The 288,358-nt window shown below is 38.1% G+C and overlaps 10 protein-coding genes across 25 annotated transcripts in view; 4 read left to right on the plus strand and 6 right to left on the minus strand.

The window, feature by feature from the left end:
* The first annotated feature begins 8,679 nt into the window (after window positions 1-8,679).
* stxbp5l (syntaxin binding protein 5L) lies at window positions 8,680-118,203 on the plus strand. 11 transcript variants are annotated; one of them, XM_077580839.1, is made up of 32 exons: window positions 8,680-8,978; window positions 9,125-9,361; window positions 27,212-27,309; window positions 56,301-56,382; window positions 59,458-59,558; window positions 65,158-65,292; window positions 70,827-70,890; window positions 72,620-72,703; window positions 74,155-74,278; window positions 77,414-77,489; window positions 77,645-77,799; window positions 77,938-78,010; window positions 78,221-78,368; window positions 78,645-78,712; window positions 79,694-79,734; window positions 81,053-81,267; window positions 81,570-81,751; window positions 82,688-82,813; window positions 86,622-86,773; window positions 89,428-89,496; window positions 90,822-90,887; window positions 95,680-95,784; window positions 100,274-100,327; window positions 100,406-100,534; window positions 103,238-103,417; window positions 109,158-109,259; window positions 110,943-111,182; window positions 112,352-112,715; window positions 113,237-113,402; window positions 115,122-115,233; window positions 115,330-115,550; window positions 115,627-118,203. In XM_077580839.1, the coding sequence occupies exons 2-32, from the start codon at window positions 9,191-9,193 to the stop codon at window positions 115,666-115,668; spliced, it is 3,945 nt and encodes a 1,314-aa protein (XP_077436965.1). In that variant the 5' UTR covers window positions 8,680-8,978; window positions 9,125-9,190; the 3' UTR covers window positions 115,669-118,203. The 11 variants fall into 11 exon arrangements, with proteins under 11 accessions (XP_077436965.1, XP_077436967.1, XP_077436968.1 ...); XM_077580841.1 differs by lacking the exon at window positions 109,158-109,259 and having other exon boundaries at window positions 8,680-9,361; XM_077580842.1 differs by lacking the exon at window positions 100,406-100,534 and having other exon boundaries at window positions 8,680-9,361.
* Window positions 118,204-119,129: 926 nt separating this feature from the next.
* On the plus strand, window positions 119,130-125,722 carry poglut2 (protein O-glucosyltransferase 2). Its single transcript, XM_077580851.1, has 10 exons — window positions 119,130-119,584; window positions 121,203-121,408; window positions 121,597-121,802; window positions 122,532-122,609; window positions 122,781-122,953; window positions 123,899-124,136; window positions 124,291-124,500; window positions 124,579-124,668; window positions 125,281-125,385; window positions 125,515-125,722. The coding sequence occupies exons 1-10, from the start codon at window positions 119,394-119,396 to the stop codon at window positions 125,530-125,532; spliced, it is 1,515 nt and encodes a 504-aa protein (XP_077436977.1). The 5' UTR covers window positions 119,130-119,393; the 3' UTR covers window positions 125,533-125,722.
* Window positions 125,723-125,961: 239 nt separating this feature from the next.
* Window positions 125,962-129,572, plus strand: tex30 (testis expressed 30). Of its 3 annotated transcripts, XM_077580855.1 has the most exons (6): window positions 125,962-126,057; window positions 126,886-127,125; window positions 127,202-127,253; window positions 127,333-127,547; window positions 127,637-127,753; window positions 129,427-129,572. In XM_077580855.1, the coding sequence occupies exons 1-6, from the start codon at window positions 126,040-126,042 to the stop codon at window positions 129,451-129,453; spliced, it is 669 nt and encodes a 222-aa protein (XP_077436981.1). In that variant the 5' UTR covers window positions 125,962-126,039; the 3' UTR covers window positions 129,454-129,572. The 3 variants fall into 3 exon arrangements, with proteins under 3 accessions (XP_077436981.1, XP_077436980.1, XP_077436982.1); XM_077580854.1 differs by lacking the exon at window positions 129,427-129,572 and having other exon boundaries at window positions 127,637-129,420; XM_077580856.1 differs by lacking the exons at window positions 125,962-126,057; window positions 129,427-129,572 and adding an exon at window positions 126,080-126,271 and having other exon boundaries at window positions 127,637-129,420.
* Window positions 129,573-129,625: 53 nt separating this feature from the next.
* Window positions 129,626-155,154, plus strand: nxph2a (neurexophilin 2a). The gene is made up of 3 exons (XM_077580852.1): window positions 129,626-129,774; window positions 129,852-130,010; window positions 151,945-155,154. The coding sequence occupies exons 2-3, from the start codon at window positions 129,966-129,968 to the stop codon at window positions 152,686-152,688; spliced, it is 789 nt and encodes a 262-aa protein (XP_077436978.1). The 5' UTR covers window positions 129,626-129,774; window positions 129,852-129,965; the 3' UTR covers window positions 152,689-155,154.
* Window positions 155,155-157,186: 2,032 nt separating this feature from the next.
* Window positions 157,187-168,737, minus strand: spopla (speckle type BTB/POZ protein like a). Of its 2 annotated transcripts, XM_077580590.1 has the most exons (12): window positions 168,558-168,737; window positions 167,530-167,615; window positions 166,580-166,693; window positions 166,312-166,433; window positions 165,991-166,142; window positions 165,776-165,903; window positions 164,527-164,704; window positions 163,435-163,490; window positions 163,225-163,347; window positions 161,898-162,040; window positions 161,713-161,766; window positions 157,187-159,061 (listed from the first exon to the last, which is right to left on the minus strand). In XM_077580590.1, exons 3-12 carry the CDS (start codon window positions 166,655-166,657, stop codon window positions 158,917-158,919), a joined length of 1,179 nt encoding a protein of 392 aa, XP_077436716.1. In that variant the 5' UTR covers window positions 166,658-166,693; window positions 167,530-167,615; window positions 168,558-168,737; the 3' UTR covers window positions 157,187-158,916. The 2 variants fall into 2 exon arrangements, with proteins under 2 accessions (XP_077436716.1, XP_077436717.1); XM_077580591.1 differs by lacking the exons at window positions 167,530-167,615; window positions 168,558-168,737 and adding an exon at window positions 167,323-167,438.
* A 39,203-nt stretch (window positions 168,738-207,940) lies between these two features.
* On the minus strand, window positions 207,941-213,504 carry LOC144060833 (histamine N-methyltransferase A-like). Its single transcript, XM_077580704.1, has 6 exons — window positions 213,365-213,504; window positions 210,204-210,256; window positions 209,814-209,921; window positions 209,567-209,688; window positions 209,296-209,389; window positions 207,941-208,293 (listed from the first exon to the last, which is right to left on the minus strand). The coding sequence occupies exons 1-6, from the start codon at window positions 213,502-213,504 to the stop codon at window positions 207,941-207,943; spliced, it is 870 nt and encodes a 289-aa protein (XP_077436830.1).
* Window positions 213,505-214,302: 798 nt separating this feature from the next.
* LOC144060577 (histamine N-methyltransferase-like) lies at window positions 214,303-218,606 on the minus strand. Its single transcript, XM_077580254.1, has 8 exons — window positions 218,549-218,606; window positions 218,288-218,349; window positions 218,071-218,210; window positions 217,183-217,235; window positions 216,824-216,931; window positions 216,499-216,620; window positions 216,222-216,315; window positions 214,303-214,766 (listed from the first exon to the last, which is right to left on the minus strand). Exons 3-8 carry the CDS (start codon window positions 218,205-218,207, stop codon window positions 214,414-214,416), a joined length of 867 nt encoding a protein of 288 aa, XP_077436380.1. The 5' UTR covers window positions 218,208-218,210; window positions 218,288-218,349; window positions 218,549-218,606; the 3' UTR covers window positions 214,303-214,413.
* A 1,772-nt stretch (window positions 218,607-220,378) lies between these two features.
* Window positions 220,379-224,098, minus strand: LOC144061028 (histamine N-methyltransferase-like). The gene is made up of 6 exons (XM_077581046.1): window positions 223,734-224,098; window positions 223,370-223,422; window positions 222,832-222,939; window positions 222,508-222,629; window positions 222,178-222,271; window positions 220,379-220,985 (listed from the first exon to the last, which is right to left on the minus strand). The coding sequence occupies exons 1-6, from the start codon at window positions 224,096-224,098 to the stop codon at window positions 220,633-220,635; spliced, it is 1,095 nt and encodes a 364-aa protein (XP_077437172.1). The 3' UTR covers window positions 220,379-220,632.
* Window positions 224,099-224,152: 54 nt separating this feature from the next.
* On the minus strand, window positions 224,153-230,693 carry LOC144061029 (histamine N-methyltransferase-like). The gene is made up of 7 exons (XM_077581048.1): window positions 230,079-230,693; window positions 228,893-229,039; window positions 228,644-228,696; window positions 227,976-228,083; window positions 227,081-227,211; window positions 226,852-226,945; window positions 224,153-225,094 (listed from the first exon to the last, which is right to left on the minus strand). Exons 1-7 carry the CDS (start codon window positions 230,141-230,143, stop codon window positions 224,733-224,735), a joined length of 960 nt encoding a protein of 319 aa, XP_077437174.1. The 5' UTR covers window positions 230,144-230,693; the 3' UTR covers window positions 224,153-224,732.
* Window positions 230,694-234,468: 3,775 nt separating this feature from the next.
* Window positions 234,469-288,358, minus strand: part of thsd7ba (thrombospondin, type I, domain containing 7Ba) — a 168,398-nt gene continuing 114,508 nt past the window's right edge. The window contains exons 13-30 of one of the 3 annotated variants that reach the window (XR_013296004.1): window positions 288,073-288,176; window positions 283,438-283,629; window positions 278,596-278,862; window positions 278,146-278,324; window positions 257,866-257,999; window positions 257,202-257,355; window positions 252,750-252,894; window positions 251,275-251,390; window positions 249,100-249,217; window positions 247,741-247,886; window positions 246,542-246,710; window positions 243,488-243,661; window positions 241,221-241,316; window positions 239,101-239,183; window positions 237,313-237,502; window positions 236,501-236,588; window positions 236,063-236,213; window positions 234,469-235,561 (exon numbers count right to left, since the gene is read on the minus strand). Coding sequence is in view for 2 of the 3 variants with exons in the window: in XM_077580599.1 (XP_077436725.1) it covers window positions 236,132-236,213; window positions 236,501-236,588; window positions 237,313-237,502; window positions 239,101-239,183; window positions 241,221-241,316; window positions 243,488-243,661; window positions 246,542-246,710; window positions 247,741-247,886; window positions 249,100-249,217; window positions 251,275-251,390; window positions 252,750-252,894; window positions 257,202-257,355; window positions 257,866-257,999; window positions 278,146-278,324; window positions 278,596-278,862; window positions 283,438-283,629; window positions 288,073-288,176 (2,437 nt within the window). In the remaining variant the exon portion in view is untranslated. Of the gene's footprint in view, window positions 236,214-236,500; window positions 236,589-237,312; window positions 238,938-239,100; window positions 239,184-241,220; window positions 241,317-243,487; window positions 243,662-246,541; window positions 246,711-247,740; window positions 247,887-249,099; window positions 249,218-251,274; window positions 251,391-252,749; window positions 252,895-257,201; window positions 257,356-257,865; window positions 258,000-278,145; window positions 278,325-278,595; window positions 278,863-283,437; window positions 283,630-288,072; window positions 288,177-288,358 lie in introns of those variants that run through there. The other 2 variants (XM_077580599.1, XM_077580600.1) reach the window with 2 other exon arrangements.

Raw genomic sequence — 288,358 nt, forward strand, 5'->3', positions numbered from 1 at the left:
TGGGAGAAGTCCCATGAGTTTGTGTGCTGACGTCACCCACTCATCATGCCAACACTTGTTTCTATGCCACCCAGCAAAAGTCTCCTGGCGTAATTAAACTTTCAGGACCCCCCCTCCCGGGAAAAGGGACGATTCATTAACGTGTGAGTCATTCCTTTCCATTCTGTGCTCACTTCAATCCTGAAGCTTTTCCTGTAGTCATTAATTGTGTTGTTGGGCATGAATCAATACTGTCGTCACTCCACTCCGTGACACAATTATTACCCCTCAAATACAAACATTTAGTCATCGAGCTACATTCAGCTAAAGGTTAGATGTTTTATTTATTTTATTTTTTTCCAGCCATGACTGAAAGTCTTAATAGCAATAACACGGAAAGGTGTCTGAGCGTAAAAGTGATGTAATGAAAATGGTGCAAGTACTTTGGCAAACCTTTTTTCATTCTCTACAAACCAGGCCACACCCATTAATTCCAATATCATTTTTTTCATAAATGAAATGCTATTAACTTTTCTTGGCTCAGCAGTACAGTATCTAGATTCAGATTCGAGCCATTGCCGAATGAGAGCCTGTCACGTGTTCTTTCTTAAGAGTTATGACCGTTCGGCCTTCATTGTAATATATTATGTCCTACAATAACCGTAGATTTAAAACAGAAGGAGAATTCAGTTACCATCCAAATTGAACTTCAGTTTGTGAAGCGACTTTCCCTGAAGTGGATATGAAAGGAGCACTTGGAGATGCCAAAAAATCATTTTATTATTTCTTCCATTTGATTTTCGTCCTTGAAACTATTTGGTGTCATCATTTTTGAACAGCGACTGTCAGCCTTTCACGTACGCTCTCACCAGTGATTCAACACCCAGAAACCAATTTCCTTGTTCCATGCAATCTAAGAGACAAATAGGCCTCAGACATTTGACTTGACAGCCTAATATTCAACGCGTCCAAGAGACTCCAAGCGCAATTATGTATGACGCCAAATGCTTCACCTTCAATCGATTTCCCCCCTAAAAACAAAACTGAAATGTTTTATCAACCATCATTGTTTCTTGTATATGCTGATTAGCTTGGCCGTTGGAATCTGCCACCACCTGAAAAGTCAAAGTTGTATTTAAATTCAATCATTTCATTTGAGGGAGAATATACTGTGAGTTGGCTGTCATCAAATACAATTTGCAGTCGTTTGAATACCTTTTGATGTCGCTAGCAGTTGTCTTTTTCTCTGCAGCCATATGGTGTTCAAAATGTCCCCCCCACACCTAATTAACTGATGATTACAGCTGTGGAAAAAGTGTTGGTGTATCATCTTTTCATTTTGACACCTACACTTTTTATTTCGCTAAACAAGCAACTTCCCGATTTGAATGAGTAACAGTGTCTTTGCTAGCTTAACACTGAAAGCTACATTATCTTAAGGTGAAAAATAAACACGCCTTCTAAATTTGACACACCACAGAAGAATGTTAACAACCCTGACAAATTTGAATGATGAAAAAAAATAAAAATAAATCACCAACAATATATGCTATTTTCCATGCTATGACGAGAGGTGCTAGCAACCAGCTAGCTTGTAGCATCAGGGCTTCTCTTGGTAAATGCTACGCGGAGTTTCACATACAGCGCTTTTATCGACACCCCTGGGCAGCTCAAATACTGTTATAAATATAAATAATGTTACTGTATATAGTGGGTGAGGAGCAACTCATGTCAAACGGACAAGTTTATCACCGGCAGTGCTGTTTAGCCATGCCCAAGTAATGGAGGGAAATTAGCTTAACGCTATGCTTCGCAATTCACTCCACGTGTGGTCGTCAGTCTTTTCATCTTTTTCAACCATGATCTTAAAACCAAAATATATAGGCTAATAATATCGAATGTATTTAGAAACACATTTCTGAATTGACTTTATAGTTATAGTTTGTTTAGTGTAAAACACTCATGGTGACAGTTTTATGCTTAGGGCGGAACAGGAAATATCTCAGTCAACGCTTCTGAACGACACGGGTCAAATTGTGAGTTTGTGGTTTTCAGTTTTTTCCTCTAATACACCAAATTATTGGGCAATCACTGTTTGGGTGCTATTGTGATGGTTATCGTGATAATAATGCAGCTTGTACTGTTGGCAATTAAGGACCTGGCCCTGCTTGAGAAATAACAACATAATAAGGTGTCCTATTAGCCATTAAGCAATTCTTAGGAGAAATGCACTCACTTATCTCTTGCTCTAAAAAGGTGGTGTGCTTTGATGAAAAACTAATCAGCGCTTTCTTCCTATTAGTCACATCCCATTTGCATTTTGTATTGATTCAAAGAGAACCTCCTAACAAGACGTCCATGCTTTGAAATGAGAAAGATTGAGAAGAAAAAAATAAGAACGATTTCTTGTTTTCATGCGGTCGGCCATGAATCCTCCCCAAAAATCAAGCAAGTATATTTGCCAGCTCATTGATATGGAAATGAAGACGCCCTGAAGCGTCACAGCCTCACTTTCTCCACCTTGACTCAATTACTAGCGGTCCCGTTGACAGGGAGGAATTCTTAATTGGAAATTGATTAAAAATAACTTCTGTGACTCCACTTTGTTTCTCTTTGTATCAAATCACGCAGCAGATATAAACTAACCCAAAAGCGATTGATGGGTTGTCTCATTGGATTCATGCCTATCCAGATTAGCCCACCTTCTTTAATTAATGCAAATTATTTTCCGAGCTCATCGACTACTGTATGGTTCCGACCCGGTTAATTTGCGATAAACACAACCTAAAAACATGGAAATGCATGCAGGTTACGATATCAATCATTTAAAAACTCAGCTTGCGGTCCAAACGTAAACCAAAGGTCAGCCCTGCCCTGCATCAAAAATTGAATAGAGCAAAGTAGGATCTGCAGCCACTCCCAAACTCAACAACAGGGTTTTCGTGTAGGAAAACATTCACGAGAGAAGAATATGACTATTCATGTTTTCTGACATCAAACTATAAGAAAAGACGGATGTCAAATAAATGTCTATAACTACGGAAGCGTATTGCATTCAATTGAAAAAAAAAATCCTGTTTTTCTGACTAGTTTTTGGGGGAGCGTTGTTTTTTTGAGTTTTTTTTTTTTCAGTTTTATTGAATATTTTTTTCCCAGTTTTTTGGGTAATTGGGTAAAAAAAAAATCCCTCTGTTTTTCAGATTTTTTTCCCCCCAGTTTTTCTGAATAATTTTTCCGTTTTATAAAATAATTATTTTTCTGTTTTTCTAAACTGTTTTATTGAAAACAATTTCCGTTTTTTTGGTATTTATTTTTCTGTTAAAAAAAATCCTGTTTTTCTGATCCCCCCCCCGCCACACCAGCTTTTCTGATCCCGCCCCATCTTTTCTGAGTAATTTTCCCGTTTTATAAAATAATTATTTTTCAGTTTTTCTGAATTTTTTTCCTTCTGTTTTTCTGAGTATTTTTTTTAAAAGGGGGTTTTCCCTCAGAGATTAAAGATCAAACCACAATACAGTATACACATTCATTCCTTTATTGAGAGCCAGTAAGTAATTTTTTTTTCAGTTTTTTTTTTAAATAATTTTTTTCAGCCTGTTTTTTGGAATTGTATTTATTTTTTGACAGAATTCTTTTTTTCAGAAAAACAGAAAATTTAAATAAAATACAAAAAAAAGCCAACAAAGCTCCCTAAAAGAATTGTCAGAAAAACAGGATTTTTTTTTCTTCAAGTCAATGCAATACGCTTCCGTACATAACAGATTGTATTTGAACGAATTATTTTTTTTTATAGTTTGGCATGTTTGAGTTGTACCTTGCTCTCCAACAATCATCTGAATTGCTAATCGTCGATGAATATTTCATGATAATTCCGTGACGCTGTTTGTAGTCATTTGCTTTAAAGTCCCTCCAAAGTGAAAATTTATATAAGGATAAATGGATGCTGCTTCAGCTAGCGCGTTTCTCACATGTTTGAGTCGCAAAAATATATCCAGGTAAAGCCTCCAGTGGCTCAATTATATCCCGCGGGGGTCAACTTGGTGCTTTTCCACGCTGCAAAAATGAACCCAATGCACTGAGAGAGCAAAACCGCTGCACACATGCTCGCTGCTGTTCTGACGTCACGCTTCTGACTTATTTATTGACTTACTTATTTCCTCTATTTCATACTTTGTTGCAAGATTTGGAATTCAACAAACATTTGAGAACAACCTATATTTCTAAAATTAGCATAATTTTGATGCTCCCGTTTAGGGACAGCTGCCACGGAAGCCTACTCGCAATAAAAAGCTTTTATTTTTCAAGGCTAAAAAACATGCAAAACAAAGGCACTAGTTTTCATGAGAAAAAGGTAAAAATGTCAGACGTTGCGCAGTGGATATATCTGACTGAATAATATACTGGGGGGGGGGGCAAAAAATCGATTCTCATTTAATACGATTCAGAATCGATTTTAAATGTCCCAAAATCAATTTTATTTAAATTATTTTATACTGTCTTCCCTTTGTTTGTGTGTGCCTTTTATTGGGAGCGCTGTTCGTGTTGTACCCGATTTGGCCACTTGGGGGCGGTGTGGTTCCACGCGGTCTGATTCACTGTTAAGTTGTAGCCACGTTAGAGAGTAGAAGGAAAAAGTCACGATCAAGTTATTCCAATGAAAGTTGTTTTTTTTGCCGTTCTTCTGAGTGATAAAAGTGTCGCGAGTAGCGCGCTAATTAGCATCAGCGGGTCGGACTGGAGTAGAACATTACGATTCCTTGAACATCTATAAATTGAAGCAAAAATCATTCTTAATCGAAAATCGATCCTGAATCGAATCGCGCACCCACAAATCGGAATCGAATGGAATCGTGAGACATTCAAAGATTCCCACCCCTAGAATATACCTTTATTGAACTTCTAAGTGCAATGTTTTCAAAAGAGAAAATGACCTAGATTGTTAATTACCGTCTACCTGCCAAAACAAAGCTCCCTTTGGAGCAATCATTTTTTAATATATTTTCCTCACTTACACAATCGTATAAACATTTTTTGTAGAATGTATCATTTGATGTTGCCTTTGAGCGCTGTGCTTTGCGATGGCTTTTTGCATCAACGCGATCTCGTCAATGTTGACTTTTTATCATCAAATCGGAATCAGAACGCAGAGTAGGACACACGCCGGGCATGTGCGCCGTGTTCAGAATAAAGAGCATCAAACGTGGCTGGAGGGCAGAGGCTGCTGATGTAAAAGCTTGCGTAACGTCGCTCGTCCTAAGCATGAAAATGAAGTCATTATGATACCTGATTTCTTTTCAATACAGTCATTTTCTTCTTCTTTTGCACTTAGAAATGGGATTTTTGACATTTTGTACCCAGTGGTATCTCATTAATGTGATTAATGTATTAATTTGCACACTGTGCTTTACATATTTATACATCGCATTCACTCTGACCTTTCAGCTTGGTCTTGCGTCATGCGGGGATGCTGGCAAAACGCACTCGGTCACATTTTCATACCAGTGGTTTTGTCGTTAGCTTTTATGCAACTTGTAATGCAAGTTTTGAGAAAGAAAAAAAAATGGGCTTAAAAAGTATGCTTTTCTCATCTGAGTGTTCCCAGTGGTTGAAAAGCGATCGTGTCGCTTACACTTAAAAGAAAAGAGGCTGTGCCCATTTGACTCTTTGACTGCCAAGCGTTTTCAGAAAATGGATGCTGTGGGTGCCAGCTGATTTAAGCATTTTGACTTATCTTTCAAGGTCCACAGAAAATTTTGTGTTTGGACTATGGAAACACACATACTACCAAGGCTTTCCTCCACCCGTTTCCAAAAAAACCCCAAAAAAACATAGTTAACGACTTTTAACGTCTTTGGCAGCCCTCCTTAGGATTTTACTAAACGTTATTAAACGTTTTTGGCAGTCAACGAGTTGATGTATGTTGGCGGTTTCGTTAATGGATAAGCATGTGCAGAAATCGCTCCTGTGTTTGTGTGTGTGTGTTTTTTCATGCCTTTAATGACTGTCTGTTAAAATATTTAACAATGGTCTCCAACCAGCTTGACCACGCTGATTGTCTCAGCCACCGCAATTATAAGACTAATCGACCCACAGGGGAAATTTACTGAAGGGTTTACTCACATTCATCAGCTGAAGCTGTCATTATTGTTTTGGGTTTTTTTTGGACTCAATCACATTAAATTGAACATTATGATAATATAACGTCGCAAATGTGTTTGAAGCCTCTTTAACTCTATGACTGCCAGACGTTTTCAGAAAAGGGATGCCGTGGGTGCCAGCCGATTTAAGCATTTTGACTGATCTTTCAAGGTCCACAGAAAATTATGTGTTTGGACTATGGAAACACACATACTACCAAATGAAAGATTGGACTCTCATCTTTCATCAGAAAAAAAAGTTTGTTTCTACCTTATTCCGTTTTTCAGTAATCAACAATAGAAAATGGTTAGTTTCACCTCTGTTTTGGGGAGGAAAAAAACGTCTTTTAACGTCTTTGGCACTCCCCCATAGGATTTTACTAAACGTTATTTAACGTTTTTGGCAGTCAAAGAGTTAGATAAAATTCAGAGAATCTCTTTATATGAGGAGTCTTTTAGTTTGCATGTCCGTGTAGCCGAAAGACTCTTACAGCAATGTGACGTGTTAATTAGTTGTGCAGCGCCGACATTTCCTAACGTAGGCCGGGCCTTGCCGCTACACTATAAAAGATTAAGATCCGGTTAAAAACGCTTAAAAAGGGCTGTGGGCGACCAGCAGCTCTCAAGTACAGCCACTGAACTCAATATACAACATAGCTCTCTTTAAAATTATTTTAGACATTTTAATATGTAAATTTAGTTAGATGAATGCAGAGAGAGAGGCTGTTCATCTGAAATGAAAAAAAAAAAAAAAGAGAGCAATGATGATGACATGTCAAATCGGTAAAATTACCGAATGAACAATACTGAGCTCTCCAGAAAAAAAAAAATAAATAAAATAAATGAAATGTATGCTATAATTAACGATGTGTAGTGAGAACTCAACATTACCAGATCTCGAATTACCGGTACTGTCGCAGTACGGTATATTTTATACATACTTTTGCGTATATGCCACAAGAATGGTACCAAAGTCCCGTCTAATAGAAAAGCATAGCTTTGGCGCCATCTTGTGGAATTTTGATGTCGAAGAACTATGTTGACATGTGGGTAAGGAGCTCCTATTTGACAAGGAGCTTTGACTAGAGAGGCCATAATTGAAAAGTAGTGCTTTGGCGTAAACAAGTAATTGTAAGCCTTATTTCCCGGCAATTTGGGGATCATGCAAAAAAAAAGTCAAGTACATTTTTTAGGGGTGTGCCCAAAAAAATCGATTCTCATTTAGTATAATTCAGAAACGATTTTTAAGTGTTCCAAAATCCATTTTATTTCAATAATTTTATACTGTCTTGCCCTTGCTTGTGTGAGCCTTTATTGGGAGCACTGTTCATGTTGTACACAATTTGGCCACTTAGGGGCAGTGTGGTTCCACGTGTTCTGATACACTATTAAGTTGTAGCCACATAGAAACAAAAAGTCATGATCAATTTATTCCAATACAAGTTTTTTTTGCAGTGTAGAAAGAGCATATGTCTATCGTTACTATTAAGATGCTTCTCTGTATACGTTCCTGAAGCGTTTTGTATGAATAGTCGTTCTTTTGAGTGATAAAAGTGCCACGAGTAGCGCGCTTATTAGCATTAGCGAGTCAGACTGGAGTCGATCATGACAATTCTTTGCATATCTATAAATTGAAGCAGAAATAATTGTCAATCAAGTCATTTTGAATGTAAAATCGTTCTGAATCGAATATCGAATTGCAGACCCAAAAATCGGAATCGAATTGTAAGACAGTCAAAGACTCCCAGCCCTAACATTTTTATATAAAATATTATGTCAGGGGAAATGTCCTAATATGGGTAGGTAGCGTACTGGAAATCCACCCAAATATGGACAAAGGGGCGGGGCTGGAAGTGAGTTCATCACTCTGGCATGGAGCCCCAAACGGGTGTGGCTGGAAGTGTAGTTAATTTTTTTTTCCATTTTTGTTAACAAGAGTATGAAAACCTAGATTTTTTTTTTGTACATTTAGAACAGATATAAAATTTGTGATTCATCGTGAGTTAACTAGTGAAGTCATGCAATTAATTACGATTGCAAATTTTAATCACATGATGCCCCTAATTTTTAATAACCTTTTTTTAAATAAAAAAAATAATGTTTTAAATTTTTAATAATGTTTTTTTTTTAAGAAAAAATTATTAAAAATTACAATTTTTAAACGTAATTAATCGCATGACTTCACTAGTTAACTCACGATTAACCACACATTTTATATCTGTTCTAATAATAAAAAAAAAAATCTAGGTTTTTATACTTTTGTTAACAAAAGTGGGGGGAAATGTAAAACTAGAAATAGTTCAAATGAATTTTTGACGTCTACCGCCGTCAATGGCAGTGAATGAGTTACTAGTAATTCTATTCGATTCTATAACTGAATATAGCAACAACCGAGTTTTTTTCTACTGCCATTTCTATTAACAATCGATTAGAGCAAGAAGCCGGAGAGAGAGTGCAGGACAGAGGCAGAGAGAGAAAACGAAGGGGGCGGAGCTTGCCAGGCTTTCAGCACCGTGGACAGCGCCAGTCTCTGCGTGTCTGTGCTCAAAGCGACAAGCGATCACATCCCGCATTTATCTGCGTGTTCTGTGCAGCGTGTGGACCCCCCGCCCCCCCTCCCGCACTGATAAAAGTGTATGTGTGCGTTTTTTTTTAAAAAAACAGCACCCTGCCTGCATCAAGTTGTTTTTTGGGGGGCATTGGAGCATGGCTGCGCACCTCCCGTGACTGTTGCTGATGCGTGGGATGTTACACCGTGCCGCGTGGATCCTACTTTAGGATCTGAAGAAGCGGTGTGAACTTTGGACTTAAAAAGGTCAGGCGCATCTGCAGCAGCAGCGACGACGACGACAACGCGAGGCGGTGAGTGGTCCAGACTCATTCATTCGGAGGACGGCAGCCAGGATGAGGCGCCTGTGTGACTTTTTAAATTGCACTTAAAAGACGAGAGGAGGAGGAGAGCGGGCTTGCGCAGCCTGACATCATTCTTTCTCGCCGTGCATCTGCAGAGAGCCTCATTTCACACTCTTTCGCCCGACGTGAGCGCAAAAAAAAACAAACAAAAGACATCCGAGATGAAGAAGTTTCGGAAGGTGTTGGACGGGTTGACCACCTCCTCTCCGGGCGGCGGGACTATGGGATCGCCCTCGTGCGGAAGCGCCGCCGGGACCCCCACCGCGGCGCCCACCCCCAAAGAGATCGAGGTGCAGGAGACGCTGGTGTCGGAAAACTTTCAGCTGTGTAAGGTGGGTTTGCATGACTCAGATTCGCTCCTCCACCCTCTTTATTTACATTCCGTGTTGATCATTTGGTGCTTGGGTGAAAGTGAAAGTTCCCCCGCAACACCGCGAACGAGCATTTTTGGCCTCATTTTGCTTCTTTTTTTTTTTTGATTAGTTTGGACGCCCCCCTTAAACAAATCCATTCGTCATCCTTGCACAGCTGGCGAATCTAAGCAGTTTAGGGGAAGCTCCCACCAACCAACCAGTATGTGCGCGCTCATGTGATCCAAACACGCAAAAGAGGATGAATAGCAGCCTTCGTGTTGCATCAGCAAGCACACATAAATGGTGTGTGGAGGCGATGACATAACCGGTGTCCCTCCCTTTGCATACAAAGTGCACACAAGAGGGACCCTGCGGTACTATCCTCGTAGTTGATGTGCTTTTCACTTGAGGGGGGAGGGAGGGGGGGGGGGGGGGTTATACAGTAGGTGTATTTATAGCACGATGCATTTCGGGGGCTGCGGTGATTATTCCTCGCGCTCAAAAGAAAAAGGGTGAATTTTGGCGAGCGGTGTGAATAATTCATTAAGAAGCCAAGAGAATGTGGGTTGTTTTGCAGTGCTGTATTTTTTAGAGTGGGGAGGGGAGGGGTGGGAGTTTGTCTTGTTATTTCTACAAAGGGATTGGAGGAGGAGGAGGCGGCGGTTGATTCACAAGAAAAAAAAAAAGGATGCTGCAGAGCACCCTCAACAAAGCTGGCTCGGAAGGCAGACGGGGAGGAGAAAGTGCTGGAAAACCGGCGGCGGGATTTGGCGAGTCCCCGATGCCGGAAGCTGCGCCTTCTCGCTGAGTGCTTTAATGCACTGTTGATATTAAATACACGGAATTGATTGAGGCTCTCGTGTAAAAAGCACAAGTGCATCGGGTTCCATCAAATGAGGGGGCGCTGGGGGATGCAATCACGGCTTTGCCTTCATTTGCCACCACAGACAGAGTTCAAAGGGCAGCTTGGAAGTCTGGCTCATGTGTTCTATTGTCCAAACTTTGCCCTCAGTCTTGTATCTATTTCATTCATCCCCTTGTTGAAGAAATTATCTTTTTCTTCCGCATGTTCATCGTTTTCTTTCGGGTAGTGAGAATGTTGGTTATCCGAAGGCAGGCTGGATGGAGATCGATGAACAGTCACTTCAAAGCTTTTATTTCTACAGAATATTCCGGGCACAAGTGAGTTCCAGACAATGGCTGCAGCCTCTCACTAGTGCGAAGTTACAGCGGACATACAACATTCTTGTACTATCTTGAAGGGCGGTACCACAAACCCCCCTCCAGCCCACCCGGAGTTCACCAGACATGAGATAAAACTTTTACAGACGTCATTCAATACACATTGACTTCGACCACAGACAAATGGTCTATTGTTGTGGAAATAGAGGAGGCTCCCCAGACAAACCGACACCCGGCATAAGATAAGATTTACAAAGAAATCAAACTAACACATTGACTTCAACCACAGACAAATGGTCAATTGAGGAAATAAGTAAATTAAAACAGTTATGACTAAATCTGGGCAGAAGACCCTTTTCACCCTATATGACAACCTTGGCCTCCACAAATATGCCTGATTAAAATAAAAAATGAAGAAAGAAAAAAATAATTTTGATATCAGGTGCCTATATTTTATTTGCTGGTTGTTAGAGTGCATACAGATGTAGAAAAATTACCAGTTTCTCTGATTTTGGTACTTATAGGTACACACGTGTGAGTTGTATAAGCACTATTGTTTAATTCCACACTCTAAAAACAGTTGGATCAAAAATGGAGCGACCCTCTACTTGGGTCGATTTGGCCCAACTTTGAGTCAAGAAATGGGTCTTTCAGCGTGAAAAAACTCATAAATATTGGTCAGATCGTTTGCTTGGGCCAAAAAAAATGGGGTCATTTTGTATAGAACAACCCAGAAAAGTTGGGTCATTTTATGGGTCAATTTGATCCAACTTTCTGGGTTGTTTTATACAAAATGACCCCATTTTTTGACCCAAGCAAACAATCTAACCAATATTTCTGAGTTGTTCTATGCTGAAAGACTCATTTCTTAACTCATGGGTCAAATCGAACCATAAAATGAATCGGTCCATTTTTGATCCATAATTGGGTTCTTTTTTACCCAACTGTTTTTAGAGTGTATATCAAAAAAAGTCTTGAATTCCAAATACAGACATTGTCTTTTTTTTAAAAAAATTTTTTTATTTATTTTCAGAAAATAAATCCAAAAAAGGTAAATATTATTTTTGGTCTTTTAATGTTTTCAAATGCTTAAAAAAATATTTAAAAAATCTTTAAAAGACCATAGTCAAAGGTATGGGTGGGTGGGAAACAAATCAACGTTTTAAAAGCATTTGCGCTCAGGGCTGACTTCACTTCTGTTAGCAGCTTATTCCATTTGTGTGCAGCATAACACCTAAATGCAGCTTCACCGTGTTTACTTTTGAGTTCCGGGCCCAAGTCTGCAGAGTCTCGGAGCCCTACTGGATTCAGGACCCAAACAATCAGTCATTTATAGATTAGCTGCAGAATTTTAAAATCAATTCTACAGCTGAGCCAGTGTAAATCCTTTCGGACTGGAGTGAAATGTTCTGGTCAGAATCCGAAAACAATGATGTCCATTTTGTTTGGGTTTAGCTTTGTGTTTGTTTGTGTGTGGGAGTTTTCTGGCTAACTTCTCCTGACTTGCATCCTCACCGTTGCAGTGTGGGAAGATGCCATAACTCCCTTTTGTTTGGATCCCGTCTCACGTGTTTTAATTTCAAAGCAGGCTGCAGTGGAAATTGTGATCGCAGAAGTGCCGGTAAAACCTTTTTATTGAACTCTCCCTCAGACTGAATGAAATCACGGGAAGGAATTTGAGGTAGCAGGTGGCTGAGCGGCTCATTGAATCTTCCCTCTCGTTTTTAGTGAGGAGCGAGCGAGAGGGAAGATGAGCTAGGAATCACTCGCAAGCTTTTCTTCTTGGTTATTTGACAGGAGTGGAGCTATTTTTTTTTTTAAAAAGACATGGCACGGACTTAGCTCTAACTAATATGGAATTCAGGAGTAATCAAGATACGAGCTGTTATTTGGTAATTTTTTTAATTTGAGATATGAGCGCTGTATGATTCACTTCACAACAAGCAGCAATTTGACAGATAGTGAACAATCCTTCAATCGGTTTCCTGCTATCTCAGTTAAGTTTACTGTCAAACTAAACATAAAACAGAATAAAAAAAATGGAACAACAACCACGTTGGCTTTGCTCTAATAAAGTATGTTTAGCTTAATGCTAACAAACAGTGCGAAACGCCGTAGACAGGCTAACAAATAGCAATCCTTAAGCAATGGATATTTGAAAGTAAATGTTGGAGCAACACAGATTATGTAACAATACTCACAGGCATAGACTTTACTGTATTTGTTGTACCCCGAGCAAAAAAAAAAGACTAGCATATATATATATATATTAGGGGTGTGAATTGCCTAGTACCTGGCGATTTAATTCGTATCACGATTCATAGGTCACGATTTGATTCAATACCGATTAATCCCGATACGAATCTATAAATTGATTATTGCGATTTTTTTTTTTCAAACTCAAATTTAGAAAATACTTAATCAGTAAATTTGTACATGTACACTGTAAGATTTGTATGAAAATATATTTATCTGAAAAAATTCTGGCTTATAACTGAGCCACTGCACTAAAATAAAATATTAAGGCTTAATGTTCCATTAATATAACATTCTTCCATGCTTAATGTGCGAATCCTAACCCTAAAGTAAGACGTTTTGTTGAACATTCCCATAAAAAAAAGATCTTTAAAAATCGATTCGGCCACAAATCGATTTGAGAATTGCGCGCTGTAATATCGCGATATATTGCCGAATCGATTTTTTTCTAATACCCCTAATATGTATATATATATATATATATATATATATATATATATATATATTGCCACAAATCGATTTGAGAATTGCGTGCTGTAATATCGCGATATATTGCCGAATCGATTTTTTTCTAACACCCCTAATATATATATATATTGCCACAAATCGATTTGAGAATTGCGCGCTGTAATATCGCGATATATTGCCAAATCGATTTTTTTCTAACACCCCTAATATATATATATATATTGCCACAAATCGATTTGAGAATTGCGCGCTGTAATATCGCGATATATTGCCGAATCGATTTTTTTCTAACACCCCTAATATATATATATATATATATATATATATATATATATATATATATATATATATATATATATATATATATATATATATATATATATATTACCCAAAAGCGTTATCAAATTGACCCCCCAATATCTATCCCATAATAGGCTTTAATGTGTTACATTGAAAAATTAACATTACTGCTGCACTCTCCAGGTTACTTTGAGGTGAAACGCTGTAAAAAAAATAAAAATAAAATAAAAAATAGAGCGCAAACGAAAATGCTCTTAAAATAAAAGCCACCACATGGTCCACACAAGACCAAAAGCTTTTCTTTGCTTACTCTACTCTTGGAAGTGTTGACACAGGCAAGTATGATGAGAGCATGTGGCTGCAATGTCAGCACACAGCGAGTGCAAACAGGACCAAAAGGGAACAATGTGTGCTCCAAATATATGCCAGAGCTGAGAGAACGAAAAAAAAAATAAAATACTGAAGTCAGACTGTTTAAAACAATGTCTAGAAACATTTTTATGTTGGAATACGGTACATTTTCCTAAATTATGGCTACTTTGTGGATTTAAAAAAATATATTTTTTGCAGCAAGATAAGTGTTTTCAGAGCAGCATATCCATTTTGGCCACCATCTTTGTTGTGTGTTTTACAAGAATCTGTCAATTGTTGGAGCATTTCCAGGGTCATGCAACAAAGCTGCCAAGCACAAATGAGCTTGAAAGTCCCTGTAAAGTGCAAATAAATCTTCTAAGCTTCACCAACCGGAGACAAAGCAGAACCTTGACAAAGTGGAATGACAAAAAAAAAAAAAAAAAATCAAGCATATACAATGAGGCTTTAAAATAATGAAAAATGAAGCTCTTGTCTGTCAAAATAAGGTTGCATGGAATCTCTACATCCAATCGGAACATTGTCCTATTTTCCATGCTATGGTGTTGGTTTTGGCACACGTGTTAAGGACCTGAAGGATAGTTAAAAAAAAATAATAAGTTGTGCGCCCCAATAAAAGAGGCCACTTGACACTCACACGTGTCTGAGTGCTAACTACTTAATATTGTAGGATCTAGAGCTTGTTAAAATGTCCACCCCTGGGACATCTTCAGGCTATTTCCATTTATAATATCCTTCAAATAATTATTAATATCAAAATGAGATTTGCGATGACCCTTTACACCAGCAAAATCGCACAGGATGAAAAAAAAAATCCTTTCAATGTCAATTAGGATCATCAGAAAGGACACATTTGAAAGGAAAATGTAATTACTTTTTTTTTTTTTAAACGTTTGAGGATTTATTTGATTCAGCTTAGCTAACATCATCTTTGCAAGCATGAACCAAAGTTTTTGTGTAACCTAAACAACAACCTAAACACTTTTTGGATGAGTTCCAATTTATTTTAGATGGCAGATGGTCTCATTCCAAAAACTGTTTCCTTCATGATATGCACATTTCAACACAAAGGAAAGTTTTGTTTTCTTGTTGTACCCTAAAGTGTCAGAAATGGTTCCCTCAGTCCTCAATATTTGCTATGTTGGATTCAAGGTGTATGCCAGGTTATTCGTAACATTCCACTTGCTGGTCTGTGTGTTGATCTTAACTCATTCACTGCCATTGACGGCTATAGACGTCAAAAATTGAACAATTTTTATTAGTTTCACGTTTTTTCCACTTGAGTATGAAAACCTAGAATTTTTTTAATTCTACGTTTAGAACAAATATAACATTTGTGATTAATCGTGAGTTAACTAGTGAAGTCATGTGATTAATTACAATTAAAAAAAATTGCCTGATGCCTCTAATTTTTAATAACCTTTTCTTAAAAAACAAGCAATCTTTTTAATTTTCAATAATGTTTTTTTTTAAAGAAAAAATTATTAAAAATTAGGGGCAATTTTTAAACGTAATTAATCGCATGACTTCACTAATTAACTCACGATTAACCACAAATTTGTGATTAATCGTGAGTTAACTAGTGAAGTCATGCGATTAATTACAATTAAAAAAAATTGCCCGATGCTCCTAATTTTTAATAACCTTTTCTTAAAAAACAAACAAACAATCTTTTTAATTTTTAATAATGGTTTTTTTTTAAGAAAACATTATTAAAAATTAGGGGCAATTTTTAAACGTAATTAATCGCATGACTTCACTAATTAACTCACGATTAACCACAAATTTGTGATTAATCGTGAGTTAACTAGTGAAGTCATGCGATTAATTACAATTAAAAAAAAAATTCCTGATGCCCCTAATTTTTAATAACCTTTTCTTAAAAAACAAACAAACAATCTTTTTAATTTTCAATAATGTTTTTTTTTTAAGAAAAAATTATTAAAAATTAGGGGCAATTTTTAAACGTAATTAATCGCATGACTTTACTAGTTAACTCACGATTAACCACAAGTTTGTGATTTATCGTGAGTTAACTAGTGAAGTCATGTGATCAATTACAATTAAAAAATATTTAAAAAATAATTGCCTGATGCCCCTAATTAAAAAGAAAAGATTATTAAAAATTAGAGGCATCAGACGATTACATTTTTAATTATAATTAATCGCATGACTTCACGAGTTAAATCACGATTAATCACAAATTTTAAATCTGTTCTAAATGTACAATAAAAAAAATTGAGCTTTTCATACTCTTGTTAGTAAAAGTGGGAAAAAATGTGAAACTCATAGAAATAGTATTAATATTGAATTGTTGACGTCAATGGCAGTGAATGAGTTAATGTTAACACTAGCTCAAGAAATAAAAGTCTTGTTTCTCCTTTTTATCGGAATGCATTTTATGATCTGCTTCAGTTACATCTACTAAGTAGTTCTGCTCAATATGATTAATAATAGCAGGATGTCGGTTCAACTATCTGTATTGTATTCACATCACTGACCCGTTTATTGATGATTACGTTGACGAACGTAAAGTTACCCGGCCTTCAATCGTTAGTCATTAACAAAATGGCCGCCGCCCGTCATTGGCGAGAACGATAGGCACAACAACAGCCGTGTCGACAATAGTAATTGTACTATGTTGACAGCAACGACAACAAACACTCAACACAAGCTGCTCTTCAGATCGGTTTAGCAAGCAGATCAGGTGAAGGAAAAAAAAATCACTCCAAACCACAGGACGATGTTAGAGAGACATCCGATATTTCCGATCTGCTGACTTTGACTGGATTGGAAAAATACAGAGATTTATCTCCATTATTTGTGTGTAGCTGCTCCTCATCAACGCACAATGATTACAACTTTAGAGTTGATCGATCTAAAAACAATTATAAACCAGATGATCTCGACGTGGCCTAATAGAGAGAAATGCAGGCCATTCGAAATGCTTGACAAGTTGAGGCTGCTCTGGTGATCGTTTCATCCTTTGTCTGACATCACCTCGCAGCACTCTCAATGAGTGTGATGACTCAGTATGATGGACTTCCAACTAGTCTCATATTACCGTGTGTCAGAGGCCTCGAGGGGTTTCTCGAGTAAGGAGGAGGTGATATCAGGTTAAAATGGAAAGCTAAGGGAAAAAAAAAAACTGACAGATAATCGATGTTTGACATTCAGTTGGAGCGTGGGACTCTGCGGCAAAGGCAAAAGCAGCTTGGCCACCATAATCAGGTGGGGGTCGTCGGCTTTTGCCGCAAAAGGAGTCTTGAGTGATGCCAGCATGTGCCGGCTCAGCAACAGACTCTCATTCTCTTAAGTAAACTTCCGCAATCACTCTCTCAAAAATGGATCTCCTGGCACAGGAGGGGAGAATTCTCCTGGCAGGATAAAGGAAATATACGCTGGTCCATATTGCTCAAAACAAACACTCGAAATATAGGTTAAAAAAAAATGCTTGTGATAAAATGGTCATTTATCAACATACACGTCTTTATTCTTTGAAAATTGTAAAAAATGCCATCAAAATGTGCATTGATGCTTTATATTTCTAGCTAGAGACTATTCAGATAAAATGTGTCAATTTAGTTTATTTATTTTGTACAGGTTTACTTAGCTTGGAATGGCCAATGTGGAGTAAAAAATGTTGTGCTTTCGAACATGTTCACAAATACATTAAAATGTTCTTGTTGGCTAAATTCTAAACACATAGCCTTTTTCCCATATACATTTTTTCCCATAAACATACATACATTTCCAATAAATCATAAAAAGTATGAATTAAAAAAATACTCATTTGCTCCCAAAATAAATACTGTCATGGTCCCAAAAACGTATTTATGCGTTTTTTTTTTTTTAAATGTTAGTGCTAGAGCATACATCAAGCTTTGATGCAGCCTCTAACCTCAAGAAGTCGCTTAAAGCAATGGTAGTTATTACAAAAAAACGGCCAACAGGTGGCAGCAGAGTACAGGAGATCAATCAGGGCCATGTTGCAAAAAGCTCTTTCCCCCAATGTTTTCAACAGGTTTGTGAATAATGATGAAACTTAGCTATATTCTAATGCTAATTGCTGTAGAACGGAAACAGATACAAATATGATTTTTTTTCCTGATGAAAGAAGAGACTCGAATGTGTCTTTTGTTAGGTTCCATGTTTTTATAGCAATAGAACACAATATTCTGTGGGTCTTGCAAAACCAGTCAAAATCCAGTAAAAAAATAAATAAATAAAAAAACTGGAGCGAAGGCGGTTGCTTCAGTGAAAATGGCTGCGACTAAATAAGTAATTAACTAAAAAAAAAAATTTGCGCATTTTTTTTATTGCACATGCGCAAGTCAATATCCTGTGGCATATGAAAAATTGTTCAATCAAGTTTTTAGCATTTAGCAAATTAGCATTTAGATGTAAGCAAATACATTCGAACATACTTACCAGTCAAAAATATTTACTCCACATTAGCGCAACTGTTCTCACAATTGAGTAGTTTCCGGGTTCAAATATTGGTTTAGGCCCTCCTGTGTGGAGTCTTCTTCCCACATTCCAAAAAACATTGCATGTTAGATGAAACGAAGACGTTAAATTGTCAATAGGTGTTAATGTGAGTGTGAATGTTTGATTGTTTGTCAGTATGTGCCCGGCGCCGGTGCCTGGTGACCAGCGGAGAGTGCAACCTGCCCCAAAGTCATCTGGGGTAGGCTCCAGCTCACCCGTGACCCTAATGAGGACAAGCGCAATAGAAAATGTGGGTTGCAATACTATAAGTAGAATACCATCTGTCATCGCCATTGCAAGCACACATCACCTACTTTAGTGCTCCGTAATATTATCAAAGCGGCCAGGAAAGACAGAGACGATCGTCAAATCCGCACTAAAAAAAGTGACTTCATCAGGCCGAGCACTTTTATAGCCGGAAAGATTTTCAAGGCAGGACAAAGTTTACTGGCACTTTTTGACAGCTGCGATGTGTCAGGGATGGAAGAGCTTCTCTTTCTTCAGCGAATCTGAAAAATGATTACATTCAAATGTTCTTGTAGGCTAAATTCTAAAAAACATAGCATTTTTCCCATATACATTTTTTCCCATAAACATACATACATTTCCAATAAATCATAAAAAGTATGAAATAAAAAAATGCTAATTTGCTCCCAAAATAAATACTGCCATGGTCCCAAAAACGTATTTATGCGTTCAAAAAAATAAAATAAAAATATGTTAGGGCTAGAGCATACATCAAGCTTTGATGCAGCCTCTAACCTCAAGAAGTCGCTTAAAGCAATGGTAGTTATTACAAAAAAACGGCCAACAGGTGGCAGCAGAGTACAAGAGATCAATCAGGGCCATGTTGCAAAAAGCTCTTTTCCCCAATGTTTTGAACAGGGTTGTGAATTGACTTCATCAGGCTGAGCACTTTTATAGCCGGAAAGATTTTCAAGACAGGACAAAGTTTACTGGCACTTTTTGACAGCTGCGATGTGTCAGGGATGGAAGAGCTTCTCTTTCTTCAGGGAATCTAAAAAATGATTACTTTTCGACTTCATGGGCACTTGGAGTGAAACCAGCCAACTCTACTGAACCGTGACCGCTCTGCTGTTGTTACTTTTACTTTTACGTGTGAAACTTTGGGTGCGTTGATACACATGTAAACACTTTTAACATTTGTTTCGTCTATGAAACATTTTTGGGGTGTTTGTCATTCTGGAACTGTTACACATATTTCTGTTTTGCCTTGCCTTGACTGTGTAATGTGATATATTGACAATCCCGTTGCTTATCTGTGACATATGTCGATAAACTGTCGGAATGTTAACACGGCGTTAGTCATAAATATGGTTGAGGTGTTTATCTCTCGTTTGGGACCAATTAAAGGTGATTTAGTCAAAGTCAAGCTTGAATCGTGCCCTATTAGTGTTTGTAGGAGTTTTATTGACTCCCCAGCTAGATGAGTTTTGGATTCGAGGCGGTTGTAATTCTGCGGAAGCAAAGGACAGTGATGCTACATTATTACATTTCAGGTTCAAAGTACACTCGTGCTTGTGTTGAAAAGTGAAATAGTTTCTCGATTTTGTGTGGGCTTCCGAAATTCTCCGTCCACCTCATGTTGTGCAAATATAATCAGCTGAGCTTTTCAAACGGCCTCTCATTGCACTCCAGCGCGCACTCGTCAACAGATCACGCCTGGCAAGGGTGTCTCTTCTATGGCCATGCTTGATTAAGCGCCACGTTAATACGCAGTGATTTTACTGACGTGTGGCTTCTAGTGAGTCTAAATTCTTGTGTACCAGGTTGTATATCTCACCAAATATGATGAGCTCAGTTTATTGTGGATGCTTTGTTCACGCTACTTCAAAAACACTTTGGTGGCAGTACAGTACTGTATTAATATTTTTTATTTCAATATTGAGGCCAACACAATAATCAATTAGATTTGCCTTTTTAAAAAAAAATAAAAATAAATTTATTAAAATGCAATATTTTTTATGCTGCCGTCAAAGTATGGTTTGAAAGCAATTTTTAATGGTATTTTAAAAATCCTTCTTGATTAAAAATCGTGGACAGAAAGTTGCATCCAACTAGTACATGTCTTTTAACCTAACTTCCTCCTTTATGGAGGCAATTAACTCATTCACTCGCAGCCATTTTCACTGAAGCGATCCCCTTCTCTCCAGGCTGTTTTACTGGATTATGACAGATTTTTGCAAGGCCCACAGAATATTGTGTTCTATTGCTATGAAAACATGGAACCTACCAAAAGAAAGATTAGAGTCTCTTCTTTCATCAGTATATTTTTTATCTGTTTCCATTTTGCAGCAATTAGCATTAGAATCTAGCTATGTTTCATCATTATTCACAAATCTGTTTTAAACTGTGGGGAGAACAGCTCATTTGCAACATGGCCCTGGTTGATCTCTTATACTCTGCTGCCACCTGCTGGCCGTTTTTGTAATAGCTACCATTGCTTCAACCGTTGTCAGCAGTTCAGAGGCTGCATCAACGCCTTCTGTATGCTCTAGCATTAAAAAAACAACAACAAAAAACTCCATTAAAACGTATAAATACGTCTTTGGGAATAGGACATATTTATACGTTTTGGGGAGCAAATGAGTTAAAAATAATATCAGCATGAAACCGATACAGCATCCATGCATATTCATGGTGGTGATGTAAGCTGTGCGGCGAACATCTTTTTGCATACTTGATAAAACAACGAATGTATGGAGCTTTCTAGAAAGTGTGGAGAGAAGTGGAACATAGATGAAAATCTTTTTATTTCAATAGTGTTAGAGGAAGAACATTGCAAAAACACTAGTGGACGTTTGTCAAAGTCTTTTACAGCATTGTCTTTCACATGAGTTTTATTCATAAGTGCCAGTGTTTTTTTTTTCTCCAAATAAAGCAGTACTTGAATTAATTTGGCCAGTTCTAAGTATGCTTTTCAGAAGAACCAAACTATTGGTGTTAGGTCATTGTCGAAGAGTTACAGCAATTAAAATCCAGCCTTTTAAAACATGAGGTCTCTGATTTGTTTGGGAAATTAAACATTTAGTCAATGACTGTGGAGTGGTTGACTCGTGAAGCATGGGTTAAGTTCCCATTCAGTGTCTGTGTAAATGAGAGTGTGAATGGTTGACTGTCTCCATATTTCCTCTGTGAATGGCTGGCGACTAGTCTGCTCGCTCTGAGTCCCAAGTGGGATAGAAAATGGATGGATGGAGGGAAAATGATTAGCCTATATATTTTGTATGCATGCAAATTAGGATGTATTAATAGGCAGCCTATGTTGCAGTGTTGTGGTTAGTAAAATAGCCCCCCCTCTAATTTACTTTCTTCATCAGGGTAAGTTAAAACACTAAGCAGCAGACATAATCCAATCCCAGTATTTAGTCTCTGTTGCAAATCGGCTCCATGAAGCCGCAGTGGAAAGTCATAACAATCTCCTCCGCCTTCTCCATTCTTAAAATTGATGCTTTTATGGCTATTGAGCCCACGCTTTTATCTGAGGAAACATACGGCTAACCTTTTCACTTGACCTGAAAGGTTTGTCTGGTTAAATGCTGCCAGACAATGTGCACAATTGTATCTGTTGGGGTATTCATCATTTATGCAAAAGCAGTTAGAGAAAATTCCAATATACGCACACACACACACACACTCTGGGCTCCACAAGGGTGTGTGGATACCCTAAAAGATCATGTTACACTGACACTGCACACAGGTGGACTTCATTTCACTAAATATGTGACTTTTGAATGTAATTTGTTGCATCAGAGCTTTTTTTTTAGGAGCGTTATAACAAAATATTTACAGGATGCACATGCCAATTATTAGTTTCTTAGTTTGAAAAAAATATTTATGTGTTTTAACGTATTGTGCGCAGATCCATTAAATAAAATTAAAATCACAAAAAAAAAAAAAAAAAAATATATATATATATATATATATTGTGGACAATGTAATAGGAAAAAAAAACATTTTCATTTTTTTGCAAAATGTTTCATTTCATCAGTAACGGTAATAACTGTAAGCATACCCCTTATAAATTCTTACATAATTTACCCAACCCCTTAAGGTCTGCTCTGAACCTTTTCAACTATTATAACACCTTGAAAACATCCACATTTAAATTATGCATTTCTCTGTAGGACTTTTGGTCAGGCAATGGGGATGTTAAAGTAAATGATCTTTATAATGTATGGGCTAAGCCGGCATAATTAATGGTATGCAGTTGCTAAAAGATCTCAAGCCTGCAACTTGAAAATGGTGCACATTAGTCATTGCTAAAATGGACATAAATGTTATTATTTTTATTTTATATAAACCATCCAGTCAGAAATAAGAGCTGGTGCGCTAATTACGCTCAATGTTTGTAGCTATAGCCGCTCAGTGTACAATTGGCTGCCAGCAGGAGACATGGGCACTGATTTCTATTTATAGAAACAGAGGTCTAGACCATCTCTGCAGCTCAACGCTTGTTTGGAGAGCGATAGAGAGAGAGAGAACGGTGGGTGGCTGAGTCTGCGAGGTTTAAGATTTACGTGTCGGGCTATTAAATGCAACATCAACCGTGTGTGCGTAAATGTTGTGTGGACGTAGAGGTGAGAAAACAACACAACAGAGTGTGAGAAAAGGGCGGCAGCATCAGGATGCGGAGAAGCGTTGATTTAATGCAAGCCTGTGGCTGACTTAACTGGTCTTTTGCTGCACATCAACGGCTGAAGCATTTCCAAATGTTTCCATTGTGGGCGTGCCGGCAACGGGCATCAATGTACATATATGATGGGTAGCAACATGAGTTTGAAAAATATTGAATATTCATTCAACGGCAGTTGGCAAGTATTTTTCCGAAGCAAACGAACACGGCTGGGATGCATAAATAGAACGGAAGATGGGACGGTCTTCACAAATACTGAAACACTGAAAGTGACAGTGAAGAAAAACAGCCTTATAGCGTCGTCAGCCTTGCAATATGTATGAGCGGCTCTCGGAATCATTTGAGTAAATGCACTTCTCATCCACTTCTCAGCTCTCTTGTATGTATTTGTGGGGGTGGCTCGCTTGTATCCCAGCAACAGTGCATTGGAGTGGGGTCAGTGCACCTAACGGGGTCTGGTGGAAACACCCAGAGGATCAGTGTGTGTTAGTACGTGTCACAGATATGTACATGAATGGCTCTTTTTTTTTGAGAGAGAGAGCTCAGTATTATTCATTCGGCAGCCTTCCCGAGTCAACATGTCATCATCATCACTCTCTTTTTTTGTGTGTCTTGTTTTTGTTACATATTGGGGCCAATATATCGGGATTTCACAGAGTTGTGGGGCCCACCCGTCCTTGTGGGTCCATTTTGCCTTTAGACCTCTTTTTGAGGGTCAAGACTTGGTTTTAGAGTTTAGGTTTGAATTGGGTTATGATTGAGGTTAGGGTAAGGAATGGGGTTAGGCAATCATTTTCGATGGTTGGGGTTAGGTGAAGGGGCTAGGAAATGCATTATGTCAATCAGATGGCCCCACAAAGATAGTAAAACAAACTTGTGTGTGCGTGTGTGTGTGTGTGTGTGTGTGTGTGTGTGTGTGTGTGTGTGTGTGTGTGTGTGTGTGTGAGTGTCTGCGCTCTTTATTCCACTTGAAACCTGAAACCCCTTTAACCGGATACTTCAGAGTTCCACCAGAGTCGAGAAGTTGTCAGTAGACCGGAGGAAGGATCAAAGGAAGGAAAGATGAAGTAAAGTGAAATCCAACACCGACCAGGCATCACCCTCTACCCACAGAGTTACAAATCCAGAATCTTTCACCAACCCTGGATACATCTGCATTCCAATAGAATTAGGGAGACATCAAGAGACCAGAGGAAGGACTAAAGGAAGGAATGAAGGATAGATGAAGCAGAGTGAGATGCACAAACTCCATGGCTCTTCTCTCCTTTGTATATTTTGAATGTGGCTTGACAAGTGATTCTTGACATGCTCAAAGAATGATTAATCTCATTTAAATAATGGAATATTCTCAGAAATTGCACATGAAGATAAATGCCTTAACTGGGCTGAATATCAGAGATTTTTTAAAAATCCCAAGATGCTGTCAAAATGTGGCGTTAATCTTTATTCTGAGGTAAGGTCTTGCAACATTAGCACAGGTTTGATACGTTTTAAGGAGTCTATGACCACATAAATGGATATCCTGTCGGCTTTGTACGTGGGGATTACATCTGCGCAGAAGCTACGTACGTACACGCTACATTTGAGCGGACACCTGGAAATAGTTGAGTGTGTGTATGCAAATATTTGACTGGCTAATGTCGTCCTAGCAACAAACAATTTTGCAAACTTGGACGCTAGCCGGTCCTGAGAGAGCAACTAGTTTAGCGCTAGCGAGGACAAGGGTAGTAAAACAACGGGGATGGATTAAAACAGGACGACAAAACAACATCCAGGGTTCTGGCCAGGGTACGGTGCGGGATCCTCAAGGTTAAATTATGTTAATGTAAACTTAAAAAGAAAACTTTGACATGTTGCGTCAACGGGCAATTTACCGGTTAATGCGCTCTTGCTGATTCTATGGTTAGCACATCTGCCTCACATTTCTGAGGTTCAAGGTCCGAATCGTGACTCCTATGTGGAGTTTACATGTTCTACGTGCACCAGGATCCTCCCATATTCTAAAAAACATGTACCTTAATTGTTAATTGAAGATTCTATATTGCCCAGAGGTGTTAACATGAGTGTGAGTGTGCCTTGCGATTGGCTGGAAATCGTTCCAGGGAGCACCACTAATTAGGATCGGCGCTGTAGAAAAATCGATGCATATTCAAAGAGTTGTGTTTGCTTGGAATGGGAATGTACTGTTCCAAGCATACGCAAAAACAGAACACATTCACATTGGCGTAAACGCTCCTCATATTGCTCTCGGTGTTGTTTCTCATTTTCCTGTAGCTATTTGGATCACCGCTGAGCGAATTCATTGTGTTTGCCCAAAGACGCTCATATTATGCTTCCAAATTCATGCCTGTGCATGCTTAATTAAAGATTAAAGGCCCAGGAGATGAGGTAGAGCTGAGAGGTTACACAACTCCGCCAGCGAGACGCAAACAAACAACCTCCACTTTTTTGTTCAATAGATACAAATCTGTTTTTAGCATCAGTCACATTATAATTGTTCTACCTCACACTGCACTTTGCTCACTACTTCCACACCGGTAATGTCCAAGCCTCCACATCCGAGTGGAGTAGATTACGGTAAGTGAGGCAAAACTGGGAAATGACTAATGGTAGACAGATGCAGTGCATACAAGGAATTCCAGAGTCAGGTCTGTGGCATTTGTTTACATTGACTATTGTCAAGGATCAATTCCCCACCCCCCCATATCTTCTTTTGTTTCTGATCATATTTTGAACTCCATTTTTTTAGAGGATATTGCAGCTGACCTTGCAAACTTGTTTTTGTATTTGAAAATCAATCGGAATTCAGCTCATCAGAATTCTACTTTATTGTCTCTGTTGTCTTTAAATATGTGCATATACAATCAGTAAGTGTGCATGTGTGGAATTACAGCATTCCCTTGGGAATACTTGTTGTTTTAATAAGTTTTGTTGTGATACCCGTGTTTGACAACGTGAATATGATAGAAACGTCTTGGTACTTCCACTTTTCACGATCATCATACGAATGTAACGAAAAACTATTATGCCCAATTACAGTTTCTTTTTTTTTCTTTTTTTTCTTTACAATTTACAATTTTTTTTTTTTACAATTACAATTTTTTTTACATTACAATTTTTTTACAATTACAAATTACAATTTTTTTTTTTACAATTACAGTTTCTTTATGAGATCCCATCCTTCCATTTTCTGAAGCTTGCGCTCATGGGTTATTTAGAGCCTATCCCAGTTGACATTGAACAAGAATAATAACCCAAATTGGGTCAAAAAGGTGCTTATGCAACTTTTTGGGTTATTCATTTAACCTGGATCAAATGAATACCCCAAAATTATTTTATATTTGCTACCCCTTAACTCCTCCACTCACAAAAGGGTTGATTTGTGTGGGGTGGTTTTCCATTTAACCTAACTTTTTGGTTTAAATAAATAACCCAACAACTTGGGTTGATCCCTTTTCGACCCAACTGTTCTTTAGAGTCTGTCTTTGGAATTTGGGACGAAGCCCAAATATGTGGTGAAAAACCACATGAGTACGGCGAGAACAAATTCCCACTGGAAGGCCAGAGCCGAGATTCAAACCTTTCACATCGGAACAGCGAGGCAGAGGTGCTAAACACTAGGTCGGGGAAAACAATAATAATAACAACAATTTAGTCAATTTAGTTCTCTTGGGGGGGCTACCATGTTGGTGACCCGTGTTCTACGTTCTGCAAAACCAAGAGACTTCAAAGCCTTTCAGAAGACGTCAACTTCTGTATTTCACCTGAAAATCTGTTGCAATATCCTTTAAAAATAGGGACTTACTATAACTTAACGTAATCTTATGTCTCACACACATAAGCACTCTTGTAAGGTTTGTAATCTGTTTGTAAAAAAGGGAGCTGTCTGTGAAAACACTTTGTTGGCTATTATTGGCAGTGGCATACAGCCCACAGCCCACAGGCATTCATTCGTAGTTTTTCATTGAATTAAATGTCACAGGTTTGCAAATGTTTTTTGTTTGTTTTTTTTAAATAAAAGGCTCCGCTTCAACTGAAAAGTAGAATGTCACAATAGCAGGAAGAAAGAGTCATTGAAAATGGTCTCTTGTTTTGTGTTGCAGACGGTGCGCCATGGTTTCCCCTACCAGCCCACTGCTTTGGCCTTTGACCCCGTGCAGAAGATTCTGGCCATCGGCTCCAGATCAGGTGGTGTTCGAATGTATCCTTTCATGCGCTCGGCCTCACCTCGTCACGGAGACGCGCTCGCCGACTGTATGTATACAAACATTTGAACAAAACCTTATCTCTTTGTTTATTTATTTTTTAACCGTGAGATATCATATTTGAGCAAACCCAAGAAGGGCAATGGCTAACTCCATGGCTGAGAATTTGTGTTTTTGTTTTGCCACAAATGTATCCCTTATCATTACCTCGGCCAAGGGTACGAACAGGACTCGTTTCGCTTCACAAAACCTTGTGGAGACGTACGACACGGGCTGCGGAAGAACCCATTTGGTTTTATCCCGATAATAATCAATGATCCTTCAAGGGGAAATTCAATTTACAATGTTGTGTATTTTTGTCGCGCACCACACAGAGAAGAAGACACGCATGCAGGTTTGCAGGGTGAGATGTTAGATTGAGAGGTGCGACATGAGTGTGAGCTGAAATTTTGGTGCCTTGCTCAAGAGCATCTTGGCAGAAGTTATTACGTAGTTGCAATTTCAAGAAAAGTCGTGCCTTTAATGATCCTCTGCTGTTTTTTTTTTTGTGGTCATTGTTGAAGCATTCTCACTGAATATTGGCTAGATCTCAACATATGTTTTCTTGATGTAGCCCCAAAATGTAATCAGAGCATCTCTACCAAAACGAATGGCGATAATAGTCATTAAATGCATTTTTTTTTCTTGTTATTGAGGTAATTTTCCGACAAAGATCAGTTGAGCATTTGAAACTCATTGCCGTGAACAAATAGCAAAAACGCAGGCTGGTTCACAAGGTTATTGCCGTTTTCCCGCTTGGTAGGCACCTCGACAGAAGAATCTTTTAAGTGGCCTTTAAAGAAGATGTATTCAGCATTTTTTTTCCTCTCACTTCAAAACAGTTCCCAGGCCCTGATGTCTGAGATTTGCTTTGGTGCGATAACCTCAAGGATCAAAATTTGCAATCGTTTTTTCATCCTCGTTTTTAACCTTGAGGGTTTGGGGTTGGGTGTTAATGTGTCATGCAAATGAACCACTGCTCACCCCGCCTCCTTCTATTGCGGGGTGTATTAATGCGAATGTGGCTTCTGTTTACCAAGGCGAAGCTATTTTGAGCCCCGAGTTGGAATTTTACTTTGGAAGAAAAGTCACCCGAGCCCATAAGAGAGTAAAATCAATGATTGTGTTTTCACTTTATCAGATAGCTGCTGATTTAGTTGTCAATTAGTACGTCGATCAGCGCGCATGCATCGCCAAACGTAAATTGAATTTGCCAATCTAAATTAGAATTGTGCATTCTAGATGAACTCAGTGTTGTAAAGTAACGCAGCTTTCGAGTACAAAGCATTGTATGGGACATGCAATTTTCATCCATATACTTGAACATGCAACTATTATGCGTTAAGAATTCCCACTAGAACCATGTGAGATACTATAAATAGACGTGATTCTAGTGCAGTGATTCCCAACAGCTGTGCTAGAGCACAGGAATGTGCCTTGAGAGATCATCAGGTGTGCTGTGGGAAATTTCCAATTGCATGTTATTGGTCTGAAAATGATCATTCCGTTATGACAAATATTGCGACTTTATTTTTCTGTCTGTGATATTGACAGGCACAGCCATGTAATGATCTTCCACTAGATAGCAGAAGGGGAACAGAATAAGCACTTTGTATTGTATTTCAGTATATATATATATATATATATATATATATATATATATATATATATATATATATATATATATATATATATATATATATAACATGATCATAACTATTTCATATTTCATAAAAAATTTCTTGCGGGTCGTGCGATATAGAGTTCAACCAAATGAAAGTTGTTAAAACACACGTTTTAGTGTACCTTAGTGCCTTACCTCACTCTCGCTTGCGCAGTAAAAGGCGCAAAGTGCACGTGCTTCAAACTATTTGTTACTCCCATTTGAAATTAATTCTAAAACTGGCACATTAAACATAAGAGAATTGTGTATTGTATATTTGAACAAATGTTCAATCAAACCGTATGATTAATTCAAGCAAAAGTCCACACATTTTATGCTAACACATGCTAACGGAAATTAGCATTGGTGCTAACCTTCAAACAATCCTATTTAAAAAAACAATTGGTTAAATATCTGAGATATTCAGTATATATAACATGATCATAACTATTTCACTAAAAAAATCTTGCGGGTCGTGCGATATAGAGTTCAACCAAATTAAAGTTGTTAAAACACACGTTTTAGTGTACCTTAGTGCCTTGCCTCACTCTCTCGCTTGCGCAGTAAAAGGCGCAAAGTGCATATGCTTCAAACTATTTGTTACTCCCATGAAATTAATTCTAAATTCTGGCACATCAAACGAGAATTATGTATTGTATATTTTAACAAATGTTCAATCAAACCGTATGATTAATTCAAACAAAAGTCCACACATTTTATGCTAACACGTGCTAACGGAAATTAGCATTGGTGCTAACCTTCAAACAATCTTATTTAAAAAAAACAATTGGTTAAATATCTGAGATATTCAGTATATATAACATGATCATAACTATTTCATAAAAAAATTCTTGCGGGTCGTGCGATATAGAGTTCAACCAAATGAAAGTTGTTAAAACACACGTTTTAGTGTACCTTAATGCCTTACCTCACTTTCTCGCTTGCGCAGTAAAAGGCGCAAAGTGCACATGCTACAAACTATTTGTTACTCCCATTTGAAATTAGAAACAAGAGAATTATGTATTGTATATTTTAACAAATGTTCAATCAAACCGTATGATTAATTCAAACAAAAGTCCACACATTTGATGCTAACACGTGCTAACGGAAATTAGCATTGGTGCTAACCTTCAAACAATCCTATTTAAAAAAACAATTGGTTAAATATCTGAGATATTTAGTAGCATGTGCGCAAAGGATAAACCACAATATAACAATATACTATACATTTTTTTGTCATTTTGTGGTCTTAATCCAATATAAACTACATAAGGTACCATATCGACGCCTTCTTGAAATAATCGCCTAAGTAATTTTTTTTTAGATTTTTCAGGAAACACAAAAATTTTAACCATTTGCATCATGAGGAGATGATTTAGGCAAAAAATAATAATTTTTGCAAAAAAAAAAAAGACTTACATTTTTTAAGAGTGTGTTGATACATATGGCTCAATAAAGATTGCGAAACACTGCTCTAGTGCATCTTAATGCAGGGGCCTCCTCATCCCCCTCCTCTTCCTTTCCGCCCTGTCATTTCACATTGCACAGCTGTCATGTCGCAGGCTCACAACTGTCCCTCCAACATCCCACGCCCTGGGTCACCCGGTCACAAGGAAAAAAAGATGGCGTGTCAGTGGGACCCGGGTAGGAGATTACACTCACATAAATACACAGTGTTCCCAGCATCCCCGTGGGGAACCTGAGGCAGAGGCAGCAAACAATTATTGATGCTGCAGTTGTTGCGTTGCTGGTCCTGCTGGGTTCGATGATGAACAGACACCATGTCATGCCGCTAAGAGAAATTTGAGAAAAAAAAGGCGAAATATTCTTTCAAGATTTGTGAGAGAGTGAAATCTAGAGTGGGAGTATAAAAGGTGGATAAAGACGTTGCTGATGAAAAGCCATTAAAACGCGTCTTGATTACGTGATAAGCTCAGCCAAATGAGGCAACGTGATCTCCTTTGTACGTCTCACAATCGTGGCATCTCTTCCCTTGAAATTCCACCGCTTGGCTATGAAGCCAAACCGAGATTGCGGCTGGATGGAAGCCCTTGAGTGACTTAGCATTTGTATTGACATGCTGCACACATCTCGCCGCTGCTCTCATGAGGGCCCTCGCTGATTCTCTTTCTCCATAGCCGCACTTTCTGTTTTACTGTTTTTCGCCTTGCCCCCCATCGCCTTTAACTCCTCTTGATTTTCAGCTCGCGTTTATTACATTCACGCTTCCTCTCTCCTTCACAGCCTTACTTTCCCCCGTGTCCACCTGTCACCCGTCATCCCCATTTATTTCTGCAATGCAGCAAAAATGGTGGAATTTGACACCAATAGCAACCACATCTAAGTGGACATGAATAATACAAGTCCAATTACTTAGCAAAATTGTTGCTAAAAATAAGTCGCTGCTTTTAATTAAAGTCACTTATAGTAAAAGTGGAATATTTGCTCACTGGATTATTGGAAATGACTGATATCCTGGGCAGCAGGCCAGTAGCCTTACTGCAAAAAGGTACGAATGTTTCTCTAATATCGATTTGTATTTTCTCTTTTTGCCTGTGTCACTGTGCTGCCAGTAATAGCCACTTTGGCAGCGGCTGTGTCATGTGACTAATTACTGCATTTTGCAAAATTGCCATATTTCCAAGCCTGCACTCTTGGACAAATAAACGTCTCACCTCAAATAGCTGCCCCCAGCTCCGCAACCCCTCCGGTAAAAATAAATAAATAACACCAGGCAGCTGTAATTACACTTGTCCACAAAGTGGTACATTTGGCTTGGTATGCGCCACTTCTCTCCAGGCTACATCGGGCGTGTACGCTCGGCGCTGTTAGATGCATGAGTTCCGCATATAGAGCGATATTACAGCAGCAGGACAGAGTGTCTGTGGATTCAACAAAAGAAGAACAATGTGACAGTGTCTCTGAAGACATCAATGATAAACAAGAAACATCTTTAAAGGGTCAAGTCAAAGTCAAATCAACTTTTTTTTTTGACAATATGTTCTATGCATCATTATTAGTCTAAACACCGTATTGTGTTTAATATTGGGAATATGATTTAAGCAGCAAAAGTCAGCCGTATCGGGGCGGCCATTTTGCCACTTGCTGCCAATAGAAAAGGACATCACAGGGTTGTGCCCTGGTGCTGCTGTGTCCTGGGCGACCCTGGGGGGGCTATGCTTGCTTGCCATCCACTGAAACTCAAACCGAATTTCCATCTCCCACTGGTCGCTGAATCAGTGGAGGCTGGTGTTTGTGGATCTCACTCTGCTTCATCTATCCTTCCTTCCTTAAGTCTTTCCTCTGGTCTCTCGAGGTCTCCCTAATATGTTGGAATTGAGATGGTTCTGAGGTTGGTGAAAGATTCTGGTTTTGTAACTCTGTGGTTGGTGCTGGATTTCACTTTGCTTCATCTTTCCTTCCTTTGATCCTTCCTCTGGTTTCCTGACAACTTCACAACTCTGGCAGGACTCTGAAGTATCCGGTCAAGGTGAAGGGTCTGGGATTTATAACAGGTTTCATGACAGGATTGTCTTCAAAGAATCAAGAATGTACGACATAGTTTTGAAAAATACACAGTAAACATGGCGATGGGGAGGAGAAAATGTAGAAATGGTAGAAATGTTTATTTTATACACTCCAATGTTGTCTTTTGTCACAGTGGATTGCTTTTTTTTTTAATGCATTATCTCCATGCCTTCCATTTTATAATAGAAGATGCATGCTCCATTTGTATCCCACAAGTGGCACATTCAGTAAGCACCCCGTCGAGTAGTAGCCTTCTGGCTTCAATTTCACATCCACAACGTGTAAATGCTGCAATCCTACAAGTGTATGTTTTTTTTTTTTTCACTTGAGTCCAGTGATCTTTGCTATTTCTGTTATATCACATAGCCGTTTCACTACACCCTTAATATTTATAACCATGTTACTGTGTCAGCCTGTCTATACCATAATTACTGTACATTTACGTTTTTTTTTTTTTCTGGAAAAAAATAAAATTAAAATAAAATACATTTACGTACAATTTGATCACCCGTGCTGACTTCTAGTCTTGTTCAGGGTCACGAGTTAGCTTTGAGTGAAAATCTATTTTATTGTCTTCCAATAATGTGCTGTGATCAACTATAAAGTAACATTCCTTTTCATGAAATCTGACAGTGATTTGACAAAAGGTAGACTTACATCATCCATTTTTTCCCCCCTGTCCATCAGAGCACAGTCTGAGCTTGTTCTGCTTGATCATGAACACGGCGCTCTGCAACTTACTTCCTTATTTTGTAAAGTGACCCTTCGGTGCTACGCAAATGTACCCTATCATTATCATTATCACTACTGTTACTACAGTTGGCAAGTAGAGAGCTGTAAATGGTATCAGGAGATATTCAATCAGGAGCCAAATGGGCCTGTGGCAGGACTGATCATGCCTGGCTGTGACAGCGTGTGCCGATGCATAATGAGCTCAAGTTTGGACGCGGCATTTGTGGTTACAAAAATTATGCAAATACGAGCGCGGTGTGTGCAAACACATCTCGCACACTTTTGCATCTGATTATGGCTTTGGACGCGCTCCGTAGTAACTAAGCTACTGAGAGCAGCAACATAGTGATTATGTTTGCAGGCTGCTCATACAAGTCAGCCGATGAATGACACAGCGAGACCGTGCTGAATGCTTAATTGATCGCAGTCGTTTTGTTTGTTTAATTGTCACATGCATATATACGCTTGTGTGGCTAAAAATGGACTGTATCAGAGGCTTGTTTGACCCATTGTGTGCACACAATCAATTAGCATTAGCCAAATGCTAATTGCCGCCTGCTGGTAACTGAATGACCGTGCGGATGTGATTATGTTTTGAATGTGATAAGCAGATGGTGCTTATCAAGACTGGCTAATTTAGTCCATTTCTAGAATCTTATTTGGAAAGTGTTTTGAGTTGGCTTCATTAATTAGCATCTTGAATCTATAGATTTGCTCAGTGGAGATATGGCACTCTGAGCAAATTGCAGTCACCATGCAGTGTTAGTTAAATTCAACTGCTTGATTATTAGCGGCACAAAACGTAGCTTACAAACATACAGCACGTAAATTATAACACTGATTGAAGGATGTAAAAAAGGAACTCTATTGTTTCCTATTATTTTAAAAGCTCCAATGGAATAACGATACAATTGACAAAGCTACAATGTTAGATGACATCCGCATTGATTGATCTAACATGTACACTTACCAATCTATTGAGGGGAAATTGTTTAGTTACACGAAGCACAAGGGGATTACATTCATTTTAAATGTATTGTATTTGTTATTAGTGTGAATTTAGACTAGACTAGGAATAGGATATCGAATAGAAAAAGGATTGAATGGAACACAATGGAATAGAACGGCCGAACAAGCCAATATTATCTATCTATCTATCTATCTATCTATCTATCTATCTATCTATCTATCTATCTATCTATCTATCTATCTATCTATCTATCTATCTATCTATCTATCTATCTATCTATCTATCTATCTATCTATCTATCTATCTATCTATCTATCTATCTATCCCTTATCTAGCTAGCTTAGCTAGTTAGCTAGCTATGTACAATACAGCATCTAATCTGTCATCCATTTTAACAATGTACAAGCATTGTGGGCATTTCAGTGGTCTTCCTTTTAAAGAGCTCATGTATTTCCTCTGGGCTCCAATATTATGATATCTCTCTGGCTTGGAAAGACCGCTCATTTGCTTTTAACGCCATAATGATGCCATCAACTGTCGTTGGTTCCCATGATGCTCTGCAGTTTGTTGGCCTTTGCCATGATGACTGAGTCTTATCACGTTTGTGTTCTTTTCAGCATGAATAGCAGGCTAGAGGATAATAGGAAGAATTTCAGCTACATCCACTACTTCCATTTTCCTTATTCTCATACCCATCTGTTTTACTCTGACCTTGGTTCCCATGTTGAATGGGAGTCGTATCTATTATTCTGGAAAATAATGCCCACCTCTTTTTCTGCCTTTCCCTCTTATCAGCCTATGATTGTACAATGTAGTTCTACTGGATGTGTGTGGGGGAAAAGATACAAAGCTGTGATGATGGGGAGAAAGTTACTAGGTTGCAGTCTTTTGGGTCATCGTGCACTCGTGGTCAGCACGTCTGCTTCAGTCCTGAGGTTTGTGGTTCTAATCTCGACTTCAGTATTTTCTGTGGGTACTCTGACTTCCTTCCACATCTCCAAAAACATGCATGAAGAGTCAGAGAATTGGTGAGAGAGAAGGTGCGAATGAGAGAAGTCAATGTTTGTCTGCGAGATGTCAGAAAAGTTCTAGGACTACTCTCACTAAAGACATATTTCAAATCCAAACTATGAGTTCCTTGTTAATGTGGACCAGAATATTTACAAAAAGATCCTTCAGTGTCTAAGAGTCTACAGGACAAGTTGTGGCTTCCTGCTCACACTGTTCTGAGCATCCGACAGTTCCTGGCTGAGAGCAACATGGGATTGCTGCAGCAACCTCCCTACTCAATCGGCCGTATATGTGCCCTGTGGAACGATGCTGCCAAGTTTTATTGAGGTTCCCCATCTTGGGTGAATTAGATGACCCCTGGTAGGCAGTACAAATGTAAAGCAATTACTTTAAATTATTCTCATCCTTTTCATTTCTACATTCCTCTATATCCTCCTTACTGACATTATTTGCTCCTTGGGAGCGATGGCGAGGAGGTCGAGGAATGAAAGGTTAGATGGCTATTAATAGCACTGCTGAAAATAATCTGGAAATGCCACTGGTTTGTAATCAGGATTCATACTACTGAATATATAGCAACAAATCCCATGTGGCAAAACATACATTTTTTTTGAATAATTCATATTGATTTTGCCTTTCATCCTAATTTGATACGTTTAAGCAACAAAGCAATTTTTTTTATTATTTTTTTTAAAAAAGCATTCTGTTTAAACATGCTGATGTTTTGCCGTGAAATATCACACAAGCACTTATGGAGTCACATCCTGTGAAGCGCACAATAACCTTCAACCGTAAAGAGCCAGAACGTCTCGAAAAGGATTCTGTGCAACCTTTGATATCCTACAAGAGGCAGAAGGATGCTTTGTGTATAGAAAGGACAAAGTGCAAAGTGTAAGCCAACGACATGAAGGTGTTACAGAAGATGTACGGGTCTATTTTCGCGCTGTTGTGGGGAGCGAAGCTGTTTGCGAGGTGCGGCACGGCAGCACCATTGAATGCTCGGGATGTTAGCCTGCCTTCTTTGAAAATGACTTCACTCTCCAGATTACTGACTGGTGAAAAACGTGTACGGAGATTTGAACTCGCGCGGGAGCAAAAGGTTCGGTTTGTGTGGGATGGGGCTTTGATTATTTTGTTGGCGCATCAGAGCATTTCCTTACGTGCAATGCAAATAGACAGCAGGGCTATGAGAGGAATTGTGACGAGTTCAGATTCAAAGAATGACAACCATTTATTTATCTAGAGTGAAACTCGAAACTGCGGTGAGACTCTTACCATCATTAACCACATATAAATTCGGTGAATTCAATTAGGTGTGATGCCAATACAATTTTACATCTGTTAGTCTTTAATTGGACCTGATTACGAGTCCATTTGAACGGAATCACTCCTGAGATTCGCTCTCTAACATAATAACGAGAAAGATGATTGTATGCATATTTAGTATGTTTTGATTTATTGTGAGGACATCATTAACATAAATATAACATTGTTCAACAGTTTTGAACATTAAAATGGGAAGACTAAGACTTATTTTAGGTCCAATGCGATGTCCAAACTATAAATAGAACATGTATTATAAAAATAATAAATGATGACAATAACCTAACTGAAAAAAATAGTACACCCAAGTATCTAGTTAGTCTGGAGTAGACAGATTTGTATTGTCACATACACAGTTAGAGTTACATATACATAACACAAAAAAATAAATAACTTGCAGTCAAATGTGATTTGGAAGCACACTTCCTAAAAGTGTGAAACAAGTTCACAATTATCAACTCAACGCTGCATAGTGCATACAAAGAGCTGTGAAAAAAGTAAAAAGCAGATATTTAAAAACTAATACAATGTTAACAATGCATTAATGACATTTAAAAAAAAAAACAGTAAATGGCATGCGATTACATTAAAACAATCCCAAGTCATGTCAGGGGCAAAAAAAAACAATGAAAAAAAAAAACAGGGGTTCCAGAATTGAACCCTGTGGAACACCATACGACAGTAGGGCAGAGGATCTATACCACTCTAGAGCGCTACCGCTAATGCTCACCTGGTGCCGCAAACGAGCCAATAGAATACCATGGTCCACCGTATCGAAAGCTGCAGTCAGGCACCCAAAGTCAAATGTCGAACTTGCCACCAAAGCACATAAAGCATTTTGAGTTTACGATGAAGCCGTTTGTTCAGTTCATTCAAACAGAATGCAAGTAAAGCCAGTGTGTAAATGTATGCGAATGGAGCCACCGTGTTATCTTTTTGATGTATTTCTTTTTCTTCTCTGTCAAAGCCAGAGCGCTTCCACTGACTTTGAATAATGTCCAAATTAAAGTGATTTAGGTCGCAGGTGTTGAAGGTCAGATTGATACTTGTGTTTTACTGCTCCGCAAATTGCAATTATCTAGTCATTGTCCTCACTGCTAATCGCTGATTGATTTTGCAGGGCAACAAGCTGTTTCCTTTTCTATTTGTTTTGCTGCGGCAAGGAGACCACACTTGTAAGCATGGACTTGCGTTTTAGTTCCCAATTCCGAAACGAAGGATTATTCCAGTAATTTATAAGATGTACTTTGACATTGGCAATTGATCAGTCACTGTTGAGGAGTTCTAATCCATTCATTCATTCAGTAGATACAAAACCTTTCAGCATACCCTCCTATTTCTTTCTTTTTTCTTTTTTTTCTGGAGAGCTCAGTATTGTTCATTCGGTAATTTTACCGATTTGACATGTCATCATCACTGCTCTCTCTTTTTTTTTTTTTTTTTTTTTGTACGTGTATGTGCGTGCGAGTGTGTGTGTATTCATTAGTTCACCTAAAACCTATTAAAAAATCCCATACCGTTCACCTAAACCAAACACTTCCGGCCAGAGTCGTGAGGCCGCCAGGAGACCCGAGGAAGGACCAAAGAAAAGAAAGGAATACCCTCCTATTTCTGTCGCAAGCAAACTGAGTGCTTGTTAAGAGGTTGGTACATTGCCACAGATATGTCGATACATACAAATGTTACCATTGAACATAAAAAAATAAAAAGTGGCCCTTAGGGGCAAAACCATTTCTCAGCACAATTTGTAACGGCGTGTCGATGGTGAGCAGAAAGAAAATGCAGCGAATCTCAGCAAGGTGTCAGAAAATGCGTGCAGTGTCGCACGTCATATCGCATTAATTCATTCGGTCTATCTTCTAAACAACAGACCCTCGCCGAAGGGCCTTTCCGGTGCCAGCTGCCTCTCTTGTTAATTTGATTCCTCACCTCATCGCCCGGGCCGGGAGCAGTTCGCATACAACCGTCCGGGCGTTGTTGTTGTCCAGACATCTGCTGGCCACGACAAGAAGAGCTTTTTGAAATCCTTTCCCTGATTTTCATGCATTCATTTCTGTTCTTGTCGGTTTGCCACATGCGCTACAGATGATGGAAAATGATTCATATTAGTGCTCATTACTGCAGAAGAGGAGGCCTGATGAGAGGAGATAGACATGGGAAATGATGCAGGTAATGAATGCAAGCGTTTACGGAGTTATTAGAAGAGAAATCGGCAAGATTGTTCAAAACTGAATATGTAAATAAACGTCGTATCACGTTATTACATAGCTTAGCTAAAAAGCCAACCATTAATTTTCTATAAAACTAGAGAGAGGTGGAGTTCACTTTCACATTCACACCTATGATATATTCAGTGTGAAGATGTATTTTGGGGCTGTGGGAGGAAGCTGGAATACTTAAAGAGAACCCCCAAAAGCACAGGAAGAGCCGGTCGACTCCACATACAAAAGGTGTGAGCTGACAGATTCCAAATTGAATTGGATTAATAGTATAAGTGGAGATTTATGAAGAGTGGCAGTGTCTCACTTGTAACACTCACTTGATGCAGCTGCTAGAAGTGAGATAAAAAAAAAACGTTTTCTCAGAAAAGCAATAGCTCATCATTCTTGTGTGTTTTGGTAAAAGCGTTTCTGGTGAATAGCAATTTTAATGTGAAATGTTTTTGGGTTTGTGTGAGAGATTTTTTGGTGAGTGTGACTTTTTGAGTGTCAAAGTGTTAGTTTTTGTTGTTGAGTGTGAGTATTTTTTCATAGGTGTATATTTTTTGGGGCGCGGGGCAAGTTTTTTTTTTTTTTTTGGTGAGTTTGAGATTTCTGGCCCGAGTCTGCATTTCCATTTTTGTGTGTGAGGTTGAAAGGTTTGAGAGGCTTTTTGATGTATTTTTTATTTATTTTTTTGTGGGAGGGATTTTGTGTCAAGATTTTTTTTTTGTCTATGCGAGACTGACATGGTTTAGGTTGTGGTGAGTGGGAGATTTTTTTTTTGTGTGTGTGTGAAGGTTTATCATGTGTGTTCAGAGTATTTTTGGAGAATGAGCGTTGCTTTGGTGTTTTTTTAAATTTTTTATGTGAGTTTGTGGCGTAAATGAGAGTTATTTTATGTGTGACAGGTTTTTGGTGAGTATGAGATTAGATTTTTTTTATGAGTGTGAGATTTTGTTGTGTGTCAGTTTATGATGTGTGTTAGAGTATTGTTGGAGAACATGAGTTTGTGTTGGTGTGTGAGAGTTTGTGTTGTAGGCATGAGAGTTTTTTTATGTGTCATAGGCTTTTTGGTGATTATGAGAATTGTTGTGTGAGTTTTTGTGTGTGATTTTGTGATGTTTGAGAGTTTTTATGTTTGGTAGGTTTTTGGTGAGTATGAGATTTGATATTTTTGTGCGAGTATGAGGTTTTTTTTTTTTTTTAGCGTGTGAGAGTTTATCATGTAATGAGTATTTTGAAGAACATGATTTTTTTTGGGTGTATGAGAGTTTGTGGTAAGAATTTTGTTTTTATGGCTTTATTGTGTATGACTTCTTTTGGTGATTTTGAGAGGATATTTTTTGTTTTGCCTGTGAGATTTTTGGTAAGTAAGAGATTTTTTGGGTGCGTTTTCAGTATGAGTGAGCTGTTTATGTTAAGTGAGAGGTTTCTTTGTGGGTGTGAGATTTTTTATTTTTTTTGAGAGACATATTTGTGTTTGAAGGGCCACTGTTTTTGGCATACACCGGTATATGCCGATTCATAATACTGCGACTAGGAAAGCAAATTGTCAAATGTTGAACCCATTTACAGTTGTAGTCAGAAATTTACTCATCATGGGCATGAATGTAATTTTGGGCTTCTAGTTATTTTTATATATATATATATATATATATATATACTGTATATAAACTGTTCTTTTACCAGACTAGAATGATTAAACAACATACATTCTCATTGATTTTAAAAATCAATTGCCCGTCTTTGTCTTCTTGTGTTTGGGGTAAAACAGTAGGTTACTATTTTATCTGTTCCGTGGGAACCCTGAAAAATGGCCGGCGAAGTCAACTTTGAGCTGGAGAAGAAGCTACTACAGGACTGTGAACATGCAAGATGCGGAAATGAAAGCGCGGGGATATGAAGGAGACCAGGGGAGAGTGAACTCCAGGTGTTGATGCGTGCAGAGGGGAACTATGCTCAAAGTGTGTGCCAATTCGCTCTAAATGGAAATTAGTTGTTGTGTTGTTGAAAGAATGCATTGGACTTGATAAATGTGTGTGCCTGCTTCGTGGGGAACACAGAAAATTCTAAATATTTCCTTGCAAATGTTTTGTTTTAAAAAGTGGCATTTTTTTTTCATCGACTCTGGAAGTTTTGATGCCATGTGTTTGGTTACCTTAATTTCTAGTCATCAATTGTAGCTATTTCAGTGTCATTTATAGCAGAGCGTTGATTTGTACCGGCATGACATGCAACCGCGTACCATGTGATCTGAAGCTCCACAACTCATTTCGACATAGTTTGGCACAATATGTATGATAAAATTAGCTTTTTTTTGCACATTATTGTCTGCATGCATTTAAACACAGCACATTTCATAAGTATTTTTTTGACTTGAAAGTGTGGTTTCATGAGCCTCAGTAGCAGCTTGAACATCTGTAAGGAATCGAAAGCAAAGTCATGACCTCTCCCATCAGCACCAGCCATCTGCATCATAATGAGCTATTAGTAGCACTGAATTCACCGCTATTGCCGTCTCTCCTCACACTTACCGATGTGATGTCATTCAGCATGTTGTTATTTTCTCCTGTGAATGCAACGGCATATTTTTAAACTTCTTTCCCCCCACTGTTTCATTGTTCAGTTTTTGTTTCTACTTTCATCATAGAGTGCATAATTCATTTTTCTTCATACACTCTCATTCTCATGTAATGTAAAATAGTGGCACTCGCAGCTTGACGGAACGGGACGTTTATTTCTCATTTTCAGTGTGGAAAATAAGATACATGCAGCTTTTATTGTCAGTAAGTCCAACGGGACTGTCGGATGGTATATTTTTTTCTCTACAATTTAGGGTAATATATCACATTGTAATAAAAAAAAAGACTACTTTAATATCCATCCATCCATTTTCCGAACCGCTTATTCAGTCTTTTTTATTTTTATTTTGTATGTGGCTGTGTATGAGCGTGTGTGCGTGCGTGTGAGTGTGTATTCATTAGTTCACCTAAAACCTATTAAAAAATCCCATACCGTTCACCTAAACCGAACACTTCAGAGTCATGAGGCCGTCAGGAGACCCGAGGAAGGACCAAAGAAAAGAAAGGAAGGTGAAATCCAGCTTATTCAGAGTCTTATATAAAGGTGATATACTGTAAGCTTAGCTTTCACTTTTCTAGTCTACATTGTTTCTTATGAGCGGCTGACAAAATTCCAAAATTACCTCTCACAATCTTCTCATATGCTCTCAAACTCTACTAAAAGCCTCTCACACACTACAGATTTTTTTGTTACGTTTACATTCATTACACTACTGAGACACTCTCACACATACAGTACATACACACTAGTGAAATGCTCTCACACACTATTGAATTTTTGTTTGCTTACATACAATATATACTGAGGCACTCTCATATCCACTCCTGTTTTATTCACTCGACTGAGTCACACTCGCAGTAGATAGTTCCCCCCCCCACACTCACATTACTACTAAAACACTCAAAAAAGAAATCAAATGCTCCCACATCCACCACTGAGACACTCTCACACATACTCTGCTCTTATTCACACTACTGAAACTCTCACACACAATACAGAATATATTTTTACTCACGATCAATACTGAAATGCTCTCTCGCTCAGAATTGAAATGCTCTCACACACGCTCCTGAAACACTCATACACAGTACTGATGTTTTTGCTGTCATGTTACTAAAATGCTCTCATAGAATATTATTAGCACATTTATACACACACATTTCTATATGAATAGGAATCAATCAATCAATCATTGATTAGTCTAAAAACCCAATTGAAACATTTCATGCAAGTTGTTGGCATTCAGAAAATCATTTAACTGGATAAAAACAAGATTCTTTACAATTTTACTTTGAAAAACAGGCTGATTGGACACTGGTTTGTAATTTGTTTAAACCATTTTTCTTCAGAAATAGCCTGACAAAGACCATATTACAAGCACATGGAAAGACCCCTGCCTGAAGAGAACAATGTAAATCTTAAAATGTCCCAAAAAATGTTAGGATTGTCTCTAAAAACATTTCAGCTGTCTAAGTGTGAGAGGATTTCAGTAGTTTGAGTCATATATGTGAGAGGTAATCATGAATTATGTCCCTGACGGCCCCTCATAGTTTCTTTCCTTTCAGCTTCATTCCATCTGTAGTTATTATTTCCATGTTGTCTCTATGGTAAACGGTGGCCCTTTGAATCTCTGCAGGCAGCCTTTTTGAGGCTTTAATATGCAGACAATGTCACAAGCTTAGTGTTGCGTCTGTATGTTTACAGCCACGCACGCATGGAAAACATGTTGTGTTCGGGCTCAAGTGCACCCGTGTGCAGAGAGGCGGTTGAACACCCTTGAAGAGGATGCACGCCTTCTCGTGCAAGCAGGTGTTTGCGTAGGTGTACGTGCGTGAACGCAAGGATGAACACAGAGAGAGACGCCTGCGAGGAGATGAGAAGAGATTGAGGTTAGGATGAGAGATAGCTTCTTGGCAGTGGCGTCGAATTGGGCTGATTTATCGTCCCACAATGTGACTCACCGTTTGTGAAGCATGCATTTCACATTTTAAAGGACTTAATCAAAGGCGCAGAGGAAAAGACGGTGAGAGAATGGGGAGACGAGTGCATTGAGGATGCAGTCAGGGAAAAACAGATGAACTGTTTGAATTTTAGATGAAATGCAATTAGAGGGGCTACTGCAGTATGTTTTGCTGTAGCTTGCTAAAAACTCAGCCAAGTATTCAGTATACCAACTTTTGGACTTCTGATGTTGAGGTTCTTTACTAATGAGAGTATTAGGGTCACCCCAAAAAATGTATATATCAAGAACAAAGTAAATATTGCAAGAATAGAATTATAGGTTGGTATTTTCAGACAGCATGTAGAAATAGAAGTCATAGAGATACTGGGAAGCTGGGAAGATGAATCTTTTAAGTTGCCTTCCGGAGTATAAGTCGCAGCAGTAAAAAAAAAAAAAAATATATATATATATATATATATATACGTACATTTATATATATATATATATATATATATATATATATACGTACGTATATATACGTATATATACGTACGTATATACGTATATATGCGTACGTATATATACACGTATGTATACGTACGTATATACGTATATATACGTACGTATATACGTATATATACGTATGTATATATATGTATAGGTACATATATATATATATATATATATACGTACGTATATATACGTATATACGTACGTATATATACGTATATACGTACGTATATATACGTATATACGTATGTATACATACGTGTATATATACGTACGTATATATACGTATATACGTACGTATATATACGTATACATACGTGTATATATACGTACGTATATATACGTATATACGTACGTATATATACGTATATATACGTACTTATATACGTATATATACATACGTATATACGTATATATATATATATATATAGATATACGTATATATATATATATATATACGTACATATATATATACGTACACATATATATACGTACATATATAAACCCAGACAAAAAACCATAGAGTTCTTTCTTCTCCTTCTACTTTTTTGTTCTTCCTCTTTCTTCTTCTGTTTCTACTTTTGTTGTCTTCTTGTTCTCCTTTCGTTGTCATTTACTTTCTTCTTCTTCTTTCTTCTACTTTCTTTTGGCAAATCCTTTAGAAAGTCAGCATAATTAGAGAAAAGGGATTTTAGGTGCCAGTCCGAGCTCTAAATTAATGTATTATACAAGTCGTACCAGAGTATGTCACAGGACCAGCCAAACAATCAAAAACAGTGACTTTCAGTTCGAAAAATACGGATCTTAACAAGTTGATATGTGCATGTGTAGAGCCACAGACAAATGTTTTTCTCATAACATTTCGTCATTGTTGCTTAAATACCGGTTCATAGTTTGCATGTCTATTTTTTTTTATTTTTTTTTATAAAGCATCAGATCTAATAGAGCACCATTGGAATCTTTAGTGTGTCTCAGCCTTTGGATAAATCAATCAAGTAGCATCTGTTCAAGGTTTGCTTGTAATTGTTGGATGAGACACGAGTGGACATTCGGAGTGACGATCACCGTACGTGCAATATCAGAGAGCAGAGTGTAAGGACTGTAGAGAGAATATAATACAACCTTGTTACACATTGCTGTTTGTCCAACGTACGCGTGGGAGGACTGCAATGTTTGGGCACATGCCTGAAGAAATTGTTGTGTTGAGCCAAGTAATAACGTGTCACTATTGGAAATGTGTAAAGTAAATACATGGCAAAGACTGCATTGGTTCTAGTATGTTTAATGACTTGGTTCTAAATGAGATCCTAATTGATTAGAACATGTCCATACATAAACATTGCTAATCCAATTTGCAAAGTGATCTTGCCTCTCAGGGGATATTCTTTTTATAAAATCTGAGTAAAATATTGACTGCATGCAATACACCAAAGTAGATTTTTTTTCAATAACTGTCATTAATGAACACATGCAAAGCACTCTTTATATAGATGTTGTTTTTTATGATTCTGAGATCAAGGCTAAAGATCCCACTCGTGTCTTTCTCTCGCAATAGCAATTGGTCTGTTGATGTTTTTCACCCTCAATTTTCCCTTCACTTTACATTTTGATGTTTACCATAACCTTAACTTGCTGTTTTATCTCTCCCGCCTAATCCTCCCCATCCATTTATCTGTCTCTTTTCAGTTGCCTTCATTTGATTATGTTTATGATTGCCATCGCTATATCCCACCCTCACCATCATGTCCCCCACCCCCCTCCGTTTGTATTTATCCACACATTGTCTCTCTGTTGATGGCGAGGCATTGAGGCAGGCAAACAGGCAGGCAGGGCGATGGGTCATAATGATGGTGCCGGCTTCTATAAAAAGCCTGCAGGCAGCTGAATCAATATCTCCTGTTGTCAAACGGCACCTTATCTAGACAAAGTGACAGACCGAGGCTATTGGCTCTTGACTGCCGCACAGTTTTCGGAGCATTGCATTGGTGGGCTTCTCCAATCTGCTCATTGAGTGGCAATGCATGTACCCTGGAAGGCTTGGGCACGGCAAGCTCTTTTGTTAGCCTCACATATTCTGTGGAGCAGAAAAAAATCTTGCCGGACTTGTCACTGCAGTACTTGACAAACAGCTCAGCGTTGCCATTTAAAAGGCCGCAACAAACACACCCATGCGCAAAATATTTCTGAGAGCCTTGTGAATGCAATGTGGAGCTTTCTATATTTGCTTATATCGAGAACGTTACAGCACATGCGCATGCTAAGATGAAGTTGCTCTCGCAAGATATCCGACTCCGACGTCTCTTATAGTTCTGCAGTGCTTCCTTTCGAATATGTATGAAAAGCAAACATCTCTGTCTGCTTGAGGTTGCTTTGTTGAGAGGCTTTAAAGGTCAAGAGTCCACACGGAGGCTGGCGATCATGTTTGAACAGATTTGTTGAAACATCTTTCATAAATGAGAATACCAGTTCTGAGTCTAAATCATCATCAGTCATATACAAAATCAGTCTTCCTTTGAGTAATGTTAATCCTATGTGGGCTCAGAAGAGGCCTTTGAAACCTCAAACAATCAATACAGTGTAATCTGCATGATGTTAGGAGGGCGAGACTGTCACTTCAAATCCTAATGTGTTATTCACACCTATATCAGTGTTGCCTCAAAGATCATCCAATTCTGAAGCCAACTAAAATATACTGGAATATCCTTCAAGTCACACTAAATACACTATACTCATGCAAAGCTTTCAAAGATATGATTTTATTTCACAGATGTAGAGCTGTGCGAAGGAAATACTGTAGACTATGTGGTATTGCAATAGGAAAATGTTGACCGTATGAAAACATCATATTATTACCGGCATAGTAGGTTAGCTCAGTTGCTACACTAATGTAGCATCTGACACCATAACATAAAAAGGATTACGCACTAAAGAGGCAACATGCGAATTGATTTCAATAAAGGTAGTCTGCGACTCAGTTGGAGCATAATGTGTAACGGCAGCCTGTTTAGCAGCCCAGGCTTTAGCATGCTAGTTAGCATACTCGACTGTCAACGCGGTGATGGTGGTAGCATGGCTTTGAGCCTCGGGCATGACTCCGCCGGGTTACTACCATACCGTCACACAATACGGAATGAGTTTCTGAGTTTTTATTTCACAAGAGTGACTTTAGACAAAATGAAAAATGATGGAAAGTTAATGTAACTGCATTGATAAAAACAGCATGCTACATTACAGTACATTACAATTTACAGAAGAATAGTGCACATGATACTCCTGTCTGAAATCTGTGTAGCCCCCCAGTTAAGCCCCTCCAGCTTTTTATTTGCTATTCTAATTTTTATAAATTAAAAACTAAACTCTTTTATCAATTCCCATCCCTAATCTCGACCGGTCCATGTTGTAGACCGCCTGTCAACTAAAGTCAGATGGGTCCAGCTCACCTGTGACTCAAGTAAGGGCAAATGGTATAGAAAATAGATAGTTATTTTATTTGGAAATGAGTCGTTTCCACTGTCTTATAAGTGAGTGTGCAAAGGTCCATTTAGAAAAGCGACTTTTTTTTGGTGACAAATTTAGCTCCTCATTCAATAAAGAGAACGCCACCTCCTCTGTTGCTGGCTCTCCTGACTATCGACTGCTGCCTATTTCCATATAAAAACCAAACACACATTGACTGTTCTGTCCTTTTTCATGAGGCAGTGCACTTGAGTCATTGTTTTGCAAATTAGAACCCCCGAGTTGCTAATTACATTTCTACCAACTGGTAATTTGTTTTTGTTGGCTCTTTAGAGCGAGAACTCATTCACTTATACCACCATCTCATCTGTTTCATCCGGTGAATTATAGTTGGCATTTTGAAAGAGAATAACATAACCCAACGATCCAGCTGGTTTTGAAAATGTCATCACCAATAATTGTGTTTCTGTTAACACGACCACGGGAAACACACTGACCCTCAACTTTTACAATCAGCTCACATTGCCTGCCATCCATCGTTGTTCTAAATGTGCTGCTTTATATCGCTTGAAATGAGGCCACGGTTCCGTAAGTTTATCCTGACTCGTAATGTCTGTATCAAAACATTTCTATTGCAGACATGCGCCAACTTCTGAAGTAGCAATTTGATTCCCTCAGAACTTCCTATCTGCAGGTTAATTACTCACTGAACTGCTCGTTTGGATACAGCCAAGAGTGCGCAAGAGCCAGATCGCGTGTGATTGCTTATAGACAAAGGTGATAGCGACAGTAGCTCACATCACAAGCATCCTAAATGTATGTATGTATTTATATACATGCAAAATAGGAGTAATTTGAATACAACTGAAAATAAATGTTTTTTGTATTTACAGTCCCTTTGAATTGGGTCAAATGGGGCAGTATCTAAGGTTTTTAGCTGTTGGTTGGATTTTTCTGCCTTGGAGGAGGTCTCTTTTCTTCCTTGAAGGAGGGCTTTGCCAAACAAAGTGATATTGTACAATTGTTAAATCTTTTTGGGATGTAACTTTTGATTAGTCTGTTGGTTATAATCAGAGGTGGGCGTGTTAATGAATTTTAAGAATTCGTCAATAGTCGGGATACCCTTGCATCATTTTCAATCCACTAATATTTCAAACCGAACCGAATTAGAATCGTCAATCCATAATTCACCATTCCTCAGCAAAATGGGCATCTGTAAATATTCCCGTCATTCGTCAGCAAAATGGGCATTTTGGCATTGGCGGATTGACGATTAGATTGACGGACGAAAACCAAGTTCCGGCAATGGTTAGCCCGTCTATTTTCAAAGTTTATCATCATTCATCAAAAAAATGGGCCTCTGTCAATGCCCAGCGAGATCCTACGACTTCCTCCCTCATTCTAAAAGTCATGCTATAGGAAATAGATACAGAAACAAGCATGAATCCAGTTCAAGTGTTTCTTAATACTACTGCCGGATTTAGGGAGTGCACAAGCCATGACTTTTGCATGTGCGCCGGCAACACTCTTCCATTGATTTAATAATTCATGTTGACTCTGTTGTTGTGGATGGCACTTAATGGCTGAGCTTTGGAGAGAGTGAGAAAACAGAGGAAGGGAGAAGATCGGTTGCGGTCGGTTATTATGTTGTCTGGAATGATGACGCGTGTGTGTTTAGAAGCAATATTTATAACGAGAACACGCAATTTTGTCAACTAGCTTCGTCTAAATTTCAATCACAGCATTATCAACCATTCACACAAATACAAATGATCATGCACGCACACACACTCACTTCACATCCTCCGCTTTTTGTTCTACATCCACTCTGCTGTGTGATGATACTCTAATTTAAATTGCCCGACCTTCCTTTCACTGCTTTACCACTATTATTAAACAAGCACAAGGTAATTATTATACACCTCACACACACACACACACACACATGCTCATGCCTGATCTAGAAGATAAGAAAAAAAATGGGGTAGGGGGTGGAAGTAATTGCTTATCCTACAGGATGAGAATGAGATTTCTAACATGGATGGCTAGAGATACAAGGAGAAGTGGATCTCAGGTCAATTAGAGCTCTAATGGCGGGATCAATCCTCTATCAAACTGCCGCCGTGTGATTTTGCCAAATTGCATGCTTTGATCACTTTAAATGTCGGTCTTCTGAACTGCAAGAAAGCTTCAGGGAACTGACATCTTTTTTGGACAAGAATGTAAAAAAACGAAGGAGAAGGAATTTGTCTCCAGTAGTATGAGCAACACTGGTATTGCATTCATTTTTTTTTTCTGGAGAGCTCAGTATTGTTCATTCAGTAATTTTACCGATTTGACATGTCATCATCATTGCTCTCTCTTTTTTTTTTTTTGTATGTGGGTGAGTGTGCGTGCGTGCGTGTGTGTATTCATTAGTTCACCTAAAACCTATTAAAAAATCCCATACCGTTCACCTAAACCGAACACTTCCAGCCAGAGTCGTGAGGCCGCCAGGAGACCCGAGGAAGGACCAAAGAAAAGAAAGGAAAGTGAAATCCAGCACCGACCAGACACCACCCACCAGGCCACCAACCAGAGTCCTTCACCAACCCCAGAGACATCTAAATTCCAACAAATCAGGGAGACCTCAAGAGACCAAAGGAGAGACTGAGGAAAGGAAGGAAGGACAGACTGGTATTGCATTCCAATGAACATTGATAGGATTATTATATCTCTCAAGACATGACAAATACTACAAATACTGATTTACAGAAAGTATATTGAAAGCCAGGTTTTGTTTGATTTAACTTTTCTTGAGTACATTGGAATTGGGTGTATGTGCCTAACTTGCGTAAAATTGCATTTATAACTTAAGAGAGCACAACCGGGAAACTGCCCCGGGACAGGCCAGCAATAATTGTCAGTGCGCTGAAATGACCCAGATGCACGGAATGCAGAGTTGAAAGGGGTAATCACAGGTGATATGGCTTGACTCCTTCTTGTGATTGGCTCAGTCAGCCCTTACAGCATTTCAAGCTCCGAAATTGCATATCACACAAAGGAGGTAATTACAGTGGATCGGAATATTTATGTGCTGTATTGTTGTTGAAAACAAAATAGCGGTAATTTTGTTAAAGGTTCAACGACTTCAACAACCAATGAGAATTCATTTTTTATTTTTATTTTTATTTTTATTTTTATTTTTATTTTTATTTTTATTTTTATTTTTATTTTTATTTTTATTTTTATTTTTATTTTTATTATTTTATTTTTTCTTTTTCTTTTTTTTCTAGAGCTCAGTATTGTTCATTCGATTTGAAATCATCATTGCTCTCCTTTTTAAAAAAAAAAAAATTAAAAAAATTTTTTTCTTTCTTTTTTTTTTTAATTTTTAATTTTTAATTTTTTTGTTTTTATTTTTGTTTTTATTTTTATTTTTATTTTTTTTATTTTATTTTATTTTATTTTTTTTTCCTGGAGAGCTCAGTATTGTTCATTCGGTAATTTTACAGATTTGACATGTCATCATCATTGCTCTCCTTTTTTTTTTTTTTTGAACGTGGGTTATTATGTGTGCGTGCGTGTGTATTCATTAGTTCACCTAAAACCTATAAAAAAAAATCCCATACCGTTCACCAATGAGAATACCTGTCGATGCCATTCACATTTTGCACATTAGCATGACCTGAATGACCGAGACTATACAGAGGCGGTTTGTATTTTTTTAAGCAAAGTTAATAATAAAGTAGTTGATCCTTGGAATCGCATAGTGAAGTGAGTATCGCGGTGATGGCTGGCAATTGCCGGGCGACGGCACAGAGGCCTGTCGGAGGGAGACAATGACTCATTGACAGGCACTCGGAATAAAGCAGATGCACGGAATATAACCGAGTGGCCAGATGGCCCGGCAAAGAACATTGGCTGTATGTTGTTGTTGTTTAAATATTCGATTGGTACAAGAATCCCTGCTATCGTGTAATCAAGTGTGCTAATCGGGATATAAAGGCTTTGTTAGTGTTTATGATGTTGCAAATGCACAGAGAGAGCAAGTTCATTTGACTTGAAGCAGTAAAGCTGCAACCTGGTTCTATTGACATGAATGCTTACAAATATGTTATATTGTTCCTTCATACTGCATTTTTTTTTGTTCTCCTGCACCTGCACATTTGAAAATGTTTGAAAGTGAAAACAATTCTTGTTAACTGGAAAAATAAACAAACTCTGAATATCGACCAATGGTCTAACCTCCTCATAAATCACATTTTAATGGAAAAAATATCTGCCTCAAATAAAAACCAAATATCAAAATTTATAGAAACATGGTCTATGTATATAGAATTTTTTAACCTAATTCTGGTTACTTAATTCTGTCTGTTAGCGAGAGCCACCACATCGTGATAACTTACATTGATGTTTCTGCATTTGGCAATTTATTATTATATTATATTATTAGTATGGGATTTTTTTTAACAGGCTTTAGGTGAACTGATGAATACACACACGCTCGCACGCGCGCACGCACGCACACACACACACATACACATTGTCACCCACATACACAAAAAAAAAAAAATATATATATATATATATATATATATATATATATATGTATAAAAAATTCAAAAAATGTATAACAAATTTTTTTTTTTAAATTTTTTATACATTTTTTTTATTTTTATTATTATTATTATTTTAATTTAAAAAAAAGGAGAGCAATGATGATGTCAAATCGAATGAACAATACTGAGCTTTCCTGAAAGAAAAAAAAAAAAAGGAAAATGACTTGCTTGTGTAGTGGTTACTAATTGACTACAATTAAGGTTGATTTTCTTTCTGACAAGGAAATATGTAAGCATTTTAAGCAAGCAGGGTGTAGCAACATCAGCCACTTTTATAATAACTCAATTCAGGTCAAGGGGAGTTGCTGTTTTGCTTCTGGCTCACTCACTGGTGTTAATCTAATTCTCTACTGAAACTCATTATTAGATTTTTGCTCTTTATCCACCAGCTAAGTTACTCCTAATATCATGTGCTTGATTTTTGGTGGTGGGAGTAAACAACAGGACCTCATGAAACCAAAGTGGAAAAAATAAAATAAAATACGACTTAGTTTTTTTAGGACAAATTCTTGGCTATACTGCAAATCAGAAGAGATGCCTTTTAACAACAGTTACATGCCTGAAACACGGTGGAGAGAATTTTATTTTGGCGTCAATCGTTTTGCTCTCACAGGCGAGATGACGGCTATTCAACCGAAATAATCAACAGTTTATCTGTGGCATGTCTGCAGTCAGTCCCTATGTAGTTATCTGGCAACAGTACAGTGTTTATCTCTCTTGTATGAATGTAGGCGGTTCACCTTCACATCAGTTTTGTGTTCTCTCGTTTGCTTCCATGTGGCCCCGAGTGTGATGTGAATTTGAATGTGACGTGTGCTAAGAGTGGCGTGCTAGGGGGGGAGAGTGATGCACACTGACAACAGGCTGAAGATTTAAATCTGTTTCTGTCCACTCGCTTTTAGGCACTGAAATCACACACAAACACTGGCTTTTATACCCTGAAGTGACTGGAATCAGTGATGGTCATTACTGTTAGTCAACACACAACTTGAAGAGTGACTTTACACGTTGCCAGTGTTGATTCTTCCTCTTTTCATATTTATCTTCTCTCTTTGGTAAGCTGCCCCATCTTTGAAACTGGAACTGTGGGAGTCCTTGCAAAAAAAAAAAAAAAAAGTGTCTTTGCATGCCTTTCACGCCTGAGGGTTGAACTCCAACCCAGTCAGCAGGTTTTGTGGAAGGCACTCTGTTCACCATCCACCCCCCGGCAGTCTTTCCCTACAGCCCTGCTCTGGTCCAACCACCACCCCTCCCTTGGCGCCAAACATTGACCGCCAGAGCATGAAAGTCCTCGGAGATTCTAGACAGTTCTAAGCATTACAGTTCTTCATCTGTCCATTTCCTATTCCTGTTTCCTAGACTGGTTAGCAGTCAGTCGCAGGGCATATATAGAGATTCATACTCACATTAACACTGAAGGGAAATGAGCTCATGCAGGAAAAAAAAAGTGATCTTAGAATGAACGGAAGGGGAGATGTGAGGAAAGCACGGTAAAAGCCTGGGGGAAAAAAAACCTCACACATAGATAATGCAACAAATCGCTTGAATTTTACATATCGGAGACAGGGAGCCCCAGGAATGGTTGGGAACACTCCGCAGGTGACGTTCACCGGGGCGGAATTTGAACAACAACAACAAATGATGTGTATGTTATTGTGGATGTGTATGTGCATCACTGGTCTTCACAGTTGCGGCAGGCATATCGTCTCATTTTCGTGGAGACAGCCTTCATCCGCTGGCTGTAGAAGAAACGCAATAGGCTGAACAGAACTTTGTAACAACCATGTATGTTATTGTGGATGTGTATGTGCATCACTGGTCTTCACAGTTGCGGCAGGCATATCGTCTCATTTTCATGGAGACAGCCTTCATCCGTTGGCTGTAGAAGAAACGCAATAGGCTGAACAGAACTTTGTAACAACCATGTATGTTATTGTGGATGTGTATGTGCATCACTGGTCTTCACAGTTGTGGCAGGCATATCGTCTCATTTTCATGGAGACAGCCTTCATCCGTTGACTGTAGAAGAAACGTAATAGGCTGAACAGAACTTTGCAACAACCATGTATGTTATTGTGGATGTCTATGTGCATCACTGGTCTTCACAGTTGCGGCAGGCATATGGTCTCATTTTCGTGGAGACAGCCTTCATCCGTTGGCTGTAGAAAAAACGCAATAGGCTGAACAGAACTTTGTAACAACCATGTATGTTATTGTGGATGTCTATGTGCATCACTGGTCTTCACAGTTGCGGCAGGCATATCGTCTCATTTTCATGGAGACAGCCTTCATCCGTTGGCTGTAGAAGAAACGCAATAGGCTGAACAGAACTTTGCAACAACCATGTAGCTTTTGGGATTGCGGGAGGAATCTGAAGGACAGTGTATTGATAAAAATCCACACAAGCACAGGGAGAACATGCAAATTCAACAGAGGACGGCCTAAGATGAGACTCAAACTCGTGACCTCTCAACTTTGAGACAGACGTGCTAACATCTAAGGCAGTGGTCCTAAACGTTTTTTCCACCACGGACCGGTTCATACAAGTCCGCAATTTTACTTTTGCGGACGCAAATCCACTATGTATTTTTATGTACCTGTATTATCAGCACAAACACCGTAACAAGGGTAACAACAACGCTTTCATATGGTGAGGTCACTATGGTAATGCTTATGAATGATACGAGCAACACAAAAACTGGGGTATTTTGTAGATAAAGCTATAAGTCCATGCACCTTTTTCTTCTTGGGCATAAGCTCCTGTGTTGTCTCATCACTGGGCTTTTTCTCCGTTGCAAAGAAACTTTCCAGATATGTCTGTTTTTTACTCATTTTGCTAACTTGTCGATCAGCATCAGCGCTACGCGACTGAGATCATTAGCATCTTGACATGCGTCAAGAGTCCGTCGTAAACAGAGAGAGTGCGGTCACTTTTCAAAATGAAATATTTTTAAGCCTTGGCTGAGCAATTAACCCTCAAAATTGTGAGATAATAATACTTGTGTCCTTAATAGCCTCCTAGAGACAAACTCATTGATTGATGAATTTGGGCAAATGCAGGATGTGGGAATCTGAAGGTTTAGTCATTTAAATTGTTTGGCCTTGGTGAAGGTGGAGTGCCGTTAAATTAAATTACTTTTTTTTTTACCCTGTCAAAACATCCTGATGTATCTGCAAGTTTGCTTTTAATAATCATTTATCTCCCCCTCCTACACGAATGTGTTAAAAAATCTGATCCACAGCCTGCAACGCTCGCTCCCTGATTACTTACTGAAGCTATTCATTACAGCTTTACACATTTTGTTCTTAAAATAAGAGAACGGATATGTGATTGCAGTTCATAAATGTTACACAATCACCTTGCCCTGAGCTGTTTGCATGATGTTGTGGGTCGACTTGATGCCAAGTGAGGTGGAGAGTTTCACTTTGGAGGAAGAAGGGAAGGCAAACTAGCCCTCCCTCATTCTCTAAAGGTCATGCTTATAACTAGTCACTCTTGCATATGTATATCATTTTTAACACCTTTTTTTTTTCATGGACAACTAACCAATAACATAACTATCAATTTCAGACAGAGAAGCATTTATGTGGTTTGATCAGATTGAAGATTGACTGTTCTCTTCGCCCCATACAAAAGGATGTACACGGAGTAAAGAAATATACGTTAAAAATATAAAATATATAATAAAAAAATTAAATATATAATAATATATATATATAATATTAAAACAATAAATAAGTAACACAAAAATAGATTGCAACTCACTCTACATCAGCAATGCTATATACAGCTCAGCCAGTGCAATAATCATAATACATGTTTTTTGGGATCACAAATCTGATCAACCTTTGGCAGGATCAATTCCATGCAAATTTATACACAACCTGTTGACGCTGATCCGCAGTTTGATTTCTTTTCAATCCGCACTCCTTATCAACAAATCAGAAGCTCCCCCTTGCTTTCAGAGCATGAACACGTAAAACTAATTTGAATTAGCTTCGCAGACTGAACACTGTTTACTCGAATCGGAGAGAGGCAGCCGGCGGGGGCTGTACCGGTATTGTTCCTTCCTGACCTTCCTTTGCACGGATGCTTCACCGCTAACGTGAGTGCCCCGAGGTGGGAGAAGAGGAGTAATCATCATACATCAATGTGCATTTATAACCTTCTCCAATTGTCCTTTAGACGTGGAGTCAACAAACCACGTGAGATGTAGCTCGGTGCAGCTATCACTGCTATGGAAAATAAAGAAGAAAAAAAACAATGCAGGGGTTTGAAACTTGTTTTTGTTTACCTCAGAGGGTCATCAAAATAAAGTTGAATTTAATTTAGTATTTATACGAGATTGCAGCATTGTTACATGCGTAATATTTTGGCATACCTTTTGTGAAAGTTCCTATAATTCCTTGACTCTGTGATGTCATCAGACTGGGACGACCCGGGGTTGACTGCTTTTGTCACCATGAGAGCGGTGCAGCTGTTCTTCAACTTCAGTTCCTTATCAATGAGGTAAGACCAACCACTTGGTCAAAGTATTGGGACACCAATTATTATTATTATTATTATTACTGGATGGTTTTCAATAAGTTTTCATCAAAAGTAGCTGGTGTGGTCAAATTATTCCTATAAAGTGTACTAAATCACTTGGTCAGATAATGATTGGGTGTCCCGATACTTTTGTTCAATGTACATAATTTAAAAAAAAAAAATTTAAACGATGAAAAAAAAAAAGTCAGAATGTTTATTTTTGACATGAAATGGAGTAAAGCTATTCACAATTTGCTCCCTTGGGTCATGTATCTCAAGTTATGCAGTTATTCACTTGTGTATTATTCAGTTTTCTTTGTTTGGAAACAGACGTGTATAACAATATTGTAATTTGAATAAAACAAAACAAAAACTGGAGGGTACTGGAGTTGAGCATTACAAAAGCAAATGTATCCAAATGTGTTGCAGGGTTATTGTTGACCATGCGATTAATGCAGATGTTCTCTCCATGGTTGCCGCATGTCAATGCCCTCTCTTGCATTCAAGTGCGTGGGCTGTGGCTGCCTTGCTAATGGATGTTTGCTCAGAGTTTCCTCTTGACATTCAGTTTGATGTATTGACTTCATCTATTAGCGCAAAAGTGGCCACTTTGAAAAGGCGCTGCGGAATAACAGCATGAACCGCCACGCTACGTCACACCGACGTCGTCGCGGGGTTGTCAATCATCCAAAAATGAATTCACAACTGTGCATGGTCTCTCTCTCTCTCTCTCTTCCTCACTCTCTCTATTTCTATCTCTCTCTCTCATTCTCTCTATTTCTCTCTCTCTTTCTCTCTCTCTCTCTCACTCTATTTCTCTCTCTTGTTCATGAAACATTAAGCAGAATTGCAATTATGATCAGAGGTTGTGTTGTGCAGGATATTATTAGACTAATTATGTTGTTTGTTTGCCTGTTTTGAATGTATCATTTTACTGAATGAATAATACATTGAAAAGAGGAAGGTGGCTGGTACTGTCAAATAAATGGGTAGTATGATAAACTATACTTTATTTACTTTCTTGTTTACAACATTGTTAACATAAATCGCATAAATTGCTTTTCATAAAAGGCTTAATTAAAAATACTGTACTTGATTGTGGTATACTGAGGGCAAATAAATGGAATGAAATAAATAATAATTATTAATTTATAAAATAAATATTTTTTAATTTATTTATATACATAAAAAATAATTGTTAATTTATTAATGAATACAAAAAAATCACAGTATTGTCTGTTGTGCTTGCAGAACAACTTCATTTGTATGTTTGTGTTGCTTTGATTAAGTTGCTCTACCCAAGGTCATGATTATCAGAGCAGGAGACTCGAATGGCATACACTTACTTTATAGTTACGGAGAGCACTTACTTTGAACCCCTCGGGTTCGATCAAACCCAGGTACAGAATGGCTCCTTGGACAACAAAAGCACATTTTTATTTGGGGATAAGAGTAAATTGTATATCAACTGTTATTTTACTCTAGAAAGTCAAACAGACCCAAATAATAATTTAGTTGGAGAACAAGAGCACGATGATGTTAGCTGAAAGTAAGGAAAAGCACTCGGGAGCAAGAAGAGATAAATGGAGGCAATATCTCTGAGCTTCCAGCAGTTCCTTGCAGAGCTAATACTAAATCAAATGCAAAATACAAAAATCCTGAGTTCACTAGACAGTACAGCAAATTACTGTACATGTTTGTCTTGTTTGACCTTTTGTGGATATAGAGAGGACAGTACCCAGTTAGCTGACTTGCTGCTTAGGATGTTATTTGACGTAAATGTTTATTGTTGTGTTAGGTTTTCAATGTTTTTTGTGCTCTTTTTTTCACTCACTTGTCATTCCTTTGTGTTATTGTCCGTACACAAAAATCAAAATATTTTTTTTTTATTCTAACTCATTAAATCAACTAAATGAAAGACATAAGTGCTGTTTTATTTTAATTAACTGGATGCCGTTCCACTAAAATAAAAGTGTTAAAAAAGAAAAAGCAGTTTTCTTAAAAGGAGTTGGAAGATTATGCAAATGATTCATGTGAAGAATGCGGTGGCCTGTGGCCAGTGAGCAGATAATATAAAACTGAAATTAATAAGAGGAAAAAGCTGCTTTACACTTTTTAATATCAAGATTACATTTTTAATCTAATACTAATTCTTCCTTGGGCTCTGGCCTTCGAAGAGGTTCACCCTGGGAATTTCACTGTAAATACAATTTGCTACGATGTGAACAAGGGTCGAGCAGCTTACATTTTTCACAAGTTATTAGTATTATTTGCTTTAGTCCCGCCGTTGCTGTTTTTTTTTTTTTTTTTCTGGAGAGCTCAGTATTGTTCATTCGGTAATTTTACCGATTTGACATGTCATCATCATTGCTCTCCCTTTTTTTTGGCGTGCGTGCGTGCATTCATTAGTTCACCTAAAACCGATAAAAAAAAAAGAATTAAAAATCCCATACCGTTTCCCTAAACCGAACACTTCCAGCCAGAGTCGTGAGGCCGTCAGGAAACCCGAGAAAGGACCAAAGAAAAGAAAGGAAAGTGAAATCCAGCACCGACCAGACACCACCCACTCGGCCACCAACCAGAGTCCTTCACCAGCCGTTGTTGTTTTTAATAACATCTTTGGATTCGGTTGTCCTGCAACCCTGAACAAGTGTGATTTTTTTTTTTTAATGGATGGGATTGACAATTTATTAATTAAACAGTGAGTTTTTTAAGATACGAGCCGTCGATTGTCACTTCTTTTGTTTTGACTTGTGAGCAAAACATTTGAGATAAGAGCAACTCGTCTCAACAAGCGGCAGTTTGACAGATAGTGAACAAATTTCCAAAAAAAGAGGTTACAAATTGTTTTTGGAGGAGCCTGGAACGGATTCATGTTGATGATTTGAGATACGAACATGGTCACGGAACAAATTTAATCTCGCACCTCAAAGCACTACATTATTTGTTGATCATAACTGGTCAATTTTTTTTTTTTAACTTTCAAACCTTTTTCAATCTTGTCATTCTTCAATACTTGATTATTTGTTGATGTTTTTTTTTTTTAATTGCCTACAGGGGGCGTTAGTCACAGCCTGCGCAGATGACACGTTACACTTGTGGAATCTTCGTCAGAGGCGACCGGCTATCCTGCATTCACTCAAGTTCAACAGAGAAAGGTGAACACCTCTTCTTAGACGTACAAAAATCCAGGACGTAGATGTGATCGGCTCTAGCTAACCTACAACCCTAATGAGGACAAATGGATGGATGGATGGAACATAATCTTGTTGACACCATCTGTAAAATTGATCAAATTTCACATGAAAAAAAAAAGTTGACTTGAACCTTTTTCTCCCACAAAATAACTGTGATGCTGAGAGCGGACTCACATTTTTCTCTATCATCAAACTTTAAAGGCAATGGCTTTTATATGCTGCTTTTGAAAACAGGGCCACCACTCTGAAAAAATAAACCCCTAAGCAGAAAATTGATGGTTGAAACGCCTTGGTTGGTTCATAATAGAGCAGTCCTCTATGCCAAAAACACATTTCACAACATCATTTTTTTTTCATTTCTCATCAACCTTGTCTAAATACCTCATAGTTGAGATAAGATTTTTTTCTTCAATGTAGCGTACATGTGCTTCCAGAATAACCTTTCAAACTTAAAATCTATACTTTTTGCTGAACGGCAGCTCTACAAGGCTGTTAAATCAAAATGGTTATTTTCTAACAGAATGAAGGTATTATGTGAATTCAAATGTCTTTTTTTTCCAAGACTAAAGTCTAACTGTAGTTCAGCCACCCATTTACCCATTATCTTTTCCACTCATCCCATGTTGAGCCACGCGAGGCCTGTCCTCGCCGACATCGGGCGAGAGGCGAGCTAACCTGTGAATGACTAGTGAGCTGTCCAGGGTGACCCCGCCTCCCTCCCGATGTCAGCGGAGATAGGCTGTGATTCCCCCGCAACCCCGTAGACCGCATCAGTGGCACAGATGATTAATGGCTGCTTCAACACTGCACCATGAGCAAGCACTTGGCAACCGTGACAGGGAAAATAGCTTTGTGGGTGAACATGCATCAAACCTTGACCAGAGTGCTACAGAGAAGCGCAGTGAGAAGTGAAGGTGTTACAATAAAATTAATCGAATGTATGAGAGGAGCGTCATAGAGGCAGTGGGGACTCCAACTGTTGTCACTGAGGATTTGGTCTTTGTTTGCTATGCTGCTTATCTTGTTCAGGATAGCAGATAGCTGGTCAATCACAAGCAGACTTACACGGCTACTGAGTGTCAACTGATGTGAATTAACCATTATACCAGGCGGAATGACAATTTGGTGACAGAAAGTCTTTCTTAACCCTGGAGAACCCACGGGGTCAAATTTGGCCCCTATAAATTCTGCTACTCAAATCTTTTTTTTTTTCTTTTTTTTTACAAATTTAACTTCAAAAGTCCAGAGTGCCACTTCTGACCCCTGCATGGGGCCATCTAGTGGATGAATATTGCACTTACATGAGCCAGAGTGGTGGTGACAAGATGGCTGGCAACATGCTGTTTTAGTGAGCTGGAAATCAATCCAAACAAAATCATCTTCTCAGCAAACCATCAGATGGTAAAATTGTGTTTTTTTGTTAATCTATTTCATATCATGTTGCAGAATGCCTAGGAGTATGTTTTATATATATATTTTGATAAATTAGCAACTCTGAGCTAGTTCAAAAAAAGGGTTAAAATTGAAAAAACATATATTTTGGTGTTCAGTGAACTTATAGCAGTCATTTAATGTATAATTCATAATTTTCCAAAGAAGAAAAGGGTTCTTGGGTTCTCCAGGGTTAAAGGTTCTGCCTGCTTGGACCACATCTAAATATCAGCGCAGGTAGTCTAATGCGATTTTGCTCCATTTGATTGGGGCACAGGCAGACAGATTGTGAGCTCCGTGTGGATGTTAGGCACATTTCATTCATTCATTTGACAGCAAACAACATCACTAGTGGTTATCACCAGCACCAGTAATAAAAATAGAGTATGAATCATAAATTGAAATTGCAAAATATTGGTCTGGCATGCTTATTATTACTTTACAGATATTTCTAAATACTTCAAACATAAAGAGGAAAACTTTCCGGTTGTTGTGGTAATGTATGGAAAAAGTGGGGCGGAACTAAATGGTCTAGCCCAACCTTTTCTATAGCGCCTTATTAGAGTGGCAGGGGACTCCCTCAAGGGTAGCAGGAGCCAATCAGAGATGACTTTGGGAAAGAGGCGAGGTACTTTAAAAATGTATTCCAATACAATTACTGTTAGAAAAAGCATTCAAGAATGTAATCCAAGTACCATAATAAATAATTACTTTCAATTACTTTTTAGTTTCTTCAATGCAAAATATAATAATAGAATTACAATTAAAAATTGTATTGTTGTAACAAAAAAGAAAAAACCTAAATATAAATAAAATAAACCGCATAGCTCATTCAGTGACAAACTATTGACATTTTTTAAAATTATAATCCTGCAACATCCACATTTTTACAAATTACACCTAAAATATAGATAATCAGTTTTTTTTGTCTGTATTTGGAGCACAAAACAGTAAATTTTTTGTATCCTAATTATGCAGCACTATTCTATGTATTCTGTTACTCCCCAAGCATGCAGAGCACTTATAGACAAACAAGCTTCCCATTCACATTTTCACTTATCGACAATTTAGAGACTTCAGTGAACGTATTCATGTTTTTGGAATGTCGGAGGTAGCTGGAGTACCTGCAGAAATAATCTCATACAAGCAAAGGGTCAAGATTCAAGACACTTGTGCACCAGGCTTTTTTAAAATTTTATATATATATAGGAAAGTGCCGTTTTCATTGTTAAAATTCCTCTGACTCCGATTTCTTCTGTTCTAAAATCTTCGATACAGATCCAATCTGCGCTATGCATATTGCCCACACAAACACACAGAGGAGAAGGTTTGCAATTGTGTTTTGATCTCTTGAACAAGATTCTACCTGCTTTGTGCTGCGATGTGGTAGGAGGCCTCTGCAGCCCTCAGCAGTCGAGCAGTGAATCGTGCTCAAAGACAAAAAGAAAAAAAAAAAAAAGAGCATCGTGAGTCATCCTTCAAAGGTGGTGACTTACTATTTAACTCTGTGTCTCCAGGCTCAACCTACAGAAATGAACGCATTGAACACCCCCACTCAGAATCTCCCTCGGAATAATGCACGGAACGCTGGAGACAATTGTGTTGTGATAGCTGTCAGTCTCTTTCTTGTTGCTGTCACTCCTGAGTAATTTCACATCATAATATAATTGGACATTATTGAAACCTTGGACACGCTTCAACAATTGTTGTTTTCTTTCCCCAATGGTGACACATTCATGCATTCTCTTCACTTTATCGAGCAGTTTATTGTTTATCGGTGCCCAATTAGCTCTCGCAATATACAAAAGCTAATCTTTGTGGGGTCTACAAAAGTGAATAACAAAACAATGTGTTGCGCACAGTGCTTCAGTTGACTTTTCAATTGATCCCACAATGGTCAGATAATGGCAAAACCCACAGCTACGGTACCATTTTTTTCTTACATCTTAATCGTTTTTTATAATGAGAGCCCCCTACACATCAAGGCCCCCCCCCCTTTTTTTTTTTTTTGCCCATAGTGAGCAATTGCGATGACCAACACAGCAAGCCACCGATAATTGCAAGTCTCCTCCAAGCAAGAGGTTTGTGGCAAAAGCCGGAGAGACGGCTGCTGCCACAGGGCAACTGGACTGCTGAAAAAAATAAAAAATAAATAAATAAAGAAAGACTTGTGGTAGATGAAGAAATAGAAAAGTTAAGCCAACTGTGAGCTTACCTTGTAACCACACAAACTTTTCTACCTGCCATTTTCTTATGGTGGATGACAGTTTTTCCGAGCTTCCTGATTGGCTACCTTTTCTTTTTCTTGTTCTATATAATCTTTAAGAAACAATCAGGTCTTTACTGACTTTTTCTAATTCAAATGTGTTGGTATGTACGCACCCCACGTAATTTCTCTTTCAATAGCAATATTATAAATCGCACAGTTACCCAACTGGAATAATTTTTTAATTATCTAGCAAATGCAGCACGATTAATCAACATCATTTCTTTCTGTTTCATGACGTCACACTTGATTTTATACTTCAAGTAATACTGTATGTGATATTAATTAAATGAAAAGCATCTTTGATGAACTGTTTACTCTTATTAGGATGAGGCGTATGTATCCGTAAAAAAAAAGTGTGAACGGAGGCAATGATACCCGAATGATGGGCACTGCATGCTGAGGGGAAAAAAGATGCAGAGCATTCCTGCCAAGTATTAAATAAAAAATGTCAGGATGAGTTGGCTCATGAATTTTATGAATGAGTCATGGCATGGCTGCCATGGGTAAGGGCAATTATTAAACCTCATTTCATTAACGTTGATACGGTTGTGACGTGACGGGCATGTTGCAGTTCTCTGTGGAATTCTAACGTCAGTCAACAGAAGTTTGGCAAGTCACACTTAGTGGATATGTTTAATCTATTGCTGAGTGTTAATGTATGTGCCATCAGTGACTACAATTACTGCAGAAAGTTGCTGACAAATTACATCTCAATGCGACTAAAAACTAACAATGAGCTGAAATTGAGAAGAAAGAAATGAGTTGATTGTACAGTGATGACGATAATACATCACAGCCTATTATGGCAATCCCCAGATAGCATAACAGCACCCCCCTTCCTGCTCCCACACTGGAGCTTGTGAGCCGTAAAGAGGAAAATGCTTAGTGAGTGCTGTAAAAACATTGCCACATTATGTTTTTGATCTCCCAGAAAAAGTATAATAATTCAGACCAAGACAGAAACATGAAATAGTGTGCCATCACATATTCAACATTAGTCTTGTTCTTTGGATAATGTGAAAAGGGAAGTCACCCCCCCTTCCCCCAAAACAAATATGAATACGTTTTTATCACTATCAGAAGGCGGCCATTTAGCTACTTGCTGTCGAGTCAAAATGACATCACAGTGGCTCAGGTCTAAGCGAACAACCAATCACAGCTCAGCTTCAGAAAACAGGTGAGCTATGATTGGTTGTAATCAGAGCCCTGAGCAACAGTGATGTCATCATCAGTCCACAGCAAATGGCAAAATGGCCGCCCCCTGAGATGGATAAAAACGGCTATTTTGCTGCATAATTCATATTCCACAAATGTATTATTAATCACAATGTCATGATTAGACTAGTGAGGCCGCATATAACATATTATTGTCCAAAAATTTTTAAGGTTGACTTCCCCTTCAAAGCAGACATGATATCTATCTTCTTCACAATTTACAACATTTCCCACATGGCTTAACCTGTAACTTGTTACACTCTGGTTTAAATCTTCACATTTTTGGGGGGCTGGTTTTGCCTCATGCAAATGTCAAGTACTGCTCTTGTTACCATGACGACAGCGGCAGCATTAGAGCATTGCCATGAAGCAAGCCTAATCAGTGATTAGACTTGGTGATTTTCGTGTTTGGTGTCTAGTGACTTTTTTTTCCCATTTCAATAAGCGACTTTTTTTTGGCTGCTATTGAGGAAGAAGATGTTTCACCCATCTGTGTCCAGACTGCAAATGAATGAATGCTGCTTATGCAAAGCCACTAGTGTCTGATTCAAGTCAAAGTGTAAAAAAACACACCCACCAGTTTGTACGCATATTCTAACCTTTTTTCCCTCCCCCTCCCTCCTCATTTTCTTTCTTGTTCTCCAGGATCACATTTTGCCACCTTCCCTTTCAGAGTAAATGGCTTTATGTGGGGACGGAGCGCGGAAACACACACATCGTCAACATCGAGTCCTTCGTTTTGTCCGGATACGTCATTATGTGGAACAAAGCCATCGAGTTGTAAGTAATGAAACCTCTGAATCAGATGTGATGATGCCTCTGATGTAAGGGTGTGCTTCAAAAATCCATACGGGAACATATTATTGTGGGCCTCTTTACAATAAACATTTAGGAAATGGATGGATATCGATACAAAGACGTTCATTCATTAAAGTTTTTTGCCATCCAGCATATTAACTCATTTACTGCCATTGACGACTATAGACGTCAAGAATTCATGTGAACTATTTCTATTAGTTTAACGATTTTTCATTTCATTTCATTTTTTATGAAAACCTATATATTTTTTTATTGTACATTAATAACAGATACAAAATTATCATGCCATTTATTACGCCCCTTATTTTTATTTTTTTAAATTAGGCCCGTCAGGCGATTAATTTTTTTTCATTGTAATTAACTCATTCACTGCCATTGACGGCTATACACGTCAAAAATTCATTTGAACTATTTCTATAAGTAAAAAAAAAAAAAAACTAAAAAAAAAAATATTGTACATTTAGAGCAGATATAAAATGTGTGATTAATCATGAGTTAACTATTGAAGTCATGCGATTAATTACAATTAAAACATTTAAATTTTTAATTGTAATTAATTCCATGACTTCACTAGTTAAGTCACAATTAATCACAAATGTTATATCTGTTCTAAATGTACAATTAAAAAAAATCTAGGTTTTCATACTTTTGTTAAAAAAAGTAGAAACATTTTTTTAAATTAATAGAAATAGTTAAAATTAATTGTTGAGTTTTATAGCCGTCAATGGCAGTGAATGAGTTAATCACATGACTTCACTAATTAACTAATGGTTAATCACAAATTTTATATCTGTTCTAAATTTACAATTTTTTTTTCTCTAGGTTTTCATACTATTGTTAGCAAAAGTGGATTTTTTTTTTAAACCAATAGAAATAGTTAAATTTAATTTTTGACGTCTATAGCCGTCAATGGCAGTGAATAAGTTAAAAATAGCATTTGGATATACTCTGATTGTTGTCATAAAAATGTATGTAAAATAATGGAAAATATCAGGATGCACATCGCGGTTGAAGGCAATGTATCGGTATATCGGGATATCACGTCACGATACCGTATCGTGATATGCATTGTATCATCAAGTTGTTGGCAATACCAAGTCCTACACTGGTGGAGGGTGAATTTAAAGGCTACACATGGAACATAACGTAGAAGGAATAAATAATCGTGTGAGTTCAACCTGGCCTGTTGCTGATGTACTTGACCAGCCTAATCATCAGAGAGAGGAAAAATGCTTTGCTCAATTAGGTATTCATCATAGAGATATGCCGAAATTCAGTTGTAGGTCAGGGTCACTGTGGCCTCACACTGATTAAGACAGCATTTAACACAGATGTCTTGTAGAGTAAAATGATGAAGTCTTGACATTTTCGAACCCAAATGTCAGGAATGACTTAACCACCATTTGCATTTCATACACGCACGCACAGAAAAAAGTAGAACTTTGATGCTCGTTTTTAATACACATCAGACAAGCATGAGCCCTACAAAAACAGAAAACACACTTTGAAGATGATACTGTGAAGGGGTGTCGAAACTTTTCCACCGGGGGACACATATGGGAAAATAGATGAAAGAGCCGCATTGATAAAAAAAAAAAAAAAAAAGCTTTAACTTTTTACATACGGTTAAACCAATCAATCAATCATATATTGTTTATATGATGTAGCTATTTTGGAAAAAAAAATGCTACTTTTGGGGTGGCTTACGGTTTTGTATCCCACTTGAATTGATCTGCCCCTCCACTTAGCAGCAGCTGAATCCCATCTCCACATTCAGAACCCCAAAAAATTTAAATGTCATGTTTTGGTTCTGTCATGTTTTGGTTTTGGTTTTGGTTCTGTCATGTTCAGTTTCTGCTTTCCTTGTGTGTTTTCCTTGTCTTGTTGATTGTGACCCTGCCCTTCCTTGTGTTGTCCAATCAGTGCCCTCAGCCACTTGTGTCTGGTCCAGGTGTGTCTTGTTGCGTCATTAGTGTTGGTGTATTTAGTCTGCTGTCTCTCCTCTGTCTGTGTTGGTGCATTGTGGTATGTATGTTTGTCCTCATGTCATGCTGCCTGTTTTCTGTTCCCTCCCAAGTTCTAGTTCAAGTTCATGTTTTGTTGCTGTCAGTTTTTTTTTGTTCCATCTTTTGTTCAAATTCAAGTTCATGCTTTGTTTTATGTTTTTGAACTTTGGAACCCTCTTTGTCAATAGAAATTAAATCCCTTTATTTTTTGGACTACACCTCTGCCTCCTTGCTCTGCCTTCCCGCATCTGGGTCCTAAAGCCCCCCGTTTTGACATTAAATCTGTATAGTAAGATGAGCATAATTGAGGCACGTTCACAAGAGGAAAAATTCGGAATTTTCTTGATTCTCCGTGGTGTTAAGAAGAAAAATGATGTTACTGTTTTAGCTGTAAATTTATTTGTGTCTTTGGATGTCTAGAAAAGTTTAGTAGTAATAGTAGTGGTAATCCCCAATACTGTCCTCCTACTAGCTACACTAATAAGGCTACCCACCGTAACACCACCCTTTTCTTTCTTTCATTCATTCTTTTTTTTTTTAACTGCTACTTTTGGGGTGGCCTAGTGCACTGTATACCACTTGGATTGATCTGGCCCTCTACTTAGCAGCAGCTGAATCCCATCTCCACATTCAGAACCCCAAAAAATTGAAATCTGTATAGTAAGATGAGCATAATTGAGGCACGTTCACAAGAGGAAAAATTCGGAATTTTCTTGATTCTCCGTGGTGTTAAGAAGAAAAATGATGTTACTGTTTTAGCTGTAAATTTATTTGTGTCTTTGGATGTCTAGAAAAGTTTAGTAATAATAGTAGTAGTAATCCCCAATAATGTTCTCCTACTAGCTACACTAATAAGGCTACCCACCGTAACACCACCCTTTTCTTTCATTCATTCATTTTTTTTTAACTGCTACTTTTGGGGTGGCCTAGTGCACTGTATACCACTTGGATTGATCTGGCCTTCTACTTAGCAGCAGCTGAATCCCATCTCCACATTCAGAACAAAAAAGTAGTAATTGGAGTAATATAGCCATAATTGAGGTCTTTCTTGATTCTCCATAGTGTGGCGTGGTAAAGAGAAATTCTGGTAACTGTTTTAGCTGTAAATTTATTTGTGTCTTTGGATGTCTAGACTTCTAAGGCTACCCACTCTAATGCCACTTTAAATTTTTTTTTTTAAACAGCGTTGTCCAAATTTATTTGTATTATATACCATGTGCCGCTAAAATAATGGTCCCGTGCCATAGTTTGGACACCAATGAACTAATCATCAAAAGAAAGAAAGTAGTAACAGAGTTTTCAAGCCGTACTTTTTACTGCCGCCAATGTACATTGGCATCTTATATCTCCATCAATTACACCACTGTGTCTTTCATGTGTGTGATAACTGTTTTTTTCCACAAAATGTCACCCACCCACGTCACACTCTCTGGTGTTACACTGACAGGCTCCCTGCTACCATGTCAGTCATTCGCCACTTCCTCACCAAGCCATCTTGTTCTCTTGTGACATCCCAAACTACAGTGAGCAGTCATAACACTGCGTGTATGTGTGTTTTGCTTGTTTGTGTGTCTGCGTGGGAAGACTCTGCAAAGGTCTGAGATGCCAACGTTATGTTTGGGAGTCGCTACTGAAGACGTTTTTATTTTTTATATATTTTTTTACTTCTGTGGGTTCTCACAAAGAATATGTGAATGAAGGTTGTGTCGATTCAAGCATTATTCACAATGGAGTTACATTCCGAATTACTTTATGTAATAAGTTTGATTGATTCTCGACATTTCTGCCTCCCCTGCAGGAAAAAAAACTTCAAACATGCATCAATTGTTAATGTAGTTAAAAATCCATATTAATATAGCACCGTGGTTCTATTGTTTGAATTGAATATGGATTGCAAAAACTCCCAAATGTGCTCAGAGGAGAACTCAACGATTCCATCAACCTCAGAATACCAACACAAACACATCCTGCTTTTTTTTTTTTATAATCATTTATTGTTTAAGTTCCCCCGAGAGAACCGTAGAGGACTTCACAAGCGGCACTAACAAGCCTGCAGGGTTCAAAACAAATTGTAAAAGTCTGTCACAAGCTCAATGACAATTGACTCGGAGGTAGCACCGAGGCGGATTTGTTGGACAACCGTAGACGGCGTTTCTGTGGCGCATCAATCAAAACACTTTCAAGACAGCACAATTTGTAACTTGCACAGTGCAATCCTCTTACATAATGGTTTATTAGCGCTTTGCATAAACAGTACAGTCATTATGCGCCCAAAGTCTTTGTTGTTTATGTTGTGGTCGACAATAAAAACAGGAACGAGCACTTGAAGTATTAATGTGATGGCTTGTGTGCCTTAAGATGATCCGAGATACGAGTCGTTGTTCCACCAAGTTATTGCTTAACTTAAATTTGAGATACAAGCCCTGTATTGTGGCAAGCAAGCTGTTTTTCAGGTTGTAAACATTACTTGAAAAAAGAGGCTAAGCTGTGTCATGCTGCTCGCGGTTGAAGTTTACTGTCAAATTAAACAAAGAGAATTGCACTGTGTAACCATAATTATGTCTTAAAGTGAGCTAGCTTAATGCTAGCGCATAATGGCAAATGTGATACACAGGTTAACGTATAATACACTTTCAGTAGTGGTGAAGCTCTTCTTTGTTTTTGTCAAGTCACGCTCACCATAAAGAGCCACAATGAATTAATCATAATGCACAAACATTTTATTTCTTTACATGTTTTTTTTTTTTAAATAAAAGTACAGTTTTATAGTGTTCTTTTCTTTAATAAAAATACATCACAAAACTTTTTTTGTTTTTGTTTTGGGGGATAAACTGGAACAGATTAATGGCACTTCCATTCATTACACTGGGGACGATGATTTGAGATAAAAGTGTCTTTGAGCTACAAACTTGGTCAATTAAGCTCGCATCTCAAGGCACAAAACTCACATTTTGCTTTTTTGTGCTCAGGCAAAAGCCATGTTTAATATATATATATATATATATATATATATATATATATATATATATATATATATATATATATATATATATATATATATATATATATATATAAAAAAAAAAAAAACAACAACTTGCTTTCGTGTCATTGTGTGGCATCTTGGGACCAAGGAACTATGTTGACATGACGGGAGGAGCTCCATTTAGTCAGGCCATAGCGTTGTCTAATACATGTTTTGCTGCCATCTTGCGTTAGGGGGAACACTGTTTTTATTTTAAATGGTTAGAATTGTATTTTAATTATAAAAAATAAATATATAATAATAATAAAAAAATAATAATAAAAAATAATAATAATAATAATGCACCAGATTTGTATTATTATATTATTTTTTTAAATGAGAAATGAATGAAAGTACGTTTTTAATGGAAGCTAATTGCAAAAGAAAACAGAAAAGCTGTCTTGCAAATACAACTTCTTTAGTGTGTTTCTTATCACTGTCACTGTCACTTCTCTGTCTCTTTACAGAGCAACTAAAATTCATCCAGGACCCGTAGTTCATTTGAGTGACAGCCCAAAGGATGAAGGCAAGGTGAGTAGCAAGATACCATCTTTGTTTTGGCCTTTTTTCTCAACTGATCTCACGATAACGCTGTAATACTTTTCCCCCTGCCGTCACACACACACAAACATACACACACGCACGCACACAGTTGTTCTTGGGAGACTTAAGACATAATATCCTTTGAGTTGTGTCTCAAGCCAAAGACAAAATTGGTCCAAGAAGTGTCAGGTGGCCGACGGCTGCAAAAGAGGTCATTGACAAGCGCATTGATTGGCGCAATGGTTTTCATAGCCGCTGGAAAAAAAATCAGGCTTGACAAGCTGTGAAGAAAGAAAAACACGACACACGCTCACCGCTGCCGCTGCTTGTTGCTCTACGTGACATCAGACAAAGTGTAGCGTGTCGCATTCAAGGGATCGAATCTTTATAATTTTTTTGCAAAGTACTGTTAGAACAGATTGAGAAAAGATTTCTTCTTTGTGTGAGCTCAGGCGTCTTTGTGAATTAAATGATCCATCTCGCAGTGTCTTAAAATACAAGGTAGATATCATTCCAAGATCGTTCCAATTTGAGAATATAAAAGCTGCAGGAGATCATGTCACAAGCTCTTTTTTTTTCCTTTTTCATTTTGCATAATGTAATCTGGAAATGGCTCCTAATACTGAGTTTTGAATTACTACCAAGACCCGTTAGATGTGTTTTTCTAATTGAGAAATTACAGGCAATCAAGTGTTGCATATTAATTCAGGCATTTGATTACTCCCCCCGATAAGCCTGATGATATTTCAGTATTTCACTACTTATTTTGATGGATTTAGAAGTGGTAATTCTGCCAAAAACTATATTAATACCAAATATAATCCAATACTACCTTTGAACAACAATTATTTTTAAAGACGTTTTCTAATTGCTCATTTCCATGGTTTAACTTGGATAGCGATTTGAATATTCTTCTATCGAATTTTGAATTCGAAGAAGACATGGGTGACCCCTCTCATGGAGATTTGCATATCAATAACATACCCTATAGGAGTGCACTAAAAGAGCTCAGGCAACATTTGCCGACTTCACAATTTCTTCGAGGCTCAAACCCCCCCACCACCCCCCCACCTTTCCCTCAACTTCTTGATCTTCCAGTGTGAGATGTCACAAGTCTTTCCTCTCAGCAGGATGAACACGTTCTGCCCTTTCCTTTAACGCTGCCCTCCTCGAGAAGCGCTTCCATCTATGCTGATGGAATTTTGTCAAGTCTGCTCGACTTTCATCCGACGATGCATGCGGGACTTGCGTGCTATATTTTGACTTATAATATTCGGTGCGTTAACCGGAATGTACACGCACGGGCCGTGATTTGCATTTTCAGCTTGTACTGAATATGCGATACAACCGCTAACAAACAAATTGGTCAGTGTTGTCATTTTTAGGATTAGAAATGAGGATAGTTTTTGCTTCAATAAATATGAAGCAGGCATTAGTGTATAACTCAGATGTCGGTGTCTTGCTACTGAGATAATAGCTCAGGCAGAAAGTGGAGCTGTGTAGAAATTGAATTACATTATCGCTTTCACAGTGCAAATTGACTATATTACTTGACGTCAGCAGAAATCTTCCAAGAATAGGTAATGCTGCCTAAGCTATGTATAGAATAAGTTCTAAAAATAATGGTTGCCGATGTAACTACATGTGCAATGGAATTGTCAATAAGTGCATATTGTTTTCATTATGTGGCTAATTGATCATCTTTTATCCCCTTTAGCTTCTTGTCGGGTTCGAGAGCGGGACAATAGTACAGTGGGATCTCAGGGCCAAAAAGGCTGATTTCAGAATCTACTATGATGAGGTAAGTTCATACTAGAGGTGTTTTTATTTATTTTCATTTATTTTATCGTAATTTCTTCAATAGTTAACTCGTGATTAATCGCACATTTTATGTCTGTTCTAAATCTACAATATCTAATACAATAATATTTTAATAAGTTTTCATACTCTTGTTAACATAAAAGTGGAAAGAAATGTTTAACTAATAGAAATATAGCTGTATTTTTTAGTCATTGATACAGTTCGTAATAATTCATAAAATTGAGTTAAAATTAAAAAAAGATGTACTGTACTGAAAAAAAAAAGAAGTGTGATATTTATTTGTGTTGAGATCATTTTTTTGCCACTAGATGGCATAATTGCATTTGCAAGACGTTGGTGACAGCTCAGTGCATTTTTCTTTTCATATTAAGAGCTATTTAATCTTTAACTGGAAGTAACTTGCAAAATTCAGCATTTTTAAATTTACAAAATACAACTCAACCCCAGTCTCCACAAATATATGCATTATTGTTAAATTTATTACTGCTGAATTTTGATGTGGACGTGTCTGCGTTGTGACTGGTATTCCCCTAGTACAGTCTTTCCAAGTAAGGGCCGGTCATTAATCGCACGTTTAAAAAATGATGGCATTAAAGGAACTTTAAATTAACTCAAAATGAATGCACACATTTTTGACACCCCTACAGTATGCAAATACGTGACAAAAAGGTTTAAAATGGTGGTGTCAGTCTTTAGAAAGGAATTCTTGAAATTCCTCATGGCCAAGGAGGTAATGAGATGCAAAGTTAACTCATTCACTGCCATTGACGGCTATAGACGTCAAAAATTAATTTGAACTATTTAAACTATTAGTTTGAATTTTTTTTTCCACTTTTGCTAACAAAAAGTATGAAAACCTAGAATTTTTTTTTTTACTGTACATTCAGAACAGATAGAAAATTTGTGATTAATCGTTAGTTAACTATTGAAGTCATGTGATTAATTACAATAAATCACCTGACGGCCCTAATTAAAAAAAAAATAATTAAAAATGAGGGGCGTCAGACGATTAAAATTTGTAATCGTAATTAATCGCATGACTTCAATAGTTGACTCTCGATTAATCACAAATATCAGTTATAAATGTACAATAAAAAATTGTTTTCCTAGGTTTTCATAAAAAATGAAATGAAAAAAAAAGTTAAACTAATAGAAATAGTTCACATAATTTTTTTTACGTCTATAGTCGTCAATGGCAGTGAATGGGTTAAGATGCGAGTCGTATCTCCATTTCTGACCTACGGCTCAATGCATGATTCAATTTTATATAAATGCAAAAATAATAAAATAAATATAATATAATATAATGAATTCCTAAGTAGAAATTTTCTGCCGTATCCATTTTTTTAAATTTTTTATTTTATTGTGATATGCTTTTCTTTGCTGTTGATAATGTCATTCATATAAAATATCTATTTCCTGTTGTTGCAGGCCATCCATTCAGTCAGCTGGCATCACGAAGGCAAGCAGTTCATGTGCAGCCACTCAGACGGCAGCCTGACCCTGTGGAACCTCAGAAACACCTCCAAGCCCATCCAGGTCACGTTCCCACATGGTGAGCAACGAGCATCAAAAACAAGCTACACGCTGCTGCTTCGTTTTTCATTTATAGATCGACTGTAGCAGCAATTCATCATTTTGCTGATGTGGCTAGAACTTATTTAGTGCAGTGTTGCCCTACATTAACTTGAGCCAAGGCACATATTTTTTACAAGAAAAAATCTCACAGCCTAAAAATGGGAGATCTCTTCTTTAATTCATTTTTACTCAGTGTGAAATCTTATCCGGGCCTGTGTAGTTGAATGCAGCTATTATTCTGTTGTATGAATGACAATGCCACAGGTTAATTATACCTTCTGCTATCTATCAAAAAGCATTTAATTGCGCTGCCTGACACTATAAGCTGCTGGCATGCATGAACAACGATACATTATTTGTTGTTAAATAAGTAATAATGGCCCAATTAAGTGATATTGGATAATTTGCTGTGGCACACCTGATCACGTTTCAATTACGATTGTAATTCTAATTCTATAGTGGATATATGATGTTGTCATGTGTAAGTAGCCAGAAGGTAAAGCACAGTATATATAAAGGCGAGTGTATAGTTCAGGGGTGGCCAAGTTCGGTCCTCGAGAGCCACTATCCAGCCTGTTTTCCATGTATCTCTCCACTAACACACCTGATTCATGATCAGGATCGTTATCAGGCTACTGCAAAGCTCGCTGATGAGCTGATCATTAAATTCAGCTGCGCTGAAGTAGGGAGACATTGAAAACAGGCTGGATAGTGGCTCTCGAGGACCGAACTTGGCCACCACTGGTATAGTTCATGACAAGAGGACCACTCAGTATTATACAAGCCTATATTTGTCACCTGCAGTCACTTAGGAGCGAATGGCTGTCAATCTGTGGTCTTAATAGCTGTCGACATGTCAAATGTCATCTACGTTCTTCAACAAGACAAAATAAGATCCTAGATTAGCGCAAGAAATTGTAACCTGATCTGATTTGACAGAGATCCGAGGATCAGCACTCCTGAGGTGAGGTATCAGCTACACCTGGCTAAATAATTCAAACAAGAAAAGCTGATGAGATTTTATTGGCATTTTTGTGTTGTAACTTTGACTCCATTGCTAAAATGTCATGGAAATACCCTTAGGAGAAAAAAAAAATCACACACAAGCAATCAAAACAAATGAAGGGACGTGTAATAAATAAAAACCTTCTTAGCAGAGGTAATAAAGCCAAGACAAACAATAATCTTATTGTTGGGCTCAAAGCAGTCTAGCTCCACTACAAAAGTAAATCAATAATTCTGGCAATATGTCGCTGTGTTGTTTTGCCATCGTGGCTTCACGTTGACTTTGTAATGTTTTGTGCAACTGACTTCCTGGACGCCGCTACCCCCCCCCCCCCCCCCCAATTGTGTTGTTTGTTACGCTCACACGTCCCCGCTGTGAGCTGAACCAGACGCCTGCCTGTCAACTTGCTTCCTGCTGACTCCATGAAATAAATCAACTGCTCCGCCACGAGCTCCACTTTGCGGGTCTTAACAATTCAGTCGAATGTGCTCCATTTGCTTGTCTGCAGCTTGACACACTTCTGAAAAGCTGCGTCGTTATGATCTCGATTTTCTCCGATGAATATGTACAGGCACACTCAGGCTTGTTATATAACGTATATTGGGCTGTTTTTTTTTTAAGGGTAGTTGTGACAATGTTGATGAGGTTATTTCAGGACATCTTTACATGATTGCTTCATTAAGTAAATTTTACAGTCTGTTCTTGATTACTTCTAATTAATTACAAAAAACGGGCGCATCTTGATTTTCGTGCCAACGCGTGTTTGTGAATTTGGTAGACACCTCAATAGGCTTTCCGGCGTATTCTATAGCACAACCTTGGCGCACCTGTCAATTTGGTGACAAAAAGTAGACTCGATTTTAGACTGGCAGAAAGCAGGTCTAAGTGGTGGCGCTGGTGGTGTAACGTGATTTTGGTGGCTTTAACCGAGTTTAATCGAGTCAATAGATTCCGATCTCAGTGGATGTGTGTAGTGCATTTCTTCATATTTCATTCATAAATATTAAGGGTGTACCAAAAATTAGATTCTCATAAGAATCGCGAATCTGATTTAGTACGATTCCGAAACGATTTAAAATGTCCCAAAATCGATTGACCTTTACCAATTACAAACATCACGTCATTTTAGTATGCATTTTCAAAGTTGTTGTTTTTGCAGCGTAAGAAGAGCATATGCCGGTAAGTGATGTTAAGATGCTTCTCTGTATACATTCCTAAAGCGTTTTGTATAGTAGTATAATAGTCGTTCTTTTGAGTGATAAAGGCGTTAATTACGCTAATTAGCATTAGCGAGTCCGTCTGGAGTAGATCATGACGATTCTTTGCACATCTATAAATTGAAGCAGAATCAAATCATATTGAATCAAAAATCGTTCTGAATCGAAAATCTTTTCTGAATCGAATCGCAGACCCAAAAATCGCACAAAGATTCCCACTCCTAATACATATGACAGCAGCTTGGGACAATCTCTCTGAATCATTCTAGAAATCAATTGAATGAATTATTATCACTAACATCTTCAAAGTATTTTTTAATAGCTCCGCCCCGGCTGACAGTGCAGCACAATTACAGGTAGTGGTGGTGTTTCAAATGTATTTAATGAGGGGAGCCGCTTCGATTGGCTGTGAGTCGGCTGTGTTCCCTCCAACAATGGCGCAAATGCTCTTCTATCTGCGCTAGCCTATCAAAAATACCAAAAGAAAGAACACAAAAATAGGGCTCACAGTGCAACGAGTGTAGGTAGAAACAGGAAATACTGACTTTCTGTCTAAACTCCAGCAACTTCCACTTGATCAGAAGCCATGTGGTGCAATGTAAGGAAGGTGACAAAAAAATCAACATGTCCATTGGAAGCAAATTAATGTTGCAGTCAGGCTGACATTTATTGGCTATAATACAGTCAAAAATAACCCGTTCCTTTATCTCCTCCTGTGAATGGATTGCTTATTTGACATTATTACATTCCACACAGCATAATAAGAGATAAACTGACATTAAGACTGAGCTGACAGCATGTTTATTATTTTGATAAGGCTGCCAGGAATGTCATATTTTAAAGTAGTGCGCATTGCCTTGCTTTTTTTTTTTGTGTGTGTGTGCTTCAGGTAAAATACAGAAAGACGGGAGGAAGGAATCCTGTAAACCGATACTGAAAGTGGATTATAAGACCTCAAGGAACAGGTGTGTGTTTTTTTCTAAACCTAGCACAATGGTCTCTTAATATAAATTGCATTTTTTTAATTTAATTTTTTCATTTGTTTGAAACGTTCAGTAAAAAAAGTGGCCAGGAGCTGAATGGAAAAAACGTCTTTGCATTGTTGTTTTCTTCCCCACAGTGAGCCTTTTGTCATCTTCTCTGGCGGTCTTTCATATGACAAGGCAGGACGGCGGCCTACGTTAACCATCATGCACGGCAAGGCAATTACAGTGCTGGAGATGGACTACCCTATTGTTGAGTTCATGACGCTTTGTGAGACTCCGTACAATAACGGTGAGTGCAAACAAAAGTTACGGTGGGTTGAAATGTTGTGCCTGTATCGTTCCAATTAAAGTATTATAATTCATGCTTATAAAGGAGACGTCACATTGAATACAAGAGCTGCATTTCCTTTGGCTTTATATTTTACAGAGGTTCAGGATCCTTATGCAGTGGTGGTGCTTTTAGAAAAGGATTTAATAGTGGTGGATCTGATGCAGAGCAAGTATGTATTTCACAGATTTAAAGTCATTTTCGAGCTAAGTTGGATATAATGGGATGTGACTTCCTTACTTGTTGTCTTTGAAGAAGCCACGATATCACCCCGGAAACCCTCTGAGGGGGACAAGACTAATTAGAGAAATAACGAGTGCAATAAAGGCAGGACAAAGGAAGATGAAGACATGAATGTCTCTTCTGTTTTTGATTTCCGCAGCTTCCCTGTCTTTGAGAATCCTTACCCCATGGACATCCACGAGTCTCCCGTGACCTGCACGGCTTATTTTGCAGACTGCCCTCCGGACATCATCCCTGTCCTCTATTCCATAGGAGCTAAACACAAGAAGACCGGCTATAGTCAAAAGGTTTAGTTGAGGACATATTTTCTTTTGGCATACAGTATGTTGATTTCCATGATCATAATTGGATGCTTCATCTTTGCCACTTTTGCTCAACAAACTTCCCTATTCGGCAAAATGGAACCCTACTTTGCACAAAACCAAACAACATTTTAGCACGTTTGGTTTCAAGCCAACCCGTTGTTATCCAGGTTTTTTTTGTCTGCATTAAATTCTGCATATAACGACTGATTTTAAGTGCTTTTTAACAAGAATATAAACACTTGTTTGTTCCCATGCCAGGAATGGCCAGTTAGTGGTGGAATGTGGACGTTAGGATCGCACACCTACCCCGAGATCATCATTACCGGGTAAGTCGCAAATATTGGATTCATTGTGGTGATTGTAACTCCGAACACTCAAGTCATCTTACCCCATTGAAATGAATTGAAATGCCATTAATCTGTTCTCAACTCCCCCCCCCCAAAATAATACAAATAAATAAATACATAAATAAATAAAAAGGATTTATTTTATTATTCATCCATCCATCCATTTTCTTAACCGCTTGTCCTCACAAGGGTCGCGGGGGTTGCTGGAGCCTATCCCAGCTGGCTTCGGGCAGTAGGCGGGGTACACCCTGAACTGCTTGCCAGCCAATTGCAGTTATTTTATTATTTTATTTTATAATCATTTATAAATTATTTTATTCATGTTCAAAGACTCAACATTATTGACAGCACTCTCATTTGGAAAAGCGTCAAGTGTTGACCATGCATGCCTTTGTTTTGTTTGCTTGTCCTCACTTCATATAGCATTCCAATAGAGACCAATGTTCTAAGGAAAATGTGTTGTTGTTTTTCCATCCGAGGGTTCATTTAATCCATACGAGGACAAGATGATAGTGTTTTGCATTTGCTGTTTTGTAGACCTTTATAATTTTAGATTTGGGACTGTGCCAAGCCCAGCATAATGAGCACAGCGCAGAGTGGGGCTATGCCGCACTCTGAGAGGTTGGCAGAGATGCTAAACCATTCTGAAGCAAACACGCAAGCTGGTCTCTGCTGCTGCATGACTCCTGCAGTCACGTTTCACGTTATTTTTTTATTTTATTTTTTGCCTCATAGTAGAAATAGAATTTGGTTTCCTTATACTATGCAAGAAATTTATGCTTGCAAATTTCCACTCCAGTAAAAGGAAAATCTTGGCATGCACTGTAGCAGTGCTGCCCAAGATTTAGAGGGCCAGCTATGCATATAGTTATAGCTCTTTCTCACCTACTGCAACATTATGTACAACCAAAATTATTCCTATTTATTTATTTATTGTTATTGTACTTTTTTTTTGTCTAGTCATGCAGATGGATCAATCAAGTTCTGGGATGCATCGGCAAGTAAGTCCTCTCGACGGTAGAATTTGACATCAAATATGACATTATGACCTTCTCAGCTTTGACAAAACACATTTTTAAATGATGCTCACTATTGATGACATTTTATTCAAAACATAGGCCTACTCCTTTTTTTTTTCATATGATGGTTAACTGTAGAGTTGTTGTTAAGCTAGCATCTCTCTATTAGCGCCATGCTAACTCACGTTTATAGTTTTCCATTAAATACGTGTTGATTTTTCGACTAAACCAACTATTCCGTTGATTTTTATATTGGTTGTTTCTTTACACTGAATGTTTTCAGTCCTAACTAATCATTGCTTGACACGTTTATTTATAGCTTTGCTAGCTAGTTTAGCCATTATGCCGAGGTCATGTCAGTTGAAGCTTTATTTGCTCCAAGTACTGTATGCTGCCTTTCTTTTGGTAATAACTCTCCTTGCTTGCTCTTTTGGTTGTAATGTTTTATGGTTTTCACATTCAACACTTTCAATGCATGTTTTTTTTATGATTTGCTTTTATTTGACACAACTGTCTTGCTTTGAAACAGCCTTAAAACATTGTACAGGTGTGCACTTGTTTCTAGGAACTTGAGAGAGGTTTTAGAGGTCACCCAAAGGCAAATCTGTTAATGCGTATCGTGTTAACATTTTACTATTTCATTTTATATTTTACCTGTTTTGAATTTAGTTATAGTTGTGTAGATGTAGATATAACTATGTTAAAGTTAATAAGTTTCTTTTATTTATCTAAGAAGTCTAGTTTCTGTTCGTTAAAAATCCGGTTTTTGAAAGTTCAAGGACGAGCTAGCATACTGGGAGAAAGTAATCTGATTTTTGTACTTGAAGGGAGGGGAGAGGCGTTTTCCTGGGAATCACTGTTTTTTCTAATAAAAGTCCCGTGTCTGAGAGAGACGACACACATTTGGACAGAAACACGGCTTGGTGAAATTCCTTTGTGTCATCAGAAACTTTCTGATTAAAAAACCTTGCAAGGACCCTCTTCACGAGATCTCAACTCTGATTTATTTGAACACGCAAAAGATTATAAAAACAGGTAGTCTAACAATAGCCATGCATTAAGTTAAGATAAAAAATAAAATAATAAATCAGAAAATATCAGGAAATGATGTATTTTTCACTAGCAACTATCAACAGTCTAGAGCAGTTTGATAACTCACACACCTTAATATGTTGTTCCAGTTCAAATTGTAAGCCTGGGGAATTGGCAATTATAGATGCTGCTTTTCATCACACGGTGCACAGGTGTTGCATTCTGTTGTAATTGTGTTTCCTCCACAAATAAATATTTTTCCAATCAGTTACACTGCAGATGTTATACAAGTTGAAGACCTCCAAGGTGTTTGAAAAGCCAAAACAAAACGAGGGCCGTGCTGCAGAACTCGTGGACGATGACCCCTTCGCGGTGCAAATGGTCAGCTGGTGTCCCCAAAGTCGAATCTTTTGTGTGGTCGGGATCTCGGCCCACATCATCCTGTACCGCTTCAGCAAATATGATGCCAACACTCAGATTGTGGTGAGTGAGTTGAGACATTTTAATAGAGAGAAGAGTCCATGTCCTTGTCACAGCTTTCAGCTGGAAAGTTTCAGTGGTTCCAAGGGTTGTTTGTACTCCATGTCAAAACTTATAATTAGCATCTGACGTTTTCATGGACTGTCAGCCAGTCTGACCCTAATTTAATAATTAAACGCAGACATTTATGTTGGTGAAGATTTACAGTATAACTGCTGCCCATTATATGTAAAAAAAATTAAAATAAATAAATAAAATAAAATAGTGATCTCATAGTAACAAGCTAATATTTGTCTCCTCCCCAGTCTCTAGAGGTGCGACTGCAATGTGACCAGGAGGATGTCATCTCTCCATCCGAAAATGAAAACAATCCCTGCTTCTCAGAGCCCCACTCAGGCTCCCACTCCCCTCAGCCCCACCACCAACAGCCAGTCAGCCCCGGCGGCGGAACACCGGAGTCTTTGAAAGACTGCACCCCCTGCCTTAAGTAAGTGATTTCTGGGGGAAATGTATCAAGCATATGTTGTAAAAAGAGGTGTCCGGCGTTTACGATTTTTTATCATAATTAATGGCATGACTTCAATAACTTAAGTTTTCATACTCTTGAACATAAAAGTGATTTTTTTTAATCTAATAGAAATATGGCTGTATATTTTAGTCATTGATACAGTTATTTCATAATAATTCATAAACTTGAGTTAAAATTAAAAAGATGTACTGAACTGTAAAAAAAATAGTGTGATATTGATTTGTTTTAAGGTCATTTTTCTACCACTAGATGGCATAATTGCATTTGTAAGACAGTGACTGCATTTTTCTTTTCTTATTAAGAGCTATCTAATCTTTAACATGAAGTAACTTGTGAAATTCTGCACATTTTTAAAATTGTAAATATATGCATAAATACGTATATGCACAAATATATGCATTATTATTAAATTTGTTGCTGCTAGATTTAGACGTGGACGTGTCTGCTGCGTTGCGACTGAAATCCCCCCAGAACAAGCTTTCCAAGTAAGGGGCGGTCATTAATCGCACGTTAAAAAAAATTAGTGCCGAGCCTGTTAAAGGAACTCAAAGTGAATGCACTAATTTTGGCACCCCTAGATTGCATTACTGCCTGTTATGTTCCTGCACAGTAATGTTCTTGGTTAAACAGAGATGGCGTAGACCAGTGGTGTTCAAACTCGGCCCTCGAGGGCCGGAGTCCTGCAGGTTTTGGATGTTTTTCTTCTCCAACACACCTGAAGCTCATCGGCAAGCTCTGCATAAGCCTGATAACAACCTTGTTCATTGGAACAGGTGCCTAAGAGCAGGGAAATATCCAAAACCTGCAGGACTCAGGCCCTCGAGGACCGAGTTTGGACACCAAATTGTGGGAAACGGATTACGTTAAATACTCTCAACATTTTTGCCTGCTTAGGGTAAAGGATCGGGTGGTGCGGGTACCTCCTGGCTACCAGGCAGAGCTGGTGATCCAGCTGCCTTGGATAGATGGAGAACCTCCACAGCAGATCTCAAGCCTCGACATCAACTCCGCTTATGGCCTGTGAGTCACCCAGCGTATTTCTGGAAGGAACTGTGCGGAAAAGTAGGAAGCAGTGGTGGTTTTAGGGGGTAAACAACCATTATAAAGTACAATACCATGACGGATGGAAGTCAGAGTAGAGTATGTTTAGTGTACCACTTTATATTTTATTGTGAAGATCGCTGGAATGTCTTACCCTGCTGAGGATTGCAAGTATACGGAGCTTCCATAGTTTACTGCTCTTGTTAAAGCAGCTTGTGGAAAACTGGAGCAGATTACACAAGAGGTGATGGTTTTTTTTCATTATTGTAATTTACTGTGGAATCACTGTAACTAACCAGCTGTGTAAGTGCTAAATGGTTCTGTCTGTGTGCCAAACAAGCACTTTATAGACATGGACATGCACTGTACAGTAGTGCTCACTTTATTTCCTTTTACTCATATTTGAATGGCTTCCACTGCCATATTGAGAGGCCATTGTACTGAAACTACAGTCTAGTTAGCAAATCATCTTGTAATTAAAGCGTCTACCTACCTCCTACTTTACTAAAGGTTCGGTTTCTTTTTACATTTTCTACAAAACATGTCATCCTGAGAACATTTTCCCCAACAGTGCAAATCAAATGATTTGCTTTTATTTATTGTGACTCATAGCCACGTTAGAAAAAGGAAGCTTGTCTACCTGGTTATAAAAGCATTCAAACTCAGCTTGAATATAAAATACCAGTCAAAATTCTTGCTTTTGAATAAGAAACTCTAATAACCAAAATTTTGACTTGTAGTGTAATTTAATTTAATGTATTTCATTTTATTGTCATTTTTTTCGTTTTGATGTGATTCTTTCCAAGGTGCTCCAAAAATGAATACGAAACTCTAATGCCCAAATTTTTGACTGGTAGTGTAATTTAATTTAATTTAATTTAATGTATTTCATTTTATTGTGATTTTTTTCGTTTTGATGTGATTCTTTCCAAGGTGCTCCAAAAATGAATACGAAACTCTAATGTCCAAATTTTTGACTTGTAGTGTAATTTAATTTAATGTATTTCGTTTTATTGTCATTTTTTCGTTTTGATGTGATTCTTTCCAAGGTGCTCCAAAAATGAATACGAAACTCTAATGCCCAAATTTATGACTGGTAGTGTAATTTAATTTAATTTATTTTGTTTTATTGTCATTTTTTTCGTTTTGATGTGATTCTTTCCAAGGTGCTCCAAAAATGAATAAGAAACTCTAAAGTCCAAATTTTTGACTGGTAGTGTAATTTAATTTAATTTAATTTAATTTATTTCATTTTATTGTCATTTTTTCGTTTTGATGTGATTCTTTCCAAGGTCCTCCAAAAATGAATAAGAAACTCTAATGTCCAAATTTTTGACTGGTAGTGTAATTTAATTTAATTTAATTTAATTTATTTCATTTTATTGTCATTTTTTCGTTTTGATGTGATCCTTTCCAAGGTGCTCCAAAAATGAATACGAAACTCTAGTGCCCAAATTTTGCACTGGTAGTGTAATTTAATTTAATTTAATTTAATTTATTTCGTTTTATTGTCATTTTTTTCGTTTTGATGTGATTCTTTCCAAGGTGCTCCAAAAATGAATAAGAAACTCTAATGTCCAAATTTTTGACTGGTAGTGTAATTTAATTTAATTTAATTTAATGTATTTCGTTTTATTGTAATTTTTTTGTTTTGATGTGATTCTTTCCAAAGTGCTCCAAAAATGAACATTTTCCTTTGAAATAAAACAGTTTAGCATTTGTACCGGTAATAATGACGAGAAGAAAACGAGTAAGCATAAAATGGATAGAACACTTTTAAAATAAAACGTGTTGACTACTCTTCAGCACAAGCCAGGACAGCAAACTGTCATTTGTTTTTGCACTGCTGTGGTTGTAGAGCAAAACATTCAGCACTTCTGTGGTTTCCTTAGCTTTCTTTGGGAAGACATTATTGTGAGAAATCAGCATGTCTTTCACAGCAGCTAAAAGCAAAGTACAGAGGAGAGAACTGCTTAAGGTGCCCGAATGCCAGCCTGCTGATTCAGCCAGCGTTCGCACTCGTTTTGTGATGGAAGATAATAATATTTGTTTCCTTCCCAGCCTCTTGAGAGGTATGACTGCAATGTGAGTCGGAGGATGTCAATAGTGCATCTCGTACTGTTTCGATGGTTACAGCCTCAAACAAGGAATTTGTAAACACAATTATAACATTTTTCATAACAATTCTGCCGTACGTACTGTACACCTTTCATGTGTACATTTTCACCATGCAGCCCATATCATCCATCTTGAAGTAACTTTCCAAACCTAAGCTTTTTGACCTTTTGGGGATGTCCGTCTCTGTATCATTTCTCTGCTCCTTTTAAGGGAAGAAAGCAGAATGCTTGTGCAATTTGGAGGCAGCGGGGGCAGGGAGGAAAGCTAACAGGGGAGCAACGAAATAGAACAAACACAATTGAAACATAAAATGTTAGATGGGGCGAATGCCCATAACAACCACAAAAACACATTTCGTATGCAGGCTTTCCATGTATTTGGGGCCATCAATGTTGATCCATCACTTTAATGCTAAACTGGTTCTAGAGCAAAGGGATAGCAATTGGCTATGGAGCTTTTGGGAAATCAAGTTTAGCTAGAATGGCACTCAGAGCGCAGACTTGCCAAGACTGAACAATCCGAAATTGGATCAGCACCAAATGGATCACCTTCAGACATATCCATTTGCATGGCTGCATTTTGTCATTCACAGTCATATATTATTAGTGAAATAATTTAAAAAAAAAATGCCCCCAATGTTACAAAAGACAATTTTGTATTGACACTAATCTAGATAAGCACAAAAGCAATGCGATAATAAAGCATTTTAAAATATAACGTCAAACTGTATTCAGCAAAAATTCAGCTCACATTCTGAGCTGTCCAGACATCCATCCATCAAATTTCTACAGCGCTTCTCCTCATTAGGGTTGTGGATGAGTTGGAGACTATCTCAGCTAACTTTGGGCCTAAGAAACGTGTTTTTGGAAGGTGGGAGGAAGCAGCAGGAACTGGAAGAAAACCCAAATACCACACAGGAGGGCCTAAACTGAGATTCAAACCCAGGGTCTCTTGAGTGTGAGGCAGACATGGTAACAAGCTAATTGTACTGCAGTCAGAAATGCTTTTATTATCAGTAAGTATTATTTTCATGAAGTATAGAACTTTTCACACAGAGGACTCACAAAGTGCATCACATACAGTTAAAATAAATCCATCCATCCTTTTTCTGTACGGCTGATCCTCTTCGGGTCGCAGATGACCTGGAGTCTATACCAGCCAGTGTTGGGAATATTACTTTATGAAAGTAATTACATATATTTACTCATTACTTGCTTAAAAAAAGTAACTTAGTAATTGAATTACTTCATAATAAAAGTAATTTGTGACCAGTCCTGATATTTTCACTACTTAAAAAAAAATGCTTTATACCAAATAATTTTGATTATTTATTTATTTTTTTTTTTGCAGTTTTTAAAACACATTAGAAATGCGTAGAATATCGAGGTAATTCCACATAAACTTCTGTATTTATTGCACTTTAACTAACATCAGGAGGTTTATCCTGGTTTGTGTGTAACGCTGGCTCCGATTGGCTGCTAGGGAATGCCAATCATGAAAATTGGCACCTGCTGATGACGTCACAATAAGATGCAAGTGTTTTGCGTTTTTTTTGTCTGAAAAGCCACCACTGTCTTTGGATTTAAGACAACATTGTGAAAATACTCTCTTCAATGTAAATAATCCACATGTGTGCATTCATCTTCCCTCTGTGTTTTTGTGTCCCCAGTTTGGCATTCGGGAACTGTAATGGCCTTGCGGTGGTCGACTACTTGCAGAAAACCATCCTGGTGTGCATGTCCACTCTGGATTTGTACGGCGCCGCCGATCCCTATCAACGCCTTACCCGCTCCCCCCGCAGGAACAGACAGTCCACCTCAGGTAGTGAACACGCACATATAGACTCACACACACACACGCATCTGTATATGCATGTAGCCAACTAACACACACTCAACACCAACTCAAACTTTCAAGAGTCAATTATTATAGAGTTATAGACTCTCCTCTTTTTTGTGCACTTGCACTCCTTCTCTGTCTTCTCTGAAGCTGCTTGCATACTTTGAGGCTGATCTATGTTTAAGTTGGACTATCCACAGTTACCTTTCATGGGTAATCAATAATGCAGGTGGTTTAATTAGATTCCTCAAGTAATCAATACCGTTCCCTTTTAGGCCTTAATCAATCAACACCAGCGGACAAATTAACGTAAATAGTTTTGACCGGGTTTACACGTTTGAAAAGATAAATTCATGTAGCGAAAACTGATTACTGAAGATGAATGTTTAAATGTAACCAACTGAGGTTTTTGATGTGGTCTGTTAAGCTATTCAAATATATTTTCATACTGTGATTGAACTGTAGCTTGACACATTTGCTAAAAATATTTCACACCAATGATGAATTAGTATGAATTAATATCCCGCAAAATAAAATTTACTACATTAATATTAAACTAAAATGTAACTTATAGGGATGATCGGTACCATTTTTTTTAGACCAATGAAACCAACGATACGAATTTACAAGTACCGATGCCACTAGTACTTTTGATCCACAACCCCCCACCCCCCAAAAAAAAGAAAAGAAAAGAAAGAAACAATGACAGATCATTTTTAAAGTTATATATCCCAAAATAGAATTTTTCATTAAAATTACAATAAAATACAGTTTTCTCTCCCTTTAATTTCAAGTTCCTGGTCATGAAATGGCCATAAGGACCTGCTTCGAAAGAACACACTCAATAGTGCCAGTTAGCAGTTTGCACCAAGCTAGGTTGCTACAGCTCTCTCAAGTAATAATTTACAATATTAAACATTGTGCAAATGTTCATAAGTTACTTTACGTTGAAAATTTCGCAGCTCTTAATATGAAATGAAAAATACACTGTGCTGTCACCAATGTCCAACATAAGACGCTAATGCCATCTAGTGATGGAAAAAAATGAGCTCATCACAAATCAGTCCGTCACACTCTTTTTACAGTACAGCACATCTTTTTAATTTTACCTTCAAATAACTTTATGAATTGCTATGAAATTACTGTATCAATGAACTAAAAAAATACAGCCATAGTTGTATTTTTATCTTAACAAGAGTATAAAAAACAAATATTTTATTGCACATTTTATTTTATTGTTCATTTAGAACGCGCGATTAATCACAAGTTAATTATTGAAGTTGATTTTTTTTTAGAATTAGGTGTCTATATTGCACAGGCACATTTTTTTACAGGACCTTCATTAAATTGTATCCTTAACGACCTCCAAACAGTCCTTGAATTTTGACATTCTGCCAAATAAACTAACAATGATCAATGCCAGAATTACCTCAACAAAACGTTATGTTTTAATACGGAAAAGAAGATCCCCTTTCCTCCTTCTCTCTCTTGCTTTCTCTCACACAATTTAATAATAATAATAAAAAAATCCATCCACATGTATATGCCTGTCACATATCTGCACTCTGATATATGAAGTGCATGTTAACAGGATATGTATGTCAGTCTGAGTTGCATTATTATGCATGTCGTCCTTTCAGTTTTATGTCCTGTCTATATTTTAGCACTGCTTGAACCGAGGCCTTTAGTCGAAAGTCATACTGTAGAGGTCTTGTCGTTCCCCGCCTGACCTGCGCCTCCCTTCTCCTTGAAACTGATCTTCACTGTCAAAAGACTCTTTTTTTTTTCCCCCACACTAATGATCTGTCAAAATGTCCTCTCTGTTATCTACAACATTCTTCAGTTGTTTTATATCGGATGCCCGATGCTGCTTTTAAAAGTGGTGGGATTCTATATTACATAATACCCACAAGTGTAGCAAACATTTTTGTTTAAAAAAGGCATCGGCCAGGTAGATGGAGGGTTACTTTGGAGTTTTAGAGGTAACTCTTTTTACTGGCTGGTTGCGTAAGAGCTGTTATTGGCTTGCGCCGCTCTTACGGTTTATAAAGGTCTCTCTGTGTTGGCTTTACAAGATCAATTTGGAAAGAAAGGAAAAAACAGCCAATGTGGCCTTTTCGCGCACCGCAGGTGGTGCGGGATTTGAACAGAACGCAATGCTGAACAAGAGGCCCGGACGACACCGATAAATGACACATTTAAAGTCTTTCTTTTAGTTAGTTTACTGCGATTCTCCCAATATTTCGACAACCGCACAAAAGTTAGGTCGTGCGGCAACGGCAACATTCGGATGCGGCTCGTAGCTAACGGTACTCTTATCATTTATTTGTTCATTTATTATTTACTTTATTTGAACATTAGAGTTTCTACTGCTCAGTTGCTACTTGATTTCACTTTCTTTTACACTCTAAGACCGTGTGTTCTTTTCTCTCCCCCCCCCTCCCCCTTCATTATGCCCCTCCACTCACATGCATTCTGTAATTCCTCCCCCACCTTAAATGATCTGTCATTTGCTTTCTCATGAACTCCTTCACAAACCTCTCACCCGGCACTCCTTATTTTCCCACTTCTTCACTCTTCCCCTCCTAATGGTGACTCTGTGGCTGCTGGTGGGGGCATGCGGGCCTGCCTGACAGACTTTTGCATGCGCGGCCTGTCTAACTTTTATTCCGATTCAAAGAAAAGGATCCGTACATCCTACCAGAGTAAGTCAAGCCTACCTGATAGGTTATACGGGGTGTGTTGGTGTTTTTGTGTATATGTGTGTGTGTGTGTGTGTGTGAATCTTGCTTAAATAACATGGTTAGTAGAAAGGGAATAACCAAGACAAACCAAAGAGATGCTTGGAATGAAGCTGGCTGTGTGTGGCCTGATGATAAACCGATTTAGCCAATAAAACAGAGCTGCCTGTTCCAGTCATGTCCAGTGGTTTGTCCTTTGCAGAAACAGACACTCATTGGTGTCTGTTATGAGTCCAGTCCAGTTACGAATGTAATATGATCCATTTGAAATAAAATTGAGAAAGAACATAATACATGCTCAGTTTGTCCTATAACTGACAACTGGAGAATTTGGGACACTAAAAATTCAATCTCTGTAAATGCTTGTGCATGATGCATGCGATGAGATCCCGATCCTGTATGTGTTTATTTGAGTTCATACGTTTGTGTATGTTTCTTAAACGTGAGACTTGCACTACAAAATATAAACGTGCTAATAAAATCGGAACTTATCGTCTTAACCCTGGAGAACCCAAGAACCCTTTTCTTCTTTGGAAAATTAGGAATTATACATTAAATGAGTGCTATAAATTCACTGAACACCAAAATATATGTTTTTTCAATTTTAACCCTTTATTCCCTAATTTAGGATTAGGGCGAAATTTGACCCTTTTGGGATTTAGGGGTATCATTTCGAAAAATCTGAATAACAAAAACTGTCAGTAAACTATTTAGAATTTAAGAAAATAATCAATCAAATACACAGCAACATTGAACAATATATATTTTTTGTTTTATTTGTTGCCTTTTAGAACTGGATTTTGAAAGTACAAACACACTTTGGCCAATGGAAACAAGAACACAGGGACAAAATCACTGGTGGAAAAAAAAATAAAGGTCTTTGTTATTTGAGTAGCAGAATTTATAGGGGCCAAATTTGACCCTGTGGGTTCTCCAGGGTTAGTTAAAGGTTTAGAGATATAGTGAACAGGCTGTAGTGCAGGTCACACCACGATTCGGCCACTCTGTGCCTGAAAATGAATGATTATCAAAATTTTGAATTGCAAACCTGCTAGAAATAAACATTAAGTGGACTGAACTGATATTGTTCAAAATCTGGACAATTTTCATCACGAGCCAAAAGATGAAAAAAAACAATCGTTAAATTATTTCCCCCCCTCGAGGCTCCGAGTGGCTGACACGAAACAATATGCAACTGTTGAATCTGTTCAAGCAGTGATGCCAAAATAATCACACCGAGCGTCTGTATATTATGTTCTCTTCCTCTTGACTGCCATGGGCTGTGGCAGGCCTTACTGAACTATCTGACAACCAGCAGTCTGTTGACATGGAGAGAAGCAAGTCGCCCACTTCAGGTAATCCATCGCACGTTCGAAAGCACAATCATACTATGCTAATGCTGATGACTTGAGGGCATCCCGGGGATGCTGTTATCTTCAAGACCCAACGGCACCTGTGGTATGTTTTAACCAGGCCAGTGTCACTTGGCCCTTTTTCAATGTCTCAGTGTTTTAATGTTGAGAAAGACTGCAAATAATGCAAGGTGGCTGGCAAAAAAAAAAAAAAAAGTGCTGCTGTTACTTGACCGGTTGGTCTATCGTTAAGTCCATAATGGACTTGTTCGGTGTTGCGTGTGATTTCATAATGCATTTGTGATGCAAGCTGTTTGCTGGACAAGAAAGCAAAGTCATGTTTTATTTAGTTTCTGATTGCAGTGGGGATATTTTAGTTGATGTTCTGTGCGGTGGTCTGTCAGGAATGCCAAGCTGTGTGGCTGCACGTATTGCACATACCAGAAACTGCCACTGCTTGTTAGAAAGTATGACTGAGCATTGAAGTTAGTTTTTTTTTTTAATCAATTTTGAAGGTAAATATCAAGGCTGTTATTTTATGTGTAGCCAAACACTAAATTTTGAATTCTAAAAGTATTTCTAGGAGGGCTCAGAGATCAACTGGGCCCATTATCAGTGCCAATATTCGGCAAATTGACGTATATCGGCACCAACCTTTTTTTAAAAAAAAAAAAAATGACAGCCGATAAGAGATCAATGTAAATCTGTGTTAACTTCAGGTTACAAAAAAGTATTTTTAGGAGGGCTCAGAGATCAACTGGGCCCATTATCAGTGCCAATATTCGGCAAATTGACGTATATCGGCACCAACCTTTTTTTAAAAAAAAAAAATGACAGCCGATAAGAGATCAATTTAAATCTGTGTTAACTTCAGGTTACAAAATTTCAATTAACTTGATAAGAGATGGTGCAAACAATGAGAAAACTGCACCTTTTGTTTTTGTTTGAAATGAAAACAAAGTTAAGTGAAAATTTAATGTTTCAGTTATTTTGAAATTTTGGAAAATTTTGTTTACTATAGACAACTATAAAGAGCTATTTAAGTTTAGGTTTACATCTAACTTTTTAAGACATGCTGATAACCCTGAAAGCTCCTTGAATTTTTTGTTAGAATTTTAGAACAAAAATGTTTATTGTGTAAGATCAAATGCTTAATTTTTTTTTTTTACAAAGTTAAGAGTTGGTCTGAGTATGTTTTTTTTTTTTTTTGACGCCAATATTTTCCATTTTACTGAAAATGAATATCGGCTCCAAATGTCGGTTATTGGCCTCCTTGACTATTAATAATCACCTTGGAAAAAAACATTTGTCTATATCTAGGTTTTATTACCTCACTAAATTATTTGTTAGCCCACATTTAAAGGGACAGTGTAGAATTTAGTGCTAGAACTAATAGAATGCAACAACGTAAGTGCGTGCATTTAAAGGAACACGCTTCGCAAGCCAACCAACAATTATTTTGTTCGCGAAGTTCTTCTCCTTCAGGCATCCGTAGTAAAAAGATGGCAGCGATTAGGGATGGGTACCTTTTCACATTTGAACCGGTACTGTTCCAATTCTGGGAATCGATACCGGTGCTCAATCTTACCAATTTTCGGTACTTTTGTACTCTCTGGCTCTCACTTTATTTGATTAAAAAATTAGTATTTGGCTGGTAATAATAATAATGTTCATCAATGTTAATTTAACAATAAAATATTTTAAAAGATTATTAAAACAATTACTTTTTAATATATAAAACTTAGTAACAGTAAATATATGAATTGATTATTGATGTTTTATCGTCGTTTCTTGTGCAATTGTTTTTCAAGATCGGAAAGTCTGCCGCGCGCTGAGTTTGAAGTTCGAACCCACATTGGATTTATATAGCCCAAAAAAACGATTTGGTGGGGGAAGACTGACTTTTGTGCAGGCGACGTGTGCGGGGAGGACTCCGCCGACATCTCCCTCTCAATCTCAGCCCCGCACTAATTGTGGAGAACCGGGCATTTCCAGCCTGCGCCCGGTGCGGAGGCTGTCAGACTTCATAATCTGTATTTGGCCTGGTGCCGCAAAAATCTCGCTCGCTTGGAAACCCGCAAATGTATTCTTAGCGTGTGAAATCATACGCGAGTGGGTGACGTACATGTTGCGTTCAAGTACGTCTTGGAAAATCATCAACTTTTTCTACTCCCACACAATCCCAATTTAGAAAGACGTTCTTCAGAAGCGAAACATGGCACCGTTTAATTTCACGTGAATCGGTGCTCGGAAGTACCCGACTCAAATCGGTCTATACCACAAAAAGTACTGTCTTCTTTACCCATCCCTAGTAGCCTCCTGTAAGGCGTGGCTCCACCTGTGCAATATAATTAGTGATTACTGATGACATGTCAAATCGGTAAAATTACCGAATGAACAACACTGAGCTCTCGAGAAAAAAAATAAAATAAAAATAATAATAATAATAATTAGTGATTGCTAAACTTATGATTATATAAATAAATAAATAAAAATTATATATATATATATATATATATATATATATATAGATTGAAGTGATGTGATAGAACATGTGTTTTTGTAGGAATGAACATTTAAAAATGGAAAAAATTCTACACATTGTCCCTTTAAACAGAACAGATGAGTCATTTTATGCGTACAAATTGACTGTGGGTGTAAGGAGGGAAAAAAAGGCTATGGAGTTGAAGTGGCTCAGCCCCGGATATGAAACATGATCACTGATAATTTGGCAGCTGGATGGCCTTTGTGTGACATCTGTCTTGCTGTACGTCATAGATAAATGTATTACAAATGCTCTATTTCGGCGGCCAGGCGTGTTGGGGGGGGGGGGGGGGGCAGGCGGACAGAGCGCGTCGGTTTGAGTCCGCTGCCATGTGCCGGAGATGAGAGAAAGCCATGAGTGGCCAAGCTCAAGCGGTATGAATAAGCTCGGGATTTGTGCCAAGGCAATTTGAGGCACAAAGTGAGGTGTGTAATTGAAGCTCCAAGTGTCATGGCAACAGTGGGGGAAGACATATTATCAAGTCCTGAGGATAGTGTGCCCATCCCACTAACAGCACAAACTATAAACAGTTACGTTTATTTTAATTTGAAGGAAATGCAGTTAGATGAGGAATTGTTTCAATATGTGTCTTGCTTAACAAGATAAAACACATCTGGGGAGGTAATGCATGATTCTTGATGACAGCATTTTAAGTGTCTTGTTGACAAATCATAAGTATTCTATCGGAGCTCTCCCGAGTGCCATTTTGTTTTATGTGTAATGTGATAATGATCTTGAAAAGTGGTTTTAATACAGCACGGTGTTTGTTTTGTAAAGTCACCTACGACAATAAAACAGATTTCAGGATGCGACGACCAACAAAGGAAATCATCATTTCTAGTGTCCTCTCCATTATGTTATTGTTATGATTTGACTCCAAAGACGCCGCTGGGCCACTTAAGGAGAGAAGCAAACAAGATGAGGGGAATTACAGAGAATTGTTGGCTGTTTCTTGGCAATCTGAGAACTGTGATGTGAAAAAGGTCATTCTAAGCTTGTCATTTTCAAATGAACTGATAGTCGTGCAAAGTGAGATCGATGAAATGTATTATCTGAACGGATCAGGATAATCCTCGTACCTCCTGGTGAACATTAAAGTCCACCTCCCTGTGTGGCTGCATTGTCGCCAGGTTCCTTCTGCCCTCCACGTTACAGAAAGCAGGCTAGTTTATTTAATAATACTGTACAACCATCCTGTCTATTACCTCTCCTTCATCCTGCCTAATTCCCACCACCTTTTTGACTCCTTTTTTGTCATTAGGCACATTCATTTGCATTCCTCCCGCATGAGAGGAGCCTCCCCCCGCTCACATTTTTAGCCTCGTCTTCCTGTTCTAGTGCCATTGTTTGAAGCTGTGTTTGGCTGTAATATAGCAGGACCAGACCCAGTCAGGAGATGGGCTTAATAAGCTGACATGCCACTGAGCTGCGACTTGCCTGGCAGGATATATTTAGCCGTTAGCATGTCGCGGGAGGAAGAGAGCGTGCTGAAATAATGTCACCTGTTCAGCCTCTTGCAGGTCAAGTGCTTTTATGAAAAGAGTATAACTGATTTTAAATGACTTTTGGAAGACTGTGTACAGTGTTTCAGGTTATTAAAATTGTTGCGTTATTCATGTTGTATTGCATTAAGCATTTCATTTTACAGTGGTAATTGGATTTCTTCTTTTTTTTTTTTGCATGCAAATTTGCATAAATGTGCTTACGTAAATAATTATGGTAATGATTTCCCTCACATATAAAACAGTCCTTCTAGAGAATTGCTCCCTTTTATGCACCACAAACCACCTACCTTCACCAAATTCCATATTTAGCCGACAGTTGCAGTCACGAAGCATGTAAGGAGCTGTTCAAACCTCTGCGCTTCAAATGCTTCTTTTTTTTTTTTACAAAGCAGTATGGGTGGGCGGCGTTGATGCACATCATTGTTTCACCTCAGTGACTCTTGTGTTGTCAGATGATGACAGAAAAAATTGGTTTGCACGAGAGGTTCTATTCTGTTGTCAACCTTTTTTGGGAAAGCTATGTGAAGCCTTGGTCTTATTTATTTCTATATATAATAATGTTGGGATTTAGCTAATGAATGTCACATGTCCTAAACGTAACCACAAACTCTACTATAAATTAAAAATTTCTTCAGTGCTGTTCTGCTTTTACTGGCAAATCTCTCTTTCCCCAAATTCACCCATTATGTCTTTTTCCCTTTTGCTCTGAAAAGTCTTGTCTGTTCTGTTGGATCTCCTATTCCAGTTCATTACCCAACCTCCCTTCACAATGACCCACGCGTCCTGCCAGAGCCCGTGGCCAGTCTGAGAGCCAGCCACTGCAGCCCAGTCTTTTACTTATTGGACAATGGTAAGAGGAGGGATGTGTCACAGATCCACCTCATAGACATCTGTTTGTGGCTTTTTGCACCGTGTGCAACAATGAAGTGGACAATGGCAAGTGGGATGTTTTTGGACGGGTGTCTGGTTCAATGTTGCACCATGCATGCTAAGTAGGTTAGCGCACTGTGAGCAATAACACCTGCAAAATACAGACACTTATTTTTTTTTTTAAATAGCCAAGCAGGTTTCATGACTTATGTGAACTAAAAAAATAATAATAATAAAAATGTAGGCCATGCTGGATTTTATTTCATGGCATATTATTTTTGGAAGCAAAATAAAACTATCAAAATGGTAAAATTGCGCAATCAGGCCACGCCGCACCACAGTACACAAGCATATGGAAAGTCATTTGAGTATTTAATCAGTAACCTTGATATCCATCGTAAGTTCCATGTACTAGTATCCTCTTTGTTCTCACCAATAAGAGATTGATGGCTGTGTTTTATTGCTAGTGCTACTTTTGGCCTACTAGTACGCAATAAACTACTACTATAAACTACTCTGCTACTAGAGATGGGGGGGGGGGGTTTGGCACCCGAGTCCACTTGATTTTGAGTTTCTGCCAATACCGAGTACCGATACAAAACCTCTGCAATGCAGTGTAATGAATGAATTATCCTTTTTTTTTTTTTTTTAAAACAAAGGTATCCCAAGATGATACCTTTTTTTTGTGGCTGTAAATCAGCAGTGATTCTAATCGAGTAAACTATGTTATTCTTCACTGTTTAGATGAAGAAAATGTTCAAATCCAGTCTTTTTCAGCCGATACCGATTAGCTGAAAATCATGTGATCGGTCCCAATTTCCGATTAGGGTTGGGTATTGGCAACATCCTCATCCGTGGCCTTCAAGTATGTTGATATTTTACATGACGCACATTTGAATGAAAACCGTCACGTGCATACTCAAAAGATATTTTGATTATGCTGGATGGCAAAAAAAAATATATATATATATTCTAATTTTAGCAGCACTTTCCGAAATGTGTGCACATTGCACAGCAAGGAACAGCTTTTAGAGACTAATAATAATAATAATAATGCATCGGATTTATATAGCGCTTTTCTAGACACTCAAAGACGCTTTACAATGGAATGGATACATTATTCATGGCACTCACACGTTCACACTGTGGTGGCGGTAAACTACTTAAATAGCCATAGGCTGACGGAAGCGTGACTGCCAGTGTGCGCCTACGGCCCCTCCGACCACCACCAAACATTCGCACCTCCCATACACCAGTGTGAGTAGCACTGAAGGCAATGTGTGTGAAGTGCCTTGCCCAAGGACACAACGACACATGACTTGGGGAGAGCGGGGATCGAATAGGCAACCTTTTGGTTACCGAACGACCGTCTACACCCTGAGCCACGCCCGCCACTAGTAGATAACATCTACAACTTCACTAGTACTAGTAGCACACAGATGTCAACTAGTGCATATTTCTGCCTTTTTAGTAACTTGTAGCTGTCCTACTAGTGCAGAAATGTCATATAGCAGTTATTAAACTTTGCTAACAGAACAGTCATTCTACTTGTGCGCCTCATTTTTTTTTCTACTAGTGCGCCGAATTGTCTCAATAGTGAAAACAAAGCGCATACTAGTGCGTACATCTTAAGCTGGATATCAAAGGGTATCAATTAAATGTTCATTTGTGTTCTAGAGGCTGGCTGTTCTAAGGTTGTCAGTGATTTTTCACGCAGGCGACTGTCTCACTGCTGCTGTCATCACTGGGTAGACATGTTTGCTTTACGTGTTTGAACTTTGACCAGTAGGTCGAGGAAAGACGAGGGGTTTACATTCCCACGGGCTACTTCTCCTTCCTATAGCGCTTCACTGTCTGCATTGTTAATCACTGAATCACCACTGGAACCGCACGTGCTGTATTTGCCAGTCAGTTAGACACAACATTATTGGCAGAATCTCATGCGTCGATATTCTCTTGAGCTACGCGTTCATTGCTTTGTGTCTCTTAAATGTTTTGCTAATGAAAGTGGTGTTTGCTTATTTGGGGCCATATATATTTAATATTTAACATAATTATTAGTCAGTGGATATTACTGTATGGCCAAATTGGCCAAATGGTCTTACATTTCACTGGCAGGATTTCAATTGTGTGGAACTTACCCCTGACACAAATGTTGTCTCTCCACCATATTCATGTCACTGATAGTGTAACAAAAAGATCCCACAAACCACAGGGGAATTGTTGATATTAACTCATTCACTGCCATTGACGGCTATAGACGTCCCAAAAATATTTATATTAGTTTTTTGTTTGTTTTTTACTGTTGTTAACAAGAGTATGAAAACCTAGAAAAGAAATTGTACATTTCGAACAGATGTAAAATTTGTGATTAATCGTGAGTTAACTAGTTATGCGATTAATTACGCCCTTAATTTTTGTATCATCTTTTCTTTTCTTTAATCTTTTTTTTTTAAAAGAATAAAAGATTATTTTAAAAAATTAGGGGCGTCAGGTGATTAAATTTTTTAATTGTAATTAATCACTAGTTAACTCACGATTAATCACAAATCTTATATCTGTTCTAAATGTACAATAATAAAATTTCTAGGTTTTTTAATCTTGTTAACAAAAATAGAAAAAAAAACATTAAACTAATAGAAATAGTTCAAATTAATTTATGGCAGTGAATGAGTTAATTGATCGTGTAACAATAGCGACTGAAAACAAAAGATTATTATTAAATATGTTAATCCTCACCATAAGCAGATATTAAATGTGTTTTGAAAATATTTTCGCATCACCACTCTCTTATGCAAGCCTGTATTTCGAATGCTGCAGCATCTGGTCAAGGTGCTTGATTATGAAAACCACAAAGGAGCCTTCTGCTCCAAAGTGAAAAGAGTCATTTTAATTAAGAGGTCTTCCAATCATCTGCAGTCAAGCAAATGCTGTATATTTTTTCTTTCAAATGATCTTCAATACCGAGCTCGCAACAAGGCCGTCTTCACACAAAGAAAGATGTACTTCACAAGCAGACATATTCAAACAAATTCATGGTCAAGTTGTATTCACAAAAAACATGTTTTTAATCCTCTGTTAAACTGTTTTTGATGGGAAAACTCATCATGTCATCTTAAATTAAAATTACACAATTACGGAAATGCTTGCAAAATGTGGTTTACGAGTTCTTTTGTTGGCCCCACTCCTTTTTTTTTTGTATTTTTTATTTTATTTTTTTACCTCAGGTCAAATCTGTTGATTTTGACTTCCTTGTCAGACGTTCCCATACTTTGCATTATGACTTTTAAGCAAAACAAGATTAATGAAACGTAAAATTAAATACAGTATAGGCAACTGCTTATATGTAAAGAAATCTGATCCACTTGCTACATTGTTTATTCCAGTACAGCTAATATAAAATAAGATATCATGTTTCCCACACTTTGCTGGGATCGCTGATGAGGAACTCCAGTACGGCATGCATTGAAAAAATCTGCACCAGCAGCATTTTGATTGGTCAGGTTTAATTTAAATGATTTCCATTTTGTTTTTGTTATTTCCTTGTTTGACTGCGATAACAGGGTTTCCGCGGGTCAATAAAAACTATTAAAAGTCATTACATGGATTTTGCTCAAATTAAGGCCTCAAATAGCATTAAAAAGCATTACGTACGATGTTAAAAAGAGGCATTAAAAATGAAAATACTATTGTAAAACCATTGTTGTTCATGCGTTATTTCACATACAATATTGTGCAAAGGAGTCTCTGTAAAGCAATTTAACAATAATAAATGTCACAAAAACGTGTATTTGTGCGGACTAGTGACTAGTTGTAATTTACAATGAACACAATGATCTGGAGTCCACAAGTTGCTTTATGTTTCAAATACCAATTTCTGTAAATTTGAAAAGAAACATGTACAGAGCCCGTCACCAACGTCCAACATGAAACACTAATGCCATCCAGTGGAAGAAAATGACCTTAACACAAATCTGGCTCAATGTTTCACACTCTATTTAACTGTTTAGTGTATGTTTTTTTAACTTCAAATAACTTTTTTTTTTTTACAAGATGCAACCACACCTGTATTTGGTAACCATAATTGCCCACGTGTTAATTAACAAAAGTATAGGGGGGATAAAAATCTACATTTAGAACAGATAACGTGCAATTAATTTGTGAGTTAACTATGGAAATCATGCGATTAATAATGATTAAAAAATGTAATCATATAAACAGTATATGCATGTATGTATGTATATGTATGTGTGTGCGCATGTGTGTGTATGCAATACAATGTGGGCATGAAATTAGTTTTAAGTGGCATCAAAAGTGGCATCAAAAAGCATTCAATCTGATTTGCTAATACCTGCAGAAACCCTGGATTAAGCCTTATGTTTTTGTTTAATTTCCCCCTTGTTTTATTTGGTATGTATTTATTTTTGAAAGGATTAACTGGTGCTTTGTTTCCTATTCCTTTGTTTCAGTAAAGGGACCCGGCAGAAAGTTAAGTCTGCCAACAGATCTTAAGACCGATCTTGGTACGGTAGGCGAAAGCCAACAGTTTTCACGTGTGTTCCTTTGAGTCATTCGATTTCTACTTTTGTCGTGTTTTCTAGGCTTTTGTGTTGCTTGTGTTCCTGTTCAACCAGACGGCCTGACGTGTTTGCCCATTTTCTTCCCATCGGTGTCCTATGATTTGATTTTAATCTATTCATTTCTTCTACATTTTGCAAGTGTTTATAAAGGTGACTTGTAATCCATAACTCTTATTTGGACATGAAGCTTTCTATCACCTTATCTTGACTGGTCCATCCGCTTATTTTTTGCAATCTTTCCTTCCATTGACAGCGTTGCTCGACAGTGAATGGATCACGCACCGCCTCTCTCATTGTAACTGGATCATTTTCTTCTTTAACAGCATCGCAGAAACTTGAACGTTCTCGCTGTACATGTCTAACTGCATCTACATCATTGTGGGGTCCCTTTTGCGCTGCCTCTGCTGTCGCTCTTAAAAAACTTCTGCGTCTTAAACTACACTAGTGCCTGTATATTCCACTGTAATAACCTATTTTTTTCTTGCAGCCACAGGAAAAGTGCAAAACCAAAATTTTCAAAGTCAAAACCAAAAGTGACTTCAATTGAATTTTATATATGTTTTTTTGCAAAGGAAAACTGTTTTACAAATTTTAACATAGTGTAGTACATATTTGCCAGTAAACAGTCATCCATCTTCTATTATGGGACTAACAACCGTGGTGGATAGAGTGACATTGAATTTTTTTTCTGGATTTGTGCGTGCGGATGAATGATGTGAATGAAGTCTTTACATTGAGATTTTGTTGTCATTCTCTGTTCTCTGCGCCAAATTCCTGTGAATTTTTTTGCCAATTGCTGATGCGAAAGTGAGTCTGCCTTGCGTCTCTTACTTTTAAACCTGCTGACACAATGGAGGGAAATTGGTTGGCTCCTTGGTAGCTGCCGATTTCAATCGGTGCGGGCAAGTGCATGTGTTGCACAAATGTGGCACCGAGTTTTTTTTTAAATATTTTTGGAAAAAAAATATATTTATGAAATAAATAGCTGAATATGGAGGACTAAAACTGCAAAAATAATAAATAAATAATACAAAAAATATATATATTTAAAAATTTCAAATAAATATAAATATATATATTTAAAAATTTCAAATAAATATAAATATATAAATCAAAACAAATATCAATCACTAAATACAAACTGCTGACCTCTCATATTTATTTACTTCATTAAAAAAAAAAAAAAATTGTTTTGTATTGTGATGTTCAAGACCACTTTTTTCCCCCACACCAATATCAGTACAAGTACGCTACTCTTGAGTAGTCACCAATACTGATAACCGAGCAACTATACCACAAATACTTTTGATAACTAAATCTATAAAAAAAAAACGTTTTAAACAAAGACCTATATATCCCAATATAGCATTTTCCTTGCATAGAATTAATGGGAATTTTCTATGATTTTGTTTCGATTTCTTTACATATACTTCTGGAAATTGCATATAAATGAGCATCTGTCAATCATGTATGCCTTTAGTTCTCGATTGTAAAATTGCCACTAGAGGGCGTTCGATATTGGTATCGGCACCCTCCACAAATGCCGAATATCGGCACCAATACCTGGCATCAGTACTCGCCCATCCTTAATTTTATATATTAAAAATGTTTGTTTGTTTATTTATTTATTTAGGCATCTTTGGTCCTCTATAGCTGAATAGCAGAAGAGTTGAAAATGTCAAAATGAAGATCAATGTGTACTACTAAGAAGATAGCGACCTCTTGATTTAGTCCTGACTCGTTTTTGGTGTGACAAAGAACTTGACGTCAACTAGGGGAAGTTGGTTGCATCCGCCAAGAACCGCCTTATAGCAACATTTTATCAGCTCGATATGACACTGGAAATTAACCACAACATCCACTGGAAAACTGATTAAAAAAAATAAAAATATCAAACTTACGTCGATTATGAATTTCCCCCATCGCCTATCAACGAGATTGCCATGGCTAATAATGACTAATACTTCTTGAAGGTCAACAGATTAGCGCAATTTTAATTACCGCCATGCTTCACGACATTTCAAGGCGGCTAATTTAAATGACGATTTATTTATTTAACTATTGATTTATGCATTTATTTGACTAATTGATGTCACATGTTTCAGAGACTGAACTGTTATTCACACCCACGCGGTCATCTTATTTTAATGACGCTGAGCGCCAAAGACCCCGGGGCAGGAATGAGGTTTGACACTAGACCAAAATATTTTGCACACACACATACACATACCATACACACAACACGCAAAGTTTCACCCGGATATAAATTAAGGTCTCAACAAGCCCCGCATGCCCCAGAGGAAAGCCGCGTAAAGCTGCAATGGCAGTAAGTAACAAGGAGGTCAAAGAGCGGATATGATATCATTTCAGACGCAATCCTGTGTCAGTTGACAAAAGCCAGACCTCGAGATCAAAACTGATAACCGAAAAAAAAAGGCAATACACTCCCAAAAACTAAGATGGACATGAAACAAGCCTGTTGTGACATACTTTTGTTCAAATATCAGCCTCTTTATTTTCCTCGTGTTAACCCTTTCTCCTTCCTGCTCATACTGAACTCCACTCCCCAAATGTGTGTTCCCCTTTTCTCTTACTACCACATATCCTTTTAACACTGCTTGCTCCTCTCATACTGTGAAAAAAACTAAATATCCGTCATCGCAAGTCATGTTTTGATGCACGACTGAATTTCAATCATAGAAAAGCCCAGAGCCCTTTTTAGCTATTTAATTGCATCATCTCAGGTATTAGGTTTCATCATCCCTCATGACTTTTGTAGACGGATATTTGAGGTAGCAAACTAATTCTGGAATGTGACCTTATTTCCTTCCTAACGCTTTGCCGTTATTGCAGATCATGTCAATGGACATTGCACTAGCCCCACCTCCCAGCCCTGCTCGGCGGGGAAGCCTCGCGTCCCGATGGGTCCCGAGGGGCCACGGCTTGCCCGCAGAGGCCCGGGCCGACCGCCATTCCGCAAGGCGCAGTCTGCTGCTTGCATGGAGATCTCTTTGCCTGTGTCCCACACTGAAGGTGTGTGCTTGTCTTCCCGATTCCCACCCGTTAACCTCTCTAACATCCCCTTCCCTTTTCAAGAAGTGCATGCTATCCTCTCACCCCGGCAAAATGGGTTAAAAAGACCATGCTAATGCAAGTTTGCAGCATTGAATAATTTAAAGCAAGCTTTTTAAATTATTCTGCTTATCTTCAGGTTGCATTACCAAACAATCTAAATGAAGAGGGAAAATATGAATTAGTAGTTGGTGAATAAGAAATTACAGTAAATATTGCAAATACCTTACCTCACCTTTGATGGTGTATAGAAGCCTATTTGTAAAAAAAACAACAAAAAAAAAAACATTTTTTTATTCTTCTTCTTATTATTTTTTTCTTCTCTGGAGAGCTCAGTATTATTCATTCGGTAATTTTACCGATTTGACATGTCATCATCATTGCTCTCCTTTTTTTTCTTCTTTTTTTTGTATGTGGGTGAGTATGTGTATGTGCGTGTAAAAAAAATTTTTTTTTAAATGAAATAAGCCAATAACTATTCCCTCTGGTTCCGTAAAACCCACTTGCAGCTTGCATTACCATCACAAACCAAAATAACAATTATGGGAGGAATGCAAGAAATGATCCTTGCATTGTTTTGCTTGTATCAACCAACTTACAGGCTTGAAATAGTTTTGATATACAAAAATGTTTTTCTTCTTTTCTTCCATCTATCAAACACTAAGCAATGTGAAGAAAAAAATAACCCTCCGCGGATGTAGCCACAAGCAAAGTTTTGCTAAATTTGATGTCGTGAGAAATCAATTGTGGACCTTTGCCGCTCTAAAAAGTAATCAAGCTTTCTTACGGCTTTGCTCAGTCATGCCAGTCATTGCTTAATAATGCAAGAACACTGAATGACTTAAATGTTTAGAAACAACACATCAATTCAGGAAAATAACACAAATGCGGCAAAGGAAAAATATAAAATTAAATATAAAAATATAATATAAACACAGATCATTTATTGTATGTATGTTTATTTATTTATTTGTACTGTATTGTCCAAAGTCCAGATAAGATAGTAAAACCAATATGTAAAAAATGACATCATCACCTTCCTAATATGTGGAATTGGAAGTCAGTCAAGTAAAACCTCACCGACATTCTTTTCATATTCTCTCCTCAGCTTACCTACATTTTCCATTTATTAAAAATTGCAGCATGCCTGGCATGCAAAAAAAAAAATCAAAAAGCCTCCTATGGCGTGCACACATAAAAGAGATGAATAGAGGGACGTCAAATTTGATTTGCACCCTGGCATTTTGACATTTTCCCTTCCCTCGTTGTATTCACACAATGACTTTGATCCGCGGCATCTTTGAATGAAGTGACCCAGCAGGTTATTTGCCACTGTGTACACGAGTGTGTGCACGTGTGTGCGCCCTATTTTTGTTTCAGGCTCGCATCTTGCATTATTTCACTTTCCTGACAGTGGAAACAAAAAAGCTCATGTAAAAATGGGCTTTCAAGATTGGAAATTGAAACTCCGGATGTTACTTTGTTTATTTATTCACTGACAAAATGGCGACATTTTACATGTATTATAAAATGAAAATAATATAACACCAAAACCACCTCCAGGACACCTGACATATTCTTTTTGTATGATTAATTCCACTGCACGGCACCTCTAGTAAGATCCCCTTTAAGGAAGGTCCCAGGGAATAATATCATGGAAGCAAATCTGCCTGTCTGATTCTAGTGCCGCGTGGCTTTTACTGGTCGTGAAAATGGAGATAAGGAAAAGGGTAAAAGGCTAATCGCAGGTTTGTGACAGAGTAAATTGTAAGGCTCATGATAGTGATTTTGGTAGCCACCAAGGAAACCTATTAGTCAAACAAAAAAACTCTTGATTGACTTCCTATTATTGTTACAGTCAAACCATTTTTATTGGGGGGGAACTCATAATCAAAGATGACACTCACACCATCAATTTGAAACTGTAGAATGACCAACTGTAAAAGAAAATGTCTTTTATGGTTTGGGTAGATTGTTCAGTTTGCAACAGTTGTGTGCTAACCAGTATTTGATTTCCAAGAGAGGCGGTTGACCTGAGTGTCATCTGCTTAGCAATTAAATTTGATGTTAAATTGACTGAAAATACGGCCGAGGAAAAGTAGTTGAAGAACCGAAGCAGCCCTAGTACAGAACCTTGAGGAACCCCATTAGTGACAGAAAGTGTGATTTGAACGTTTTGAATTGAAGAAACTGAGAGTGTCCGGAAAGATATGACTTAAAACATTTGAGGTGTGATATTAGTATATATCTGCCAAGAATGGGAAATCGTGTCAAAAGGCACACTTCAGAGTCAGCTATTAACCGGAATAGTACAGTTTATTGTTTAACACTATACAACTATAATCTAAAAAGAAGAAGAATCCACAACAATCAGTGTTAATTTATGTTTGCCGATATCAGTTTTAGGAATAATCTGTGTCATAATCCCCAGTGTACATGGATCTTAAATGTGTGCTCTTAGATGAAAACAACATGCAAAATTAAGCGTACCCTGTCCCCTCCCCCGTATGTTGTGTGCGAACAGATGCTTTTCAGATGAGGCCATTACACGTGTGCTCGTCTCGAGTATTTGCCACATTTAGCTGTGTTGTTTATCTGTCACGCTGCCTTACCACAGTGAAGAGCCAGCAGGATCACTGCAATAATTGAAGGTCAACAAGCAGTGGTAGAGAGGAGGCTGATGTTAATGAGGCCTGCATGCCAGGTGAAAAGACAGAGAGGGAAATGGCAGGTGAAGCCGCACTCCACGGACCAATTCCAAAACCTTCGACTTTAGATCAGCAGCGTCTCTATTAGATGTATAGGAAAATGCCGCGAAGTATGTTGATGCACAAGTTCTCTCATTGGAGAAGGGCTTTTTTTTTTTCAAATATTGTGCATGCGTCCGATAATATACAAGAGGTTCTCAGCCTTTGTTCCCTTTCTACAGCTGAATTTGTTCTTTCTATCACTAACCTTCACTAATTCTGCAGCAAAGTCATAAACAAAACAAACAAAAATAACAGAAATTCTCGAGCATTTCTTGTTATGATGTAATGCAAAAACACGGCACAATGTAGTTCACCACGCGTGGCTCGTAACCTGGAAACGCCGTATGCCGTTACCGTCTTACAGAGGACCCCTACTACAATGCACATTTTACTTACTGAAACCCGAGCCGGGTACTTAAATATCTACAAATAAAATTGATAGCATTCGGTTGATGCGATTCAGTGACTATTTGGCCAGCTGCTGAAGAAGAACAGTCAAGTGTACACCCACACACATCCATGACTAGATAATGAACTGTCAATATGAAAGCAGGGCTCTCTCTCTCTCTCTCTCTCTCTCTCTCTCTCTCTCTCTCTCTCTCTCTCTCTCTCTTTATTGGGATCTCTGTCTATCTGGATCTCTTTCCATCTCCATCTGTCTCTCTCTGTCTCTCTCTCTCTCTCGATTGGGATCTCTTTCCATCCAAATCTGTCTCTCTCTGTCTCTCTGTCTCTCTCTCTCTCGATTGGGATCTCTGTCTACCTGGATCTCTTTCCATCTCCATCTGTCTCTCTCTGTCTCTCTGTCTCTCTCTCTCTCGATTGGGATCTCTGTCTACCTGGATTCTTTCCATCTCCATCTGTCTCTCTCTGTCTCTCTGTCTCTCTCTCTCTCGATTGGGATCTCTGTCTACCTGGATCTCTTTCCATCTCCATCTGTCTCTGGATCTCTCTCTCTCTCACTAGCTCTCTCTCTCTCACTAGCTCTCTCTCTCTCTCTCTCTCTCTTTCGATTGGGATCTCTGTCCTCTATCTCACTAACTCTCTCGCTATCTCAATCTATCTTTCTATCATTATCTGGATCGCTCTATCCCCATCTGTCTCTGGATTTCTCTCTCTTTCTCTCTCTCGATTTGGATCTCTGTCTATCTGGATATCTTTCCATCTCCATCTGTCTGTCTGTTTCTCTGTCTCTGTCTCTCTCTCTCTCTCTCTGGATCTCTTTCCAACTCCATCTCTCTCTCTCTCTCTCTCTCTCTCTCTCGACACCTCTATCTTACTAGCTCTCTCTCTCTCTCGATTGGGATCTCTGTCTATCTGGATCTCTTTCCATCTCCATCTGTCTCTCTCTCTCTCTCTCTCTCTATCTGGATCTCTTTCCAACTCCATCTCTCTCTCTCTCTCTCTCTCTCTCTCTCTCTCTCTCGACACCTCTATCTTACTAGCTTTCTCTCTCTCTCTCGATTGGGATCTCTGTCTATCTGGATCTCTTTCCATCTCCATCTGTCTGTCTCTCTCTCTCTCTCTGGATCTCTTTCCAACTCCATCTCTCTCTCTCTCACTCTCTCTCTCTCTTTCTCTCTCTCTCTCTCTCGACACCTCTATCTTACTAGCTCTCTCTCTCTCTCGATTGGGATCTCTGTCTATCTGGATCTCTTTCCATTTCCATCTGTCTCTCTCTCTCTGTCTCTCTCTCTCGATTGGGATCTCTGTCTATCTGGATCTCTTTCCATCTCCATCTGCCTGTCTCTCTCTCTCTCTCTCTCTCTCTCTATCTGGATCTCTTTCCAACTCCATCTCTCTCTCTCTCTCTCTCTCTTGACACCTCTATCTCACTAGCTCTCTCGCTATCTCAATCTATCTTTCTATCAGTATCTGGATCTCTAGCCCCATCTGTCTCTGGATCTCGCTCTCTCTTTCCCTCACTCTCTCTGGTTCTCTCTTTCTTGATCTCTCAACACACTCATCCGGGAAGATTTGAAATACATTACTCAACTAGATTGATAAAGATCCAGTTGATACATTTCAACCCTTTATTAGGCAAGGAATCATATTTGATACAGTACATTAAAAGAAAAACGGATTCAGGTTGACAGCAAAGACGGAATGTACATTCTAATTTTCTCAAGGTGACTCTGTCGTTCTGTAGGTTTGGTGGCGCGTGTGCTCGCACCGCCGTGTAGCACGAGCTTTCTCACTTATTTAGATTGCCGTTTCCTTTATCACCTACCCAAGACTGGCAACAGTAGCTCTATCTCCCTTTAAGGGCCCACCCAAGGGTCCCTGTGTCTTGTCAAGGCACCACTGTGTCTGACTTTTATTAGCCAGTGCCCCACTGGCTGTGTCACACGGCATAAAAACACCCCCAGACACACACGACAATTCCAAACAACTACCATCCAAGCTCACTGTGAAAAAAAAAGTTTTCTTTTTGGCTCATATACAGCAATGTTGTCATGATACCAGAATTTGAATTTCAAATTGTAAAATCTTTGGCAGTGTTTTGCAGGGGGACTTATCAGATATATTCGATTGATGCAAAACTGCGGCTGTCATGCAACAGTCCTGTATAGCGGCTGCGAATGTGCATGCAACATAGCACTGTGTACAATATTTATTGGACCTCGTTAGAAGTGTAGAAACGTATTTCGTTGAGCAGATGGCGCTGAACTGGTGTTTAGAGCGAGGTCACGAGCAATACGAAGATAAGTCTCACTCTCTGTTGACTGCATATTTAAAGAAGTCTCTCCAAACTCAGCTGCATTTTTTTTCCTTCTTTTCCTTTTCTGTCATCCTCTGGCACAACTGTGCGTCTGTTTGTCTCGTGTTTCTCGACTGGGATGGCTGCGCTTGTTTGTACGTGTGTGGCGCGCGTGTGTGTTTTGTCGGGGGCGTTTGGGGCGGGTGGGCTGATGTGTCTTATGGGCTTCATGTTGTGGGGGATCGGTTAGGTTATGCATCCAGGAGGGCAATGCTCCAGCAGTTACATGGAGTGGCAATGTACTCTCACGACGAACACCACACCACCACCCCCAACTGCTGGAGTGACAGAGGTAAGGCGACTTCGGCCACTAATGCATCCACTAGCTATTGATGAAAACGTCAGTCTTTCTTTCAGTATGTGCCGTTCGTGCGTCTGTTCCATCTACAATGTGCCTTAGAACGCTTCCTGTCCTGAGGGGAGGGGCGGGGGGGGGGGGGCATGTGATGATGCTATCGTTCCTGTAGAGCGTTGAGTGTGTGTTTTGCAGCATACTGTACACGTTGGCAAGCAACCACTGTGCTGTATATCTCCACACCCCCTCCCATAGTCTTTATTTAGCCCGTGCACACGTTCTCATATCACCTAGAATAGCTGCTGCTGAGAAATTTCTCAAAAAAATCATTTTGATCCTGATACGTGTCCACTAGGCTTTGCACCATCTGTAGTTGTTGTTACATAAACTCTGCACTCACTCACTCATTCACTCACTCGCTCACTCACTCACTGAGGCTGCTCTGCACATTGCCTGACTTTAAATAATTCACCAGTGCTGTAATACAGAAATACTTTTATGATGGATGTGTAATGTGTACACAGAAAGATTCACCTTGTGCTCGCTGTCTTGTGTGTGATTGCTCACCTTTTTATTTGTATTTATTAGTACCTGAGTGTGCTCGGTTGCTGTTTAGAACTCACACAAAAATCTTTCTACTCTGTCTAAAAACAACACGGTGTGTGTTTATGTTTGTGTGTGTTTGGGGTTGAACTGATTTGTTGGCTAGTTGACGATAATGTTTAGTGCAACGAAGGTTAACGTTAACAAAAATAAGTTATTTTATTCAGTATGTGGTTGTTGTTTTTTTAACTCATTGGCCAATTAATCGGTCAACAGAATATTTTTCTGCCACATATCAGAATCAAAAAATCCACATCGGTTGGGCCCTATTTACAATTGTCATGTCCGGTGTTTTTTTTTCTATTTAGTTCTGATTTCATTTGGTTTTGACATGTATTCATCATGTGTCCTGTTTTGCATGTTTTTCTCATTATGTTTTTGTGTCCACCTGTTCTCGTATCCTAACATAGACGTTCATACCAGCGAGACAACGTGACTGGTACGAGGAATGAATGAATCTTTATCGACAAAATATTATGTCCAATAAACGCATAAGCAAAAACAAGAACACAAACCCAACATCACGGCACTTAATTAAACAATAAATAGTAAATACATTAAATAATGTTGAGTTGAGTATTTTTGGTCTATAACTGAAATCAGACCGTGGTGCAAAAATGTTGGGCATCGCTGGACTTTACTGAAATAAAACAAAAAACATCATCAATTAATTACCTTCGACTCAACTTCCATCACATCGTCGATAGTCAACTACAAAAAATGTTAGTTGTTCAACCCCTTCTGTGTGTGTGTTTGTGCAATGACTTGTTAATTTTCAACTATCAGTGACATTTCATTGTTTTATGTGGCAATATGCCGAAAAACTATCATAGATCTTCGAATTGTCTCCTTACAATCTTCTCTCGCTATTAAATGTTTCCTCTGAAATTCCTGTCTTCATGTTTCTTTTTTTTTTTATGACAACTATATTGTTCTTCTCTTCCGCGTTTATTGCAGTCATCCGTCTACGCTGCCGTTCTCTCGCTACATTTCCCTCATTTTAATCATCTTGTACTTCTTCCCTCTTGCATCGTGTCTGTGTTGTTTCTCTCTCTCTGGTGGCCGCCGCCGATGCAGAGAGTCGTGAAAACTCCTTCAGCCGCTCACGTAGCTCCAGCGTCTCCAGCATTGATCGCGAGACCAAAGAGGCCATCACCACGTTGCAGTTTGGGGAGTCTTTCGGGCGAAAGAGCGACACTCTGCCCACACCGTGTCTGTGGGTTGGTACCAGCCTTGGTGTGATCTTAGTCATTCCGATGTCCATCCCCACTGACCAGGAGGAGAGAATGGAGGAACTGGTCACCATTGGTCCCTGTGGTAAGTCCAAATGACAAATGTGAACTGGCCATTTATTGAAGTTCAACCTCCTGGCTTCAAGTATGTTTCTTAGGAACACTTTTTGAAATCCCTTTCTGTTGAGAAACAAAAAAAAAAAGTCAACTAGCCTGACAAATGGTCACGGATACATTGGCAAAATTCCCCATAGTTTCCAACCATTTTTTTATGTACGGTATGTATTTTGTGTTTGACTTATGGCCTAGTGTCCCAATACTTTTGTCCCACTTGCTTGGCTAGCTTTCAGAGAATCATCCTGATTAATCATAGACATACTGTACAGCAGTCGTGGACACACAGTAATCGTAATGGGAAAAGTCCACTCTATTTTGGTGCTGCGACATCTCGACAGCTTCTTAACGAGAACCATTTTAAGTTGCCAATTTGAAGACCCACAACTTGAGATTTCAAAACACATTTTACAACTGAGCAAGGAAGGGCAAAGCTTCTTACGAGTGCGGCTACACTTGACGTGTTTTTTTTTCTGTCTGACTTGTTTTGTGGTTAGTTGATAATGTCACACAAACTGAAATGTCATTGTACTTCAGGGTTCTATGCTGCTATAATTGGTAGTCTATTTCTGGCTTAACAATTGCAGCAATCCTTTCTCCTTTCAGTTCAGCCTTGGAGTTTGTTGTTGATTTAAAAACAAAAACAGCAGTGGGTCACAATGTTTTCTTTAGGCTATTTGAGAAATATTGTCACACAGGAAACAAATCTTTCCCTTGCTATACACATTGAGATGAGAAAAAAAAAGTGAGGTTGGTTATTTTGGTTCACATTTTACATTTAGACAATGGAAACCAGGTGTATCACTCTAAACCAGTGTTTCTCAATTATTTTTGCATTAGCCACCTCCCATGATAAGGAAATATGTTGCGCGACTCTAAATAGCCAGTCAGTTTGTCTTTAAAATTGTTCTAAGTGCATCTCAGCAGTGGAGCTAATACTCTTTGCTCTCTAGCAATGAGAGCGCCACTGCCACCTACTGTAGTGGATGTGCAATTACACTATATTCTTATATGGCGGAGGGGGGGCTGTTGACTTAGTAACATAAATCATGTAAAGGGCTTTACCTAGAAAACACATGCACTCCTTGCAATGAAGATGCTTTTTGCCTTCCCTCTTAAAACTCTACTAAACACTCTTAGGGGCAGTTCTGATGCTCAAGGGCTCCGTGTTACGCTTTGGCTTCTTGGACTGCATGGGTGCGCTCATTCAAAGCCCCTACGAGGTTTGGCGCGATCTCAACGCCCCTGAAGACCCCGAGCGACCACGAAAGCGCAAGCTGGTGCACTACTCGCCCTCCTCCTCCCAGGACACCTGCGGAGAAGGACATCTGGCTATCGTGTGCTCCGAGAGGCAGGCCAAAGTGTTCTTGATGCCCTCACAGTCTTGCCTCTTCGTCCACAACATCACAGAGTCGTCGTTCGTGCTGCGGGCTGATGTTGTGTCCGTGTGTAATAGCGTGTGCCTCGCCTGCTTCTGTGCCAACGGACATGTCATGACGCTCAGGTATGACCTCAAAAACATTCTACGAGCTAGCAAATTTAGCGAGAGAACAAATGGCGATCACAACATCATCATGTTTTTGCATAGCCATCCATCCCTCTTTTTTTTTTCTTTTTTTTTTACCGATTGTCCTACATAGCTACAGCAACAGCTTGCCACAGTGCTGCCATAAATATCATATTCTAAACAAATATTCCAATGATACACTCTGTAAGTAATTGCAAAACATTATCCATCCATCTGTTCTCTCGACTGCTTATCCTGTTTGAGGGTCCCAGAAAAGCTTTAGTCTTTACCAGCTGTCTGTGAGCCAAATAACCCCCTTGACTGTCACCAGTCAATCACAGGGCGCATAGAAAAATCACTTCCCGTAAACAGGATAGCTTTACATAACTTGGAAAAGAAGCGCGACATTATTTTCTAAGTCGAAGCACGTGTTGTTTATTCTTTGTTGTTCAGCTCAACAGTGACAGGAGCCACTTACTTGCTTACTAATTGGCTTCTATTGTTTTTGTTGCCCACAGTTTGCCCAGTCTAAGACCGCTGATGGATGTTAATTACCTGCCTCTGACAGACATGCGCATTGCGAGAACCTTTTGCTTCACCAACGGGGGACAGGCACTTTATCTCAGTTCCCCGACAGAGATCCAGAGAATTACATACAGCCAGGAAATGTATGACAATCTGCAGGTCTGTGGATGCAAGTGATTTTGCATATCTAAATAAGTTTCCATTTCTTAAATAGCTAACACGTGTGCTAATACAAATAACAACCACTTTTTTTTTTCTGGAGAAAAAGAAGAAAAAAAAAGGGAAAAAAAACAAATAACAACCACTGACATGTCAAATCGGTAAAATTACCGAATGAACAATACTGAGCTTTCCAGGGGAAAAAAAAATTTAAAATTTAAAAATAAATTAAAAATAACAACCACTCTATTTTTTTTCCTGAGGAGACAAAAGTGACTATAGGAAGACAAAACATCCACTATTATGATTTATATACTGTACTGTATACATTTTTTTTAACTGGTCTCTCTAATGGTGCCAGTGAGTCTATAATGTCAACACGACAAAATGACCTATGGCTTTCTGGTTTTACGATAGATGTTTCAGGTCAGAAAAGAACACGCTTCTGGGGATATTGCTTCTCACTGGACCATTGGTGAGCCGGAGGGTGTTTGAAAAAGGCACTGAGGCGGACAGTAAAGCCTCCCTCAAGCCGAGTGACGTCACATCTCGATGACTGGTTGCCTGCTAGTGGCTCAACGCAAACAGAGATACTTGGGCTTTGTTGAGAGAGTGGCTTGGCTCGGAGATTTTCTAATCTTTCCGGCTGCTCGTCAACAGAAAGCGAGAGAGTGGATTTTTGTAGGTCCGTATAGCTGCTGTTTTTGATGGACAAAAACCTTTGCAGCCCGGACTGTAGTATGAGCATAGACTCGAAATATGGCATTGTTGAGGCCACATGACGTTACCCAATCAAGTGAATTCAGAAATTTGCTTCTAAATACATTATGCATGTTTGAAGATAATTAGTTAAAAAAGTGCCAACAATGACAACGATCAAGTACTCATTTGTAGAAATGGGCGGGGCTAAAGCGAGGCCTTTCAACACCTTTGCATGAGCAGTTATCCGGTGCAAGAGTTAGCTAGCTTAAACGTGTACAGTGGTTGTGTGTAGGCAAAAGACGGATGCTAGACCAAGCAGTAGTTTTTCCAGTCGTTGCAGTGGTATTTGATTGACATTTCACAGTTGAGCGTGGCATGGTTTCAGCACATTTAGCAGACATGCTCAATTGTTCATGATTTTGAAGCCTCCTTTTATATATAGTGACCTACTTGGTGATTTTTTCTTTTTTTAAATCATTCACATTTGACAGGGTTGTTAACAAAGCTCTGTGGTATCTCAAGGCATATTTAATTTCACTCCACAGGGTGTGTAAGAGTTTTTTTTTTTTCCTTTTTCCAATGATAACTTTTATTATTACAGGGTTTTTTTTAAGCTTAGTTTGTGATGTATAAAGAACAGCTGGGGAAAATCTGTGCTGGGGTGATGGTGCTACACTGCCACCTAAAGGCAAATAAAATTGCATCTAGTCTGTCCTGGAAATATAAAGAGACAAATGTTAACAAGGTATAATGGATGTCATCTATGAACGTGTTTTGTACTTTGCAAAGATTATGCCAAAACAAGAGCAAAAAAATTATTTTATTTTTTTATTCAAATATATTGACATAGCATAATATAAGGATATGACAGTATGCGCCTTGTAACCTTTTTGGTGGTGAAAGGTAAAATTCTTCATTTTGATGACGACACCTAAAACAATTGTGCTGCCTGATCATAAATATATATTTTTTGCCACATTGCTGTAATGTTTCTAACAGCCTTGTCGTCACTTGTAGGAAATGCTGGGAGAGCTGTTTACACCGACAGAAACACCAGAGGCTCAAAATAGAGGCTTCCTAAAAGGCTTCTTCGGGGGGAACGCTCACACATTCGACAGAGAGGAGCTCTGTGTGTATTTCTGCTCTTTCTCTTTGTATTTGTCTTCACATGTCTCAGCCCAGTCAATGACGGTCCAACTCTATAAATTCTTGATGTGCTCCACAGTTGGGGAGGCATCAGCAGGTAAGGCTTCTCGGAGTTTGGCCCAGCACATCCCTGGTCAGGGAGGGATGGAGGGCATGAAGGTGGCAGCTGGTGGGGCAGTGGGTGAGCTGGCCAGGGCCCGCATTGCTCTGGATGAAAGAGGCCAGAGACTCGGTGAGCTGGAAGAGAGAACTGCGCTAATGATGACCAGTGCAGAAAGTTTCTCCAAGCATGCTCATGAGGTAAAACCGAGACTTTTAGGAAATGAGATACTTAAAAAAGTCCTCAACGGTGACATGTTGTGACATCTCTTTACAGCTCATGTTAAAGTGCAAAGACAAGAAGTGGTACCAGTTCTAATCACGGGAGACAAGTGAGGCCAACTGATGGATTTCTGAGGGCATTGCGCCAGGGTTGGAATTTTAACTCCACGGATGAGAGCAAATAAAAAGAGAGGCTGAAGAAAGACTTTCTCTTTATGGCTTCTGAGCCCAGTGTGCGATGTTGTCACACAGTAAGAGGACGGGAGAGATCCTCATTTGATCGTTTGCTGAGAAAGATGAGAAGAAAAAAAAGATGGTAGCATTTGGAGGACTGTGTGTGTGTGTGTGTGTGTGAGTGTGTGTGTGCGTGTGTGTGTTCAGGCTGGGTTTGGTTTTCTGGACCTCACTGTGTAGATACTCCAATTAAGAAATCAACATGACATGCATGAAACAAAAAAGGAATGACTATCAAAATATCAAACTGCCATATTAAAAAGCAGCATGCTTACTTTAATGCTACTTTGACTGGAGATTCAATTAGTATTATTTTTATTTAATAATATAGCCAACTACAGAAACTATGAAAAACTTTCTATTTTTTGAAATATTGACAAAATCTATATATATAAAAAACAAATGTATACCTGCATCGCTATTAAGCCAAAACTTTTGTTTTCTCTTTCCTCTTTTTTCTATTTGACTTCTTTTCTGCAAATATTTCTTGACACACTTCAAATGCACATAGTTAGCTTTTTCTCTTCACATACTAAAATAGGTATAACACTAAAACTATGTTCATAACAGGTACTCTTGGCTGCATCCTAGTGCAACCATAAAGGGATTTTGCTATTAACTGCACAGTTTCATCAAGTTTACGTTTGGGCTGCTGCTACTTTCAAATACAATAAATGACCATTCGGGATTCAGAAAAGAATAGTTTGAGATGTATGCAAATGGATTGGAGAACAAACCGTATGTGTTTATAAAATATATATTATTCACGTGCCATAAAAAAAGATGAGTGCAATCAGTGTTAAGTGAAAAGAGCTAGTGGTGATCATTTGTTTCCAGTTACACTCAGATGAGACATCGATGGATGTTAAAGGGGCATTTGCTGAAGTCAAAAAAAAATGTTGTTTTCCTTAGTAAAATAACACTTAAGAGACTTAAAATTTATGTTGTTGATTCACCATTTGTGAGATGTGCAGGTTTAGTGGGAAATCATGATGTGCGTATGCGCAAGAATGAGTGTCACGTTATGAAAAATAGTGATAAACAATACAAAAATACAAAACACTCAGTCCTCTGCCAAAGCAATTAAAAAGGACGAGCACCCTCTCATATCTCTCCAAAATGAGTTGTTACAAGTTGTGACTTGTGTATTTTCAGGATTTTAATGGACCTGCGTGTTCATAACAGTGATTGTTGCTGTCTGTGTGATGGCAGTGCAATGAGGGAGTTGGCTTCACCATCCGTTCAACCAACTTCCCTGTGAGTCGTTTATCAGTAAATGGTTCAGAAAAAAAAAACAACAGTATTTTTCCAGTACTATTCAGATGTGAGTCAGTGAAGATGTTCATGTGTAAAACAGCAACAATTTCAACTAAAGGCAACTGTGTTACTTTATTTCATTCAATATTGTTCTTGATGATTATGGTATCCTCTTGTCACAGTCCTATATTTGATGGTGACGGCCTCTCAAACGGAAGGCTCTTGTATGTTTAAAAACAACAAATGTTTCATGATACATGGTGGTGTATCATATTGTGATTGTGTTGTACATGTCAGTGCCACGCCACGACACAGGCCAACGACATCGAGTGAAGAGGATCTTTTGTACCTGTGTATTTGTCTGTATCTGAAAATTGGGGGTGAAAAAATCTCTTACACATCAGGCCTTTATGCACACAAGCATCGACACTAATTAATCACTGCGCCTTGATTGTGTTAATATCACACTTGCATTTAGGTGCACAAACATACACATGCAAAGTACAGCAAAACATAACCGCAGTGATGTGACGTCTCCTTGCATTATTAGACATTTAAACCTGCTTGTCAGGCTACTGAGACTCATTATTTTCACCAAATTCAATAGATGAGCCACAAGCATTTTACAAGTGACATTTATTTTTGATTCAATGAGACATCTTTAACTTGTCCAAAAAATGTCTCTGTTCCTTCAATTAGATTTATTTTCGACACAGTCTGAATGGCAGATAAAAAGGTATCAAGAAAAAAAAAAGTGACCTCAACTGACAGGGTGTTTTATTTATATATTTTTGTTTTCTTTGTTTTATATATTAGTATCCGTACCTTTCAATATTGGGTGAGACAAAAATATGATACAGATGGAGTATTTTTCTCTATATATGTTGTACCTGTCACTGCTGGTACTCTGTCTAAACCACTAAAACTCTGTTGTTCTTCACACAGTAATATCCTTGGAGGAGAAAAAAAAAAGCATTTCTCAAGTTTTCTCGATGATGGCAGCAAAGTTTGTCTTATTTAAATGGATTCTACCACACTTTTTCTTCTTAATATTATACTAATGTAATAGAGATTACTTGACTAAAAGAGCTGAACATATGTTGACGCAGAAGCAAACTGATAATAAACATGGATTGATGTACATTGTTGAGAGTTGCATTCATCACTGGTGCAATTTTGTGTGTAATTTCATGCCAATGAATCTCCATGATGTCACGGGTGAAAAGGGTGATCAAAGCCCAAGCTTTTGTTGATGGCACATTAGTAAACAAACACGTCATTTGATCGAGGCAGAGCGATTGATATATAGGGTAAAATGGCTTGGATGATTTTAACGTTGTTTTCTACTACTGTAGTTTTAGTGTGTGATGTGTGTGTGTGTGTGTGTGTGTGGGGAGGGGGGTGGGGGTTACAACAGGAAAGTTAATTAAAAAATAATTGTGGTAGAAATTCAGACTTAGCATTGTCACTGAAGAACTGCAGACTAATAAGTTTTCTGTTACTTTGATAAATTAGACAGTAAAATTGAGAACGTGCTAAAGTAGCAGGCTATTCATTATGTTTTGCTACATTTTAAGACAACAAAACATTTTATACAAACCCAGCAGAAAATACCTGCTTTTGTGGTTAATAATATGCCATAATAAATATTGCAATCCAGTCTGTCCAGCGTTTTACAACAACCCGCTCATTTTGTCCTTATGGTTCTGTTGGATTAATTTAGATATTTTTGGAAAGGGGCCTGACCCCAAACAACACGTGCAATTCAAATCAGCGTTTCTTTTCTGCCACCTGGAAGTATTTTAACATTGTTTAAAAACATAATAAAATGATCTGCTTAACAGCACTAATGCTCCTCTTAAGATCAATGTTATAAGGATGACTGAACCGTGATTAGCGACTGCTAACAGCTATTCTGCAAAAAATGTCTGCATACATCTGATGCATTCATTATAACAGGCTGCTTCCGTATTGACGCGCAATCAAACATCTTATTGGGTGGAGCGCAGACCAATAGGTAAACAGTCTCCTCCTGGCCCCGCCCACTCATTCGCATAGTTTTTGCAGAGGGATGAAACGTCCGGGGAGCAGCTAACGTTGAAGCTAACTAACACGTTTAAGCAACTAACTACCAAATATGCTTATGCATTTAACTGTCTAGTAGTGGAGTTCAAATGGAAGCGGAGCTAAAAGACACTAGAACGACACCGTTATTTTTTAAACCGAATAGAAGAAACCGGACATTATAAGTGAAACAATGGCAAATTAGAAACTTGAATCAACGGAAAAAATAAACAGGCAACAATATCGGAGAGTCGACATTTTACTATCATGTTGCTCCGATTATGTTTTTGGTCACTTTTGGGTCTGGTTCTGTTTCGACCAGAACTCCCGGTGGTTCGGGCCGACTCGACGGCACCTAGCGCTGCAAAGACTCTTGTATGGGGGCTAGGACTCGAGCCAAATATTGTCCTGCCAGCCCGTTTTTTCTTCATCCAGGCAGTGGACCGCTCAGGGAGAAAGTAAGTACATAGAAAGGAAAAAAATCTGTTTATTCCGACAGCCTAGCTGTCACTACATCTTTGCGTAGCGTTGAAGCATTGACGACTCGTAAAGGCTTGCGAATGTTCTAACCGGAGTGCTATTTGACAATCATGCCTGAATCATCACAATAGTATGTCGATTCTGTTGGAACAGACACATTTGGCTTCCTTGGAACATTTCGGAATTCCTCCGGTTCACGCCTTCCGGAAAGTTATTCCAGGTGAATAGAGGTGGCGTATTTCAAGCCGCTCATGTAACAGGAAAGAAAGAGCCAAGTTGTAAATCTCGTCAAAACATGTATAATAACACGGTTTTGAAGTGTAAGCCATTCAACAGCGAGGGCGCAGACAGACAAGATACTATTTAGCCCCCGGGGTGCGACATGTGAGCCGGTCATCCTTTTGCGCATGCGCCCAGGAAGGCATCCCGTTGCATTTACTGTCTCTCGCGCACACCTTGGTTATCAAGAAGCGACATACGACAGCATATAAAACATCCAAAATGCCGCCTGGCCCATTACAAACGATACTGCCTGGTTTTTATTGACACTTGCCACAAAGACAGAATGTGACAATATATTCATTAATGTAGTTTACTCATGTAGAAGCATTTCCGAGTAAAGTGGGAGATAATCCAACCCATAACGGGTGTGTAAAAGAAAAAATAGAGAGATCATTCATTTGTAATGACACTGGGCTTTGTTGCATTTAATTGGCTAATATCTGTATTGTTTGGTGGCTCGTTGCCCATGATGCAACAACAGTCACAGACATTCACATTTCAAGACTTTGTGGGCAGTTAATGGCAAATCCTTCAGAAAAACCTGCTGGTATGTGGCCCTGGGAGTCTTGAATCTGGAGCCACAGGGCTGTTACTTGTCTTTATAAATTGTTAACATTGTTAATAAATAGAGAATAGATGCAGTACCATCCTTTTCTTGTAGCATCCTATTAAGAGCAATTCTATTCAGCCAGGTCATCTCAGAGATAGCACATAATTGGTGAAATATGCCTGAAACCGAGTATAGGTGATAAAACGTTGTTTAATTTAATATAATGTAATTAATCAAATTAACATTTTATCAGTTGTACCCTATTAACAATAATAATACAGACATATTTCTCAAGTTAGTACCACCACAAAAAAAAAATACTTGGGTCTTTAAATTCCACCATAATAATCAACATCAAAATCTGATAGCAAAGTAGCCTGAAGTGTTCATCAAAAACGACCCAGATGTTTTATTCCCCAAAAGTGTATTTAATATTATTATAAGCCACCATAACATTCGAACATTAACAGCATTAGTGTAATAAAAAAAACTAAAACCTCTACATAAATAATGATTCATTAAAATGTACACATAAAACATAACTAAAAATTGTCCCTCAAATGTTTAACATCCCCCCAAAAAATCTAAAACTTAAAAAGAAATAAAGCCTGTCTATCAGTATGCGCTATCTTAACATTTAATTCATGTATTCTTTTTTATACCACTAGAGGGAGCCCATGTATCACTAGAGGTACTCTTCCGACATGTTAACATACTGTACATAACGCCTGTGCAAAACGACATATATTCACTCTTTCCCACAGTCTAACAACTTCGCCAGGGGAGAAAACCTTCGAGGTGAACATCGTGTCTCCGTTGGAGCATTTCACCAGGATCTGGATTCAGGTTCTGGATCGTCAAGATGGGTCTTTCCTGGTTCGCTACAGAATGTACGCAAGCTACACCGATCTTCATGTCCATGTTCTGCTCAAGGACCAACATGTGGCCAAGTCTCCATACATTCTCAAAGGTGGATTGTGACGTAACAGTACAGAAGCTGTGCGGTTGAATCGGATCCGAGTAGAATTTTCAATCTGTTCCCTTGTCAGATTTTCACATTTATAACTAAAGACAATCTATATAGTTATTGTATTACAATATTTTTCTTCCGTATGCAAATGATGATCTTGCTGACGGGTTTTCTACTTGTTTCTTCAGGGCCAGTCTACCATGAGGGCTGTGACTGTCCACAACCCGACGGTTCTGTTTGGCTCTCCCATATGCGCTGTCCTCAATCCTTTCCCCAGATAGAGCACGACCTGTCCCGTTTCGACAGCGTGGACCCGGATCGCAACGCTGAGGAAATCCCCCAGCGTTTCGGCCAGCGACAAAGCCTCTGCCACTACACCGTCAAAGATAACAAGGTACGCACTGGATGTTGGATACTATGTAGGTTTTTTTTTTTTTTTTTACAGGTACAATTTTTTTTTTTACAGATACAAAATTTGTTTTTACAGGTACACATTTTTTTTACAGGTACAAATCACAACTTTTACAGATACAAATTTTTACTTTTTTCTACAGGTACAATTTTTTTTTACAAGTTAGTTTTGCACCATATTTACCTCGATACATGTCTGGGCCTTAAAATGAATGGTGAAAAAAAAAACATTTTCACAAAAATCCATTTTCCTTTTGCTTGTAATGGGGGGAAAAAAATTACGTCTTTCAAAAGTGGTTTTGAAAAACTGAAATGAATTGATAAAGTAAATTAACCACCCAATAAAATTTGTGCTTTAACAGCATTTTTTTTAATTCCCATAATACTGCTCCCAGAATAATACAATTGTGTGTGTGTGTGTGTGTGTGTGTGTGTGTGTGTGTGTGTGTGAGGGGAGCATTCAAGTAGCTTATTGTACTAATAAAACTTGCTCCCTCACAGCATTGCCACAATACATCCAGCAATTTATCCTCTTTTTTGCAGCTTGTCATTTATATTTCATTTTGTCAGAGAGACACGGTCAAGGTTACAGTGTACAATGTTTCACTCTTTCAAAGATGTTTTCATTGTAGCTGTAAAGCTCAGTGGAAGCAGTCAGATGATGAAACTCAAAAGACTGTGTTAAACTTTTCAAACTGTTGATCATTTTTAGGTCTACGTCCAAACACTTGGCGAGCACGTCGGTTTCCGAATCTTTATGGATTCCATCCTCCTGTCGCTTAGTAGAAAGGCAAGTTACATTTAATCACATCTGCCTAAGGCTGGATTGACACTGAGTGCCCAATTACAAACAAAAAACAAAACTGTGACTTGAACCATGCATTATAAATCCATCCTAAGTCTTTTAAATACACAAAAACAAGCATTCACGTGAAATGTACACAAATTGTTGTGTGTCCAGGTAAAGTTACCCGACATGGAGTTTTTTGTTAACCTGGGTGACTGGCCGCTCGAGAAGAGAAAAGCCACTCAGAACATTCATCCTATCTTCTCCTGGTGTGGCTCAAATAACACCAAAGATATTGTCATGCCCACGTATGACCTGACGGAGTCTGTCCTTGAAACCATGGGCAGGTAAGCGCTCGCTCAATGCAAATCTGATTAGTAGTTGACATTAGGTTTGAGGTATCAGCATAAAAATAATATTAGAAATTTTGTAGTTGAAAGTGAATCCATGTCTTCATCAAATAGATACAGTGGAAATAAAAAGTGTGCACACCCCCTGTTCAAATGCCTTTTTTTTTGTGATATAAATAAATATGGCCAACATAAATCATTTCAAAAGTGTTTTTTTTTTTTTTTAAATAGCTGAAATAATATAGTTGCACAAGTGTGCACACCCTATGACTGGGGATGTGACATTCAAACTCATGTTAAATGGGAGTCAGCACACACCTGCCTTTATTGTAACTCTCATTGACCCCAAACATATTTATTTTGTTCTAGTAGGCTTTTCCTGGCTTTTTTTTTAAATCGGGTGCTATCTTTGACTGGTATTTAAATTGTAACTGTTTGTAATTCCCTCCGCGTTGATGCAGGCCGCAGTTCCAACTGAAGAAAAACAATCCAAAGCATGATGCTGCCACCGCCTGTCTCTGGAGCAAAAAAAAAAAAAAAAGTCAAGAAAGCCTACTAGACTAGCTCTAATTTATTTGAATTTAATCAGGTGGGCTTAAAATGCTAGCAATCCTAGTGGTGTAAATATTCTTGGTTGATTCTGAACAACCAAATTCTCATTTAAAAGCGGGTGTGCACACTTGTGCAACCACATTATTTCAGTTTATTTTTAATTCTGCTCTCAATATATATATATATATATATATATATATTTTATTATTATTAAATTGAGTTGCACAGATAATAGGTTGAAAGGTTTGACGTTTTTGAGGATCTCAAAAAAGTGACATTTGAACAGGGAGGTGTTCACTTTTTATATCCACTAAACATGATGATGATGTCACATGTTGCCCTGTATGCAAATCCTGAAATTTGACACATGTAATCGCATCCAATGAACAGAGTGAGCCTGGACATGATGTCGGTGCAGGCTAATACAGGCCCACCGTGGGCCAAAAAGAACGCCACGGCCTTCTGGAGGGGGCGGGACAGTCGTCAGGAGCGCCTGGAGCTCGTCAAGCTGTCCAGGGCACACCCCCACATGATAGATGCTGCCTTCACCAACTTCTTCTTCTTCAAGCACGACGAGAGCTTATACGGCCCGCTGGTCAAGCATGTCTCCTTCTTTGACTTCTTCAAGGTGAGAGCTTTTTACTAGTTATGTGTAGTTCTGCGCTATAAAGTGTGTTATTAAGGCAAGGACAGATCAGAATTAAATCTAGGAGAAAATAGCAAACACTGTAATTGTACTGTGAACACAGTACATGTCCTTATTCTGTTTGTTTTGGCTTCAGTACAAGTACCAGATAAACATCGACGGTACTGTGGCCGCATATCGCTTGCCTTATCTTCTGGCTGGAGACAGCGTGGTCTTCAAGCAGGATTCAGGCTACTACGAGCATTTCTACAACGAGCTCATACCTTGGAAACATTACATCCCAGTCAGGGCGGACCTCCAAGATCTGCTGGAAAAGATCCAGTGGGCTCGAGACCACGATGAAGAGGTGGATTTGAATATGTATTCACTTGATCCGATTTATGCTCATTCATTTATTTACACTCCTGCGATGACTGTCTTACAGGTCAAGAAAATTGCTCTTGCAGGTCAACAGTTTGCACGCAAACGACTTATGGGAGACAGCATATTTTGTTATTATTATACCCTATTCAAGGTAACATAATTTTTTTTTTTACTACACCAACAGGACCATAAGAATTTTAGCAAAGTAATTTCATAGGCTGTTTGAATCACCATCTGCTCAAATTTGAAAGTAGTTTTCCTCAATTATCATGCAATTAAAAAGAGAAGTGGTACAAGTAATTGATAGTAGTACAAATTCAAAAACAAGTGTTATGAGCCGTTTGTTGGTTGATTGACAGATTTGTATTCGATTAGCTTCACTCAAACAGTCATTATAGAATTGCACAAGAATATATGCTTATGATCACCACTTACACTCAAAAAGTAATGCAAAAAAAATAAAAAATAAATACTGGCATCAGAGCAGGATCAAATTATTATTATTATTTTTATACAGTTAAAATTCAAGGTGAAATTCTGACTTGTTAAAACAGCGGACTATTTGAAGTTCAATGGATACACTTCGAGAGAGAAAAAAAATCACCGTTCCCCTCTCACAAAAACAAATATCAGTACATTGCATAAATGCATTACAGTCCTATTCAGGTATTCCCAAGGTTATGTTTTGTTTTGTTTAAGATATATATATACCACTCGTAACCAGTTTGGATGTCTCTGTTTAATCGCAATTGCGCTGTTGTAGGAATATGCTAAACTCCAGGTGACTGAACCCAAGATACATATGGGCATGGAGCTGGTAGAACAACCCAGTGACGACCTGTTTCCATGTTCTTGTCTCCGGACGCAAGTAAGAACAACATAATGTCATCCTTTTGTTTATCTTAAAACGATAACATCATCAAGGTCTGAATCTTGACAAGTTATTATTTTATAGTGACTATTTTTGTTTTGACTAAAATTTGTGTTTGTTTTACAGGTGAAGGATGAACTTTGATAGAAATGACTTCCAAGAAGACTGACAGCATTTTTTTTTTAAATACTGTATTGCCAAAAATTGTATGTATTGATTGTCTCAGTTGTGCCATTACCATGATTTATATACTGTTACTACCATGACTTGAATATTGGATATAATTTTTTTAAATAAATATTTTGCTTTTAATGAAAATAATGTGGCATTCTGGGTTTATTTGACTCTATATGGAATATTATGGAACTTTGCAGCAGACATACAAACCACACCAATAACTGTCATTTTTAATTAATTAGTAATATTTTTTATTTTTTTTCCTGTGGGTTGGGGGGCGTTATTGGCTTAGAGATATACAGTGTAACAAATGAGTATGCGTCGTTTAGTCAACTGCCAATGTATTTTCGTCCACTCAGTTGTTGTTGTTTTTGCAAACGCAGGTGTCTCCCTCTAGCGGATTTTGTGTAGAATACTGCGTAATGAACTTCCGCATTGAGAACCGGAAGTTGTTTGTGGTTGTGGCAGCTGGTCATGGACACGTTTTGCGAGGTAAAAACCAATAGCCGGCCAACGTCATACAGTTTTCGCACTGACTCAATAAATACACCTACGAAACTAAGTAGCTACTACGAGCCTAACCGTTGCTATGTAAATGAACATACTACGTTGTCAGACACGCTACCATAAATGTGAGAATTATATTTTAGGGTTACCCACGAGTGCGAGCGACCCCAAACGACAAGGATGAACGAAAAATCGGCCTGTGCGTACATTCTTCTATTTTAGTATGTAGTGTACCAGAGATGACAAACAGCACACAACGCACGTCTATTTTCACCAACAGTCGTGACAGAACAGTGTCCATCCCCAAACCAAATGTGCGTTGTAGCACCGTACTGACTGCTGATTTGTAAGAGGCAGCATATGGTACCGCAGTGCATCAGCGCAAAAATATAAAACGAGTAGTAACACAAGTTTCGCAAGCTGTTAGCATGTTTTGTTACCATATTGTGGCTGCCAACTTTTCACACTTTTTTTTTTTTTTTTTTTTACTGTGGTGAATTACTTGTCACTGTGAACACAACACACCCCGAAGACCCCAGATGAACTATGGAGGCCTAAAATAAAAACCGGGACGATGGATAGGCAAAGATAGCTAATCTCATTGAATAACTGGACATATTGTCAAACATCTAACTTTAATGCCAATGTTGAAAGCAAACAAAAGAAAAAAAGCAGCCTTCTGCTTTATGGCCAAGTCAGCCATCTTTATGCTTGTGAGGAGATATGTTAACACAACCAGATTAATCTTAATTTTTATTACACTGCTTTACTTTATGCTTTACCTATAATGTTTTGTGATTTTGCATTTTTCAGGACCGTGTGAAGGTGCCATTTGGGACCAAATGTTTGGAGGCTGCATTGTGTATTCCTCCCTCCTCAGACCATCAAGTTAACACAGCTGTCATACTGACCCACGGAGCTGGCGGAGACATGAACTTCAATCATCTCATTTCTCTGGCACACTGTTTGGCCTCAAAGGGCTTTTTGTGTCTCCGATTCACATGTAAAGGTTTAAACCTGGCTTATAGAGTGAAAGCGTACCGTGCAGTGTGGGTAAGTTTTTGTATTTCTGCTCAGAAATGATATATGGATACATCTGTGATGTCTCCTGTGCTTGTTTTTCTACCAGCACTACTTGAAATCATTGCCAAACTTAACCATAAAACACACATTCTTTGGAGGTAAGCAGTAATATAAGTGAATGGAGGTTTAAAGCCATAAATCCACGTGTCATGCCCGAGGAAACATGTTTTTCCCCAGGCAGGTCGATGGGCTGCCGCGCTGCCGCCGCCTTGGCCAAGCAACTTAGTGATGAATCGGAAGGGGCCGTTCAGGGTGTCATCTGTTTGTCCTTCCCCCTGCACCCCCCAGGGCAGACTCACGCCCATCTACAGCGCAGCGAAGATCTCCGGGGGCTACCCGAAAGCGTGGATGTCCTCTTTGTTTCAGGCACAGAGGACAACATGTGTGATAGGGTGCATAGTTTAGATTTATATTTTCAATATATCATCATTTATCATAATAGTGATTTTCTTTTCTCTTTTTTTTTTTTTGCGTGGTCAAGGTCCTTTTTGAGGGGACAGTAAAGAAGATGAGTGCTCAAGTGGAGGTTTTCTGGCTCAGCGGAGGAAGTCATGGTCTGAAAGTGTCGGGAAGGTCAGAGGAGTCTGTCTTAGAGGAGGTGAACTCTCAGATTATCGCCTGGCTCAGCAAACGCAGAGCATAGATAACATTTAGAACGTCTCTCTTTTTGTAAATTTGTTTTGTGAAATAAAAGTACGATGGCAAGTACAATGTCTAATTAATACATCTTTAAGGCACTTCATATATGAATATATCCCTCTATATACTCAAAGCTATGTCTTTAATTCATAATAGAAATGGAATACCATCTAAAATCCTTTTTGTTTGCTTTTGTGGAAATATAGCCACCTGATGTAAATCCAAACCTTAAAAGGACATTATGTAAAATATACTTTTTAAATTATGGGTATGGCACCCCTGTATCATTTTGTTTCAAATACAAAAGATAAGCAGAGCTGCATTGAGTTCTGTTTGATGCATGATTAGCATTAGCTAGCAGTGTTAGCTTGTGATAAGTACCTCATACTTGATTGTTTGTTGAAGATGTGGTGGCAGTGGGGGTGTAGTGTATGAACTGTTTCCTACACATGCTTTAATTGCCTTGGTAAGGTGCGCAACTGTTAGGCATACACTTGGTGGTCTGCGAAGCCTGTCTAGTGCTAAGGCCAGGCTGTGACTTTGGTTGTCATGGCAATGAAAGCTGGATTCACCATTGGCCCAGCAGTATATCGGGCAAGCAGTACAGTTGCTCGCTTTCATGGAACGGGGCCAGCTGCTTCCAAACTGGGCTAATTTCAGCAACTAGTGAGTAAAGTGTAGAACTATTTCTATACTACAATTGATTTTATCCATTTCAGGTGGCGGCCATTTTGCCACTTGCTGTCTACTGAAAACAACAGCGACCAATCATGGCTAAGCTAGCAAGCACCACATGACCAAACTCAGAAAAGAAGTGCGTTGTGATTGGTTGTTACCTGAGCTTTGACTAACTGATGTCATTTTAAGTAAACAGCAAGTGGCAAAATGGCCGCCCCCCTGAGATAGATAAATACAGTTAGATTTTGCTGCTTAATTCATGTTCTACAAATGCAATATTAATCAGAATGCCATGTTTAGACTAATAGGGATGCATCGAACATATTGTAATGAACATATTTGGGTTGACCTCCTCTTTAAAAAGAAATGTGGTGAGAAAATTTCTTGTAATAGCTGTAAAAAGTGGAGCAAAAATAGTATAGCTTTTGTGTCCATATTAAGAGAGCAAATTCAGTAACAAACACAAAATAGGCATCCTTTTTGCTTTAGTGGGCCACAAAAGCAAACAAAATAAAAAATGGCTTGAGTTTGACATATGTGTATTAACGAGACGAGACATGACGTATACTGTATTTGTTCTGTGTGTACCGTGAGCACCGCCAGCTTTAATGTTTACAAGCGACCACATGGTGGCGCCAAAGTCCCATGCCTGTCACAATTCTTGTCAGGTTGCCAAGGCGCACCTTCTTCAGCACAGCTGTTGACCCTCTAAATGAGTAGTTGAGTGTCTTTGAATGATTCATATAACACAATTGCAAATTTAATTAGAGATGCCACGATGTACCAGTTAGACATATTACAATCATTATTGGTCAGTTAAAGACAAAAAAAATGTTGTGATAATGCATTGTCTTATTTAAGAAGTTGACAAGAAGACAAAACAGGCGTAGATTGGTGTGCCTCTCCAAAGGGTTAACTCTCAGGCGACGTGTTCCCCCCCCCCTCTAACAAAAGGTGGTCGCGGTGGTGGCAGGCTTGTGAGTGTGGCGTGCCTGTAGATGCAGTGCGGGACTGCGTGTGTGCGCGTGGAGTGTGGAGACACGCGTTGGATCGTGCTGAGTTGAGGCGCGCGCACTGTGGGATACTTCACTTGACAGCCGCCTTGTATTCAAGCATTTGTCGGGATTAAGTAGCGGGGAAGGATCATTTCCACTCTCTGTTGGTTTGTTGTAGAGTTTGGAGCATTGTGCTAATTGAGTTCTTTGTAGAGAAGCCAGGATTTGGGACACTTTGACCAAAGTGGATTGAAGCAGGTGGCACGAGATGCTTTTGCCAATTACGTGAGCAGTTACATTCAAAAAGGTAGGTTCAACTTCTTAATATTCACCAATATGTTCTATTTAGGGTTTAAATGGTAGATGTGTACTTTTTCTCCTCAGAGATGTTTGAGCGACATATGCCCGTCTGCCCCAAATCTTCACATCTTCAAGAGGATTTAAACATTGCTCTTCTTGAATAAACACATCCCCACCTAAAAAAAAAAGCCACCAAAGATGGGAGCCCTGCAAATATTCCTCTTTTCTCTCCTCCTGCACCAGGTGAGACTTACTGGAGAATCTCTGTTTTAAGTTTTATCTGGCAGTTTATCCTTTGAGGCATGACTTATCATATCTGCAATATCACCCAATTAATTATAACTAGGATATTGGCTGTGATAGAAAACATGTTAACAGTCAATAAATCACATTCCCCCCGCCCCCCCATTTTGTAGTCATTTTAACATCTTAAAGAAATTACCACTGTCATACATACGCATATTTAGAGTACTTTTAAAATCAAAATTCATTTAAAAAAGTATTTACTTATGTAGCACATCTTAGTCAAAACCATAATTTATAACTATCAATATAATCTAATAAGTGTTTTCAACAATGTACATCGATTTATATTTGGTAATTTCCCAATATTTTTTTAATTTTTTTTTTACATAACACAATATCGAAATGTAAATCATCTATTTAAAGCTGCTCTTTTTTTTTTTCATTTTATATTGCAATTTGCCAATCGCTACGCATACTCATGCACAGGAGCTTGAAAAAACAGTATTGCTTTTGTTTACCAGTTTTGAGGTCTTTAAATGTGTCAAATGTTGTCGTGTTTAGTTTATGCTCATTTACTCCAGACCTAACCAGTCAGAAATGCTTGTCATTGTTTTCCCCTTCTTTAGTTGGTAGTCATTGGCATGTTTTGATTTTAGGCGTCACCTAACATCCGTCTTGGACAATCTGAAAAATACACCTGAGAAACCACAGAGTACAATAGGTGCAAAATAGAAAAGCATTAGAGCTCTTATTGTTACTTCTTGAAAAACTGATGATTGGTGATTATCTGTTACTATCATTTATCTCTGTGAATACTTCATATTTACCGGAGATTTATTTTTTTTAAAGCGTGTCTGTTTTGATTGCACTAATACCGGTAAGCTCTCTTAGGAAAATATCCAAATCTCACAAAAGTCTTTTATCTCCCATTTTTCCTGGAAGCCGCTGATGTAGTTAGCTGATAACAAATGTTGGCTTTATCAGGATTGTGTTGGTTTGAAGGGCCTGTTGGCACGATCGCATCTGGACAGAAAATGCCACGTGTTTGAAGAAGTTGCTCGGCGAGGGCTCCTTTTAAACGTTGCCTTAAGTGCGCAGATGTAGCTGCACCCGTGTTTTAGTCATCAGCCTCCGGTCTGTCTATGAAAAGTCGTGCCTCGAGAGGAAGAGACAGACTGTTTCCCTGGAGTGGCTCTCTTCACATGCCTCAGTGGGTGCAGACTCTCCAGTCTGGCTGGGGACCGACACGTTGGCCCTTGACATATACCTCTTAGCCTCTGAGGGCTGAAATCCCTTTAAAACCAAATCCATAGCTCAAAGAAAGTGTGCATCAAAGTGAAGCTCATTATTGAAGGACACCACAAGGGTGTGTTCGGGTGTGGCATCTATTCTGTAAATGTCAGCGTTGTTTGCGTATCCCGACTGCACACCATGACACTGAGACTTTTAGTCTCACCCACCCTTACTGAAACACTCAGAATCTGCGTCAAAGTGTGAAAACGTAACCCCGGTCGCGACATCTGTGCTTTACCCCTGGGGACGAATAAGCGGGTCAGCGCCATCCTGGGAGAATCCATTCTTCCTCGCGACATCTGCTGCAGTTATCTCCCGTGCGATGACAGCGGAACAATGTACGTCAGGGTTTCCGCGAGCCATTAAAAAGCATTAAAAGCCATTCGATTTTGCTAGAATTAAGGCCTTAAAATACATTTATAAAAACATGCATTAAAAGTTTAAATACAAAACATTGATGTTCATTCTTTATTTTAAATATAATGTTGTGCAAATGAATCACTATAACGCAATTTAGCAAAAATAAATGTGACACAAATATATTTATTTGTGGGGAATGGCGATTAGTTGTTATTTACAATGCGCAAAACGGCCTGGAGTCCGCGAGTTGCTTCATGTTCCATATAGCAATTGCTCTGAATTTGAAAAGAAAAATGTATTGTTTCTGCCACCATCGTCTAACATGAAACACTAATGCCACCTAGAGACAGAAAATTACCTCAACGCAAATGTATGACTCTTTTTAACTGTTTAGCATATCTTTTTACCTTCAAATAACTTTAGGAATTGAAACTGTAAAATTATTGTGTCACTGATTGAAAAGCTACAACCACATTTTGTATTTGGTAACCATATTTGTCCACTTTTATGTTAACTCATTCACTGCCATAAATTCATTAAAAAAATAATAAATTAGGGGCGACAGGCGATTAACATTTATAATTGTAATTAATCACATGACTTCACTAGTTAACTCACGATTAATCACTAATTTTATATCTGTTCTAAATGTACAGTAAAAAAAAATCTAGGTTTTCATACTCTTGTTAACAAAATGTTAAGCTCATAGAAATAATTCAAATTGATTTCGACGTCTATAGCCGTCAATGGCAGTGAATGAGTTAATTAGAGTATCAATGACATGAGGAAAGATAAAACGGGTGATTAATTTGCGATTAATCGTGAGTTAACTCTGGAAATGATGTGATTAATTATGATTTTAAAAAATTATTAGACTGACAGCCCTAATATATAAACAGTTTATGCATTTTAGTATGCATATATATACTGTGTACAGTACGACATGGGCAATAAATGTTTTTTAAGTTGCATTAAAAAATGTCATTAAAAAGCATTAAATTGGACTTGCTGATACCTGCAAAAACCCTGAACATACAACATATTGAGAAGTCGGGTTCTCATCCTTCTTCCTTCCGCCTGCCCCGCCTTTATTGCACCGATCCCATGCGGGCAAGTCTTTAATGCTGCTCCAAGCTGACACTGACAAAGTCCATTAGGCTTTTGTGTCTTACGGCTCTTTGGTAATATTATGTCACAACAGAGCATCACATCTCGTGGCCAAGAAGATCAGCGTTGCGTCTCCACAGACGTGTGACACATTCAGGAGACAAAGCTGAGCTGTTTACTCGCAAGCGTCTCTGGAGCGACACGCTCGGAGTTCATCCCCAACTTTGATGTGCGCCGATTTCACGGATTACATGTCATTTCTCATGGGAGTTGGCTCCAATTTGACACCCTTGTTTATTTCACTCCCCAAAAAGTCTCCGAGACTCTGATGCAATTTTGTTCCGGTTCGTTTTAGCGGCTGCGAAGCAGAGTTGGGAGTGAAGACAATGAGGCTTCCGTTCAAAGTCAAAAAGCACTCCGGCAAGGACAACAGCTTGATCCCATTCTTCATAACAAAAATGAAAATGCTACACAAAGTCCCTCTCTAAGGGCGCTATAACCTCTTTCCCCTTCCCCGTGCTCAATTAGCTTTTATTATATTATTTATATATTGTGTATTTAAAGGCAGCTAACACTAAGAAGTGTAATAAAAATGTACAGTGCGGGGGATTAGGAGCGGCTCTTTAATCTCACGCTTGTGATAATACCGCATGGGCTGATTGATTAGTTTTTCAGGAAGCTTATGTCAGAAAAACCTAATCCGTCTCTGGATTGTGCCAGCCTTGTAAGGTTTTCCGTGCCGCCATTTTATCATGGCGGCGAATTACAGAGCTGCCAGGCTGTGATAAGGTCCTCGTCTCTTTTACAGACCGCGCCGCCCTACCCCGGCGTCCGCCCCCACCCCACCCCCCCAACTCCTTCCCATCCCGATGGACAATAAGAAATGCGTTTATATCCTTCACATCCCTGCTCTGCCGGGTCTTCGCATCAACCTCTCTCAGGATTTGGTTTGTAAGAAAGCGGCAGAGGGAGAGAAAAAAAGAAGCGGAACTCGAATTTTGAGTTTTTGAAAGCCGAGCAGAGCAATCGTGTAGAGAGGGAGCAGAATATGAGATGGAAAAGGCAAGCAGGCCAGCGGAATCTCAGTGGATGTGATTAAGCATGGATTTGTGGCATTAAAGGGCCTTGCATGCATGTGGCGCCTTCCAGGAATCATTTGGCAACTTTGCACGGTGCTGATGTGAATCTTTGCCCATATTGGGGTCACAAGCTTTCGGCCACAGGGCTTGACTGCATAATCCCTCCTAAACAATATTGTCTGTGGCATTTACAGCCTCCAGCCTAACTGTTGTCTCCCACATCCGCAGCAAAGGTTGTCATCTCGGCAGCTTGTAACCCTCAAAGCCGCCGCGGCTCGTATTGACTGTTTTGAGCCGCCGCAACCTATTTCTTTTCCAATCATCAGCCGTAATTGTGTGTAGTGGCGATCAATTCATGATAAAGGTCTTCAAATGAAGAGAGGGAAGTTGAAAGGGATTGATAGGTGTGACACGGGTGCCCTTTGCACTGACAATAACGTTCACGGGGCGACGGGATGGACTATTAAAGACTTGAGTCAAACAATTAGGAGCAGCATGATTGGTCTTGTGATGTGATCGTGCGGAGGGGAAAGCGAGGGGCTGGGTGAGCCCCTTGCTTTTGGAGTACTTCACACTCTCCGCTCTGCTGCAGGATCCATTATGTTTAATATGATGTTGAGTTTCCTGATCTTGGTCCACAGCTATGAATTTTTATGGCAGCCGGCGGCAACGTTAGATCCCGGCTTCAGCTATCTCAAAGCGTTGCCATTACTACTCTGCAGGGTCAGGACCATTACGGCGCCCGCTGATGCACATCGTCGCAGGGAACTTAGAGACTAAATGCATTTCACTGCTATGGCGCGACGTAAGAAAATGTAGGGAGTTGTGTAGTAGATGCAGCGTCATGTTCTCAAGACAACTTGGATGGAAGAAAAGTATGTAAGGTGCACTATGCTGGAAAAGGTCTATTTCCGGTGGCACACTCCATAAAGACGACATGCTATGCTTAAGGTGCTCTAATTGCCATCATTTATAAGTAATTAGCATACTACTAACTTTAATATGCCAATATGAAGAGGGAGGAAATGTATTTTTAACAGGGTGCTGAGGCACACTAGTGTCCCATGAGAGTTCATCAGTGGGTGCTGTGGGAAATTATACAAAAACACTTAATTTGTCTGAAAATTATTTATTGATTATAGATATATCTCAGTTGAGAACATATAGTGACAGCCAGAACAACTAAATGCGCTCCCATTAGATGGCAGAAGGTACAAGTAAACTTGTGTATCCACCTGCTGCCATTCATACGACAGAATGCAAACACCTGCAAATTCACCTAGCCACTGATTTTTGTAAAAAAAAAAAAATTGGGGGGTGGGGTGGGGGGTTGTCTGTTGGAATCAAATGTGGAAAAAGTTTGGTTTTTTTTGCCATATATCTCACTTATTCAAGACTTTTGGGGGGTTAAAAATAAATAACTTTTTTCTTTAAATGCAATTAAAAAAGACATAATTTTGTGATTTTTTTGCTATTCAAGGGTGATAAAAAAACAGGGGTCCACTCTAATATCCATTTTGTAAACTAAATACGCCCTCATTTCACACTGACTTGAGCTGACATTATCATTATTTCAGTATTCATATGTTTTGTGACTAGGGTTGGGCGAGTACCGATACCAGATATTGGTATTAGGTCGATACCTGGCCTTATTTCAAAGTATCTGTACTTGTGATTTTGGCCGATACCAGTATCGGCTGCCCTCTTGTGGCCATTTTACGTTCAGAAATGAGAAATTAGAAGAATAGAAAATTGCCAATAATTTTATGCAATTTTTTTATTTTATTTTTACCAGATTTCATCAGACCAAGCACAGTTAATTTATTCTTTTTTTTAAAAACATACACGTAAAATATTTATTCTTCATTAATATTTACTATTATATTATCTATAATTTTACTATTATCTACAATTTAGGACATCTATAAATCGTTTTTTTTTTAAAATATATTTTCAATTTAAATCAAAATTATGAGGCTAACAATTAGCAGTCTAAAAAAACAAACAAGCAAGCTAGCCAAACAAGTAAAATTGGGCGGCCATTTTGACACTTGTTGCCGACTGACAATTACATCTCAGTTACTCAGGTAACGACAAATGACGGCTCAGCTCACAAATGTCACATGACCAAAAACTTGGAAAACGGGAGGTTTTCACTTTTCAGTCAAAAGCAAGTGGCAAAATGGCCGACCCCAGAGATGGGTGGATTTTTGCTGCTTAAATAACATTCCACAAACGCAATGTTAATCATATTACTGTGATAAAAATAGTGGAGATGCATGGAATATTATTGTCAATAAAATTTGAAATGCATCATTTTATTTTAAAAGAAAAATACCAATCTAGCTAGACAAGTCTTTTTTCTTTTCTTTTTTTTACATATTTTTATATTACCCCAGAATACCACACCGTGACATCCAAAGTTTCTAATTAACACTCGACTAAAGCAGGCATACCCACCACACGTCAAAGCTTTGAAAAATGATCGACTTCTTTAATTAAAGCTGTGGAACTTTTCTTTAAAAGACAGGTGCGACAGCTTTACAATTAGTACAATAAATCTCCTTTCTGATTACTCTCACTTGAGCTTTTCCCTCGTTTGTGCTCTGAGCTTTAAGGCCTTTCTATCTTCCAGCCTGTCATTTTCCAGGCCTTGCCAAGAGCCGTCAGCTCCCCTCCGTCTGTGTTTATGGCTTGTGAAGTGCTTGTCTTCAGAGCCACGGTGAGGAAAAAGGAAGCCACGTTTTTTACTCGCTCGTGTTTCTTCTTCAAAGCGAACGGCCTCTGCGAAATCAACTGCGGAAACAATTGCACTGTCAAAATTCACTTACTGCCCTTACGGCGAATCCACCCTGAAAGTATTTGCAATATAACATCCATATCCATAGAGGAGGAGACAGCAAAGTGAAGTCAGCACACTTAAAACAAAACAAAAAGGTCATTGAAACTAACTACAAAGCAACTGCTGGATTCCTTTTAGAATAAAACTTCTTAGGCATTTGTAGAGGATTTCTACAAGTTGATATGATGATGCACAAAGTCAAATGTGTTTCAAAGTGGTCCAGATGATGGTAATATGTTTCAGGGTGGCATTACCCTCCTTGAATCCCTGCTATCAGACTGTGTGAGATGTGCTGCAGGTGTCGGGAGCTTGCTTGCGCAGGACTTGGCGCTTTGACCGTGTAAGGGGATTAAAATGAAAGTGATGATGCGTTGAAAGGTAACACCTGTCGAAAATGTGAAGTGTTTATGGCTCTGCTGCCGTCACATGTGGCAGGTGTTGAGATAACACCGGCATCCGCCTTACCTGAAGGCTTGTGTCCAAGAGTACCGTGAACACTTTCTAAACACCCGACATCATCGCTGCAATTTAATTTCCTACACTGAAATATTATTGATAACATTATTTTGCTACGTAGGGTTTAACATGGCACCCCTCATTGGCGATTTATATACATTTACAAAATAAATTGAATAGCATGATTTGTACAATTTAAATTACAAGATAACATGTCATCCAATTTTAAAATATTGAAAAAAATTCTAATTACTAGGATTTTAAAATATACAAAATAAAATAGCCCACCTTTCACAATAATAATAATCCTTCATTTTTTTTTGAATTACAAGATAACATGTCATCCAATTTTAAAATATTGAAAAAAATTCTAATTATTAGGATTTTAAAATATACAAAATAAAATAGTCCACCTTTCACAATAATAATAATCCTTCATCATTCTTTTTTTTAAATTACAAGATAACATGTCATCCAATTTAAAATATTGAAAAAAATTCTAATTACTAGGATTTTAAAATATACAAAATATAATAGCCCACCTTTCACAATAATAATCCTTCATCATTTTTTTTTAAATTACAAGATAACATGTCATACAATTTAAAATATTGAAAAAAATTCAAATTACTAGGATTTTAAAATATACAAAATAAAATAGCCCACCTTCCACAATAATAATAATCCTTCATAAAAAAAAAAAATTACAAGATAGCATGTCATCCAATTTAAAATATTGAAAAAATATATAATTACTAGGATTTTAAAATATACAAAATAAAATAGCCCACCTTTCACAATAATAATAATCCTTCATATATTTTTCTTAAATTACAAGATAACATGTCATCCAATTTAAAATATTGAAAAAAATTCTAATTACTAGGATTTTAAAATATACAAAATAAAATAGCCCACCTTTCACAATAATAATAATCCTTCATCATTTTTTTTCATTGATATTTTTAAATTAAGATCAATGCCAATACAAATTATGTCTGCACGTCAACCTTATTCAGCTTTCCACCGTCTGCACGAGAAGGTTTGTCGTGCCTACTTGCTTAAATCTTTTCACATTTTTTTAAACACAGTTTAGGAGAACAGACAGTGAAAAGTGTGAAGGACAGTTTGAATAGAATGATTTTGAAAAGAACATGCGGTGCATAACCTTGCCTTTGAAAACAATATGAAAGCAAAGACAATCTGGGGAGCGAGAGGGATAGAAAAGAAAGTAGAAAAAGAAATGGTGGAGAGAGGGGAAAAAAGCCTATATCTGTATAAGCAATCCATCATTTTAACGTTTAAGCAGTCATGCAAGTGTTTAAAAAAAATCATATTAAGAAAACAACAATTTACTGTTATATTCTTTACAACTATCGGTAATTCAGTCCTAAGGATTACTAATGATATCTGTTTAATGAAAATCACTTGTATTTACTTTATGATTATTTTTGACATTGACCAGCCGATTTAAGCATTTTGACTGATCTTTCAAGGTCCACAGAAAATGTTGTGTTTGGACTATGGAAACACATACTACCAAATGAAAGATTGGACTCTCATCTTTCATCAGAAAAAAAAAGTTTGTTTCTACCTTATTCCGTTCTTCAGTAATCAACAATAGAAAATGGTTAGTTTCACCGAAATGCTCTGTTTTGAAAAAGCTCTTTTTCTCCGCTTTTTGTGAAACGATGTTATTTCATGCACTCTAGTGAATTGTACACTTCTTTTTGTCCATGAATGATGCCACAAACACCTAAATAGTGCTTTACTTCTGTTAAGCGCCTTCACCAACAATGAAAAAGTGTTTTTAGTTTGCAAAATACGTTTATTTCCATTCAACAGTGTAACAATTTGACAAAACAATTTCGCAAACTATTTACAAATGTGTGCAACTGTGGTACTACTTACAATTATGTGGATGTTTCAAATACAGTTTTTCTTTTTGTAATGCTCTCCTGCATGCAAGGAGACGCCGCTGGACTCGCACAACAGTTTACTTTCACTTTCGCATTTGTCCGTTTCGCGTGCAAACGTTACACTTTCTTGACTGCCTTTTTTTCCAGGGAATAGCAAGTAGCAGACTGTACACACTCCTCTGATGAATATGCATTGGACTCGGGGCACTCTTCGTCGTCCGATTGAACGTCCGCCTGAGCGTTGTGCTCCGTGTTTTCCGGTGTCAGCATCGCTCGCCCGTGAACCTTTATAACGCCGTCATAGCCGCCGCGTCAGCGCCTTCAACCTCGGAGTCACCATCATCATCATCGATGATGATCATCGTCGTCATCCATGTGCTCTTTATCGTTGGTCGATGTCTTTGAAAAAAACGGCTCGACCGTGAGCTGCTTGCAAGCGGCCGCCGTTATGGCTTCTTCAGCCAATGTCCCCTCAACACTCTAGCCCCGCCTCACGTCTTCTACTGACGCCCACCCAATCTTGTCAAAAGAGAGTCATCGCTGCCCTCTAGGGGCCAAAAATAGTCATTAGGCACAACAGACTTGATGGAAACTTTCACCACAGATGCGGAAGGGTTCCCTCTACCCGTTTCAAAAAAAAAAAATATAAAAAAAAAATGGGTGGACTTTTAACGTCTTTGGCGCTCCTCCGTGGGTTTTTGCAGAACGTCATTTAACGTCTTTGGCAGTAAAAGAGTTAAAACCCTGGAGAACCCACGGGGTCAAATTTGGCCCCTATAAATTCTGCTCCTCAAATAACAAAGACCTTTTTTTTTTGTTTAACAAATTTAACTTCAAAAGTCCAGAGTGCCACTTCTGACCCCTGCATGGGGCCATCTAGTGGATGAATATTGCGCTTACATGAGCCAGAGTGGTGGTGACAAGATGGCTGACAACATGCTGTTTTGTTGAGCTGGAAATCAATCCAAACAAAACCATCTTCTCAGCAAACCATCAGATGGTAAAATTGTGTTTTTTGTTGTTGATCTATTTCATATCATGTTGCAGAATGCCTAGGAGTATGTTTTATATATATATATATTTTTTTTTTTGATAAATTAGCAACTCTGAGCTAGTTAAAAAAAAAGGGTTAAAATTGAAAAAACATATATTTTGGTGTTCAGTGAACTTATAGCAGTCATTTAATGTATAATTCATAATTTTCCAAAGAAAAAAAGGGTTCTTGGGTTCTCCAGGGTGAAAAGTGAGTAGTCAAACAACTAAATGTTCTATGGTTGCCATGTTTAGGGATTGCGTTTTAGATGCGCTTGGTCCAGCAGATATGGCTGTGGTAACTTTTTCTTTCCGAAAAATGACCGAGTTGCAGAATTCATTTGTACCAATAAACTCATGGTGCGTTGGTAGTGGGTTGGTTCATATGTTGCTGATTTGGCCTCAGTTCCCTCTCCGTGCCTCCATTTGCATTCACCCGGTGATTTATGAGCAGGTGTAGTCCGCCTTTCAACCCAAGTCAGCTCGGATAGACTCCAGCTTCCCGTGAACTTGTGGAGCAGTGTGGAAAATTGATCGATGGTTTCTGTCTGTCTTTGCGTGACTGTGTTCTCTTCTTCGGTTAGTCTACAGGACTAACATAGTGAGCATTTCTCTTTTTTTATAGCATTCGTCAGTGACTGAAGCAATTCTACTGCTCTGTGTTTATTTTAATAGATAAGATGTACATTGTTATTCCAGTTGTTCACCTCAAATTACCAAGCGCCAACATGATTCTGACTAGTCAACCTGTGATTTGTTCAGATTTTGAAACTTTTTCTTCCATATGAAAAAAAAAAATCAATTTGTTTATTAACCATACGGTAGAAGTCTAAAAACAATTCAACCACTGTGATTAATAAATTTTAGTAGCTCGTCTAACTCATTCACTGCCACTGACAGCTATAGATGTCAAAAATTCATTTGAACTATTTTTATTATTTTAATATTATTTTTTAATTTTTGTTAACAAGAGTATGAAAACCTAGAATTTTTTTGTACATTCAGAACAGATATAAAATTTGTGAGTTAACTAGTGAAGTCATGCGATTAATTATGATTACAAATTGTAATTGCCTGATGCCCCTAATTTGTATTTATTTTTTCTTTAAAAAAACATTACTTTTTTTTAAAAGAAAAAATAAATAAAAATTAGGGGTGTCGGGAGATTGCAGTTTTTAAATGTAATTAATCGCATGACTTCACTAGTTAACTCACGATTTAAATGAAAAAAAAATGTAAATGTTTTTTTTAAGAAAAAAATATTTTAATTAATCAAAAATTAATTACATAATAAATAAATACAATTAATCACTAATTTTATATCTGTTCTAATACCCCCCCCCCCCCCAAAAAAAATCGAGTTTTTTTTTTGTTAACAAAAGCGGGGGAAAATGTCAAACTAATAGAAATAGTTCAAATGAATTTTTGACGTCTATAGCCGTCAATGGCAGTGAATGAGCTAAGAAACAAAACAGCGCCAGACCTCTAAGGAGATTATCATAATATTATCATAATATTGCATATTATTATCACATTATGGATTTTTTCTTTGAATAAATTTAAGGTTTTACATTAATAAAGGGACCCCGAAACAAATATCTGGAGGGGGGGCTCAGCATGTGGAAGTGTGGTATTGGGGGGAGACAGTGCAAACGCACTAGAGGAAGGAGTAGGTGGCAGGGGGTATCCAAAGAATGCCAATAAAACGTTTCACTGTTTTTTTTTTACAAATGTTAATAGTAACACTGATTTAAAAAAAAAATAAATAAATCCCTGAATGTTGTTGAGATTGAAGTCATTATTGCACAAAACACAAAATAAATAAAGGTAAATGTACGCATATTTAAGAGGTCTTGGTTGATGTGTCATCGTCATTTTGCATGATGTTTACCAAATAATTTAGCTATTCCAAATGTCTCCACTCTATTTGTCATCTGCTGTCTATTGTACTTGCTGCGTGAAGAAGAATTAGATAGAAAAAAAACCCGCATCAGACTGAGAGTGAGTGCTGTACTTTTCCTGGTATGCAGCCTGCGTAATTGGTTGGCGCTGCATCATTTTTCTCATTTAAAATTGCGCTCCCCGATCCTAGCAGGAGAGGGAAGAAAGATAGAAAGTTGCGGTGGCCAAAAGCAGACACTATAACATGACTAATAAGTCACATCATATTATCCATGCTGGCTAAGGCAGCGCTTCGTGCTGTAATTCATGCAAATCGTACCATGCAAGCCAGCTCGGTGACATAACGAACAGCCAGGTAGTATTTTATTATGAATGTCGGAAATCTGCTGCACCCAATTATTTTTCATTTGAGGGTTGTTTTTAATTTTGGTAACAAAAAAATCTACAGCAAAACTTCATGCAGACTCATGAACCTACCAAAAATAGGAATTGTGTTTTTTGTCCATAATTATGTGGTGATTCTCAACTCAACTCACCTGGCAATATGACATACAAATGTGAGGGAAAGAGAAACTACTAATGCATTTGGAGTGCATTTCTTTATTTAATGCTCGTGACTGTGCATTGCCACTCCAGATGCGGCAATATTTTTTTTTAATACAGAGTCAATTGAGCTTGTTAAATGTGAGTAAACAAACTTCTACTCCTGAAATGTTATGGGTAGTTAAGCACTGTATTTTGTTCTCACTCCACAATTTCCCAGCAACATTAGCATCAGTCTAACGACAAAAATAACACAGATAGTTCTGTGTCAATGAACTGCACACATATGATGGACACACCACTGTTATGATGTGCCATAAATAGTAGGGGCTAAATGCTGTACATTTACACAGTAAAACCCTCCCTCCATCACAGGTTTTGGGTTAATTATAGGTATGTATAAATATATATAGTATAGCATGTTAAGATTAAATTAGTTACTTCACTTTCACTTTCACTTTCCTTTCTTTCTTTGGTCCTTCCTCGGGTCTCCTGACGGCCTCACGACTGGCTGGAAGTGTTTGGTTTAGGTGAACGGTAGAGGATTTTTTGATAGGTTTTAGGTGAACTAATGAATACACACACACTCACACGCACGCACACACACACACATACAAAAAAAAAAAGAGAGCAATGATGATGACATGTCAAATCGGTAAAATTACCAAATGAACAATACTGAGCTCTCCAGAAAAAAAAACCCAAAAGGAGTAAATTAGTTGCTCCCAAGATTTGGTCCAAAACTGATTGGGGGATGACAATCAAAAATATTTTACGTGCTCAATATTTACGACCATGATTTTGTGATTTGCCAATTAAGACGTAAATATGTCACGCCTGTGTTACTAAGATAATGACACCAGCCATTAGCTTCATTTGAGAACTTGCTCAATACACCATGAAGTCTGCTTTCGCGCTAACTCCATCACTTTTTTTTTCTAGTTCAAGATTTTTTTGTTAAAAATAGTCCCAAAACCACCATCAATCCCTCCTCTTGTATCTCCTATTCTATGTCGCATCTTGTGTTTTTCAATCGTTGGCCATGTTTTTTTTCCTCCTTTTTTGTTTGATCGCATTCAATTTCTGTCTAACTTCTATATCAGCGGTGGCACAGATTGTTATGTTTGGCGTGACGTGTTGAGACGATCAGAGCATACCACGCACAGTTTGATCATAATGATTGTTTCTTTCTTCATGTGCAGAAGTACAGAGCTGCTTACAAAAGGTTACCTGAGGTCATAAATGGACTGACGGTTTGTTAGCCAGGCTCAGGACATGGGCTGAGAATCACGACGACACAGAATTTTGCTCGTGTTTGTTTTTTGTTGACTTTACTCCAGCTTAACATTTTGTTGGATGTGTTTGTTTAAAAAAAAAAAATCTAAAATAAGGCAGGGGTGGCCAAGTTCGGTCCTCAAGAGCCCCTATCCAGTCTGTTTTCCATGTTTCTTTCCACTAACACACCTGATTCATGATTAGGATCGTTATCAGGCTTCTACAAAGCTTGCTGATAAGTTGTTTATTAGATTCAGCTGCGCTGAAGGAGGGAGACGTGGAAAACAGGCTGGATGGTAGTGATGGGAAAATGAAGCTTCATGAAGCACTTGCGATATTTTTTTACTCCTCTAGATGGTGCTCTTGGTTTAGAGATGAAGGCTAGTGAAATGATAATTGATTAAATTTGCACTGCATCTTGAATCCAAGAGTGCCATCTAGAGGAGTCAAAAAATATCAAAAGTGCTTCATGAAGCTTCATTCATTCATCACTACTGGATGGTGGCTCTCAAGGACCCAATTTTTAGTGCATCTAAACCAGGGGTGTCCAAACTTTTTCCTCCGAGAGCTTCATACTGAAAATTCGAAGGATTTCACTTTGACATTGTCGGACTTTGTTAATTTAAACTTGCTAAAAGCAGTAAATCAAGCAATAATGGATTACAGTTATTTTTCCTTCTTTTTTTAAAATTGTTTTAACACCTGTTAAAGGTGATAAGGCTAACACTTTGGGATTTGTCATGATTTTGGGCCAGCCCCTGTATATCACTCACTATAATAGATCCACCCCTGCCCTGCCACATTCAGAACCAAAGCAGGAGCAATCTGTCATAAGATGACAATTCTTAGAGCAGTGTTTACTTATAGTGTTCACAAATAAGACCTTGACACGGACAGCAGAAAGTACAGTCAAATGTTTTGCTTCTGTAACTTAAATTAATTAATTCTTGAGGAAGTATAAAGAGAAATGTTTTTCACGATTTTAGTTGTAAATATTTTCTCTGCATAGCTAGAAAAATTTCTATAAGTTTAATTTATAGGGGTGTTAGAAAAAATCGATTCGGCAATATATCGCGATATTACAGCGCGCAATTCTCGAATCGATTCGATATGTGGCCGAATCGATTTTTAAACATCAATTTTTTATGGGGATATTCAACAAAACGTCTTACTTGGGGTTAGGATTCACACATTAAGCATGCAAGAATATTATATTAATTTAGCATTAAGCCTTAATGTTTTATTTTAGTGCCGTTCAAACATGAAACAGACTGCAACCTGTTTGTTAAATGCAGTGGCTCAGTTATAAGCCTGGGTTTGCAGATAAATAAATACATTTTCATACAAATCTTACAAGTGTACATGTACAAGTTTACTGATTAATATTTAGTAAATTTGAGTTTTAAAAACTCGCAATAATCAATTTATAGATTCGCATCGGGATTAATCGGTATTGAATCGAATCGTGCCCTATGAATCGTGATACGAATCGAATCGCCAGGTACTAGGCAATTCACACCCCTACTAATTTATTATTGTTGATGTAACCCGCCCACTCTTTCAACACCCGCGCCCAATAGGGCTCCACACTGGGTTAAAAAGTTTTTTGTTTTTTTTTAGATATGACAAGGACCGCTAGAAAATAGACATCGGGCCGCAAATGGCCCCCAGACCGTAGTTTGGACACCACTAATCTAACCCTTTGATATAATAAGAAATTAATCATTTCTACAAAAAGTTTGAATGTCAGGAGGAAATGTATTAAACTGAAGGCATTTTGGTATGCTGAATTCAAACACACACACACACACACCCTAATGGTGTCATTGTGTGATGAGCGCGGGGCCGCCAGTGCGGGTGATCTATAGCGATCCAGCACAGCAGCAAAGCACCTGCCACGCATCTTCGCGGACACAACTCAGATTAAAAGTGATGGCTTTGGCGCGTGAGGCCGTTCCACCGATCAGAGCGCCAATCTATTCATCTTCTTCACCAGCGTGTTGTCTCTCACGCCGGACTGCCTAAGCACCTCCGGGGCCTTCTCTCCTCCAACTGGCTCTGGATGTGAATCATTACAAATGATACGCCCCGGAACATGATAAGGAAGAGGTCTTGGGAAGGGCGCGGCCTCACAATAGTTTTCATGTCAGGGGGGAAGTTTAGTCAAGAAAATGCAGTCAGTTAAGGTTCCATCCCAATCTTAGTTGGAGATGTTACATTCTTGATATTTGTGTTAATGTCGCTGCAGACACAGAAAATTAGCAGGGAAGTGAATGACACCACCAAAGTGAGGTCAATTTGCACAGATAAATCCATGCGTGCATCATTGGAAGGGCTGTTTTTGCGCTGATGAGCAGGTTAATTGCCCGTTTTGTTTATCTTCACAAACACGCCTGAAACCAATCCTCTCTCGATGCTCATTCGGATAACAAAAAATAATAATAATAATAATAAAAAAAAGGCGGCGGCACAAGGCTCAGAGATGGCAGTAAGTTTGCAAATGAATATGTAGCACGCTCTAAAAAAATTTTTTTTTTTTTTTAAAACGACAAAAGCTGCTTTCAGATCACAAGTGGCAGGCTTCCTTGTCAACCGGGCTCACTTGAAAGAGATTCCATCACCGGCATCAAAATGCCGCCGTATCCTCGCCCGCGGCCCATCACGGCCGAGCAACACAACACGCCACCGGCTGTTCACCTCAAAGGCATTTGATTTCCACGGCATCTTTTCAGAAGATCCAGATGTCAGTGGCTTCTTAATAACCTTCTAGAGGCTAGTTGTGGTCACTGTAGCAATTACCTTTATGTCAGGCCTTAAAAGATACGTCTACCCACGGGACAAGCAGCCGGTCGGGTTCGGCAGCGCTCATTACAGATTGATGTCGAGTCTGATCTATCCTCGGCGTGCGGCGGGCCGGAATGCAAGTTTCAACAAAATAGCTTCAATATATTGATAAGTACATAGATAGAGTGCATGTGCATGAGGGGATAGATTGATCTCATTTGATCAAATAAGCATTAAAAATGTGTCTACTTTGGAGTACTAGACAACGTCTTGCTATTCATTATACAGCAGTTGATTGTTTTAAGATATGACTTTTTATTGCGTAATGCCACGACTTGTTAATAAGTGTTGTCTGTATGGGGAATTCATTGATTATCTCACAAGGTTCCTTTTTTTTCTTCATTTACACAATGCCAGATTTGTATTTTTTTTTTTTGTTTTTTTTTGTATTTCAAGTTGGTTTCTGTAATCGTGTTTTTCATCAGCGCATGTGTGTCAAGGTCGACAAAAATGAACCAAATAATTAAAGCAAAAATGTAACAAACGAATGTGTAATTGAAAAAAACAAAACAGAAAAAGTTTTTTTTTTTTTTATATAAAAGTAAACTAAACAACCATTTATGTTTACAAAAGTAGTGAAAATGAACTAGAATTATAGCTGCCCTTCATTTTAGTCAATAAATTCCATGCATAAGCGTTTAAGTTTCATTTTGAAAGTTTTTTTTTTTTGGCTTGGCCAGTTCTAAAACAGTCACACAAAGGTTTGAACTGTTGTTTGGGAATTGTAGTTCACTTACTCTGTCACCTCAAAGTGATGTCATCGGAAAGTGACATTTAATAGGCTGCTGTCATTTGTTTTTGTTTACAATAATGGACAGAAGGCCATGAAAGATATTTTTTTCTTGAAGCTCATACTACTGTTGACTGTTAAACAGTAACAATTTTGTGTATTATCTGTTTGTAAGTTGCTACTTTTCTTTTCTTTTCTTTTTTTTTTTACAAATGTGTTGTTGAGTTTTTATTACACAATACTTTAGAAAAAAAATTTTTTTTTAAATATCACACTCAACAAATACCTTAAATAATCCAACTACTGAAACTAAAGCATAGTATATTAGAAAAGAATAAAAACTAATGAAATCTAAAAACCTCAATTTGAAAAACAATGGTGACAAAAATATTTGCAAAGGGCATTATTAAGCATCATTTTTAACTCTTTACAAAATGTATTTTTGTTGCAGTGCCCTTTTTTGTGGTGCTTAATTCTCACTGTTTCTCTCAGTCGCACTTAGACTGAATGTATTTATGTGCATCCACTATTAAAACTCATTTTCACAAATTGGATGATTACCTAAAAAAAAAAAAAAAAAAAGCGATCAATTGTACTATATTGCGTGTATAATTAGAGGCTGAAAAATAAAACATAATTAATAGATGTGTACATTGAGCAGATTCATTACATTACTAATGGAAACTCACCAGATCGTGTTGTACAAAATGTATATTAACTCATTCACTGCCATGGACGGCTATAAACGTCAAAAATTCATTTGCACTATTTCTATTAGTTTAACATTTCTTTTCTACTTTTGTTAACAAGAGTATGAAAACCTAGATTTTTTTTATTGCACATTTAGAACAGATATAAAATTTGTGGTTAATCATGAGTTAACTATTGATAAAAAAAAAATGTAATCGCCTGACGCCCCTAATGTTTAGTAATCATCTCGTCAGGCGATTAATCGCATGACTTACTTAACTCACGATTAATCACACATTTTATATCTGTTCTAAATGTACAATAAAGATTTTTTTCCCCTAGGTTTTCATACTCTTGTTAATAAAAGTGGGGGGGGGAAATTAACTAATAGAAATAGTTCAAATGAATTTTTGACGTTTATAGCCGTCAATGGCAGTGAATGAGTTGCACACCAACTACAATGCAGACACACATATTGTAACGCATATATAGCGCTGGCAGTGTATTAATTGTAGTCTTGCATGCCTCCATAAACACTGCTGCACTTGTCTGAGGTGACACCCAATGAGGTGGTTGATATATGATGTGTAATTATTTGTTAGTCACTACTGGGTTACCTCAGGAGTGTTAATTATGCATGATGATAGTAAATGAGTGTGCCAGGCCCAGTCAGACTTGAGCGTGCGTTGAGTTCTGTTGTTCTCCCAACTCCATGAGGCTGCACTTATTACCATTATAACGTCTCATTTCAAGTCGCCCTGAAACGCCTCTAGCACGGTAGCACAGATTAAGAAATCTTAATTAGGCTTTTTGTAGATTCTCCTTCATAGGACCTTGCCTCATATTTTCGTTGTGTTTTGTTGTACAAAAAGAGGGATTTCCACCCCCCCCCTTTTTTTCCCCCTCTCTCGCTCGCTTATGACTGAGTTTCTAAAACATCACATGTGCCTAAATGAGTGAGGTGTGTGTGTGCGTGGGTGTGTGTGTTGTCACAGAGTGACAGTGAGAGAGCGGCAACGTGAAGCTTAGACATCAGTGAAGGATTTCAGGTTCTCCGTGCTTCATCTGTCTCGGGGCATTTAAGTAGATATGTCCTCTCCTCATCCTCTTGTTGCCACTGCAATTTCCCCAGTTGCTCATCATACTTAAACTTCTCCTCTCATTTGCATTAGAAACATCTCGTAAAAAAAAAAGCTCATCTGGGAGGGAGCGAACATTTGGTTATCTCGTTGGAGCTCGGGTTGTAACCATGCATTACGAGTAATCTATGTAAAGGCAGATTTTTTTAGATAAAGCTTGTCTATTTATGTGAGTTCAGTAGGTTGTGCCGCTGATCATAAAACTAAAACACTATATTATAAAAGTATAATCAGCCGACGGAGTATTCACCAGCTTTGCCCATTATGCAATAACGAAAAATGCTAAGGGTGAGGTGGCCTCTAGGGGGCGCCACAAAATTGTGAAAATATTTTCCTTTAATATAATTCTACTAAAACTAGCTATTAATATTAACTTTTCAAATGAAAGAGATAACATATGTTCAAATTTAAAGAAAGGCCCAATTAATATTACAAAAAATACTCAGGTCATTGGAAGCTGTTCACTCTCTGTGGAGGGAGGTAAAAATTTATAAATGCGATCACGGAGAAATTTCTAAAAATGTCAACACAACCGAAACTTTCCTGAACACTGGGAAGAAAAATAAGAGAGAAGGAAAAACAACAGAAAAGAAAAGGGTAAAGCAACAGTAATGGATTTGCTAATTTAGCAATTAGCATCTACATCAATAAATAATCTGCTATACTTGTAGGCAGAACGTCACATGACCACAAAACAGGCTAGCCGCTAGCAAGACTTCTTAAGTATGCTACGTGGGGAAAAAAAATTAGCTAGCGCTAGCTATGCCAGCAAAATTACATATGTGTTTTCAAACATGGATTAAAAGTAAGAAAAATAAACTCAAATGTACTTAGTAATGTATTTGTAATTTCCTACTTCCCATTAATCAGTAAGGTATAGTTAAAATGATACATTGTATAATGTGGACTTTACGTAACTCCTAGCAGACAGACCAAGTTTGTTAGTTCAGTACACGTGCGCTTCACTTAGGCTTACAGCAAAATGGTAATTACTCTGGAAGTAGCGCACAGCAGCTCAGCGAGAGTTTAAACAGCCGCTGCACTCGATGCTTTCAACATCTGCTTCTCGCAGTGATCCCCGCAACCGGGCCTGGGGAAAGCCGGCGCTAATTACTAATAAAACTAGCTAAGCTTATTGCGGTGAATTATTAACGCTTTATCTGAAGTGGACCAGGAATCGCTCCTGAGGCTAAACAGCTTTGAGGCACAAGGAGGATCACAGTTCATTGCTGCATCTGGATTAGCACTTAGCACGTACTTAACTATATGATAAGCTTGTTTTATTGTTGGCCACCATTACATGTCAAGGTTCATAAGCACAGAACATCAAATGATTTTTGAACTGGTTTGCAACCTTGTAGCATGTTGAGAAGATTTGACTTGACAATAGTGATAATGCATTCAGTTAATATGACAGAAGAGGGAGATGACGATGTACTGTTTATCACCACAGCTGTGATACAGTCCTAGACTTGAAGATAATCAGATGATATACAATACAATATGGCAACCTCGAGTGTGATACTCTTTATTTATTTATTTATATAACACGACAACAAACAGTGGTTAGCCACGGAATGAGCCGTGAGTGCGACAAGCTAACTAGCCAAAGCATCGTCCAACACGCTAACAAGGGCACAGTCAAGTCGCCCGGCATTTCTGAACTACATTGTGTAACTTTTGTTTGTCGTGGCGCGCCTGTTAAACCATAAAAGCGAAACTGTAAAACAAGCTTCTTTTGTTTGTTGTTGTTTTTTTAAGTCAATGTTGACTGGCTTGTTAGCATGTTGCGCTAATGGCTAACTCTGCAGTTAACACAACAGATTGCTGCTAAATGTGTTTTTGGCACTAAATAGCTGATTACATTTTATTTAATTGTTTTTATCATAATTTGTTGTCACTATTGTGATTTTTTTTATTAATCCAGTTTTTATATAGAACAGCAAACATGAGGTTATTGGCTTTACATAATACATACCTTTTGTAACTGACAATTTCTTGATGTTCCGATGATGTAATGATGATGTTTGAAGTGACAAAAACTAGATCTGGGTCCTCTGGACTATGATACTGATCCTAACATGGATGTTTTTGGAATGCGGGGTAAAGTCTGTAGGGTTCTCACCTACATAAGCCAAGAATTGAAACATTGACATCAATAATAGTACAAATCAATTTAAAGTAATGATGTTATTTAATTAATATTTGACTAGGGTTTACCTACCACAGGATAAGTGGAACAGCCTCACAACAAACAATTTGGCCAAAAATCACCAACAAAATACTGTACTTACAAAAGTTAATATTGTATTTTGTAAGAGAATATTGTTGTAAATAAGAATGTAAATGATGAAACATTTTGTGCCTTATAATGTGATGCTACAATTAATTGTGTTCCACCACTTGGAGGTATTTTAATATCTCGATTGACTCCGTAAGATGCTGTAATATTAATCACGTTTCACTGAGTATAAAGAATATATGGCTGTGAATATCACATTTGTTGTTGTTTAAAAGGTTCTAAAACTGCCACTATAAATGCTAACGTCTATTATAGCTTAGCATTAGCTACCAGACCATTCTTAAGCCAACATTTTGTGTGTGCTTGTTTTAAATAGAGAATGTGTCATTCTCTGTTAAACGTTTATTTTGACAACGACTGAATGTTCATTTGCATGATTGCTGATTTGCGCAACTTGCGTTTTGTGTTTTCTCCGAAGGTCGCATGCAGCAAAGTCCGCGGGGGAGCCGCGGAGCTGATGGAGTGGGGGGACGGCACGCAGAAACTGTCGACTCCCACGGGCGCCAGTCCTCGGATCCTCAACCCCTTGCGTTTGTTCGCCAGGGCCTCCCCGGGGTTCAAGAGCGACGTGAGGGAAATGTCCTACATACAGAACATGGAGGACTTCTGGGACTGGTTATCTAACCAGACAGATGTTCAGGATCCGCAGGCCAGAACTAAACGCAGGCCCATCGTCAAGACCGGCAAGTTCAAAAAGATGTTCGGGTGGGGCGACTTCCACTCCAACATCAAGACGGTCAAACTCAACCTGCTGATCACGGGCAAGATCGTGGACCACGGCAACGGCACCTTCAGCGTTTACTTCCGCCACAACTCCACGGGCCTGGGCAACGTGTCGGTGAGCCTGGTGCCGCCCTCCAAGGTGGTGGAGTTCGAGGTGGCCCAGCAGTCCACGCTGGAGACCAAAGACACCAAGTCCTTCAACTGCCGCATCGAGTACGAGAAGACGGACCGCAACAAGAAGACGGCGCTGTGCAGCTTCGACCCGTCCAAGGTTTGCTATCAGGAGCAGACGCAGAGTCACGTGTCCTGGCTCTGCTCCAAGCCCTTCAAGGTCATATGCATCTATATCGCCTTCTACAGCGTGGACTATAAACTGGTGCAGAAGGTCTGCCCTGACTACAACTACCACAGTGACACGCCGTATTCCTCCACGGGATGACGTGGCCCCGCCTCTTTGTGTGCGTTTCTGTGTGTATTTATGTGAGTGTGTGCACCTTTTGTTTGACCTTCACATCACACTAGTCAACGTCTAAGCTAGGGGGTGTCCAAACATTTTCCTCTGAGGGCCGTATACAGAAAAATGGAGGGCCAGTGTGAAATTGTTTGGCTTTGGTTTAGCTATACTAAAACGATTGGTTTTAGCATTAGCATCAGGCAATAGCATATATGTTATATACCTGTATATTATTGTTATTTTTGGTAAAACTGCTACACCACAGCTTTCTGTCAAAGACCATGTAAAGTGAATTTTGAGATTTGTTTCTTAATACACAATACATGTTTAAAGGTAATTGCTTAAAACGTGTATAAAGACAATGTAGTTGTGGAGATGTTCCAGATATTTTGTACGTGGCTAAAATGGCGCTCAGCGACACGTCCGCATCCAAGATCAGAGAGAGAGAAAGGAGCAAAGTTAGTTTTTTGTTCTTTTTTTCCCACACTAGAGCAGTGTTAATATGATGTTACATTTCACAGAATAGAAAACATACATTTTATAAGTGGATTTTTTTTCTAATAATTACTACCTGGCACATTTCTGCTAGGGCGTGCAGTTAGCTAGCTTGCTAGCTATGCCGCCACCCTAAAAATTCATCTTCCTCGATTGGGACAATCTACAGAACTCGGTGTCATTCTCAAAATTCCCCCTGAGTTTGTGAAGCCTCAGACAAAACCTGCCCTTGATCCGAGAGAAGCCAAGGATGTTTGTTAGCTATTAAGCTAGCTTGTGGCTAACACTTCTTGTTACCATGACCTGTTGAGATATATTCCAGTCACCAGAAGCTTTTAAGTGGATATATTTTGGTGGCTCAAATATATAGGAATGTGTAGGCATAAGAAATATGGTAGATAAAGTAGTATCTATTTTTCCGTGGGTTTTGGTTTCCGTAGCTTTTGAAAGCAGAGACATGAGATTTTTGTTTGTTGTTTTTGGGTGTTTGTTGTTTTTTTACGGTCTCTTCTCTGTGTAGTGTCACATTTATTTTCACTTGACAGGGACTTTGATGTGATCATGTTTACAAAGTAGAGGAACCAATTTTTGCTTTCAAAATAGAATTATCTCTATTCACTGTTATGAGGAAAAATGTACTTTTTGCTATTATAGTTTATTTGGATATAGTATAGTAGTGGTAATGGTAGTGTCACACCCCTGAAAGAAATTAAAAAAAAAAAAAGATGTTGGGCCGTAGTTTGGACACCCCTGCACTAAACCCTTGAGTAAATGTCAAGAGGGGACGTTTATATTTTACAAAGAACTTCAACATCTTTTCATGTGAATGGAAGCCCTCTTCAAGCGCCAGTCACATTCACGGTACATTTTATTTATCACAAAAAGTGACATCGTAGTTAAAACATGTACAGGGACTTCTGACTTGGTATTCAAGTTTGACTTGGGTTCCAGCGTTGTCCACCCCGCAGCCCCCTGGCCTTGCACTTTGTAAAGCACGGCTAATTAGGATGTTTTCCCAGATGTTGTGTGGAAGGCGAGGCCACGGGCGAAGGGAGGCGCGTACCACTTCCAACATTGCTAAAACGATACTTACGGGATGAACCGAGTAACATTTATCACATTTCAGATGTTTGGTTCGATACAGCTGTTGAGCACAAAAGGATTTGTGAATAATGGCCACACCCTGACAACTGGTGTTCAACCCTTCTCTCTTATCGAGGCGTTTATTGATGGACTCGGACTAATATTAAGCGCTACTCACAAAAGGAGCCGAGAGGAATCCATCATTAGCATATGTCACTCTGCTGCCTGCTTGCTAAATGTCTAATAGCGCTCTCATTCTTCACCATCATCATCATCATCACCCCCCGGCGCTAAGCACTACAAGCAGTCTGTTTGCAAGATGAACGTGAAGGCGTCGTGCTGCATTTAAGTGAAAGTGTGGCAGACAATTATCAACACTTGACATGTTCTGTTAACAGGCTTCATTTCATTAACATCAAATGTCAGTGTGGACATTTAATGAGGTGCATCTCTGTACATTAGGCCGACTTGACTCTTTATTTTTTTTATTATTATTATTATTTTTTGTATCAACCCTGGTCTCATAGTGAAGTGTGTCATGTGCTTTGAGTGTTAAAAGACAGTTCGAGGCCGCATGTAAAATTTTGGTTAGTCTGTATTTCATCCATCCTTCAGCTGTACAGTTAAAAGATCCTTGCAGGAGGGGACTTGTATCATAAGAAAAGAACTCAATCTGAGTTGGTGTCTTTTGAGTTCCTCCTCCTTCCATGTAAATGATGTGTATTAAAGTGTCTAAAAACGAAAAACCCTATGGCTTCACACCTAAAGTCATGCGTTTCAAAGGGAAAACCTGTACATGTATCTCTAAGTGGACTGTTCCTTCTTAATTCTGGTGTTTGTATCACATGTAGATAAATCTCCAATGTACCTATTTGACTTTCTGACGGTCTAAAACACAGCTTAACATTGCTTAATGTCCGAAAAATATGATCAATCGACATGTGTACATAAGCCCACTTCAACCTCGGAGTGAAAATATTTGGCATTTTCTGGATGTTAAGTAAAGCTTCTGTAGCAAGAGGAAAAGGCCTAAGGTTCATAAAATCCAAAATAGTGGGGCACTTGTTTTATTTTTAACTCATTCGCTGCCATTGACGGCCATAGACGTCAAAAATTCATTTGAACTATTTCTATTTAACATTTTTTCCACTTTTGTTAACAAAAGTATGAAAACCTAGAATTTTTTTAATTGTACATTTAGAACAGATATAAAATTTGCAATTAATCATGAGTTAACTATCGAAGTCATGCGATTTATTACAATTTAAAAAAAATTAATCGCCTGACACGATTAAAAAAAAAAAGATTATAAAAAACGTTTCTGTTCTAAATGTACAATACAAAAAAATTAGGTTTTCATACTCTTGTTAACAAAAATGGGGGGGGGGGGGGTTTCAAATGAATTTTTGACGTCTATAGCCATCAATGGCAGTGAATGAGTTAATGGGATAAAGTGGGCATGAGTAGTTATGTGCACATGAATTACAGTGAGGACTCGAGACATCACAGTTCTCAGACATTAGGCAACCTTCAGCATTTTTACTTTAAAGCGTTTTAAACTGTTCCCTTTTTCTTCTCAAGTTTGTTCCAAAGGAACCCCGTGCTGTGTATACTGTAAGTACAAATGTTACATTTTGGGGGGGGGGGGGGGTGATTACTTCTAGCCAAGCATTCAATTGTGAATTTATGGCATTAAAGTTGATTTAAACTTCACAAGAGTTTGTTGGTGTTCACATTCGTCAACAGCTTGTAGCCTAGCTAGCGGCTAACGGCGTTGGTTACTCCACGCCCCCCCCCCCCCCCCCCCCCCCCGCTTCTTTTTTTTTTAAATTCCCACAAGGACGTCTCACCAAAATAAACAGGCAACATTTTCACAAAAGCGTTTTAGTGAAGCTTCTTAATAGCCAATACATCTGTGTCCGCAGGCGTGTGTGTGATAGCAGAGGTACACCTCAGGGAGCACATCCATTCCGCTGGGGCCGCGGGCGACAGGCTTCTTTTCATTGGCTTCCATTACTCTTATCTGATCAGGGCCAGGTATCCTCTCCTCCGCCATCAAGGCGCTCCCAGGTCGGGCTGACCGTACGTGGCCGCATCCTTCCATCGCCACGCTTTTATCACGATTAAAACAGTACGGGACGTCATTCACAACGTGAGGGCTTTTTTTTTTTTACACAGATTGATAAATATGATTTTTTTTATTTCTATATTAAATTTGAAATGTGTGTGTAGTTTCTTGAGATGGTGAATTTGGAGTTTTATCGCTATGAGCTAAATTCCTTTTATATACATAATTAACCAATCACATTCAAACATTTTTTTTCACCTTTTTCTTTTTTTTGGAGGGAGGGGGAATTAACAAGATATTTATTGTTGAGCACATGGCGTCTGGATGTGGGGACTTGACTGCTTCAAGAAACAGCTTATTACATTTGCAGTGGTTGTGTACGTGTGTGTGTGGGCTGTGGTTTATCACAGAACAGCACCTGGGAACCACAGTTGAATCCCTTCAACCATTTCTGTAGTCAAAGAGTCACTTCCTCCCTGCAAGATGTGACAACACACTCCAGTTCCAAGCGTCAGCTTTCGATGTGTTGAGCGAGCACAACTTTGTTAGAATAGTTACGGTTTTATAATTGAAAGTCATTAACACATTTGAAAAGCCTTTGCCGAAATCTCCCACCCGAGACCGTAAGAGGATGATGAAAGGTGAAGTACGATTTGGTGGCGCTCTTTAATGGGGGCAGCAGGTGAACGCTTCTTTGAAGGCTTCGTTATTCTTTACGTCATGGGGTTCCGGCTCACATTTGAAGACAACCAGACCATTTTTTTTTTGTGTGAGGAAAACATGACCTTCAAAGGCGTCGGCCTATCTGAGAAAAAAAAAAGGAAAAGGACACGAGTATGTTGGAAAATGTTTTAATTGCTTAACGCAGCCATTCCTGCGGACAGTTTCCATCTCGCTGCTTCCAAACATACATTTCAACATGTTGACACGACGCAGAATGATGCTGCCCTCTTATTGTACAAACGCTCCTGCTGTGTTTTGCGTCACATCCACGCTACGATGCACCGCAAAAAAAAAAAAAAAAAAATTTAGGACAAGCTCTCATTCGGAACAAAGAATGACGTCGCCGGCAGAAGTGATGCGCAGCATCTGACACGTCTCCAAACATTAAGAGGACCGTTCGTTTTTGTACATGATCAATTCTTTTAATTCTGCACAAATGTCAGAAAATACAAATATCTTGGACACTTTTCCTTGACAATAACATGATCATGCATTAGTCTTTCCACTTTGACTAAACCACAATATTTCATGAGAATATATATTTGCAGCTTGGCAATACTGAAGTCTTTTTTGTTCCAATTGAATTCAAGCTGGTTAACGGACATGAGCGGCATATGCTATTTAAATGTGAGCCTGGTTAAATACTTTCATCGTTTCCTATATAAGGGCCAAAGACTTGAAATTGACACAGGGCCTTCCTAAACGGGCAAATGTCGATGTACTTTTTTTTTTTTGTTCTCGTCCCCACACAGACGCAACACAACAGACGTCCCGGACGTACAATGGTCTTCTGAGGACGCTTCAGCTGTCATTTACATAGAAATGGTGCCATCAATATGGGGCATACACATCTTTTAAAAAGTGTTAAGAACTGACCTTGCACTGAAAGTGTTCATGCTCTTTAATGTCTGGTCACAAAACGGGCTAAACATTACAAATATATAATATTTCCCATTTAGTTCAACCTTTTTTTTTTTGTTTTGTTACGTTCCTATCGAACTCCATATGAAAACGACTATTGACGGGAACTAGTGCAACCTGGAGGAGGCCTGGTCTTTGTGACAAGGCAGGCACAGAGTAAAATAGACAAAAAAAATGAACTCCGGAGCGACTCCGGAGCAATGGCAGATATTAGGGCTGGGCAATAAATCGAATTAATTCGATACATCGTCATTGTAAAAATGGAATCGTTGAAAATTTGCGAAATCGAATGTTGTCTTCTGGATTACTAAAAGCTGTTCTTATGTTCGGTTACATTCAAATGTTTTTGTGAGTTGTAATTTTGCTTTATAAGACATGTTTACAATAGCTACTTAATTGTGGCATTTAAGAACAAACTGAATGTTACGTTTATGTTAAAACTAATTTAGAATTAGTATACATCATTGTTGCCTGAGCATTTTTGCACAGAAATTATTTTTTGAATAAATGAAACCTTTAAATAAATGTTTGTTGGGTTTATTGGATTAAAACCGTAATAGTCCTGAATGAGTGCAAAAATGGAGATTTTATTTGTTTGTCCATATCGCCCAACCCTAGCAGATTAATTAAGGCCATTTTGAAGAATTACAGGAGAGGAAAAAAAACAACAACAAAAAAAAAAAACAACAACAGTAGCAGACGGCTCTTCTTGCTCCCCACCCTGAACACGACGTAGTCGGGGGCAGCAAAGCAAGACTGTCTTTTTTTGTTTTCAGGTGTCCGTTGTGCCAGCCTCCCCCACACATCCATGGTGAGGAAGGTTCCACTCTTCTCTATTCAAGTGTGTTCAGTTTTGGTGGAATTCCAAAAGAGTGGTATCCTCACTAGTCTTTTCCTCTGCAGAGCCAGCCAATCCCGGGCCGTCACGACTGTTTTAGTCGCTTGCGGGGAGGACCGAAGGGCGGGCACTGCGCCGAGGCCAGGGCGCGGAAGGCCTCGGCCACCAAGTGAGGGTGCGACTGGATCATTGACTTCCAGCCCGCTGTCTCCATGATGTCGGTAGCGTGGCTGCGAGCACAAACACAATCGGGCTTAATGCACTGACATTAAAAATCAATCAACAGAAATGACATGTGGAAGCAAATCAGCAGCTTGTGACTCCAAATCAAAAATGATTATTTTTTCCTCTTCAAACTAAAAAATATATATATATTCAAGCCAGTTAATGCCACTACCAGTTAATGTTTACTTTTAAATTACACATATTTTGTATTTCAAACAACCACTTAGCTTGGACTTTTAGTTTGCTAACTTGATGCTAACGCTTCATAGCAACTATGTTGTACCTCAAGCAGCAGATTGAACAAAAATGGTCCATTAACACCTGTGTGTGTGCGTGTATATATATATATATATCAGTCATTTTATTGATCCTCTGCAAAGAACTAATATTAATGCCGTACTGATGAGTAGAATTGAAACATCTTCGTATCTGTGTTTTTAATGCAATATTTCTTTTTTTTTAGTATAGTGTCATTTTTCCTCATTAACTCTTTTACTGCCAAAAACGTTAAATGACGTTTAGTAAAAACCTACGGAGGGTCGCCAAGGACGTTCTCCAATTTTTTTTAATTTTTGGGGGGGAAACGGGTGGAGAAAAGCCTTGGACAGCTGTGGTGAAAGTTTCAAGCAGATCTAGTTAGCCTAATGACTATTTTTGGCCCCTAGATGGCAGCGATGACTCTCGACAAGATTGGGTAGGCGTCAGTAGAAGACGTGAGGCGGAGCTAGAGGGGACAATGGCTGGGGATGGGAAGCGAAAATGGCGACCGGTTTCAAGCAGCTCACGCTTGAGCATTTTTTTCAAAGATGAAAAGCATCGACCAGTGTTAAAGAGCACATTGATGACGACGATGATCATCATCAATGATGATGATGGTGACTCCGATTGGAAGCGTTGACGCAGCAGTAGAAGACGTGAGGCGGAGCTAGATGGCTGAAGAAGCGAACAATGGCGACCGGTTGCAAGCAGCTCATCGACCAATGCTAAAGAGCACAGTGATGACGACGATGATGATGATGGTGGTGGCTCCGAGGGTGACGCCGAAGTTAGAAGCGTTGACGCGGCGGCTATGACCACGTCATAAAGCCTCACCGGCTAGCGATGCTAACACCGGAAAACGCGGAGCACAACCGAGCACGCTCAGGCGGACGACCAAGAGTGCCCCGAGTCCAATGCATATTCATCGGAGGAGTGTGTACAGTCTGCTACTTGCTATTCCCCGGAAAAAAAGGCCGTCAAGAAAGTATAACGTCTGCACGCGAAAGGGGCAATCGCAGTGAAACGAATCTGTTGTGCAAATCCTGCTGCGTCTCCTTGCACGCAGGGGAGCGTTACAAAAAGAAAAACTGTATTTGAAACATCCACATAATTGTAAATAGTACCACAGTTGCACACATTTGTAAATAGTTTGCGAAATTGTTTTGTCAAATTGTTACACTGTTGAATGGAAATAAACGTATTTTGCAATCTAAAAACACTTTTTCATTGTTGTTGGTGGTGTATTACAGAAGTAAAGCACTATTTAGGTGTTTGTGGCATCATTCATGGACAAAAAGAAGTGTACAATTCACTAGAGTGCATGAAATAACATCGTTTCACAAAAAGCTTGTTTTCTCCGTTTTTTTTTTTTCAAAACAGAGCATTTCGGTGAAACTAACCATTTTCTATTGTTGATTACTGAAAACGGAATAAGGTAGAAACAAACTTTTTTTTTTTTGATGAAAGATGAGAGTTCAATCTTTTCATTTGGTAGTATGTGTGTTTCCATAGTCCAAACATTTTCTGTGGACCTTGAAAGATCAGTCAAAATGCTTAAATCGGCTGGCACTGGCGACATCCCTTTTCTGAAAACGTCTGGCAGTCAAAGAGTTAAATAATTTTTTGGGGTAAACTATTCACACACACACACCAATATGTAATTCAATTATTCAATATGATTGAAGATGATAAATGTTAAATGTGTAAATTGTTGTTGTTTTTTTAGAAAGTTTTATATGCAATAAAACAGTTGCACATTTAATGAGATTAAGTAATAAATACAAGTAAAAAAATAATAATTAAAAATAATAATAATAATCTGTTGTAAATTGCCGGGGGGGGGGGGGGGGGCATTAATAATAATAATTTCAAGTAGTGGTAGCTAATGCAACAAATATAGTAATAATTTGATTTTCCCATTTTCCTCCCAACGGCTCTCTGGTCTTCACGTTTGCGTAACAGCAAAATGCGGTTCTCGCAGGTGGAACTCAAAGCCAAAAACAAGCGCCATCTAATGTTTGAGCAATCAATGTAAAAGGCGACACCTGAGCAACTAGACACGCCCATCCGTCACGCGTTCCAATACTTTTGCTCACTCGAAAAGCGGGTGGGCTTCAAAAGACATATGGAATATTCAAGGCGGCACGAAAACACAAGAATATTCATTGCAACGGCAAACTTGGCGACCACACAAAAACGGGAGAAAAGGCTCAATTTGCAGGGTTGCTCCAGGTACGAGTCTATTAATAACTTGGACACAATGATACGCCGCCTCAAAGTGAAAAGGCAAATAGTGCGCCGTCCGCCAGGGCTAAAACAATGAATTCTAATGCATCTGCGAGGGGCCCAGATAAGGCCGCGTTATTCATCTTGTGTCACATATCAGCTAATTACATACTTGCTATTCCAGTTCTTTCCATCTTTACAGCCCAGCTGTCTGAGGACACTGCACCTATGGCAAGGAGATAAAAAGGTAAGCATTCAGGGATGGTAAACAGAAATGGCAGCAGAAATTCATCATGCGAGTTTTTTCCCCCCCCCCTCCGCCTTCCTTCCTTCTTTTTCTTTTCCAGAGATACTTGCCTGTTGATAAAATCTATGGCTTGTGCTTTGAGCTGCTCGGCGCTGTGCAAGTCTGCCAGGATGAGGGTGTCGGCCACGTTCTCCACCGAGAGGCTGTTGCACAGAGCCTCTTCGCACATGACTTTTAGACGCTCCAGAGCGTACTGCGAAGCACACGGAGAGCAAGCGCGGGCTTTCGTTTAGTATCAAAGCCAAACCAATCAACATCCGAATTTGTGATTACAACAGAGGATGCAGTGACCAGAATAATGGCGAGGAAGGAAGCACAGCAGTATGGACTGGAGACGTCTGGCCAAAAGACAATATGGAGTCGTTCCAATCCTTGAAGTTGTTTGTTACCTATTCAGAGATACTTCCGTAGATTATATTTTATTTATTTTTACACTTATGATTATATCATGATTTATATCAGGGATGGGCAACTGGTGGCGTGCGCGTTGCCCCCAACCCCTTGATTAATTTGGAAAATAAAAAAAAAGATTTTTTTGGGAAAGAGGATTAAAAAAATAAATAAAAATAAATCGCATTATTTATTACATATTTTTTTATTTATTTTTAAATAAACAAAATCTTCAGAAAACACTGATAAACATTCTAAATAATGCTCACTAAAAATGGGGGTAAATGTGGGGGGGTTGTTTGTCTTGGTAAAACAAGAGGGAAAAAATAATCTTTATTTTTTTATATTAATTAATTATTAATATTATTATTTAAATCTGCGGAAATGCAAATTTCAACGGTAGCTTAAGTTGTAATATCACCTTCCATCACTAGATGGGGCTTACACTGCCCTACGTGGGCCTACTAATTTTTTGCAGATTTGAAAAGACATGCAGGACAAATATAGTACCTCCATAATATTACAATTTTGAGAGTTGATTTTTGCAACAACAACAAATACAAAATTAATTATTGTACTTAATGTTGGTTTGCTGTTCAGCAGTTATGTGACATCCTTGAATGGTATTTTTTTTTAATGCAAGTGAACCCTTTGTACAGGAAAAAAAAAAAATTCCGGGTGGTTGTTGGGTAAAGGTCTTTTATACATGCATTGAGAATTGTATCATGAAAAATGAAATATATTAAGAGCACGTATTGTGCCAATTAAAAAGGCATTTTGTCACACATCTGGTGAGGAAATGCTTTGTGGCCACCGAGTAGCTACTTTTGATAACCGCTGGTTGAGTGTATGCCGCTCACCCATTAGAAACTGCGGGTAATAACATTCATAAACAATAGCAAGCCAGAAAGAAATGGAATAAAAATAACCGACATATGACAGTTTGCGTCTCGCAGGTTTGCAAGTAAAAATTGCTGTTGTGCTTACTTTGTCTGCAGCTGCCAGCAGGTTATCTGCCATCTTCTCCAGGTTTGGGGCCTTCCCTGTGTAGATGAAGCCCATCATCTCCTTGAAGACGTCGGGGTCCACGTCACTTATATCGACACGGTTCTGCCGGGGAGGGAAAACAGAATTTTTTTTTTAAAAGACGACAAAATAAAAATAACATTCTAAATACAGTAATGAGTCTCTTTGTACCTTTTTACTCTCTTCCATTTCATGCTCAAACATGGCATTGAAGACGGGCGACCTTGCTGTGAAAAACACAGATCCAAGAGTGATAAATATAACAGCAGTCAACAAAAACATTCTTTACACCGTACGGCACTTGTCAATGTGTTAAACCAGAGTTAGTGCTTCGTCGTCAATATCCCCGCCTCCCCTATCTGACCACAGCAACTGCGGCCACCGTGTCGAATAGACACAAGCTGAAATAGTCAACTCGGCTCTCGGTTTCCTGGATCACAGTGAGTCGGGTCAAGCAGGATGGTCGGGTGGATTAGCACTTTTCAAGGTGCTTACGGCTCTGTGAGGGAGGCCATTCACGTGAGGCATGACATGTCTCACAAAGGCCATTTTCAGCACTTCTCTGTCATGGCCGCTTGTTAAATGCCCTCACACCGACATTTACAATGCGGGATAAATCACGCCTCTCTAATGGATTCGCAGGGAGCGAGCGTCTTCAAAACAAGATACAGCAATTACACAAATTAACCCTGGAGAACCCACGGGGTCAAATTTGGCCCCTATAAATTCTGCTACTCAAATAACAAAGACCTTTTTTTTTTTTTTTACAAATTTAACTTCAAAAGTCCAGAGTGCCACTTCTGACCCCTGCATGGGGCCATCTAGTGGATGAATATTGCACTTACATGAGCCAGAGTGGTGGTGACAAGATGGCTAAAATGCAACAAATAAAACAAAAAAATTATATTGTTCAATGTAGCTGTGTATTTGATTGATTATTTTCTTAAGTTCTAAATAGTTTACTGACATTTTTTGTTATTCAGATTTTTCGAAATGATACCCCTAAATCCCAAAGGGTCAAATTTCGCCCTAATACTAAATTAGGGAATAAATTGAAAAAAACATTGAAAAAAACATATATTTTGGTGTTCCGTGAACTTATAGCAGTCATTTAATGTACAATTCATAATTTTCCAAAGAAGAAAAGGGTTCTTGGGTTCTCCAGGGTTAAAACCCACCTTTCTGATGCTAACTTCATAACGGGCGAGTTTGAAAACGGTTTGGGCCAAAGCGTTGCGGAATGTTAACTGAAGTCGTTGATACCTGCCAGGATGGATTTGTGGGCTTTGAACTCCTGCCCTCCCACATACAGGCTGCAGTCGGTGAAGCGTGAACACTCCCAAAGGTTCCCCAAGTCATCAGACAGCTGACATTCCGGTACCTTCAGCATGTTCATGTTGGACTGGCCAGAAATGTTCACAGAGTCCTGGACAACACTGACCTGCTCGCAAGACACAACAAGCACAAGTCAGAAAACTCAGGCTTGTGAAAGGCAAACGAGCGTTCTGGCAGACAAGATTGCCATTAAACACATCAGCACAAATTATTCAAAAGTTGTTTGTTTTTAAACAAATCCACGAAAAAAAAATATTCTAACAAAAAGGCAGATAAACATTCAATGTTTTCTATGAAAAGTCAAGGGTAAACAAATGTAAAAAATATATATATATTTTTTTAATCCCAGGAAAAAAAAGGAAAATAACCAAAATATGATAAAATATTGAAAAAATGTATATGAGAATTTGAGGGAGCAAAACTGCAAGGGATCGACTGTAGTTTTAAGGTGTAATTTCACCATACACCACTAGATGGCACAACAATGGCTTAGTTGCAGTTGCACTAGCTTTTGTACTGCCCTATACTACAAAATAAGCAGGCCATTTTTTTTTGCACATTTGAAATAATATGCAGGACAAACAGAACCTCAATAAAAGTAACATTTTGCGAGTTGCTTTTTGTGGGGGGTGAGTGCACAAAAACATGCGCTTAATGTTGGTTTGCTGTTCAGCAGTTTTGTGCCATAATAAGAAAAATATAGTTATTTGCGTCAAACACGTTTTTGTCAAGTTAGGATAGTTGATATTTCATACATGCATCGAGAAATGCAATAGGTAAAATGAAATATAAAAAGATCACAGATTTAGTCCATACAGTATCTAAAATAGCATTTTTGTGATGTATCCGTTTAGGAAGTGCATGAAGCCCCCCAGTAGCGCTGATGAGAAATTGTGCCTTCCAGCATTTAAGTTGCCCATCCCTGTTTTAGAATGCCACTCTTGTATTGCAAATAATCAATTTTCAAAAGTTTTTCTCGCAGTGGCAGTTTTTAGAACAGCTAAATCATGAAAACAGACATTCCCAATTATTTTAAAATTACTAAGGAAAAAAATTTGTTTATGGGGGGGGTCTTTAAATTGTAATGGAATGTTGAGTTGGCTAAAGATTCCTCCACACTCAACAAAACCCTTCCTTTTCCAAGGAATAATTAGAGTGGCTCGGGTTTGACAATTACCTCACAGAAAAGGGTAAGTTTGTCATCAGGCAGAAGTCCGTTGGCTTCATCCAGGAGGAAATCTCGCCTGATGAACTTTTTAAAGCCCCAGTCTTTGCCTTGGACAAACCTGTAGGCTCTTTGGCTTTCTGCAACAAAAACAAAAGGCGTGTTTAACACGTTTCCAAGTTGCAGCGGAGCATGCACATGATGATGTCGCAGGCGCGCGCACTTACCCATCGCTTTCGTCTCCTCTCGTTTAGCATTCAACAAGGAAAACTTGAATTTTGCTCTGACTTCACTTTTTGGACAACTAACAAGAAGTAAATACAATGACAGATAATCTTTGCTTTCATCATCAAGTCCCTTTGGATTGACTCGCAGACACCTGTCCAGGAAACGGAATCCATCAGTAAAGTTAAAAACCGAGTCACGCGCTCTACACTACTTTTGTCCAAATAAGCCTTCGGGAATGCGCCCCCTGCTTTATGACAGATTGACTAATTGTCATGCAGATATTAAAGAATACATGTAATTGGTGAAAATGAGTCACTCACCACTTCATCTTGTCGTTGGGGCCAGAGGAGAAGGTTGAGCTTTTCAGTACCTCCCCCATTTCTTCTCTGCAAAAGCTAAAGTTGTTTATGGTCCACATGTAGGAAAACTTGACAACCTTGACCTTGGCGCCAAAAGAAGAAACACAAAGTGTTTCGTTAGTATAAAGGATTCCACAGTGACACGATGTGTGATTACGTTACAAGCTATTGGAAAATGATGACGTGGCTTTGGTGAGGAGAAAAGAAGTGAAGTGCTGATTGCTCAAACCTGTGTGTAACACCAGCTCTCTGCCACAGGTCCACTTGACATCTCCCCAGGAGGAGGGGGGGTGGGAACCCGTGACATCACCACTTTGGAGGTAGCACTCGTGTCTCTAAAGCACTAGGCAATGCAACAAAGAAAATGCGTTTTTAAACAGAATTTCACGTCACCGAAAACAAGGCAGAACACATTCAAAGACAAAAAAAAAAAAAACAAACTTGTAGGCTGGCTGCCTTCTTTGCTCAGTTGTAAGAGTGGTAAAAAAAATAAATCCTGACAACAAACTGCTAGTGAGAATTGCAAGATAAGCAGTGACATAACCAAGCGGACATTTTCTATCAACATGTACGGAGACATCTTGTTGCTGTTTTCCGCAAGTTTCTACTTGTTTGGTGAACACATGCCGGCTGCCTAAAACCAAATGTTTTGTGAATAAACAAAACTTTGGAGATTTTCAGTGACTAATGAGGCATGGTTTTTTCTCCACACTAAATGTACTGCATTAAAGTGAATAGTTTCCAAGTGAGGAGACTTCCTTTACAAGGATTCCAGGTGTAGGTAAAAAAAAAAAAAAAAAAAAAACAGATTCAACAGCACATTGTAATATTAACTAACTCACTTTACTTTGGCAGGAACACAATTAAGAACATGTTGGCATGACTCACAACAACAGTTTCAGTTTCTCATGTGGGTACCATTGGAAAATTATTTGAAGGATAATTTGTTACAGTGTATATTTTGCGACTTACTGCTGTGATAACTTCATCTCCCACACAGGACTGATCTAACAGGTTGTCTGGCTTTGTATGTAGCAGACAATCCAATGGAGTGGTAATAATAGTAACAGCCAACTCCAGTGTATGCAAACACAAATTTGCCAGTTAGAATTTGTGGTATATTATTCATGTACAGCAGAGCACAAGGGTCAAATTTACAAACGTGAACTAAAGGCTCACCTCTTAGTAGTTTTAAGAATGTAAAAGGCGCAGTATACGTCTAGTTTTTCACAGGATACTTCATGGTCCCAACTTCATGTTCCAGGCTACAAGAAAAACAAAGAAGAGTACTTGGAAATCACCTAGCATCTGTAATTATGAATAATTAGATTGAACTTTCAAAACCGTAGTACATCTATACGAAGTGTCACTACTTAGTGAAATAAACTGCCTTCTAAACATAAATGTTATGAAATCAAATAGTCATCTTTAACTTGTGCTCGGTTAGTTGAGGCTGTGAATTCCCTGCATAATAAATTGCTGTGTCATTTAGTTGTGTTTAATAAAGGTGAAAAGAGAAAACACTAGCCTGGATAGTCTTGTTTGTATTGAATGAAGAAATATTTTGCCAACATAGAATAACCTTAACTCAAAAAGGTATTTAAGATACTAGACGATCAACAGCCTCTTTTTTTTTTTTACACCACTTAACATTACATCAAGTGTCAACGTCGTTTTCGATCAATATTGTCCCACTATTATGAACGCCCTCATAACCACGAACATCTCATTTTAAAAAAAAGACAGTTACCAACATTAACTCATATAGAGACGAGCAAGTCTACCAACTTGCGCGATCGTACTGAATCCAAACTAGCATTTAAGTTTTCACTTACCAGCGTAATGTTACATTCTCGTTAGCCTTCGACCGCAAATGCGGCTAACAACAATCAGCTAGCTTGACACAAACATTTAACAACATATTTGTCTTCACGTGAACACGTACACATGTACACCGAGATCGCTGTGTCGCATCAAACCAACAAAAGAACCGGGTCCAAAATTGACTGCGGTTATCCTGACATAGTGTAAAACAAAGGGCCTATGCAGCTCTTTTGACAGAATGCTAGCCGAGCGAGCTAACGAAAGCCCTCACGTTTCGGTCCGATATGCTACTGGGAAAACAACGTCGGCTAACTAGCAGCTAGCCCATGCTAACATGTACATCGACTGCCAAAAAAGTTGGAAAATTCATCGTGACGGCGTACCTTTCAATTTCATACTTCCGTATGTATCGAGTAAGGTATGTCGCTTAGTGTCACAGGCGCTCCTGTCACCATCCGTCACTTTGGACTCTTTTTCAGTGAGACTCTTCACAAGGTTTCTTTGTCTAATTTATATCTGGGCTAGCTTGTCTGCTTGATCCGGTTGATAGCTTAGCAGGCTAGGCGGTGTCTACTGCGCACGCGCGATTTTAGAGCCTGCCAAACATGTCAACATACAAGTAACATTTTTATTTATTATTGTCACTCTTAAGTCATTTACAAAAAAATATATAACTAACCAGTAAGTCCAACATTCCCCGTGTAACTTGTGTCCGTCCTTGACCATACCCCCAAAAAATAAATATAAAATAATAATAATACAAAAATAAAAATCGAACCACGAATTATGAGTTCATTACAACAGCACAAACTAATTACACGTACAGTACACAAAAGCAGAAAAAAAAAGCATAGCATGGGTTCGATTCAATACCTTGGTGAGCTTGTGAAGGGTGCTAATGTAAGTTTTTCTCCAGGTTGTCCTTTCTCAACATGCGTTGTCCACCGTCACCAAAGGCTTGACTCACGTCAAACCCTAATATGACTACAAAGAAGGTGCACATAGGCTACCCTCAGAAAAGTTCTTGACATACAATTAATATTAACGCACGTCTTAAAAAAAAGAAAACATATTTTTATCAAAATAGTTATTTTTCATTCTAGAAAATATCTCAACTCAACTCAATTTTGTTTAGATAGCACTTTGAAACAACCATCGCGGCATGCAAAGTGCTTTACATAAAGTAAAGATCAGTTCTGCAGGCAAGACAGGTAAAACAAAATGAATAAATAAATTAATGTAGTAAATAGGTAAAAAATAAAATTAAAATTAATAACACAAGAAGTAGATATGTACTGTATGTGCATTTGGTCTCTCAGTGAGAAAGCCACAGCCAATTAACTCAACACAAACTTGGATAAGATCTATTGCAACCAACACAATGTGACTGATACTAAATGCACAAACTCTGATTTCTTTTGTCTCACTTCTACATTGCTGGACAGAAGGGAACACGGCCAGACCATAAAAGGACATAATACATCATGTTACAAAAGTTCTGTAATAAATGCTGTGTTTCAATAGTAACTGAAATTGTGGCATTGGAAGTAACAATTTGGAATGCGGACTCCTTTTTGTAGTACAATGTAAAATAAACTTCAACCTGTGATGATTGTTCATTGTTGGTTGAAGTGGTGCGTTTTTATTATTTTGCACAATACTGGTCTGATTGCATCAATGTTTTGATTGAACTATGCCAACTGTGCTGGGTTGTGGTGAGGATAAGGAAGCATAAATTGTTTGACTCACCTTAGGCACTGGCAAGCCATGCTATACCACTTAATAATCAGTATGATTTGAAAAGAAAAATTGCACCACTTCTATGAACAGGATAGGGTCCCACTGAATTGGCATTCTGCATCTTGGTTTACTTCATAAGTGTCATGAGTGTCCAACAAGTAATTTATCAGTTTATCAACCAGTTGCCACGTGTCCTTGATTCCTCTGGATAAGACGTTTGGCACCTTGGAAGTGACAGCATGAGCAGCATGCACATCCATGCTGATAAGTCTCACATGTGTGAAGAAATGCTGTAAACAGAGAATCAAATACCTGTAATGGGGGGGGGGGGGGGGGTCGTCTAGACCATATCAAATTTGAGGCATCCCACAGGCGCATTGAAAGGTCAGCACTTACGCAGCATCAACAGCAACAGTGGCTAGCTGCAAGCTTGAGAAGGTTAACCAGATAAAACAATGATTCTCTACTGGCCTAAACTAACAGAACTGACCTACATTTACAACTTCAATTCAAATATTTGTTCCATCAGTTTATTCTTTTTATTTTATAGCATTTCTCTTGGTGGAACTGCGTCCAGTATGTGTATCTGGATGTTCGATTTTCTAAATGCCATTCATTTGTTCCAACCTCTCTTAAAAACCCAACAAACATTTTTTGCAATGTGTTTTGTCAGAAACTTGGGTTGTGGCAAAAGTGGAGGACCAACGCAAAAAAGTAGTGAGGCAAGGCTGGAGTGCAGGATTTATTACAAAAAGCAAAAAACAAAAAGTACAACAGCCGAAATAAAATTAACGAATTAACAAAGACCAAAAAAGGTTCAACGTAACAAAACATTCACCACTACAAACTACATGGGAACTTGACATGACTGAAAATAGCGATTCATTCGTCATGATTAATTCATTGTGACTCATCCTGGTGTGCACAATTTGGCCACCAGGGTGCAGTGTAATAGATGACAGCCAAGATACGGCCAAAATTGAAGAAGACTTTTACATTGGGAATTTTTAGGCTTAATACAATTTTGGAACCATCAGCGAGTAAAAAAATAAAAAATAAATAAATAATAAATAATAAAAAATAAATAAAAAAAAAAAAAAAAAGATAATGATTTTTCTGTCCTGTACTTGGTTGGTCAGAGCAGAACAAATTCAACCAACAAAACATGTCTGTAGCACTCTACACACAATAAAACAGTACATTCAATAATCAGCATCACAGGCGAGTATGAGGTATTTAATTAAAAGCTTGATGTTTTTGTCATGTTGTTATATAAATATTGATTTTTAAATCCACCTTATGATGTCAGTGGCACAGTTAAGTCTTGTTATATTGCATTTTTGTAAAAATATTGATGTTTTTCTATAATTGCAACATGGTTGTGGTGGTATTAAGAGGTGTATTAAGTCAGGTAAGTCCCCAATGAGGGTAACAAATACACGACCTTCACTTTATTTGATGCTGGCTGCAACATCCTGTACCCCTTCACGGTCTAGTAAGCTCTAGTCTAATACACGAACTGTAGCAAAAATTCAGAGTAGAAACAGTAGTTCCTACTTGTGGTGTCATAGCTGTATTATACGGTGTACTGGTAAGCATGTAGCACCCCTTGTTTTTTTTTTTGGGCACATTAAGACCAGGGTTATTATAGTTTGGGAATTTTTCATTTTATTTCGTTTTTATTTCATTTTTAAATGTTGTTTTAATTAGTTTTCAGGGTGTTTCTGTTAGTTTTTATTAGTTTTTGTTATTTCATAAAAGCTTAGTGGTAGTTTAGTTTTAGTTAGTTTCACTATTAGTTTTAGTTAGTTTTGTAAACATAAACTGTACTTTCAGTTAGTTTTCGTTTTTTAAAAATAATTTTCGTTTTTATTTCATTTCGTTAACAATATCGTGTTTTGAATTTTAGTTTTAGTTTTTTCGTTAGTTTTAGTTAACTAAAATAACCTTGATTAAGACTTGTTATATTGTGCTCAGTGTACCTAGACAGTCTAATATTCATTCATGGTGCTTGCCTCTCACGTGTTCTCACTGTGATTAAGGCCCTAAATGTTAGAATACCATCCCGGGTGTGTCTCTTATTAATTGTCAAGGTTTCAGATCCTGTCTTGATTTTAGATTGAACTAAGGACTCAAGGTGAATGTGTCAGAAAACACATTGATACACTATTGCATGTGTTCACTTTTGTATGAAACGTGTCAAGACAACTCTTGATGTGATAGATGAAAACCCCAACTGTAGTTAATTCTCAGCCAGCCTTCGCATTGTCTTTCCGTGGGCCTCTCTGATGTTTCTCGTCTAAAGCAAAACACAAAAGCGGCTTGGGTTAAGCCATTCACTGAGACAAGACTCTATAATGGCTCCCTGTAGGCCTGTGATAACTAATTCCCCTTCAGATGGATGGACACAATTCTGTAGAATGAGCGATAAAGTTTCCTATGCTCCAATCAGTTTACATTCATACGCGCTCGCCTTGAATGTTTGTACAGTAATGAAGATAAACCCCTGAAAAACTGCGGGGAAAAAAATTGATCTCGGTTACATATATTGCACATTTTGATATGGAAGCTCATATCAGGTATCATAGAGATGATTCATTGACCTGTCTTGAAATGGAGGGGCTGGTAGATAAGACCACTAGACAAGAAGATACAGGGATCCTTATCAGGGATTTGAATCTCTTTAATTTAAGGGCAAGGAGACTTTACTGCATATGTCAGCAGACAAAATGCAAGACGGCTCAAGATCATATTTTGAATGATTTTAATATCATCTATGGAGGTACAGCTGGGCACCTCACACGCCTTTTAAAATCTGGAGGGGGGGAAAAAAAAATTCTTATTACTTTTGATACATTTGATACCAGAGGGAATTACTCTATGACCACAGTGGTGACATGAATCTATTTTAGTCTAATTAGTGGACCTTCAAATAGTATTAATGTTCTTCCGGGCAAGAATTCAATGGCCTTAGTGATGAAGACAGATAGAGACAGAAGTTATAAGGTAGGAGAAAAAGGCCACAGTGACAAGATGAGCCCCGCTGACCTTATCAGAACTTGGTCATCGTGAGGTTGAGAGCAAAATTGAGTGTGACATATAGTCTAACTCCTTCTCTCCCGGCTTTTGGAAATGAAGTCATAACATTGAACAAAAAAAAAGTCATCTGAAAAGATTCCAATTAAGTCTGATTTGGATCTAAGTAATAAAATATATGGTAATGGCCAAATATGAAAAGTGGATGTATTTCAAAGAAGGGATTATAGAAGACCTGAACAAAAAAAAAAAAAATCAAATGTATTGCTCCATATTTTACCCTCACAGGACATTTGGTAACTTGATGTGACATATTTTATTCAACCTAAGTAAGGATAATCAATGCTAATTTGTACCTCAGTAAATCCATGTTAAGAACGCCTGTCAACCACTAGTTCAAAAATAAATCTCTGCCGTCATAATTACAGTGCATGGCAGCTTGTTCGGCGCATTCATTGCAATCCAGGTCTATAGAGAGGCTGTCATTTCCACTGCTTTGACCATTGAAGTTTGCCATAAAGGCACAATTTAAAAACATATAGTTTGTTGTACTGTAGCTTTTTGTCTGATTCGAGTGCCTAAAGTATTTCCTCCCCTTGATTTTTAAAAATGGAAACAGTAAAAATGTGGTTGACAAAATAAAATCCGAGCTGAAGTTTGGCGCCATTATTTATTTATTTTTTTATTTTTTTTTGTAGCGACGCAATGCCAATTTAGCTTAGCATGCCATCCATCCATCTATTTCATATTCAGTTTGTCCCCCAATGAAGGCCTGCACCCTACCCAAATGGTTCTAGGTAAGAGGCAGGGTATACCCTGGACTAGTTGGCAGCCAGTCACAATTATGGTCATACTGTATGAAGAATTTACACACAAATTGGCACCTATGGACCATTTAGAGCGGTGGTGTCCAAACTATGGCACTCATGGGGCCATTTGCGGCCCGCCATCTTTTTTTTTTCAGCAGCCTGCAGCATATTCTAAAAACTACATTCGTACAGTTGATGGAGACTAATAAATTCATTTTCTATTCTGTAGAGCTTTTCTAGATATGAAAAGATACAATTTAACTATTCACAAGTAAAATTGTGATATTTTTCTTAATTACACTGCAGTGGTGTGAATAATGGAATATTCATTTTGAGATTTGTCAATCTCCAAATTGTGAACCTATCATAATAATGACTTCAAAGTAACCATTTTAAAAATAATCTGATTACGACAGATTGCTCTTGTTTTGGTTCGGGATATACTGTAAAGATGGGATTCGGCTGCTGTATACAGTGTTGAGTGCAGGGGCGGCCCCTAATGAGATACAGTTGCAGACCACCCCAATATTTATTTTTGAAAAATATATATATATATATTTTTTGCCTTATCATGTTTTTCAATGCAATAAGTTTTCAATGTAACTGCAATATATAAATTGATTGACCGATTTTGGTGTTTTTAATGAATTCACGTCAAAAAAGTTCCAAGTGGCCCTCGAATCCTTCAATTTTTCACAATTAAAAGTCTGGACATCCCTGATTTAGAGTTTTCAATTACCTTACTTGCATGTTTTTTTTTGGAAGGTTTATCATATCAAACAGTCAGAATAAAAAAAATTCTGGGTTATTTGACTTATGCTTTGACTGAAGCCCAAACAAGTAAAATAGTAACGGACTCTAACAGCATATCCACAAATGCATAGTGATTGGTGTTGCAGTAAACACTGCCCCTGTTTGAATCAAATGTGACATGACAATTCAAATTGACGCTAACAAAATGTGTGCAATGAGCCAAATATCTCCCGCAGACTTCGTTGCTGCAAAATGAACAGTGAAAAGAGAGCAGAAGCTTTTGTCTAATGAAACGCCAAATAAGATGAAATTGAACTTGGTTCCGTTTTCTTTTTTTTCTTAACTAAGTGATTCCCTTGTTTCCCTTCCAACCAATCTTTGAGTTTTTTTCCTCACAATGCTGACAGGGCTGATTGTGCAGCACGAAGCAGCTGCTCTGTTGCCAGCATGGCCATGGCCAATTATTGCCATTCTTCATAGCTCATCTCCACAGAGCAGTGAGCGAAACACACTGGATCCATTATTAATATGCCGCTTGCTATGAAAATGAGAGAGCAATTTAACCAATGTCCATCTTCTAAAGAGTTTGAGTATGAAATGAAGCATTACACACTCTTGAACATTATTATTATTATTATTATAAAAAAATAAAAGAAGAAACGATGAAGCCAATGTTTGTATTCTTGCAATCCATTTTCTATGCTGATTTACTGCTGCTGTTTAATAGTTTGATCTATAATTAAGACAAAACCATATCTGATAATAGTTAAGTTAGATGTCTGCTTTTTTTTAAATAACTTATTAGGGTTATCAGAAAAATACTAAAGATTAAAAATGAACATGAATCAGTCTACTAGTTGTTCCGTTTCATGCCCAGCTTATTCAATGTAACTCTTGGAAAATCAACCCCCCCCCCCCCCAAAAAAAAACACCAAGTTGTTAAATTCATCGCAAAATGACGTTGCTATGAGCAACAGTACAGCCCTCACCTATTTGTAAACAATGAAGCACCTGTCATTTTTGAAGGGGGTGCAAACAGAGGTAAGAATAAGACATCAGTATTTGACGGCGACACAACTCATTTTCTCATGCAGCGGGCTGATGATAACCTGTCGTTCTTCTGGTCCGCTTCACAACCGCCGGGAGCCGCTTCTTTTTGACAAGCTCCTGTCTTCTCCAGCCTTTCATCTGCACGCCGCACAAAAGAGAGTTTAGAAGTCTTTTATCTGTGCCTGGGGCTTCACTTCCTCGTCAAGAGAGAAATTCATCCAATTAAGCCTGTGGTACGACACTTATGAAGCGCTCAAAACAGGAAGGGGTCCAAATGTTTTTCCATATTTCACTTTGCATAATTTGTGAGTCACCAAAAGCTTAAAACTGTACTCTTGAACTCGGTTTGTTGTTTTGCCAATGTGGATCTGATTTTGTGGTCTAGAGCAGTGGTCCCCAACCACCGGGCCGTGGGTCATTTGGTACCGGGCCGTGAGTCATTTGGTACAGAAAGAAAAAAAATTGCATTATTTTTATTTTTTTCGAAAATGATGTTTTATTTTGAAAAGTGGCCGGATTCTGTCTGTTACATCCATCTCACTTGACAACTCTGTTGTTGGCGCGACGTTACGGACACCGTTAATAAAGTTGCACATGATTACACAGTAGATTTACGTTCATTATTATTATAGAGAAAATACCACAGTTTTTTTCTTGTCATTTTATTTTGTCTTTATCAGCTAAACCTTTAGATTGGGCCGTGAAAATATTGGCAGACATTAAACCGGTCCGTGGTGCAGAAAAGGTTGGGGACCACTGGTCTAGAGGTTACTATGACGACAAATATAAACGGGGTGTCGGCTGTTAATTGCCAATAAGAATGACAACATTCTGGTTGGTGGCCTGGTGGGTGGTGTCTGGTCGGTGCTGGATTTCACTTTCCTTTCTTTTCTTTGGTCCTTCCTCGGGTCTCCTGACGGCCTCACGACTCTGGCTGGAAGTGTTCGGTTTAGGTCAACGGTATGGGATTTTTTAATAGGTTTTAGGTGAACTCATGAATACACGTACTCACCCACATACAAAAAAAAAGAAGAAAAAAAAGAAGAAAAAAAAAGAGAGAGCAATGATGATGACATGTCAAATCGGTAAAATTACCGAATGAACAATACTGAGCTCTCCAGGGAAAAAATAAATAAAATAAAAATAAAAAAAAGAACGACAACATTGAAAAATCTCAGTATGAATGCCCATTTTTTGTATCGCTCCAATGATGCCGGCAGATATGATTTTTGAGTGGAAGCTTCAACGGGAAAAGTTACTTGAAATGCAACAACAACTGCTTCTCTCTCTTGTATTCTCTCCTTGTACATCGCATTTGCAAAGCACATAGCGGTGCAGTGAAGAGATACCCGGCATGGATGCATTACTGAGAGACTGTCCGTGAGCAATTGCTGATCCCGTGGAGCGATAAAGACAGCCGGGCTTTCTGAAGGCTGGGGGAAAAAAAGTGGTTGGTGAGAGTCATGTATAGCACACAGACTAGGAAGGTCACCTGCTGCCAAAGAAGGGCCAGATGATCTCTACAACGCCCTCGACGTCTCCTCTTTTTAATGCCATGAACAACATTGGTCACATGTAGTGGAGGATTGGTGCGAGGAAAAATGGGCTCCAAAAGTAAATAAATACAAAAATCATGACATTGATCTTGGCCTATACCCATCACTGCATGTGGATTGATTGGAAGATAATCCTCCCTATCGCCACTTTTGCATATGGTCGTTTTAAGGACATGCTTATCTCTCGCTCGGCTAATTTCCCCACACTGCTTGATAATCAGCATCCAGCGCATTTGCATGTGTGATCAAATCAAGAAGTTATATTTACTGAGTTTTGGGACCTTTGAAGATCCTGTAAGGTGAATTCAGACATTTGTTTCTAAATAATGTTAGAATAAAAATGGTGAAAAACCTGCAAAGATTGAAAAGTATATAGAATACAACTGTGGAGAGAAAGCATTAAACTTACACCATTTTAGTTTTCCTGATTATTTTGGGTGTGGCTAAAATGCACGAGATGCCCCTCTCACCTACTACATCAGAACTTGAGTTTACATGCTGTCAATATTTGGATTAAGGTCTAAATTCTGTTTTTTGAAAGATTCAGAATAACCATAATAGCTCGGACGGTATAATTATGCAAATAGACACCATTTCCACTTCTTATTTACTACCGTCGATAAAAGACATTATTTTCATGTCACTCACCACACTAATAAAGTAGTCGCTTTCCTCCTGCGTCAAACTTTCGCCATTTTTGTTTATTGTGCATTTCTTGAGGCAAAGGCAAACCAACGGCCCATTCATTTTTAATGACGAAGAATTTGGATTAGAAAAAAGGTATAACACAGGGGTCTTTTACATATATGGGTTTTTGCACCTTTACATGGCCTTTTAAAACCCAAATATTGGCAAAAATTGTGTTTTAAAAGGGTTTTGACTGCATGTATCTGTACTGTAAACGTATTCACAGTCTTTGTTAGCCCGCTAGCTCTCAAGCTCGCTGGTGGCTAGCGCTGCGACAAGTGGCTACCTTATTATTATGGGACTGCTGAAAGCAGCACATATTACTCTCCACCCTAGAAAATCCCCAGATTTTTCCGCAAAAATGCGGCCCGTACTGTAGATCGCACCGGGACAAATGAGGTAATCAAACGATGCGGCTCGATCTGACTCGGTGCGGCATTAATTTTCTAGGAATTCCGAGTTACCATGGCGAGGCAATTCCCCAAAAACTCCCATAGGAAATGAATGGAGAAAGGGGGTACAAATTACAGATCAAGCACCTTTTTCCAAGACACGCTGCGCGTGCATACGTTCTCCGACCGATATGAATTTTAGCTCATTTTGTAGCAATTTTTCCCATCTTTAGCTCAGTGTCGAAATTTATTTTAAGGAATGAAAGCTCTCCCCCCTGTGCGGGTTCAAAGACAGTGAGTGAAATAGCCTTCTATTACACTCTGTGGAGCAATTAGGCTTTGAATGGCGGGAACCAAAAAAATATATTTCCAAAAGTCAAAAGTTTCACTTCAACTCGTCACCATGGCCACAATCTTTGCTCACTAGACATCAAATTCTCACATTTTGTAGTGACAAGTCTCTTCTTTCAGACAAACTAACTTTTATTTGGCTAAGGTGTCATTTAGTACCTTTATTTTCACTTTAAGCGAGGAGAAGTCGGACTAACTCGCCTATCTTTTCCATGTTAAATTCGCCTCCTTTTTCCTCTTTATTTTGGATAAATCATAAGTTTTCAACCTGCTCTCATTTGGTAATTTTTCATCCGATTAAAAAAGTGAGAACATGCTCGCGTTCCCCAAACCCTTGCCGTTCTAACGAGCCATTTCTTGAATCTGCATCTTCAACCGTTAAGTCGTGAGAGGCTTTTGTTCGAGGTGTGCGTCTCTCATACAATATCAATGGAATGTGGATGCGTGACGTCTCCAAGTCAAATGTGTGTGCGTGAAAAGTGCATTTTTCTTAAAGGGACAGTGAGATACTTTTAGTTGATGTTGATTATGGTTAACTTCCACATTTCTTGACCGATTCCAGTCGTTTAAATTTTAAACTGTTCAGCTCATTTACAAGAGTCAGCAGTCCCATTCAAAATTTCCGTGGGAATTTTTCTAGTTATTATTATTATTATTATTATTATTATTATTATTATTATTATTATTATTATTATTATCATCTACACATGTGTATCAGTTCAGATTTGTTCTATAAAAATGTATGTATGGTTAAAAAAAGCTTTTATGAAGAAGAAGCTCCCACTGTAGTGCCTCAGCCCCCAAATTTGTATTAATATTGATTGCGATTCCATTACAGTTTTCATTTATTTTCTTGGAATGAGGAATAAAATCCAATTGGCGCTTTCATTTAATATTGCCACTTAGCAACCACATTCCTAGTTGTGTTTAGTCACTCATTCCCCTCCCCTGTTCTGGGCAGGTGCGAGGCGAGGCCCTCTACAAATTACCCAACGTCCCGGGTAATTTCACTTTGATTAATGCAGATGCGTTCGTCTTGGCCCGCACACCCCACCTACAGTCTATTTGGTATAAATTACGGAAGCTATTTTGTTGCACAAATCCAGCCCTCTCCAATAAGGTGCTGGCTCATGTGTCGACTGGGGCCTCCAAACTACCCCTTTGCCTGCAGGAACCACTAAAGCTTTTAATTGCCTTCTGTGCAAATGGTCCTTATGCACTTGATAAAGTATGTGGAAAGTCATGCACGGGTGGGCTGATTCGCTGCGTGAATGAGGCAGCATGCGAGAGAGAGAGAGAGAGAGAGAGGGAGAAAAGGACTATCCATGATATCACAATGATTAGGAGGATGTTGTTTGGTTAGCCTCCTCATACAAGACTACCTGCACAGCTAGTAGCCAGCACGATGGCTTCCTTCCTGTGTGCATTCACTACCAGACGAGTGGCTGATTACCCCCGAGTTAAGCGATAAACAATCAAAGTGCAACTTCAGGGGAAATGATTGCATTCTGTACTGTGCCAGAAAGATGCGGGCCATTATTAATGCGATTCTTGTCCTGACAATGCTATTTTCTAAAAGGTAATTGCAGATTCAGATCTCTGAGAGGGCCTGACTGAGAGTAAATGGCACCTCTTTAATTACGGTCTCCTCCACGTCTCCTCTATCGAGCCACGGAGATGTTTATCGCTCCACGGGATTGTGGGGAAAATGACTCTAATGGGAAATGACCAGTGTCTGGGAAGCTGACTCAGATTAGAAGCGACATTTCTAATTGATGGCTAAAGAAATCCCCGGCCGGATGACTGGGAAAAGTCACTTTGGTGAAAATGTAATTGGAGTGATTGGAGTTCTAACAAGAAGCGGTTTATAATCTCTCCTGATGTAAGCTTGTGTTAGCGCAGAGAGCAAGATGCAACAAAGCACAGATGAGAAATTCAGGTTATGATGACGAGATGAATGCTTTGCACTGTGGTACAAGGTGATGCGTGGAATATTTTATTTAAATACAAATTCTTACCAGAAAATTATGCTTTTACTGTTAGATTACATTTATTTCAGCCTAGTAGTCTAGTAGCATAGAAAATGGATGGCTGGACCATCATCCTCTATTATTTTCATTTTTACACTATACTCTAAATCAATCTCCATCTCTCTCTTGTGGCTCCTTGTGTATCGCTAAAATGATTTTTTTTTCACATATTTTATTTTTTAGATAAATATTCTTTAAATGAATTAATGGTTTAGATTTAAAAAATAATAATAATTAAATATTGAAAAATGCCAGAGTCCAAATTTTTAGGTTGTGAGAGAAAAAAAGGTAGATGAAATAGTTAAAATTATTACCCAGAAATGTCCCAAAAGTGACCATAAAAAGTCCAAAAAGGAAGAGGAAAGGCAGAAAATAATGCCCATGAAATTGCCCAAAAATATGTCAAAAATTTTAATTACAAAAAAAAAAGGCAGAAAAGAAAACATTTAAAAAGTTGTGTTTATTTATTATATATATTTTTTGTTTGCTGTATCTCCCCATGCAGTAGGTTTTAGTGTAGCAGCCCATGGTGATCTATGCACTCCCGCCTGCCACTGCTGTTTTGTGGATGTTCCCAGCTGTTGCATCCATCAGTGCTTTCTGTCAGCGGTAACAAATTCGCTGCTCTTTTCCACCTGTCCGCTCATTAGTTGACATTCGGGCACTGGACAGCAGAATCTGTGAGGTTCTCCAACTGATGTGAAATGTTGAAATGACAAAATAATAACCACATCTGTCTTGCGCACGGGGGTATTGACACAACATTACTGCTAGCAAATTGTTTGTGTGTTCCAAAGATACTTCAAGCTTATGACTTCTAAAACTCCTGACATTTGATGGCTGATGGGTGCCACGCAAAATGGCACAGCTGGAAGTGGCAGCTGAGATTTGTGAAGAGAAGAAAGAACCCTTTACTGAGGGAGGATAACAGCAGCTCTTGTATTGACAGAGCTAGCTTGATAGCAGTCCTTCATTTGGAATAAATGTCGCAAAACTCCATAAAATGTAGAACACAAACTCAGTTAACTCTTTGATGCTTAATACTCATATTTTTTTCCCCCCCAGATTTTGATAGAATTCTACATTGAACAACCCATGTAGTTCATTCAATCACAACTGTACTGTAAATAGGCTAAAGGTTATATAAAGTCTAATGAGCATGATAGCTAGCTAAGGCTAACTGTGTGAATAAGGTTCAAACAATGCAGCCTAATTCATTTTACTTCTATAAATACCACAGATTCAAGGAAAACCGAAATACCGATTGACTGAAGAGCAAGAATTATGGATAAAGTCAACCCAAAAAGGTTCTTTACAATAATACAACATTCTGAATAATATTGCGTTTGTGGAATATGAGTTAAGCAGCAAGATCAACTCATTTTTATCCATTTCTTGGATGGCCATTTTTCCACTTGTTGTTGACTGAAAATTACCTGTTTTCTGAAGCTGTGCCGTGATTGGTCAACAGCAAGCGGCAAAATGGCCGCCCTAAGATGGATAAAAATGGGTGAATTTTGCTGCTTTTCGGGTTGACTTCCTCTTTAAGTCGATATATAATGTAATTTTTTATATTCTAATAAATCTGATTAGTATTTTGATAGAAAGTCACTATCAGTTTAACTGGAAAGGTCTTTAATCCCCCCCCCCCATGTTATTAACTGATTCAAATATCAAAATATTAGCAAGACATGTCTAGTGTACATTAAATAATAAATGCAAATCACCTCTGAAAATACTTAATCCACTGCTAAAAAGGGAATACGAAAACACTCTCACATGCAGCATAAAGAGTATACATACACGCACGTAGTCAACTCATTTCAACCTGCTCTCAAAGGTCAACATTCACATCTCATTCAGTAGCTATTTACTGACCTTGTCACCTACTTTGTATTGCATGTGGACAAATGAATTAAGATTCAAGAGCCCCGGTAATGGAAAAGTGTTTTAATTTCCCCCTGACATTAAGACATTGTGCCTCATAGGCATGCGGTGGCACATTACTCGGCGCCTGCTCCCTGGCGTCGCCGCTGCGCCCCCCGCGTTCCACTTAAACACTTCAATCACAGCAAAAGATCAAAGGAGCTGTTAAACTAATCAAGTGGAGACATAAGAGATGAAACTCTGCCTGGATTCACTGTTTTTCCTATTAGCACCCGGGCCCGCCACCTCTAACCCTATTAACCAAGTGGAACGTTCATGGAGGAGCTTTGGCGGCTCAATTGCCTGCAACGTATACAATGATCCTAAACAAATGGCCTTGTATCCTCTATGAGCTGCATTATTGAACATGGAGCAAAGATCCTCATGGGAGGGTTTTCAACAGCAACTCACTCCAGCATACCGTGTAGTATATTTCCATTATTGCCGACATCCCCATTAGCACTGTTAAGTGTTTTAGTTTTGCAAGCACCCCAAATTGCGTTTCGGATTAAAAGAACACTCCTATGAGATTCTTATAGCACATAATCTAAAAGCTGGATGGAAATAGGGCAATAAAGATGTGAAAAATATATGTTATATAATATTCTGATTCGTATCTCCTCCGTGGCAACAAGCTGAAAATATGTCAAATATTCACTGCAAAAGAGGCCAAACTGAATTTGAAGCTGTGTGCTTTCCTTGTAAAACACTCCAAGGTTGAAGGAGTGTCGAAAGCGCTCCTTAAGAGTCCATACAGCAGCTTAATAACAGCCCCGCACGCGGCGACTCTGCCACTTTTCAGTAGCTCTCAAAGGGCCGCTGTATTGGATAATAACTTGTTATCAAGTACCTTTAAAGCCAAGTGAGCTTTTGAAGGAGAGGTCACCGGGCGAACTCTTTTTTTTTTTTTTTTTTTCTCCTCGAAGAAAACAATCACGTACTTCTATCACATCTCATTCACTGTTAATTTACAAAAAGAAAAAGTTTAAAAGACAGGGGGGGGGGGGGGTGCCGGCTTCTAGCAAGCCACGTTGACTCCAGTTCAATCATGTCACGAGCTTCTGAGTATACTGTAATGTGCAATGTAATGAGGCAGGAAATGTGTATTTTATGTCATTAATGAGCTAAATTTGATGACACATTTGAACCTTTTTGAGGGTTTCATCAAGCTTGTATTCATTTATCATTATATGAAGTGTACACTGCTATCTTGTGCAAACATAAGACTTCATTTGGGTTAAACGCGCGGATGTAATGTAGTGGAAAAGAGGTTAATTTGACCGATCTTTATACGTTTCTAATTAAATGTTGGAGGCTAAATAAAGCAAACAATCAGTAAAATACTTGCTTTGCAAATATCTGCAGTTGAACTAACATGAACCAATTAATGGAGAAAGACAGAAACTCATTAGTTTAATGGGAATTGCTAAATGTATGGAGCTGTTTTGACACTATTGTCCATTTGTTTGTTAAACATGACAGCATCAACAACGTGGACACATTTGTTTGGTCTTTTTTTTTGTGTGTGTGGGGGGGAGGGGGGGGGGCGTTCAAACATCAGCTAATTTGGCAGTTTTACACAAGCAACCACTGGCCTCATTATTTATTATATATACAGTGTAAATCTATACGATAACCTTGCCTTGCCATCTTGACTCGACTGTGTGAGTTCCTTTACTGGGATTGCCGTTCACGCTGTACACGACTTGGCCACTTAGGGGCAGTGTGGTGTAGGTCATTGCATTGAGCTACATCTTGTAGTTTGTCTAAGGAGTAAAAGAAGAAAGTAGCGATCGAGTTTCTTTAATAAAACTTGTTTTTGTTTTTTTTTGCAGCGTAGGAATAGCGTTGAGATGCTAGTCCGGGTACATTCCTGTAACGTTTGTGTGTGAATGCCGGTTGTTTTTAGGGATTTGAATACCGCGAGTAGCGTGCTAATTTTCGCTAGCGGGTTAATGGATTTTCCATTGTCTATTAGCGTTGAGCTAACTATGTTGGGGAAAGACAACAAAACCAAGTGTGATTGATATTTGAGTGTGCTCTATGTGTAACTCTTCGTTTAGTTTTACAGTTAACTTCTACTGGAATGTAAACATTGGACTGTTTTTGCGTGACTTTTGGGAGATTAACTCATTCACTGCCATTGACAGCTATAGACGTCAAAAATTAATTTGAACTATTTCTCTTAGTTTAACATTTTTTAGTATGAAAACATATAATTTTTTTTATTGTACATTTAGAACAGATATAAAATGTGTGATTAATTGTGAGTTAACTAGTGAAGTCATGCGATTAATTATAATTACAAATTTTTATCAGCTGACGCCCCCAATTTTTTATAATGTTTTTTTTTTTTAATTCATTCATTGCCATTGACGGCTATAAACGTCAAAAATTCATTTAAACTATTTCTATTAGTTTAATATTTTTTCACTTTTGTAAACACGAGTCGGAAAACCTAGACATTTTTTTATTGTACATTTAGATCAGATATAAATTTTGTGATTAATCGTGAGTTAACTAGTGAAGTCATGCAATTAATTACAATAAAAAAAATGTAATCGCCTGTCGCCCCTAATTTTAAATAATCTTTAAAAAAAAAAAAAAAAAAAAAGAATTTATGGCAGTGAATGAGTTAATATTAGATTATATTAGAAGAAAGGTAACTTTCAATCTGATTACAGAGGATAAAATATAACTGGTGACAAAGCAAGGAAACTTTGTGGAGCCTTGTTTGGAGTCTCCCTCAGCCGCTCCTTTCACAGGGAAGTTAATGATGCTGGCAAGAAGATGAATCACCTCAAACAACACGCAGAGCAGCTCTGACAAGTGTGCACCGGCGAGTGTGACACCTGCAAGTAGCTGAAGAAAGACTAATAGTCATGTCAGCTGCTACCTGCAGGAGCTGAGCTATGTCTGCAGCAACAAACTGTACCCGCGAGACGTCGAGTCTTGTTGCCTGATGACAGTAATGCCGGCTGACATTTGAAATGGCCTCACAAAGTAATTAAAATTTCATGTCATCTTAAAAATATATATATATAAATGAATGGTAACTTTTAACATTCATCCGATTTTGCAGAAGAGTGTCTGGCGAGGAAGGTTGCACAAAGAAAATATCTTTTGGCACATTGTGTCTTTTAGTAAAGTGCAGACGGGTGACATGAGAGCGCTGCCATTTATCTTTGTCAGCCCCGCTGGGCAACCTTATCACACGCAAGAGTACAACATGGAACGTTATTACACATTTCATTAAAGTGTTCAGTGTGGGGATTAGTGAAGACGGCACCTTTGCACTGCACGGGTTACAGGTTGGAAATTAAAGTGTACACAACACGGTTCACAATATCAACAACACTCTCAATATAACATGTTTACCAGGTCAAAAATAATTAATTTGTCACCTAAAGTCAGTTGGGATATGCTGGAAAATGCCATCCAGTCATCCGTTTTCTATAACGGCTTCAGTAGGCTTATCTTTAGAGTCTTTAATGAACCTAACCTATATGTTTTAGACAAACATTAAACACTTGTTCACCAGAAGAAGAAAGTGAATACAAAAATGCACACAGCATGTTCAGAATTGTGATACACTGGTACTTGTTCTCCCTTTGTGCTACTGGGGGTCACAAAATAAGCAGCTGGGGACAGCTTATAGCTCATAAACAGCTTACAAGGCTTTGTAAAATCAAGCTACTATCGTGTTAAGTGTCATTTTCAGACACTTTACGGGAGCCTCTTATCACACGTCGCAAGTAGGATATCGTGAAAAAAGTGATGTGCCGCATTTCATAGAAAATTGTTTTTCTTTTTTTAAGATTTTTTTTTTCATTAAAAAAAACATTTGCATCTTTTGTAGGCACATAGTAAAAGTAAATACCAAGTAAATATCTCAAATATTTTATTCTTGACTTTAAAACACTGGTGTTAAACATACGGCGGGCGGGCCAGAACCGGACCCTCAGGGATCCCAATCTGGCCTAAAAGGGCAAAACACAATAATGAACTGTTGTTGCTAATTTTGTCCACTGGAGGGCGCACTGACAACTACTTAAATGACATTCTGACATTACTCAGGATTTGATGCAAAAGTTTTGCACTCATTTTTCTTACGAAATGCCAGATTACTCTTGGAAAAAACAATAATAAATAGGATTTTTTTTTTCTTCTCCAGAATGTAATTTTTTGTAAAAAAGAAAACAAGAAAACACAGATACTGGTTCGGCCCACTTGAAATCAAATTTGGGTGAAAATGAGTTTGACACCCCTTGCTTTAGAAATCAAGAAAATTCAAACTTCAATGCTCTTCAGAAAATACCGATCAGCTGAAAATAACTTGATCGGCCCAATTTCTGATCACAAGATCATATTGGGACAACTCTAATTTAAATGCGTGAGTAATAATTTTCGGCCAGGTGCACTGATTCCATTTGAGAAGACATACGCGTTATCTGTCGATAATAAATCACATTGTCACAGTCAAGAGAAAAATACTAAATATTACTTTCCATCAATTGCATTTTCAAACGACCGATATCAGATTATAACTTCATTTTTTATTAAACACATGAATCAACACGAATGTGCCAAATGCATCCATTCAAGTACACATTTGTCAACCTTGAGCAATGACATCACAAAATGAATCAAATAGAAATATTAAACATCACATATACTTTTTATTTCAGCTTGGAGTGATTCTTCTGTCCCAAAAGTTGCAAAGTCAATACCTCTGCATTACTCCCCTGGCCACTTTCAGCAATCATTTTCTTTATTTAATGATCTGTGTACGTAGCATATTTAGACTATATTTAATGGTCTATGGCAGGAATGGGCAACTTTTGTTTTATCCTACCCCCGAGGGCCCGTCTGTGAAAATGCACACCCTACTTCCCCCAATACCACAAGAGACACGATTTGTTTTATTGAAAAGCTAAAATATGCTTTCTGATATTTGATATATTTTTTTTAATTATTATTGATTGAAATGCATAACACCAGCAACAATACATTATATGAACGATTCATTGTGAACTTTTTCGATGTAGTTTTGATTTGTGTTTCTGTTTACCGCGGGTGTATTATTTTGGTAGACATCATCAACATCAGGCTTCCACTGACAGGTTACATCACTGAAAGGGTTTTGTCAGATAGGAATTGTGAACCATAGAACCGCTGCCAAGGCCAAAACATTTGTTTTCTGTGAAAGTAAAATCAGTCAAGAGACGTGATCTGGATGAAACCAGCTCGATCAATTGTCAAAAAAAATGGAAGAAGTTTCTTGAAATCACACAAATAACCCACAAAACAAACCCACACAAATCACAACACAACTTAGTAGGTGGAGGAAATAACTTTATTTTAGAATAGTTCTAGGAATCATTTGTAAAATAGAACATTTTATTTGATCTTAATTACAGTTGGACAATTGACTCGAGTCGATGTTTTTTTTTTCAGCCTCACACTGCTATAACTCCCTCGAAGCCCGTTGTGCTGTGGGACCCATTTGTGTGTCTAGTACGTGAATTACATCGGGAGTATGTAACGGGTCTAAGAGGAAAAGCAAGACTGCTAAGTGAAATTGTCCCTCGGAGAATGTAGTATATAATTATTATATTACAAAAGATGCTGGAAGACACAATGTGATCAATCCTGTGAATGATGTCACATCTGCTATTGTTTCACGTTCGGAACGTCTTATTCACTTGACTTTTATATTGATCCGTGTGTTCCTTAATCACGTCATGTTTATAATGGAGGCAAATCTACTCTTGACACACAAATGAAACGTGTGAACGAGGGTGCCGATTCACATTTGATGCTTACGCTCTCGTGATACTAATAAGATTGATGACGCTGAAAGTCAGACAGTTAGTGTCATGTTGATTTAAACATCTCGATCATAGGACCTGGATATACCAGCTTGTACTCACACGTGGCTCATTGTGTGACTCGCGTGTATATTGTTACTGAGCTTGTGAAGTGCACTTGTGACTTCCTTCACATTCAACACCTTAGAACGCCATGAGAACTTATCAGATTCCATGCATGTTGATATGTTACTGTTCTCATTCAAAATGGGAGTTTACCACTCATCTGAATATATGACTGGATAGCCGATAGCCCAAACACGCCCGTGCAAGCCGTTGAAGCCACATGGCGGCCATCTTGCTCCTCCCATCTCGCGAGCAGACTACTGTAAAAACTATATGGTATACAAACAGATTTAGTGCTCACTATTTTTTTTTTAACAAGTTAAAAAAAATTAAAAAATAACAAGTGGACACTTTGTGCTGCTTTGAAGACCCCCTTAGACAGTTATAATTCTTTAATAATAAAAAAAAAAACACAAGTTTCCTCCTGTAAACATCATTAAGCTATAATTTATAGATGTATTTAAAGCAAGTTGTAAAATGTCAAATTTGAACAAATTTAAAACATCATAAATCATGCTGTTTATACCAAGTACTCTCTCAAATGTTCTCCAATTTCAATACTGTAAATGTATAGGATCGTATGCCGAGAAATGTTTCTTGGGAGGAGCAATATGGTGGCGTCGCGGCTTCAAAAGTCTTGGCCAATCGGCTATCCAGTCATATATTCAGATCAGTGGAGTTAACCAAAGCTGTAATGTATTGTTGACTGTCAGTGAGAGATTGATAGGCTAGTGACTGATTGACAATTTGTTTTTGTATGCTGTTGTTACATCATCATAATCTGAAATGCTAAGCAGTTGAAATAACTGTTTTGAATCACGGGGTGTGTGTTTGGTTTTGGCCATTGTATTGACATTTCAAAGCGATACCTAAACATAACATAAACACTATAGGTACTACGTTTTCAAATGTCAGCTCATCTTTTAAAAATCACCTGAAACCAGCTCAAATCCAACTACTGTATAATCAAATGAGCAACATGCACCCGTGTATAATATGCCCCCCCAAAATCACCCTTAACTTTTTTACTGCCACACGTTATCCCAAAAATCTAATTGCTAGCTGGCGTCTATGTTTTTGTCATAACAGAACTAGAACTACTTCCTGTTTCTGTTTCTAAGAGTCATGGGAAATGTAGTCCTGTGCTAGTAAATGCATGTGTACACACGGCGCTACCCGATATAACTTAGCATAATGGGGCTAAATCTATCAAATAAATATACGGTACAATTAGAATTAACTATTTAACATACAATGCTTCACAAAAATAATGCGACTTCTAACCCCGAGCGCCTTAATGTATGAAAATATGTTCAAATAGACCAGTTCATTGATAGTGCACCGAATGATACGGTGCGGCCAATGGTACGAAAAATGCGGTAAACATTTTTTTTTTCTTTACTGTTCTTTTAAATCTTTTTAGCTCAGTTTGTAACTGCTTTTAAAGTATACTTTTAGTTTTATTATTATTACAGGATGTGAAGCATGCCTCTTTTTAAATTTTTTTTTACAACACCTTAGGAACTGCCTAGGTACTATTGGTAAACGTCTAAACAATGTGAAATATTTTTATTTCTTATAATATTGCTTCCTCTTTTTTTTGGTTAAGAATGAGCATTATTCATGGGACTTTACAGTAATCGTCATTTCTGAGGTGTGAGGCAACAAGGCCTCGTTGTCAGTTGCTTTCAATGATTTTGACATGGCAACCCGGACTGTTTGATAAATGTTTTATAAGTGACTCAAGCCTGACCCAAACTGAATAAAAGTCCACATGTATTAACATGAGGGAATGTCATTGCAGCGCAGAAATTCCTTTGTTCCCATCATCTTTTAAGGGGTCCATTATCAAAAGCAGTAAAACAAATTTGACAGTCTCGAGAGCGTCCTCTCTCTCCCCGGACTGTCGTAAAGTCCCCACAGGGATGTTGTGATGAACGATTCAAGGCCAGCTCTGGCCCAGGGATGCTTCACTGAACCATGCGTTTGATCTATCATCCGGCCTTCCCATATTAATGATGAGGTCACACTATTGAGGGTCACGGCATTGCTGATAAAAGCGCAAAGCTGGCTATTTGTTACGAGCTCATCTTGACTGATCGTAACTCTTTTGATGAAGGGGGACATGATTTCACACCCCAGTGCTGTCACGCCTGAGACAAGTCCGCATGTTCCATATAATATAATGTGATTCGATGATCACGGTGAATGAGCCCTATCAAACTCAATGTGGAACTAAATGAAGTGGCTGTTATCACTCATAGGACAATGATTATGGACCAAACTGATAAAACATATTGTAGTCTATTAACTTTTTCCCGCTTATGCTTCAGAGGAGTTACCGTTGGAATGGCGAGAGCCACTAAACACATGGCATAGATTAAGTACATTTGGGCCCTATGCAGACATTTACTTCATCCATACAAAAAAATGCCTTTGTGGAAGTACTTCCAAAGTGGGACCACTTTGGTTCCTACAAAGGTAGAAGTCCAGAAATGATGGCTCTGTGGCGTGTAGATTGTACCTTATGAAAAGAAACTGGCTTCTATTGAAGCTTTCCTGACACTCAAGTACGATTGTCAACAGCAGTTATGTACTATAACCGTCTACAATTACATGTGATATTTTCTGGGGACTGAAACCACTTTAGTACTTACATTCCAGCAATGCCGATCAATCTGCAAATGTGATGAATATGCGTTTCATTGTATCAAATCTTACAAAAAAAAAAAACTGAAAATGTTTATTTTCTTTAACATGGCATAATGAAGTGCTTTTTAGAGTAAGAACTTAATACTACTGACATATATTTCGAGTCTTGCCACACATTTGACCTAAATGTGGCCTGTAACACTGACTAGGCACTTCAGTTATGCGGTGTCTCAGACTGAACACTAGGGGGCACTATGTAGATGCAATACATTCAGTAGATTCAAGATGAAGAAGAAATAAGAGATAAACTACAAAATAATGTGAGTAAAAAGAAAAAGACGAGCACCAATCGGTACCAACGCACCAGTGCATCCCTATATTTTTCTATGCTAACCCTCTTAGGTAATAAATTATTTTATTTTTCTTTGGCTATATGTTGAATACTAATCTTAGCATGTATTTGACAAGTAAATGGTCACTGGCAGATCCAGCAACAAGCACACTGATGAGTCTGCATCCCACATCTGTGTTAATACTCAAACATCAAAGCAATGTTTTCCCAACCTCTCAACATGCTGACAAATGCTGCTAAATAGGATTCAAGCTCTTTTCAAGCTCTTCTCAACCACTTCAGTAGAAGCAGCTGTAAATGAGATTATGTTACTTTTGATCTAAGGCCTCTTTAGGGCGATTATTTTTTCCCCAAGTTGTACTTTTTAAACAGTTGGTCACTATACTTTCACTGCATTTTAATAAACCATCACCAGCCATTTCATTTGATCAACTTGATCTCATACAAGAGAAGAATCCGGCTATTTTTAATCCCTGCTTTTCTTTATTTAACAATATGTTTATTATGTATTGCTTACGGTGGTACAATTGCATCATGAGAATTATTATTTTTTTTAGAGCCTCTCCTAACTAAATGACCTAAGTAGAGAGGTAATTTTTATACAGAGTAGTTGACATTGTGTTTACCATTGTTCAGAGTAATATTACAAAAAAATGAAATGACAAAAATCACATTTTGTTCTTATGCAGTAATGTAAGGCAACTCGCTTTAATATCCTACCGTGGAAACCGTCTGCAGCTGTCGTTTTTTTTTTTTTTTCTTGTTGTGCATCTTCATAGCCTTATCCAGCCAATTGCACCAAACTGACCCTCCTCCTTTGTGCGCACAGCGAATGCGATCTTTTGGCTGAAATGAAAAATATAACAACTGGTCAGAACACATGCAAGCAACAGAATTATATCCAGATGATACCTTGAACAATTGTAATCTCATTATTCATTTACAAATAATAGCCATTGGCATCAATGTTTTTGTGAGTGTGACAGACTGAAGTGTGCCCGTGATGCCTGCAGGTATACAGATTCCCCGTGGTTTTCACTTCGCTGACTTGCCAACATATGGTTTAAACTCACTCTGTTTCATAATGACTTTATCCAACATAACTATATCACCTATAGGAACAACAGCAACTCATGAGCCACAATGCATAAACTCGACTGAATGAAAATGTTCAGTATCAACAATAACTAATTCCTCACACTTATTTAACTGTACTTATCTGAATTCCAACATTAGATAACCCAAACATAGAAAGATGAGTTTTACAAATCAATACGGCTCAAGAGGTTTGGCATTTTCGGTATCTTATGAGAATTTTGACGATCGAATAAGTTATAAAAGGTCTGAAAATATTGAGCTCTTTCCCTGGATGATACAAAAGGTCAAACTCAGATAACAACTGTAGGTTTCACTATGTGTGCTAATGACAGGATGCTGTTGCGGGTTCTGTAATGGCTTGCTGTGAACACCAGCAGATGAAATAAATGAAGCAGTGACGTGCCAATTGAGTACAAGCACTAAACAGGCTCTTTGCAATTTGTGTTTGCAATTATCACTTTGATGTATGAGCCATTCAGTGCTCGACAAGTTAAATGTGCTGTTCGTAAGTACTATCCACTGATCTGAATATATGACAGGATAGCTAGCCCATACACGCCCGGGCAAGCTGTTGAAGCGACAGGGCGGCCATCTTGCTCCTCCCATCTTTCGAGCAGACTACAGTATAAACTATACGGTATAGGAGGGGGGGGGGTGTATTTGTGGCGGGGTGGTCTCTATTTTTAACAAGTAAAAAAAAAAACTGTGCTGCTTTGAAGACCCCCTTTTTCTTTTTTGGGCAGAGGCATCTTTTGTTGAATTACAGCTATAATTCTTTAATTAAAAATATACACGTTTTCTCTTGTAAACATAATTTAACATATGATTTATGCAAGTTGTAAAATGTCTGAAGCCCTCTTGTTTATGTTTATCAAATTTAAAACATCATAAATCTAAAAAGTACTGTCTCAAATGTTCTCCAATTTCGATACTGTAAATGTATAGGATCGTATGCCGAGAAACGTTTCTTGAGAGGAGCAAAATGGCGGCCTCGGGGCTTCAAAAGTCTTAGCCTTTCGGCTATCCAGTCATATATTCAAATCAGTGGTACCATATGTGCCCTGATCTTTTACCGTTGTTAAGACATAAACAAAATTACAGAAAAGGATGAGCCAACAAATACACTCTAATTGTTAGGATGACATGAAGTGAGTGTTTGATCCAGTATCTTTTTTTCGTAGTTTAGTTCTTAACACTAGCTAGGAACTCTTGTCATATACAACTATATATATATATATATATATATATATATATATATATATATATATATATATATAAATGGCAGACATATAAAGAACATTCAAAAAGTGGGAACAAATGGTTTTGGTATTTACATGAATTGTTTAATCTTTTGTGTCTAATCTAATCTAATGTTTTGGTAAATTAAAAATTAAGAACAGTACCCTTCCAATAAAAACCCTGTGTCTTTGATTACATTCAGTAGTCTTTTGCGCGTCCTGTTAATATACATGTAAATAAATAAACAAATCTATATTTTTAACATTCTGTTTTCTCCATTTACCATCCGAATACTCTCTCTTTAATTAGATCTCACTTCCGCCATTCATTTGACATTGAAGACAAGTGAAAACACACACATAGATGTTAATGTTTTTATTTTAATATTATGACCTTGGATAAAACTATAACCTCTGGTTTGACGGTTAAAATGTGGCTCCTAGTTCCTTTGGACTGACTTGCTAGAAGGGTATATTATTCATGGCATCTTCTTTGTACTACAGCATAATCCTCATACATACTCAACCCCCACCTTTCCCATCTGCCATAATAAACCTTTCTCCATTGGGGTCTGCTGTGGTTCATTGAATGATCTTCAAACATCCGACCCATCACTGTCTGGGCTCCCGTTCTAGCGGCCATGTTCTGCTTCATTTGAGCCAACATCCGGCCAGAGAATCATCTAAGCTGCCCGGGCATTTTGTGCGCGTCTGGACGTCCTGGGCTCCTCTGTATTCATTAGCAGGCCAGTCACAGTGGTGCGATGAGGCATATCCTCTCAGGAGCCTGCAGGGACTGTCAGCAGAGTGACGGAGATGGATCGCAGGTGGACCGACGAGGAGACCTGCCATAGATTAACTCGTCTGCCAGCAGGGGGACTCCGGCGCCATTTGTTTTCGGCTCAACAGATAATTTTTCCAATTAACCTTTAAGCGCATTGCTTGATGTTGCATGCACAATGCGGAAAGAGCACCAGGTACCCGCCGGACCTTTCTTTTATTCTGGGATAATGGCAGAAGAAGAAATATACTCCTTCTGGTCTGTCTAATCCCAACTGTGTACACGGATTCAAATTATAATTCAGTTTTATGTTGTGTATGTTAGACCTTAACCGTGCTGATGAGAATACACTGTATTTTTTACATATTAATATTAATATTAATATTAATATTAATATTAATATTATCCATCCATTTTCTTGGCCGCTTTTCCTCACAAGGGTCGCGGGGGGTGCTGGAGCCTATCCCAGCTGGCTTCGGGCAGTAGGCGGGGTACACCCTGAACTGGTTGCCAGCCAATCGCAGGGCACACAGAGACGAACAACCACACTCACATTCACACCTAGGGACAATTTGGAGTGTTCAATTAACCTGCCATGCATGTCTTTGGAATGTGGGAGGAAACCGGAGTACCCGGTGAAAACCCACGCAAGCACGGGGAGAACATGCAAACTCCACCCAGGAAGGCCAAAGCCCGGACTCGATCTCACGTCCTCTGCACTGGGAGGCGGACGTGCTAACCAGTCAGCCACCGCGCTGCCCTTATTAATATTAATATTAATAATAATAATAATAATTATTATTATTATTATTATAATGATAATGATAATAATGAAAATAATGATAATAATAATAATAATGATAATAATGATAATAATAATAATAATAATAATAATAATAATAATAATAATAATAATAATGATGATTCACACAGTCAACACAAGGACTCAGGAGATTCTGTGTCAAATTGACCCCCATGGCAACTGAATGTCTCCTCTACAAATAAATCCAAAATGGCTATCCCAAGAAGATTTCCCCAAGCGTGAGGAAGTCCATGCCTTAGATTAAAGAAAAGTGTAATTCCATAGCCATCTGGTTCGGGAAAGGGAATTTAAGCGCTTGCGAGGATGCCAACCCGACGCCACATCATAGAATGGGCTATTGCTTTCCAAATGACTCTGGGCTGTGTCCACTTTCGACTGTGCATTTTTGCAACAGCATCTTTTTTTCCTGTCTGCCCTCCCCTTCCCAAAGTTTAAAAAGTAATCTATTTTTTTTTCTTTTCTGAGCATGGGTGTCTTTGATAAGGAATCTAAACTAGGTCAAGGACTGCAAGTAAAGTCATTGAAGAGTAATTAAAGCACCCGGCAATGCTACAGTTCAAATTGTCTCCACCATGAGCTTTGGAGATAGAAATCCATTCAAGGATTTGGAGAACCATTGTCTCATTTCCCTCTTGAGTGAAATCTTTTCCTTGCTATTTTCTTTCTCTCTGCCGAGTCTGTAATTAAGTGAGCGGAGTTATTATCAAGCCACTGGAGAGACTTGGGGTGCAAAGCCTGTTCAATGTTCCAAAAGTGACAGCATGTTTGAGATGATACAAGCAAAAAAAAAAAAAATAGAATAGTGCGACAAATTCGCTAATCCTGAAAAAGAAAGACTATTTAATCAACTTTATTGTCACAGGCCACACCAAAATAGCAAATAATCATTTAACTGACACAAAATTCCTTAAATCAAGTTTCCCATAGCAACATTTCATTAGTTGAGCTAAGCCCAACGTACCTAGAAATCGGGTAGCCGAGTGAACGCTCACGTCAGACCGTGAATACATTTAGATTTTTCCACGACAATTTTCTTCGCCAAAGAAAGACAACAGTGCCGGTGACAGCAAAGAAAAGCATACAGTGCTACGAACCACATTGGAATTAGGAAGGAGATTATCGCGCCGTTGCAACTACCGTGACTACTTCCGTAAATACTGGCATGAGGACCCCCCTTAGCTGTTCAACACCGTGCCTGACGTTAAACAACGCACAAAAGGACCGCTTAGTAGTCTAACAATATGCCCAATGTAAAATACACAAACTCAGCACTGAACTAAAGTTAGCATTAACATAGCATTTATCATCCACTGATGCCATCACACCGCAACAAAATTTTTGTTTTATTTTTTATTGTTTAAATACTATACTGTACAGTAAATGTAAAAAAAAAATACATAGAAATTAAAATACGAATTTTCTGTTTTTGTAGCTTGGGAACGGATTAATTGCATTTACATCATTTCCTATTGGGAATTTTTTGGGGGAGATTGAACAATTCGGACCACTGTGTGTTTGTGTGTGTGTGTGTGAACATATATTTATATATATATATATATATATATATATATATATATATATATATATATATATATATATATATATATATATATATATATATATATATATATATATATGTATATGACAAGAGTTCCTAGCTAGTGTTAAGAACTAAACTACGAAAAAGTATGCACGCGCATAGATTTGGACAATAATATGCAAACTAAGGGACTACCAGTGCCTTCTGAAATGTCTAATCCCTTTCTGTAAGAAGAAGATATTTGGCAACCACCTTCATCCACTGTCACATTGTGCCTGTGGTTTTTTTGTTTCTTTCGCAGAGCCTCTGGCAGAGCATTTGAAGTTTTTAATCTGGTGCTCCAGAGACTAAGGTCACCTTACACTACCCGTCTTCCTCCCCACTTTTATTTGCTCTTCTGGCAACCTTGCTATTTCACACACTATTAAAAGAAATCTGCTAATGCAAGGAGTGGGGTCCTTGGCTCGTGGAATGGAAAATGATGGCATTTCTGAATGCTGTCTCTCGAAAAAAAAAGACCCCAGGCGTCTTGTGCAGGGTTTATGACCCAAAGATTAGTCACTTTTTGGAGCGGGATGTACTGCCCTGAGCTATTTCAGCCAGAAACTGATTTTCATATTGATGTGCGACGTTGAGCTCTCTCCAGTCCACATATTGGCTCATGCATCACCTGAAGTCTGCGGCTGTCAAGCCTCAGTGATAGCAAAGTGAAGCAGACAATTCCTTTGTTAATAAATAAACAAGTGAGGCACTGCAGGTACATTATATTTGTCAGGCGCGAGGCATTTCGGCTACAGCCTCCACATTCCATTACCATTAACATTGCATGTTATTCAGTCTCAATCTGCTCCTGATTTACTTTCTCAAATTATTATTATGACATCGAGACTGTATGCATTACTTGCTATGTCATCAACAATGTAAGCTAATTATTGGGAAAAGGCTTTCTCTAGACTGTTGCTCACCAGAAACATTTGGCTTCAATGAATAGGCAACGTAGGGAGGGACAAACTGAAAACAATGGCAACTACATCAACATGTTGATTTACTTCCTCATACTATCGTGATGTCTTTGACCTCGTCAAGAGTGGGGAAAAAAGAACAGCCGGGGAATTACATGCGGCGGGGCTTTGCATGTATTACACAGGAAAAGACTAAGGAGAGATTATCCAAGGCCAGATGTGTCTCTCAAAGGAATAAAAAAAATAAAAAAAAGAATCACGCCGTCGTCCGCTAAGAAGCTGCCACATTCTACTCGTAGAAAGCAACAAGCAGCGGCAAGGGCGTTGGTGCTCGGCTGTCTGCGCCGTCACTTCCACTGTCTCGGAATAAGCAAGATTTCAGGTTTAGGGCCTCTTTTAATGCCGTCATCCATCATACTTGAGACAACAACAACAACAAAAAAAGCACCAAGTTGACCGAGTGATGCTAATGCGGCATTAGAATGCTGTTCGCTCACAGGCGAAAGTTTGTATAAGGGAACGGAGATGTGCACATTTGGCGGTATATATAATAAGCCAAGAAAGAATATGTTACACATGACACCACCGATATATTAACTATTACTGTTGGTGGTTTCATACTAGGAGACCTTCACTAACTTTGACTGAATCTGATTAAAATAGGATTTTCTCTTGCGTGTGGGAGTGACTTGCACACGAGCATCTCATTGGCTAGTGGTGGGTAGAGTAGGCCTATATAAAATTGGAATATGGCTCAAGTAAAAAGCAGTCCGCCAATTAATTACTTGATATGAGTCAATTGTAAAATTTAATATTGCTCAACAATGTAACTGCTGTCAAACGATTAAAATGTTACACTAATTAGTCGCACAATTTTCTGTAGTTATTCTTTTTTTTCTACTACTGCATCTACTTTTTTTCTTCAAAGCTTGTAACAGATATTTACTTGAGTAAAATCTTGAAATGAATGTCAAATTGTCAAATAGGAAGCATATTTAGAATCAGAAATTATTCTAATCGCTTTTTTTTTTTTTTTCTGGAGAGCTCAGTATTGTTCATTCGGTAATTTTACCGATTTGACATGTGATCATCATTGCTCTTTTTTTTGTTGTTGTTTATTTTGTTTTTTTGTATGTGGCTGAGTATGTGTATGTGCGTGTGTGCGAGTGTGTGTATTCATTAGTTCACCTAAAACCTATTAAAAAATCCCATACCGTTCACCTAAACCGAACACTTCCAGCCAGTCGTGAGGTCGTCAGGAGACCCGAGGAAGGACCAAAGAAAAGAAAGGAAAGTGAGGAATCGCTTTTTTTGATCCTTGAATAGAATACTTGTTCTGTAAAATACAACTTTTAAAACGATCAAAATGGCCTATTTTCATTTTTTTTTTTGGAAACAATTCTCCGAACTTCTAGCTTCCGGGTTTAGTTGTGCCCACAAGCAGCACACTTCAGAAGGATTGATTTGTGAGGCCCCGTGGAGGGAACTTGAGCAGGGAATTTTGCTCTCAGATGATAGGCCAAAGACGTACAAATAATATGCAATTTAAATTTGGCTCTGCAGGCGTGTGCAAATGACTTTAGAGTTCTCCAATAAGCATCAAGCAAGTAAAACAGAAAGCTTAAAGCCCATGTTTATTCATCTTCCCGTCAGTGACTTCCTCCAAATTTGGTTGCACACTGAGTTAACTTAGTTTTTTTTTTTTTTTTTACGCTTTAATGAAAATTCCATTTACGGTAGAGGATTAGGGCCAGTGAAGAGAGAAAAAAAAGTTTGGCAGGATCCTCACTGTATTGTCAGAATTCTCACGTTAAAGTTCAAATTCTGACTTCATTCTCAAAATTCTAACTTTAAAGTGAGAATTCTGACTTTATTCCTAGAATTCTGACTTCAAAGTGACAATTCTGACTTTATTCTCAGAATTCTCAATTTTAAAGTGAGAATAATAGTAGCACTAATAAAGTCAGAATTCTGAGAATAAAGTGAGAATCCTGAGAATAAAGTGAGAATTGTCACTTTGAAGTCAGAATTCTAAGAATAAAGTCAGAATTCTCACTTTAAAGTTAGAATTCTGAAAATGAAGTCAGAATTTTAATTTTAAAGTGAGAATTCTGACAATACAGTGAGGATCATGCCAAACTTTTTTCTCTCTCTTCACTGGGCCCTAATCCTCTAAAACTCTGACTTCAGAATCCGACTTCAAAGTCAGAATTCTGAGATTAAAGTCAGAATTCTGACTTAAAAATCGGAATTCTGAGAATAAAGTGAGAATCCTGAGAATAAAGTGAGAATCCTGCCAAACTTTTTTCCTCTCTCTTCACTGGCTCTAATCCTCTTCCGTTAACGTTAATCTCCAGAGTTAACGCTTTAATTTTGTCAGCCATAAATAATATACAGCTTTAAATGATATAAAACAACAAAATGAGGCAAATTCTACTATTTTCTCCTGCCTCACAGCAGCACAGAAAGAGCATGGAAATAAAACAGAATTCCAATCAATATTCTGTATTAAATATAAAATAGACAGCATTTTTAACCACAGCTCCACGCTTTGGATCTGGTTCGGTACTACCTTAATGGAAGCATCTATCTAATACGAAATTGCCATTGCCTCTGAAAAGGTAAAGTGTCAGTGAATATTTGTTGAGAAACATCCCAACGCGACAGCGCTCATGCCGTCCGAAGCCAGGACTCCGAGATAGCAACACACTCATCTACAGTTTATATTGGATTTTCATGTCAGCACTTTTGGTGAGCTGGTAAAATATAATTGTCTCATCCTTTATGAAGCAGTGTTGAGGTGACAGCACCCAGAGAAGCGTCATTACTCTGCTTTTTATTAGGGAGCGCGGACGGGACATTTTGTTGGTGATGAATAACGGCTCCCTGGCGCAACGTCACTGTGGTGGTTTTGTGCTCCGCTGAACGTGCATGGGTCATTGAAAATGAAATCAATTCCAAATGAAGAATTAGATCTGTTCACCATAATGGGTTTTATTTGACAGCCATCAATACCCGCATCGATTTGCAAGTCCAATTGAATCTTGTGAGACACAAATATCGGCAGAGCCCGGCAACAAATGTAAGGAAGGTGTAGAGCGGCAACTGTTAATCAATCATGATTTTCTTCAAACTGCTGCACAGGAGTACATTCAGATAAAGGAGGCCAAGTATCTGAAATTTAAACCTCTTGTATAATTTGTGTATAGTCTCCATCCATTGAAAAATGAAACAGTGACTCATTATTTTCTCATTTGTTTTTAAACCGAAAAATTGCCTGATTGTTGGCTCGGAGCAATAAACACGAAATAGAAAAACAATCAAAACTGAGTTTGATTTGAACTAAATGGTCGTGACTTTGATAGTTGGTAACTAGCATCAGTAAAGATACAGAACGCTAGCTTGTTAGCTTCCACAATCAATCTGGACTCTGACCACAATCCACCAAATGATCACTCAGTCATATTATAAAATGGAGAATTATGTATTGTTTAGAAGTGTTTACAACCTTTATTGAGCCAATAATGAGTCTATTTTAAGCTTAACGCTGGTTTAGAGGACCAAAATGTGTACTCTTTGGGAAGAAGCCATGACAACTGTAGTCACCGCTGTTTGTTTGTAGTCACATTGTTTTCAATTCATTCATATCCACATCGAATAGCATGTCAATTTGTAGACAAATCATTTCAACAACACAGTTAGTTCTTCTTTCGACCACTGTGCAATGATATGTGAGGAACTGTAAGTATATCTCAGTTGATTGTGGCGGCTAACAAGCTAACATATTTGAACTAATGCTCGTTAGCAAAATTACGGTTCGCGTGCCGAAAACCCAACCACGTAAATATGACAGAAATGTTAAAATCAGTAACATTCTGTCCTTTATTCACATTTGCCCCAGATTAAACTGCATTTGAAGTCTGGAACAACAGCCAAGTCACTCTAATAATAATACTAATATCAAATCATACAACAGTTTGTATTGTGTCTAGTTTGCAATTACGTAAATTTGATAAAACATGTTTCAGCCAGGAATAATGAAAATCAATAATTAAAATAAATAAATAAATATATATATATATATATATTTAAATAAAAAGAATAGAAGAAGAAAAGGACCAGGGGAATCTAATTGTGACTTATGAAGGCAGAGGGGTCACTCCCGAGAGTCACACTCAAAATAGAGCTCCAAAGTTTCCTTCTTAATTTCCTATGCACAATCAAGCCGATGCCCACGAGACAGAGGATATTTAAGATCCCGCGAATGAGACAGAAACAGCATTTAATAAAGGCAAAAAGATGAGATACATGTAGATTAAAGTACTAAAGAATAATAAAGTCAGAGCAGAGCTGCAGGGAACTGTAAGGTCTTATTTTCTTTTTTTCTCATAACGGGGATTAAGTACAAATATCCCCGCTGCGGGTATTAACTTGTGGCAGGATTGTTCTGCGTTATGATCACTTCTTAGCGCTGCTCTCTAACAGAACAGACAGAATCATCCTCAGTAATAAAGCGCAGCGGATAAACATCTGTAGCGTTCACTTGGTATGGAGTTTTTCAAATCCTTTGCCAATACGTCGAAGCTACAAAGTGACCATTTTCGGTATTTTTCATTTGGCCAATTTCAAGCTCCGACGCGCTATAGATTTGTCGCTCTTCCACTGTAACTGCATCAGTAAACGTTTAAATGTTTACTTCCATTTTTTTGAGGAGGCTAATTTTCTTCTTGAAGCACCAGGTGACAACTGATCAAAATATAGTTTACCATTGGGACGATGGCAAACACACTTAATTGTAGCCCGCTAAAATAAATTTGTTTCCAACTTTCCATACTTTTCTCAACATTAAATTAGCACAGATTTTTCATTTGACATTTTGCTGATTAGTAACATGACAATCTCATCAGTTAAGTGAATGATTATGAGCACAACAACTTACATGGCACTTGTTTCTATATCCATTTTCCTTTTCTTGACTGATCTTACACTTTTTCAGTTAACATAGAGGAAAATTTGACAGCTTCTTATTTATTCACATTAGAAAATGGTATGAGTGGTAGAATTGCACACTGTTTGTTTCTTACACATTTAACCGTGTTATTTACCAATAAGGTGAACAATAGGTAAACCTGTTCAATATAATATAGTTCGATTAACACATTTGAAATGTTCTCATATTTCCTTTATGTTATTATTATTATTTAAAATTGTCAATGTGAAGACACTGGATGTAACCTGATATGCAAATAAATAAATACATAAAATGCAGTGAGGTAAAAAGATGCATAAAACTCAAAATATAGAATATGAAGGTGTTTTTTTTAAACAATAACAGGCTGATTTCATCATATTTATTTATTAAATTTGTTGCCAGAAAAGCATCGGTGAACTTCAGGTTGCCCAACAGAAGTCACGCAGTGGTCCTGGGCCACGGATTCCAAAGGGTTAGGTTCATCAACAGTTGGAATGTTTTCTGAAATGTCATAGCTATAAATGACAAAATATGGTAAAATTTGTATTACACAAATTAAAAAATAAATAAATAAAAGAAAGACAAAAATATCTCATGAACCTTATGTGGCTTTTTAAATCTAACAAAGATATTAATTTCATTCAAACTCATTTTAATGAAGAGTCCACTTTCACCTAAGTTTGAGCTCAAGTAGGCTGAACCAGTTTGTCAGTGGCCGAGGTCAAAATACTTTTTTTTTTTATGGTACAAATAATTACACGTATATTCTGAAAATATTCCCATTTATTTTTTATTTTATTGCAGAATAATGAGAATTTTCTTAGCAAAAATGAGCGGACAATATTTGCATCAAATCCCGAGTAACAGCCAAATTTCACAATGTCATTTAAGTGGTTGTCAGTGTGCCCTCCAGTGGACAAAATTAGCAACAACCCTTAATTCTAGTGAAAAAGTAGAAGTGTGAAAGCTGTAAGGCTGAATGAAAACCTGTGGAATTATTTGGAATGATATTGAATGATGTTGAATGATATTGAATGCCATGGAATGATATACAATCACCTGAACATGTTAAAGTTGAAATAGTTTGAATTCCTTCAGAAATCTAAAAAAAGTTGAAGGAAGAAAAACAGCACAAAAATAAAAACAAAGTAGCAAGAAACAACTTAATTTTAGTGGAAAAACTACACCTTGTGCTGTGCCCTCACGGGCCAGATTGAAATCCTTTGACTGGCCAGTTCTGGCCCGCGGGCCGTATGTTTGACAACCCTGATTTGGATGCATATCAAGTCATCTGTGATTAAAATTAGCTGTTGAACAGTATAATAATGCACTTTGACTCAATTTAACGCCTCTCTTGCTAACATCATGCTGTTGAATGAATACTCCTCTGGCTGAGAGAAAAAAGCCACCTATTTGGATTCATTCATCGTACAAGTGTACCTTTTTTTTTTTTTTAATTTAATTTTTTTTTTTTTTTTTTTAAGGTACAAGTGTACCTAATGTAATGACCAGACAGTGTAGAGTGCCAACTGTGCTGATGTGAACCACGAGGGTCAATTAGTGGTGTTTTTGTGTGCGCGCGTGCCTGATATATCGTTCGGTGTACTTCTGGTTCAATATGTGGCACGTTGAATAAAAACAGCTGCTTATCAGCGCAACTTGTCCACATTCATCCCCACGGGAGCAGTGGAGAGGATAGGACCAACGAGGCCTTGAACCACTAGATTAATGAGACAAACAAACAAAAACGTGATTAGAGTCCAGTCCCCACTTTCCAACCTTTTCTGATGTGCGCTTAATCGCCTTGGATTGATTTAAACCGGCAAGTGTATGCCATCACTTCTCTGCGGCGAAGTTCAAGCACAGCCAAATCAGCGACGGAAATATTCAACCCTGCACCTTTACTGTATTCACTACGGTGCTGTTATCCAGCGGAATTAAATGGAGGAGAAGTCGTCAATCAAGCGGCCATATTGTGCTGGAGCGAGTCCGGTGGAGGACAGCTGCTATATAACAGCAGCTGCTAAACAGGACTAATTCTCCCGGATGAAATATGTCACAGAGGCCAGCCATTTACAGGACTGATATCAGAGCTATATTTCAAGGCCCCGGCCGCAGCCTCTGCCCATTAGAGGGTGTGTGATGTATTTTAGGGCCACTTTACGTGCTGCTGGGTCTCAGAGAGCTACTCTGACATGATAGCTGATAGAAGGAGACTCTTGGTCAGTGTGGCGAGGAGAGAAGCCATATTAAAGAAGATAAACATCTAAAGAGGGAATTTGGTCAAGCGCTGAATACCCAAGCTCCGAAAAATACTCTGATGCCATCGACGGTTTGTCCTCCAAGATAAGTGGAGTCTGGGCAGTTTATGACAAATGTGCAGACAATAACCAAGTGGAGTGGAAAAAGTTGAGAATGTCGATAACAAACATTTTAAAAGTAAAAACTTCAGCTTTTTTTTTTTTTTTTTGCGGCTACAGAAATATTAAAGGAATACTTGACTAATTCAGCTATTTTCCACTCTAAAAAGTCAATATTTTGTCTATAATGAATTTTATAATTATTTTTCATGTACAGTTAATACCTCTAAAAATACATTTTGTCACTTGCTGTCAACTGAAAATGACATCACAGGTGATCAGAGCTCAGGTAACGACCAATCAAGACTCACCTGTTTTCTGGGTTTGGTCATGTAATGTCAGCAAACTGAGCCCTGATTGGCCGTTACCTGTTTCCTGAGCATGCGTGATGTCATCTTCAGTTGACAGCAAGTGGCATTATGTGTTTTTAAATGGTATTAATTGTACATGAAAAATAATATTAGACAAAATATGATCTTCTTACTGCTAAAAATGACTAAATGAGTCAAGTAAAGGTAGAGTTTGCGATGGTTAAAAAAAAAATACACTGTTTGTAATATGTGTTAAAACTGTATGAAGTCGACTATTATTAAATTGTTAAATGTTTTTTGGGGGGAAATCATCGGGTCTTCAAGAAAGTTGATCACTTCTCATGTTTGAATTGAATATACATTTAAATCAAACAAAAACAAACCGGTAACATTTCATTTTTAGCAATGCTCCATCATGAATAAGTCATGCTAGTAATGAGAGGAGGGAGGAGCGAAGTGAGGCTACATTCAAATGTTGCTAGTAGCTTCAAAACTACACACTCCAGCTAAGCTAATTGATAGCATAGAAGCACATTTGCTGAATCACTTCCAACTCACTGATGGTGTGAAGGTGAGAGTGAACGGTCATGAATGACAGTCCAGGGAATAGCGAAGTCAGCTAGCTGGCATAGGCTAAAGCTTCCCGCGACAGGATGTGATCTCACATGCGGCCCCAAGTGCGATTTTACACACCTTGTACCAAAAATCACATCAAATAAACCTCCTCATAAAAAAATAATAATGATGACATTTGCTCATTAGGCTGAGCCGGAGGCTGAAGGTTCATCTGTGATTGCCGGCCAGATGGAGTGAAGCAGGTTGGCTTCTTTTCGGATGAAGAACTTCACCTAAAGGTGTCTCAAAATTAGCGTGCCGACACGTTGGCAACATCTGACATGCTTGGTGAATATGGTTGGATTTCACACTTCATTATCATATAACAGGGACAATTTCAACAAAACAGTGTGAATGTAATAATAATACCATAGTTTGAGATGATCTTTGAAAATGTATTTATCCTCTCTGATAAGACGCGGTGTCGCATAGTTCTTGAAGAGAATTAGCGGCGGTGTGTTGAGGTTGATTATCTCAGTGACTAATGCTCTGTCACTTGGTGGCGTGCGAGGGCCCAGTGAGGACCTCCTTTAATGAAGCCTGAACAGGTGCTGAAAATCCACCGACATCGGCAGGGGATGGAGACGGGGGATGTGTAGAGGGGAGTGCATGGACAAGAATTTCTGATGAATTTCAATTACTGATCTATTAAAGCTAATGAGGTAAATGAGCAGCCAGAACACATTTACTAGATAGCTTGAGACAAGACCTGAGTAGCTTGACATGTGTCCTGAGTGTATGGGCGTCATCACATCATTACTAAAATGTTACCTTTCAAAGTCAGCCGTAAATATTAGCATATCAAATCTGTTTGGCTGTGTTGAATTTTAATGTTCATTTGTGTTTTTCTCTATTTGTTTTGTCCGTTGTCTGAATGTTAAGTCATTGTGCCCTCTGTTGGAGAATTTGTGAAGCACACAGATTTGATTTGTGCCATTGTTGAACAAGCAGTGCCATCTGCTGGCGTTATGGTGTAACAACTTTTACAGCAGAAATACACCTCTGTTGAAATGCCAGTTTTTTTTTATATTCAAAATAAATTAGACAAAGGTAAAACATTTCAAAACTTTTTCTTACCCCCCCCCAAAAAAAAAATTATATATATATATATATATATATATATATATATATTTCAAAACAAAAAACAAACAAACTCTTATAACTGGGATATGGTTGAATTGACCAATCAAACTCAAACTCATTAAAGTCGGCACACAAATGCCACCATTTAATTAAAATATTAAAATGTCTCTCCCATTTAGTTATTGTGGATATATTCCCAACTATAAAATTCGTCTAAAATATCCTCTCCCTCTCCCCCTCCTCTCTCTGTCTCTGTCTCTGTCTCTGTCTCTCTCTGTCTCTCTCTCTCTCTCTCTCTCACTCTCACTCTCACTCTCTCTCTCGTTGAGTTGTATAGGTTGTTGGAATGATTTATCTTGTATTAATTTTTATCCTTATATAAAAAAATGAACAGAAATTTCAAAACTTTTTTTTTTAATCTACTGTATAACTTTACGAATGTGATTTTGTGTTGAAGTCACACTGTAAAAAAAAAAAAAAACAGTATAAAAGTACATAAGTCATATTTGTTTTTACTTGCTTTATGGGACAGAAACCCGCATACACATAAAAGTACATTTCTACTTTAATGTGTGTAAAATGCATGTTAGTTTATTTTATTTTAGATTAGATTTAATAACATTTTTGAAAATTAATATTAAAGGATTAAAGCACCAGGTCAGTTTTTTTTTAATTGAGCTGATTAACGATGCTGAGCTCTCCAGAGGACGTACTCAAGCATGAACAAATATACAACTCACAAAACTGTTGAAATATACCTTGCCGTCTTTCTCAGTGCTACACTTGGTCCTGAGAAAGTTCAGCATGTCAGCTCGTATTTCCGGTGTGAACGACTGAGCGAAATCATCATTGCTGGTTATGAAACGAAGCAGAAGTTGTCCAGTCTCGCTATTTGGATCAAAGCACTCGGTGATGTCAAAGGTGTTGGGGATGGAATGCTCTTCATATTGCAGACCCAGAGTCTTCACGGAGGCCAGGACGTCTCCGGATGAGCGATACACGGGGATGCTCTCATTGCACAGCTGCTCTGAGAAAGTCCTCCACAGAAGGTCCCAGCCATCACCCACTGTGTAAACATGTATCAATTCATACCCCAATTGAAACCCCAAATTACAGTATAAGAAAGACTGCTTTTAGAGTAACAAGGACATTGTTAGTCCAATACAAAACAAAGCTGGACCTTTGATACATCTTTTAACTCATTCACTGCCATTGACAGCTATAGATGCCAAAAATTCATTTGGATTATTTCTATTAGTTTCACTTTTTTTTTTTTCACTTTTGTTATCAAGAGTATGACAACCTAGAGAAAAAAATATTGTACATTTAGAACAGATGTAAAATTTGTGATTACTAGTGAAGTCATGTGATTAATTAAATTACAATTAAATATTTTAATCGCCTGATGCCCCTAATAAAAATAAAGATTATTAAAAATTAGGGGCGTCAGACGATGAACATTTTTAATTGTAATTAATCGCATGACTTCAATAGTTAACTCGGGATTAATCACAAATTTTATATCTGTTCTAAATGTTCAATAAAAAAATTCTAGGTTTTCATACACTTGTTAACAAAAGTGGATTTTTTTTTTTTAACTAACTAGAAATAGTTCAAATGAATTTTTGACGTCTATAGCTGTCAATGGCAGTAAATGAGTTAATGTACTGTATTCATTAAGAATCCTATCAAAAATGTTAATTGTATTGATTTCACACTGTGCATCTTAATGTCTGTTGAAATAACTCAGCTGCACTTTTTTAGCATTTCATTTTGGAAACAAGTCTTTTTGTTTGGATTAGGTGTACCTCACGTTTTGTTTACATTGCTGTTCAAACATATGGAAATGTGGATTATTATTATTATGATTATGCCCAGCAACAAAGCAGACATGTGTTCATTCATGTCGATGCACCTGCTTGTGAGCTAAAATGTTGTTTAGCTGTGTATTTTTTGTCTACGTGGTGGAGATATTGGAAGTAATGACACTGACAATTAAAAACAAACGTCAAACTACAAAAGATTGACTAACAGTGACTTGACAGTTACTCAAAAAGGGCCAACTTACTTTTGACGACGGTGATCATTAGCCTGCCGTTCTTGTTCAGACAGCTGTGATAGAATTTGATGGTTTCTGTCAGGTTGTCAACGTAGTAAATCATCTGCAAAGCAAAACAGCAGTTAAAATTGTAATCCTATTGGGATATGCGGTCATATTGAATAATTAAAGAGTCACATAAAATATTCTTTAAGCTTAGTAAAATATTTCACATTTGCTAAATCCCGTTTTTTTCCCCCCAGAGAACAATTTAACAATAAATAGCTGATATTGATAATACCTGAATCATGTGAATGAAGTCATATTTCTTCACGTCTTTGACTTGCTTTCTGTAATCCTCACTTGGCATGACATGCCAAGTGAATGGAATCTTCTCAAGGTTATCCGTCTTTGCTACCAATGCTGAAACATATAATATAGTACAAATCCAACCTTTATCTGAACAGGGAATATGAGACGATAACACGAGGTCGTATGGACTTTTAACCGTGCACGCGCTTGAGAAGGTAGGTGCGTGCTGTCCGTACCTTTGAAGTTGGCGACCAATTCAGTGCTTCCCTCGACAACGTCAGCACTGATGGGAAGAGTTGGGCACACGGACTGCAGGAGAGAAAGCATCTGGACGTCCAGCGTGCCTGCACCAAGTTCAAAAATATATATATAAATAAATAAATAAATAAATAAGCTCCTCAATGTGAGATCGCTCATGTTAGTATACGAGGTCGTGAAGATGGCAGAATGTAATTTGTTGAGTGAATAAGTCCACCTCATTAGTCGCAGCTGATTTTGGGTGAGAGGTGTACAAAGTTGTCACCAAGCAATCGCCAGGGCATAATCAATAATAATCATCACATTTACAGACGGGAAAAAGAGAGCAGCCGCGAGTTGCATTTCACTCGTCACATGGGCTAACGTACCTTCACCACTTCCCACACCGAGAACAGCCAGATTGCTTTTATCCGCTGCGATTCTGCACCAACACACACAAAAAAAATAAGAACCACACAATTTTCTGACTACAGTATTTATCGATCAAATGAACAATAGAATGAACAGTAGAATAAATACTATATAAAAAATAATAAATGATAAAAAAGGGGTTCTTTTTAACCTGTATTTCTTGTACAAAAAAAGTCCATTCAGATATGATGATTGAATTCAATTATGAAATCAAATCCGCTTATAAAAAGCTGAACCAATATCAAATCAAATGAAACAATGTGATCATCAAAAATACATTTATTGTGTGAACTTTGACATCCAACAAGATGCCAAACAGGCAAAGAATTCCTGCATCAAATTAAGATCAGAGTCTTGAGTCCTGTTTACTAACACAAAAATAACTACAGCTAATAGATTTTACCACAGGAAAAACAATGGAGGAAAAAAAAGTCATCTTTTGGTGAGGCAAGGCATCAACATAGTTTATTTTTAATTTTTATAATTAGTCATGAATTTCGCTGTTCGGTTTTCGTTTCTACTTATTGTGTACAGGTCAGTAACTGACATTTGCCTTATTGCCGCCAAGTAGCACAAAGCTTTATTGTAAACCGAGCAACTCATTGAGCTCCAACGCATTGAATTCATAACATATTCTTTTATGCAGCCCACTCGTCTGCACTTGCTGCATGGTTAAGAATCACTTATTTAGACCCCTATATGAGTCATGGTTTCACCCTGGCCACCCCAGTGAAATTTTTTGGGCTGCGCCCCTGGTCCCAGTACGCATTCCCCTTAGGCTCTTCTGATAACTGATAGTCATAATCAACTTCTGGAAAAACCACAAAGCACACATAGACTAACTGCCAATTAGTAATTAGGCAAACTTTGGTGCACCCCGAAGGGCCTGCTGAGGGTGTGGCGCTGTTCTACTGTCTTACAACCAGGATGAAAAGCACACTTTGAATAGTAATGCATCATACATGATATCATTTGCAATGTGTATTTTAACACCGACTCATTAACACTTTAAAACCAGCCTCGAAAAACACACAATTGGGTCTGCTTATTCACTTTAACATTGCCCGTACCATTGACTATTTTTAATTATGCATTATGTTCTGTTATTTCATTGTAGGCGCCTATAAATTAAATAAATTCTTATTATTTTCCTTTATGAAATCTTAAAATCTTTAACATTGAATTTCTTTACTCATTTTGTTGGCACTGAAGTGAATGTCGTCAAACCCCAACATCATACATTTAAACAGAAATCATTTACTAAAGTTTGCACTAGGGTTTTCCCAAAATTGCGGTCGTTGTTTTATATTATGAGCTTTGAAAATTCCATACATTATTTTACTGCTCCTCAAGTTTGGCATAATGAATGCATAACTAGAAAAATTCCCGCGGAAATTTTGAATGGGACTGCTGACTCTTGTAAATGAGCTGAACAGTTTAAAATTTAAACGACTGGAATCGGTCAAGAAATGTGGAAGTTAACCATAATCAACATAAACTAAAACTATCTTACTGTCCCTTTAAGAAAAATGCACTTTCACGCACACACATTTGACTTGGAGACGTCACGTACCCACATTCCATTGATATTGTACGAGAGACGCACACCTCGAACAAAAGCCTCTCACGACTTAACGGTTGAAGATGCAGATTCAAGAAATGGCTCGTTAAAACGGCAAGGGTTTGGGGAACACGAGCATGTTCTCATTTTTTTAATCGGATGAAAAATGACCAAATGAGAGCAGGTTGAAAACTTATGATTTATCAGAAATGAATGGGGAGAGGTGCCTCAATTTAACATGGAAAAGATAGGCGAGAGAGTCCGCATTCTCCTCGCTTAAAGGGAAAATAAAGGTACTAAATGACACCTTAGCCAAATAAAAGTTAGTTTGTCTGAAAGAAGAGACTTGTCACTACAAAATGTGAGAATTTGATGTCTAGTGAGCAAAGATTGTGGCCATGGTGACGAGTTGAAGTGAAACTTTTGGAAATAGAAATAGATTGTTTGGTTCCCGTCACTCAAAGCCTAATTGCACCACAGAGTGTAATAGAAGGCTATTTCACTCACTGTCTTTGAACCCGCACAGGGGGGAGAGCTTTCATTCCTTAAAATAAATTTCGACACTGAGCTAAAGATGGGAAAAATTGCTACAAAATGAGCAAAAATTCATATCGGTCGGTTAACGTATGCGCGCACAGCGTGTCTTGGAAAAAGGTGCTTGATGCGTGATTTTTTCTCACCTTTATTTTTCATTTTAATAATTAGTCATGAATTTCGATGTTCGGTTTTCTTTTCTACTTATTGTGTACAGGTCAGTAACTGACATTTGCCTTATTGCCGCCAAGTAGCACAAAGCTTTATTGTAAACCGAGCAACTCATTGAGCTCCAACGCATTGAATTCATAACATATTCTTTTATGCAGCCCACTCGTCTGCACTCGCTGCATGGTTAAGAATCACTTATTTAGACATTTCATGTATGACCTTATGGCCACCCCTATATGAGTCATGGTTTCACCCTGGCTACCCCAACAGATTTTTTTTGGCTACGCCCCTGGTCCCAGTACGCATTCTCCTTAGGCTCTTCTGATAACTGATAGTCATAATCAACTTCTGGACAAACACACATAGACTAACTGCCAATTAGTAATTAGGCAAACTTTGAAGCACCCCGAAGGGCCTGCTGAGGGTGTGGCGCTGTTCTACTGTTTTACAACCAGGATGAAAAGCACACTTTGAATAGTAATGCATCATACATGATATCATTTGCAATGTGTATTTTAACACCGACTCATTAACACTTTAAAACCAGCCTCGAAAAACACACAATTGGGTCTGCTTATTCACTTTAACATTGCCCGTACCATTGACTATTTTTAATTATACATTATGTTCTGTTATTTCATTGTAGGCGCCTATAAATTAAATACATTTATTATTTTCCTTTATGAAATCTTTGAATGGGACTGCTGACTCTTGTAAATGAGCTGAACAGTTTAAAATTTAAACGACTGGAATCGATCAAGAAATGTGGAAGTTAACCATAATCAACATAAACTAAAAGTATCTCACTGTCCCTTAAAGTTATGATAAACCTCCTTTAGAATGTTGTCATACCTTTTGAACTCCCCTGGCAGGTTCTCCAGGAGAAAACGGAAAACCGTTGCGTACTCGCCCGAATGTTGCAGATAGAACAGAAAACTTTGGACCTTACTGCCTTCATATGAGCTTTGGTGCTTCTTAGTCTCTTCTGCCATCATTCTGTAAAGTATGAAGATAACAGTAACAATAGCAGTACAGCCCTGAAAATATGACGTTGTTGGTTGGCGTACCTCTCTTGTCGTATGCAACAAGTTCTGTCGTTACAGTGAAAGCAATTAAATAGTCGCTAAATGCTAAAAAAGATATAAAATTAGCATGTGATTAGTCACGATTAAACGCCCCTTATTTTTAATATATTTTTGTAAAAATTAGGCCAGTGAGGCGATTAAATTTTTTTATGAATTATTATTATAATAATTATTATAATTAATTAATCACATAATTTAACTTGTTAGCGATTAATCACAAATTTTATATCTGTTCTAAATTTAGAATATTTTTTTCTAGGTTTTCATACTCTTGTTAGCAAAAGTGGAAAAAAAATGTTAAATAAAAATAGTTAAGATGATTTTTTTTTTACGCCTATAACCGTCAATGGCAGTGAATGAGTTAATTATTATTACTACAATATAGAATTTAAAAATGGAAATATGTGTCTAAAAAAAAAGTATGTTGTGATGATATTCTTGCCTACTGACATAAGTTTTGTTGTCAGTCATACATGGACACCAAATAATCATCAATGTATTTAATTTAATTAACATTTGGCAACACTTTGCAAGGTTAATACAGTCATCAGATTTATTTAGCTGGATATAAAAACAATTAGAAAAGTCACACTGCAAGGAAAAACAAGCACAAATATAAGTACATAAGACTTCTTTTTTTTTTTTTAACTTGCTTTATGGGACACAGCAACTTGGAGACACATATAAATACATTTCTACTTTCAATCTTTGTAAAATACAGTTTATTTGAGCCTATTTTAGATGAGTTTAGTTTTTTTAAGCGCCAAGTCTTAAGTGAGCTGATTAACTTTTTTTTTTTTCTCAGCAAGTACTCAATCAAGCATGAACAGATATACAGCTCAAACAACTGTTGAAATATACCTTGCCCTCTTTCTCAGCGCTACACTTGCTCCTGAGAAATTTCAGCATGTCAGCTCTTATTTGCGGTGTGAACGACCGAGAGAAATCCTCGGTGGCTGTCATGAAACGAAGCAGACGTTGTCCAGTCTCGCTATTTGGATCAAAGCACTCGGTGATGTCAAAGGTGTTGGGGATGGAATGCTCTTCGTATTGCAGACCCAGAGTCTTCACGGAGGCCAGGACGTCTCCGGATGAGCGATACGTGATGTTGCTCTCATTGCACAGCTGCTTTGAGAAAGTCCTCCACAGAAGGTCCCAGCCATCACCGGCTGTATAAATAGGAAGCCAAAATCATGCGCTGCAGAAATAATAATAAAACCATAAAAATTCCGAACAAAACAAAAATAAAAAATAAATTTCTCATTGGTTAATGCTAAAAATAAATAAATAAATAAAAAGTTTTTTTTTTTTCATATTTTGTAACATATGTAGCGTCTTTACCGATATTCGAACGTCCTTGCAAAGTGTTTTTTTTGTTTGCTTAATTTGTTGTTTTTTTACTTGCGCATACGCATGTCAATACCCCGTGGCATTATGGGAAAAAGTGCAATTTTTTTTTAGGCATTTTGCCTACAAGTGCATTCAAAGGTACGTTATAATATGTAAAGACACTACATACGTTACACCAGTGGTGTCCAAACTCGGTCCTCGGGGGCCGGTAGTCCCGCAGGTTTTGGATATTTCTCTCCTCCAACACAGCTGAAGCTCATCAGCAAGCTCTGCATAAGCATGATAACGACCTTGTTGATTGGAACAGGTGCGTTGGAGCAGGGAAACCTCAAAAACCTGCAGGACTACCGGCCCTCGAGGACCGAGTTTGGACACCACTGCGTTACACTATATGAATGCCGACAAGTCTGCCATTCAAAAATGTTTTCTCCACATTGGCAATTCCACTTTTCCATAAAAACGTAATTGACATATTACCAATTTCTTCATTGGGTCATTTGTGCCAAATGACCACAAATTTTGCCCAGCAACAAGCGGCTGTACAAAGCAGAAATCAAGTCATTCATGTTGATGCACCTGCTTGTGAGCTAAAACGCTCTCTCATGTTTTTACTATGAACTCTGTGTATTTTTTGTCTATGTGGTGGAGATATTGGAAGTAATGACACTGAATGGGAAATAACCATGGTTTGATATGTCCTCATGTAACCTCTTATATAAGGATATGTTGTTGTCTTGAACTGTTGTACGAGTCCAGGTGCCCAACAATCTGGGCACAAGGGCGGAATCAACCTGGGAACTCTTGCCTTGTTTATACTATAGTCTTGCCTGCTTCGGAAACATGTTTTCGAGGGTGCCTGGGAGAGGGCTTGGCAAGCCCGGTGTCTCACCCTCACCCCTTTTTGTTAACGAATAAAAGACGGAGCGGCACACGGTGTGGGTAGAGTCAGCTGAGGGAAGCGTACGTTCGCCCAGCCGTTAAGCAGCTCGTTCTACCCGGACCGTCGGCTTGCCGGTCTAGTGTCAAGGTAAGCGCTGATGTGATTATATTATGCCGCTTAGCGTTAAAGTGTGTTGATTGCTGTTTGCGGGGAATAAAGGGCACAATTATTCTAGCACAGTATATCAGTCTCTGTGTATTCATTGTTGTCGCCGATCACTTACGATCCTGCATAAAAATATAAAAGTGAAGTAGTGTTTTCCACAAAACAGACACTGACAATTAAAATAAAATGAAAAATTACACTTGACGGTTACTCAACAAGGCCTGCTTACCTTTTTCTACGATGATCATAAGCCTGCCGTTCTTGTTCAGACAGCTGCGATAGAATTTGATGGTTTCTGTCAGGTTGTCAACGTAGTAAATCATCTGCAAAGCAAAGAATTGGAAGAAATGTTCATTTCGCAAAACAGCAGTTAAGATTGTAATCCTATTGGGATACGCTGTTATTATCGTATTAAATAATTAAGAGCTTAGTAAGATTTGCTTTTGCTAAATCACGTGTCCCCCCCAGAGAACAATTTAACAATAAATAGCTGATATTGATAATACCTGAATCATGTGAATGAAGTCATATTTCTTCACGTCTTTGACTTGCTTTTTGTAATCCTCACTTAGCATGACATGCCAAGTGAATGGAATCTTCTCAAGGTTATCCGTCTTTGCTACCAATGCTGAAATATAACATAGTACGAATCCAACGGTCAACAAAGTAGCTGTTTATTTGAACAGGGTATACGAGACAATTACACAGAGGTTGTATGGACTTTTAACTGTGCAACAATCTCTTGCGTTTTCTGTGTAAACATGGCCACCCAATTTAAAAATCGACAAATGACTCCATCTTTTCTAAAACCTCAGTATTTGTTGTCCGTACCTTTAAAGTTAGCGACCAATTCAGTGCTTCCCTCGACAACGTCAGCACTGATGGGAAGAGTGGGGCACACGGACTGCAGGAGAGAAAGCATCTGGACGTCCAGCTCGCCTGCACCGAGTCAAGAAATAAGCTCCTCAATGTGAGATCGCACATACGAGGCGGTGAAGATGGCAGAATGTCATTTGTGAGTGGATAAGTCCACCTCATTAGTCGCACTGGTGAACTTTAGCCGACTTTGGGCGAGAGCCGGGATGCATGCCAAATTGCTCACCAACCAATCGAAGTGCATAATAATAATAATAATAATAAGCATCATGTTTATAGACAGCTGCATTTCACTCGTCACATGGGCTACGTACCTCCACCACTTCCCACACCGAGAACAGCCAGATTGCTTTTATCCGCTGCAATTCTGCACCAACACACACACACAAAATATCATGAATGAATGAACATCTCAGTTTACGAATTTGAGAAACTTTTGTGAACCGAGGCAAAGTTTTCCAGCAATCACATCACTGTACAGCATTTGATTCTTGTTTGTCGCACTGTGGGATGTGGCGGACATTTTGTGTGCATGTTTATAACATTTTATTTATTCTTATTACTGTATTTTTTAAATAGTATTATTACAATTGTACAGATGGTAGATTTTGCCAAACCTATATGCACAACAAGATCACAAACATCAGTCGCATGTTTACCTTATACAGAAAACCACAAAGCGACTAACAGGTAATTAAGTCATTTGGGTAAACTACGATGCAACCACGAGTTTACACAATGCTCCTTATAAACCAAATTACACCAGTTTATATCATTAACCTTGTGTATTTTCCTTTGTGAAATCTTATCTTTAACAACATTTTTTTTGTACTACTCATTTTGTTGACAATGAGTTTAATTTCTCCAAACACCAACTCCATACATTTAAAATGAAAGCAGTTACTAAAGTTTGAACCTGGGTTGTCCCAATGTTGTGGTCAGTTTTGAGAATGTCCGTTTTTAAAATTAAATTACATTGAAATCAATTAATGATGTATTTTGGTAAGTTTTGGGTCCCAGGAAGGAAGTTCATCATTATTTCGGATCTGATAGCCTATAAAGTTATGATAAACCTCCTTGAGACTAGTCCACAAGATACTCTAAACTCAGTCTGTGTTGCACTAGAGGTTGAATTTTTTTAAACAGTAGACGTGTGAATAATCAATATTTAGGATAATCAATTCTAAAAGACGTTTTAGTACCTTTTGAACTCCCCTGGCAGGTACTCTCGGAAAAAACGTAGAACAGCTGCGTGCTCGCCCGAATGTTGCAGATAGAACTGAAAACTTTGGACCTCACTGCCCTCATACATGCTTTGCTTATTCGTCTCCGCCGCCATTTTCTGGAATGCATGAAGATAACAGCAACAGTAGCAGTACAGCCCTGAAATCGAAAATATTACTTCGCTGATTTGTTTACCTGTCTGCGGTGTCGTATACAACAAGTTCTGTCAGCCAAGTCAAAACTTCGCGTGCCGTCCTCTATTGTCGATTTCAAAATAAAACCTCAAATTTCATTTATCACGTTTTCAACCATAAATTAGGGCTATAATACATATATATCATATTTTTACGTTCAAACTTTAAGCTTGCTTTGCATAAAATTCTATAAAAGCGGAACAGTAAAACGAAGGTGAAACACAATTCAATAATTTTGACGTGCTGGTTAAATGGATTTTACCGTAACGCTGAAAGTAAACAGCTGTTGCCGCACATCAACATTCAGACCAGCTCCCATGAGGTTTTGATGTGTAAGTGTAACTAACTTCATACACTTGCCAGAGTTGTGTAACCGAGTTGATATTACAATGAAAGCGGCACATTGAATAGTCGAGTATACGTAACACTTATGTGTAAATAGCCAACAGTATACTAGTATGCAAGAGGACAACATATTAAAAATATAACTAATTGTGTTATTATTGAGTAATTTTGCTGAAAAAACAGAGCATGTGATAACCGTCCTTAAATTTAAATAAACTGACGTTAAGTCACAAGACAACGGTTTAATTTCACATCACAACCTGGTAACAGCTTATTTATTTATTTATTTGGGTCTACGTTGTTGCTTTTCTAAACGATTCAGCCATCAAGGTGGCAACCCCAAGGTTGAATTTTGAAACAAGTAATATTTCTGACAATGATGCACTGAGGTAGTGCTTGTTTAAAAAAATAAATGAATAAAACAGTAGAAGATATTTCACAGTGCCACCTACTCAAAATAGCCTCAAGATGGTGCTATCACCTCAAATACTGTACAGCAGTGTAACGCAGTCAGTTCCCTTATGTAATACTTGTATAAAAGAACACAACACTATAGAACTTTAAGGATCTGATTAACGTTTAAAGTGGAGAGCACAAAAAGTATGTTGTATCTTATTTTTGCCAGCTGACACGTTTTTTAGTCAAAGCTCATTTTCATTTTCAGTCTCTAAGCAAACATAAGCTATCCGTATAACATGTAACAAACTTTGTTTTTAAGGTTATGCAAAGCCTTTTCTGCTACTTGTGCCAATTGGTCTGTCCACAGAAACACCAGATTTATACAGCAGTCCATTTCTGTGTTGTTAGCTAGAAAACAGTTGTGACAAATGTGGGTGTGTAATTGTGTAGCTCATTTTTGTGACATTATGCAGACTATTAGGAATATTTGTTGTCCTTTGTTCAAGCGGAAAAAAACAACACTTTGGAGATCAAATGTGGGAAGTCTGTCATATTTATTATGTGCAAAGTTCACAATGACATTTAGACATTTATGTTAGAGAAGCCTTACATTTTAAGAAGGCATGACTTTTCAAAAGAAGTGACAAAAAGGACTATTCCGAGTCAAGTTTAAAGACGAATTTCAATGACGTTGACGCATTTTGCCTTTCTGTAAGTGACTGATGTACAAAAGTGTTACTTTAGCAATACAAATCTCGGTGTGTGTAGTAATATTTAGACATAATATATAAACTACGACAACGCTTAAACATTACAGGTTGTCAAGGCGCTAACCAAACCCGGAAAAAAAAAACCAAGAGGGCGCATTTTGAAGCGTGCCATTGGACAATAACCACAAATACGTCATGTATGACGGATCCTGAGCATAGCTGCCCGCTCAGTTCGCCGGAGCCGACAACCCACGAAAAATTAACCGATCAACACATAAAATGCAAGAGATAAAAGTATGGAGGTAAATGTGGTGCATAAGTAACTTGTAAAAAAAAAAGTATACATTTATATCTGTAAAAGTCGTAATTTGTATCTGTAAAAAAAAAAAAAATGTACCTGTAAAAAAAATGTGGATCTGTAAAAACAAATTTGTACCTGTAAAAGTCATGATTTGCACCTGCACAATTTTTTTATTTTTACCTATAAAAGTCAAGATTTGTACCTGTAGAAAAAAAGTGTAAATTTGTATCTGTAAAAGTTGTGATTTGTTACAGGTACAAATCATGACTTTTACAGATACAAATTTATACTTTTTTCTACAGGTACAATTTTTTTATTTTTTTTTACAAGTTACTTTTGCACCATATTTACCTCCATATAAGAGTGCCAACAATTTTTGTTTCATTTGTTGATAAATTAAGCTGAGGTTAACACAAAAAAAAAAAGAAGAAGTCTAATGCACAAAATCGGCCCTTGGCCCTCGGCCCACCGCCTACCTAACTTCCACGGCATCAAAAGAAAACATTCACCACCCCGCAAAAAAAAAGAAGTGTTACACATGCACACAAAAAACAAAGGAGCGCCACCCAGTGGAGCGGTGCCACACGGTACTCAAGCATGAACAAATATATATCCCAAACAAACGTTGAAATATACCTTGCCCTCTTTCTCAGTGCTACACTTGGTCCTGAGAAAGTTCAGCATGTCAGCTCTTATTTGCGGTGTGAACGACCGAGAGAAATCATCGGTGGCGGTCATGAAACAAAGCAGACGTTGTCCAGTCTCGCTGTTTGGATCAAAGCACTCGGTGATGTCAAGGGTGTAGGAGCTGCAATGCTCCTCGTATTTCAGACCCAGAGTCTTCACGGAGGCCAAGATGTCTCCGGATGAGCGATACGGGGTGATGGTCTCATTGCACAGCTCCTTTGAGTAAGCCTTCCACAGAATGTCATAGCTACCACCGGCTGTGTAAACATGAATTCTTTTGAACTTCAACTCAATTGATACATTGTTTAATGTATTCATTAAGACTCCTATCAAAAATTGTAATTGTATTGATTTCACACTGTGCATCTTACTGTCTTTGAAGTTTGCAGTTGCGTAAAACTAAACTGCTGTTTTTAACAATGTCATTTTTGAAACAAGTCTTTTTTTTTTTTTTTTTTTTTTAAACATTGTACAGGTACTGTTGGCTATACCTAACGTTTTGTCTAAATCGCAGTTCAAAGGTATGGAAGCATGGATCTGCCAAAATGGAGTCAACATTTTCGACTGGAAACCTCGTTTGAACATATTTATACACATTCAAAAGTATTTGGAAGTAGGTTCAAACCTACATGCAAACAGGTTCAGACGTAGCCTACTTGCAAATACGTGCAAATGAGCTTGCAGGCAAAATGCTAAAACAGAGCATTTTCTCCCATAATGTTACCGCAAGTCAATACCCCGTGGCATTATGGGGGGTGGGGGGGGCAGAGCAGAAATCATGCAATCCAGAAATAATAGCAAAATTGTAAAAACATGAATAAACAATATTTACTTAGTTAGTATTAGCAAAATGGGAAAATAAAATTTAAGCATGTGCAAACCATTACCCTGTGGTTCATTTGGATGTTTTTGCCAATTGGAACATATTACGTGTTACATATTTCTGGCGTCGGCCAAAACCTCGTGAGTCACAATATGGATTATATTTTGTATTTTTTTATGTGGGTGTCATTTTTACAAATTAATCTCCAATTTAAAGTCTTGAAAATGGCTTGTTCTCTTTGATGATGCAATGTCGTTTTGGGGTCTCCTGAAAAGGGACGATTTTGGAGGTACGAGGTTTTGGCCAGCGATATGTTGAAATATATCAATACAAACAAGTTTGCCTGTCAACATTTTTTCTCCACTTTGGCAGTTCTACTTTTCCGTACAAATGTGATTGACATATACCAATTTCTTCACATTATTATTATTATTATGCACAAGCGGCTCTAAAAGCAGAAATTTGTTCATGTCGATGCACCTGCTTGTCAGCTAAAATGTTGTTTAGCTTTTTGTCTACGTGGTGGAGATATTGGAAGTAATGGCACTGACAATTAAAATCAAATGTCAAACTACAAGAAGTTGACTGATAGCGATTGGACAGTTAGTCCAAAAGGTCCCACTTACCTGCTCCCACGATGATCATAAGCCTGCCGTTCTTGTTCAGACAGCTGTGATAGAATTTGATGGTTTCCGTCAGGTTGTCAACGTAGTAAATCATCTGCAAAGCAAAGAATTGGAAGAAATGTTCATTTCGCAAAACAGCAGTTAAGATTGTAATCAATCATTGTAAAAAAAAAAAAAAAAAAAAAAAAAAAGATTGTAATCCTATTGGGATACGCTGCTATTATCGTATTAAATAATTAAGAGCTTAGTAAGATATTTCACTTTTGCTAAATCATGTGTTTCCCCCCCCCAGAGAACAATTTAACAATAAATAGCTGATATTGATAATACCTGAATCATGTGAATGAAGTCATATTTCTTCACGTCTTTGACTTGCTTTTTGTAATCCTCACTTAGCATGACATGCCAAGTGAATGGAATCTTCTCAAGGTTATCCGTCTTTGCTACCAATGCTGAAATATAATATAGTAAGAATCCAACGGTCAACAAAGTAGCTGTTTATTTGAACAGGTTATATGAGACAATTACACAGAGGTTATATGGACTTTTAACTGTGCAACAATCTCTGAGTTTTCTGTGTAAACATGGCCACCCAATTTAAAAATCGACAAACGACTCCATCTTTTCTAAAACCTCAGTATTTGTTGTCCGTACCTTTAAAGTTAGCGACCAATTCAGTGCTTCCCTCGACAACGTCAGCACTGATGGGAAGAGTGGGGCACACGGACTGCAGGATAGAAAGCATCTGGACGTCCAGCTCGCCTGCACCGAGTCAAGAAATAAAATAAAATAAAAAATAAGAAAAAAAATAAGCTCCTCAATTTACGTATATAGAATTTTTTAACCTAATTCTGGTTACTTAATTCTGTCTGTTAGCGAGAGCCACCACATCGTGATAACTTACATTGATGTTTCTGCATTTGGCAATTTATTATTATATTATATTATTAGTATGGGATTTTTTTTAATAGGCTTTAGGTGAACTGATGAATACACACGCACATACACATACAAAAATAAATAAATATATATATATATATATATATATATGTGTGTAAAAAAAATATATATATTTAAAAAAAAAAAAAAAAAAGGAGAGCAATGATGATGTCAAATCGAATGAACAATACTGAGCTTAAAAAAAACAACAACAAAAAACAGCTGCATTTCACTCGTCACATGGGCTACGTACCTCCACCACTTCCCACACCGAGAACAGCCAGATTGCTTTTATCCGTTGCAATTCTGCACCAACACACACACACACACACACACACAAAGCACATTTCTCACAAAAAAAAAACAACATAAATTTCTCCAACCAACTCCATTCATCTAAATGAAAAGCAGTTACTACATTTTGAACCAGGGTTGCCCAAAAGTTTGTAAAACTAAATTCAAGTTCATCTTTATCTTTGGTTTAAGTTCTGATAAAATCCCTTAAGACTAACTAGTCCACCAGTTACTTAAACTCAGTCTAAGATGCATTAGAGGTTGAATTCTTTTAAAATGTAACTATGTGAATATCAATTACAGTACAGAAGACATTTTTGTACCTTTTGAACTCCTTCGGCAGGCACTTCAAGAGAAAACGGAGAATTTCTGCATGCTCGTCAGAATGTTGCAGATACAACTGAAAAATTTGGACCTCACTGCCCTCATACATGCTTTGCTTCTTGGTCTGCGCCGCCATAATTCTGGAATGCAGGAAAATAACAGTAACAATAGCAGTAGAGCCCTGAAATTGAAAATATGACTTTGCTGATTTAATTACCCGTCTGCAGTGTCGTACGCAACAAGTTCTGTCAGCCAAGTCCAGACTTTCCCTGTGGCGTCTGTTGCCTAACCGAGTTGACATTTCAATGAAAACAGAACGTGTGCAGATCACTTGATGTGTAAATAGCCTGCAGGGCAGACTCATCTGCAGTAATATATATATATATATTTTTGTGACTAGTCACACAACGACACCAAATAATCATCAATGTATTTAATTTAATTAACATTTTGCACACACACACACAAAAAAAAGGTTGGAGTTCATACAGGTCAAGTTATCAGCTATTTACTGATATCAAAACAATTAGTAAACATTAAATAATTGACAATAGTGCAATCGATCAAAGCCTACATTTGACTTATTGACACAACATGAAGAGAACACGCAAATTAAAGGTTGATTCGAACCCCGAAACTGTAAGGTAGACGTGCAAAACAAAAGTACTGGACCCATCACTCCTAATTAAGACAATGTTGTTATTTTCTCTCTTTTTATATGTTCATGACAAATAAGAATGTTTCAATGTTACTCAAAATAATTATTGCTTGCACAATCAATAAATGTTTTACGATGGCACTTTGACCCTGGATTTCCCATTCTCATTCCAAATGAGAACAATTGTGTTCCACGGTTAATGATATAAAACAATTTGAAGCCGATTACAATTGAGCGATATTAGCTACAATAAGTATTTAACTTGATGACTAGAAAAGGAACTTTTGTCGTTTGTTATTTTTGCTTATTTTGCACACATACCGAATCCCCCACAAAACTTTTATCTGGGCGAATCAACAACGATCACTTCGAGGTTGTTATTGAAGACAACTTTGCCGTCGGCCTCCAGAGAACAAGCCGGGTCCCGCAGTAACTTCACGACGTCGGCTTTGAGTTGCGGCGAGGCCGTTTGGCTGAAGTGATCCACCTCGGTGAGGAAGTCGAGCAGCAGCTCTCCGCTCGGGTCGCCCTCCGTGAAACACTCCGTGATGTCCATTTGGGAAGGCAGCACGTAGCTTTTGTACGGCACGCCCCCCGAGTCCAGGATGCTTTTGACATCTGCTGTGGTTGTGCACTGACTTATTTCGCAGGTACAGATCTGACCTCTGAAGGTCCGCCACAGCTTTCCCCAACCGCTCTCACCTGAAAATCGACCAGACCAGTCTTTTATCTCATGTCTCGTTCATCTTCTGATGTCTGGGTTGCAAAAATTGGGAAAACTTCTCATGGGAATGAAATAGAAATGCATAAAATCGCAGTAGGATACGGGCTGAATATCTCACAAATGTAGGGTTTGCTTCAGGGTTCCTAAATGTTTGCTTAAGGTTGCAAAAAGTTTTTCTTGTCACAAAGAAGTTTAAACATGTTCAGTTGGCGACTATTAAAATTCTTGGTGGATGTCTGCCAAACATCGATGCGACCTTAAACAACAAACGTTTTGTCAGGGTTCTTAACTCATTCACTCCCAGCCATTTTCACTGAAGCAATCCCCTTTGCTCCCGGCTGCTTTACTAGATTTGGATTTTTCAAGGCCCACAGAATAGTGTTCTATTGCTCTAAAAACATGGAACCTACCAAGAAAAGATTAGTTTCTTCTTTCATCAGGAAAAAAAATATTTATATATATATATATTCCTATCTCTTTCCGTTTTGCAGCAATTAGCATTAGAATCTAGCAAAATTTTATCATTATTCACAAATTTGTTTAAAACAGTGGGTGAAACAGCTTGTAGCAACATGGCCCTGGTTGATCTCTTATACTCTGCTGCCACCTGCTGGCCGTTTTTGTAATAACTACTATTGCTTCATGCATTCTCTTCATTTCAGAGGCTGCATCAAAGCCTTCTGTATGCTCTAGCATGAAAAAACATACAAAACATAAATATCTTTGTCTTTAGGAGCATGGTAATGTTTAAAATAGAAAAAATGAGGATTCCAAAAGGTTGCAAACAGTTTTTCTTGTCATGAACATGTTAAAAATGTCTTTGCGTCAAAAAAAACAGTTTGCGCCTGTTAGAACTATTTGCAATATTTCCACAATTCCTAACCTTGACTTCCATGGAAAATTTCCGGAAAGAGTCCGGAAATATATCGAAAATGTCCCCCCCCTTTTGTAACCTAACGTCCGACACAATATTTTTTTTATATGGATGCATTTACTACAAACAAACAACTGACAGTTTGGCAATTGTATTATTTAAAAAAATAATAATTTTGATGACTATAGTTTTGAGCTAACAAACTTAAACGTTTTAGTCTAATAGATTATAGTTTAGCGCAGGGGCGGGCAAACTCGGTCCTCGAGGGACAGAGTCCTGCAGGTTTTGGAAGTGTCCCTCTTTCAACACAAGCTGATTCCAATCAACAGGATCATTCAACACAAGCTGATTCCAATCAATAGGATCATTATCAGGCTTATGCAGAACTAGCTGATGAGCTGATCATTTATCAGCTGTGTTGGAGAAGGGAAACATCCAAAACCTGCAGGACTCCGGCCCTCGAGGACCGAGTTTGCCCATCCCTGGTTTAGAGCTAACAAACCCACAACTCACCATCTCCGGAAATTAGAACATTACAAAAGAAATAATGACAAATATTTCTGGGCAGAAATTGGCTTTCTGAAAAATATTTTCATATTGTATTGCTGATGTCGGGCAGAAAAAGTGGAATATATATTATGCATCATTAAAAAGATTAAAAGTGTGAGCATTTTTTGTTTTCCTTGCGTTCTGCAACTGTCTCTTCCTTTTCACATGCGAGGGCATTACAGTTTGTATATTGCAAAAAAAATAAAAATCCATAATGATCACTGAAAAATTCTATATTATTGAGATAGCTAAGTCCTTGTATTGGAACAGGCTGAAAAGGTACACAGAGAGAAGAGAAGAAGGATCCCTTACCAGACACCAGAATAATGAGAAGCTTCCCATTCTTGTCAAGGAGACTCCGGAAGAACCTGATGGTCGCTTCAACATCCTTGACATAATAGAGCATCTGTTGATTTCACCACACATCAATGAGCTTCACATTTGGATTCATGGAATGACATCACAGCAGACAAACCGATTTTCTCCGATGGCGTAACAGAAAGCAAAAGAACGGCAACTTCAGATTGTCCGCAGCACTCACCTGAATCATGTGAATGAAGTCAGCCTTCTGTGTCATCTCCTTTAACTTCCATTGCTCCTCAAACTCGGAGGCAGTCATCTTGTTCCACTTAAATGTGATGTAATCCAAATCGGACTTCTGTGACACCAACACTACGTCAGCAGATGCAAAATGGACAGTTGAGAAAAAGGATATTTTCACTTAGCGCTTTTCGTAACGCTCACAATTAGATCATGGAAGGCAATTTGCATATAAATTGAGATTACGCCACTGTAGAAATGAGAGATTTAATGATAACGGCAATATCGTGATATTAACTCATTCACTGCTATTGACGGCTATAGACGTCCAAATTTTTTTTGAACTATTTCTATTAGTTTAACAATTTTTTTTATTGTACATTTAGAACAGATATTAAATTTGTGATTAATCGCGAGTTAACTAGTCAAGTCATGCGATTAATTACAATTAAAAACTTTAATCGCCTGTTGCCCCGAATTTTTTACATTTTCTTTCTTCTTTTTTTTTAATTCATTCACTGCCGTTGACGGCTATAAACGTAAAAAAAATAATTTTAACTATTTCGATTAGTTTAACATTTTTTCCCACTTTTGTTAACAAGAGTATGAAAACCTAATTTTTTTTATTGTACATTTAGACGAGATATAAAAATTGTGATTAATCGTGATTTTTTAATTTAAAAAAATTATCGCCCCTAATTTTTAATAATCTTTTTTTTTTTAAATGAATTTATTGCAGTGAATGGGTTAAAATGATGTCATGTGCGCGCTGTGTACGTGAAGAAGGGAACATGCAGTTCCTTTTTTCGGCCACAGACGGCAGTAGTGATTTGAAATTCAATATTTTGCGTCCAGTAGTTTTAACTGGCAACGTGATGAGAGAAAAGCAAAGCTACCTTTGTAGCTATGAAGCTGCTGGCTGCTGGGCTCTACCACCTCGTAGTCCATCATCACCCCAGGGTGCTTCTGACGCAACTCCGAGAACATCTCCAGATCAATGTGACCTGCAGGCACCAGCCCCGTTTCATTTTCAAACACAAAAGCATTGAAAATGGGAGACAAACGTAAATATCTGTGTTTAATGTTTCAAATTGCATATGCCGTATGCATGTTAAAAATTGATATCACGCTTTAGACTAAAAAATGCTTGGCAGCAGGATTTTCAGTACATTTAACTTTTATTGTCCTTTAGAGCGTGTAACATCACCACAGCGGGTCGGGAGTAAATAGTGCAGGTAAATGAAAAGGATTGGCTTCCACATAAATACAAAGTAGCAGCAGCACTTGAGAACTTAAAGTTGTGCTGCCGCATAGTGAAAGAATGACCCGATCCGGTCTGTGACAGAGGTTAAAGATTTATCAGACAATTGAACAGATAAATAAAAACTCTTGGGAGTATTTATTTTATTTTATTGCTATGGCAATTAAGGACACAACAGTGTAGTTACTGATTCAAGAATGCGTCCTCACCTTAGGTGACCACAGCAGAAGTTACTCAGTTATATAGCGTGTCATTAAATGTGAAGTTGCATCGGCGATAAGAAAGCTAATGTGGTCCTCTTACCGTCACCGCTTCCAACTCCAATAACATTCAAATGGGGCTTCCCGTTTCCAATGCTGTGGAGAGAGAACAATATAATAAAATATTGAGATAAATTATTTCTGTAACGTAGAATAAATATCTTTCTGTAAAATTCATGGAATAACGTTAGAGGCGCGTTTAAATATGACTATATTCCCATGGAGTAGTTTTGGTCTCAATCCAACCTTCCACCACAATATTAGTACTAAACAGGTGTGCGAGTTGGATTACCTGGCCACGATGTCCGGCAGGATATTGTGAATAAAGTCTTTCATACACTGATGTTCGGAGGAGCGCTCCAGAAAAAGATGGAATGCCTTCTGGTACCGGTTATCATCGTAAACCAGACTCCTCAGTGGAGATGTCATGATGCAATGTCTGGAAAAATAATCAAAAACACAATCAACTCACCAACATTAAATTATATATATTTTTTAAATCTACACATCGCTGTGATGTTGTGGAAGCTTTCTGTGATGAGAGCTTATGCTGTAAAATGTGATGACAAATATGTCAGGAAAATTAGAACAATATATTTTTTTTATTTGGGGTTAATCGGAGCTGCTAGTTATCAGGTGTGCACACTTGTGCAACCACATTTTCTCAGTTGTTTATCTTTTTTTATTCATTCGCCAAAGTTACAAACTAAATTAGTGCTGTAAAAAAAAAGAGACTTATGGTTTTATTTAATTTATATCACCATAACCTGGCATTTTAGCAGGGCTATGTAGCCTCCTTATATTCACTGTACTATACAGCGTGGCATTCTAATAGTATGTTACATAGTTCATGTGTATTATTATTTTACTTCTATTAGTATATATTGATTTTATTTGAATTATGGCGAACTCATTACACTTCACTGGCCCTATACATACTGTACTGTACATAAACTAGTATGTACTATATTGTACTCGTACATAAAAGTATGAACTGTAATCCAATAAATCGGCTTGTCCATTTATGTTCGTCGTGCGCATGTGCAGTGATGATCAAATCATGTAACTAGCAAAATTACTTTCTCTGATTGTAGGATGTTATATTACTTCGGCGTTACTTTTCAGAACAACATGTATACAGTATTACAGTTTTATTAGTAGCTGGATTCAAAAGGAGTAAGAGAAAAATCACGCTTTGGCGATGACGTCACCACTTTCTGATTTTTGGACGATCAATCGTCAATTTGCGACCGGATTGGGTTTCTTGATCAATCCAGGCGAATCGAAATGCATTTCCCGTGTGTTAAAGAATGTTGGGGGGAAATGCTTGCAATGCAGAGGGCGGAAGTAGAATGAAAGATGACGTAGCAAAGCACTTGTGGGCAACATGCAGGTAGGTGAAAATGGTGATACAGGTGCCATGCATAGCACATTCCTGTTTGTTTAGATGAAATCACATTAAATATTAATGCACTTACTGTGTGGGGCTGTGTGCAGCAGTGCGTAGTCCAAGCGAGGAATGAATGTTCACTGACTGCGGCATGTAAAAAAAAAAAAAGGGGAAAAAAAAAGATCCTCCCACCTTTGACGCACTACTCAGGTTTCAGCGCTAGGGGGTGCCATAGCTCCCCTTGGAAAAACAGCAGTGGCGACATACGGATTTTTGTCACAATTTAAAAGTGCAGGACGGCACGAACACTCACTCAATGTTAACTTGTTTGTTTTACTTCACATTTTATGGCTGGACAAGGACTGTTAAGACCAAACTATTTGTATTCAAGCAATGGAAACATACATTTAAACGATTGGATTGAAGCAATACATAAGACTACAGATTGTTTATAGTAAATGACATTTGCAAACAATCTAGATTATCAACATCATGGCCTCCTTACCGTCCTTCCGGCCGTTTTATCAGGCTGTCCCTAAGTGGATACGGTATTTATCGTTTCAGTCACTTCTTGGGTCTGTGGTTGGTTACTAAAGCAAACTGTAAGCAACAAGACGTCCCAGTGCTCATTAGTAGAACTACATCCCCCTGACGACATTGTTTTAAAGCAATACAACATCAAGTACTGTATATATACTACAATAATGAGCTGTCGCAATAAGCTAGTATACTGAAAAATGGAATTGCTATATTACAAATGAAGACAAATATAATGCATACGGTACATTGTTTCACAGTGTAAAGGTCAAGCCTGGGGAAGAAAGGAGTAATATTTCACAATATGTTGTGCCTTTTGCAACATTTGTAGAGCTTGTTATACCGTACTTTAATGCCAAATCAGGAATTAGGGCCCAGCACCTCAAAAATAGATAGTTCGGTTAGGTCGCACATCCATTTAATAGGATTTGAATTCAGGACTTGAATTATGGAAAGAGGGTGTTGTCAGATTCACAAAGCCTGACCCTATTTGAGTTTGAAGACTGCAGCAGCTAAGGGAGTTCTTTTCAAGCCAGCCTCTGTATTTTTTTTTCTTTTAATGACCATGCCCAACAGCACAAGAAAGCTGTTTTTTGAACCTCCCTAGTCTAGTCAGCGCCTCAACAATGTTTAACACACACTTTTTTGGCCTCTCTCTGCTTTAAAACTTGTACTTGTCAGCAACCAGACCCTTAACTATGACACAAAAGCAGAACTGTGTTACATCACTTTTTCCTCCCTTTATTTGTGAAGTCCAGCCTGACTTTCAAAGTCTTTTTTTATTAATAACGAGGGCTTGCACAAGCTAATCTGTCAACCCTCATTATTGGATAACAGTATGCAAACATTTTGCTGACTGGTAACACAAAGCAATGTAAGTTTATTTTTGCCAATCCTAAGGTTGCAAGTCGGGACTAAGAAATAGCTTTTTTGGGGGGTTTGGTTACCAACGTGGAGAAGTTGGCATCTCTTTTTGAAGAATTGATTGCCAATTCGGCCAATTGATCCCCATTGAGAGTCACAGGAAAAGACGCAAGGTTGACTAAAATTATTATTGGCCTTTTCCCACAATGGTTATTTTAGATTTTTCTTCTGGATGTTGGAGCCAAACTTATATCACTCACCTCCTTATTCTCATGTGCTTCGTATTCCTGATTAGGCCAGCCGAGGCTGTCTCCACGGCAACGAGACGAAGGCTTTGGTATGGGACAGATGACACCAATTTATGCAGAAACAAGAGAGGCTGACATTTTAGAGGTCCTGGGGTTCCTGTGGGACTGGATAAAAAGGTCACGGGAGCAAATGGGAGCGGGGTTATCTTTTTTTTTTTTTTTTTTAAGGGCTCATACGAGGGAAAGGGGTCACATTGTTTTAGTATACGTATATAACTATGGGAGAAATTCAATGAATGGATGAATATATAAATATCAGTATAATTAACTCATTCACTGCCATTGACGGCTATAGATGTCAAAAACTAACTATTTCTATTAGTTTAACTTCCCCCCCACTTTTGTTATCAAAAGTATGAAAACAAAGAATTTTTTTTGTATTAGAACAGATATAAAATTTGTGAATAATCCTGAGTTCACTAGTGAAGTCATGCGATTAATTACGTTTAAAAATTGTAATCGCCTGACACCCCTAATTTTTAATAATCTTTTCTTTAAAAAACAAAAAAACATTATTAAAAATAAAAAATAAATAAATGTATTGGTTTAAAAAAAAAAGGAAAAGATTATTAAAAATTAGGGGCATCAGGCGATTAAAATTTGTAATCGTAATTAATCGCATGACTTCACTAGTTAACTCACGATTAATCACAAATTTTATATCTGTTCTAAATGTACAAAAAAAAAATTATAGGTTTTCATACTCTTGTTAACAAAACTGGAAAAAAATGTTAAACTCATAAAAATAGTTAAAATTATTTTTTGACGTCTATAGCTGTCAATGAATGAGTTAAATAAATTAAAAAAAAAACCACTTGTTTGGATGCTTCCAGAAAAATGTCTCTACAACAATCCATAATGCATTATAACATAATGCTCACAGATGGACACTCTGCCATTGTCAAATTGTTCACGTATCGCCATGGAGACCCGCAAATATGCCCGCGGTGCCTCTAAAATGAAATTAATTTAACTTGACAAGATTAGCCCGCAGCTTTGCCTCATATCAGATGGCCGCGACACAAGCATTTGAATTAAACCTCGGCTTAAACAAAAGTGACAGTTTAAATGAGTCAATTTGATATCACCAAAGATTTAAACACATTCCCCCACATCCGGCACAACATCGCGAGGGTGATCAGTATTCATCATTCGTCCCCGCCGTGAGAGTCAAAAAGCCGATTACGATCACAGGTGTGGCCCTCCAAAAACAAGCGGAAAGACAACGTGAGGCTTTTGTTTCACAGGGTTCCACGATTTATTTGCATCAGTGTTCAGATCTCCAATTACACACAATAGTAACACAAATAGCATGGGACTTGAAAACAATAAGGGTCTACTTGTTTTTTTTTTAGGGGGGCGGGGCGGGGGGGGGGGGGGGGCACAAGCCAATCTGTAGTCATCAAATTCCTAAATGAAATGCCAGCAAACCCGATTCGTTCACCGTCGTTAGAAATGATCCAAAGTTCACCGTTTGATCAAATTTATGACTGCATCTTTTGTACTTGTTCTACAACTATTAAAACAGAGCATTTTTCAAGGCCACTTGGAGCATTTCTTTTTTTTCAGAACAGATCAAGCTTACCTGCACACAATCAGCTGCTGAAATACAATTGCTACAACGAGTAACAATCATAGGTGATAGTTACTGGTAATACATTCAGAAGGAGGTCAGATAACACCAGAGCAAATATTCAGATTGTGGAGGCAGGGGGGGGGGGGGGGGGGAGCGTACACTGTTGTCAGCTGCCTACTATTACTGAAGACTCCACTCCGTCATATGAATAATGCACTAAGGGTTGCATGTGGAAATGGAGGAGTTGATCTTGATTCCAGGTCTGGTGTTAAATATTATTTTTTTGCATAAGCAAAAGGTGGATATAAGAATAAAAGGAGATATACTGAAAATAAATCCCTTAATTTGTGCTTTCAAATATTTGGTTTTTATCGTCGCTCATGTCACCCCGGCAGAGAAAACAGTCAATTACATGAAGCTGTTTCTGTCCTTGTTGTCGGTCACCTCTGTGTGTTTGCTTGTGAATCTGTGATGTAGAGTAAGATGCCTTGTTCTGATCAAATTCATTATTTGTATTTGATAGAAGACGAATGGCCATTTGTATTTGGAAATTGACAGTTTTCATGATTTTGCTTTTATACATCAACACTTTCGTGCCTGGACAACGTCTAGCGCCAAGTGCAGTCTGATTGTGCACAATTAGAAATTTGCATTTGAGCCGTTGTGGGAGTGAACACACTTAATTCCCGGCCAGTCGTAGCGGCTCCCCCCCATTCTCCCTTCTGTAGACTGCCTTCAAATCATGCACCTTTATTATTCAACAGTTGCACTTTTCCAGGAAAGGAATCATATTTAATAGTCAAAGCAATCTAATAGAACTTTGATACAAAATATACTTTGTATGTGAAGATTTTATAAAAATTCCAATATTTTATTCAAGCAAATATCGGTTAAAAGCTTCGTCGAAAATAGTAGTTAAAATATGCAATTAAGTGTGCGATTAATTACAGAAAATTTTGCGCAACACAAATAATAATTTTTCAATTTCAATGAATTGATTTCTACAATGATTCAGAGTGTTCAATGCAAATATCTGTTATAAAAAAATAGTAGTTGAAATATGCGATTAATTGTGATTATTTACAAAACAATTTGCAATTAATTAGTTAAAAAATTGAAATCGCTTGACAGCACTAATAAAAATAAAAATGTTTTCAATTTCAATTAATTGATTTCTATAATGATTCAGAGGGTTCAATGCAAATATCTTGTTACAGGCTTAGTAGAAAATAGTAATTAATTAGTTAAAAATTTTTAATCACTTGCCAGCACTAATAACAATAATAAAATGCTTGCAATGAATTGATTTCTACAATGATTCTGAGGGTTCAATGCACGGTGACGTCATACTTGTGAATGAAATACGATGATCATTTCACTAATGTACTACTGTCAGCTTGAACAAAAATGACAAAAGGGGCTTGTTTTTTGGATTATTATTTTTTTCTTACTGGAAGTGCAAGCAATCATTTGAATTAAAATGACAAAAAATTGAATATTTGTCAGTGCCCTGAATGCTGTCATTTCTTAATGGTAAATTATATTTTTGGAAGACCTCTCTTTAATAACTCATTCACTGCCATTGACGGCTATAGACGTCAAAAATTTGTTTGAACTATTTTTATTAGTTTAACATTTTTTCCCCACTTTTGTTAACAAGAGTATGAAAACCTACTATTTTTTATTGTACATTTAGAACAGATATAAAATTTGTGATTAATCGTGAGTTAACTAGTGAAGTCATACGATTAATGACAATTAAAAATTTTAATCTTCTGATGCCTCAATTTTTTTATGTTTTCTTTTTTTCTTCATTCACTGCCATTGACGGCTATAAACGTCCAAAAAACATTTTAACTATTTCTATTGGTTTAACATTTTTTTTCCACTTTTGTTCACAAGAGTATAAAAACAGATTTTTTTATTGTACATTTAGAACAGATATAAAATTTGTGATTAATCGTGAGTTAACTAGTGAAATCATGCGATTAATTACAATAAAAAAAAATAATCGCCTTTCGCCCCTAATTTTTAATAATCTTTTTTTTTTTTTAAATGACTATGGCAATGAATGAGTTAAACGCAATTTGATTGCATAAAGGCAAAATCATGATCCATCGTGTGTGTATGCATTACCTTCATCTTCCTGACAATGTGTGTTTTGTATGTTGTCTCACTGAAACGTTCAACATGTTGACATTTCTTGGCTTCGGAGTATCTAATGACGTTTGGGACGGATGCATCACGTTGTTGAACTCAAGGCAAGCCTGCATTTGGTTTCCACATCTACACAACATATGGCATCGTCAACAAAGAACAATCCAACAGCAACGACTTGCATAAACATTTCAAACACTAGAAAAGTCATTTCAAAGGAAAAGGAATAGTGATTCAGCACTAATGTAGTGCATAACGCTTTTTTTTTTTGTTTATTCTATTGTTTACACAAAAAAGTTGTGACATTTTCTTTTACAAATTCCCAACGAAAAGCGTCCCATGTTCGGCCTCTGTATGTCATGAATGCGGGATATGTCCAATAAGAGACGACGAGCACAGCTGCGTTTGGTCCGTTCTCATTTTCAACACACACATACACGATAATAAAATAAAAATAAAAATGCTTCAGCTTTTACAAGCTCTGATTTCAGGTTTGCATCGCTGCGTCCATGTTGCGAGTTTGGCTTCTTGGCTCTTCTTTCGAGGAGCAATTTAGCATGTGAAAGTGTGTCGTCGAACAGCAAAATGCTATTTGTGCGGCTCGACCGGAGCACCTTGGTCCGTTCATACCGCCTGTGGCGCCTGGAGAGTCGGGCCGAGAGGCAGAGGAGGGCGTCGAGATGAAGAATCCCAACGTGGTTACATATCGATGTCACCGTCATAGGCCAGGGTCAAAGGCTTCTGTGGCGGAGGTGACGTCTTTGTGATTTTGGCTGGGTTGCTGTAAAAAAACAAAAAAAAACAAAAAACAAGATAAGCTTGACAGTGCGTTTGATTTGTTGCCTCAAGGCAGCCCGGCGTGATATCAGTCTTTACGTAAACTTCCATTCTGTGATAGCAGCAGCACACTAGTGGCGAAATGTTGTGAGGTGTACACAAGTCATCCTTTGACAGCATGAAGAACAGGTGGTTGCGATTTTTCATGGCTTCTCAGCACTTTGCCTGTTTGCATTGACGGTGCATGCAGTGAATAAATTGCCGCTCTTGAGCAAATAATATGGTACGTACCAGACCAGGAATGAGAACGCAATAATGAAGAGTATTAAGATGAATCCGACGGCAGTCACGGCATAAACCCACAGCTTTACTCTTCCATCTGTGCAATGAAAGTCAATTTTTAGATATATGTATATTCACGCTTGGTGAGAAAACATTCACATATTATTCTCATCATTTTGAATTAAGCTCAGCTCCCATTAAAACTCATTCACTGCCATTGACGGCTCTAAATGTCAAAAATTTATTTGACCAATTTCTATTAGTTTGGCATTTTTGCCCACTTTTGTTTACAAGAGTATGAAAATCTAGGAAAAAAATGTTGTACATTTAGAACAGATATACAATTTGTGATTAATTGTGAGTTAACTCGTGAAGTCATGCGATTAATTACGAAAAAAAATGAAACCCCTAATTTTTAATAATCTTTTCTTCTTTTTTTTAAAAAAAGAAAATATTATTTAAAATTAGGGATGTCAGGCGATGACTACAAATTTTATTTCTGTTCTAAATGTACAATTATTTTTTTTCTAGGTTTTCATACTCTTGTTAACAAAAGTGGGATTTTTTTTTTTAAAACTAATAGAAATAGTTCAAATGAATTTTTGACGTCTATAGTCGTCAATGGCAGTGAATGAGTTTTAACACATCCTTCTGCCATCTAATGGTTCAGCTATTTTTACAGCATATAATGATGAGCCCGGTGGAAACGTCGCCCGACAATGAATTCCACTCCCGGCTTAGAGATTCAAAATCTATAAAGGCACCAGTCAAAAGTAATGATCTCGGGGTCAAAGCAGTACAGTTAATTTCCATTTCAGTACCAGGGCCAACAGGCCGTAAGGTCCACTCTGTGAGACGGTCTCGGGTCTGAGATGGTTTTAATCTTCCCGAGTTGGTTTTCACGTCAGCTTTCTTATTGGTGTCTACGCCAGGGGTTCGAGTACAGTAGTCCAAGAAGCCGTGTGTGGTCATCACTTCGGTGTAACCCTTCTCACACCCACACACGCCGCTCTGCATGGGAAAGGGGAGGCATGACACACAGGCATTATTTAGCTAGCACAAAGCAACATATTAGTTCTTATACTACAGTTTTTCCACAACCTATTGTGAGCCGAGGCACATGTGCATTTTCTTTCAGAAAAATTTTATGGCACGTCACCACACAAATGTCACAAAAAGGACTGCCACATTGAATTTTTCCATTTGGAGATTTTTTGTTTGTTTTGGTCTTATTTGAGTAAAACCTTAGCTAGTCATTATTTTTTTGTAATAAGGCACAAACAAAAGTCTGATACTGGCAGGGATGGCAATCCCCTTCGCTCCTGGCTGTTTTACTGGATTTTGACTCATTTTGTTAACCCACAGAATATTGTGTTCTATTGCTATAAAAACATGTAACCTACCAAAAAAAGATTAAAATCTCTTCTTTCATCAGGAAAAAAAAAGTATTTCTGTTTTGCAGCAATTAGCATTAGAATATAGCTAAATGTCATCATTATTCACAAATCTATTTAGAATTGTGAGTGAATTAACTTTTTTTTCTCAACATAGCCCTGGTTGATCTCTTTTGCCCTGCTGCCACCTGCTGGATATTTGTGTAATAACTACCATTTTGTCAACCGTTCTTTGCAGTTAAGAGGCTGCATCAAAACCTTTTGTATGCTCTAGCATAAAAAAACGTATAATTATGTCTTTGGGACATGGAATATATTTATACATTTTTGGGAGCAGATGAGTTGATCAAAAATAGATACATAAATAAATAAATACAATTTGTAAAAAATATTAATAGAAAATTTATAGATTTTTTTAAAACAATATTTATTTATTCATTTATACAAACTAAGGAGCCCCTAAAGTGACATGGAGGGAAAAAAACAGAAGTGAAATATGTTTTCTCATTTGTTTTTCTCATCCTGACGAGAAACTTTCTGATTTGGATGAGAAATTTCTCTCAGACACAACATCATGGTGATGAATTGCAAGTAAAGCGGCAATGTCCTTATAATAAAGTCCCGGGTGAAAATATAACCAAACTAAAGTCCTGCCTTGTCATTTTCACTCAGAAATGCAAACCGGAATGTAGCTATAGGCTCTCCCATGCTAGCATGCGTACTACTTTCTCATCTTAACGAGAACGTGTCTCAATTAAACCGCAAACTTTTCTCATCTCTCATCTCATAACCAATCTGGTTAGATCGAAAAAATGTTCTCGATCTCATGAGAACCATATTTAAAGCACGCTGAAAAAAAATCTCCATTTGAATGTCTTTTAAGTGAAGTAGGGTTCAGCATTGGATCTTCTCAGCGTCTTGTAGTGGCATGAAGACTACTGCGAGGGGCAGTAAAACTTCAAACTTCAGTCACGTCTCCTTGATTGCTTTTTGATTTGTATGCCTGCAGCTCCCTCGCCTTCTCCAGGTGTAGTCGCATCCTGGCATCCAGCCTGCATTTATTGGCATTAATATAATTATACTTTATGGCCTGTTCTTAAAAACTCAAGATGTCATCATTCAAAGTCCATTTGAAAGGACCACGATGAGAAGAAAGTGGCAAGACGGGCAAGAATTGATCACGCTTGTGCGACGACAGTATTTGTGTGATCTTACCGACGTGCAGCGTGAGAAAGGCTTGGTGCACGGCGGATGGCAGTGGCGGATCATGCTCGGTCTTTTCTGCGGGAAACACCCCCCTGAAGGCAAAAAAAAAAAGGTTTCACTTCAGTGCCTGCACTCATCGATCACTAAATTAATGTAGTGTCACCACTGATTAATGGGCTTAGTTGCCTATCAGGGTCCATGATCAATCTGTGAACATTTTAATTCCAACATGGAAAATTACATGTCAAAATATCAAAGAGTGTTGGGCTTCCTCAGTAGAGGGAGGTGATTCCTCCTGGGCTCATATTTGCCAGAAACATTTCCTTTAAAGCGATAAGATCACATTCAGCTTCTATTTACAGCACACAGAGCTCACCCTAAGCCTCCATTCCCACAGCAGCGCTACCTTTGTTCCATTTCTCTACGCCTGCTTTTCTTCCCACACATACGAATGCATGATTATATTTATATGGATTGAAAGTCTCCCGGCTCAGCCTCTGGCTTATTGATTACTTATGCTAAGAGTGAGAGAAGAAATCAATGAAGGCCGCACTGAGAATAGGCACATCAGATAAGGTGGTAAATTCGACTAGAGCACTATACTAAAATTTGTCTTCTCATGTCAGATGTGTGAGACGTGTTGGCACCGCGGGCCGTTATTTGCTACTATCAGCTAGTATTTTGAAATTAATGCCTTGGATTCTACTGGGGAGGATTAAATAATGTGTTTTGCTGAAAAATCACACATACATTATCGTACAAAAGTTAAGTCGTAGGGTGGTGACTTGAATTTAGATGCCCGATAGCAGTTAAAAGCAAATGCCAAATCTGAATTTTCGGATTCGAGATAGAATGAATCATAGCTAGTACTAGTGCCACAAGTGTAATATATTAAAACAACATTAAATTGTTAAGCAATCAGTCAGCTTTTGTCATTAATTTGCTCTTTGCCTCTGATGGATTTCGCAAACTTGGGACGCTGGACCGTAGCGACAAACCCTCTCGCAGGTTAGCTTACCGCTAGCTAGGTAGCTAGCTACAATGACAGACACAACACGGATGGATTTAAAACTTTACCAAAAGGGAAAAAACACCCACCAACTATCTATCTATCTATCTATCTATCTATGTATCTATCTATCTATCTATCTATCTATCTATCTGTTAGCTTACCGCTAGCTAGGTAGCTAGCTACTATGACAGACACAACAGGGATGGATTTAAAACTTTACCAAAAGGGTAAAAACACCCACCATCTATCTATCTATCTATCTACTGTATCTATCTATCTATTAGCTTACCGCTAGCTAGCTACTATGACAGACACAACAGGGATGGATTTAAAACTTTACCAAAAGGGAAAAAACACCCACCATCTATCTATCTATCTATCTATCTATTAGCTTACCGCTAGCTAGCTACTATGACAGACACAACAGGGATGGATTTAAAACTTTACCAAAAGGGAAAAAACACCCACCATCTATCTATCTGTCTATCTATCTATCTATCTATCTATCTATCTATCTATCTATCTATCTATCTATCTAAGAGCAATACACTAAATTGGCCATATTTGCTCCCCGTTCACACCAAGAAGACTAGCCAGTCACATGACACCAGGGAGAGAATATTGCAAATTAGGCCCAATTTGGACATTTTCACTTAGAGGTGTAGTCACTTTTGTTGCCGTCTATGTAAACTTTAATGGCTGCGAGTTGAGTTATTTTACACTGTCATATAAATTGTACACTAACTACTTTACATTGCAGCGACGTGTCATTTCTTCAATGTTTCCCATAAAAATACGTGATTAATTATTCACCAAAAACGTGCCACTTTGGTGAGATGCTGTACATTGTAAAAAGATGTCACATCTTTTCCAGCTGTCCCCTGGAAAAACATTCTCGCATAAAACCTTGATCATGCATATTGATGCGCTTGCAGCTCACACCGCTTCACACCAGCGTGAGGTGCATAAAAACCAGAACTAGGACACTTAAGTGTCTGCTGCATCCACGCAGTCATCGTGCAAAGATATTCACATTTATGTGCAGCTCTGCATATTTCTGTACCAACGCGGCTTCAAGACCCATCTGGGGTGGTAAGCTGACGGTGCACATGTTCACCTGTGACAATGACACCATCCGAGCGCTGACACCACACCGCTCTCTCATTATTGCTCCATCCTCCTGTCCTCCATTGGTAACTGTAGCATTGGCCTCCTGTAGCCCAAGCAGAGAGGCAGATGATGCTCATTAGCAGCTCGTATCGACCATCCGGCGCGGTTGTTAGGCTACGGTGGACATTTACCAGAGATGTACTACATTACACGGGAAGATGTCATGTGGATGGAGGAAAAAGGGGGTACCATTTACCACTTTGTGAGGATTACAGGAAATGGGATGGCTGGAATTGGTTGGAAGTGAATTAGAGAGAACCTTTTTTCTAAGTACATTTTTTGCTGGGAGGGAAAGTCTGGTGAACAAAACTCAAAAGTCACATTCCATTCGGACTTTTTCCATCAATAAAAAACAGGAATAAAGATCAGACTATTTAGATAAGACAAATTTGCTAAGGCAAGAATGTGGCATTAAATTAAAGGCCAAGTACTTTGACGAATGGTTTTAAAAGTGGCTAATTAATGAGGGAGTAAGAAGCCTGTGGTTTATTCTGAATATCAAGGTATGAACGGAGGAAAGGGCAAGTCTATTTAATGAAACACAAAAAAAACAGCACTTTGAGATATGTGGTTAAACGAGGCCACCAAACTAAACTCATAGAAAATACAAGCTTGTGCACACAGTATATCTGTATCTGTAAAGTTAACTGGGCCAGGCAGTAACTTGATGCGTCATCCTCAATATTTCATGAAAATTGGATACGTGGTGGGACAGTTATGACCTTTCCATGCTTATAATACTGACCTTTTAATAATGGTGTGTAACACTCTTTCAATTTGACATTAATATATTAAACCATCATTATTACAATGACTGCATATCTAGACGTGCTCTATCAGTGTTTAACCTTTTTGCCTTAGTTTAGTCAAACCCACAAACAATAATTACAGTACATGAAGATGTGAGCTGTGGGGCGGGGGCAGCACATATTAACGTTAGAGCTGTCAAACGATTACATTTTTTTTAAATCAGATTAATCACATTTTAGAATTTTATTTTTCGCTTAATTAAAAAAGCTTTTTATCAAAAATTTGTGCCCGGCAAATTTATAAAATACGTTAATACGTGATTATGCGATAATTTTTTGCAATTAATCAATGAGTTAACGGTTTAACTTTGAACAGCACTAATTAACATATTTATTAATTGTCACACGCATAAGTAGAATACAAAAACTAAGAATGAGCCAGTGGTGTAGTGTGTATGTGTAAAACGGGGTTGCAAACTATAATAACAAATAATAATAATAATAGTTTTTGAATTTTCATTATTGTTAAGTTTAATTTTATTTTGAGTTTTTATTTTTATTAGTTTTAATTAGTTTTCAGAGCGGGTTTGCTATTTTTTTTTTTTATTAATTTGAGTGTTTTCAAAAATTACTCGTTTTAGTTTTTTTTTTTAAGTTTTAGTATTAGCTTTAGTTTTTTGAAAATTTAATATTTATTTTTTACCTTTTCATTAGGATTGTAAATGTAAAATGTAGTTTGGTAGTTTTTGTTTCTTGTTTTGGTAGAATAATTTCTGTCTAATTAATTTTTTATTTTTTTATTTTAGCTATGTATTTTGTTAGTTTTTGTTAACTAAAACTGGATGCTTTGGATTGTTGTCATGCGGTCAGTAAAGTTCCTCCTCATGTTTCTAGCAGATATCTTCTCTAAATGTTTTTGTTCAAATTCAAAAGTATTTAGAACTGTTCTCTCGACAATTCATACTGAAGAAAAATCATGATGCTCCCATCACTGTGTAATCTGAGCTTCTTTTATACCAAACAGAGGGCAGTCAAATATTCAAGCATTTCACCCATTACATTTTGTTGACAAAGAAAGCATTTTTCTTATTCCGTACATAACAGTGTGCTGCAGCTTTGTGTTCACTCGATGGATTGAAAAACTTTCCATTTCTCTGCATGAATATCAAAAGGGAGATCATGGCACAGCAGTCACTGGCGTGACTTGCGTTCAGCCAATGTGGGTTTTATTTCCCATTCAGTGCTGCATGAATGTGAGCGTGAATAGTTTTCTGTTTTTTATGTCTTGTGATTTACTGGCAACTAGTCCAAAATGTTGCCATTTTGGCTCCAGCTCACTGCAATCCTGGTTATAGAAAATGAATGGATATTTAATTCTCTATTATGTTTATTTTTCTGAAATATGTTTTTAAATCGAGCAGCACTTTTGAAAGAAAAATGATCTGATAGAACATTTTCCCAGCACCTTTACACGGCTGCGTCTCAAAGACTTGCTGTGGGCAGGTGTCCTGGTTCTCGGTAACTTGAATGATCACCGCTCTGGAGCGGGATTGACGTCCTGTGCTTTCAAAGCTCCGCCCCTCCACACAAGTCAATTGGCAAGAACTCCAAGATGACCACTCAGCCAAATGGCAGTCTCCTGAAGACAGAGAAGAAAAAAAAAATCACTGCCAAGTCAATAACGCAACACACACACCTGTACTGGCAAGCGCTATTTCAGCGATCATTTTATTGGCGTTTCCCTGACAGTTGTCTGGTACATTTAATCGAGAAAACGCCTTCTACACATCTGTGACTGACACCAAAAGCGCAAACAAATTACTCACAGCCCAGTGGGTATTCAGCGATAATAGACCAACCGCCGTCATATATTACAAAAATGTATAACTCGATAGCCAGTAGTAAAATGTGTCTCACGAGGGAGCACCAAATTAATTTGATTTGGGAAAAGTGGTTGATTCTTTTTTGTCACGCTACAAATAGCACATTAGCACTTTTGCTTCCTGAAGGTCAAACAAAAAAAAAGCCTTGTAATCTTTGATGGGGTCATTTTGGCAGTAAAATAAATAAGTAAAACTGCACACGCACACACATTTGTGACTCCACATGGATTGATGAATTATTATTTGAAGTGAGTAGCTATCAAGAACTCGCTGGAGTGGCTAACAAGAGCGGCTATTGAGAGAAGCTAGCAAAAGCTAGCAAGAGCAACAAGCTGCGGGACTCAGCGACGAACACCTGCAGGTCCCAGCTGTGGAAGGTAAGCGGCGATCCACCCGCTGGGTCTGACACTAGCGCCACCAGAGGCCAACTACGTGTGGGAAGTTCTTCTCCTTCGGCAAAGATGGCGGCCAAACATGTCAGCCTCCCACCATGGTGCGACCTATGCAATATAATTAGCGAGACTAGACCTACGATTATATAAAAAAATGTACGTTAATGTGATATAACTTTTTTTTGGGTGTGAATATTATTGATATTAATAGTCGCTTTTTAAAATGAATGAATTATTAGTTCACCACTAGATGGCACTAAATCCAACATAATGTCCGTTAAACAGATACAACTAAAACCACACTGAGCGACGCTAACTCACCGCATGAATTGAATGTCATTAGCTTTTTTTTAATTTTTTTTTTTTATACAGAGGTCCTCATTCTCTCCATCTCATGATCACGACACACACTTTATGCTAACACATACTCTGTATCAAACATTCACATACTGTGTTCAAGTGCCAGGTACCTAATAAACACATATTGCTTTCAATGTGTTGCCATTTCTCTCCCTCATAATAAACAGGAGAAGAAGTCTTTAAATCCATCCAACTACACATGCTACATTGTCAACACCTAAAATAACCAGCAAGTATTTAAAAAATAATCAGGGATTTTGCATTCTTCGGCTGCACCATGGCTTTTAATTCAGTTCAAGTCGCACCTTTCTGCTCAATCTGACTGTACCAGCATTGTACGTTTTTTCCCCCAGTCATAGCTCATGTTGTCATAATGTAGTCAACAACACATCAATCTTATGTGCTATACCACTCAGTGTGTGCGTCTGTCACTCTTTTTTTTTTACACAGCATACTTAATAAGGTCAAGCATGGTATAGAAAGAACACGTGCTATTTGTCATCCTCTGCAAGCAGGCTATGGCATCAGGAAACAGTGAGCTGGTTTATTTACCCCAGGTTCAATTCCCATGGGCAACTTAGGCATCAGCTTTCATCTTATTTATAGTATAATGTACATATTCCCGGAATCAGGAGTTCACTTTTGGTGAATTGGTTGTAAAAAAAATGTGCCATGGGAGAAGCCATGGTGTACAGCAGTGACACACTTACTGCCTTGCATACATTTGAACAGCCTCTTTCGCTGGCTGCAGCAGTTCTCACCAACTGACACACAATCACATCAAAAGCCCCCTGATCCTGAGCTGAAGCTTGCGGCGGCAGTGTGCTGAGTGAGGAATTAAGGCAAACATCAGAGGCGCACTGCAAATTGTGCGTCCTCGGAGCAAACAAGAGACTCTGGGTCGGAAGCCGGCCGCCAGAACATCACCATAAATATACTATATAGGACACATGCTTGCTCTGTCGTACTGGAATGGATGAGGCAAATTCCGATTTTCTTTATTTATCCTATATGTTTGAATTTTGTGATATAAAAATAACTTTGACAATAGACAATACAGCTCAACTACAGAGGAGGTTGAGCAAGAAGATAGCATGACAATATCCCATGTTCACCATAAAACATTGTTAACGTCGCACCTTTCTAATTGACCTTTTTACCCCTTTGGTAAGAAAGCGTTATTGTACGCTGACTGCATCAGTAAATAATGCGGTTAGACACATACACACACTCGCATGCACGCACACACACAAATTCACTCACTTACCAAAAAAAAAGAAAAAGAAAAGGGGAGAGCAATGATGATGACATGTCAAATCGGTAAAATTACCGAATGAACAATACTGAGCTCTCCAGAAAAATAAAAAATAAAAAAAAAAGTAAATAATGCGGTTAGACACATACACACACACTCGCACGCACGCATGCACACACACATAATCACTCACATACAAAAAAAAAATAAAATAAATAATAATAAAAAAAAAAGGGGAGAGCAATGATGATGACATGTCAAATCGGTAAAATTACCGAATGAACAATACTGAGCTCTCCAGAAAAAAAAAAAAAAAAAAAAAAGTAAATAATGCGGTTAGTTGCGCAAGCACGTGGAATCCAGAGGACACTTTTAGACATGGCCAGTTATAGATAAATGGCTAATTAGTTATTGTAGTAGTTTATTGACTTGGCATAAGCATCTGTTTTCAGCAGCAGCTGAAATGTCAATGAGTTGGGGGAGGTGATGGATTCCAGCAAATGAATGCACAAGTATTGACGATGTGGCATGTAAAGCAGGGGAATAATTATTGGTGTTACGAGTGCAGAATGAATGCATAATTCATACAGGCAAATAATAATTACTGTAAAGCGAGAGTGCAGCTTTACCTTGACAGGGAACAAAGCAAGGCTGCGCCACATCCTGTTGGATTTCTTTCCTCAATTTGTCGCCACAAAAGTCCTCTGCCACTAGCAGAGGAGGAGACTCGGTCCAGTCGCCCTTGTGAACCACACACGACAGGTTTCTTCTCCGAACCCCCTCGCCGCAGTCTGCACCCTGCACAGGCCACAGGCACACATGCTTGTATAATTAGTGGTGGTTTTCTGGTATGTGCAATTGCAAAACCCTCCGTAAGAAAATGCTACGTGAAATGGTTTCATATTGGCATTATAACATGTGAACCGTTGCCATTTGTATGGGAAATTTGGGCACCCTTTGTAGAAGAGATACAAGAGGAGATGATGGCTGAGCTGGAAAAAAAAACATTCTTGGCCCTAATAAACAGGAAACTTCTTTTCAGAGCAAAGTACATTTGAAAGTGAAACTATGGGCTTTATTTTTGTAACAGGCACACATGCATGCAGCAGGTGCATTTCCATTTTCGTGCCGGGGCAAGTCTGTTTTACGCACATCTGGCAATGTGGTAGACTAGACTTTTGACCAGGTGAAACCAGGTCTAAGTTGTGACGTAGGTGTCGTACTGCGATTTTGTTGGATTGGATCGAAGTGCAGGAAGTCAGATTCTGCGCTCCGCTGATATACGTGTGTGGTGGATGTCATCATTTCTAAATATCCATGCGGAATAAGAGGAGCTGCTTTGATTGGCTGTGTTCACTCCCACTACGGCGCAAATTTCTAACTTGGCCTATCTACGAAAATACCAAAAGAAAGAAAACTCCCTCCATGTGTACAGTTAGACTGCACTTTGCGCTAGACTTGCACCGGGCACGAAAATAGGGCCCTAGGAATTGATTTTATAATAATGATTAAATGGTATGTATATAAATAAATCTTACATTAGACTTACAGTCTTAGTCTGTGTTTTTGATTATTTATGATTGTGTGTGGGCTAATTCTGGGTAAATAATGGGATTTCTTCTTATAGTTATTTTTGAAAATTTGGCAAGGAAAATGTCAAAACTACCAGGTGACTGATTTTGAAAGAAATGTAAAAAAGCAGAAGATAAACAAGTAAGGATTCAGGTAACATATTCTATATGGAATTCAAACTAGCAATTTAAGCTTCTAAATGTTCTACAGTTAATTTTGGAGTTGAAAACTATCATTTTTTTTAAGATAGTCATACCTCTATGGTGCAGGGGGACCAGTCGCTGAGCAGCCACACGTAGCAAGGCCTTATGGGACACGCCTTTGTCTGGATGAGCTGGTTTGGACAAGGCCGACCTTCCTCATGAGCCTCCCGCAAGGTTCTCCGAGTACGCACAGATTGCCCTGCACAACACATCACACAGCAATCCACAGTAGAATCATTCCTCTCGTCGGTTTCTGTTAACACGGCAAACTGATAAACAATTAAAAAGTCGGGTTCAAGCACTAAAATAGCTCACACAGCGAGCGGCGTGAAATGGGCGTCTAAAATTGATATAATGCATATTCAGAAGAAAGAAAGGCAGCTGTGCCCACGTTTTCCCTCACGACACATTTTGCCAGAGACAAAGAGGAATTAGTTCAACAGCACTTTTCCTCTGTTTCATCATTAATGCTCATGTCTAGCAGTCTCCTAACACAAGTGTTTCGTGCCAGGGACTCATTAATAATTTGTGAGCGTAAAAGTTTGGGAAATGGCTGAAAAGAAAGGAGTGGCCCAAGAGGATTTGCTAGTTAGAGAACAGTTCAGTATCTGAGCAAGACCTTCATCAGTGGTGGGGTCAAGACAGAAAAAAAAAGTGGTTGTTAACGCCACAAGTTCTCAAAAACAGAAACGCTCCAATAGCATCCTGATCATCACACCCTGAAAGAGAAATGACACAAATCCCTCGTCGAGGCCGACAAGACTGGCCGGAAGCGGCGACCGAGTCGTGAGACTGACTTGACATCCTCGGCTGCGGCATGCTTGAACCTCTCCGAGTGGAGGCAAGAGCAACCAATGTCGAATTAAAATTAATGAACTTAGGAAGATGCAAGTGAGTCTTTCCAATTAAAAGAATAACAAGGTTTCTCTCCTGCAGAGCGGCTTTACGAAGCCCTGGCAAACCATGCATGGATCCAGGTTAAAATCATTACCTTTTGGTTAATGCATGAGCTTATAACACATCTCTTTCAAAAGGAAGCCACAGGTTGGTGATCTCTAATTGCATTTTTGAAACCACCCTGCCAGAATCTGATATATATTTTATTTAGTCGCACTCAAATATTAAAAGCGCTTATCCTGTTATGGCTCAGGTGAGCTCTATAAACTTGAGATGCAATCAACCTGCTGTTCTCTCGCTATGACCTCTGAAAGCAAATTTGTATGTGACAGTTAAAAATGGGAAACACGGTGCCAGATTGCAAAAACTCCCTCTGCCTTTTAATTGTTTCCATTTTAACACATTAAAATCTATCCATGCAGGATGCTGGGGAATACACGAGTTGAGGAGATAATGAAGCCTTGCAAATGTGATCAGCTACTGGGTTAAGTTTTTATTTATTTATTTATTTTTACCTTGACTGCTGCAGGTATGCGAACATTGTCCCCACGGCGACCAATCTGAGAGGACACAGCTGACCGGACAGTCGACCACGCAGTTCTCCACCAACGTCCAGTCCTTGACCAGTCCAAGCTGTACGACAAAAGGGCAATAAGCACCGAAATCCGCTACCAATTAAAAATTTGAATACAATAATAAAAATATACATTTCAAGCTTTCCATTGAGGCTCATAAATCCTTTCATTTTTGGTGCTGCACAATGCATGAAAAATGAACAGTGCATTTGGGACCAAGAGCCGTTTACAATTTATTTTAAACACTCCACTGAGAAAAGCAGAGGCTGCTGCAGATAATTTAGCTTGAGACCAAATTACCTCATGAAACATAAATAGATGCAATATATATAAATTATTGAAAGCCCGAGCACCCTGTTTGTTTGAAACAAAGGGGGGGGGGGGGGTAACACTGATCTTCACGTGAATTGAATGCGAATGTACCCAGTGGGCAGTTTTATGCATTCCGGCATCCATTTTCTATAGCGCTTTTCCATATTCGGGTCGTGGATAGACATGGGCCGGACAATATTAGATTCTGAAGGTATGATGACTGTGAGCAAAAATGAACAGCTTGAAAATGACCTTAAAAAAAAATAAATAAAAAAATTGCTAAATAAAACTAGCATTTATTTACATTGAACAATCTATTTTATTTTTAAACAAAATATAGAATACTTGGCACCATGTTAAGTTTAATTAAATAAATGTTAACATTTGTATGTTTAAATTCTTCAAAATAAGCCAAGGTGTCCTATCACTGGTGCGCTATTTTTAGAAAAGGCCCATGGGCAACTCATGTGGTCCTTGGGGCTAACTAGCACCCACTGGCATGTTTTTTTTGCACTTTAATCTGAGAGAAAAGGCATTTTGTTTCTGATGTCTAAGTCGTCTTACGCCCTCTGAAGAAGGAGAAAAACAAGTTAATTGGAGGCAATTAACTTAAAAAAGGCAGAGACGTCCCCTCAAAAATTAAAAGAAGCGCTCATAACTGATGATAGCCAGTATTAAAGATTATTGAAATATTGACTTCTTTTTTTTTTTTTACCATGGTAAACCAATCAAACCAGTAACCAGCCCATGCTTAGTTGTGGATGAGCCGGATCTTATCCATGCTTTAGGCAAGAAGCGGGGGAACTCCCTGGACGGAACGCCAGCCAATCGCAGTGCACAGATAAACAAACAAACTTGGGACAATTTGGAGTCTTCAAATAATCAGACATGAACATTTTGAAAACGTGTGAGTACTCGTAGAAACCTCCACAAGCTTAAAGTGTGACAGTATGATTAACTCTTTGACTGCCAGACGTTTTCAGAAAAGGGATGCTGTCAGTGCCAGCCGATTTAAGCATTTTGACTGATCTTTCAAGATCCACAGAAAACTTTGTGTTTGGACTATGGAAACACACATACTACCAAATGAAAGATTGAACTCTCATCTTTCATCAGAAAAAGTTTGTTTCTACCTTATTCCGTTTTTCAGTAATCAACAATAGAAAATGGTTAGTTTCACCCAAATACTCTGTTTTGAAACGGAGAAATCAAGCTTTTTGTGAAACGATATTATTTCATGCACTCTAGTGAATTTGAGACCTTTTTTTCCCATGAATGATGCCACAAACACCTAAACAGTGCTTTACTTCTGTAAAACACTACCACCAACAATGAAAAAGTGTTTTTTGATAGCAAAATACGTTTATTTCCATTCAACAGTGTAACAATTTGACAAAACAAATGAAAAAAATGCTCAAGCGTGAGCTGCTTGCAACCGGCCGCCATTATGGCGTCCTCAGCCATTGTCCCCTCAACACTCTAGCTCCGCCTCACGTCTTCTACTGACGCCTACCCAATCTTGTCCAAAGAGAGTCATCGCTGCCATCTAGGGGCCAAAAATAGGCATTATACTAACTAGATCTGCTTGATACTTTCAGCACAGCTGGCCAAGGCTTTCCTCCACCCGTTTCCCAAAAAAAACCCAAAAAACTTGGTGAACGTCTTTTAACGTCTTTGGCGCTCCTCCGTAGGTTTTTACTAAACATTATTTAACGTTTTTGGCAGTCAAAGAGTTAAGTTAAAATGACAATTTTCATATCGGATTGAATAACATGTCATTAAGAATGACATGTTAAAGGTTACCTGCTCACACTTTTGCAAGTCCACAATCTTTCCATCACTTTGGACGCAGTCGAGAAGCCGTTGCCTGGCCCCTCCACCACAGATGGCATTTTCGCTCAGCCGACATGTGCTCCATTCTGCGGTATACACACACACTTTAAAGAAAGCATGTGTAGAAAAAAAAAAGAAAGTCCAAGACAACCTTTAGCTTTATTGTTTTAGCAATGCTGTATAACTACAATGTCTCAGCATTGACATTCAGCCAGGTTGAACAGTTACTATGCCTGCAAATATTTTCATTCATCCAGGTCACTGTTTTCTCAGGGCAGCGAATCCATCAAAGCAGAACTGCTGGTTGTCTAGTCATTCTCAAGCGGTCGGTTTCTTAATGTCTACAGAAGTGGGTCGCTACTTGTCGACAGTATGAAGATGCGGGTCCCTTGGTGACAACAGTTGGCAAGCGCTGAGCTTAGAAGATGTTTCGTCTCTCATCCGAGCTCATTAGCTTCATGCACAAGCTTAAATAGAACAGCTGTAACCTCAGTGCTGGTGTGGAAACAAAATCATTTATCCTTGAAGTTGGAGGCCCGCCCCAGCCACAAATGCTATCACTCTTTTGGGATGCAACACAACAGTCGTTAAGCTCATTGGAGAGTGGCCTCCGCCGGCCAATGACGGTTGTTTGGGCGGAATCACCCTCTTGAATATTCTATTCAGCTGTAACCATGGTCATGGGGGTTGTTTGTTAGAGGCTAAATATTGAATCTTGGGATTAAAGTACTGAACTGTTAATTGAATTGAAAATACTAGATACTAGAGTGTGATATGTTTTGTTTCTTATTTCTTGCCTCTCAATGTCATTAACCCTGGAGAACCCAAGAACCCTTTTCTTCTTTGGAAAATTATGAATTATACAATGACTGCTATAAGTTCACTGAACACCAAAATATATGCTTTTTCAATTTTAACCCTTTTTTTTTTAACTAGCTCAGAGTTGCTAATCTATCAAAAATAAATATATAAAACATACTCCTAGGCATTCTGCAACATGATATGAAATAGATTAACAAAAAAACAACAACACAATTTTACCATCTGATGGTTTGCTGAGAAGATGGTTTTGTTTGGATTGATTTCCAGCTCAACAAAACAGCATGTTGCCAGCCATCTTGTCACCACCACTCTGGCTCATGTAAGTGCAATATTCATCCACTAGATGGCCCCATGCAGGGGTCAGAAGTGGCACTCTGGACTTTTGAAGTTAAATTTGTAAAAAAAAAAAAAAAAAAAAAAAAGGTCTTTGTTATTTGAGTAGCAGAATTAATAGGGCCCAAATTTGACCCCGTGGGTTCTCCAAGGTTTTAATGATAACTTTTGTACAATACTGTAAATTACTGTTATTTATATCAAAAAAGTTTAGCTATCACAAACCTTGCCCTAGCAAGTCAAATAAGTCCTGTACACTTAGCACACTTGTACAAATAAAATCTTCCTACCTGAGACTTGGTACTGGTAAGTGAAGCAGGTGCTGTTGAGGGTACAACTTTCTGACTGCACCATTTCTGGGCAGGCTGCGCTTCCCACGGCAGGGAGGCGGAGGATATGTCTGCTCCTGTTTCTCTCAGAGCCTCGGTCACATTGCTGCATGTGCGGAGCACAAACACACACATGACATTACGACAGCGCTTGACTTATATTTTAAGCTATTCTCTATTTTCGGTATTCAACATGTCAGATGGAAATGATGCACTTTCTGCCTGTTTCAATGATACTACTACTACTACTAATAATAATGGGTTAAAAAGACATGTCTCCAATGTATGAAATAACAGTGGTGAAAATGTTATACTGTATATTAATTGATTGATTAACTGTTTGAATAAATAAAAAAATAATAAAATAAAATAAAAATAAAATACTAAAAATAAAAAATAGAAAACAATAAAAAAAATCTAAAAAGCTAAATAACTTCAGTGATATTAAGTCAAAGTTGACTACTCCGCAGTTGGATTTAGTTTGACACGGTTCAGTTCAGTATTTCCAATCCAAAAATACAAAAACGTTCACGCAAAAAAACGTTACACGATCATTCTAAACACGTCAGGCCTGCCACACACTGAAACTGACGCACCTGTCACATGGTATATAGAGTTTGCCAAATGCTTCATTAGCGGTTGACCATTTCAAAATGACATTGGACATGACCTTTCACATGAAAAATAGATATTTGTGTTCCAAGCCTAAGCGAGTTGCTGTTGCTATATAGTTTTGTCTTTGTAGTCATCCGCCTCTTCTTTGACAATCACACCATGTTTTTATGGTTCAATGAAAAAATAGATAAAATATACTGCACGTGAGCCTCACTACCCCATGCAGGGTCACTTTTTTTCTTCTTTTTGTAGATGTGTGGTGCTCAACCACTTGGTTCTGTCATTCTTATCTGAATCGACAACTTCAGTCATCCGTGGCCGATTTACTCTGTGTGATGGGCCTTACATGATTTAAAATATATATATTTCGCTATGTTAATAATCTCTTTTGCAATTTCAAATGCAACTGATGCTTGACTGCAGAGCCCCGTTTTAATGAGGCAACTCTTGTTATATGCTCTTACATAGGTGAAGAATAAAGAGGATTGTGCAAAAAGAAATACTGTTGATCTTTTTTTCTGTGGACTGTTTTTCAAGAGCAAAAGCTAGCATGATGGCAATGAGCAACCCATTAAAAGTAGCACTACAAACCCGTTACCAATAAATGAAGTGACTACGGTATTTGAAATGCTGAATATGGCAGACCTGCTCGGCAAGTCTCTCTCGGGAGAGTGGCAGGAAAAAGAAAGTGTCTTTTGCTTCCAGCTTTATTCGTCCCTGTGGTCCTGATTCATCAGAACATGCACTTCAATCAATGTCACTTCCTAATGAGGCTCATCACTGGGAGGCTCATTAATCAACAGCGGTTTTCACACCAACTGTCACTGAAACACATAAATCTATTTGTACATGACAACACCACGTCCTCCAATCTGGCTTTTGTTGTTGACAGATTACGAGCTTTCAAAGAATAGGCCTGCTCGCGCAGTTTCTGAATAACATGGAATGATTAAAGTCAAGTACAATTAGGCTGCAATATAAACAGCGCTCTGTTAAAGTAGCATCACTCTCATTTAGCTCACTCTATGGCCTGAATTCAAATAAAAATGAATAGTGAATGATAGAAAAAAGTGCAACGACCAGAGCAAAGATTGAACCCTATTTTACTAAACAAAAATATAAACACTTTTTTTCCCTGCAATTTTGCGCTAAACTTAAAGGTCCAAGGCCAAGTTCTGTCAACATGTGTTCACAAATACATCTATTTGTGAGCACTTCTCATTTGCATCCACCTGAAGATGCTGATTATTTCATTTGGACAGATTTGTGAACAATATTTGAGAGAAATCAAACTTTTGTTTTGTTTTAATAGAAAAAGTTAAACACATTAAAAAAACTGAAGAAAAATGAAATGTGTTGTGCTTATACTTGTGTTCATTGGTAAAGTATTATACCAATACCAAGACAAAAAGCAGCAGGGTTGGAGAATGTGGAGTAAGGAAGTTGGCATATTTGTTGAGTTTATTGCCTTTTTTTACAGTTATTGACCCATCAACCAAGATAGCACATTTAGCCGAAGCAACCGCCGTGTTCTCCCACAAACAAAAACATGCGAGACACGCGGAGCGACGCAATATTTCTTGTTCGGTCTGAACCTAGCATAAAAATTGTTGTGTAACGCCACGTCCTCTTGATATCGTTGAAGCATGATGTCGCCTGAAGAATAAAAAGTCTGACAAAAATTTGTAAAAAAAAAAGTTTCAGTAAGCCAGTATTGTTGAAAATCGATAGCTGCCATGCTTCGTTGTAGAAGGATGTCCGTCAGCCTAATGCTATATTTGTGTGAAGATTCATTTCCACCTATTACACAGTCTAGTCAGCTCTTTCATTTTTTTTTATTGCATCATTCTCGGCTCTTAGACCTTTGAAATCGAGTTTGGGAAGATGATGTAACCGCAGTCGTTAGTTTTTTGTTAAGTAAAGCCTTCTCTTGTCGGTTGGCTCGGCGCGAGCGCGGACTTTGATGGCACGATTCGTGGCTGCAAATCAATAAGAGTAATTTAGCACAATTTTTTTGTGAATTGAACGATTGAACGGGATTATGGGGAGCTTTGTGTTAAAAAAAAAACTAAATGTTTTTTTTAATTTTTTTTAGAGCTCAGTATTGTTCATTCGGTAATTTTACCGATTTGACATGTAAAAAAAAAAAATAATTAAATTAAAAAAAAAATTAAATGTTAAATAAACGTACAGTATACATAAGAATTTGTTTCCATCCCAGCACTTTCTGTAACCTTCTGGTTTAGGAACAAACTGAATACTGGAACAGCTGGACCCAGATATTGAACACACGCGCGCACACAAGAAAAACAAGGAAGTCAGAAGAGGTAGGCATTACAATTACAAAACTGTTGCCTTGCTCATTCAGACCACATCTAACACACTCGACAGCTGGCGAAGACACGGGCCAGGAGAGGAGCAAACCACAGTTTGAGTTTCAAACAAAAACAAACACAAAAGGAAAACAGTCAAAAATGAGTCACCAACGTCTACATTGGGAAATGCTGTTAATCTTGAACTCATTACATAGCCTATAATGGTCGGCTTCTACCAAGGCTCCATGGTGGTATAATATTCCACAGCTAAACAGAACATATTGTACATATTTGCGCCAATAAGTGCAAGCCTTAATGCGCAATATGCAATGGGCTTGAAATGTTAATTTCATTCCAGACACCCAGAGAGGAGAGCGTGATCTAATTCTATAGCATATTATATTACAAACATTTCCCTGATGTCTAATTAGAATGTAAATGCGTTGTTCAGCTTTTGGATTTGATTATACATAATTACCCTATTACAAAAGATCCAACTAAAACAAACTGAATATGTAATTCTTTGGGGGACAAAGCGCAACTTACTATTATTTTACTTGATCATTATATCAGGAAAACTGTCATTTTTTTTTACTTTCAACACAAATAATATATATTAAAACATATAAATCAGATACCTCACAAAACAATCAAAACAAACAGCTAATGCTTATTTCCGGTCCTTTAATTTGACTTAGACAACATCTGTATTTGTGATGATGAAGATCATGGAATATGATTCATATGATATTCTACAAAGCAAACTGCAACGTCACATCCCTCAGAAGTACTTTAACTCATTCACAGCCATTGACGGCTATAGACGTCAAAAATTCATTTGAACTATTTCTATTAGTTTCACATTTCCCCCCCACTTTTGTTAACAAGTGTATGAACACGTAGAATTATTTTTATTGTACATTTAGAACAGATATAAAATTTGTGATTAATCGTGAGTTAACTAGTCATGTGATTAATTACAATTTTAAAAAATGATCGCCTGATGCCCCTAATTAAAAAGAAAAGATTAAAAATTAGGTGCGTCAGACGATTACAATTTTTAATTGTAATTAATCGCATTACTTCAATAGTTAACTCACAATTAATCACAAATTTGATATCTGTTCTAAAAGAACAATAAAATAATTTATAGGTTTTCATACTCTTGCTAACAAAAGTGGGGAAAAATGTGAAACTAATAGAAATAGTTCAAATTAATTTTTGACGTCTAGAGCCGTCGATGGCAGTGAATGAGTTATTAAAGAGAGGTCTTTCAAAAATATAAAATAAAAAATAAATAAAAAATAAAATATTTTTTTACATCTATAGCCGTCAATGGCAGTGAATGAGTTATTAAAGAGAGGTCTTCCAAAAATATAAAATAAAAAATAAATAAAAAATAAAAGATTTTTTTACGTCTATAGCCGTCAATGGCAGTGAATGAGTTAATATGCAGTGTATGTATTCCATTCTGGTTTCTTACCAATGGACAGTTGGTCCAGGGTTCCCAGGGCGACATGACGCAGTCGTCGTGGCAGGCCAGGAAGCAAACTTGGGCTCTGGGTGGCATTTCCTCTTGATCACACTGACTGTCCTCCACAGTGCTGACCTCCCCACTTGTTCCCTTCTTCACACACCTGGCAGAGCAGCAGATGCGGAAATATTAATATAGTCTCCCACGGTACTCCTAACTAGTTCTTTCTGGAATACATCTACAAATTGCTCTCCATAATATAAAGGAGGTTTTTCATTGGCTCTCAGGTTCATTTTGTAAAGCAAACGCAAAACGCGCAATGCGCATGTATGGCTTTAATGAGTGTTTTCTTGAATCAGTGTCAACCGACTCATTCATTGAAGCACTTTTTTGTTGAGATTTTTGGATATCTGAAACAGATTAATTAGATTTGTATTAGAACCTAGCCTTGTTAAGGGTGCAAAGTCCTATAAATAAAATCCGTGCATATAGTCACAGTGGATCAACACTTAACTGCTTTGCCTATTTTAAGTACCACTCATTAGAAGGCAGCTGTTTGCGCTGAATGTTCTCTCTTGGCTCACTGAGCGCCAGGACCCGAGCCAATCCAAAGCAACCCCCTGGTGGGTGTTGCCATTCCAACACTCTGCCAAGGCTCACTCGTTTCACTGACCTGATCTTGCGGCTTTGGACTCCCTCCCCGCAGGATGGCGAGTCGCCCAGAGTGTTGATGGTGCAAATGGACCAGGGCTCAATCCGCCACTTGTATTTGCTGCATTCACTGTGGCACGGCACTGCTTCGTTTACCTGCGCACACACAAGGACAAAAACGATGGAGTATGCGGTGTAGCACTGAAATCCTTTCTTGACAATCGTCGCTGTCCTGTGAAAAACAGTTATGTTCATTTTTGCCTTTTTTATATTTATGGGATGAAACTGAATGCAAACATCCCAAAAACATAAAAAAATCAAATAAAAAATTGACATAAGTCTTTTTCACAGGACAGCGACTTCCTTTAAAACACTTTTTCTGGATTTAAATTGCTTCAAACTTTAATTAACCATTTTACACTGAGCCAGAATTATTTAACAAGCTGGAACTCTGATGTAACAGTAAACTGAACACATCTTGGATTGTTTGCCAATAAAACATGAACAAAACATTATTCAATAAAAAAAAAAAAGAAAAGGTACATTTAACAGTAACATTTAGCACTCCCGGAAGTCGTTGCGGCACATCAAGTGGGCGGAGCTTACTTTGATTAACTGTCTGCAGAGTTGGTTTAACACTAAATAAATAAACTCTGTTGAATTACTCCAACACTGACCTCAATCAGAGTTTAAAATAAACTTTGGGGGTTGAAATCAACTCTGGCATATTTAACACTAAGGGTGTTAGAAAAAATCGATTTCGGCAATATCTCGCGATATTACAGCGCGCAATTCTCGAATCGATTCGATATGCGGCCGAATCGATTTTTAAACATCTTTTTTTTTTTTTTTGTGGGAATATTCAGCAAAACGTCTTACTTAGGGTTAGGATTCACACATTAAGCCTGGAAGAATGTTACATTAATGGAACATTAAGCCTTAATATTTTATTTCAGTGCTGTTCAAACATGAAACAGACTGCAACCTGTTTGTTAAATGCAGTGGCTCAGTTATAAGCCTGAATTTTCAGATAAATAAATACATTTTCATACAAATCTTAGAGTGTACAAGTTTACTGATTAGTATTTTCTAAATAAAATAAAAAACGCAATAATCAATTTATAGATTTGTATCGAGATAAATCGAATTGAATCGAATCATGACCTATGAATCGTGATACGAATTAAATCGCCAGGTACTAGGCAATTCACACCCCTATTTAATACCAATATTCTAACACACTGATTTTTGCTGTGAATGTACATACCGTATATAACAGTCTTAGATTCTCAAAACACAAAAATGTAAAACTTTGGACTGAAAATGAACACATATTACATTATCTGCAAAAATTTGCATGATCAGTTGTGAGGGGGGAAAAAAAGACCCACCTGAAAATGTAATAAATCCACAATAATGTAATAAGGTATTAAATTACCTGTAAAAATGTTACTACAATATAAGTCAGGATTATTTATTACATCATTGGTGAAATGATCACATGATTTGGTTATTATTACATTTTTGATCAAGAGCAAATTTTCAAGTGTTATTACTTTTTCAGGAAAGGGGACACCCATAATATATAATCAAAGTAAACTCCCCCTTGAGAAAGGAGCAATTCCTGGACGGAATATACCAAAATGATAGGCTTGTTTATTCCATTGAGATCAATAATAACCACACTCTCGCATTGCGATAAGGTTCGGTCGGTTTCAAGCTTCATAAAGAGGACCTGAATGCAGATGAACGTGTAATAGAATATAGAGTAAGCCCATCCTACAAGTGTATAGGAAAACATTTAGCTCACTCGTGGGTGAATTTAGAGACCGAGAGAGCTGCGTAGTGTGTTAAATGGATGATCACGGTAAAAAAGCACCGCAGGTGAGGGCGAATGTTGTCTATTCACTTTCAAGCCGACCGAGACAGCGAGTCAGGAACGTTGGCGTAACAGACAGAAAGAGCCGGCGCCAAGCTCCTGTAAACACGTTTACGCTCTAACCGTGTAATAGTCGGCTGCGGTGGAAGGTAGACTCCAGAGAACAATTTGTGGAAAAGGCTACGACAAGCTGTAGAAGGTGTGTGTGTGTTTGTATGTGTGTGTAAAGTAGAGAGGGGATGACTGTTGAGCATTGCTTCCCCTCCAGGCTGCACAGATGCCCATTATACACCCTCATCATCGCCCATCTGTCCCTGCAGATGCCCCTGCTGGGTAAACTGGTGAATAGGCTTCACATGCTCGCTCCAACACTTCTGTGGCAGCGCGTCGTTCCACGGTGTCACCAAGAAAAGAATGACTTTCAGTAATGCGAGTATTGCTGACCGTTACCATTTATTTAGTGTGAAATCACGTCAACCGCACGGGGCAGTACCGCAATAACAGACGGAGCAGAATCCTATAGAATATGTTCCCAAGTAGATCTGGCATGACACATTTAGAATGATTTTTCACTGCAGATGTTAGAGGAACATTTGGAGTCTGGTCTTTGTTCATTTTCTCTTTTATACACTATTGAAATGACGCATATTCTTCAGATAAGCAATACACGACTACTATAAAGCAATTAAGTCACTTGAAGCTCACCCCCGAAATGCTTTACCGGCTAATCACAAGCTATCAAAGCGCTGGAATTCTTTAGAAATGTCAGACTTTCCTTTTCCTTTGCTTTCTTTGGTCCTTCCTCGGGTCTCCTGACGGCCTCACGACTCTGGCTGGAAGTGTTCGGTTTCGGTGAACGGTATGGGATTTTTTTTAATAGGTTTTAGGTGAACTAATGAATACGCACACACTCGCACGCACGCACATACACATACTCACCCACATAAAAATAAATAAATAAATAAATAAAATAAAAAATAAATTCAAAAAAAGAGAGCAATGATGATGTCAAATCGGTAAAATTACCGAATGAACAATACTGAGCTCTCCGGAAAAAATAAATAAAAAAATGTCAGACTGACTCCCTCCAGTGGAAAAGCAGGCGGAGTATTACCCAAACGGACGCCGCATAAATCCTTTTCCAGCCGACTAGCAGCCCGCCGCCCTCTGTGACGAAACTATCGTTCTTTCAAAGACAGCGCGGGGTCACAGGAGCATGTGCGGGTTGGACAGATCTTGCATGCACTTTAGTCTTCATTAGCTAAAGCAAAGTTGAAGTACAGAGTGAATGGAACTAACCTGAGCCTGCGTGGATGTCCGTATTAGCAGTGCATGACAAGCCCCAGGTTGGGAAGGGAAGAGAAGAACAATGATATGAGCATTAGTTTACTAGTTTACAGAGATGTAGAATTTTGCCTCAAGTTCAATTGATGTCATAAAAAAATACTACGAATGGTCAAAAGTTTTATAGCACCCTATTTTTTTCCAGTTTTATTGAAAGTTACGAATTTCAAATCCGATGAATAGCTTGAAAAGTAGTGAACTGCCAGAGGTACCTGAAAAATGATATGCATTTAAAAACGATACAAAAAGGCACATTCCCCAGACTTAAACTCCATCGAGGTGGTTTGGGATGAACTACAAGACAGAAGAGTAAAAGCAAAGCAACCTACATGTTACATCACTTACGGACACTTCTGTAACATAGATAGGAAGAACTTATTGAACAATATTTGATTTTCATTATAGAAAGAATGCCACAAGTGTTGAAGCCTTTTTTTTGTGCCGGGATTAGTTCAAGGTACGTTCAGCAACAGTTTCAATGGTTGCAAACAGTTTTTCTTGTCGCCATGAAATTTTGAACATGTTCAAAACTTCCTTGCGAAGAGAAAAACTTCACAACCATTAAACCTGTTGCTGAACGTCTAACGAACGTCTTTGTGACCATTTGCGACCTCAAACGAACCCTGGCGAAAAAAGTAAAAAATAAAAATCAACATTTACTCCCTACGTGGTTCAGTTTTAGTTTCGTAGTAGTTCTGTAGTAATGTGAACTGCATGATTTTTTAACCCTGGAGAACCAACAGGGTCAAATTTGGCCCCTATAAATTCTGCTACTCAAATAACAAAGACCTATTTATTTATTTTTTTTCAAATTTAACTTCAAAAGTCCAGAGTGCCACTTCTGACCCCTGCATGGGGTCATCTAGTGGATGAATATTGCACTTACATGAGCCAGAGTGGTGGTGACAAGATGGCTGGCAACATGCTGTTTTGTTGAGCTGGAAATCAATCCAAACAAAACCATCTTCTCAGCAAACCATCAGATGGTAAAATTGTGTTTTTTTATGTTAATCTATTTCATATCATGTTGCAGAATGCCTAGGAGTATGTTTTATATATATATATATATATATATATATATATATATTGATAAATTAGCAACTCTGAGCTAGTTAAAAAAAAAGGGTTAAAATTTAATAAAACATATTTTGGTGTTCAGTGCATTTATAGCAGTCATTTAATGTATAATTCATAATTTTCCAAAGAAGAAAGGGGTTCTTGGGTTCTCCAGGGTGAAAATTGTAAAAATGAGGGTGTTCCAAAACGTTTGACCGGTAACGTACAATAGCAGCTCGATTTATATGTCATATTTGAAATTCCAATTTGAAACTGAGGGGGGGGGGGGGGGGGGACGTGTGGACAAGCAGGACACACGTTTGTTTTGCATTTTATCATTCAGAGAGCCATTTTTATGATTTATGTAATTATTTGGGCCCTTTATTTATGACTTGCTATTATAAGAGAGGCAACATATCTAAAATATCTGTTGCAAACTACCTCAGTGTAAACTCCATTTAATATGGATGGAATCACCTCACACATTGCATTTATTCTACGCCAGCATGAATGGTAAATGAAAAGACAGCTAGCGAAAATAAGAACTGTCCCTCTAAAGTGATCTTATCTCCAACTATTTGTTACTTCAATTGCATTGCCCTTCAATTGCCTTTTTTTGTATGCCCTTGCCTTTAAAAGCAAATGTGAAAGATAATTTCTCTGTCTGAAAAAGGCACTTCATTGTTCCCAAGGAATCATTCAACGACAGCAATTGCGATGATTCCTCCCAGGAAATGAGAAAACACCATGTGTTCATCTGGCAAGGCTTTCGAAGACCACGGCACGCCGGCATCTAATGGGTGTGAAGTGAAACACGCAGGTATGTTTAATGTGGCGCCGCTAAGCAGCTAACGAGCCTGCAAACTGTCATGAACAAAGCTCTTTTTCCCCCAGTCAATATTTGTTTGGTGTTTTTTTTTTTTCAGCAGCTAGATGGAAAGACCAGATAAAAAAGGCACCATACTAAGGTGGTGTTACACCGATAAGGCCGTAAATATTTTAAAAATTTACTACAATGACTTCATACATAATATATGATGGATCATGCTTGTGTTTTTAATGAGGGTTAAGAATGACTGAGTGCTCGTTTACTACGATTCAAGCCATCTTGGATAAAGTGTGAAGATGACTTTTAAACTGCTGCAGTTGGTTGCAACAGCTGGCCAATGGCTGAGCACTCGGGGCTCAACTCGGAGAAATTAATTTATGTGAAGACGGTCAAGCCAGAATGCATGAGCGTATGTTTTTTTCGAGTGACTGTGTGCACTGTATATAAACAGGGTCATTAAAAATGAAACTGTTGACGGATGCCTCAACTAAATGAAAATTGATGACAATGAGCTAATAGTGCAAATATCATTCTGCATGTTAACCAACAACCAAACAAACAAACCGAACTCCAAGCAAAGTTACGTTTTTGTATTTAATAATTAATGCATGAATACACATTTGTGATGGACTGCGAGTTGGAAACTAAATGTGCTATCACACATTAGGGTAGTTCCCGATTATGACTAGTGCACAAAAAGGCACACTTATATTTAGTAAAAATGTAAATAAATTCACAACATAGCCATGGAAAATAATATCGAGTGACATCACTGAGGGTGAAACACTAACCCGACCTTAACATTCCAGGTCCATGTAAAATAACAGACATTTGACTTCTATAGCCGTCAATGGCAGTGAATGAGTTTGCCTGCCCCTCCCCCCTCAAAAGCGGATTACAGTATCTTTGTTTTTTTTCAAGTATATTTTTGGTAATGATTACACATATTACTCTTGGACCTTTACATTCCCATGTCCTACTTATTGACAATAGGACCGTCAGGACTTTGACTTTGACTTTGATTTGAGCAATGATGATGACATGTCAAATCGGTAAAATTACCCGAATGAACAATACTGAGCTCTCCAGGAAAAAAATATATATATATAAAAAAGGACTGTCAGGACTTTTCAACATGAGGCTACTTTTTACATGACATTTTTAACAATATAATTCATTGTGACCATAAATAAAGGCTGCCCGCAGATCAATGTTTTCATGGGAGCTCCGGTCTACTTTGCAAAGGGCTTGGCTCCCACGAAACTCGAACCCTGGTGATATCATGGGACATGGGACGCTGAATAGCATCACAAGAAAGGAGACACTCGGAACATCAGACGTCACAAGGGATCCTGGGGTGGCATGATTGGAGATGAAAGACCTCAGGACATAAACCACAGAATGGAGACGCTGGACATGAGGGATGAGTGATGTGACGCGGGGTGATGTCATATAGGACATGACACATAAAGGACAAGAGACATTTTTCAAACTCTTGTTTTTTTTTTCTGTCTTCTTCCTGGAGAGCTCAGTATTGTTCATTTGGTAATTTTCCCGATTTGACATGTCATCATCATTGCTCTCTCTCTTTTTTTTTTTTTTCCTGGAGAAACTCTATTTTAATGTGAGTGTTACCCCACTCATTAGAGGTCAAAGGGTGAAGTCAGTAACTGGCTAGGTCGGGTATACATGCAGAATATTATAATGCTATAAGAGGGATTACTAATCTACTTAACTTTACTTTCCTAATTGAATCTTCTGACTCTAAAAGGTGGATATTTAGATGAGGCTTCACAAAATGTTACTTGCTTCAACTATACAATTAGCAAAACCGTCTTCCAAAAATAATATACAACTGAGTGCTGTTGTGGTGACATTTTATTGTTTTGCATCGCCTGTGAGTGAATCCTAATGCAAATTTCCGGTTGGATAATCAGTGTTCACTTTGTAGTGACAAGTGGCATGTCATGTCGGTTCCCATTAAACTGCACTTGCTTTTGCTTGCTCGTGCGGTTCACTTGGTCAAATGTGAGCGTTATCATCCGAGCCCTTGAGTGCACCCAAAAACAAAAGTGCGCTTTGGGTCACTTCTCAAGAGCACACTTGAGGCTGAACTACATTAAAATGACAGAAAATCTGAAACATCCTAACAGGAAAACCCTGTTCAGTGATAGCAAGTGATGTGTTGTTGGAGCTTTTCTCTCTGTTGTGTATGTGTGTGTGTTAATGGAAATAAAACGTCTACATATCCCTAATTCAAATGCCTAATTTTTGTTATATAAACAACGAGACCAAGATTTAAAAAAAAAATCCAAAACCTTCACTTTTCCACCATTAATGTGACCATAACCTGCAAATCAAACATACAAATTAAAGCATGAACTCTCCGCTCTGGTTTGAAGCAGAATATTGAATTAAGAGTGGGCAAAGGGATGAATAACACCAGAACAAGCTAATTTCTTTTCATATGTAAAATTTATGACAATAAGAGCATTGTACACAAGAAAACAGAAACTAGACAATTTCAATTAAACACATCAGCATACAAAATTGGATGTAAAGAGTCTAAACTCAAAAGCCCGGCAATAAGAGATGGCAAGCAAATCCAAGCCCAAGCAAAATCTTCAACAACATCAGACCTTCACCAACGTCAAAACAATAACAATCCCGTCATAACATTGCAGCAAGTACAATAACACCAAGAGAGTAATCGCACCGCAACTACTTTTGTGCGCCATGCCCCAACCCCTCCACAAAAAAAAGATTACCTGCTTAGTGGAGATCCCAACAGAGCCCTTGCTCAACTTCCAGCCAACATCTAAGTGAAAACTGAAAACATGCTTCGATCAAGAAAAGCCCTTGGGGATGTTCTTTGGTATTTGTATTAACTCATTTGCTCCCAAAAACCTATACATTTTTATTTTTATTTATTTTTTTAATATTGCCATGGTCCCAAAAAGGTATTTATATGTTTTTTTGTTTTTTTTTTATGCTAAAGCATTCAGAAGGCTTTGATGCAGCCTCTGACCTGGAGGTCGCTTAAAGCAATGGTAGTTATTACAAAAAAGGGCCAGCAGGAACACCTCCCCCTGGACGCCTCTCTGGGGAGGTGTTCCGGGCATGTCCTACCGGCGGGAGGCCCCGGGGACGACCCAGGACACGCTGGAGAGACTATGTCTCTCGGCTGTCCTGGGAACGCCTTGGGGTCCCGTCGGAGGAGCTGGTTGAAGTGGCTGGGGAGAGGGAAGTCTGGGCTTCCCTGCTAAAGCTGCTGCCCCCACGACCCGACCCCGGATAAGCGGAAGAAGACGGACGGACGGACGGACGGACGGGCCAGCAGGTGGCAGCAGAGTATAAGAGATCAACCAGGGTCAGCTCTTGTCCCCAGTGTTTTCAACAGGTTTGTGAATAATGATGAAACTTAGCTATATTCTAATGCTAATTGTGCCAAAATGGAAACAGATAGAAGTATACTTTTTTTCCTGATGAAAGAAGAGACACTAATCTTTCTTTTGGTAGGTTCCATGTTTTTATAGCAATAGAACACAATAGTCTGTGGGCCTTGCAAAATCAGTCAAAATCCAGTAAAACAGCCAGGAGCGAAGGGGGTTGCTTCAGCGAAAATGGCTGGTAGTGAATGAATTAAAAAAATAGTACTGATAAAAATTTTTTAGTTTATCTCTTCCGGTACTACTATTAGTTGCAGTTTTACAGTTTTTGGCAGAAAAATATGCAACTAAATCCACAGCTGGCACATCTTTCTCATACTGAGAAGGTTTTGATTGAAGCTTGACAAGACGGATTCGTGAGACCACACGGAGACCCGCTGAACCATCTTGCCAAGACAGATTTCATAGTGATGGAGGGGCTCGGAAATGTTTGCATATTAGCATATGAATACATCGCTACAAGTTTGATTTATAATCTATATGCCCATCGGAGGACAGAAATGACTTGACTGCCCGGGTCATAAAAAGTTCTCACTGTAATATCATAAGTCCTGGCTGGACTGTGTAAATCATTTTGAGAAAAAAATAAGTTTTCTATCTATTTAACAACTCATTGCCTGCCGTAGATGTTTCTGATTGTCAAACGAAATCTGACCATTTACTGCCACCGAATTATGTAATTTATATTGTATTTATGTTTTTTTTAACTGTAACCCATGAAAGGAGTTATTCTTTTGAAAGGAACCTTTTTCTACAGAATTGGGTCAAAGTGACTTTAACTGTCTTTTTTTCTGGCGGAAAAAGAGTATCTACTTTTTGTTTTGGAAGGTTTGCTGCTTATTTTGTCACAGAGCACTTTTATATTCTGTGGGTCAATCAATAGGCTCTCAAACAGCTGCAAATGCAGGCACCTCTGCTTGGAAAACGGCCGGCAGTCAGTGAGTTTTTAATGAAATAGACAGCTTTGATAATGTAGCCCTTATTGAGTAAAGTCATCATATTTTATGATAATTTGGTAAATGGTAAATGTAGTGTTCACTTCAAGGCAGTAGAAACTTAAGTCAATTTTTTTCTCAGCTAAACCTAATTAAAAAAAACAACTTTATATAATGAAAATGATTACAATAAATAAAGTCCAAAAGTACGATCAATGTGTGTGTCAAACTAATTCCAATTAAAATCACCAAGTATTTCAACTGCACGTGTTGACACACAGAGGTTGTTATGTTTTGCCCTTTTCCACAAGAACAATCATTTGAATAAACACATTTACCATGAAATAACCATTGCTAAACTCACAGAGCATGTGTTTGATCCGTGACACGCTTACACGCCAGCGCACGCGCTCACTCTTGCGTATTTGTGTACTCACCCACAAAGACACACATCATCATCTTGAAGCCAAAACATTTTAGATTCACTCGTGAATTCGCAACTGCACGCGTGTGAGGGATTAAGAGCTTTAGGATCTTTTTGGATTCTTGTTAAAATGAATTTGTTTGAGATCACCAAAGTAAAAGTATCAGGTATATTGGAAAAATATTGGCATCATTTTTTTCTTGATTTGGTTTTGCTTACATTTAGTTTTGTAATGTTTTGTCTCTCTTGTTTGGTTTTCGTGTTCTCGTCAGAAAGGTCCCTTGCGTTGACCAATCAGCTCTCTCAGCCACTCGTGTTATGTTCTGGTGTTTCTCGTTGTCTCGCCAGTTTGCTTGTATTTGGTTCATTGGTTTCTTTCAGCCATTGTTGCCGTTTGCTTCTTCTGTTCCTGTGCTCAACTTAGTTTTTTGATTCCTCAGTCTTTTTTTTTTCTTTTGCAATTTTTGAAATTATTATTATTTAGAGCACTTCTGCCTTGACTTCCAGCTTCCCAAACAATTGGGTTCTCAACTTTGCCAAACTGTAGCAGGATTGGCCAAATAGGGCAGTTCTAAGACAATTAAAAATCAGAATCCAGCCGAGATTGACCTGCGTATCAGCCCGCGTTTAGCTCATTGAGCTTCAGTCTGTTCTCGTGAATCAGCCTCTGAGAATAAAACAATACAATACAATGATTGCTATTACTTTCATGACTTGTTTTTAAAACTCTTTGACTGCCAAAAACGTTAAATAACGTTTAGTAAAATCCTATGGAGGAGTGCCAAAGACGTTAAAAGACGTTTGTTTCAAAACAGAGGTGAAACTAACCATTTTCTATTGTTGATTACTGAAAAACGGAATAAGGTAGGAACAAACTTTTTTTTTCTGATGAAAGATGAGAGTCCAATCTTTCATTTGGTAGTGTGTGTGTTTCCATAGTCCAAACACATAATTTTCTGTGGACCTTGAAAGATCAGTCAAAATGCTTAAATCGGCTGGCACCCACGGCATCCCTTTTCTGAAAACGTCTGGCAGTCAAAGAGTTATGTCATGAGGCTTCCTGGCATCCACGTTTTGTCAATAGAAAGCCTTGACAACCCTAACCCTAACCCCCTCTCCCTGATTTGTTGGAATTTAGATGTCTTTGGGGTTGGTGAAGGACTCTGGTTGGTGGCCTGGTGGGTGGTGTCTGGTCGGTGCTGGATTTCACTTTCCTTTCTTTGGTCCTTCCTCGGGTCTCCTGGCGGCCTCACGACTCTGGCTGGAAGTGTTCGGTTTAGGTGAACGGTATGGGATTTTTTAATAGGTTTTAGGTGAACTAATGAATACACACACACACTCGCACGCACACAAGCACATACAAAAATAAAAAATAAAATAAAAATAATAATAATAAAATAAAGGAGAGTAATGATGATGACATGTCAAATCGGTAAAATTACCAAATGAACAATACTGAGCTCTCTAGAAAAAAAAAACTTGACAAAACGTGAAAACCGTGTTACACCTTGAATAGAACGGGAGAAATGGGAAGGACGCTATTCTGGGTCAGGAGGGAACACACGGGCATCCAAGGTAGAGCGCCACCCCCAGGGTCAATTATGTATAATGTGACAAAATAAAGCAAGACCCAGCAACATTTGAATATGAAGACTAAAATTTCCAAACTTCCAAAGCGCTTCAGGTTGCAGACAAATAGGACTAGCATGGCCGCAGGGAACATTGTGTAAAAGTAGCTTGACATTTCATTGAGAGCAAAGGAAAGATGAGTGCTCAGCCCTTCAAGTCTCTGTCAACATCTGAGTTCACCTAAAAATAGACTATACTGGTAATAGTAACTAAGGCTTTAGTCACAAGTGATGTCGACTTTCACACAATAGCTCACCTTTTGAGATCTTTTACTCTTTTAATTTATATTGTAATCTTATTGACTTGAGTTGCATTACATGCATGCAAAGGGCTATAAAAATAAAGTTTAAGTTGATGTATAAAGCAGCACTGTATATAACACCGTTCATAATTACCGTAGCAACCGTATATAATTATTATAAAATAATGTTGTTGTTTTTTTACAGTGTTGAAAGTACATGGTGGTGGTGACTAATAGTCACATACTGGTACTTGATATACAGATAATGAATACAATACACTGCAAAATTGACATGTTGTTGCTCCCTTAAGCATGAATACTTCCTATAGTTGGGCTACCGGCTACATTTTACATCAAAACATTCTCACTCACATTGTTTTTTTTTTCTTGATAAATCCAAAATATAGTCATGATGAATGAACGATTCGGAAAATGTAGCAGCACTACTTTGGAATGACTTTCTGTTCACAGTTATAAGTCACAAGATTTGGCTGCCAACAACACAGATGATTTTAGATGAGGTTGAAATAGACTGAGGGTCTTCAATACAATGTTTTGATTTTACTTGTACACAACTGGCATATGCCCAGTCACTACCATGGGTAAACTCATGTCACAATATTGTCATCAGTAAACTACTTGCCAACTCTTGGGTGGCCAACACAGTTTAAAAAGAGCACTTAAGCAAAAAGCAAGGCCTCAGAGGGTGCACATATTCCAACTCCGGTTGGTTACACCAACTTACAGCAGTCATATCAAAAATGCAGAAAGACTGACAAGTACTCAACTGAGCTTCATTGAGACATTTCTGATTCTCTGAGCTGAAATTCTGCGTTCATGTAAAACAACTGTTTCATCACATGTCTGGGAGGCTCGCTCCTGTGGAGATCTGCCGTTGTGAGGGCTGCCGAATTCTCGCTCACAAAAGGACGTATGGTTTCGGACCGTGCCCAGTTTGGATGATCCACCATTGTCATTGCATGTCTTTGCTCACAGTTTGATGTCACATTCAAAACCCACAGACAAAAAAAAAAAAAGGCTTCGTTGGACAAACATCTTCTGACTGTCAATGTTCATTGTTTACTGCAGTGCAATCACGTGACTCAATAATTACATTATTTAACCATCAAATACTATATTCCCCTCTCATTTGTTAACTTATTACCAGGACACAGTTGAAATGCATTAGCACTATGTTCCACAAGCATTTAATCCCTGCAACGAGAAGCAAACAATCTTCTTCACATCATTGAACTCCGGTTATAGTAGACCTATCTAGCTCAAATGAATGAATCCTAGTTTGAGTAATAATCTCTGAATAAATGCAAATTCACCACGTGTATTTATGAAGACACCTGCAGACCTTTAGAGTACTGATCAAACAATGTGAGGGTAAAGTACCAATGAAGGACAAATGATGACAAATTTGATGGGAGGTAGTTGTGGCCTCATGCTGGGAAAACCCCCAATTAATTTCTTGCTTTGGAACGCCAATGTAGTTTCTGCATTCTCTGAAAATTACAATACAGTAATTATGTGTTTAATTTTGTGTTGTAAGGGCACAATCTAAAACCTGAAACTGGGGAAACAACAGATTGGGTGCCACAAATTAAATTTTTAAATTTTAACAATAAATCACCTTTTCAATTTGATTAACCCAAGGATGGGCAACTTAAATGCTGGACGGTGGACAGTGAGGTTACATAGGATCGTTAAATATGGGCAAAATACGTGCAAAAATATATGTGCTCTTAATATATATATTTTTTAACAATACATTGCTTGATGCACGTATAAAATATCCACTATTAAAAAAACAAAGCATTTGAAGAAAAAAAAAGTCGACCTCTGCATACTTATGCTTCAGCACCCGCCAATTGGCAAATCGCAGATAATTTTTTTTCCCCAGTATTTTTTGTTTTATATTTTGGGTATTTTCAATTTTGTCTCCCCAGTTAGCATTTTTGAAGCTTCTTTTGGGTTTGTTGAAAAAAATATATATATTTTTTTAAATTCAAGCAAAAGGCCACATGTGGCACACGGGCCGCCAGTTGCCCATCCCTACTAAGCGCTACTCACTTTATGTAAGTTTTACACTGATGGATAACACTTTCCCACTATGACTCTCAAACTGGCCACAGCATTTAGAGCAGATGGTTTCTTGAATAACAACTAATCAGACACCTTGACAGGTGTGTCACCCAGTTCACACAAGATGGGTTTCTTTCAGAAATACATGTCATTTCAGCAATTCAATGTGTAAGCACTCCTGAAAGGTACTTATCTATGCACCTGACAGGCTGGAAGATGTTTATGACCTTCAGGAGAATATACTATAGGCCTGTCTGTATAATCGCATATGTCTGATTAATTCAAAGGATGAAAAAAAAAAAATTAAAAAAAGACACAATTCTTAATGCTTTCATCTTGACATCCACTTAACATTCTCTCACGACTCGAAAGTTTCCTGCTGCTTTGGCTCCTTCAGCTCCACACATTTTACCTCACACCCAAACAACCTACCACAAACTCAGCGTGGACAAACAAGACTCAAAATTGCCTGATCATTAAAAGCTTGAAAGAAGAAGACCAGCTGAATTATAAATCAGTCAAACTGCATTGGATGTGCGCACTCACTTCTCATTACAGGTGATGTTTTGCCAAAAATATTAATCACCCAGACAGCAACAGACTACATAGTTTTACATACTCCGCAGTTCAATATTTGCGTTTTTATTAAATTTCGCATGTGAGCCTCAAGTCAAAGCCAAAGAAAAATCTCCCATATGTATTGAGCCGCAGGTACAAAAACCACCATTGGTTGACATACGCTATGAAGAAAATCTACTTTACAACAGCCAGTTAAGAAACCAAATTACAAGTTGAACCCAGCTGTGATTGCCTCATTTATGATGTATGAGCTGTCATCAGCCTCAATAGAGAATGATCAAAAGCTCATGTCCTATTTTTTTTTTAATACTGCAAAACAGTAAGATGTGATTACAAGGCGAATTTGACATTATACGAGCAGTTGATGATTCCAACAAAACAGGGCACAAATAAACTCGACAACCCCAAGTCAAATGCCATAACAAACTACGTCAGCACACTCATCGGCAATACTGCGCCACAACAGCAGGTGATGTAGTAAGATGAATATGATAATTAGCTCCACCAGACTGGCGCTTATGATGTTTTCATGACAATAAATATTTTCCCATCCACTTTCGTCAACTGTCAAGCACAGTGTTATGCATGTGTATCATCAGAAAAAATGCCAAATAGCTAAATAAAAAGTGTATACCCATTTAGTGCGTGAGAAATGATCCAGACCCACACACAATAGGTGGAAGTCCACGTCAGTGACCATATTAATAAAGCCTGAACCATAAAATAAAAGAGAGAAAATTGTGATTCTTTGTAAATAGAGTATGTATTGGTCCTTTTGAACAAACAAACAAAAAAAAAATAAAAAATTGAAAATCAACTTCCACATATGACTTTTGATTTGCGACATATTTGATCCGGTCACAATGCTTTAAATTCATACATTTCTAACTGTCAAAAACATAATAATAAACAGACAAATAAAAAATATTAGTATTTCTAAAAATCAGTCAATATCAATAAGTATAGGTGTCTTTCTTTTCTCAATTGGGGCAATCTTGCAAGGTCGCTGGAAAAGCCATCAACTGGGTGATACTCTAATCTAAACTAATCTAATCTCTCTAATAGATTATCCGTGCAATGCATGTGTCAGATCATATACACCAGGGTTATTTTTTTCTGGAGAGCTCAGTTCATTCGGCAATTTTACCGGTTCGACATGTCATCATCATTGCTCTCTTTTTATTTTTTTTAATTTATTTTATAAAATATTTTTTTTATTTTTATTTTTTAAATTAAAAAAAAAAAAGTTTAATTTTTTTTATAAATTTTTATTTTGTATGTGGGTGTGTATGTGCATGTGCGTGTGTGCGTACGCCAGGGTTTTAATGGGAAAAAAATAGATATACTGAAATGTATATATGGAATAGAGGGCTAGAAATATTTAGTCATTTTTGGACTATAAGGCGCACCTGACTATAAAATTGGGGAATACTCGAGTTTGTCACACAAATAAGCCGCAGGTATTTTAATGTTACCCCACCGGTTTAGACCGGTTCCCGCTACTTTCTTTTCCATAATGAGGGTGCAAATTGTCTCTCTCGTTCTGTCTCTCCTAATGTATTTGGGCTCACTTGGTATGTTTTGCTCTGCCTGACGCTCTAGCGCTTCCTTTACAGTGCGCTCCCTTGTGATCTGATGGATAAGCGCACCTTTGTATTAGCCGCAGGGTCGAATGCAAGTAAAAAAAAGTAGCGGCTTATAGTCCAGAAATTACTGTAATATGATACGCTTGGCGTTATACAGTAGGGTTAAATGACTTGTTTCATGACTTACCCCTCCTACTTAAACGTAAAAGTATTACTTGGCACAAGTTTATCACTCTCCTGCTGGCACAGTGAAATAAGAAACATAGTGTGCTAGCTCAATGCTAACATAATATATGAAATGTCATAAAAGGCTAACGTTAATAGCATTGATTTTACGATAATTAAAAATCTTCAAAGAACTGCTACTTTAACACATACAGCGGAGCAAAACATACAAACAGTGCATATAAATACTCACCAGCACAATATGGCACTACACTGAACTCAATGGAACACTAAATTCTGAGTTTCACGTATATACTGTAAATACTCCTAAAAAAAAAAAAATCTCTTAAAAATCTGCAATATGCTGTAGATTTGGTGTGACGAATGAACTGCGACATAGGGGGAACACTATGCATGTACACAAATCAAACCAACTGACAATATTGGGCATTTGTATTCGTATGACTAAATATATGCATACTGTACACACACCCACACACAAACATTTGCCAAGATTGTATAGGATCAATGAATATGTAAAAAAAAAAAAAAAATCATTCCAAAACTTGAGCAGCTGAACAAACTTTTCTCTTGGGCTGGTAAATAAATGCTCATTGCCAATGGACCAGAGGCTTTAAGTGCACACATTATACTCACTAATTTCCATACGGGCGCACGACAGGCTCGCACACCACATGTAATCACAAAATTACTCACCATTTCCTAAGCTTCCATTTCTATTAAGCGCACTTGCCCTTAACACACATAGTGGACAATAAAGCCAATTTTATATGATCTTAAAAAAATATATACATTTCTGCTCCTTCTATATGTTCAGACTTCAGATAACCGCTATGAAGGGTTTATATTTACAGTGGTAAGCACATTACGCTTGAATTTTTTTTGGTCTGGAACAGATGTAGTGACCTTAGAGCAGTAGTTCTTAACTTTTTTTTTCCTTTAGTGCAAACATTAAACTCAAGTCACTACTAATTAATTCCAATCTTACAGCGATCCAATTTATGCTACAACTTATATATATATATATATATATATATATATATATATATATATATATATCCCAAATTCCCAATTATTAACATAGTCAATGTGTTAACTCTCGATCTACTCTTACTGTAAAGTGGTATTTCGATTCTAAACTCTATGATTTCCCCCTTGACCTGCTCTAACCCACAAACACATCCAAACAGTAAATGTGGAAGTGACACATTGAGTCTCTCCCCATCACTTTTGCTCAGTCAAGCACGGAATGATAGAATGAAATGCTCTGTAGTGTAAATTTCATCTCTGTCAAGCCAGTCTCCTTTAGCCCTGATGGAGAGGAACCATCTGCTGGTGGGAATTTGACCATATTTGGTCCAGAGTTCAGTTGACACGGATGAGGGAGCGGGGAGGAGGGAGGATATTTATGATTTAGATATCACAAGTATGGCACTCGTAAAATTGAAAAAAAAAGAAGGTATTTCCAATTTTCCATACATGCAAATGCAATTGGAACACTACAAGTTATAGTCCAAATCAACAATCAATTTCGTCATTCCTGATTTTTTTTTTTTTACTTATAAAACTAAATCAGTTCATGATTTTGAACTTGATTCACTTTCACCGTGATTCCATACATATTCCATAAAACTAAGCACAACGGGGATTCATTTACTAAGCCAGACTAGTGCTAACAATAGATTAGCTTTTTTAGCCCACAACTGTGACAGATGTAACTAAACTTTACGAGGACCATTTGGTAACATTAACAGCAAAGCCCAGCTGTAACCCTGGAATAAATCTGTGAGGGCCTTGGCAACAACGGGCACCAGTTTAAGTGGCCAGGGTTATTTCAGGGCATTACAACCGGGGCCGTAAAGACCTAGTTAGCGGGTACTTAACCATCTGTACACAAATCTCCTCTTGCGAGTCGCGCCTCATCTCCATACTGACCTCGGCAAACTAGAGTGTCCTTTCAAAAGCATTGAAGCATAATGGCAGCATTCATAAAACACATCTCCCCTTTAAACCGTGACCTACTAAGACATGTACAGTTCAAAACCACAAGTAACACCTGCCTATAGAACAGAGGTGGGCAAACTAGTGTGCCCAAGGGCTGCATTGTATTTTTTAAATGAACAGATGGGCCCGGTCATCGGCAGATATGATCCTGTTTTTATGTCAAGGAGAGTTGAGGATGTAGAAGTGAAAGTCCCACAAGCTGCATTCATGTGACACCGTCAACATTCAGAGAGCATCCAGAAGCTTTTTACGACATCGCACCAATTTTCCTACAGTATATGTGAACGGGGCTTATCCGCAAATGTGTAGTGCATATGCCATTAGCGCAATTTGACTTCCAGTGGAGCCATGCAAATTACATGTGTAATGGTGGTGAACATGAGTGGACTGTAAGTGCAAATTGCCCTCATTTGCATTCAATAAAAGATATACAGAACCTTGTGGATGGGTGAAAGGTTAACTATTCTTGCCACATCTCCATAAAATTTGAAATGCATTATTCAACTGCCTATTGAACAAGATGACTCACAATGGTTGGAACAATGCTAGGCAGTTACGAACAAACTAACTGCTGTTTTTTTGTGCTTCACGCCTACCATCCACGCCGACTACGTTTAAATGCAGTCCATAACCCTTTCAAAACACAAATACTGGCAATAATCGGGTTTCAAAAGGCCATGTAAACGCGCAAAAATCCAAATAAAACCCCTGGGTTACTCCTTGTCTAATCTGGATATTTGGTCTTTTCAGTACAGGAAGTACTTGTATACATGGCGGCCATCTTACGTTGCCACTCACTAAACTAGCCTAACTTGAATACATTAATAGCTCCATAGCGTTTTCACATTATTTTCCGTCTCTAGGGCAAAAATGCCACAGTGTGTATATACCAATCCATATTTAACATGAAATACTCACGCAGGAATAAAAAAAAATGGTGAAACATGGCGTTGGAGGAGAGAACCATAATTTTGGAGCAAGGAGGAATCCAAACTACTTTTTTAGTCTGGTGAGTGAAATAAGTCCTCAATTTACGAACACAATGGGTTCCAAGAAGTTGTCTGTAAGTCAAATTTGTAAGTCGAATGACATAAATTTTTTATTCAAAATAACATTTTATGAAATTATATATTTTTTTTAAAATGCAAAAAAATTAAACAAATTAAATTATATACAGTATATACTTTCTACATAGTACATAAATTAAATTTAATCATTCATCCATCCATTATCTGAACCACTTTTCCTCACAGTAAACAAAATTTTAAAAAAAATATGCAGTATAATGCAATAAAAACAACAATAAATATGCTTACTGTAAATAGATGGTGGAGGAGTTACTGAGCTGAGTTTATTTGAGACTGCAGAAGTGAAAGGCCTTATTGGGTGTACCGTCGGTGTTTCCCACACCATGTTAATACTTGGGTGGGCCACCCAAGTAAATTGGCCACCATCCAAGAAGTTAATTTTTTTTTTTTATCAAAAATATATTTTAAAAGATAAAATAAAAAGTTTTGCGACCAGATATACCGGATGCAATGTTAGTTGATCGTCACTGTGGATCGTGAGGCTAGAGGAGACGTAGTAACAGGACTGATAACCCCCCACACCGCCCCCCGCCCCACCCACGCCCGTCGATGTCCACCCACCCAAGTAGATTTTAAATCTGTTGGAAGCACTAATCAACGTCAGGAAAGTATGTTTTCCGACTGTCCGTGAAGTGCACATGAATGTGATTGGCGCGTATGCAGTCAAGATGGTGACCACTGAGTCAAAATCAAGTGATTTCGAAGCTGAAGAGATATTGCATGTTTTGCTACTACGCCTATAAAGATGACTGAGGGACTACCTGTATATCATAATTTTACCGTAGAAAGTTAGAAGCATGAATGACGCCTATTTGCGTAATGATGTTGTCCGTGCGTCGCTGTTTAGATTGGGATATGTATAGGGAAGTAACACATGTAAACGGTTTATCGCAAATGTTTCAGAAACCGTAATTTTGACTTTAACCCGGCATTGACTGCATGTAAACGTAGTCAAGATTGTCTGCAGTGGTGTTGATCGTACCTGGTTCTTCAGATCCAGTTTGGGGCACGGACGGCCCCCGTTAAAAGCCTTCTCCCTCAGCCACTTGGATCTGACCTTCAGCCCGCCGCCACATGACGAACTGCAGGCCGACCACGCCGACCAGTCACTGAGCTTGCAGTCTAGGGGGCACGGGATGTGGCACGCCTCCACCGTGTAGCCTGTGAATGGAACATCGGCAGACAGGAGACAGAGGTCGGACTCGCACTTGGGTGACAGCTTCATTACGGGTCACATGAATAATTTCCAACATTGGCCTGCGCTCTGCCACACTTGCTCGCTGTGACCAAGAAGTAATTATCCGGCTAATGAGTGTTTTTCTGCACAACCGTGCCAGCGCGGTGAAACTTTTTACAACTGACTCTTACTCTTACACAAACTATATTTTGTATGCAGTCTTGTATCCAAGGACTCCCGTCCGTAAATCCTTACCAGCGTCCGTGCACAGCGTAGGCTCAACCAGACGTCCTTGTTGATCAATGCAGGCCACGGCTCTGGAGCGGAGACCTTGACCACATTCCTTCACTTCCTGGTGGCTCATCCAACTGTGCAGCGACCCCGCAGTGGAATGTTCATGGAGGATGCAATCAGACCAGTTCCCAAAAGGTTGGGACAAGAACTCCTCACAGGGACAAGCCTCTTTCTCTTCCAGAGGGTACAGCGCCTCATTCAGGCATTGTTCCTTCTTTTTACTGCGACCTGATGGATGATAGCGTGATGAAAAAGATGAACAGTTATATAGGCTCGAGCTTGTTTCCTCACAAATTGGATAGGAGGTTGAGAAGGACGTAATCAATGAATCATTCACTTTACAAGAAGCATTAAAGCTTGGGCTTAGTTCTCCCACGACACACTTGAAAGTCTTTCCGCAAAAGTGGAAGCATACATTACAGTATATAAATTGTGCATATTTTGTTCATTTATTAAATTTTTGACAGACTGTTTTCATTGAAACTTCTTATATTATTGGGAATAACCAAACACGGTAGTCAAACGTAAGTCATTAAGTCTGTTCTTTTGCATACTGCATAACTGAAGAGTCAATTTTGTGTTATTTGAAGTTATATTAGTCATTTAAATTGCAGGAACAAAACGGAAGAAGAAAGTGCAAAATTTACTTTGAACCTTTTAGGAGGCATAGCAAACAAATGCTGATAATGTCCATATAGACAGCAATGATGCTCCAAAAATACACTTTTATATCGATATGTTCAGTGTATAGTGTATTCTTCATTTGCATTCATTATTAGTCTACAAAGAGCGTTTGATTCAATTTGTACGTTATGAACATGAGTTTTTTTTCTTTTTCTTTCATATCATCACTTTCACTTACAGGATTTTACTATAATCATTATCCCATTGGCTTTCGAAATATTGGCTTACATGTCGTGTACAAAAAGTTGGACTCATTTGAAATAATTTCCATCTCATGGGGCTGAGTTGCAGGTAGATGAAATGAGGCTAACAATTAAATATAACACTATCAAAAACAAACAGTTGACTACAAGGAATTTTTTGTCATAGTTGGCAACACTTTCATTTTCTGCATTTCAACACACAAATAAAAGGAAATACAACAAGAGTAATTCTATGAAACTTCCAACCCGCCCTAAAATGTCCTAAATTCAAAACCGACAAAAGAGATTATTCTCGACAGAGTTGATACCCTAATATATCATTACGCAAATCACAGCTAGTCGTGATGGGTTTAAATGTTTAATTCTTTTTGCAGAAGTAAAATAATGCTTTTTATAAAACGGCATATTACAGTATCGTCTATCTCCTTTCTCTTAAATACCATCTGCTCTGTCTGAAACACAATCATTTCAATGCAACTACTCTCTAAAAGTTAGATAATTGTTGAGCCAAGCTGTCGATGCAAATACACTACTCACAAAAAAATTACATATAATGGGCTTTTGGGTAACATTTCAGGATGAACCTAAAATGTACTATAACCATTCCAGCAGAACTTAAGACCTTCTCAAAACTTTTGAATACACATATCCAACTGGTCAATGTTGCAGTACTTTTTGTGCAACTTTCAGTTCTATAACAAGCACCTAATTGACGCGTTTGATAAATGATTGGACCAACACATTTCCTACAGTTAGAATTGGTATGCAGCCCTTTTCATTACGCTGTTCACATTTTGTCAGCATTAGATCAAGACATCGCCTAACTATTCTATTGATCAACAACATCTCGCCATTGTGAGGCTTTAAACAGGAAGTGGAACTGATATTTCTGTCACAAGCTGAAGGTTTTCAGGGTGGAGTATAGCAAAAAAGCTGAATGATCCAAGTGCAGGCAAGCGGAAAGGCAAGGATTGCAGAAGTCTGAAAATAAAATTATTTTCCAAAAACAAAAAAGGCAAATTAAGCCCTTTTCACACTGCACTTAGCACTCAAGTCATTCATTGTGTATGTGGTGAAAGCCCGGGACCACGGAATGATGAGATGCGGCAAAATGACTTCTTCCGCAACGGCAAGACGTCTTGAATTGGAAAATCTTCTATTCGATGGCAGAGGAGCTGGAGGAGTGATTTAGTGTTATTTTGGGAGACTTATTTAAGTATTCTTATTAGTATTAGTATTATTATATATATTATTCCTCTGCTGCTCATGTTTTCATCCTCCTTCTTGAAATGAGCAAAATCAGGGACTTCTTTTGCAACAATGAAATATATATCGTATGGAGGTGTGGTCTAACCAGCGGTAAAATCTCAGTTTTTACTTCCTGGTAGATTGCTACATCAGTACTTCCATTTATGAGTGTTTTTCCTCCAAATTTTTTACTTCCAAATATGAGCGTTGCCGCACGACTTTTGGTATTGAGCGAGCACAGTGTGAAAAAGAGTTTTAGAGTGTCATCAGCACACTGGAAAAAACAGAAAGGTATAGAAGTGGAGGTCTATGAAAATTAAGAAGCAAAAACCAAACACCTGTTTTGAATTTTGCCATTTAGCTCCTTGTAAGAGAACACAAGGCTGTTTTACAACAGAGATGCAGCAGTCTTCGACGCCGTTGACTTTATGCTGTAGTTTTGCCAACTTCAGCATTAATACAATCAATAGCCATTGTTACATTGGCTCAGTAAAACATTCATACTCACTCAGTTGACAGTTATTGTACAATAGAGCAACTTATCTACCTTACCACGGAATATGTCCATCCTTCATATAACAGTGTGTAGTAGTAAAATCCATCTGCTGTAATATAGGTGTCTAATAAATTTTATCTTCTCTCCAACACTCTTTCCTAGTCCCTTATGTAAATTAATGTCATAAAATAGTCTTACAGTGGAGCAAAAACAGGCATGAAATTGTGCCATAAAATTTAAGCAAATGCATTAAAAAAACATTACTTATATAAAGATGCACTAAATGTGACTTTGTGATTGATCGTCTTACTTGAAGATGAAGCAGTTCAGAGTCGTGCTAAAAGGAACCAAACTGGAGGCTGTCAGTGGTCGGATACACACACTGGCCATGAACGCACCAGTCAACTAAACAATCAGCCTTTCACTTTCAAACAGAAAATTGGCATGTTGACATTGGTTGTTCAGCGATGGATACATTATCAGACCCAGCAGGCTGTTATTGACTTTTCTTCACTCCAATCAGCAAATTGCTAAGGAGTGACAGCATATTCGCAGAAAGCAAGCGGATGTTTTGCTTTACTGATGCATGACAGAAGCTTTGAGACATCTATTATTTGCTGTCAACCTAATTGTACTGTCGGTGTCATCATCTCAGAGGATCAATCAGTCTAAAGATATGCTGTTATTTGTCACTGAAGCAACAGTTTACTTTTCAAGGAAAATGTCAATCAGGAGCGACATGGCTTAAGTGGAAGAGTGGCGGTCTCCCAACCCGAAAGTTGTGGGTTCGATTCTAAAACGGTTGCGACTGCTTCATCGGTTGGTGAACGAGGTGACAGTTTTTAAGCACTTTGAATACCTTGAAGGTAGGATTGACATTCTCTGCATTCAAATTGTTTTTGTTTTTTTCCAGGAGAGCTCAGTATTGTTCATTCGATTTGACATCATCATTGCTCTCCTTTTTTTTTAAAAAAACAAATAAATTAAAAAAATTTAATAAATGTTTTTATTTTTTTATATATATATACATATATATATATACATATACACACATATATATATATATATATATATATATATATATATATATATAAATATATATATATATATATATATATATATTTTTTGTATGTGGGTGAGTATGTGTATGTGCGTGTGTGTGTGCGTGCGTGCGTGCGAGCGTGTGTGTATTCATCAGTTCACCTAAAGCCCATTAAAAAAAATCCCATACTAATAATATAATATAATAATAAATTGCCAAATGCAGAAACATCAATGTAAGTTATCACGATGTAGTGGCTCTCGCTAACAGACAGAATTAAGTAACCGGAATTAGGCTAAAAAATTCTATATACGTAGACCATGTTTCTATAAATTTTGATATTTGGTTTTTATTTGAGGCAGGTATTTTTTCCATTAAAATGAGATTTATGAGGAGGTTAGACCATTGGTCGATATTCAGAGATTGTTTATTTTTCCAGTTAACAAGAATTGTTTTTTTAGCGATAGTAAGGGCTACAAGTGTAGATTGAAATTGTTTATGTGGTAAGTCAGTTGTTGTTAGGTCACCTAGCAAACACAAGTTTAGGGATAAAGGCATTCTGCATTCAAATTGTGATAGTTTATATAATCACTGTGTACTGTATTCACATCCATAGAACGAAATGTCTGCTATTAAAAAAAAAAGTAACCATTTCACAATCGGACGATTTTTCGAATGGCTTTCCTGACAATGACCTTGAAGTCTCACAATTGTAGAATGAAGAAATAAAGTCATGACATTTAAGTAGATGGAATGGCCCTGAACCGCGGCACATGTATACAGCCCTCGGGGACGACCTACCACTGAACTCGGGCCCATTTTAATGAGTTGGGTTCGAAGAGCATTATGGAAAGAGACAGGGTGTGTTTACTACAGCCCCTGTGGCACCGGCTCAAATATTTATGAAGACAAATAGTATCCAGCCTGCTCTGCAAACACAGCATGTAAATTCAAATTCGGCCATCTGTGTTGAAATCAGGGATTACATGCTATGTAGGGCCCAATTTAGACCCGAGATAACTACTGGGAGAATCACAATTAAGTCACACAATCAGACAGATATAAGAGGGAGTTAACATTTTTCATACTTCAATTCAGTCCAACCTGCTTTCAAAGGTGACGCTGTTTACCTGTAAGTGAGCGCTTGCGACTTTGGAAGCTGCCACATCCTGCGCACTCGGAGAACTTGGACCAAGTTGTTAGAGTGCAGTCATCCCTGCAAGCCACTCGACAAGCTCGGATCTGAGCAGGCAAAGGACCAGCCCAGCGCATGCACTCGGTCAGGTTGGCCGCCTCGTCGTTCTCCTCAGCACAACTGAGTCCTGCCAATACGGAGCAGGAGAGGAACCGATCACATTTGACAGAACCTTATGTAATTAGTTTATCGTCACTTGGGTCTCTAGCGTCTACCATTTATCGTCACTCATGGCTTTCTTTTTTTTTTTTTTTCCTGGAGATCTCAGTATTGTTCATTCGGTAATTTTACCGATTTGACATGTTATCATCATTGCTCTTTTTTTAAAATTTTTTTAAATTTTTTTTATTTTTTATAACATTTATTTTGTATGTGTATGCGCGTGTGTGTGTGCGTGTGTGTATTCATTAGTTCACCTAAAACCTATTAAAAAATCCCATACCGTTCACCTAAACCGAACACTTCTAGCCAGAGTCGTGAGGCCGTCAGGAGACCCGAGGAAGGACCAAAGAAAGAAAGGAAAGTGAAATCCAGCACCGACCAGACAACACCCACCGGGCCACTCATGGCTTTCTACTTGCTACGTCTTAAAATATTCATACAAGTTGGGACCGCAGGATTCACTGCAAAGAACAAGGGCAGCCGGCAAAATGTTAACTATGATACGAGTGTGTGGAAATATTTTTCCAAAAGTGAGGCGGTTAGCACGGTCACTTAAAATTTGCAAAATATGCAAGTTTATCCTCAACTGGAGGCTGATCGCAAATGCACAGATAATTTGAATTTGAATATGACGTGTACTTAAGGATTTTCAGCCTGCATGCGCACCTGCGCACCACTCATGCGCACCACTTTCTATTCTCCAGATAATGTACCGTAATTAATAATAGTCCATTTAAAGACATTTGACAGCCATCCAAGCATCTCTGATCAAATTCTGTTTTTTGTAGAACAGATTCACCGGCGTCTCATCGTCCAGATCAAAGGCTATGTTGACAAGAATTGAAATAGGCTTAATCATATTAATGCAAAGCACTGAATATGATTGGGAGGATGCCAAGGAAATATTAGATACATAAGTCAGTGGTATAGTATAGTAAATTGTAAATAAATTAAGACATGCAATATATATCTGGAGCTAAATGTTTTCCTCTTTCACAGAGGAAAAACCTTTTACTGTATGTTGTCTTGATATTAACAAAAAATAACAGAAAAGGGAAATCAAGCTTTCCTAAGGCATCGTTTAGCAACTTATTAACATGAATGGATGAAACCGTTTAGTTGTACAGTACTGTAAATATTTTAAGAGTAAGTCACAAACAAAAAAAATACATGGATGCGAATAAGGTTTAGGTCAACTGTGGATCAATAAGAAAAAAAAATCATTGCTACAACAGGGTATTACAGGAATGACCTCATTAGTATGCACATTTGTGCAGCAAGGTACGCTGCAATCTAATCATCGGCTTGACAGAGGAAATCCGTGTGAAAAGAAATCATCTGAAATCTTACTACGTGGTTTAGAGAACAATTGTAGATAAGGCACACTTCCCAACATCAACAGAGTAAAGAGAAATAGCCAGCTTTTATTTCTATTTTATTGTATTTTTTTGCATTTTGACGTTAATGGTCTCCATAAAACGATATTTTGTAAACATGGATTAATGGTGATAAGGCATCAACCATTTTAGACCACTAGTCAAGACATCATCTACACCTCCCACAACACTCTATGTCGGTGTGGATTCATTGCTCAAACTATCTATAAACATGCCCTTCATCCATTTCATTAATTTCTCTTTGACTTTTAAATTTTGCCCTCTGACAAGAAATATTTTGCCATCGCCTCTATGTGTCCGCAGAGCGAACGTGGGGTGCTTATGTGGGCCACAATGACTCCATTACATTAGACAGACATGATTAATTCAATAATTCACTGCGGGAAAGATATTAAATATCCGTTTAACGCAAACACAGAGAGTAATGAAAACAATGATTACTAATCATTATTATTATACCATTCAAAAACATTCAGAAATAATTCTATAAGGGTGACATGTCAATGTTATTTTTCAACTGAAAATACTATGTTATTTAATGTAACATGAGGCTGCTATTAACTGTTCATTTTCAATGGTGAGAATTGAATAAACACATGTTCAAAAACAATTTAGACGTTAATGATGTTCCTTTTTCACCCAATTATCAGGACTGTGGGATTATTCATATGAGAACATTTAGATTTACTGCCTTCCACTTGACCTCGTCTTTTCCACGATGCAGTACTGTACCAGTCATTAGCCCACTCTCTCAACCCCAATGTCCTTTTTGTTGGCAGATTCCAGTGCTGGAAAAAAACGGAACCCTCAACTCCATTTTTAATGGAATTTGTTCAGCCTCAGGGTTGCCAAAGTCCACATGTGTGGTATTTCACATCATCTCACCCGGACAGGGATCATCTTTAATTATACATAAATTCAGAAAGGTGCTAAGTTTGGAGGAATAGCTGAAAGGACACTTTTTGAAAAGGCTCCACAGTTTCCTCATGTTATAGAAAATGGGGAAGAATCATATGGAATGATTTTTTTTCCATTTATAGTCTATCAGCCAAAGCCAGAACCAGTTACATTTTCCATCATAATGTGTAATAATAATGGCTATTCTATCTAGATTAAGTCCCATTAAATTTCATCTTCATGTTAATCCAACCATACCACATTGTGAATGCAATGAGATGATTTCCCCATCAAAACCAATGCATGTAAACACGTGGCGGCCATGTGAGCAGGTGCACGTGTCAAAGTAGCGGCCATCTTGACACAGGCGACTTTCCCATCGAAAGCAATGCATATACATACGTGGCGGGCGTGTTAGTAGGGGCGACCGCCCCATGGAAGATAATTGAACGCGTGGACATTAGTTTAGCATCGCCATAAGCACGCAGCTCAAAACAAAATCTGAATTGAAAAATCAGTTTTGATTAAAAATATGCGGGTGAATCGAGTCAAACCGAATTGAATCGTTCCACTTTGAAATACATTGAGATAGGTATCGAATCGTCTTTTATTCGAGAGCTATATCATTTAAGTAATGGAATCGTAATCCCACTAAATCATTCCATTTTAGAATGAACTATTCTTGAATCATATTGTCCCCCATGTGTCAATGCTTTTATTAAAATGTATTTTTATTCAGGTGCAAGTCATGAGCACAACGCTCTTATCAATGCCATCTATTTGTAATGGAGGTGAAAAAAAAATTGCAATTATTTATATATATATATATATATATATATATATATATATATATATATATATATATATTATATTATTATTATTATTTTATTTAAAGTCAACAACAAAAAAATGTTTTGTACTATATTGATTTCACAAAAAAGTAATTGTAGCGGACAGACGACCCCAATTCAATCATAAACTTGAGGTTCCACTATTACAAAATCAACAGTTTGTTAAAAGTAATGTATTCAACAGTGAAAAGATGAGTAACCTTTGGCATAAATTAATTGTGAGGAATGACTGTTATATAATTTTATAGTATGAATACCCTTTATACAGCCTACTATACACCATTATGCATTTTTATTTTCATAGTATATGACTTTTTAATTCTATTGGAGCAGCCCTACACTCAGTTATATTATTTTTATGCGCCTGGTAAATTCTAATTTGGCTCCAAGTATCTGAAATGTCACAGGTATTTAAACAGACATTTTTAATCATATTGTAAAGGTGAATGACTAAAGGTCGAGGAGGATTGCTTCACACCTGGTGATGCTTCATTCCTCTTTCCTTACTGGAAAAGTCGCATAGATTCACTTGAGAAATGTCGATCAATTATGAGGTTAAGTGGAAGAGAGCGGCGACGGGAGCCGAAAAAAGTTCTTAAAGCCTCAGACGGCGACTGGAATCGTCGTTACTGTAATTGTAGGCCCATTTCAACTCATCTTAGTGAGTCCACAATTACACCATTAATGACATTAACTCTAGGATGAAATAAGAAGTGTTTGTCATTTTGACAACTCGATCTTCAGAAAACTGTGGCATACTTGAAGCGCTTTGGCGCACATGTAATTTGTGTATAATGAAAACACTTATTTTAGTGGTAAATTAAGTAATTTTGAATGCATTTATCAAAAAGGTGGAGTACAAATCTATGTTTGACCAAAATTAGAGTGTATTAATAAAACTGCTTTGCTTAAATTCATTTATAATAGCCTGCATGAGTGGTTTTTTTTTTGCCACAAAGGCTGTTATCTCTCGGTGTGTAATGTGCCCGTGGCCGTCCGTCCGGCTTGCTCCATTAATAAGGAACCAGTGGCGTGATGAGATCGTCAGGACAACAGACCGAAAGATTCATCTTAGTACACTCCCAGGACAAATTGCCTCTGTGTTTTATGGCTCCATCAGTTGTTTGTTAAAGGAGCCGTTATGAAAGGGCCGTTAGGACTCATTAAATAAAGACAGTTAACTAGATGGAAGCTTAAAATGGGCTAACGAATGCTGAAAGACAAATACTTGTGGAGCAAAAAAAAGAAAGAAAAAAGACTTGCCTCTTGTTTCTAACCCATTTCCACAGGATTCTGCTGTTCGAGATAAGCTACGTTGGACAGAATCGGGAACCAAGGTACAAGCGTGCCACTTGTGTATCCTCCACCTTAATGGAAAAACAACAAAACAAAGACATGAGGATTACTGCTGGCTTGTAAACCCTCAAGCAAAATCACAGGCGTTCAACATTTTGTTGGCTTAGAATTGATTATCTGGGCCCATTTTTCTCCCCATGCAGAAAACATGAGCAAGACAATAACACCAGGCGTAAAAAGGGAACACTTTCTA

This window comes from Vanacampus margaritifer, chromosome 11 (assembly GCF_051991255.1).
Source record: "Vanacampus margaritifer isolate UIUO_Vmar chromosome 11, RoL_Vmar_1.0, whole genome shotgun sequence".
Classification (NCBI taxonomy): domain Eukaryota; kingdom Metazoa; phylum Chordata; class Actinopteri; order Syngnathiformes; family Syngnathidae; genus Vanacampus; species Vanacampus margaritifer.

What these genes read in the sequence shown, in the direction of transcription:
- LOC144060577 (XM_077580254.1), bottom strand. Translation starts at nt 218,207, where the DNA reads ATGGCGGCGGAGACGAATAAGCAAAGCATGTATGAGGGCAGTGAGGTC. An exon ending in ATTGGTCGCTAACTTTAAAG is followed by an intron (nt 216,621 to 216,823) that starts GTACGGACAACA and finishes GTTATATTTCAG; the next exon opens with CATTGGTAGCAAAGACGGAT. An exon ending in ACTTCATTCACATGATTCAG is followed by an intron (nt 216,316 to 216,498) that starts GTATTATCAATA and finishes TTTGCTTTGCAG; the next exon opens with ATGATTTACTACGTTGACAA.
- spopla (XM_077580590.1), bottom strand. Translation starts at nt 166,657, where the DNA reads ATGTCACGGGTTCCCACCCCCCCTCCTCCTGGGGAGATGTCAAGTGGA. An exon ending in AGAGCTGGTGTTACACACAG is followed by an intron (nt 166,434 to 166,579) that starts GTTTGAGCAATC and finishes TTTGGCGCCAAG; the next exon opens with GTCAAGGTTGTCAAGTTTTC. An exon ending in CCCAACGACAAGATGAAGTG is followed by an intron (nt 166,143 to 166,311) that starts GTGAGTGACTCA and finishes TTTCCTGGACAG; the next exon opens with GTGTCTGCGAGTCAATCCAA.
- LOC144061028 (XM_077581046.1), bottom strand. Translation starts at nt 224,098, where the DNA reads ATGAGTCTGCCCTGCAGGCTATTTACACATCAAGTGATCTGCACACGT. An exon ending in ATTGGTCGCTAACTTTAAAG is followed by an intron (nt 222,630 to 222,831) that starts GTACGGACAACA and finishes ATTATATTTCAG; the next exon opens with CATTGGTAGCAAAGACGGAT. An exon ending in ACTTCATTCACATGATTCAG is followed by an intron (nt 222,272 to 222,507) that starts GTATTATCAATA and finishes TTTGCTTTGCAG; the next exon opens with ATGATTTACTACGTTGACAA.
- nxph2a (XM_077580852.1), top strand. Translation starts at nt 129,966, where the DNA reads ATGGGAGCCCTGCAAATATTCCTCTTTTCTCTCCTCCTGCACCAG. An exon ending in TTTCTCTCCTCCTGCACCAG is followed by an intron (nt 130,011 to 151,944) that starts GTGAGACTTACT and finishes TTTTCTCCGAAG; the next exon opens with GTCGCATGCAGCAAAGTCCG.
- stxbp5l (XM_077580839.1), top strand. Translation starts at nt 9,191, where the DNA reads ATGAAGAAGTTTCGGAAGGTGTTGGACGGGTTGACCACCTCCTCTCCG. An exon ending in GTTCTGGGATGCATCGGCAA is followed by an intron (nt 79,735 to 81,052) that starts GTAAGTCCTCTC and finishes TTTTCCAATCAG; the next exon opens with TTACACTGCAGATGTTATAC. An exon ending in TCTCCAAGCATGCTCATGAG is followed by an intron (nt 115,551 to 115,626) that starts GTAAAACCGAGA and finishes ATCTCTTTACAG; the next exon opens with CTCATGTTAAAGTGCAAAGA.
- tex30 (XM_077580854.1), top strand. An exon ending in AAGCGTACCGTGCAGTGTGG is followed by an intron (nt 127,126 to 127,201) that starts GTAAGTTTTTGT and finishes TTTTTCTACCAG; the next exon opens with CACTACTTGAAATCATTGCC. An exon ending in AAAACACACATTCTTTGGAG is followed by an intron (nt 127,254 to 127,332) that starts GTAAGCAGTAAT and finishes GTTTTTCCCCAG; the next exon opens with GCAGGTCGATGGGCTGCCGC.
- LOC144061029 (XM_077581048.1), bottom strand. Translation starts at nt 230,143, where the DNA reads ATGCCGCAGTCAGTGAACATTCATTCCTCGCTTGGACTACGCACTGCT. An exon ending in CTGCCGGACATCGTGGCCAG is followed by an intron (nt 228,697 to 228,892) that starts GTAATCCAACTC and finishes CTCTCTCCACAG; the next exon opens with CATTGGAAACGGGAAGCCCC. An exon ending in TCTCATTATTCTGGTGTCTG is followed by an intron (nt 225,095 to 226,851) that starts GTAAGGGATCCT and finishes GTCGATTTTCAG; the next exon opens with GTGAGAGCGGTTGGGGAAAG.
- poglut2 (XM_077580851.1), top strand. Translation starts at nt 119,394, where the DNA reads ATGTTGCTCCGATTATGTTTTTGGTCACTTTTGGGTCTGGTTCTGTTT. An exon ending in TCCTGTCGCTTAGTAGAAAG is followed by an intron (nt 122,610 to 122,780) that starts GCAAGTTACATT and finishes TTGTGTGTCCAG; the next exon opens with GTAAAGTTACCCGACATGGA. An exon ending in ATTATTATACCCTATTCAAG is followed by an intron (nt 124,669 to 125,280) that starts GTAACATAATTT and finishes GCGCTGTTGTAG; the next exon opens with GAATATGCTAAACTCCAGGT.
- LOC144060833 (XM_077580704.1), bottom strand. Translation starts at nt 213,504, where the DNA reads ATGGCAGAAGAGACTAAGAAGCACCAAAGCTCATATGAAGGCAGTAAG. An exon ending in CGGTGTGGGAAGTGGTGAAG is followed by an intron (nt 209,922 to 210,203) that starts GTACGTTAGCCC and finishes AACTTGGTGCAG; the next exon opens with GCACGCTGGACGTCCAGATG. An exon ending in ATTGGTCGCCAACTTCAAAG is followed by an intron (nt 209,689 to 209,813) that starts GTACGGACAGCA and finishes TATATGTTTCAG; the next exon opens with CATTGGTAGCAAAGACGGAT.